Here is a 288,358-nt window from a genome sequence, read left to right on the forward strand (position 1 = left end):
GGATGAAGGTACGTCTCTGTCCCCTTCTTTGGTTACACATAGAGCCTACATTGTTCTTTGATAATTTGCATGGTCTTTTCTGTTCTTGGGGTGTGAGTGAATCTTTATCATTAATTCTTGATGTTAGGTGAAGTTGGTAGGTAAGCAAGTCTGGGGTCTCTACTTAAGTAGAATTGAGCTATTTTTGTCTTTTGAGGAAAGGAAGTTGTTTTCAAATGTCATAAATCAGGTATTGTAAAATATTTTGTAATCACTCATTTTGTTATCATATACTTCTTTTGTGAGATATTCTTGAAATAAGTCAGGACTTAGAACTAAATGCCAGTGATTTTGATTGCTTAGGTAACCTCCTGTGTATATATACATATATATATATATACACACACACATACATACATATGTATACATATACACACATACATATATGTATATACGTGTGTGCATGTGTATGTATATATGTGTATATATGAATATATACAAAACATATACACACATACATGTATTCCCACATATATGCTATATATGTGTGTGTATATATATGTATACACACGCATATATATGTGTGTATAAATGGAGATATACATGTGGATATACGTATATGGACATATATGAAGATATATGTAGATATACATACATGTATACATATACCAACATATACATACACACGTACACACACATATACATGGATAGCACTTCACACACAGGATTGCAGGGAGCTTTCTACTTCTCGTCACTATATTGCTTCAGGGTTATGTGGTTTGGGAGCCTCCTAAAACCTTGTCTAGGATTTCAACCCTTGACTCAAGAACTATACCCACTGATTTTTTTTTTGTTGTTCCTGAAAGTCTTGTTAAATTAGTTTTTGTAATACTGTATGCATTTAATTTTCATTTTTTACATTTGTATCAACTCCTTCCAAATTCTTCTCTTCACTTAGAAGGGCAATGTGTTATAGTGGATAGGGTGATAAACTTGGAGGTAGGATTACCTATGTTAATGTCACACCTCTAACATTATAACCATGAGTAAGTCACTCTGAGCCTCGGGCAACTAAAACGCTAAGCTATAGAGGTTGCCAAAAGTTATATAGGTTGTAGAAAGGGAGTCTCTGCTGCAATGAAATTATAGGTCCTTGACATATTGACATAGAGAATCAAAGAATTACAAACTTAGACCTAGAAAGAATAATAGAAGTCATCTTGTCCAGCCCTTTATTTTATATATGTGGTGACTGAGGCCTAAGGTGGTTAACTGAATTAACCATTCTCATACCAGTTCTGAGGAGCTGAGTCAGGATTTGAATCCAGGTCTTTTGACTCCAAACATATTGTTCTTTCCAGTGAACTTTAAGTTATTGAGTTTTGTCTCTTTGATTGGTTTCTTCATCTGTGAAATGGAAACAATATTTGCTTGGCTTATTTTTATAGAAAGCACGAAGTTTTTTTTGAACATTTAATAAATAAAAATTATTTTTAAAATATTTTGTTTCATTTTTAATCTCATCTTTTAAAATGTCTATTTTTGTGTAACTTAGAATATGAGTACATTTATAATTTTTGAATAAACAAATATATAAGTATTGAATATGCATGCTCAAAGTTTTTTTTTACTGATGGGGGCATGATCAAAAAGGTTTGGAGGCCATTGTTTTAGTCTACCTTCCTAACTATCTTGTTAGGTCATAAAACAGAGTTGTACAAAAGGTTATGGTGCATAAATAGTCTTAGGCAATTATAAAGATGGCAAGGATAATATTGATGGCTTGGCACACTCGTTGAACTCATTTGGGTCATTCCTGTTAGGGAATACCTTTTTCTTAAGTGTAAAATGAGACAGAAAGGACAGGGAGTGGGAGGACATACCCTTCTCGCCACTACCCCAGTCCTTTGAGATTTGCACTGTCTTGGCTATATGTGCTGAGCAATTAATGAGCTAGTGTGTATACGCACACAACACATACACATATGCACACATACTACTCATACATAAACGCACATATGTGAATATAAACATACATATATGTGCATACACACATAGTCAACTCAGAAAATCTTAGAATATGATTAATCTACATAACTCAAGACGTATATTCCGTTTAAGCCATGCCCTCTCTGGACCATATCCATTGAGAGCTTCCTCTAGGCCAAGAGAGTCATCATAAGATAATAGAATTAGGACTAAAAGGGACCTAAGAAGTCATTTCTAGAGTGATCTCCTCATTTTACAGGTGAGGAAACGGGGGTCCAGAAAAGTTAAGTGACTTCAGAAAAGTCCAGAAGGAAGCTCAGGTGGTTCCACAGAAAAATATTTACTAGCTGTGTGACCTTAGACAAGTCCCTTAACATCTGCCTCAGTTTCCCCATCTGTAAAATGAAGATGATAATAGCACCTACCTCACAGGGTTGTTGTGAGAATCAAAAGAGATAATAATTGTAAAGTGTTCAGCACAGTGCCTGGCACATAGTAGGTATTGTATAAATGTTATCTATTATTATTATTATGCTAAATTTAATAAATACTTTAAAAAATACCCAAACTACACAACACACATTCACAGCTTCATACATGACCCTCTATGTATATTGAAATGGGCATGTTTGTTAAGTTAAAAAAAGAATCTTTTTTAAAGCGAAGTGACTTGTCTAAGGTCATACAAGTAATATATAGCAGAGTGAGGAGCAAAGCTTAAGACAGTCTGTAGCCAACCCCAGTGTCCTTCCAACTACCAATCCTACTTCTCTGCATGAGAAAGAACTTAAAGGCCATGGAAGTATATGCTCCTGGCATGTCTTTATGAGCTCCTTCTGTTTGTGGAGCATCAACCTAAATAAATAGGATTAATAATACTAAATACCATAGAGAGGGGGTAAGAAATCTGGTCCTGGTCCATGGAGTCTTAATCATTTATTGAGCATTTATTGGCTCAGAGTCTTATTTGATATTCAAACACAAATATAAGGGAATGCTGGGAAAACTTGAAAGGCTAATGGGGAAAATCACTTAAATTTATTTATAGATCAAATCGAGTTTTGTTTTTTTTTTTTAAGTATGGAAAAAACAGACTCCAACTACTTTCCTTTCAAGAGGAAAGACCAAATTTTTTTTTTTCAGGGAGCGTACGTCAGAATAGAAGATGAAGCTTTGATGAAACAATGTCTTGATTTCCTATGTATATTTCTTTGTTCCGCAAAAGGTCTTAATGTGTTTTCATCTTGGGTCAAAGAAGAGCTTGTGCCGGAGGAACTGCACCCTCGTTGGAAAGTCAATCAAAAAATGGAATCCTTTTCAGTAAGTCTCAGGCCCTCTGAGATGCTTAGGTGGGCAAGCAGATTTCCTCAGGCAGCCTGAGCCAGCCATCTAAGATGATTTGGAGTTTAGGTCATTTGAATTCAAAAAAGGCCCATACATGCATGCACACTCTTACCAAATCAATAAAATCTCAGAGCAAACAGAAGCAACAGAATGTAATAAAGGTGTTTTATAACTAAGCAGTGCTCTTGGTGAAGGGCAGGGCTTTCTTTCTTTGTCAGATATGAGCATGTATTTCCATTTCAGCTGAGAGAAGTCTAAATTCTCTTGCTCTTCACTCTTTTATTTGGACACATCCATAAAATGTGAAAGCTTAACAGACTGCACAGGCTGGGGCTCCCAGCGTGGAATAAATGTGCTGCCATGTTCCTTCAAAGGGCCCAGTTGGGAGGAGGTGCTAATGAGAATGTCCTCTTAAACAAGCTTCTCAGTTGTGTCATTTTCATCAAGTTCACTGGCATGTAAGTATAGCCCCACATTCCTGGATAAAACACATAAATTCAATAAAATAGCTGCATCGGCTCTTTTCTGGAGCCAGAAGGAAAAGAATGTCAAGCTCCCATTGTTTACTGTTCCTAACAGACCTCCATTGTATAACTAGTATGACTTTTCAGCCCCAAGTTCCAAGCTGAAGATAATAGCTTAAAAGGCCATCTGAACCCTTACTGTTATGTAGATGAAAGACAGTCTTTAAAATTAATCTATGGCATCTTTGAATAATAAAGCACTGCAGTCATCTAACCCCCTTTCCTGGGCCAAACCAGTGAGCCTGTCCAGCAAAAATGCCAAGATTCAGCTCTCAAAACCAGAGCTTGACATAGTAGAAACAGCAAATTCTCCAACAGATTTCTCTTTCTGACCCTTCGCCATTTACAAATGTGTAATTGTACCTTACTATTTCATTATCTATAAAATACATATATACATTTTATATATTACATGTCAATATATAAATACATATACATATATGCATAGAATAACTATGCAAAAGTCACATATATTGTTGTTATTCAGCAGTTTTCAGGTATGTCCAGCACTTCATGATAAGATTTGGGGTTTTCTTGGCAAAAATACTGGTGTAGTTTGCCATTTTCTTCTCTAGCTCATTTTACAGCTGAGGAAACAGGCAAATAGGGTTAAATGACTGGCCCAGGGTCACACAGCTAGTAAGAGCCTAAGGCCAGATTTGAACTCAGGAAGATGAGTCTTCCTGACTCTAGGCCTGGCACTCTATACACTAAACTACCATATACACACAATACATATATATGTATGTGTTGTACACATGTATACACATATACATATACATATATATGTATTTATTAAGTGCCTACTCTGTGAATACAAGTACCATGAATAAAACAATCCTAACTCACAAGGAACTTTCCTTTTGATGAGGGGAGACTACAAAGATGTATACATAGTATACATATACGGAGAATAAATGCAAATAAAAAGTACTTAAACATAAGAAAGTTTGAGAATGAGAGCACTAGTATTTGGAGGGATCATATATAAATATGTGTATAAACATGTGTGTGTGTGTGTGTGTGTGTGTGTGTGATGTATGTGTGATTTCATCAGTTTAGGAAATTCCCAGTATGGAAACCCCTTCCTATGATGGAGATTGGCAAATCCTCTATAGCTTATAGTCTTTGAGAATTACCTGGGGCATTGATTGAGCTGTATACGATTTATCATTAAGGTCACGTAACTAGTGTGGGTCAGAGGATTTGAATCCAGGTCTTTCTGACTTCAAGAAGACCTTCTCTCCTTCCTGCCTTTCATTCTGTGGTATTAATAAGAAATTATTGTAAAGCCTTTTTCAAATTAAAGGTGTTTTGTAAATGTATAAATCAGTACATTGCTAGCTTCTATTAGATCTGATAAAGACTCAGACTATTGTGGAGATAGTTTTAGGACCTGATATATCGAGTAGGAAGTTTCTCAATTGAGTGAAAGTATGACAACATCTGGAGAATGTTCATTTTATAGAGAGGCTGTCTGGGATAAGGCAGTGGTTCTCACAGTTTTTTTCTATTGCAAAGACTTCTTTTGAACACCAAAACTTTCACAAAGTCCTATAGGACAGTGGTTGTATTATTAAAATGTTTTAAGAATATATGATGACAAAAAAGGTACTATGATTTCAGTAATGGTGTATTTTATTAATCACAACACCATCTATATACATTTGAAAAATAGGACTGTGTGAAGCATATTACTGAGTATCATGCATGCAGCTGTAGCTAAATAAAGACCAAAATGACAATCCTTGGGGTGCCGATAGATTCAGGGACACCTTGCAATAACTCCACAACCCTCTAGAGGTCCACAAGCCACAGATTAGTCGCCATTGATCAACTGGGAAAATAATAGGAATCCTGTGACCTATGTTATAATGCTTTCATTAACTAAATAAGTGACCCTTGAAAATCATTTAAACTTCCTACACTAGGATTTTCTGATCTGATCGAATGTACATTTCCCAAGGACAGCCACTATTTCTTTTGTCTTTTTATCCAGAGTACCTGATATATAGTAGGATTTAATAAATACTATTGAGTCATTGGTTGATTGATTAATTTGCGCGTTGAGGATGGCACTACCTTCCCCTAATTAACTCACAGGGTAGATTTGAAGATAAATTGAGAAAATAGGTGGCAAAGTTAAAAGTGCCATACATTATAAAAAATGAATTTAATTTCAGCAATAAACTTTTCTACTTTGCTACCTGACTTACTGAGTTATGATACAACTTGCAAAGTAATTTATTACTAATTGTCCTATCACAAATCTAGTTGCTTCTTTATCTTTCAGAAAGTAAGCTTTTGGGACCCACATTTAGAATTTTTTTATTGATATGATTTGTTTTTTACATTACCTGCATTTCTAAATATATCTACATTTCTTACATCTCTATTTCCAAACAGTTGCCAAATCGTGCCATTTCTACCTCTGGAATAGCATTTGCACCTGTCCCCTTATCTCTACTCAGCCACCATATTAATTCAGGGCCTTATCATCTCATGTCCGGATTATTACAAAGGCTTCCTAATTCATATCCCAGCCTCTCAAATCTCTCCTCAATCCAGTCTATTCTACACACTGCTGCTAAAGTAATTTTCTCTAAGGGTAAAAGTAGAAGATATCACTCATCCACTCAATAAACTCCAGTGGCTCCCTATTCTTTTTTTAAAAAAATTATATATAAAAATTATATACAATATATGTATATACTCACATGTTTACATGTCTATATCTATATCTATCTTTCTATCTATCCATTTTAATCAGCAAAAAATCCACTTTTTCTTCCTCTCACCCCAACCCCATCTCCCATTCCCAACTGAGAATTGAAGAAAAATAAAACTCCTGTTACAAGTATATATGGTCAAGCAAAACAAATTTCCACGTTGGCCATATCCAAAAAAAAATACACACTTTATTCTGCACTATTCTGCTTTATTCTGAGTCCTTCATCTCTATCAGAAGCCAGGTAGCATGTTTTATTATTAGTCCTCTGAAATCATGGTCCATTGCTATGTTGATCAGAGTTCCTAATTCTTTCAAAGTTGTTTGTCTTTACCAAATTATTGTAACTGTATAAATTGTTCTGATTCTGCTAGCTTCACTCTGCATCAGATCTTACCAGGTTTCTCAGAAACCATCCCCTTCATCATTTCTTACAGCAAAATAGAATTCCATCACATTTATATGCCATAACTTGTTCAGTCATTCTTTAGTTGATGGGCACCCTCTCAGATGCCCATTCTTAACCACCTGGAAAAGAGCTACTGGTGATTTTGTACATTCTTAGTTAGAATTTGTTTTACCTGGGACTAATTCCCTCTTTAATCTACTTTCCATTTCCTCCTTCTTCCTTCTTCCTGTTTCTTTGTTGAATGAAATATATTTCTGCATTGGTGTATATGTGTATTTTTTCCTCTTTTGACCAGTCCAGATGAGAGTGAAGTTCTAATCCATCTTTGTTTGTATAGATGTCTACATTATTATGGGAGATAATTTTCCCTAACTTTCCTTTCTCTTTCCAAGATAGTGAATTATTTCTCCACCTCATCCTCATTTCTTTTTTTCTTTTAAGATCATCAAAATCACTCCCAGGTCTTCTTTAATTATACTCCATGGGTTTGGGTCTGAGCAACAGTAGATTGCTACTGAACTCAGCCACTATTAGCCAACTGGGATGCTGTGCGGTTTCAGAGTGACGGAGCCAAAGGATTCGCTTTGTTCTGGATTTCTTGCCTTAGTTATTCCTCTACAGGCTTCAAATTGGGCTAGAAGCTAGAAATGCCACTCTGTTCTGCTCCTGGGATGTTAGGCATACTGCTGCTGCTTGCTTCTTAACTTCGTCTTCTTTTGGTATACAGACTATAGTCTGAGGCTTCCCTATGCCAGAAAATCACTCCTGGGTGTAGGTGCCCTTCTCAGTACATCTTAAAACTGTGACCCAGAACCCAAAACTTCCAGTTAGCACCTATCCCCACACAGTGCCCTAGCATAGGTCTGGGACCCCATCTGACCCTAATGCTCAGCCTCCCTCAGAGGGTGCTCCATAATTGGCATACTTCTGGACAGACTCCTTCCCCAGTGTTCGCAAACTTCTCTGTCTCTGTGTGCCAACCTAGACTGGAAAAATGACTCACTGGGTCTTTTTCTTGGCTTTCCCCATCAAAATTCAATCTGATGTGTTTTCTAAATCTTTTTTCAAGGTTTGGGGGTGGAATGGGGGTGGAGCTCAATGTACTTCTGGATACTCCACCATCTTGGCACCCCACTTACCTATTATTCTTTAGGATAAAATATAAATTCCTCTGTCTTTTAAAACCCTTCACAACCTCACTCTAACCTATCCTTCCAGACTCATACATTATTCCCCCTTTTTCACTCTATGTTCCAGACAAATTAGCAGTTCTGTTTTGCATGGGTGGCGTTTCATTTCCTATCTGTTCTTTTTCACTGGCTCTCCCCATGTCTCAAATGCACTCCTTTCTAACCTTGGCATCAGTTGAAGCAGTGATATCTCCTAGGTTCCTTGTCACTCAGTGTAGGCTGGTTTTCTCTAGGGCCCCACCACATAGGCTGGTCTAGCTTTTCTTAAGTTTCTACCCCACATAGACTACATAATTTTTCCTTAAAATGTATTAAAACTTTATTTGAGACTTAGTTGGCCCAAGAGACTAATGCTCAGATGTTTGCCATAGCTTCTTGGTGGCCTAAATATCCAAGCCAGAACAGGAGTCAGGCTCTCCTCCCTCAGGCTTCATACACAGGTCTGACCAGTGTGGCACCATGGCAGATGTGGAAGCAGAGAAACCATACCCAAACGGATCAATGCTATATCCTTGATGAATATCCTTTCCAAGGGACTGCTAAGGAAATTGCTTTTTCTTAAGCCATTAGCTCTCCTGTGAGGGTTTATTTCATTCTAGTTTGGAGCCTAAACCACCAGACCACCCTGTTAAGCCTCAGCAGCCTCGTAGAATGCCTCACTTCCTTCATGACACAGTTTAGGTGATGCCTTCTACACAAAATCTTTCATGATGCCGCTCCAACTCTAACTTTTGTTTATTTAGTATTTATCCTGTATTTCTTCTGTATGTATGGACATGTTGTTTCCCCTGGTAGAATGTAAACTCCTTAAGAGTAGGAATTGTTTAATTTTTTTTTTGTTGTTATACTCCCAGAGCGTAAGTCTGTGCCTGGCACATAGTAGACATTTAATAAATACTTGTTGCTTGATTACTTTTTCCAATATGTCCTCTCCTGCCCCTCCCAGAAAGCCATCCTTTATAACAAAGAATAAAAAAGAAACTATAAATAGTTCAGCAAAACTAGCCAATACATCAACTAGGTCCAACCTACTATACTCTGTCCCACACATATAGTCTCCCACATCTTCATAGAAAGGAGGGAGATACATTCTCATATTTTTTCCTTTGGAGTCAAATTTGATAATTATAATTCACAGCATTCATTTGTTGGTTATCACTTTTATTGTATTTTGGTTTTTTTTATTATATTTAATGTGGTTATTTTTCTCTTTGCTTTGAATTTAGTGTATATATTGTTTTTCTGGTTCTCATCTACTTATTTCGTCTTTGAAATCTTTGCATCTGTGCATATACATCTTCCCATGTTATTCTGTATTTGTAATATTCATTGTTTTTTTATAGTGAAGTAGTATTTCATTAAATTCATGGATCCCCAATTTTTTGAGCCAGTTTCTAGATGATGGTCATTTACTTTGTTTCCAATTCTTTGCTACCACAAAAAGTGTTGCTATAAATATCCTGGAGTACATGGGATGTTTCCTTCCATCTCTGACCTTCTTGGTGCCATGTAGCAATGGGATCTCTAGGTCAAAAGTTATAAACATTACAATCACTTTTTTAAGCATAATTCTGATTTTGCTTACAGAATGGTTGGACCAATCCAGAATGCTACCAGTAGCGTATTAGCTTATGTGTCTTTTTACAGCCTCTCCAATACTTACTAATCCCAGTGTTTATCATCATTATCAATTTGAATTTTTCCTTAAAAATTTTTTGTTCATGCTTTTTAAAAATACCACAGTGGTTTCCTACTATTATACTTCTACCCCACTGAACTCTGTCTAATAATAAAGAAAAACAGTTAAGTAAAACTGACTGATGAAGCAACCATATTTGATACCAAACGCAACATTCTGCATCCTATTTCTACTAAACATTTGTTCTCTGGGATGAAAACTGTTCATTGACACTCCTTTTAGTGGTTGGTTGGTTAGTTGGTTTGAACATTGTTGCAGTATGGTATATGTTGTTCTACCATTTTTGCTTTCTTTATTCTGCATTATTGATTAGGGAAATGCAAATTAAAGCAACATTGAGATGTCATCTTATACTTATCAGATTGAGTAAAATGATAGATGCCTTTCATTTGAGGAACAGCTAAATAAGTTGTAGTATATGATTGTGACGGAATATTACTGTGCTATAAGAAATGAAGAGCTGGTTGATTTTAGAAAAACATGGAAAGACTTGCATGAAATAACAAACAGTGAAATTAACAATACCAAGAGAATATTGTACATAGTAACTGAAATATTGTCCTAAGAACAACTTCGAATGAGTAATTCATCTTCAGTATCGTATATATTCAAACTAACTACAAAGGACCTACGAACAAAGATACTATCCAACTCCAGAGAAGGAACTGATAAATAAAAGTATGTACAGAATTACACACACACACACACACACACACACACACACACACACACACACGAGAAGTATAACAGTAGGAAACTACTGTGGTATTTTTAAAAGCATAAAAAATTTAAGAAAAAATTAAAATTGATAATGATGATAAACATGGGAATTAGTCAGTGTTAGAGAGGTTATAAAAAGACATATAAGCTAATACACATTGGTAGAGCTCTGGATTGGTACAACCATTCTGTAAGCAATTTGGAATTATGTTTAAAAAATATGTTCAGTATGATAAAAGTGTGTACAGTATGATATATACAAGTATGTACAGTACAATATAAATATATTGATGTGTGTGTTGTATGTGTATCTGTGTTTAATTTTAGCTTTTTCTAGGGTGAGGTGGAGAGAGAGGGAGAAAAAAAGTAGAAGGAAGTGCAGAAAAACAGGGTAGTTTTAAAAACAATGTGTAGTATTTATTACATAGTTTTCAAAAAAAAGTAAACAGTCTGAAATGGTAATCTATGGTTTTATATTGAATCCTCCCTTTGTGTTGTGCTGTGTACATGGAAATGTTCTTTGAACTCTCTAAATTTAAGTTCAAAATGAATAAAAAGTTAAAAACAAATGAATCACATTTATAATTTCTTCTACTGTAATGATATTGCATTATGTTCATGTACCACAGTTTGTTCAACCATTCCCAGCTGAAGGGTTCCCACTTGGGGCCCAGTTTTTTTGCTACTACAAAATGTGGTTTTTTTAGTTAAATTCACCAGTGATTTTTAAATGAGTTTTTTTAGATGATATATCCTTCAATAAGACGTAGTGTTACCTCTCTGATGTTCCCTTTTAAAACAGAAACTAAATTACGACTTTTTAAAAACTGACAATTTTGAGACCTATACAAACCTTAAATATTTACTTGAAAACATAGGTTAATTTTCCTTGGAACTGAACATCAATGAAAAGCATGTTAAATTCTACATCCCCCCCCCAACAAGCTGCCAACACCTTCCCCTTTCAGATCGTCTCCATCTACTCTGTATACATCTTCTATGTAATTAGCTAGGTACAGTGCCTTGGACCTCAATGCCTAGAGGTTTCTCCAAAATCATTCTGAAGAAAGAATAGGGTCACGTTCATGTTCTACTTTCTCCTTGCCTCTCACCCTATGCTGGTTTGCCTAAAAAGGAGCTAAAGGAAAGTTAATAGACTGTCTGAGACTTGGAGTGCAAGTCAGTCAATTCCCAACATGTAATCTGGTTATAATTATAGCTCAAGGGAAGGTGGGGAGGTGTTTGTATGTGTGGAGTGAGGGGGGTGGGGGATGCCACGGCACAATGGTGGTATTGCTGCCTAATATACAGGCAATACTTCTCTCCTTAGTATAGGTGTCCCTGCCCCTTGTTCAACTGGCAAGCTCCTGGCAGCCTTGGGATTGCCTCAGATAAATATCCCCCAGGGTTATGTCTTCTGCCCTGAAACATGTGAAGACACAACCCACAGCTATCTGGGTGTGGGCCCGCGTTAGTCATCAAGGACCTGGAGAGAAGTTTCCTTTAAAAGTCAAACCAACTTACCTACTTCTGTTTCTGGAAAAAATAATAATCAGGAGAACCTCACCTAGACTTAGGCCCAGTTGCTAATGCAAATAAACCAAAACACACTTTTTCTAGAGATTCCTTCTCTGAAGAGGATTGGGGTTTCGGAATCATTGCCACCAGAACAGTCTAAAGAAACCAGTCTCCTCCAAAGCTAAGATCTCCTGCACTTGAGACTTCTCAGCAGCCCAGGAGAAGAGTTTTGGGAAAGGATTTCAGTCTAGAATTATTTCCAAATTATTAGACTTCTATAACCACTGCTACTTTGAAAGTTTTCACTTGTGGTGTAACGTGCACATAGATTGAATATATATTTTGGGTGTACAAAACAAAACTATATTCAAACATTAAATACTTGGCACAAATCACATGAACCTCTCAACAACTTAGAATCCTTATTAATCAAGCTCCTTGAGGACAGGAACTAATTTTTTCCTCTTTTTTTATCCTCAGCGCTTAGCCCAGTGCCTGACTCCTAGGAAGTGCATAACAAATATTAAGTGACTGAACAGAGGTAGAGGAAGTCATACAACTATGCTCACTGGGTACATTATGTATTCCTGTTGTCTTTCTTTAACTGGACCCTCCCTGGGGCAAGGCAGTCCTTTCCGTCCTCCCTAATTGATTCCCCTATTCCAAATACTTTCTTCTTTCCTCAAGCCTCTCATAGCTCTCCCTCCCCCACTCCCCAGGGCTTAGCCTATTTGCTGATAATATTGAGGCTATAAAATATGAGCACTCTCCAATCTTCCATTTGTCTCAAACTCCACTGACATCATCCCCCAGCTCTTTACCTTGTTCTTCTTCTCCCCAGTCTCTCACAATGCAGCTGCCTTTCTCCTTGCCAAGACCAATACATATGCACTTGATCCCATACCCTCCCTTCTCTAATAGATTTTTGACTTCAATAATTATCTCTCTCTCTCTCCCCCTCCCTCCCCCCTTTCTCCTCCCTCTCCTTTCTCTTTCCTTCCTTCCTCCCTCCTTCCCCTTCTCTTTCCTTTCTTCCTCCCTCCCTCCATCCCTTCCTTTCTTCCTTCCTTCCTCCCTCCCTCCCCCCTTCCTTCCTTCCTTCCTCTTCCTTTCTCTTTCTTTCTTTCTTTCTTTCTTTTTTCTTTCTTCCTTCCTTCTCCCCTCTCTTTCCTCCCTCTTTCTCCCCCTCTCTCTCATCCCTTTCTCCTCCATTTCTCTTTTTCCTCCCTCCCTCCCTCTCTGTCTCTATCTGTCTCTCTTACTATCTCCTAGTTCCTTCTATACTACCTTCAAACATGCCCAAATCTCCCCTAATCTTAAAAACCAAACCAAACAAAACTCCTTTCATTAGACTTTACTATATCCTCAAGCGATCATCCTATATATTGCTCTTTTCTTTCTTAACCAAAATCATAGTAAAATTAGTCTAGACTTATGTTGACATTTCCTCTCCTCTCCCTCTCTTCTAAATTGTCTTTAATCTGACTTCCGACTTCATTGCTCAACTAAAATTTCTCTTTCCAAAGTTACCAGTGATATAGTAATTTCCAAATATGATGTTTCCCCATCTAAATTTTTCCAAATCTATCTGTGGCATTTCATACTGTTGGCCACTCTCTCCTCCTGGATACAATACTTTATCCTCTATGAGTTTTTGGAATTCTGCTCTCTCCTGGTTCTTCTCCTACCTGTCTAACCCCTGCCTGTTCTTTTATTTATTTTGCTGGTTCATCATGTACATCACATCCCTAACTGTGGATGTTCCCCAAGGCTCTAAGTTTATGCTAAGCTGCATCCTCTTCTCTCTACATTCTTTCTTGGTGATCTCAGTAGCACTTACAGATTTAGCTATCATCTCCGTACCAATGATTCACAGATCTCTTAGCCCCCAGATCTTTAGTCCCACATCACCCATTGCCTGTTGGACATTTCAAAATGGCTCTCCTAGAAATATCTAAAACACATCCAAAATAGAACTCATTCTCTTCCCTTTTTTTGTTGTTTAGTCATGTCCAACTCTTCATGACCCCATTTGGGGTTTTCTTGGCAAAGATACTGGAAAGGTTTGTCATTTCTTCTCCAGATCATTTTACAGATGAGAAAACGGAGGCAAACAGGGTTAAGTGACTTGCCCAGAGTTGCACAGCTGGTAAGTGTTTGAGGAAGGATTTGAACTCAGGTCTTCCTGACTCCAGGCCCAGTGCTCTATCCACTGAATCACATTAGCGCCTTTGTCCTAGTCACCTCCCGTTCCTAGAATGCCATTCTTTCTCACTTCTGCCCCACAGAATTAGTCTTTTCTTTTAAGAAATAGCTCAAGTACGGCTAACTTTCCACATGAAGCCTCTCCTGATACCCCACCTTCCCCTCCCAAATGTGTGTTTATCCCCTTTATATTTCGTCTGCTCGCACATGTCTACGTAGTTGTCGTCCTCCTTACAATTCCTGAACAGGGATATTTTCATTCATTATATTCGTATCCCTGGTGCCTAGAACAGTGCCTGGCACATATGAAGTACTTGATTAATTCTTGTTGATTGTTTAATTGAATCAACAAATATTTAATAAGTATTTACTGTGTGCCAGGCACTGTGCTAAGCAGCGGGGATACAAAGAAAAAGTGAGAATAATCCCTGCCCCCAAGGAATTTACATTCTAGTGGTGGAGACAATCTACACATAAATAGGTATAATGAGCCTTTCCCCTCCCCCTGCCCCTGCATGCTCAGTCACCATTCCTAGTTCCAGGGAACCACATGGAAGCTTGGGGGACCAGGAGGATCTGCTTCTGGCCCTATATGACTCCTCACTGAGGGGGCGTGGGGAGGGGTGGTTTGCAAAGGGGCATGTTGAAGAGTCCCTTAGTTGGCTTCTGAGACTAAAGAGATGATGACCCATTGGGTGCACAAAAATGAGCCACTGGTCTCTCCATCTTTCTGTTCTTTTCCAGCCTTGAAGCATGTGGACTGTTTTCAACTGTTTCCTGGGAGTCAGGCGGAAGGGACAGAATTGCTCTCTCTCTCCCAACTGGTGAGTACATGGCTGCCTTTGCCTCTCTTGTGTTTGTTCTTTCTTGATGTTAGGCAAATGAGTATATCATTGCAATGCCTGGTGAGATCTGGAAAGTTCCAGAGGTCTGAAGGTCCTAGGAAGTTTGCAAGTCTGGTAGCTGTTGTGTCATCATCAGAGCAGCAATGTATGGCAGGTACAACTCCTGCATTGGAGAGAATGGTCACCAATAGGAGGTTTGACTTAAGCCTGACCACTAAACAAGTACTAGATACAGTTGTAGTGTGCAGGACTGAGGTGAAATATAAAATGCCTGATTAACAATCTTGCGATACTGCTTGATGTTCTGATAAGGCTTAAATGTTAGCCATCTGTTACTTATAATTGTAATTTAAATTATACATAAATTATAATTATAAACATAGTTATAAGTTATAATTCTGCTAAACCTATTAATTTTATTAATGCATGGTGTCATTCTTCTATGTTTAGCTTTTGTATATGTGTGTGTACAAAGGAATAAATTACGTGTCTCACACCTGATTCATACTCTACTTTATTATTTTGCTCTTTTGGGAAGGCCCTCATTCCCCAAGGCACCATGGAAGGGGCTTGCTAATGAGCCAATGAAGGTGAGAAAAGAGAGTCCCCTCTCATCAGGTGCTGGATTCTAGTGGACTGAACCCAGTTCAATCATATGACTGGGAACAGGCAAGGGGAGGTGAGTGCCCCCTGTGTGCTTGTCCAAGCTGTCATGCAAAATAAGAGTAGATACAAGAGAACCTTAGAGGGAAAGGCACTAACAGCTGGAGTGACTAGCCAAGGCTTCCTATAGAAGATGGTGCTTAAGTTAAGCCTTGAAGGAAGCCAGTGATAATAAGAGGCAGAAATGAGGAGGGAGAACATTCCAGGAACAGGAGACAGTCAATGCAAAGACATGGAGGGAGGAGATGGAGCATTACAGATGAGGAATTGCACCTGCAACTAGCTAGACCATTGAGTGTGTGGAATAGGTAATGTGTAAGATAATTAGGAAGATCAAATGAGGGGGCTGGACTATATCATATCTGATGTTCCTTCTGTCCCTGAATTTTTGTCTATTTTTGATCACTTTCTGGTTTGGAAGTAATCCCGTGGTACCAAAAAAGCACACGTGTGTATTCATATGCATATTGCCTTCACTGGGGCAACTAGGTGGTGCACTGCATAGCCTGCCAGGTCCAGGAGTCAGGAAGACTCCTTTTCCTGAATTCAAATTTGGCCTCAGGCACTATGAGCTGTGTGACCCCAGGCAAGTCACTTAACCCTGTTTGCTTCAGTTCCCTCTTCTGTAAAATGAGCTGGAGAAGGAAATGGCAAACCACACCAGTATCTTTGCCAAAAAAAAAACAAACAAACCACACACACACACACACACACAGACACACACAAAACGGGGTGATGAAAGGTCGGAAATGACTGGAACAACTGAACAACAACAGCAACATGTCCATTTATGACAAAATATTAATAATAGTAGCAATTTTTGTAGTAGCATAGAACTGAAAACAAAGGAGATGTCCATCAATTGATAAAATGTTAAACAAATTGTGGAACTTGCACATAATGGAGTATTACTAAGCCCTAGGAAATGACAAATATAACGAACGCAGAGAAACATGAGAATACTTATATGAACTAGTATAAAATGAAGAAAAATAATATACACAATGTAAATAGAAGGAACAAAAAAAATTTAAAACTGAACTCTGTGTAATTATCATGACCAAGCTTGTTCCTGAATAAAAGATAAAGACAATAAATAATAAAATAAATAAAATAAGGTTCCTGCATAAAAGATGAGAAAATGGACTCCCCTCCCTTATCGGCAGAATTGAGGGTATGAAATCTTGCATACATTGTCACACTCAGTTGATAAGACCAAGACGGTTATTTGGGTTTGCTGAACTGATTTTTTGTGCTTTCTTTTTAAAATTTTTTTGTTCCAAGGAATGGTTCTCTGGGTAGGGGAAAGATGGAATGTATTTGGAAATGAAAGTAATGTAAGAACAAAAGATATTGGAGTACCCAGCAACTGGGGATAAGCTGAACAAATTGTGGTATGTGAAAGTAATGGAATACTATTTTTCCATAATCAATGACGAAAAAGATAGATTTAGAGAAACCTGTGAAGACATGTAGTAACTGATGCAGAGTAATGTAAAAAGTACCTATAAAGCAATTTTTATCATAACAACAACACTGTAAAGTAAAACTCCTCTGATAGACCTAAGAGCTCAGAGCAATCAATGCAGTGTGATAATTCCATAGGATTGATGAAGAAGCATGATACCCACTTCATGATGAAGGCATGATGGATCAAAGATGTGAAATGAGATATGTATTTTTGAAAATGGTAAATATATGGATTTGTTTTGCTTCACTATTATTTGTTACAAGGATTATGTTTTTCTTTTTTTACTTGGGGGGCTGGTGTGTGTGATAGGATTTCAGAGGACATGGTAATGTTGTTAAAGAAAGGAAATATAAGAGAAACCTCTTTTAAAAATGGGTGGAAGGGGACAGAAGGAAGTTTAGAGGGAAGCAGACAGCAGAATAGCTTTGAAAATAACATGAATTTCTTATATACCTTTTTTAAAAGCAAACTATAAGTAATAGAGATTTACACTTTCACATTTAATCCCCTTTTTCTATTCCACTTTGTACACAGAAAATTTGTGTGTAGAAATTTTTAGGCTGTTCATTAAGTTCAGAATAAAATTTTTAAAAATTCTAAAAGATACCAATAAAAGTTTAAAGACCACACATTTTCATAGGTATTCCAATATATATATGGTGCTGTCCATATTGAACTTCATATTTAGTCCTGTCCTATTAAATAATTTTATGACTTAGATTAAAATGTAATTGGTATCTGATGTATATGCAAGCCCCATCAGCTTGGTAGGCCAATGTACTCTCTTCAGGTGGAGGTCACATTAGGGAGCTTGCTTCCAGGAAAGTGTGACAACGCATAAGGGAAGTACTTTAGGGAGACTGTGGAGCATAAGTAGACAGCCTGTAACAAGTTCTTGATGGTTAACCATGTGGTTGGAGAAGCCTTTTTTGATTGGCTAAGTGGCTGGAATTGTAGGCACCTTCAAAAAGGCCTAACTCAGCTTTCAACTACCTTTCTTTTCATTTCATTCAAGGACTCTGTTCATTGTGACTGGTGAGAGATGATGCTGTAAGGGAAAGAGTCTTAGGGTCTTCTCCCCTCAGAAGTCATCTAGCCTCTAGAAATAGGCCTTGGTCCTTGGCTTTTTCATTTGTTCTTTTTCATTTTGGGTAAAGGAAGTGGAATCTCAGAACTTGGGGGCTTCAGAAGTTGGGAGAATGAGCCACAGGGATCAAGGAGTCAGAATCCAAACTGGGTTTTGCACCCAGTACAGCATTTATGCCCCAAGGAACAAGGAATGATGTTTGAGAATGATGTTTGGGACCCTAGCACAGTGGAAAGACTCACCCAATTGTCAGGTCTCATCCGAACATGAAGTTGGCAGAGGCAGTGCTATATAGGAATTGAGTTAATTTTTGAGCTTATTCCCCCAGACACCAAGGTGGTATGGGGGAATTTATGTGCCAATACCTGAGGTATTGTCAGGAGGCACTGGGGGAGGGGATAATGTTTGTACTTTACCTAGCTAAATCTTTGAAGTAAAAATATCTTTTAGGATATAATAGATAGCTATTAACTGGTGAATTATAACCAGATCCTCTAAAATGGAAGGAGAAACATATCTGGTGGGAGATTAAACCAGTGATGGCAGAGGAAAAATCCTGGGACCCTGAAGGAAGATATTACTTGGCCAGTGCTGGGAAAGAGCAAAACATACTACAGATAAATAGAATCATATTTACCAAATTTTTCAATAACACACAAAAAAATGGAATATCTAATATGATGGTTAAAGAATAGAGATCCTGAGGAGGTGGAGCCAAGACGGCAGCAGGAAAGTGGGGACTCGCTTAAGTTCTTCCCCAAATCCCTCCAAACTCCTGTAAAAATGGCTCTGAATGAATTCTAGAGCTGCAGAACCCACAAAATAGCAGAGGGAAGTAGGTCTCCAGCATAGGATGGCCTGGATGGTCACTGGGAAGGGTCTATCACACAGTGCTGGGAGCGGAGCACAGCCCAGCATGGGCCACGCCAGGACAGACCAGACTGAGAGTTGGCCGCAGCAGGCCTTAGGGCCATGAACCACTGAGCTATAGCAGTTACCAAACTTCTCAACCCACAAAAGACCACAGAGCAGGTTAGCAGGAAAGCTGCTCGATTTGGGTGAGGGTGGTCCAGCCCCAGTCCTGGGGGCAGTGGAGGCAGCACAGCAGTGGTGGCAGCAGCAGCAGGAAGCTCCTATGGCTGCTTCCAGAGCTCCAGCATCTGCTTCCAGAGTCCCTGGCCCACGCGGTGGAAGGAATCAAGTGGCAGATCAGGTGTGCAGGGAGCACTTTGCCCTGCTTGGATCTGGGTTGCTATCCTGGTTGGCAGAGCTTGAGGTGACAGCGGTGGAGTAGAAGTAGCTCTGAAAACAGCAGCACAGCCCCTAAAGCTTGGGACAAAGTACTCTCTACTCTACAAGCAGTCATACCCTGACAAAAATCTCAAAGGTCAAGTAGTTGGCTGGGAACATGAACAGGCAGCGAAAATGGATTCAGACTCAGACTCAGACTTTCGAATCTTTTTTTGGTGACAAAGAAGATCAAAACATACAGCCAGAAGAAGCCAGCAAAGTCATAGAGCCTACACCAAAAGCCTCTAAGAAAAATATGAATTGGTCTCAGGCCATCAAAGAGCTCAAAAAGGATTTGAAAAAGGAAGTAAGAGATGTAGAGGAAAAAATGGGAAGAGAAATGAGAGTGATGCAAGAAAATCATGAAAAACAAGTCAATGACTTGCTAAAGGAGACCCCAAAAAATACTGAAGAAAATAACACCTAAAAAATAGACTAACCCAAATGGCAAAAGAGCTCCAAAAAACCAGGAGAAGAATGCCTTGAAAGGCAGAATTACCCAAATGGAAAAGGAGGTCCAAAAGGTCACTGAAGAAAATACCACCTTAAAAATTAGATTGGAGCAAGTGGAGGGTAGTGACTTTATGAGAAACCAAGAAATTATAAAACAGAGCCAAAGGAATGAAAAAATGGAAGACAATTAGAAATATCTCATTGGAAAAACCACTGACCTGGAAAATAGATCCAGGAGAGATAATTTAAAAATTATTAGACTACCTGAAAGCCATGATCAAAAAAAGAGCCTAGATATCATCTTTCAAGAAATTATCAATGAAAACTGCCCTGATATTCCAGAACCAGAGGGTAAAATAGAAATTGAAAGAATCCACCAATCGCCACTTGAAAAAGATCCCAAAAAGAAAACTCCTAGGTATATTGTTGCCAAATTCCAGAATTTCCAGGCCAAGGAAAAAATACTACAAGCAGCCAGAAAGAAACAATTTGTGGAAACACAATCAGGATAATACAAGATCTAGCAGCTTCTATATTAAGGGATCAAAGGGTTTGGAATATGATATTCTGGAGGTCAAAGGAGCTAGGATTAAAACCAAGAATCACTTACCCAGCAAAACTGAGTATAATGCTCCAAGGCAAAATATGGATTCTCAATAAAATAGAGGACTTTCAAGATTTCTCAATGAAAAGACCAGAGCTGAATAGAAAATCTGATTTTCAAATTCAGGAATCAAGAGAAGCATGAAAAGGTAAACAAGAAAGAGAAATCATAAGGGACTTACTAAAGTGGAACTGTTTTGTTTATAATCCTACAAGGACAGATGATGTTTATAATTCATGAGACCTTTCTCAGTATTAGGGTAGTTGAAGGGAATATATATATATATATATATATATATACAGAGAGAGAGAGAGAGACAGAGAGAGACAGAGAGACAGAGACAGAGACAGAGGGCACAGGGTAAGTTGAATATGAATATCTAAATGATATCTAAAAAATAAAATAAAATTAAGGGGTGAGAGAGGAATATATTGAGAGAGGGAGAAAGGGAGAAATAGAATGGAGCAAATTATCTCACATAAAAGTGACAAGAAAAAGCAGTTTGTTGGAAGGGAAGAGGGGGCAGATGAGGGGGAATGAGCGAATCTTGCTCTCATCAGATTTGACTTGAGGAGGGAATAACATACACACTCAATTCAGTATCTTACCCCACAGGAAAGTGGGGGAAAGGGGATAAGAAAAGGGAGATGATAGAAGGGAGGTCAGATTGGGGGAGGAGGTAATCAAAAGCAAACACTTCTGAAAAGGGACAGGGTCAAGGGAGAAAATTGAATAAAGGGGGACAGGATAGGATGGAGGGAAATATAATTAGTCTTTCACAACATGACTATTGTGGAAGTGTTTTGCATATTGATACACGTGTGGCCTAGGTTGAATTGCTTGCCTTCTTAGGGAGGGTAGGTGGGGAGGGAAGAGGGGAGAGAATTTGGTACTCAAAGTTCTAAAAGCAGATGCTCAAAAACAAGTTTTTTTGCATGCAACTGAGAAATAAGATATACAGGCAATGGAGTATAGAAATCTATCTTGCCCTACAAGAAAGTAAGGGGACGGGGAATTGTGGGGGAAGATGGGGTGACAGAAGGGAGGGCTGAATGGGAAACAGGGCAATCAGAATATATGCCATCTTGGAGTGGGGGAGGGTAGAAATGGGGAGAAAATTTGTAACTCAAAATCTTGTGGAAATCAGAGTTGAAAACTAAAAATATTAAATAAATAAATTATTTTAAAAAAAGAATAGAGATCCTACTAGAGAGATTAGAATTCTGGGCCATCAGGATGAAATTTAACAGGGATAAATGTAAAGTCCTATTTCTAGGTTCGAAAAATCAAGTATGCAAGTAGAAGATGAGGATGGTCGGGCTTTACAACAGTTTATGGGGGGGAGGGAAGATTTAAAGGTTTTGGTTACCCAAAAAGGGAGAATGTTGGAGCTCGAGGCCGCAGGGGATTGTGGGTGCGTGCTTCCTTCCTTCCTTCTCTCTTTTCTCTCGGCCCGGACGGCGGCAACATGGGTAAGTGCCGTGGTCTTCGTACTGCTCGAAAACTCCGAAGCCACAGGAGAGACCAAAAGTGGCATGACAAACAATACAAGAAAGCTCATTTGGGCACTGCCTTGAAGGCCAACCCGTTTGGAGGAGCATCTCATGCCAAAGGGATTGTCTTGGAAAAAGTTGGTGTGGAAGCCAAACAGCCCAATTCTGCCATCAGGAAGTGTGTGAGAGTCCAGCTGATTAAGAATGGCAAAAAAATCACTGCCTTTGTTCCCAATGATGGCTGCTTGAACTTTATTGAGGAAAATGATGAAGTTTTGGTTGCTGGATTTGGTCGAAAAGGTCATGCTGTTGGTGATATTCCTGGAGTCCGATTCAAGGTTGTGAAAGTTGCAAATGTTTCTCTTCTGGCCTTGTACAAAGGCAAGAAGGAAAGACCAAGATCATAAAAATTGTATGATGTCTTTGTCATAGTAAAAAAGTTTTCATGTAAAAAAAAAAAAAAAAAAAAAAAAGGGAGAATGTGGTTTTTTATGTAACCTCCTAGTGCCAAGCACAATGCTGGATATATAGCAGGTTCTCAATGTCATTGGAACATAAGCAAATTCTGCCTTTTCCTTCTCCAGTATTACTACTACTATTTTGAGATTTATCCAAGGATTAAAATAGTTTTCATAGCCTGACACTTGTCCCCAGGGGCACGATGGGGGGTTGAAAAAGGCAAATGGAGAGGAGTACAAGTGTTTAATCCCAGCTTCAGAAAGACTACTCAACAGAGGTACCACCCTGCTTGAGTGGACCTCAACCCCAGGGTAGGCTATAATAAATCTATTATATGGTGGAAACATACTGTCTATAACCCTGGGCAAGGAAAAGGTAAATGGAATTCATTTGTTCAAATTTAGATAGGAGTAAGGGCTGGAGACCTGCTGAAGAGGTTGAATTGGAGCATCTTACCATCTGCCCTAGTGGCACTTTTCTATATTAGTGTATGGGGCTATAGGCTTAAATAACAACAGAGTTGAGAAGATGTTGACTGCCCCACAGGAGTATTGGCCTAGGTGGTTACAATCTAAAAGAGTTGTGACACTTTGCTGAGAAAGCAGTAGCAATTCTAGTGGGAAATGGAAGGCAATTCTGCATATGAAGGACAGCAACAGCAGCTATTAAAAAAAAGCTTCTAAGACTCTCAAAAAGTAGATGTTAACAATGGGGGAGCTTGGTGCGATTTGGTCATTCTTGTGTTCCTCTGCTACCGCCCCATTAAAGTAGTAGCTGCAGAGGACACAGGAGTTCCTCAACTACGCTGAGTCATTGGACCTTGCTAAGTTCCTAGAAGACAGGAGAGGCTCAAAATCACGAGGTAGAAGAGTAAATCCAGACTTTACTCTTCACAGGTACTGTGAGTCATGTGGATTTGGTGGCTCTTGAGAAGGAAAGTTGACTCTCTAACAACCTAAAGTTCTTCCCATGTTTGAGAGGGTCCCGACCCCAGGGTAGTATTATAATAAGTCCAGAGCAACTATATAGGTCTTTGGAGCTCACCAAAGGTATAGGCTGATTCTCTCTAGCTGTGGGTTAATCCTCTTGCTAACAAACTTTATTTCTTTCTCCACTTTAGTGAAGATCGCACTATTTGTTGGAGTGATTCTACATGTCCCTGGATAAAATAGGGCTACTCATTAGGAGGTTGTTTACTTAATTGCCTATGGACTTTGGTATATTTCTGTACTATTTGTTGTGTGCAATTAATTTCCTCTATGTTCCTTGCCTGGTTAGCTTGGTGTTTATGAAGGAATTGAGGCCATGAGATCTAATAATAAGGCAAAAACCAATGTTCCCTTATTTATCTAGATAAGGTCACAAGCCATGATGTTATTATCGATGTCTCCAACATAGAACAAGGTCCAGATCTCTTTGATTAACACATGGGTTCCATAAGTGAATATTTGTTGATTGACTACCCAGGCAGATTTTACCATACTACCATAGTGTTTCAATCTTTTCCTCTAAGGTAGCAAGAAGGAGTGAATTGTGCAGATGGGCTTTTAGCCCCAGATTAGTTTAGTGAATAAAGCATCAGACTGGGAGCCAGGAGAGCCGAGTTCCAGTTATGACTCATTATGCCAGCAACTGGAGGTATGAACTTAAATTAGGTTTCAATTTCTTCATATGTAAAGTGAGAGACATTAGATCAGGTGAGACAATGGATCAGATGGTCTCTAAGACATATCAAGTGGTCAACAGACCTAAAAGTTCAAGAATCACTGTTTTATAGGAAAATAAATCATATCACATACTACAGAACCTCCTATTTACAGGGTATTTATGACCTATCCCTCTTTATCCACTGAATTTTTATAAGCCAACATTAAGTAATTACCATAATAGCACAGTCAAGTAGACAAAGAACAGCCACTATTATCTCCTTCTAAAGACAGAGAAATTGAAAACAGAAAAAATTTGAATGCCCAGAGTCTATCAGTAGCACAGAAATGGATTTGGGGAATAGAACTTAGCTCTCCAGACTACACTAATCACGGACCATGCTGCCTTCTAGTCTCCTTTCATCAATCAAGTAGTCATATTCTTGGACAATGTACAATAGCTTGGGGGGAAAAATTGACCAATTCACTTACCTTTTCGGAAATCATAGGGCTATAGTGTGGGCAGGGAGCACCAGAACAGTGTCCTAGGAATGATTGCACTGGTCAGGACATTCCTGTCGTCCATTACCATTTGAGTTGCTCAGCAACCACCCTCCGGTGGAGTCTTGAAGAGGGCTTCGAAGTCTGTCTTGGCTTAAATTGCTCTGGCCTTTCAGCTGGTATGTTAATAAGGAGATAAGGAAGGGGGCATAGGGAGGCTGTGCAGAGCACAGGAAGCTAGACAGGGAATCTAGTTCATTGTCAGCTCTCTACTAACTATCTAGGTAACACTGATTAGATCACTTCCCCTCTCTGACTCATTTCCTCATTTGCAAAAATGAGGGGATGGTATTTAAGTCGTAAGTTCCCACCCCACTTAAGTTTTATGTAATATCTAAAAAGTTCTTTAGCCATTAGCTTCTTCCTTTATGCATCTGCATTGGTCCCTGTAGGACTGTGTAGACATTTCCATGAAGCCAGGATTCATTCATTCAACCACCGTAAGTGCGTGATTATATTGGTCAATTAAAAAAAATCTGTCGTGTGTCATATTTTGTAGAATAACACTACTGAAATAAACTTTTAAAAGATCACCTGGCACGAAAATGCCTCACAAGGCCACTTTTTCATCTTCTAACATTTATGCCTTTCCCCCTTTCTATCTTCCTCCTTTTATTTTTCTTTCCTTACTTCCCATCATCTATCTCCAGCCTGCTAGTAATGCCTATAAGCATTGGTGACAAACAAAAAGGATGCTGATTCCTAGCACAAGACCATGCGTGTCAGATGGGTGTTCCTTCTTTTCTTGCAGATCTTGAGGGCTAAAGACCCCACAACTGTCCCTAGTAGCCTGTTCCAATGTTTTCTCAGTCATCAGGTTCTCTTTGTAGCTGATGAAAGGGCTTTACTTTAAACCCATTTCGGTTCTGTCTCTCCTGGACCTAAAATATCCCTGATGGATATCCTTGTCATAAACATTCTTCAAATACTCGAACATGATAGCTGCCAGGGGGCAGCTAGGTGGTACAGTGGGTAGAGTGCTGGGTCTGGAGTCAGGAAGATTTTTTTCCTAAGTTCAAATCTGGCGGAAGACACTTACTAGCTGTGTGACCTTGGGCAAGTCATTTAACCCTGTTTGCCTCAGTTTCCTCATCTGTAAAATGAGCTCAAGAAGGAAGGGGCAAATCACTCCAGTATCTTTGCCAAGGAAACATCAAATGGGTTAACTAAGAGTCAGACATGACTGAAAGTGACTGAGCAACGACTGATATCTGTCAAGAGTAAACTTTTTCCTTAGGCTAAGCAACCTAGCTCCTTCTGGTTTTCTATACATCAATTTTCCACTCCTTTAATTTATCACTGTTACTGTTTGAACCTTCTCCAGTTTTTCTACATCTTTTCAAAAGTATGGTGACTAAAATCATTTACAATACTATAGTAAGTGTTTGACTAATGCAAAATATATTGAGGTATTTTTCTTTTTTCTTTTTTTCTTTTTTTTAAATTTTTTAAAATTTAATATATTTAGTTTTCAGCATTGATTTTCACAAGAGTTTGAATTACAAATTTTCTCCCCATTTCTACCCTCCCCCCCCACTCCAAGATGGTGTATATTCTGGTTGCCCTGTTCCCCAGTCAGCCCTCCCTTCTGTCACCCCACTCCCCTCCCGTCCCCTTTTCCCTTCCTTTCTTGTAGGGCAAGATAAATTTCTATACCCCATTGCCTGTGTATCTTATTTTCTAGTTGCATGCACAAATTTTTGTTTTGTTTTTGAACATCTATTTTTAAAACTTTGAGTTCCAAATTCTCTCCCCTCTTCCGTTCCCACCCACCCTCCCTAAGAAGTCAAGCAATTCAACATGGGCCACATGTGTATCATTATGTATAACCCTTCCACAATACTCAAGTTGTGAAAGACTAACTATATTTTGCTTCTTCCTAACCTATCCCCCTTTACCGAATTTTCTCCCTTGACCCTGTCCCTTTTCAAAAGTATTTGTTTTTGATTACGTCCACCCCCATCTGCCCTCCCTTCTATCATTCCCCCCTTTTTTATCTTCTTCTTCCTTCTTTCCTGTGGGGTAAGATACCCAATTGAGTATGTATGGTATTCCCTCTTCAGGTCAAATCTGATGAGAGCAAGATTCACTCATTCCCCCTTACCTGCCTTCTCTTCCCTTCCTACAGAACTGCTTTTTCTTGCCACTTTTATGCAAGATAATTTACCCCAGTCTATCTCTCCCTATCTCCCTCTCTCAATATATTCCTCTCTCATCCCTTAATTTGATTTTATTTCTTTTAGATATCTTCCCTTCATCTTCAACTCACCCTCTGCCCACTCTCTCTCTCTCTCTCTCTCTCTCTCTCTCTCTATATATATATATATATAAATATATATATATATATATATATACATATATATATATGTATATATGCATATTCCCTTCAGCTACCCTAATACTGAGGTCTCATGAATCATACACATCATCTTTCCATGTAGGAGTGTAAACAAAACAGTTCAACTTTAGTAAGTCCCTTGCAATTTCCGTTTCTTGATTACCTTTTCATGCTTCTCTTGCTTCTTGTGTTTGAAAGTCAAATTTTCTATTCAGCTCTGGTCTTTTCACTGAGAAAGCTTGAAAGTCCTCTATTTTATTCAAAATCCATATTTTACCTTGGAGCATGATACTCAGTTTTGCTGGGTAGGTGATTCTTGGTTTTAATCCTAGCTCCATTGACCTCCGGAATATCATATTCCAAGCCCTTTGATCTCTTACTGTAAAAGCTGCTAGATCTTGGGTTATTCTGATTGTGTTTCCACAATACTCAAATTGTTTCTTTCTGGCTGCTTACAATATTTTCTCCTTGACCTGGGAGCTCTGGAATTTGGTGACAATATTCCTAGGAGATTTCTTTTTGGGATCTATTTGAGGAGGCAATCGGAGGATTCTTTCAATTTTTATTTTACCCTCTGGTTCTGGAATATCAGGGCAGTTTTCCTTGATAATTTCTTGAAGGATGATATCTAGGCTCTTTTTTTGATCATGGCTTTCAGGTAGTCCAATAAATTTTAAATTATCTCTCCTGGATCTATTTTCCAGGTCAGTGGTTTTTCCAATGAGATATTTCACATTGTCTTCCATTTTTTCATTCCTTTGGTTCTGTTTTATAATACCTTGATTTCTCATCAAGTCACTAGCTTCCACTTGCTCCAATCTCATTTTTAAGGTAGTATTTTCTTCAGTGGTCTTTTGGACCTCCTTTTCCATTTGGCTAATTCTGCCTTTCAAGGCATTCTTCTCCTCATTGGCTTTTTGGAGCTCTTTTGCCATTTGAGTTAGTCTATTTTTTAAGGTGTTATTTTCTTCAGTATATTTTTCAGTATTTTTTTGGGTCTCCTTTAGCAAGTCATTGACTTGTTTTTCATGGTTTTCTTGCATCCTTCTCATTTCTCTTCCCAATTTTTCTTCCACTTCTCTAACTTGCTTTTCCAAATCCTTTCTGAGCTCTTCCATGGCCTGAGACCAGTTCATGTTTTTCTTGGAGGCTTTTGATGTAGGCTCTTTGACTTTGTTGACTTCTTCTGGCTGTATGTTTTGATCTTCTTTGTCACCAAAGAAAGCTTCCAAAGTCTGAGACTGAATCTGGGTGTGTTTTTGCTGCCTGGCCATGTTCCCAGCCAACTTACTTGACCCTTGAGTTTTTCAGCAGGGTATGACTGCTTGTAGAGTAAAGAGTTCTATGTTCCAAGCTTGGGGGGATGTGCCAGCTCTGCCACACCAGCACTCCTCCTTCCCCAAGAACCCCCAACCCGGACTGGACTTAGATCTTCAGCAGGCTCTTCACTCCTGCTCTGATTCATCACTTAATTCCTCCCACCAGGTGGGCCTGGGCCAGAAGCAACTGCAGCTGTAGTTCTGTAGCTGCCCCACCTCCACTGCCCCTGGGGCGGTGGCTGAACTGGAAACTCTATACCCCTGTCCCCAGCAGGTTTTCCCACTAACCTTCTCTGTTGTCTTTGGTGTTTGTGGGTTGAGAAGTCTGGCAACTGCCATAGCTCACTGATTCAGGGCGCTGGGGCCCGCTCCGCTTGGCTCCTCGTCTGGTTTGTCCATGCGGCCCATGCTGGGCTCTGCTCCGCTCCCAGCTCCGTGCGTGAAAGGCCTCACCCAGCAACCATCCAGGCTGTCCTGGGCTGACCTATGACCCACCATGAACCCATGTCTTCCTTCCTGTTATTTGTGCCTGGCCAATGTTCTCCTGTCCTATCTTAGTGGTCTTGGGTTTTTGTCCCAAATATGCCACTTTACATTTGCTTCTGTTGAATTTTGTCTTCTTTTTCACAGGCCCATTTTTCCATTTTGTCAAGGCTGCTTTGAATTTATTCTTTGTCTTTCACAGTGTTAAGAATCCTACCAAATTTAAGAGTATCTGTAATCTTCATAAGAATATTCTCAAGTCCCTTCATCTGGGTCATCAATACAGATGTTCAATAGAATAGACCTCAAGACTAATCTCTGTGGTATGCCATTTAAAACAGCCATCCAGGTTGACATGAGGCAATTGATAGCTGCCCTTGGGGTTTGATAACAACAATAATATTTATATAATACATTTTAAGTTTGCGAAGCACTTTACAAATATTATCTGATTCAATCCTTACAACAAGGATGTGTGGCAACACTTGTGGGGTAGGGGCTCTTATTATCCTCATTTCATAGATGAGGGAATTGGGGGACAGCTTACGTGACTTGATCGGGGTCACATAGCTAGTAAGTGTCTAAGGCTGATTTTGAACTCAGATCTTCCCGATTCCAGGTCCAGTGTTCTATTCACTGTGTCTCTGAAACTCAACCCTGAAATCAATTATTGATTTATCCCAAAACAATACAGTCAAAATTTGCCTATTCTTTACCGAATTGTCAATGAGGCTGTCAGGTACAATAAAATAAAAAATCTTACTGAAATCAAGGCAGACTACAGAAAAGTGATATATGTAGCATTTCTGGGCTGTCATTGTGTCATAAAAAGAAATTCAATTGGTCTGGTATGATTTATTCTTCTCAAAGCCATTTAGGTAGCTTCCTTCCAGATATCTTTGCTACATTATGTTTATTTCCTGTTCCGAATATTGAACTGGAAAGAAACTACACTAATCAATTAATTTAACTTGATTTGACATGTTTGAAGTAAAAACTCTATCCCACATGCAACTTTTTGCAAAATTATTTTCTTCATTCAGGTTCTACTCCTATGTCTCATCATGATGCAAGAGGTACCCCTGGCTTCTCTATGCTAATAAATAATAAGTTTTTACTTAACTGGATAGGCTTCAGGTACAGGCCAAACAGCAAATCACTTATCTGCTATCTAAGGATCGGCCTCACTGAATACTGATAGGCTCATCATGAGAAGGTTACTCACCGGAAAATGACCTTTTTTTGGTCTTAGTATCTCATAAAAATTGTCTACAAAGACTTGGAAGGTTTGTGACCCACCTTAACGAGCTTATGACTCTTTTGAAATGTATACAAACTCTAAGAAAGAGGACAGAGATGTAACTAATACAGGGAGACTGTGGCTTTGCCCCAGGTGCCACATCTGGACAGGTGGGGTGCACATTCTCCCCAGGGGAGGGGATGGTTTCCTCCCATATCCCCTACATCATGGTTCTCTGCCATCTTGAACCACCACAGGGTATGACTGCAGCTGAGTTTATATCCCCAAGGCTCTATCACCAAGGTGTCTCTCTCCTTGAGCCCATATTCTCCCACATGTCCCCTAGGGTGAGTGCTACATTCTCTGGATGACTATTAAGCTGCTTTCCTAATGTGATGACACCTACGTTTGGACTGTACTCTGCATCATGGCTACTCTCCCTCTCTCTAATGAATTTGCTCAGATAACGAAATTCCTAGTTAGAGCTCCGAATAGCAACACCTCATGGTAGCACTGTCAAAAGTAAGTATTATTATTTCTTCTCCTGCTTTGAGGTATAGGGGTTCGAGGGACAAATGAGACTGTATACTACCACAATGAAATGAAATAGTCAGGCATATATTTCTCTAAGTACAGTTTACTGTCAAAAATGTAATAAACAATGAAGTATGATGTCGGTGGTAATCAGCTCTAACCAAGCTCCAAAAAGCCTGCCTAGAAGTTCAATTCCATTAAGTATAGAGCTTGAGTTCACAGCTTCTAAACATGAGGCCTCTCTTAACACTATCATAAACATTGTGATTATGATAAATGCTTCCATATCTGCTTATTTCAAGCATAAATGCTTTCCTTCTTTTTACAGACAATTTGGGATAAGGCAAATGCCTTCAATCCCGTTTATATTCATTTGCAGTCTCAGCCAACATTTAAATCCAAGGCTCTAGAGAACAGCAAAATGTCTTAAATTAATACAACATTACAACTTCACTGCTTAATGCCAGGGACTGATGGGAAATTGGCCTCCCCCATGGTACTGTAAAGAATATTCATTTTTCCATCTGGAGACTGAGTATTTGTAAGGCCATTGAAAACTGGTGTGATTTCAATAGCTATATAAACTTCATGAGCTCATAAGGCATTTTTTTTTTGCCTTTATGAAATGGATTTCATTGTAGGTAGACATCATGGCATAATGGTTAGAAGGCTGGTTTAACGATAAGGCTTTGCTCATGCCTAGACCATCTGAGATGGAGGCACCCATGGGGGGACCATAGGCAGCTGCTTCTGGGAGAAGTCATTCTGTGTTCCCTTACTACATGGGTGGAAACAACCTCTTCCCATTGGCTATTTAGCCAGAACAGGCTGCGTCTTTGAAACTACCAGACTGGGATGGGCTCTTTCTTTTCTAGCTACATTTGGGGGTGGAGGTCTTGTTCATCCACAACATGACCATGATTCACTAAGCTGGGGGAAAAGGAAAGTGGCCCTTTCCTTTCCCACCTTAGGCTCTATGGAACCTAGAAAATGGGCTTGGAAGTTTTAGTCCTATTTTGTTCATCTTTTTCAGTTCTCAGCTGAGGCAATGGAGTCCCAATGCCTGGGAGAATAAGCCATGGTGACCTAAGAGCCAGGATTCCAGGCCAGAGGTAGCTACCTGCTCAGAAGGGAAGCCCTGAAAAGCCAGGGTACCAGGAATCAAGGCCAAGGGGGCTTTGGCCTCAGAACTTGATGGAATTATGCTGTATAGGAACTGAGTCAAACTGTTAACCTAACACCCCTCTATTCTCCAGAGACTAAGGGATATATAAGGGAGGATTAATGCCCTCAGGTATTGAAGAGAAATGTTTATATATTTGTTCCTGATGTATTTTTGAAGTGCTGGAGCCCTCTAAAATCAGGGGGCAATAATCAGTGAAGGATTATCAATGGCAGAGACTAGATACCTCCAAATTCCCTTAAGAGTATTGAAGAACCCTAGGGGAGGGGTAAAATATAACACACATGGCCTTCAGGCAGTGGGGGCCAGACTCTGTTATCCCGGATGGCTCTTTGAGTAAGGAGCAGAGAGAGAGATATGTTGGAAAATGAAGGTGACACAACAAAAGATATCAATGAAAATTTTGTGTTAAAAAGTTTTTCATGGACTAGGTTCAGGAACTGGGTAATAATCAATTTTTTTGTTGTTCTGTTGTTTTCAGTCATGTCTAACTCTTTGTGATGCCATTTGGGGTTTTCTTGGCAAAGATACTAGATTAGTTTGCCATTTCCTTCGCCACTTCATTTTACAGATGAAGAAACTGAGGCAAAGAGGGTTAAGTGACTTGTCTGGGGTGACACAGCTAGTAAGTGTCCAATGCCAGATTTGAACTCAGAAACATGAATCTTCACGACTCCAGGCCTGACACTGTCTATGTCACCACTTAGCTACCCTATTGTCAATATTAGTAGTCGAGTCAACTAAAAAACACTTATTAAGTGCCTACTATGTGCCAGACACTGCTTAGTAGTGGCAATACATAAAACAATTAAGGAAGACAGAGAAAGGCTTCTTGTAAGTGTGCAAAATTGTTGCAAAATGTTAGACTAGTTGAGGCTTGACTGAAGCCATGAAAGTCAGGAGGCAGAGATGAGGAGGGAGAGAATTCAAATGTGGAGGACAGTCAGTGAAAATGCCCTCAGTTGGGAGATGGTGTGAGAGGAAGCGAAAAGAGGCCATAGGAACTAGGAGAAAAGAAATTTTCTTTTCCTCTTCAGAACTCTGATTCCAGTGACAGTCGCCAAAAGTTCCATGGAAATATGGAATATTGAGAGAATGGGAAAGAAAGAGGATAGAAAGAAATATCTCTATGAGGGAAAATCTCCACCTTACAAATAAAAATCCTTTTAGTGGAGGCTAACATCCAAAACTATCCCAGGGGCTCAGAGTTTCCTCTTTTGTTAGAACTGCTCTTCAGCAATTAATGGGCTTTCCATTGTGTTTCCCAACTGTTCTGCACAAGTGAACCAAACCACGAACCAGTTGAAGTCATTGAAGCTAATACAACTGGAGCTACTGTTTCCATGGCTCCCACGAAGCCTCTTTGCCAAACTGATTGGATTTACAGTTTGCTCGATAAGCTTGTCTGCTTAGGACAACATAAGGCAGTGAACCTTTGCACATAGTGAAACTGGAGCTGCGGGGAGGGAAAAAGTCTTCATAAGGAGGAGAGAAGTGAAGGCCTCAACTGGTGGGTGGGCGGGGAGGAAAGGAGGGATGGTTCAGCTCGAGTTTTGCTGAGTCTTCTTATCTTGTGCTGCTCTATCTGGAATATTTCTATTTGGGGCAAGAATGAACATAAGTCATATTTCAACTCAGCTGGGAAACTGTCATTACTTAATAAAAAAACTTTCATGCTAAAGAAAATGTTAAGGCTGTGTATTAGCTGTTTGGCGTATGAAAATAAAATGAAATGAAGTAAGTGAAGGGAGTTCTGTCGCAATTAATGGAAGCAGTCCCCTTGTGTAAAAGGCCTGTGGAACTTGTATTTTTCTATGAGTTACATCCTGGGAAATGTGACATCAAACTTAACATATGTGTTTTCAGCCCACTACTAAGGCGCTTGGGAATTTGTCCAGAGAGCCATGGAATCATTGTCCCCAAGGTCCCTGAGCGCTACTCTAAAGCAGGTCATTATGACCCATTATCAGAAAATCATGGGGCAATGACAGTAGCTTTGCAAGCTTTTGCTCGTCATTGTTATCATTTTCCTTTTGAACATAATGGAAGGGTAGATGTAATTAGCTCAAGAGACTCTAAACACCTTTAATATCTTGAGGAACTCTTAATTTTTGAGCTAGATTCACAATAGGACTAGAATTTCAGACACTTAGTGACTGTGTGACAAGTCACTTAACCTCTTACTGTTTCACTTTTCTTTAAAATGGGCATTACTACTAAGTCCCAATCTAATAACAATAACATTAGTAATTATTTGTATTTCATAACAGCAATAATATTATCAGCCAATTAGCAATATTATTAATAATTGGTATGTATTAGTGTCCCAAATAATTAATAATTATTAATATTAACACAATAATGATCATAATGATGAAGTGATTGCATCATTTGGATTTGTGCTGCATATTTTCATTGGTATGAAATCAGTGACCATATTGTACAAAATTGTAATGTTAGTGTTAATTCCAATTTATTCCAATTCCATTATTTGTACTAATCAGAATCTAGCTGTATAATATCAAGGCTGAATGAAATAATTTACATAAGGCATTTTGAAAGCCTGAAAGTGCTAAGAAATGTTACCAAAAATAAAAATAATTATTATTGTTATGAAAACAGGTACCATGATATAGTGGATAGAGAGCTGCCTTCAGAGTCAGGAAGACCTAGGTTCAAGTACTACTTCTGACACATACTTGGCCCGGGACAAGTCGGTGATCTTCTCGGTAGCCCAGGCAACTCTCTAACAGTGTAAATAAATAGCTGAGTTGTCCATCTGTGTTTATAGTGGGTGTTTCCTCATTGGGAGTACCTTGTATCAGTGAAATAACTAGTCCAGTTGAAAGATAATCCCTTTCATTTCTAAATTTCTAAGGCTCTACATTGGCACAAGACGCTAAAGTATACTGCATAACCTTGGGCAGGTCACCAGAATAATATTTCTAATATTAATGTTATTATTAATAATAATAGCTAGTATTTGTAAATTTATATAGTGTTTCAGAGTTTACAAAGCACTTTACAGATATTATATCATTTTGTTTTCACAACAACCCTAGAAGGTAGGTGCTATTATTTACCCACTTTACAAATGAGAAAACTGAGGAGGGGAAGGGAATAAGCATCTATGTAGTGCCCACTGTGTGCTAGGCACTGTGCTAAGTACTTTTACAAATATCTCACTTGATCCTCACAATAATCCTGGGAGGTAGATGCTATTATTCTACTATAACAGTTGAGGAAACTGAGGCTGACAGGTTAAGTGCCTTGCCCAGGGTCATACAACTAGTAAGTGTCTGGGGCCACACTTGAACTCAGGTCCTCCTGACTCCAGGCCCAACACTATCAGCTCTAGGTTAAACTAGATAACCTAAAATTCTAACTCAGATTTTTTAAAAAGATAACCTCTTCAGAATGATGAACAGGAGCAAAATACTTAGGTGCTTGTCTTCTGCTCTCACCATTCGCACTCTCTTATAATAGGAATATCTGTTGTGTGTTTGACAACCACCTCCAAAGTCTGTTCTTTATTGATGTTGAATCCCTTACTTCCTACATGAAGAATTTCACAGTTTATGTGGGCCTAACTCAGCATTATCTGTTTCAAACTAGAAGCTGGGAGAGAACAGTCATGTCTGTTTAGTCTACATCTTGCCATAAATAGCACTATGAGCAAACACATTTTAATAAATAATGTTTGGTAATTGTGATGCTACGAAACTGAATGAATGCCATAAATGTTGGCATAAAAAAATCAGTTTGTCTAAATTCATAAGCTATAGGCTTGATCCAAGAAACAAAACAAAATTAGCGAGATTTAAATGTGTATTGAATTGAACTAAGTATCTAGTCAATAACCCATGAAATGCTTCTAAGTAATATTAGGGTCTTTTTGGATATGAAAACAGATATTTTCTATGTTAAAGTGGAATATTTGTGTGTGAAATACATGCATGTGTAGTAGGAGTGGACTGGCTCATGGAGTTTTAGTCCTTTTAAATATATATATATATATATCTACATACATACATACATACATATGTATATATATGTGTGTATGTGTGTGTGTGTGTGTGTGTGTGTGTGTGTGTGTGTGTGTGTACTATGCATACCTTTGATCCAGCAATACCACTGCTAGGCATATATCTCAAAGCCTTAAAAAAATGAGTGGGGAGAAAGGACCTATATGTACAAAAATATTTATAGCAGCTTTTTTTGTGGTGGCTAAGAATTGGAAGTCAAAGGGATGCCCATCCATTAAGGAATGGGTAAACAAGCTGTTGTGTATGATTGTAATGGAATATTATTGTGCTATAAGAAATGACAAATCATCCAATTTCAGAAAAACCTAGAAAGACCTATATGAATGGATACATAGTGATGTGAATAGAACCAGGAAAACATTATACACAGTAACAGCAATATTATTCAGTGAAAAATTGTAAATGACTTAGTTATCCTCCCAGCAATACAATGATCCAAGAAAATCCCAAAGGACTAAAGATGAAGCATACTATCTGCCTCCAGGAAAAAAAAATCAAAACCCAAAACACTGATGTTTTTGAATACAGACTGAAGCATGCTATTTTCACTTTCTTTCATTCTTTTTCTTTTATTTGAGTCTTCTTGTACAAAATGACTAATATGGAAATGTTTTATATGATTGCACATGTATTACCTATATCTGATTGCTTACCATCTCAGGAAGAGGGAAGGGAAGGGAGGGAGGGATGGATGTACAGAGGGATAGAATTTGGAACTCAAAACTTTTTAAAAATTAACCAAATGTTAAAAATTGTTTTTTACATATATTGGGGAAAATATAGTTGAAATACATGTATAAAATGTATGTATGTAAGTACAAATACATATATAATATATATACATACTTATACATATATATGCATGTTATTATTATTGTTGTTCGGCCATTTCAGTCATGTCCAACTCTTCATGACCTCATTTGGGATTTTCTTGGCAAACATACTGGAGTAGTTTACCATTTCCTTCTCCAGCTCATTTTACAGATGAGGAAACTGAGGCAAAGAGGGTTAAGTGATTTGCCCAGCATCACACAGCTAGTGAATGTCTGAGACCAGATTTCAACTCAGGAAATAAACTGTTCTCCTGGTTCTATTCACTTAATTCTGCATTAGCTTGGTCTTCTCAGGTTTTTCTGAAATCATGCCTTTCATCACTTCTTACAATACAAAAATATTCTATTACGTTTATGTGACATAATTTGTTCTATCATTCCCTAGTTATTGGGCACCCCTTCACGTTTCCATTCTTTGCCACTTCAAAAAGGGTTACCTATAGTCTTGCACATTCTTAGAGTTTGTTTGCTTAGGATTAATCCCTCCCTTAATATAGCCTCCATTTAATTTCACTCTTTTTCCACCCCCCTTTCCCTCCTATTTCCCAAATTCAACTTCGTGTGTGTGCGTGCATGCGTGCGTGTGTGCATGCATGTGTGTGTGTGTGTGTGTGTGTGTGTGTGTGTACTCTTCCTTCCTTTGAGTAGTTCAGATGAGAGGGAGATTTGAATCTTAGCCTCTTCCTTAACTCCTCCTGTCTTTGTATAAATGTCTACTTTGTGCACCTTGATTATATGTGAGGTAATTTTCCTTAACCTTTCTTTTCCTTCTTTTCCTATAATATTCGTCTTCCCCTTCTCTTTCCATTCTTCTCTTAAGATCATCAAGTTATAACAGAACCACTCCTAGGCTTGCCTATTTAGACTCATTTTATGACCTCTGATGATGATAGATTTCATCTTCTCACATTTGAATATAGGGCAGTTTATCCTTTATTTTTACTCCTTTGTGATTGTTCATTCCTATTTACCTTTTTAATGTTTAACTCCTGTGTTTATACTTCAAAGCTTCTATTCCACTCTGGTCTTTTCATTAGGAATGCTTGGAAGTCCTCTATTTCATTTATTTTTTTTTCATGTAGCATTATACTCAGTTTTGCTGGTTAAGTTATTCTCGAATGTAAGCCTATATTCTTTGCCTTCTGGAATATTGTGCTCCAAGCTCTCTTTATTTTTAAAAACCCTTACTTTATCCCTTCCAGAACTTCTAGTTGAATTTGTGTCTAAATTGTGTTTTATTTTGAGGCTTTGCTTATAGATGCTTTGCAATAATTCTTTTTTTTTCCAGTCTTGTGTCTTGATTTGTTCCTGTCACCATAATAACTTTTTATATTGGATTTTTTTTGTTTGCTCTTTCTTCCATCCTATATTCTGACTTTGGGCTTTATTTTAGGGCCTGGCTCTGCCCATTTCTGGAGGGAATGTCTAGGCTGATCTTGCTGCTGCTTTCTTGAGTATTGAGTGTTGTGTTATTCCAGGATCTCAAGGAGAGCTCAGGTTGGGGACTCATAAACTTTCAGTATTCTAAAAGTGTCTGATCCAGGAAAGTCAGATTGCTATCTCCCTGATCTGAGTGTTGCAGATTCTTGACCTGGGTTCAGGTCTGAGTAACAGTGGTCTCAGCCACTATCAGCCCTCTAGGAAGCTCTGCTGTTTTGGAGTGACAAACGATAGGTTCCGCTTCAGTCTGGGTTTCTTGTCCCTCTTGCAGGTTTCAGACTGGGCTAGAAGCTAGAAACGAGATTCTCTTCTGCTCCTGGGGTATAAGCCACACTGCTGCTGGCTTTTGAACTTACTCCTTCTTAATACACTGCTCATTGCCTTTGACAAGTCTGACAGATATAATAATAACGAAAAAGTGTAAACTATTGCAGAATTACAAAATGTGACATGGAGACAGTAAGTGAGTTGTTGGAAAAATGGCGCTAACAGACTTGCTCAATGCAAGGTTGCCACAAACCTACAATTTGTAAAAGGAAATGCGGTATCTGCAAAGTGTAATAAAGTGAAGCAAAATAAAACGAGGTATGCCTGTATTTGCTTTTTATTTCTCTTCTGGATTATCCTGAATTTATCTGGTTGTAGTCCTAATCTGTTGTTCCCTGTTTCCCTTCAGCAGCAAGGTGGTAGGGATAGAGCACTGGGGCTGTAGTCAGGAAGACCTGATTCCAAGTCCAGCCTCCAATACTTATTAGTGGTACGATCCTAGGTAGTTCAGCTTGTCCTAGTTTCCTTAGATGAAATGAAATAATACCCTGGAACCTTTCTCAGTTTGCCTTGTGTCTCGGACCCAGAACTGGTAGTGGGCTCCAAAGCTGCCAACTGGTACATGTTCCTATCACAGTGCCCTGATATAGGTCTGGGTGGGGGACTGGTAAGGGTCTGAGACCTCCTCTTGCCCCAGGGCACAGCCTGTTCTATGGCATGCTCTATATGGCCCTGATCTAGGGTACAGAAGCATCCTCAGTGTCCAAAGACCCCTTTGTCTGTCTCACTATCTTAATCTGGGCTGGAAAAAAATGACTCACTGTGACCTTTTCTTGAATTTGCCGTTGGGATTCAATCTTTTGCATCTGTTTGGAGGTGTTTTGGGGTAGGGGGAGCTCACTGTGTACTTAGAGCTACTCCACCATCTTGGTGCTAAGTTTCAGTCCTTTGAGCATGTATTAAAACCCCCACCTAGTTTCAGTCCAAGTCACCATGTAGACACAGAGGAAGTCAGGTTCTGGTCATGATGTGTTAATGATCGGCCCAGCAACAAGAACTGATGATTCAAGAACTGCCAGGTCAGAAATGGGTATGCCTACCTTTCTATCTTTTTCTTTTGTGACTATGAGGAAGAACTCTGACCTGTCCAAAGGGTTGGGTGTAGGGGGAGGAATTATCCTTCCCTACCACCCTAAGACCTGAGCGCATAGCCACCTCACTCTTTGTGTTTTTTCTTTCCTGATCTTAGGCTAATGAATATTGAGAGATTAGCACATCTGATCTTGTGAGTTCTGGAGATCCAGAGTCCCACTAGCGACAAGAGGCAGTGGCTGCCACCAGAATGGTAGTTGCCATCCAATGGAAACAGCTAAAGATAGATTCAGAGAAATGTCAGCAGAGATATGTGTCAATTATGGACTCAATATAAGTATGGCCCCTTAGAGGACAGCTGTGATGTCTTTCCAGCTAAGAGGAATTTAGTGAAGACAAAAGCAAAAAAGGATTCTAAGAGCCAGTCCCAAGCATTCTCTACCCATGTACCTCTCAAGTAGTAAGGCTTGAGAAACACATCTTCCACTTTCTCCTCCAAAAAGTATCTCCCTGTCTAGATGAGCAGTGACTAAAATTCTCATTAGAATTTCATTTGTTCTATTTTGCCACATTTGCACATACTGCTGGGAAATCTAGCTCTGTTTATCAAATTAATATCTTAGTGTGAATTTATCAGATCCTTACTTCAGGACTGTAGAGTTCAGATCTCTGAGTACACAGGAGGCAGAAACTGAAAGAGGTAAAATGACAGGAGGAGGGAAGGGTAAATAATATTTATAGCTCGTAATTCAAGCACTTTACAAATAGGAAAGGTGGCTGAATAAAGACAAACTTTGCTTATTTCCCAGTCTTCCCTCCAGTCAACCTTGTACCCAGATAGCCCATGACAGAAACTCCACAAAGATAGAGTTATAGGTTGTGAGGAAATAGTAAGTTATTGTATTCATAGACAGAACACTGTAGGGAGCCTTGAGAGCATGCCAATATAATTTTGATAAAATACAATTCTCCCCATTCCAATTCATTCTTTACATTACTTCCAGATTAAATCCTTTATGGACAGAATTTGTTTATAGTATTCTTTTGCTAAAAAGCAAAACAAAACAAAACAAAAACTGCAATGGATCCTTCTTATCACCAAATAAAGTTCAGATTCCTTGCAGGTTTTTTACAATCTGGGACCACCCTACATTTCCAGCCTTTTATCATACATGCTCCTTTGTGTAATCAATGTCCTAGTGAAACTGGATGATTTGTTATTATTATACACATACACACATGTATGTATGTATATATATATATTATATGTATGTGTATATATGTGTATGTGTGTTTACATATGCACGTGTATTTTGTTCACATTGTTCCTTATCCCAAGAATCCCTTCCCTCCCCAACAAAATCATCCCAATCACCATCAATTTAACCCATCCTCTAAAGCACAACTCCTAAATAAAAAATTCCTGATGCCTCCCAGTAAGTAATGATCCTTCCACTTTTAAAACTCATACAACACCTTGCGCTTCTCATTCATTTGTCAAGTTATCATATTGCATTATAGTTATTTGTGCATGCGCCATATTCCTAGGCTAGTCTATAAGTTTCTTAAGTTCAGCAATAGTGTCTTATGTTAACTGAGTATCTCACCCAACACCTCGTACAATTTTCAGAATTTTCCTTAAATATTTGCTTAAGTCTAATTGGCACATAGAGCAGGAAGAAATATAATGTTATCTATTTGATAGATTCAGGATCTATTTTGTTGGCGTGACTTGTCAAATCTGAAAGGATGGCTAAATTTTAAAAAAGTAGAACCATTCAAAAATACACCTGCAAAAGTAGGTTCTTATATATAAAAGAATACGAAATTGTATCCCAAATTAAGGACATAGGATATGTGTATTTTGTCCTGTATCCTACATGTTAGAATCTTTTTTTGTATTCTGATGGTCTTTTCAGTTTGTCAGCTTAAGGACATATTGCCTTGATGCTGTAACAAAACTTCCTCCAAACTTCACATTCCTGCAAAGAAACTTATGGGTCTATGAAAATAGCAATTATAAGAAACTTTCCAACCCTCACTACCCTCTCTTCCCTCATTTCCTCCCCTTCCTCCACCCAGGTCCTCAGAATTCTAGGTGAACTACTAGTTTTCTGGTTTTGAACCAATGTTAGTTGTTTCACAACTACCAACAAAAACACACTCTCCAAAGCCCCTGCCAATATAAATTGCAACAAAAGTCACATCTATTTTCCTGCTTCAAGCTCATAGAAATTGGCTATTGCTAGTTTGATAAGCAATCAAGTCTTCGTTTCTTTTAGTGAGCTTGCTATATGGTAATCTTGTTTAGAAGTTGCAGATGAGGGCAGGGATGGAAAGGTGGGCAGGGACTATTATACTAAATAATAAGGAAGGAAAGTATCTTTTGAACTGGCCCTTTTTTCACTGAAGGACAAAGCATAGGAAAGCAGTAGCAGTATGAACACCCAGTGACTATGGATCAAAGAATGAGATGAATATATCTCCTTCCTTCCCCTTAGTACATATGGCTTATTATCTACATTCCCTCCAGTGCTGGGATGATCTTAGTGGTTTTATCCAGTCTAAGGCAACATTTCATCCCAATCCAGTTGGTAGCCTAGTTTCTCTTTGCCTTAGCTGTAGTGATCTAGTTTATAAATTTATAGCTCTTCACTGTTATGGTACTAACTGTTGTGTGGATTATGTTCATTTGTTGAACAAGTGATTTTCATTATCATAAGATCTGCCATCAACTTACCTTTAGGAAGATCTCATTAGGTGCAAAGGCTCCCTCAACTTCTGACTGCAAGGGTGCCAATGTCGCAGATAAGCATTCTGTAGATAACAGAGAACAGTTCAGGTGGTGGTGTCAAGAACTCCACGTTTCTGGGAAGGAGCCAAGATGGCATATTAGGAGGAAGAAGTGCAGAAAGCTCCATCATCCAAAATCAAATCAAATCAAAACAAAACTTCTCTAATTTGTTGTTGTTCTTGAGTCATTAGATGATGTCTGACTCTTTAAGGACCATAGCATTCCAGACCTTCTATCCTCCCAAAGTCTGTCCAAGCTCATGTTTATTGCTTCCATGACACTATCTATCCATCTCATCCTCTGCTGTCCCCCTTTCCTTTTGCCTTCAATCATTCCCAACATCAGTGTCTTTCCCAATAAGTCCTGCCTTTTCATTATGTGGTCAAAGTATTCAACTTCAACTTCAGTATTTGAACTTCCAGTGAACCGTCTGAATTAATTTCTTTAAGCATTGACCGATTTGATCTCCTTGCTGTCCAAGGGACTCTCAAACATCTTCTCCAACACTACAATTTAAAAGCTTCAATTCTGCAGGGCTCAGCTTTCTTTATAGTCCAGCTCTCACTGCCATACTGGAAAATCCATAGCTTTGATGATACAGACTTTTATCAGCAAAGTGATATTTCTGCTTTTTAGTATGCTGTCCAGATTTGCCAAGGAGCAAGTGTCTTCTAATTTATCTGCAGTGATCTTTGAGCCCAGAAGTATAAACTCTGACACTGTTTTCATTTCTTCTCCCTCTATTTTCCAAGAAGCAACAGTGCCAGTTGCCAAGGTCTTAGTTGTTTGTTTGTTTGGGGTTTTTTTGATATTAAGTTTCAGTCCAACTTTTACACTCTCTTTTTTCACCCTCATCAAGAGATTCTTCTTCACTTTCTGCCATCAGAGTAGCATCATCTGTATATTTGAGACTGTTGATATTTCTCCCAGCAAACATAATTCTGTTTTTTGATTCATACAGTCTGGCATTTCGCATGATATACTCTGCATATAAGTGAAATAAATAAGGTAACAATATATAGCCTTGTTATACTTCTTTTCCAAGCTTAAACAAGTCAGTTGTTACATGTTTGGTTCTAAGTATTGCTTTCTGGCCTGCGCATAGGTTCTTCAGGAGACAAGTAAGATGATCTGGTACTCTCATCTCTTTGAGAACTTGCCACATTTTGTTGTGATCCACACAGTCAAAGGCTTTAGTGTAGTCAATAAAACAGAAGTAGATGTTTTTCTGAAACTCCCTTGCTTTCTCCATAATCTAGTAAATGTTGGCAATTTGGTCTCTAGTTCCTCTGTCTTTTCAAAAATCTGCCTGTTCTTCTGGTAATTCCTGGTTCACATATTGCTGAAACCTAGCTTACAGAATCTTAATCATAACCTTGCTGGCATGTGAAATGAGCAAAATTGTTCAGTAATTTGAACATTCTTTGGCATTGCCCTTCTTTAGGATTGGGATGTAAACTGATCTTTTTCAATCCAGTGGCCACCGGTGAGTTTTGCAAATTTGCTGGCATATTGAGTACAGCACTTTAACAGCATCCTCTTTTAGAATTTTAAATAGCTCAGCTGAAATTATGTCATCTCCACTAGTCTTATACTTACCATTGCTCCCTAAAGCCCACTTGACATTATTCTCTGGAATGTCTGGCTCTAGATCATTAACCATACCATCATGGCTATCAATGATGTTAAGGTCTTTCTTCTACACTTCCGTATATTCTTGCTACCTCTTTTTAATCTCTTCTACTTCTGTTAATTCCTTATCATTTTCATCTTTTGTCATGCCCATTTTTGCATGAAACATTCCATTGATATCTCTAATTTTCTTGAAGAGATCTCCAGTCTTTCCCATTCTGTTGTTTTCTTCTATTCCTTGCATCATTCCTTCAAGAAAACCTTCTTATCTCTCCTTGCTATTGTCTGGAATTCTGTATGCAGTTGGGTATATCTTTCCCATTCTCTTTTATCTTTCACTTTCCTTCTTTCCTCAGTTATTTGTAAAGCCTCATCAGATAGCCATTTTGCTTTCTTGCACTTCTTTTTCTTTTTAATGTTTTTGTTGCTGCCTCCTGTACAATATTGTGAACCTCTGCCCATAGTTCTTCAGGCATTCTACCTATCAGATCTAATCCCTTAAATCTACTCAACACTTCTACTCCACATTCATAAAGATGTTATTTAGGTCATACCTATATAGTCTGATGGTTTTCCTTATTTTCTTCAATTTAAGTCTGAATTTTGCAATAAGAAGCTCATGATCTGAGCCACAATCAGCTCCAGGTCTTGTTTTAACTGAGATTCTCCACCTTTGACAGCAAAGTATGTAATCAATCTGATTTTGACATGGACTATCTGGTGATGTGGAGTCACCTTTTGGGTTGTTGAAGAGTGTTTGCTATGATTAGTGAGTTATTTTGACAAAACTCTATTAGTCTCTGCCCTGCCTCATTTTGTACTCTAAGGGCAAACTTGTCTGTTATTCCAATTAGTTTTTGATTTCCTACTTTAGTATTCCAATCCCCTATGAAGAATGTGGTGTCTTTTTTGGTATTATTTCTAGAAGATGTTGTAGGTCTTCATAGAATTGAGAAATTTTGGCTTCTTCAGCATCAGTGGTTGGCGCATAGACTTGTATTAGTGTGTGATGTTGAGTTGTTTCCCTTGGGTTTGAACACATAACATTCTGTCATTTTTGAGATTATTAAAGAAAAGGTCTCTAAACAGATCTAGAAAACAAGCCAAACAAATCCTGATCAGGAAATCCAAGAAAAAAAATCACAGTGAGTCATTTTTCTAGCATAGGTCAGCAAAAAGAGACAGACAAATAGGTCTGTCTGCAGACCCTGGGGTCTAGTTCTGGTCAGGAGCATGCCATGAGGAGGAGCACTTCAGCACACAGAGACACTATTCACCAAGGTGAGAGGAGGTCCCAAGTCCAGCATAGAGGAAGCAGAATAGAGTCTCAATTCAAGCCTCCAGCCCAGTCTAATGATGACCTAAGATAGTAGCTGTATGAGTAGAGAGAAGGGATTAGATGTGAGAGATGTTGAGGAGGTTAGAAACAAGACTTGGCAACTGATTGACTCTGTGATTCGTTCTATTTGGTCCCAGAAGGTAGAAATAAAAGCAATGGATTTAAGTAACAAAGACATGAATTCAAGTTTGATGTAAGGAAAATGTCTTAACAATCAGAGCTATCCAAAAGGTAAGGGAATTTCCCCCCCCCCCTTGAGGTCTCCAAGCAAAGGCTGGATGACCACTTGTGGGTACATTGTAGTATGGATTCTTTCTTCAGGCATGGGTTAGGATACATGGTTTGTGGAGGTCTCTTCTAGCTCTGAAATTCTGTTCCTCTGTGATGCCATACACTGTCAATATTTAACACAGGATAAGCTTTTTTTTTTTAAAAAAAAGAAGTGTTAGAAGTAGTAAATAAAATTAGAGTTTTAAAGAAGAATTATAAAAATCCTCACCATCCCACCAAAGAAAACCTCCACATGTTTAGAAGTTAGGTATATACTTGTAACTTAGCCACTTCTTCAAAAACTATCCTTGTGAGCTATTTACCAGAATAATATATGTGTGCATCAGTGGGTCAGTAAGCATTTATTAAGTGCCTACTATGTGCTGGGCACTGCGGTAAATACTAGGGATTCAAAGAAAGGTAAAAAATACCCTCTGCTCTGGAGAAACTCACAATTGTGTGTGTGTGTGTGTGTGTGTGTGTGTGTGTGTGTGTGTGTGTGTGTGTAGGACCACATAATTTAACCTTTGAAAGTAAAAAGGGGATAAGAAAAAAATACTAATTTTAAATAATGAAACACAAAGGAGTGACTTTTCCCCTGGCTTGCATTATGTTCAAAATACTATTGGGACTATTTACAATTATAAAAGATAACAATATTTGACTGTTGGCATAGAGTATAAAGTCATATAGAAATAGGTGTATTTTTTGGTTATTTACAGAGTGTATATTAGGAACTTCTAAAAATTCGCAAACCTAGAAAAATCAAAAGCCTAACTGTCTTCCTCCCTCTCTACCTCCTCCTTCTCTACCAATCTGGCATTCAACCAACCATTTCCCTTTCTGTAGCTAACAGCAACCAGGGAGGGGTTTGGCTTTTATGAGGAAAGTAAACTTTGTCTGGAGCAAAGAGGGAAAGGCTCTGTTTGCCAGTGGCATCCAAATTTGAACCAATTGACTCAGGGCAGAGTTTGTGAATTTCACTGGTGAGTCTTCTGGTACTTATCCCTCTCTGAACAGAAAGAACAAGCAACCTGTGTTCATTTTGAATAGTCCAACCTAACTGCCAAAATGTTACTGCCGGCTACTTCATGCCAGAAATCGAGCTTGATCAAGATCACACTTCTTCAACTTCTACCCCTCCTTGAAGAAGCAGGAAATTTGGCCTCAATGGAATAATTCTCTGCCAACACTAAAGAAGGCACTGAAAGTGTGTTTTTAGTATGAACTAAGAAGTAGGGAAATCCTGAGTCCTAATCCAGGCATTGATGCTCATATCCTCTGTGAAAAAAACCATCTTTGCTTCCCCATGTTCTGCCTCAGGACAATAGCTTTTGCCTCATGGCTATGTGATGACTTAAAATTAATGATATTTCTAAAGATTTGTAGAAAGGCAACTTGATGTGCACTATCAGTGAACCCAATTCTCTCCTTTACTGGAAATGCACATACATTTCCAGTAATATACATGAAGCTGGAATGTGTAAGCCTTCATTTTGGCTTTGCAACCTGGGGCTGCAGATTAGTTGTTAGAGAAATATTTCCATTATTAAGTGACTCTAGGGCTCTATGATTTTTGTCCTTCTTCTGTTATTTGTTTCATAGTCTTTTATAGATAAAAGGCAGGATTATACAATTTTTCTTTATTTCTTGAAATTTTTTATATTTAAAAAATTACATGTAAAAAGAATTTCTGTCATTCTTTTTAAGAAAATTTTGAGTTCCAAATTCTTTCCCTCCTCCTTGCCTTCCCTCCTCATTGAGAAGGCAAGCAATTTGATATAGATTATACATGTGTAGTCATGCAAAACATATTTCTCTATTAGCCATGTTGCAAAGTACAGACAAAAAAAAAACAAGAAAAGTAAAGAAAATGTGTTAAAAATATGCTTTGATCTGCATTCAGATTCTATCAGTTCTTTCTCTGGAGGCAGATAGCACTTTTTATCATAAGTCCTTTGGAATTATCTTGGATCATTGTATTGCTGAGAATAGCTTAACCTGCATGGGGAACCTGTGGGCCTTGAGGTCACATGTGGCCCTCTAGATCTTCAAATGTGGCCCTTTAATTGAATCCAAACTTCATGGAACAAATCCCCTTAATAAAAGGATTTGTTCTGTAAAACTTGGACTCAGTCAAAAGGCTGAACCCAAGGACCTAGAAGGCCACATGCGGCCTCAAGGCCACAGGTTCTCCACCCCTGGCTAAGTCATTCACAGTTGATCATCGTACAATGTTACTGTTACTGTGTAAAATGTTCTACTGGTTCTGCTCACTTCACTTTGCATCAGTTCATGTAAACCTTTTTAGGTTCTCTGAGGGCATTGTGCTTATAGCACAATAGTATTTCATCACAATCATATACCACAACTTGTTTCTAATTTTTCGCCACCACAAAAAGAGCTTCTATAAATATTTTATGCAACCTTTTCTACATCAGAAGCTGCTATTTTATTCCCAAATATATTAATAACTTACTAATACAGTTGTTGTTCAGTACAGTCAAATTTTAATTATTTACATGAAATTATTTTACAGATTGTTTTCAGCAATTTTTAAATTCAAGGCTAGTTCCCTTCATATAATGTGTTGCCAGTCTGCTGCTTCCTCTAATCACCCAGCAAAGTGAATTAGGGAATATAAATTGACTTTACTATTAGCTAAACTAAAACATGTAAGAAAATAATCTGTTTCAAAGTCACCAGGTACAAGCTGCATTTGGAGTCAGGAAGACTTCGGTTTGAATCCTGTCTTAGCAATGTAATGGGGGCTTGGCCATTGAGAACCCAGCCCTGATGAGCTTTTGTGATGAGCTTGATTCAATGCCTCACTGGAACTTTGGAGCTTGCACAGGTATTCTCTATTTCTGGTCTGCTAACCTTGTGGTGAGGAAAGGCTTTATTATCAATTTCTGAGCCAGAACTGAGCATGCATGCAAAAGGTCCCAATGACTCAACCTTGTCCTGTTTCCTCTCTGGCTAGATTTGAGTAAGGAGGCAAGGATGGCTGTAAGCCTGTGACTGGGGAGAGTGCCAGTGAACTATTCTCCCCACCCAGATTGACATGAGACCACGAATGCATGGTCTTGCTTCTACTTCTGTCCCTGTTGTATTTATTCCTTTCTGCTTTAAGTGAAGACAGAACAGATTAGGATGTGACCATGTGAACTATGAAGGTCAAGAGAGTATCAGAGGTCTAGTAATTGGAGTGCATATTAAGGTTTCTGCCCAGCCGAGCCAGGTGAACAGTAAAGGCCTGAGTAACTTGCTTTACCAGTCCAGTAGTGGATTGACACCTAGAAGCTAAGTTATAGTTTATGTGGCCATCAGCTATACCATATTCAGAAGTAAGCTTCATGGGGCAAATGCTTCATAATATTCCCTTTAAGATAAGCCCAGGGACCACTATGGTATTAGAGAGAGTATCCCTTGGTTTGAGTGAGGTGTTCTTGAATATCTTCTCAGTAAATATGCCTTTGGAAAAGCTAATTGATTAAACAATGGTGGAATGCTAATCAAAGGTATTGATAATACCGAGGAGATATAACTGGCACTGCTTAGATGACATTGATGAGATAATTGGCAATCCAGATTGAGGAGAACAATATCAGGATGCCAGTAGCATTAGAAAGGCACTCCCAAGCCCTCAGGGATACCCCTAGAAACTTGTGGAGGAGATGTAGTATTATTCTGGGAACCCAACTTTCCAGTAAGAGAGTTGGGATGAATAACCCCAGAGCCTAAGTAGCTGGCCTTGATCTGGAAGATTCTTCCATTTGAGTGGGAATTGGGATAAGGACCCCACACCTCACACTAACTTACTACTAGGTGTGTGGCACTGGGCGAGCCACTTAATTTCTCTGAACCTCATTTTCTTTCATCTGGAAAAATAGTGATTAAAAAAAGAACCTACCTCATAGAATTATGATGAAGATCAACTGAGATAGCATACATAAAATGCTGCTTCTCTGTAATGCCCAAAGTTGTTGTTGTTGAGTTGTCTTTCAGTCGTGTCTGAGTCTTTATGGCCCCATTTGGGGTTTTCTTGGCAAAGATACTAGAGAGGTTTGCTATTTCCTTTTCCAGATGAAGAGACCGAGGCAAACAGGGTGAAGTGACTTGCCCAGGGTCACATAGCTAGTAAGTGTCTGAGGCCAGATTTGAACCCAGGAAGATGAATCTTCCTGATTCTAAACCCAGTTTTCCATCCACTGTGCCACCTAGCTGCCCCCACAACCTTCCTGCTCCCAGAGACCAATTTATGCAACAATATTATAAAACAAAACAAAACTTTGAAAGACTTAAGCACTCTGATCAATGCAGTGACCAACCCTGGCTCCAGAGGAACAATGATGAAATGTGTTCCCTATCCTTTGGCTACAGATGGAGCATAAACATGCATTTTGGAGCAAAGCTAATGTGTAGATTTGCTTTGCTTGACTGTTTTTCTTACAAGAGAGGGTTTTATATATTTTTGAGGGGATAATTGGGGTAATACAGGGGTCATTGATGGTGATAACATAAAAAAAGAAAAAAAAAGAAAAAAAAGAAAGGTAGTGAAGCACTTTTTAAAAAATACACTGAAGAGAACAGAAAGTTTAGAGATAAAGAATCAGGACAGCTTTGAAGCTAATCTGTATGACAATATATATCAGAAAAAAATCAAGCTGATTTTATATGTAATAGGGATTTGCAGTTTTGTATACTAAACAAACAAAAGACCAGAACAAAAGACTTTAAATTGCAGTTATTTGTTGCTCTGTATTAATGTATAGTTTCCACAATGGAAGCTCTATTCACCAATGACATCACAGGTCCACATCAAGCTGTACCCATTTCAGGGCTAGGCATTAGACAAAGTTTAGATAAGATTCCTGCCCTCCTAGACTGGATCAAGTAGAAGGACGTAATACATAGATAGTTAGTTTTAATGCATGGTAATTACATCAGAGAGATGTAAAGAAAATGCTTTATGAAGTTGATGGGAAAAGGTTGTTACTGACCAGCAAACTGCAAATGACTTCCTGGTAGAGGGAATATTTGAGTTGAGCTGTAAAAGATAACTATGAATTCAATGTTGCTGTGAGTTATTGAAGTTGTTTTTTTTTTTTTTGAAGCAATTGGTGTTAGGCAACTTACCCAAGGTAACAGCTAGCAAATATCTGAGGCCACATTTGAACTCTGGTCCTTCTGACTCCAGGCCCGGTGCTCTATCTGCTGAGCCACCTAGCTGACCCTTGCTATGAGTTATTGTTACACTCAGTAGATTGCTGCAGGGTAATGCTTGGGACTGATTGAACAGAAATATCTTTTTTTTTTTGGTAGAGCTGTTTCTCAACAAATGGAAAAGTATCAAACAGATAAATTCAGTCACTCTACTGGTGGATCTGTAGATTGGCTATTTCTTTTAACTGACACTAATTTTTTTTAAGAAAGAATAGTTTTTTTGATTTCCCCTTGGAGAAATTAAGAAAAAAAAATTAACTGCAATACTTGGACCTTGGAGTTTGCATTGCTTATGGAATGAGGTATGCATAGCTTCATGTTCCATTGATAGAAGGGATGGAGAATCATGTTGTATGCAGGTAGGATCTTACTTCAACCATAATGAAAAATTTTTTATTGAATTCATTTCCTTCAAAGATTTTTGAGCTTTTTTCCTGGTTGGTAAAAAAAAGTGGTGTCTTTTCTCAGAAACCAAATAAACAATGATAAAAAGGATCTCATCTTAAAATATAGCATCAATCAAATGGGATCCCTTGCCATAAAAACTTTGATGGGGCCAATGTAAATAAGTATGAAATATTCAAATGAAATTTAGTTTTTTAAAAGTCATTTTTATCTCAAGTGTAAGCAGCAAAATTCACTTTGAATTTTTGTGACAATCACTTCCCTCCACTCCCCAAAAGGAGACAATTGCCCATTTATAGTGAATCTAAACTGCTGAAAGGCAGTGGGGCATAGTGGTTAGGGGACTGGCCTTAGACTGTAGAAGACTTAGGTTCAAGACAAGTTCAGGAAGCATGCAACAAACAGAAACAAATGAATATAGTAGCATAATGTTTAATAAACCCAAAGACCCCAACAGTGGAAAGTGCACTGCCTTTGGAGCCAGAGAAGTGGATGGGTTCAAATTCCATACTACTTGAGTGACTGGAAAAATCAATCTCCCTGGGCTTCGGCTTCCTCATCTGTAAAATGAAAGGGTCCTATGAGATGTCCTTTAAGGTTCTTTCTAACTCTAACTCTAGATTTAGTATCCTGCCTCTCACATAGGCTTCTCATTGTTCTAGACCATGAGACCACGAGTTATGGAAGGGATGTCATTCTGTATTGATGGAGAGTTTCCAGACCTGAAATCTGTGTTTTCATACCTGTGAAATTATGGACAGGATCGCTGCCCGCTCCATTTCCACCCCATTCCCTCCTTTACCACCTCTTATCCTCCTCACAATAAAAAATCTGCAATTCACTCGTCTGTTCTTAGTTTTCCTTTTTCTAATTTCTTCTAGGATGCTGCAATCTCTTGTTCACCATTTCTTAGATTTTTCTCCCTCAATCTTTTGAACATCATGAAGTTTTAGCAAAACTTTTAATTACTTGCCAGAATTTAGAGGACCACTTCTTCTGATTTATCCATTTCCACTTATTCTCCCCTCATGCCCTACAGATATCATTTTTTTATCTTGTATCTCCAGGCCACTGCTTTCTCCCTTCCATCCCAGACAGCTTCTTATCAAGTGTCCTCCTCCAGGCCCAAAGTAATCTCCAGTGTTCACTAGCTCCTTCTATCCTTTATCCCCCAAGACTGACGTCATGTTCAGCAAAGCCCAAGGGATCTCCAAACCCTGCTTTTGGAAAATCTTTATCTCTTGCTTTTCTGCTTGTGGCCAAGTTCTGTCATCCCTGAGGAAGTCGATATTGAATCACAAGTTTTGATTGTTATTGTTAATCTGTCAGGAAAAGCAGGAAATCTTCAAAAAGATTCTTATTAAAAATGAGTCCCAGATCTTGACTCATTCCCATCCATGCTTGGCATCTGGGTCAGGGGAAAGTTAGGGGGAGGAAGCAAGGGAAAGAGTGTTTTATAACATAATGAATACTTAATAGGGATAAGCCTAATTCTCATCAGTCTTTCCCCTTCTTCTCCCTACCTCTCCTCAACCCATATAAAAGTAATTGAGCTCAGCAAAGCTATCATCTAGTTGAATCTAGTCCCATTCTACTTAAATGAGCATCTTGGAAATAATACTCCTGGGAATTTTGTTCTATCTGTATATACATCTTAATAGCAGCATTTTGTCAGATGTTAGTGTTCTGTTAATAAAGAAGCCGGAACCCCAAACCCAACTTCTCGGAAATAGTCTGTGTTTACATTTTTAAAAATTAAGAGAAGAATGGAAAATAGAATTGAATGGGATAGTTGGCCTAGAGAAAAAAATGGCTCAAATTGAGAGAAGATGCTTTCCTGGGCTTCCTTCTCTTTTTCTCTACAAACTCCTCTCAGTGATCTCATCAGTTCCAATGGGTTGAATTATTATCTCAGTGAGATGATTCCCAGATCTATCAGTCTAGCCCTACTTTTTCTCCTGAGCACCAGTCCCTTAGCACCAACTGTCTTCCCAACATTTCCAACTGTATGTCCAATGATCATCTCAAATTCAACATGTCCAAAACAGAACTCATTATTTTCCCCTGTAATCTCACCCTTCCCGAAAGCTTTTCAATTTCTGTCAAGGTTATCATCATCCTCCTAGGCACCAACTTTACAACCTGAGCATGATGTGATGCCTGACTCTTCCTTCTCAGTCATCCCGTATATCTTGTCCATTCTACCTCCACAAAGTATCTTCCATCCACCACTTTCTTTTCACTCAAATGACTGCCACCTTAATTATCAATTAATTAGTAAGCTTTTATTAAGTACCTACTATGTGCTCTATAAATGAAATACTAAAGTACAGGCATGGTGCTAAACACTGGGGATACAAAAAGAGGAAAAAGTCTCTGCCCTTAAAGAATTCACAATCTAATAGTTGAGGCCTTCATCACCTGGACTATTTCAACAGCCTCCTAACTGGACTCCCAGCTTCTAGTCTCTCACCACTCCAAACCATACTCCACAAAGGTGTCAAGATAATCTTTCTAAAGCACAAGTCGGACCATGTCACTCTCCTGTTCAGAAACCTTGAATGACTTCCTAATGTCTCTAGGGAAAAAATACAAACTTCAGTTTGGCATTTAAAGCCCTTCAAAAGATGGCTCCCAATCTGCCTCTCCCGACTAACTTTACATTATTTGCCTTCATTCACTATTCCTTTTAAGCAAACCATCTCGCTTGAGGTTCCTTAAAGTCAGCATGGTTGTCCTTTGTTCCAAAGAGGACCAAAATAACATCACTATGCTAGAGTCAAGTTTCAATGTGTCCAGTTGTGGCTGATCAGAACAATACAAGCTTAGAATTCTATGCTCTGCCACAAGTAGGCACAAATAGTCTATGTGAACATTTGGGGTAGATTCTCTAAATTTGCATATCCTGCATTTCCTTTGAGCTGTTTCAATTTTGCTTTGCTCATAGAGCACAGCACAGCACCTTCTCTGATGTGGGCATGTCTTGCTGAGTGGTCCTTTGCCAGTGTGTCCCATGTCACACAATCAATTCCAAAGTTCCTAAGAGAGACCTTGGGAGTATCCTTGTATCTCTTCTTCTGACCGCCATGTGGATGTTTGTCTTATGTGAGTTCTCCAAAAAATAAGTCTTTTTGGCAAGCATAAATTTTGCATTAGAACAACGTGGCCAGCCCATCAAAGCTGCACTCTCTAAAGTAGAGTTTGAATGCTTGGCAGTTTAGTTCTATTAAGGACCTAAGTGTCTGGTACCTTATCCTGCCAGGTGATCTTCAGAATCTTCCTGAGACAATTCAAATGGAAGTAATTCAGTTTCCTGGCATGGCAGTGGTAGACTGTCCAGGTTTCACAGGCATACAACAACGAGGTCAGCACAACAGTTCCGTAGACCTTCAGTTCGGTAATCAGGCTAATACCTCTTCTCTCCCATACTTTCCTTCAGAGCCTCCCAAACACTGAGCTAACTCTGGTAATGAGTGCATCACCCTCATTATCAATGTGCATATCCCTGGAAAGTACACTACCAAGGTAAGTGAACTTATCCAAAGCATTCAAAACTTGTCCGTTTGCTGTAACCGATGGTTCCACATATGGATGGTGTGGTGCTGGCTGATGGAGCACCTGTGTTCTCTTGGTGTTAATTGTTAGGCCAAAATTAGCACAAGCAGCAGAGAATTGATCTATACTTTGCTGTATCTCCGCTTCAGAGGCTGCATTGAGTGCACAATCATCTGCAAACAGAAAATCATGTGCCAACACTCCCTCCACTTTGGTCTTGACTTGTAGCCTTTTCAAGTTGAATTTACCATCTGTGCAGTAGCAGACCTTGATGCTGTGTTCATCCTCATTGAAAGCATTTGACAACATGGCTGAAAACATCATGCTAAAAAGCATAGGGGCAAGCACGCAGCCTTATTTCACTCCATTGGTGACTGGGAAGGCACGAGAGCATTGTCCATTATCCGGAACCCATTATCCAAGCATTCCGTCATGAAATTGACGTACAATGCTGATGAACTTCTCTGGGCAACCAAATTTTAACATAATCTTCCATAAGCCCTCACTACTGATGGTATCAAAGATGTTGGTCTGCACACAACATTCATAGATCTGACTAAGGCCTTTGATACTATCAGTCATGAGGGCTTATGGAAAATTGAAGTCAGCACTCCATACCCAACCACCATGCCTTGTAGAGAGCGCTTATGAGTGGTGAGGAAGATGTCCTTGTGTGGTTTGAAGGGAGGCAGAATAGACATCTCTAGTCTTTTCTTCCCCCTTCCCCTTCTCCAAGGAGGCTTTAATTCCTTCCAGGATGGGAAGCAGGAAGTTTGGGCCCAAGCCACTCAGCTCTTCTCACAGAGAGGGAGTCCTTTGATAGAAGTATATCTATCTTCTCCCTTAAATATTATTAGTCTAGGGGTTTCATCTAACTTCCAATTGCTTTATCTATGCGGGGAAGGGAGACTCCAAACTCAATATCCAAAGCTTGACCTCTTTCCTACCAAATACACAATACACATACTGGCAAATAGCAAAGAAATCTTTTTATCCAAATCACAGCAAAACAGAAATCAGAAAAGGTATACATAGGAGAATGTGTACCAGACAATTAAAGGTGAAGGAGCTCTCCCTTTGGGAGAAAGATAACTCAGCTTAATCAAGGGTCTTCAATCTCCTCAAAGTCTAGAGTAGCAAGCTAGGGATGAAGACATGATGGAAACTGCCAGTTTCTCTCATGTTTTCCTGGAGTCTTTTCCTTCACCAACCTGAAGTGAAATTGTCCTCTTCCATCTTCTTTCTTGAAGCTGGAAGCCAACTTAACACTCAAAGAAGAGTTGAAGCTTGACCAGTCTCAAGGGGGACTGGCCCTGAAGAGTTCTGAAGGGGGACTGGAGAATGCTGGTAGCCTCTCACCTCACAGGACCTTCATCTGCACCAGTTAGATGAGAACCTCATACCATTGGGCTTTGACACAGGGGTTACATTAACATGGTAGTGGGATATAGAATAGTTCGTGCTTCATACTGGGAAGGTATTTCTCCTGAACCCACTCCTCTTAAAGTCTCTTGCTTCCCTCAAGGTTCAGCTCATGGGACACTTTTTATAGGAAGCCTTTCTGAATCACCCAGGTTGTAAGTTCTCTCACCTTCCTCAAATTAACATGCTTATATTCACCTTTGGTCCAGCCACACAAATACCAACTGTCCCAACTTCACCTTCATCTCTCCATGCAGGTGTATTTCATTGAGGCCAATATAAAGCAGGTGGATGTTGCAACCTAGAGTGGGACGTTGGGATCCTGGCCACCCACATCCCCACCCTGCAGGTGCTAAAGCCAGGTGTGGTCCCAGTGAGGATGGCACAACCACCAAATATTTCATGAGCACTGGCTCCATCAAAGCATATGCCGTTTTCTCTGTACAGCTGCTGGCAAAGAAGCTGTGTCCCTGGAATGCTGGGCATAGAAGTTGCTAAATCCAACTTGGAAAAGGCCCTCTCAGACCTTTCAGCAGCATCAGAAGAAGCAGATTGGGCCGAAGTGCAGATCAAAACGAAGCCATTGAATTCAAGGTGAGTGTTGAGCTGAAATTTTGGAATCATCCCCAAACTGGTACTGGTCAGTATGTTCCACAGAGTCACCTGGAGCTAATTGGCTCAGAAAATGCCTAGGAAAGAGAACATCTTCTCTAAGCCCTCTGTCTCCCACCCATCTCTACGATTGGTTAGAACCAGAAAGGTCCCCAAACCCCAACCCCATGTATATACCCATCCTAAGGTCCCCATTTCCCAGTTACCAGCATATACCTCTTCTTCCATGGGAGTACTCTTCAGTGTGACACTACTTATCCTAGAGTTAGGTTGTGACCTTTCCTTTTCAATCTCCCCAGTCTCAATCCTCAATTGTCCCATTCTCTGGAAGCCCCTCTTCCTGATAAGAGTCTGAAAGAGTTAGTATGCTTGAAAGGTAGCCTGGTGTGTGATTCCAGGCAAATTATGTAAACTCCCAGCTTGTTTCCTCATCTGTAAAATGAAAGAATTGGACAGGATGACTTCTGAGACCCTTTTCAGCTTTAAATATATGACCCTATACTTACCTACTGACATTTAACTTCCAGAAAAACATAAGCTCCTTGAGGGCAGGGGCTGTTTTTCATTTTTCTTTTTATTGCTACAAGGTAACCTTTTCTTGTGTCATGGATCCCTTTGGCAGTCTGATGAAGCTTACAGATCCCTTTTCAGAATAATATTTATCATGCTTTTAGAAGAAGCCTTTCTTAATCATCCTTAATATTAGGGCTCTCTCCAATATATCCTGTATAGATCTTGTTTATACATACTTGTTTGCATGTTGTGTCCCCCCTTAGACTGTGAGCTCTTTGAGAATAAGAATTATTTTTCGCCTTTCTTTGTCTCCCCAATACTTAGGACTTAGTACCTGGAATACAGTAGACACTTAATGAACACTTATTGACTTTCTGCATAAAAGATAATACATAGGATTACAAAAATTTTATTTTTGAGAATTTATTACTATAATATATAAAATTACAAGAAAGTGTATATTGAAATACAATTATCAAAATTCTTTTAAAATCTATCATATAGTCCTATGTCTAGCAGCAGGTCTAAGAACTACTGTATAAAATAATTATAGTATGATCATATATAAATATATCACATATAAACTATATTACAAATATAATTACCATATAACAGTAATTCCAAAGTGGTGATGAGTATAAGTGATATTTCAAGATATCTGCAACAACTTTAATGTGATGTGAAAATATCTGATTTCTCTTAGTGACAAAGTCAGAGGTACTGCTGATTTACTGTCTTTACTGGCTACATTCATAACTGAAGGAAATGTTAAATTTCTGTTAGAGGTTAGTGAAAATAAAGATGTGATTTTTTTTTCCATACAAGCTCATGGAAATATATGTATATGTATATTTCATACTGAAATATATAGCAGACTCTAGGTTAAGAACCCATCTTAGTGCTTTACACATATTAGGTATTTAAATGACTATTGGATCGGATTAGACTTTAATAATCCTCAAGTATATGAAAAGTTATCTTGAGGAAGACTGATTAATATTTCTTGGGTTTACAATGGCTCAATAAACTAGAATTCAGTCTGTGTAATCCTGTCAGCAGCTGTTTGGATGAATTAGTTGATACTATGGAATTACTGGGATTATCTCCCACTATTTAGTTTGGTCTAGGCTTGACCTGAGTAATTTTTGACAGGGAAACATTACAAGAACCAAATATATACTAATGAGCTAATTGACTCATTTAGTGAGGCAAATGATTAAGGAACCAGAAAAATCATGTTAAATGAGAGATGCTGGTGCCAGTTTTGAAGATCAGCTCTTTCCTGTTCAGTTTCCTCTTTGGGGGCTAAATATGTAAAACACGTTTTGAATGACTGAAACAACAATGACTTCCCTGAAAAACATTTATCTTCCCGCATCCATCTGCATGTAGCTTTTGAAACTGAGATTAGATGGACAGTGTCTGTGGACGTTAGAAGGACAACATATGGTAGAATGTAAGCAGGGGTCAGTAGAGAGCTCATTATAATTGTTATGAACGAACAATTAAGTGCCTTCAATATACTTTGCACTATATACTGGACTAACTATGGGGTCTCAATCCAAACCGACTCCACCCCAAGTTTAGAAGCTGCTTTTAAGAGGAAGCCAGGGAAAGCGATACCCTAGATAAGGAGCGGTGTAGCGTAGTAGCTGTAGGGTGGGCTAGATAACTGCAGGATCCTTCCTAGTCCAAGGGCTTAAAGATTCAGTATGGGCCACCAATGCAACAGACCCCGCCTTTCTTCCACCCCTGGAGCTTACGGGAACAGGTAAGGCCGGGATGGCGCGCCACGTGTCGAAATGAATGAGTTAGAGAATGAGCCACTGTCAGAGGGAAAGACTTTTCCAGGACTGGCGTTCTCGGCCGGGACTGGGAAAGAGGGGGCTGGGGGAGTCGGCCCTAACTAAAGAGCAGATTAGCCCGTGCTCTGGCCGGAGAAGGTGCAGGCTGGGCGGGGAGAGAGCCGGCCGGCCAGGCTGGGGGAGGAGGGAGAATCTAGGAGGGGTGGGGGGAGAGGCGGGGCCCGGCTTCCTTCGTCACTTGATAAAACGCCTGCGAGTCTCCAGAGAACAACGGGCTCTTTCAGCTGTTCCAGAGCGGGCTACGAGGGGGAGAGGCTGGACAGGGAGTACTGCTAGCCCCGGGGGGTGGGGCAGGGGAGCTGAGCCGGGGAAGGAGAAGGTGGTAGTGGTGGCAGCAGCGCCAGCGGCAGGAGCAGCAGCAGCACCGGCGGGAGCAGCAGGTCCCTTTCTCCTTTCCCTTCCCCGCCCCGCCGTAATTGCCGATGGCGGCTGCCGGGCAGCCGGAGCTCCTCTTCTACCTGTCGGCGTGTCTGCTGCTCCATCTCTGCTCCGCCTTTAACTTGGACACCCGGGAGGAAAACGTGATCCGCAAGACCGGGGAGCCCGAGAGCCTCTTCGGATTCTCCCTGGCTATGCACTGGCAGCTGCAGCCGCAGGACAAGAGGCTGTAAGTTCTCAGCCCGCCGCGTCCCTTCTCCCCCCGCCCCCACCTCGCCCCTCACCACCATCCCTCCCAGCCCTGCCCTACCCTCCTCCCTTCTTCCCCCTTTCCCTCCCCTCCCTTCCCCTCCCTCCGCCTCCGCCTGCGAGAGCCCTGGAGGCGGCTCTTTTGAGAAGATCCCGAGCACGTCCACACCCCTGAGCTGCCGCGCGTCTTCTTCGCCCCACCCGTAGCAGCTCTGCCCTGCGGCCAACCAGGTCTGTCCTGGGCCGGCGACCTGCTAGGGCTGCGGAGTGGCAGAGGCACTAGCCAGTGCTGAACTTGCTGCCCGTGGCTCCGGGATCCCGGCTTCTGATTCATCCTTCTGCATGAACCCCCATCCTCTGGGGCGGCGGCGGAGGATGAAGGGAAAGGGGAGGACACCCTACTTGGTTCCCTCCCGGGATAGTGCAAGTGTTCAGGCGGCGGCCGCAGCGGCAGCGTTTCTCTGATTTCCAACTTTCACCCCCACCCCTACTGTATCTCCATTGCGCCCCCCCCCCCCGAGAGAGTTTATTGCCTTCTTGAATATTTTTGCAGGGAACCTGGTAGTTGGTGGCTTTTCACAGGTCCACCTTTGTGGGTCTGTGTGTGTGCATGGCGAGAAAGTTGTATCAGAGAGATCCGGGTCTCCCTCTCCGAGCTCCACCTTTGTGTATGTGTGCGTGAGTGTGTGCACGGGGAGAGAGAGTTGGATCAGATCCGGGTCTCTTCAGAGGTCGACGTTTGGGTATGTGTATGTGTACGAGTGTGTGTGTGTGTGTGTGTGTGTGTGTGTTCGCGCGCGCGCACGGGCAGAGATTTGTATCAGAGAGATCCGGGTTTCCCTCTCAGAGGTTCACCTTTGTGTGTGTGTGTGTGTGTGTGTGTGTGTGTGTGTGTGTGTATGTGCGCGCGCAGGGGGAAAAAGTAACAGAACTCCAGAACTCCCTCTTAGATGTGTGTGTGTGTGTGTACGTACGTGTACATGCGTGTATGCATGCACCGGAGGAGAGAGTTGTACCCGAGAGCTCAAGCTCTCCCTCTGAACTGATGAGTACTTCGGGGGCCACTTGTGGCAGACACGAGTTTGCAAGTCCGTTCTTACTGTGTTTCCTGTGGTTTACCCCCAAGGCGTGTGCGAGTCTTGTGAGGAGTAGATGGTGCTTTCCTGTGGTAGCAGAACGAAGTCTTTAAAAACATCTTTTTTCAAAGGTGGAGTTAACCAACCACCTGTTGGCAGAAATAGATCGGCTGAGGAAACAAACTATAAAACTGGGCTATGTCCAGTTCCTCTCGACCTCCCAGCACGCTACTGCTGCGGTACCCCTTCCAAAGCCTGGAACCCCTGTTCCTTTTCACTGGGCTCCCCACATCCCTCCAGAGGTTAAAGCAAAAGTCCAATCCAGGCTTAGTCTCTTGGAACTAAAGTATGGAAAAGTGACATGTCCCCTCCCCCATCACTATCCCCAGCCAAGCCTAGGGAAAAGTGATAGTTTGGTTGGCTCTGCCGGTCTTGTCTTTCATTCTTTCTAAGAAAACTTCACAGAGTCTTCCCACATGATCTGGCTTATTAGAAACCAGTTCGAGGCGTTTTTTGTTGTTTTTTTTTAGAATATAGTGCTGGAGAGAATGAAAAAAAAATTTGGAGCCTGGTAATCACGGTCTTGTTGCATTCTTGATCTGGGCTTGGGGGTTGGGGGAAGAAAAAGGAAGAAACAACAAAAGGTTACCACCACCCCCACTGCCACCCCCAAGGCTTTTTAGTTAAGTTGAAGCCGTTTCAGAATCAACAGACCGTAGAAAACAGAATGCAATTTCCCGGACAGAACTTTTATGCATGGGAAAGGTACATAGAATCATAACCTCTTTAGAGAAGGAAGGAGGAACTTAATGACTGAAGATGAGAAACTTGGAGTTTGCAGATACTCGTTGGGGGCTGACTCTTAAAGAGGCTGCTCAGAATGCCGTTTTTCTGTTACACCTGTTAGTGAAGCAGAGCATTTTCACTTAGTAGACGTGTGAGGGATCAGGACGCCTTGGCACTGGTGAACTCCGGTAGAGCTTCCTGATTAAGTTTCAGATCTGAACTAAAAAAATACAATTTGACCTAGCAGGTTCACCTTGTAGAGCTCTCTGTGTGTCTCCAAAGGGCATGATTATGTAAAAATGTTGGGCTCTGTGTAGATTTGGAACCTTAATGGTCAAAGCTAGTCACAGGTCCGCCTGCATAGTAAATTTATGTGTTGGTGACATTTTTTCCTACAAAATTCTTGGCAAATTTGATGACTCACTTAAAAATTCTCAATGAAGACAAATTGTAAACAACATTGGCACATGAAGGATTTCCTAAATTTACTTTCTGAAATTTGGTAGTTAAATCAGTTAATCATTCATTGGTCTCATATCTCGTCTGCTCTGAACTGTTGGAAAATTCTATTCAACTCAAATTTAATAAATGACCACTTAGGACAAGGTCGTGTTTGGGATACTGGAGAAACTGAGACAAAACCAAAATCAGTTATTGCTCTCTAGGAATTTAGTCTGTGATGTGTACACAAATAAACGTGATACAAAGTACAGTGATAAGAGCAAAGGAGAGATTGGACAAAGTACTCTAGGCAAATTTGAGGAGACTGATCGCTTTTCTCCAATGGGGGATCAAGGCAAGTTTTTAAGGAGGCTGTGGTGTCTGAACTAGGCCTTGAAAAATTTATAGATGAGAAACAAGTTCCTTCCAAATATGCAGAGCGACCTGAGGAAATACAGAGAGTGCAAAGGGCAAGCTCAGATGGGGAACATCTAGTAATAGAGAATGAGAGCCTGAGCTTAGGTAGTGGGAGTCTAAGTGGAGACCTTTTATACAGTAAGAGAGATTGTGAAGGTAGGATCAACAGAACTTGACAGCCAACTGGGTGATGGGGGAGGGGTAAAAGAGGAGGAGCAAAGATGATTCTGAGATTTTGAACCTAAGAGGATGATAATGCCATCAAGAGAAATGGTAAAGTCAAAGAAGGGGCAGATCTGTGTGGAACATCATGGGTTTAGTTCACTTGGGTACATACTGAGTGTGAGGGGGCTAGTGGTATTTAGACATGGACATTTGTAGCAGGCATTCACCGATAGGACTGGAAATGTAAATGATAGATTGGGCCTAGAAACAATCTAGAAATCATGTGTGAATCATGTGCGGTTAGACTTAGTAATTGAACCCACTTGAATAGATGAACGATAAGGGAGAGAGTGAAGAGAGAAAAGAGAGTCTAGGATGGTGATTCAGGGATTAGCCATATTTGGGGAGCAGACAGAACATTGCTAAGAAGGATGCTAAGAGGTGATCAGGACCAAGGGAGATGAGAATATCCAAAAGTAGAGAATGTCCAACAATGGGAAATGCTTGTAGGGAAAGTCAGAAAGGATCTGAGATTCTTTGACTTGTTTCAGATTCTGGATAGGATTAAAAAATATGAAGTCTTGTCTTATGATAAAGTGAAAAGCATCAAGTGTCTAGGAATGTTCTCCTTAGAATACTAGAAGTACTCTAGTACTAGAAGGTGAGAGAGAGTAGAATGCCTAAAAAGGACATAGGATCCTTTTATGAAAATTACTCTTTTGCCTTCAGATATAGTAGGATTTCAAGACCTAGAAGTTTATCCATTTTATTTTTATCTAGTAAAAAAAAAATCATACCATTTTACTGTAGTCCTGCAAAACTATCAATTACTTCTAATGGGACTTTTTTTTTGGGTGGGGTATTGATTACTCAGGGATGCTGAGCCATCTTTGGGCCTTAGCAAGGCCAAACTGCTTGGGCTTAAAAGCTGTACCTTGGACTTAAAAGATATATCTAGTGGTCATTTGGGGGGAGCATTTTTATTCTGCAAATAATGAAACCAAGCTATTCTTAGGGTGAGTATAACAAAAATAACCAGGGGGCTAGAGTGAAGTGAAGGGTCATGGGAGCAACCAAAGGAAATGCACCTGTGACTTAGAGCGAGTCCATTATACTATGATAGTAAGAGGCCATCCAATAGGATGTAAACTAGAGGGAAAATGTATTGATTGTGAATTTCAGAAGGTAGTATTTGAATTATCATGAATTCCAAATGTTGAACAAGTGTACATGTAAAAAGAAAAAGGCCTGATTTTTAGTTAGAGCTTTATGTTTACATTAAATTAAATTCTATTTAGAATTATATTGAAAAGTATGCCACTTACTCCATGACTCATATCACTAGTGGTGAAGACAAGATCCTGATGGGGCAAGGTATTGTCTATGACGTCTGATTGTTGGGGGTCTTTTAGCTGTATTATAAGCATAAAACATGAGCTTTTCCAGATTAAGTCTCATGTTTTAGGTTCTTAATTCCTCATCTTTTTGCCAACTCCTTAGACAACATGTGAGTAGAGGCATAAACTTTCTCATTCTGAATATTACAGTGAAAGCTTTGTTGGCACTCTTTAGATTAATGTTGCAGGGTTAGTGGATTCTGTTTTGGAATTTCTAAGTTGATGAAATTTCTATGTCATTTCTATCCCAAACCCAGACCCTGTCTTCTTATGTTGTACTTTACACTTAGTTCTTTTAAAAATTGAGGTCAACAAGAGTGGAAAATTCAGAGTGTGTTTGTCTTCAGCTTAGTATTGTAGCATCTAAACTTGGAGTAAAGAAGACCTCATTTTGAATTCCTTTCTTAGCCACTTATTTGCTCTTTGACTACCCTTTGCTTCAGTTTGCTCATCTCTAAAATAAGGATAATAATAAATAGCACCTACCTGACAGGGTTGTGGCAAGAATTGTATGAGATAATATTTGCAAATCTTAAACCATTTTGTAAATATTAACTTCTAACTTTGTCACCAGTCAGTTATCACTCCCTCACTAGAAAGAAAAGCAGAAGGAGTTGAGAAGAGAAGAGGTATGGGGAAGGGAAAAAGGTGTGTGACATGGATTTGACCTTTTAGAGCTGGAAGGGACTTAAGAGATGTGCATCACCCCACATAATTTTATAGATGTTGAAACTGAGGCCCTGACAAATTATTTTCCCAATATTACCCACTTAAATTACTAAGAACTAGAACTCAGGTCTTTTGACTCCTAATCTAGTACTGTTTACAGCCCTACCAAATTGACCCAATTACTTTTTAATAATCATTCAGTCTCTTCATACTTAGTTTGGTGGACTTGGGATTTTGTCTGCTAGAGAAGATCAGTATCCCTGTATGCCATTCCTATGTGTGATCTTTGCCCATTTTTCCAAAAAATCCTGGAAAATCTGCCCAATGCCTAGAGGTTTTCCTTTTGTTCTTTTATCTCAGGGGTACAGTGTACCATTTGGGAGGGCCATCTGTTGTCTCTCATCCTCCTTACACAATTGAACCACTTCCTTTTCTAGTCATTTCCTTGGTGATGTCTTTTGACACCATTTCTTCTGCATAAGTCATTGTTGGTAACACGTTGCAGCCTGCTTAGACCTGCCAGGTGTTTTTACATCACCCTTTGGATTATTTGTAATTTTGAGATCATGGTATTCCACTAGGTATAGACATCCAGCGTAACTGAGAAAAAGAATTAGTTTTAAAGATCTTTTGTAGTGAGGGCCATTTGGGTCCACTGGAACCACCCTACTGTTTCTCTAGTGAGGTCCAGCCTGAGCTCATCAGTTCCGGGCTCAGCACCTTCTGCGAGCAGCTCTTGATCAAAACACATTTTTATAGAGGAATTCTAAGGGTTATTTGTGCTGCAACATCTCACAATCTATTCAATAAGAGTTTTTCATCCAGTGTGTTAGATGAGCTTCCTTTGAAGTCCTATCAAACTTACCCAGAAAGTCCTGTAATGTGTTCAGGGCTCCAAGAAATAAGTAAGATCATCTGCATTGATTGTATACAAAACAACAAGCTGTTGGATTGTAAACTCCCTGGGGCAGAGACCATTTTCTAATCTTTGTAAATGCCCCAAGTAGTATCTTGCACGTAGTAAGCATTCATCAAATATTTGTTGAATTGATGAAGTAGTACTTATACTTTTTTAGGTTTACTATTGACTTAAAAGGTTGCCTTAGTGGTTTTAAGCCTTAAACCTACCTAGTTAAAATTCCATTGCCTGACATTGAGGGTGATCCTTTAACTGGTTCCACCCTACCTTTCCCACTTTATTTTATATAACTCTTTGTATGCACTCTACACTCTTGTTAAGTCAAACTACTTTCTGTCCCTTGAATAAGCCATTGATGGAATATTTTAAAGACTAATCCAGATATCAGTTCCTCCATCAAGCCTTCCCCATCGTGATAATTGGTAATAACCTTGGGCCCCACATAGCACTTTGATTTGCACCTCTCTAATGCAGTTATGCTTTACTTAAAGTTAGAATTATCTGTGTACTGATGTGCTATTTCCCACTGCCAAGCTCCATGACGGTAGGCAGAACATGTCTCATCTAAACCGTGTATTTCCCCCTGGACAGTGTTCTGTCACAATGTGTACTGAATTGGTTATTGTCAATAATTTACCTTAATGAATTTTCTCAGCCTCAGGACAAAATGATGTTGGACACTGACAAAGTAGAAAGATTGTGATTTATTGTTAAGACAGTCTGGGTTCTGATCCATCCTTGCTCCTTATGTTACCTTAGATGAGTTCTTTCTCTTTATGTGTGAAATGAGATGTTTGGACTAGATGACCTCTAAGGTTCCTTCCACTTTGAATTCTGTTATTCTATGACTATGAATGGATTTAAAAAATAGATTCTATCAGAATAGATGTTTTTAGGTATAGGAACTGGACCTCTGATTTCACTAGTAGACAGAATTCCTTCTACCAATGCAAATTGGCACTATCTCTATAGTTTAGAATCTTAGAACTTCAGGACCCTAGGAATAACTTGGGAGTTTTTTTTTTTTTTTGGTGAGTCATGGACCCCTTTGGCAGTTTGGTGAAGCCAATGAACTCCTTTTCAGAATGGTTTTTAATGGCAACCAATAAAATGGTAGGATCACAAAGAAACCAATTGTATTAAAATATTGTTATCTAAATTAAAAAACAAAAACAAGCTCTTGGACTCTGGGCTAAGAAGCCTAGTTTACTGAATTACTTAGAGCACCGAAAGCTTAAGGAACTTGGGGTTCTGAGCGGGAAATAACCCAGCCAGTATGTGGTATAGGAAAGACTTGAACCCAAGTCTTCTTCACTCCTAGGCCAGCTCTATCCACTGTCCCAAGGTGCCTTTTTGAGATTTGAAAACATTGATTAGGTCTGTGTTTTTGACCATAAGAACTGTGCTTATGGGAACTTGTTTATAAATAGCATTAAGCGCTCCATGTAAGCTTTTTAAAAACAGAAGAGTGCTATATTTGAGTACTGCATTTGGAAATATGCTGCGTGTGTGCCTAATGCTGTGGGGACTGTAAAGCTGCCTTAAGTGGCTTTTTAGGTTTTCTACAAAAGAAGAATTTCTTGACTCTAAAGGCTTATTTGACCATAGAATTTATTAAGTGATCTCATGAAATAATATCTCTAAGTCTGTAATCCTCCTTCAGCATTTAAGGAGTAGTCATGGCTGGAGGCAGAGGGATGGACTTGATGACATCTGCAAAGTGCCTTCAAGCCTGTGATTCATCTCTATTAGCTCTTCTGGTAAGACATGAATCTGTGGCCAGAAGGCAAAGTATCTAGACAGTTGGAGACATGAAAAGAGTCTCTGTACTTGGCAATTCCACCCCAAATGTTCCCATGGACTGTTTGTGCCTGACTGGTGGTAGAAAATTCCAAGCTCGTATTGGTCTGGTCAGCCACAGTTGGACACACTGAAACTTGACTCTAGCATAGTGATGTCATTTTGGTCCTCTTCGAGAACAAAGGACAGCAGTTGGAGGGGAGGGTCCTACATGTCACTTCTTGATTCCCAACTCTTTATTTTTACCTTAGTAGTTAAAAAAAAAAAAAACAGAAGAGGACGAAGCGGGGGCAGGACAAGGATGACTTTCAGTTCAGACCTGGCAAAAATTTGTGAGGCTCTCTTACGTTTGGGCCACATTTACGTAGTTTGATCTATTAAATTGTACCAAAGGCTAGTATTTAAATAGCCAGACTGTCTCTATCTGCCCATCCTTAGGTTTACAGGGAGCCAAGACAGCTTCCCACACTTCCTTTTATTCATCATACTTCGGCACAGTTTGCCCCTCAAAACCAAATGGGGATCATGGTACTGTTCAGGAAGCGTTTGTGAGCTTAGGAGAATGCTTGGCTGTGCAGGGGCATCTTCAAATTTGATCATCCTGAACTCTAATAGTGAAGAACCAAGTTAATGAGGATACACTACAGTAGTGTTTTTCTAACTAATTTAGCTACACCTATCAGTTTGAATTATTTACAGTCTAGTAGGTAGGTAAGACATAATGCATATTAATGCGATCAGGTCATTAGAGAGTTAGAAAAGTGGATCAGGAGGCTAATGAGATCTGGGAAGGTTTAGGATGATGAAGGTTTAGGAGGGGTGGAAGGGACCCGGGAGTCATGAGAGTGTAGTCTCTATGTCTTTGAAGCACCTCCAGTTTAGATGGTAGGTAATGCTGTCCCATGATCACGAACGTTACTGAATGTTAAAAGCCCATTTTTTAAACACCAGTATAATCTCTTTGTAGCAGTGATCAGAATGAATAAAAAATACAGATATTTCCCTAATATGATACAGCCTAATTGCTTCCCTCTCTTTGTTATTCAGGTCTGGAACCAGCATATTGTCTTAGCTGAAGAGTGTCTGTGTGTATGTGTGTGTGTGTGTGTGTGTGTGTGTATAATTCTGGACTAACTCAGTGGGCTGTAAATACAACTGCATGTTATGATTTGTACAATACTTTTCTTTATCCACTTTGTTTTTTCAGTGTGGATGATGTGTTTGTATCCCCAGTGCTTAGCATAGTGCCTGGTACATGGTAGACTCTGAATAAGTGCTTGCTGATTAAAAAAAAAAAGCCCAGAATATTACCAGATATCCTTGGGGAAAACAGCGTAAGATAAAGTGCTGCTTCATATGTGATACACTTAGAGCAACAAAGGCTTTGGCTTGGCTGTTATTACTTAAACCTTAAGGACACCTAGGAGGATAGACACATTTTGCTGTGACATTTCACTTGGAGCCTTTCTCAGTAGAATAGTTGCCTGGATTCATCATGGTCATTCCTATTTTATATGCACCAAAGCCCGCCGTTATGCGCTAACATACTTTCTTTACCTTTGCCTTTTGTAGCGGTTAGAGGGGGAAGATTTTGGCAGGAGTGACAATGGTGACCATTATAAATTCACCCCATCTTCAGTGTTAATTACATAGACGTGGGCATTACCATATTGTATATGTGTACTTTTTCTATTTAGGGTTTGGTCACATTTACAAGCACATTCTCCCTTTTTTAAGGCTATGTTCCACCGTCTTAACTTGAAACGCTTCCAAGATTTGTGATTTCTTTGGTGTGAGTACTCCCTCTACTAACACATACTCAATTTCTAAGTGCCTTAGGAGAGAATCTTCCTACTGTGGCTGAAAATTTTGCCACTTTGCAGCTAATCTTCGAGGTGGGTGGTGGGCCTCTCTGAATTGAACTAGTCAGGCCCATAGGCTCCACAGCATAGTCTTGCAAACCTAGCATCATCTCCCCACCCCCTCATAATGATCCATCTGAGTAAGACTGTTTCACAGTAGATACTACAAAAGATGTGGAAGAAAAATGCCTTGTAGATGTTTGATAATCATTAATAGTGGGGTTCAGTACCAATTGGGGTAGTTTTATGCATTGAAGACTAATTTGAAAGAGAGAAGATGAATGTACAGAGAGTTGTGGTGTGTGAAGTTCTTATATTGGCCTTTGTCATGAAGGTGGAACTCCTATGGAGAGGGATTGTATTATGGCCAAGCAGAATTCTTAATAAAGAATGCCAGCTGTCATTTTTCTACCCTGGTTGCCATGCCTTCTCAACCCCATGTCAGAAAAGTCCCCTTTGCCTCTCTGGGAGGCACAAGAAGTAGTTTGTAAGCTGGTATTCTAGGGGTTTGATAAAAGTTGGGTTTCTCCATTTTGTTTGATTCATTACATTTTAATCTAATGTCTATCTACTATAGAACTCAACCTAGTCACTAAAGAAGTGTTCAAACTTCCTACAGTTGGGAGACACATAGAAGGTTTTGAAACACTGTTTTCCCGATAAAAACAAGTGAAATTTATCATGAAACTGGTATTTAAAGGTAAACAGTGATCTCTTGGAATTAATTGAAAGGAGCTAATTGTTAATTAGTCCCAAATAGGGACAAGCTAGGTGGGTTTCTCAGAAACACCATTCTCTTTCAGACTAGTAACTGGAATGATGACTATCTTATCTTCTCCTGTTTGGCCCCTCTGCGTAGAACAACGTGGCACAACAATTCCTAGTCAGTTTGCCAGGTCAGAAGGTTGACATTTGTGCCAGTAAAATGGTGGTCATCAGCCAGCCGTCAGTCCAGTTTCTCTTTTCAGTTTTAACAGATCTTCTCTAAAACGTAACTTTTACCTTCCTTAACCCTCCGATAGAAAGTAAAGAAGAGAAAGCCTTTGTCCTGTGAGAGCGTGAATAAACACTCAATAAAAATAATGTCTGGCTCATTAATGTGTGTGTCACGTGTGTATTTGGAATTTATCCCACTGATGATGATGATGTATCCACAAGCCACTGATGCCAACATCCCAAACAGTTCCAAAGGTGATGCTCCAAAACACACACACACACACACACACACACACACACACACACACGCACACACATGCATGCACACACACACACAATATGGTGTTCCAAAAGTCTTTGTGCAGTTTTAAGCTATTAAAGTTTGTGTGGTATGTGCGTGCTTGCATGTATGTGTACATATGCACACATATGCATACATACAGTAGCCACACTTGATGGACTGTGTGAAAAACAGAATGCATCACATTTGTTTGAAATGCCTTTTCAGCTATAATTTGAGGCAAATGTTTATGTTAATGTTTTTTTTTCTAAGTCTTGGTTGGATAGGGAAGTAAATAAGCGGGAATGTTCTGAAAGAAACATGTTGCAAAATTAATGACATAATGAATAATAAAATCCTTGGTTAATGCTTTGTTTTCTAATAATAACTAATTTCTTTTGTGACTGCAGCCTCAGTAGTGTCTAATATCTCTTCTCAGGTTGAGTGTCTTCTTAAGCAATTCAAAATAAATTTCAAGTGCATGTCTTTTGCAATGTATGGCTTCCTTCTTTTCATTAAAAAGGATAAGTATTTTAGATTTTCTAGTCTTTTGAAAGGCTGGAAGTCCATGAACCAAAAGTGAATACATGAAAGGTAAATTAGCAAGCATTTATTAAGTGCCTACTATGTACCAAGCACTATGTTAGGCACTGAAAGAAAAAAAAGACAAAAATGAAACTGGCTCTGGCGTCAGGGAGTTCTCTTTTTATCAAGAAAATCTGTGTAGAGAACTCTGAGTATGGGGACTCTTCTCCCCTCCCTCCCCTTTGTAGATTGTAATCTTCCTACGTTTTGGTAGATTAATGTGAAGCAACTAGAGTTTAGGTGAGTTCCCTGGTGGGGGGGGGGGGTCACACACCTCAGTATCTGAGGCAGAATTTGAACCCAGTTCTTCCTAACTTAAAACCTGACTCTTTATCCATTATGTCACCCAGCGTCTGAAGTAAAAATATTGTGGACCAAATCATTTCTTGGAATCATGGCAAGAATTTTAAGACTTCTCATATCATAGTGTACATCCTTCTGATAACGTTCCCTTTGGCTTAGTTGTAATTATCGCTCATGATAAAACAAAGCATCTTGTCCTTTATTCAAAAGATCCCAATTGAATTAAGGCCAAACATGGGCATGGCTTAAAAAGAAGAGTAACGGATATACCCAGGGCATATGAGAGAGAATGATAGATGCTGTGAATCTTTGGAAATTCCAGGCAGTTGCCAGCAAAATGAATGGACATTTGCTAAAATGTACCTATCCTGTACTAGATGTTTTCTCATCCTTTATAACTTAATACTAATAGTTTTCACTATAGAGATGATATCATTCTGCCAGTCAGTTGATGATGTTTTTTGATAGAATGTAAACTCCTCTAGGACAGAGGGTTTCATTTTTGTTCTTGTGTCTTTGACATCTAGAAAAGCACATAGTATATACACTTTTAAAAATTATTTAATTTTTAATTTATGTAATAAAACAAGCATTTCCGTAACATAGTATAATAAAAAAGATGATTGCATTTGAAACTGCAAATCTACTCCGCACAACTTGCTATTCCTTTCAAATATATGGCAAAATTGTCATATAAATTTCTTTTTTTTCTTTCTTTCCTACCTGCTCTAGAGACAGCTACCATTAGATACAAATAGGTGTGTGTGTGTATGTGTTTATATATACACATTTACACACACACACACACACGTAAAGTTATTTTAGACATACTACTCCTTATCAGTTCTTTCTCTGGATGCAGATAACATCTTTCTTCATATGTCCTTTATATTTAATTTGGGTATTTATAATAGTTAAAATAACTTATTTTCTCAGAATGGTTCTTAAAACAATATTGATGTTACTGTGTACACTCTTCTTGGTTCTGCTCATTTCATTCTTCATTATTTCATGCAAGTCTTTCTGTGTTGTTCTAAGATCATTGAGCTCATCGATTTTTATAGCACAGTAGTATTCCGTCACAATCATATGACGAACTTGTTCATCCACTCCCCAATTGATGGGCATCCCTGCCATTTCCAGTTCTTTGCTACCACAGAGGAAGTTGCTATAAACATTTTAGAACATAGAAGTTCTTTTCCTTTTTCCCCTAATCATCTTTGGAAATAGACCTACTACTGGTATTGCTGGGTCAAAGGGTATACGTAGCTTAATAACTCTTTGGGCACATAGTACATACTTAATAAATGCTTGCTGATTAATTGATTTGTAGTTCTCTTGTATTCATAAGTGGCGAGGGAGCATTTTGAGAAAAAAATCTTGTCTTCTCCCTTTCCTTCAGTTACGTGGCTATATAGCCTCCAGTTCTACCAATAACTTCCATCACAGTCTCTGGGTCAAGGTTAAAATTAATTACTACAGGGTCTATGGCTATAGGCCAAAAGTACAATTTAAGGCCTCTTTCATTATAGGAGAGCACAATAACCGGTGGTGGGATTGGGGTAGGAGCATGTAACGTGTAGCAATGGAAACAGCCCTCCAGTAACTCATCTTTAGCATTAAAGATAGGAAAATGAGAAGGATAGGAAGTGTCTGCTTGAAAGGGGGGAAGAGAAACATGGCCATGGAAAGATTGTTTTAGGACTATGCATCTTATATTCTACCATTCTCTTTTTCCTGAAAGTGTGATCCAAATCTATACTGTTTAATTTTTACTTGCAGGCTGAAATAGGTTACCATGTTCAAATGAACCCAGGAGAGACGCAATCGCTGTTGTATTTATGTATTGGATGCCATAAAGTAAAGTAAGAGAGAAGCCTGTGATTTTTGCTTTTTTCTGTTTTCAGCTGATTTCTCTGTAATCCTGGCATCCCCTGTGTTTCCTCTTACTGCACCATATTTATTATTACTACTTTGTTTACTTATTACTAGGAGAGCTGTGGAAATCTTTGTCCTAAAGGGATATAGTCAGCCCACACAGTGTTCTATTACTCAAAAAATGAGGTGTGAACTAGGGAACTAACTTGAAAGAACTGATTAAAGTAGTAGTGAAGTGTCTGAGATTATACATTAAGCATGAGTCATAGATTAAGGCCAGTCCCATCATTTTATGGATGAAGAAATCAGCCGAGCTAGTGACAGAGCCAGGACTACAGCCTGGTTCTCCTGACTCATTGTCCAGAGTTTTTTCTGCTAAATTATGTTGTTATTTTAAAAAAGCAATGATTTTTGCCTTCCTTTAATCAGTGCCCCATTTTACATCATCATTCCCATCGTAATGATAACAATTAACAGAGCAGGTGTGAAGTACGTTGGCAGAATGGGTAAAAAAGTCCTAGCTGCAGGAAACCTAGGTTAAAATCCTGCCCCTGACTCATACTGGATGTGACTCAGGGCCTTCTGCATTGGTAGAGGAAGTACCTTATCAGGAGCACTTTACCTGATGGAATTATAGGTCTAGAAAAAAACGAACTGGGCATTTTTGTTGTCTTATTCTTTAAATTATTATATATCAGAAGCATATCATTCTTCAAAAACGGATAGATCACACATCCTTCTTTTAGAAATACGAACTCCAAAATATCCTTGAGAATCCAACAAATAACTTTTCTGAGCGTCTGCTGCCCACAGTTCTTCAGACCCCAATTCATAAAAATTTAAGACCATTTTTGCTATGTCGAAATACTGGCTAGTCGTGATATCCAAACTATGTAGCTGTATAGAGATCTTTCTAGCAGAAGAAATAAAAACCATGTGGGAACAGGCAGAGGTATATGCCATTTCCATATTCCTCTAGGCTACTGGAGCCATTCTTCTGAAGATATTTTTAGTGAACTACAGAAGATGAGCTTATAAATAATGACAATAAACAAACCTAGTAGCACCTACTATGTTCTAGGCCCTGTGCTAAGTGCGTTACATATGTTGTCTCGTTGGATCCTCACAAACACCTTGGGTTTGTTGTTGTGGATAAGAGTGCTGGGCCTGGAGTCAGGAAGACCTGAGTTTAAATCTGACCTCAGAAACTTACTATCTGTGTGACCCTGAGCAAGTCACTTAACCCTGTTTGTCTCAGTTTCCTCATCTGTAAAATGATCTGGAGAAGGAAATGGTAAACTACTGTGGTTTCTTTGCCAAGAGGACCCCAAATGGGGTCACCAAGAGTCAGACATGACTAATGGACTAAACAACCGAATACAGCCTTGGGAGGTGGGTGCCATTATTATCTTCACTTTGCAGATGGGGAAACTGAGACAGACAGTGGTTAAATGACTTGTCCAGGGTCACAAAACTAGTAAGTAACTTTTTAAGATTGTCAGAGTGCTTTGATATGTGATCACATGTGATGATCACAGATACCCCAGTGAGATACGTTCTATTGGCATTGTTATAGATCCTTTTACTTTATAGCTGAAGAATCAGGTTCAGAAAAATTTAAAAAGGTCATAGATTTAGAAAAAGATTTAGAGCTCAAAGGAACTTTGGAAGTCATCTATTCCACCTTTTACAGATAAGGAAACTTGGACCCAGAGGATTAAATGATTTGCCTGAGATCCCAGAAATACTAAGTAAGTATTAAGTTGCAGAGCCAAAATTTGGACTTAGGTCTTTGGACTCCACATCTACCTCTCTTTCTCCTTCTTTGGTAGTAAATAACAGAGCCAGGATTGTAAGCCAGGTTTTTGATTCCGAATTGAGACCTCTTTCCTTTGCACCAAGTGTTTTTACTTTTTTTAGTTTCTCTCATGGACTCCTTTGACAGTCTGGTGAAGCCCAATAATATTTTTAAATGTGTAAAATAAAGTACGTAAGATGACAAAGAAAAATCAGATATTTTGCGTTACAGTTATCAATATAGGGAAAAAAATAAGTTCACAGTCCCCAGATTAAGAACTTCTCTATTACACCAAAGGCAGAGACATTATCCTATCGTCGTGTCTTTCGCAACGATTAAAACAGAGGGCTTGTATGTAGTAGGTGTTCGTTAAATATTTGTTGCCAAACTCACGTTATTTGGATTGTGCCCATCTTCTGTCCCCGTACTAAATTATAAATTCCTAGATAGCAGAAATGCCGCTTACTCCCTCTTTGACATCCGTCACTGGGCTTGGTAGACACTTGTTGGAATTGTTTTAGAGTACAAACAAGCTTTCCCTGAAAGCCCAACTCAAATTACCCGTTTGTATACCAAAAGTTCCTCAATCAGCAGAGGCCCAGACTTGTTTCACTTTGCATTCCCAGGTTCTAGTGGAGGTTTTGCTATGCCAGGAGCACATTTACAGGTTGAAGTTCAAAAGGAAGCACATTGTACAGGGAACACCCAAATTTGCAATAGCTGGCCCTAGTAGGTAATGAATATCCCATTGGCATGGATGGCACGTTCTTTCTTTGTTTAAACTTTTTTTCCTTAGCATCCTTCGGGACTGTCTGTATCAGTCCATTTGATTTTAATAGTTTTTGGTTGCTGTTGTTGCTTTCCATTCTGTGACACATGTCCGTGGTTTGGCCATTATGGATTCATTCATCCAGATCCTACTGTATATAATTTAACATACTTGCTTTATTCTCTACCAGTGTTTTCATTAGCACTTCCCCAGTACAATACTTATGCAGTATACCTCTTGGCTTTTCATATGGGAGTAGTATGCCCAGGTTCATTGGCCAGGAATGACATTTTAATGTTTTTGCATCAGCTTAGGAAAATTATATCAGCTAAACATTGAAGCACAAGGACAAGCCATCCTGTGTTTTTATTTATACAAACAGGGTACTTACTGAGCAAATGGAATAATGCTGCCAAGTAGTGAGTGTTATTCTGAGGCAGCTAGGTGGCTCAGTAGAGACACTGCTGGGCCTGGAGTCAGGAAGATGTGAGTTCAAATCCAGCCTCACATGCTTACTAGCTGTGTGACCTTGGGCAAGCCACTTACTTAACTTCTGTTTATGTTAATCCACCAAGAAAACTCCATGTGTGATCCACAAAGTCATGAAGAGTCAGAGGTGACTGAAGAACAATTGCTGTTCTGCATTTCACAGAATCCGAGATTTAAAGCTATGACTTACCCGTTTGTTTTACAGATGAAGAAACTGAGGTGCAAACAGATGAATTTTGTTACCTGAGTTCAGATAGGTACTGAGTTGGAGAACCAGGACTTGGACACAGAGCTGGGGACCCTAAATCTATCATTCCTTCCACTCTGTTATGGCTTTTTGTCACCTTGTCTGAAAATGGAGAAAATTAGTGTCAACTAGTGACAACAATCAACTTAAGAAATACTTATTAGCTGCGTATCGAGGAAAATACAAAGTTCAGGGGAAACCTCTACTTGCCCTCACAGAACTTAGTGTGAAATGACTCCAGTCTTTCTTAGCCATACAAAAAGTATTTGACACCATTAGCTAGTGGCTACAAAGCAAGATTGGATATTTTTGTTCCTTTTAAATAGATTTTATTGATTTTTTTTTACATCTCCTAGAGTTCCCCTGTGTCTTTCTTCCTCCCCCTTCCTGAGGGCCATTCCTATAACAAGTAATTTTTTTTTAAAGAATAAGAGGAAGAAGAGAAAAGAATGTCAGCAAAACGGATCAACCTATTGAAAAGATCTGACATTCTGTGCAATGGTGCACATCTCTGGATCCACTTCAGAAAAGTGTGCGTTTGGGAGGGGATCATCTTCAGAGGTCTCTTCTTGGAACCCACACTTGCTTTTTTACAATTTCACGACATTCATTGTTGATTGTTAATGTGATGGTTGTTCTTTGTGTTTAAATTGTTGTAGTCACCGTATACTTTTCATCGATTCATGTAAGTCTGTCCGTCCATGTTTCTCTATATTTATCATGTTCATCATTTCTAACAGCAAGATAATATATTCCATTACATTCATAAACCACAATCTGTGTAGCCATTTCCCAATCAATGAGCATTTACTGTATTTCCAGTTATGTGCTACTGTAAAATGTGCTACTGTAAATATTTTGGTGTCTATGGAGCCTTTCTTTTTTCTCAGTGATCTCTTAGCAGTGGAACCTCTGGGTCAGAGAATTTGGACTAATTAGCCACTTAATTTGCATGATTCCTAATTACTTTCCAAAACGGATCTACTCATTCAAGGCTTTACTAATAAGGCATTTATGATCGCGCATTTCTACAACCCTTTCCTATCTTTTGTCATCTTTGCCAATTTTCCAGGTGTGCAATAAAACTGCAGGGTTGTTTCGATTTTCATTTCTCTTATTACTGATTTGGAGTTTGCAGGATTGGTTAATAATGCTATTATTAATAATAATAATTGTTTTCATTGTGATTTCATCAATATAGAGAACTCTCTAATGGAGAAACTCCCTATACTGGTGCAAGTGAGTACTTTCTCTGCAATTCAGTCTTAAGAGTGTTAAGTGATTTGCTTAGAGTCTCACTCACAGCCATGAGTGAGATAACCTGCCAAGTCCATCCAGGCAAGTGAAGCATCTGAGGCAGAATTTCTTCCTGACTCCCAAATCCAACTCTGCTCATTAAACCACATGACCTTTCCTGAATTCTCCACCCAAATTCTAGAAGGGTTTGTTGGGGCCCACTGAACATGTTTCCACATTTTCTAACTGGAGAAGCAGCAGAGCTTTTAGCTGTAGGGCTCTATTGATTTATCATCACCCTCAGCCATTTCAATTGAGTAACAGCCCAGGCAAGGCCTTCTTGGGTTGGCTTTGGCTATACCCCAACTGTTAAACCAATGCCTGAGCTGATTGCTCTCCTTCTCCTTGGACTTTACTTCTGTTACTGAACAAGATGTGTTCATCCCTTCCTTCTCCCTTCTCATTACTTTAAACAGAAACTGAGGCCTTATCAAGCTCCCTTCTCTCTCTCTCTCTGTCACCCCAGCCGTGACTCAGCGTGTGATCTGGGTGATGAGAAGAGCCAAGCTTCCACTTGGAAAGAGGTTGCTGCAGGCTACTTAGCCAGCTGATGATGTTTTAAAATGTTTTGACATGAGAATTAGTTATAAATGGGTGCTTTAAATTTTTTTTTAAACTTTGAATCCCATGCTGATTTTAAATGGGAGTGATTCATTCCCTTCTGAAGAGAATACTAGGGGAGATGTTTTTTAGGAGAGATACTGTTTGACGGTTGCCCTTTTAAATTCCCACGTACGGTTCAGTTCAGCATTATTGAAGGCCACGGTTGGTGTTAGGATACGAAAGTGGAGTTGGGGAAGATGCAGTTACTTATTACCTTTGGGAGTTTATGTAGAAGGACTGTAATTCAAGTTAGAATAAGATATACATAAGAGAGGTCATTAATTGTTGTTGTTTTGTGGTTTTCCAGTCATGTCCAACTCTCCGTGTGACCCTATTAGGGGTTTTTATTGGCAAAGATACTGGAGTGGTTTCCCATTTCCTTCTTCAGCTCATTTTACAGGTGAGGAAACAGAGGCAAGTTGGGATAAGTGACTTGCCCACAGTCACACAGTTTAGTAAGTGTCTGAGACTGGATTTGAACTAAGGAAGAACCTTCCTGTCTCAGTCTGGTACTGTGTTCACTGTGCCATCTAGCTGCCCCAAGAATTTAGAATTGGAAAAGATCCTCGAGATGAAGAAGTTCAGTTTTCTCATTTGACAGAGGAGGAAGCTAATGTCCATAGAGAGGAAGAAACTTAGCCCAAGGTTAAACCAGGTAACATATAACAGAGCTTGGTTGTGAAACAAGTCATCTGATTCCAGTTCAAGAGCTCTTTGTACCATTACTGCGTTGCCTAACAGCAATGCATGAAAAAATTGAGAAGGGAGGGAGTATTCCTCATTGGCAATCTGGGGAAAGGCTTTGTGAAACTTGGGAATTGAACTGAGCTTTGAAGGAAGAGAAGGAAGGAAAGAAAGAGAAAACATACATTTATTTTTAAATATATTTTTATTTATTTTGTTACGTATTTCCCAATTAAAATTTTTTTGAATATTCATTTAAAATTTTATGCGTTCCACATTCTCTCCTTCCCTCCCCCTAGAGAAGGCAAGCAATATGATATTGATAACATATGTGAAGTCATACAAAACATTTTCATATTTGTCAACATGCATTTATTAAGCACTTTCTAAATGCCAGGTACTGTCTAAGTGTTTTACAAAGATCTCATCTGGTCCTCACAGAAACCCTGCAGAGTGGGTCTATTATTCCAGTTTTACAGAAGAGGAAATGAAATGGATAAGAGGTTGAATGACTGGCCCAGGGTCACACAACTAGTAAGTGCCCGAGGCTGTATTTGAACTCAAGTCTCCCTGACTCCAGGTTCTGTGCTCTATCTCTTAGTTGCCATCCTTGGACACCGCCCCCCCCCCCCCCCCGAAAAAAAAAAAAACAAATCCAAAATAGCTGGTAGACACATACTCATGTTGATCCTCAAATAAGCCTGGGCTATCAGCATAATCTTTGTAAAACCAGGGTCACCTGTGCACCATGTTCAATCAGGTGAGGGCTTAGATCATGAGAATAAAACCTGCCTACGAGGTAGAATTTGCAAAGTAAGACAAGGCCCTGTCACTCCCCACCACCTTATTACATTCTTTGCTTTGAGAGTTATTCTGTTGGGATAATGCATTGCCTCCAGAAGACCACTAAGGAAAGTAACAAAGATTTTATCTTGTAAGGCAGGAGCCTTAACTCATTTGTCAAAATTAATCAGATGATTGAGCTTTAAGAAATTAAGGTCTTAGAGGGAATGGGACACGAAACAGTTAACATTTGATTAGGGAGCAGTGTTCAAAATATGGAGTATTGCCCAAGGAATATAGTTTGCCTTTATTCTTAAAAGAGAGTATATGTAATAGAATTTTTTTTCTCAACATCTCACTTTTGAACATATTACATTATGCTAAAATGTAGCAAAACTCTCTAAGCTTAATCAGAAATTTAGGACTGTTCGCACTTACTACTGTGCTTTGGGGGGAGCTCCTGTGTCTGCTTTTCATGCTTTTTTTGTCTCTTTTCTATTTCTCAGTGTGGCTATCTGTCTTGGTCTCTTGCCATCACCAGGGTGCTTTGGGCTCAGAAATCAGATGGCCAAAATGTTAGCATTGTAAGTTAGGATCAAGCTGACTCTGAGTGAGGCCCCTGAAAGCATCATTATATAATTAAAGTGTATGAGCTTAAAGTGCACGGACTTCCTGTTATTTATTCTGGTTACAAAGAAGGCTTTAATTTTTCCATATCCTGATTTGGCACTGTGTTTTGGACAGGTAAGGTTCTGAGATAACTGAGTTCCAGATGGGTGAAGAGTCACTATGATATGATGAAAGGCCTTGATAAAAGAAATATACTCTCTGAGTACTTAAAGCAAAAGACTAAAATGCCTAACCTCAATTTACTCCTTTTTAAAACAATATTTATTTTATAAACATGATTGTGGTTAAATCGTTTTAGTCGTGTTCAACTCTTTGTGACTCTATTTGGGTTGGTTTTTTTTTGGGCAAAGATGCTAGAGTGGTTTGCCATTTCCTTCTCCAGCTTATTTTACAGATGAGGACTGAGGCAAACAGGGTTAAGTGACTTGCCCAGGGTCACATAGTGTCTAAGGCCACATTTACTGTGCCACCCAGCTGCCCCAAAGAACTGAAGGAAACAGTAAATTGAGTGTTAGAGGACAGTAAAATAGTGCTTGAGAGACAGAGATGGGGAGGGGTTGAGGAAGGGCGGGGGGGGGGGGGGGTGGGAGAGAGAGAAGAGAGAAACCTCTTACATACAAAGCACATACTGGAATCAAACTCAGTTTCCAGTGACTTTGAAATTACACCAGATTGAGCCTGCAGGTTACAGTACTTAATGTTATCAATTTGGCTCCTTGCACTCACTTAACATAGGTGTGTCTCTGATTAAGGACAAAGTAGTTCAATAAAGACCACTCCCAAAGTACATACATTGTTTTTGTTATATAACTCATTAAACCTTTACCGGAGCAATCCCAATTTCCTTCTAGGAAAAAATAGTAGTAGTGAAAATTAGATCCATTGATTTTAAACAGGCTCACACCTTCAGTTGAAATGAAAAGCTGCTAAGAGCTGTCAGATCAGCAGATTGAGAGTGAGAAATCCTGGTTCTACACCTGTCATTGATTTTTCAATGGGAACTCTGTTTCTCTACTTACAAAGAGAAAATTATCAATGTTTGCAGCCCGTCTCCCTCCTAAACCGTTCACGGGAACCTCTATGTTAGTATATGAAAAGCTCTCTAGACCCTTTATTAGAAAATCAAAACCATAATAGCCACTAGTGGAGACAGTGGATTGTCTGAATGATTCAACCCTGTGAATATTTGTGGAGTGCAGGACTAGTAAGTCTCTGAATGATCATTTACTGGCTCTAGCTTCTTGTTCACCATAAATCCTTTCTGCTCTAATAATTTTGTAAGAAACAATCACTTTTAAAAACCCACAAGTTTTGTTTTTCTTCTCCCCCTCCAGATCTGAGTGATGGGGGATGGTAGAGAGGGAGGAGGGAGCAATAATACATCTTTTTTAATTGAAAAAAACATTCAGGAAAATTAAAACCCACAAACCATCAGCTTTCCAATAAAGAAACTAAGAAAAAAGTAAGTTCTTAGTTCTGAAAAGTGTCCTGAAGAAATGGATGTTATTTCAGTCACCTCTAGCAGCTGTCAGTGCTTTTCAAATGCCGCCAATTTTCTGGAAGAAACCTTAAAGGCATCTAACATTTAATCACTTCCTAATTCTGAACTGCAAGGGTCAGATACCTGATTTTCCAGTTGCCAACCTTTGCTTTGACCTTCGCGAAAGTCTATTTGGTAGTAAACTTGCCTCTTAAATAAGCCATTAAATAATGGGCTTACTAATATAGCATACCAGTATAAGATATTCATATCAGAATAAAAAAAAAGAACTTTGGGGAAATGTGCCTATTTCTTCTTAGGAGATGAAACAAAGTTGGTGCTCTCTGCTTTTTAAATAATCTCTCAAACTTGGCTATTATCAATAATTTTAAAAGTCACTTTAAGTTCTTTTGATTATGCTTTGAGAGATAAGGGAATGGGGAGGGATGGAGAATGGATTTAAAGAAAACTCATATTTAGTAGAAGAGTTTCCAGAGAAAGTTACCTGACCACTCTTGAGTTCCATTTTCTTCATCTATGAAGTCAAAATAATTTCTTTGCTGGCCATATAGAAATGTTGAGTGACCCATGAGAGAAGGTATGTGAAAGTGCTTATAATCGTGAATCTCTGTGTCATTACTACTTAAATGGCCCAGATATTTAAACAGGTACGGCACAAAATAATGCTGGTTTCAGAGTCAGAATCTGGGTTTGATTTCCAGCTCTGACACCCACTACCTGTGTGGCCTTGGACAAATCACTTAACCTTTTCTTATTGTAAGATGATGTCATTGGATTCGATGACCTCTGAGAACTTGGTCCCTTCTCAGCATTAGCTCTAGGAGCCCATGACATGGATGAGGCCTGGACTCATGATTTCATTTATATGGAGGACTCCCCCTACCAAACCATCCACATATACCGATAATAAGTGTGCTAGGTGCGGACTTGATTTGTCATGCACATAAACACACATATAGACGTACGCACACAAGACATACATACTTTTGAGAATGCTTTATTATACATATTACATATGTACATGTGTGTATCTGTATGTCTCAGATTAAACATGAAGTAAGGCCTATTGGGCACTGTACACGTGGCTGCCTAGAGCACTCATTATATACATATATACACTGATAAAAGTACTCTGGGAAACTCTCCAAGACTATAAGGTATTGACCTCATAGTTATAGTGTGTGTGTCTAGATGTCTCCAGATAGATTGATAGCAAAAATTTTCAAAAAAGATACAGAAACCAGAGGACAGATAAATATTTATGTTGCTTACCTTTATGTTTTTGCTCTAATGATCGACTTTATGATGCAAAAAAAGACTCCCAAGTCACAGCAGTAAGTGCTCCTTTCAGAGAGATTTTTACGTAGTCCTCTACCTTTAGACTGAAGAGAACATGAATTGACCCTGACAGCTTAAAGGAAGTTGCCCAGGATTGATGAGTCATTACTCTTTTACAAAATCAATCTAGCATTACTGGCAAAATGATCCCGAAGAGAATGACCCCGCACTGTAACAAATAGACTCTGAAGTCAAAACTGTCATCAGTGACATGAAACGAAAAGTTAAGTGACTTGTTACCATGATAAATTTCTTGACCCTGGTACACAAATGGACAAGAGATAAGATACATTTCCAAACTGTTACCTACAACCTTAGGGAGGGCGAGCAAAGGTATGATAGGCACGAATATAAAAGTCTAAAACGCAATTGAACTCTCTACTGTCCTTGGCAATGAATAAACAGATAAAACTCTGTCACCTTTGGTTATGAGAAATAGTCCACCATTATATATGTGAATCTTTGATGTCCAAGGATGGACTATAGCCTTTGGTTATAGAGGGCAGCCACTCCTAAAGTTATCTAAATGGAGCCATCACAAACATGGGCAGGGCAGCGTAATAAATGAAGGGAGGACCTTTGGAGGCCCTAGAAGCACTTTCACAATTGCATTCAGTAGCTCCCATCTCTAGCATCTGTGGAGAGGGCTGCCTGAGAACTAGAGACTAGCTTTATACAGCCAATTTCAGCGATACCACGATGGCCTTTTTCTGGATCCTAGAATAGCCTGTACGCACACCGGTAAACATTCACCAAGTCTGTACTCTGTGAAAGTATCTTACTTGCTAAGTGTAAGACAGACCCTGCCCTCAAGAAGCTTATAATCTAGCGGGGGAGAGGGGTACAACACCTAAAAAGTTAAAACAGTTCAAGGTATGTGTGTTTAGTTGCCAAACAAGTATATTATTATACAGCAACTATGTTTTCTGAGTCAGAAATCAAGATACTTTCTTTCCTTGAAATTCCGGCTATTATCAGAAAATTTGTAAGCTGTGCTCATTGCGTAGATGAAGGCAATCAATGCTATGAGCATAGTTAGTTAATAAATATTTATTAAGCACCTCCTATGTGCCAGGCACTATGCTAAGTGCTGGATAGTTTACTGAAGGAAACCTATAACTTCACTACAAAAGTCCAGAAGCTGTAAGCACACTAAATTAAATGAACTGGTGAAGCTATCGCTTCTTTGCTTGCGTACACGTTTCTAGCCAAGGACCAACAGAGGCAGTGTGGAGATTTGAAGTCAAAGACCTGGTTTAGAATTCCAGATCTGGCCCTTACTGATGAGAGGGATAGGGACTGGATCTCCCGTTTCTTTGAGGTAGGAAACTCTGCAGCTATGTGGAAGATAGATTGGAAAAGGGAGGTAGTTGAGTTAGGGGGACCAATGAGGAGGCCATTCCCTCATTCCATCTTGTTAAACTGTTAGCAAGAATACTGGTCCTGGAATCAGGATTTATTAAAGTTCTAAGCTATGATAAGAATACTAATAATCATATAATGTAATTATAGTACGTAATAATAGGCATGGAAGGACTGTGTTCTCTAACAATAGAAGCAGTGCCCACGTAGATGATATAAAAGCCGCTTAATAATAGCTAGCATTTATATAGCACTTTATAAGCACTTTGCAAATATTATCTTTACAAATTATCGTCCTCACAATGTGCCCGAGAGGCAGGTAGTCTTCTTATTCCTGTTTTATAAATGAACAAACCAAGGCTGGCAGGTCAAGCGCCTTGCCTGAGATCACACAACTAGTGAGTTTTTGAGGGTGAGTTTGAGTTTGGGTCTTCCCGAATTTCAGGTCTAGCACTCTTTTCTCCATGCCATCTGAATGAAGTATAAGCATGGACCTATATGTAATGTGGTAAGCCATGGGTGCTAGCCTGCAAACTTAACAAAAACACCCATCCCTCGGGTAAGAATCAGGGCGAGGCTGGGAGGTTAGTGCTGACCTGAGCTCGGAGGGGTGGGGATGAGGGTGAGGAGCTGAATTGTTATTGTCCTGGCAAGTGCACTTTTAGGAAGAGCCTTGAGTAAAGCTCTCATTTTGAGCAGTTGAGTGGAACAGTGAGTGAATAGAGCCCTGGGCCTGGAGTTAAGAAGACCCCAGGAAGAGGAGGAGGACGACGAGTAGTAGTGGTGGTGGTAATAGTAATAATAAAAATAATAATAATACCTACCTTCCTGGGTGGTTGTGAGGATCAAATGAAATAATACTGGTAAAGTGCTTATTAGTAGAGTGCCTGGCACATAGTAGGTGCTATATAAATGTTACCTATTAATAATGATAATAATAGTAATACGGTAGTTACTTCTACACTACTAAAAAAGGGGTTAAGTGAATTGTAAAATTCCATTTAAGCCAAAAAACTTTGGTATTCAAAATACCTCATTTCCTGAGGGTCCTGGAGAACTTACGGCTTTACTGTCATATGAATTCTTAAAATTTCATTAATTTAGAATTTTTTCATTTCAGAAATCCATTATTTCAGGAAGTAGAAACGGGAATGTGCTAATATATAAAATGAAAATTCATTTTCACTTTTTTAATCTTGATAAATCAGGATTAAGGGTTTTGAACATCTGTAAAGTAGAGATAATTTGTGCTTCTGCTGTTAGTCAATGAAGAAATTGTTTATTGAGTGACTTTTGACTTGCAGCACCATGCTACGAGATGTCAAGGACCTTAAAGAAACGTAAGGCACCCTATGTGTGCTGACGGAACAAACAGCATTGTTGGAGCAATAACACAGATATGAAGCAATTAAAAAACGATGAGTTGATAATGGCATTGACTGAAAATGCCCTGGGAAATCAGAGAAAGGAGATCAGCATAGACTCTGTTACCGAGGGAGAACTTCTTGGAGGAGATAGGAAGCTTGAGGGATTCCAGGATGGAGAGAAGAGGTTAAGGGTAGATTTTGGGGAAAAGCAGAGAAGAGCATGGATTAAAGGCATGATATGTGGGAGAGAGCAAGGAGGCCAGCTTAGCAGGGATAGAAGGTGGTATTAAGGACGTATAGAAAATTAGGTGAAGTGGCTACTATGTGACTGTGTTATAGAGGGCTTTGAAAGTGAAGTAGATGACTTTAAACTTATATAATAAGAAACCATTAAAAAAAAAAGAAACCATTGTAAGTTTTCTAGGAGGGGAATAACAGGATAAAAACGGTGGTCAGGGGAGATTCATCTGGCATTGGTATATAAAAAATGAGTCATAGTGGGGAGTAACCTGTGTCAGGGACATACATGATTGCTAGGAGGTTGTCCCAGTTATCTGGGCATATACTAGGTGATAAAAAAAAGGGTAGCAAGTAGTCCCTAAACTTCCAGCCTGGGAAAGATAGGGAGACCCTGACTTAAAAAAAAATGTGCATGGGAGTTTAGAATGGAATGGACCTTAGTGGTTAATTCTAGGTCAGTATTTTCATTTTACAGATTAAAAAAAAAAACTGCAGTGAAGTTGAGTAATTGGTCCTGGCTAACACAGAGTATAAGTAGCAGAGCCAGGATTTAAACCCAAGTTATAAATCTTTTGCCTCGGTCTCTACCAAGTCTTGTATCAAGCCTGATTTTTTTTTAATGTTCCTAGAGAAGGAGATTCAAAAAGCCATCCTTGACAGATTGTTTTTATGCCTACAGTTCTTGAGTAAGGTAATTCTCAGGTACATGTTGGGAAATGCTGGCTGTAAAATGCTTTGAAGTCCTTAAATCTAAGGGGATGCTGGGAAAATGACAAACACTATTATTTCTCAGCAGCTGTTTAGACCTAATCCAGTGCACAGGGGACATACCTTATATTGGTCTGTTACATTCTATTTGGAGAAGTACTGTGTCTGAATTCTTACTGTTCTACTTTAAAAATAAGTGCCTAAATATTGTTTTATATCTGTAAGAAAGTTTTCACAAGGAACCTAGGAAAAGAGCTGCTCGAGACTTATATTCACTCTGAATGTCTTTACAAATTAAAGGTTTCCTTGGTTATATTCACTTTGAACTCCTTCTTTATACTGGCAAAATTCACCCTTCTTTTTCTGAATCTGGGGACCCATCCAGAGTAAGACAGTTTGGGTTTTTATTTTCAAGATCTCACATCCTAGCTTCCTTCAAATGCCTTCTGCAAGAGGGCTTTCATAGGCATTCTTAGTGCTTTCCCTTGGAGATTATTTCCAATCTAACCTGTTTAGAACCTGTTTGTACGTAGTTGATGGCTCCCCATGAAACTGTGAACTTCTTGAGGGCAGGGACCTTCCTTTGCCTCTCTTTGTATCCCTAGAACTTACCACAGTGCTTGGAATATAGAAGGAGCTTCTTGTCGGCTTCTTGTTGTTGACCATGAAAATGGACAAGGAAGTGAAGAATGAGCAGTGCTGACTTTAGTTGGATAGGTGGCAATTTCCAAAGGTCTGAAATTGAGTTTTCTGGGGTTTATCACTATAGATCAATAGGTTGTTGGTAGATGAAGGTCTAATGGGCCATCATGCTTAGATTCACCAGGTTCTTAATTCTGAACGTGACCCTTGCTGGAGAAACAGACCAGACTGACCAGTTAACTTACAATAAATTGCCCTAGTTCTTCAGTAAACTGATGGAGGGCAAAGCTTATTGGGGAAGCTTTGGTTTCCTAGGCAGGAAGCTTAGAAAGAAGAATCTCTGTTAAATTATGGACTTGTTTACCCTATGTCATGACCTCTCTTTTCTACTAACTCATCCCATATCTCCTGACAAAATCTTTGCCCTTTAGAGGTAGTTGATGGGTAAACTAGAGGATTTCTGATAGGCATCTGGGCAGCCAACCTTATGTTAGTTCTCTGTGTATGTTTTAAATGGAGTTTTATTGGGGGTGGGGGTGGGGAGGGAAGGTCAAATTAAGGGAATTCCTATCCCCAGTGAAGTGAAATTTGAAAACTATTTTTCTTGAAAACCTATAATTCTGAATTCTGTATTGATATGTCATATATGTCAACTAGATGGTGAAGGCCCAGAGGGGTGGGAAACCTGCAGCCTCAAGGCCACATGTGGCCCTCAAGGTCCTCAAGTTTTGACTAAATCCAGGCTTCACAGAAGAAATCCCCTTAATAAAAAAGATTTGTTGTGTAAAACTTGGACTCAGTCAAAAGGCTGCACCCAAGGACCTCGAAGGTGGTCTCGAGGCTGCAGGTTCCCCACCCCTGGAGGGGACAGAGCACAACTGGGTTGGTGTTAGGAGTTAAGGAATTAAAATATGGCCTTAGACATTTCCTGGCTGTATGACTCTGGACTACTCAGTTTCCTCGTATGTAAAATAGGAATGATAAAAGTGCTCACTTCCCAGACTTGTGAGGAATAGATGAGATAACATGTAGAGTGCTATGCAAATCTTAAAGCGATATGTGTGAAGTTTATTATTATTATTAGTTGTGATCTGTGGTAATATGGTTTACTACTTTAATCTGTCTCACTGAGGAACTCAGACCCTTACACAGCTCCTCTCTCTAACCACACTTCCATGGCAATGCATTTAGCTTGTATGGACTTGGATGAAAAGAACAAAATTAGTTTATTGTGAAACCTGGGACTTTTAGGGTCAGAAGGAATGCTAGATTAGATTTGGTCTCAGAGGACCAGGGTTCACATCCCCCCTCAGCCACTTGGGCAAGGTACTCACCTTTCTAGGCTTCAGCTTCCTTGTTTATAAAATGAGAGGTGAGCTAAAGGGTGAGGACCTTTTCAGCTCTAAATCCGTGATTTCGGGATTGTATACAGACAGCTAATAATTGGCTGCTACCAATAATGAGATACCTTTTGCAAATAAGTGCTTGGATTTTGATAATTTCTGGATGGTCACAGCCATAGCTTTGTAGAAGTGATGAAAAAGAAAGCAAGCAAAGCCTGCAGAACGCCCTTTAGACCTCTGGTGTTGTAGTGTGTGTGTGAACGTTAGATAGTCTCTCTTGATGTAAGAACGATGGCCTTGTAGGACTTTGCTTGTTAAATAGCATTTGTTGATAGTTGAACAAAGAATTTTTGGAAATTAAATGGCTAGTTCATTTTGATAATTTTTACATGTCCGTGTGAAGCCCATGTTCACTGATCTCACTAGAAAAACCAGTTAGTAAGGGTGAGCTAGAGGATTACATTGCATAGCGTCAGTCTTATGCCTAGTGCAGCCCTTTGCCTCTGATTGTACAACCACGGGCCAGGCGCTTAAATTCTTTATCCCCAGGCAACTTTCCAAGATTATAAGTTACAGAGGAGTTGTAGGCCTGCATTTGCCAGTGAAAGGTGTTTCAGCACTCATGAAATCTCACGTCTGGGCTTGAAAAAAAAAGTCTTGAGTTTAGGGATTGCTGATTCTGATTGAAGTCCAATCACCTCATTTTTTTAAACCTTCCTAACACCTCCAAACCTATGTCTATAAAGAAAATTATGCTTTATCAGTATTTAAAAAAAGCCCATAAAACTCGGATATTCTTTCCCCTTTCTCCTGATGTACTAATGCTCATTGATATTTGTTTGCATGGTAGATTAAATCCAGAATATACCTTGCTATTTTGTTCTAACTTAACTAGTCCAGTTCAGAATTTAAGAAGATTCAAAAGCATCTTACTTAAATGTGGGAGGTCTAGTCATTGTGTTTAAATTAGGGGGAATATGAGATCCTTTTGGCAGCTAGGTGGTACAGTGCATAGAGTACTGGGCCTGGAGTCAGTCCTGAGTTCAAATGGAGCCTCAGACACTTATTAGATGTGTGACCCTGGACAAGTCATTTAATTCTGCTTGCCTCAGTTTCCTTATCTGTAAAATGAGCTGGAGAAGGAAATGGCAAACCAGTCTGGTAGCTTCGCCAAGAAAATCCCAAATGGAGGAAGAATCAGGCATGACTGAACAGTAACAGATCCTTTTTTTATGGGGTGGGGGCAGTTAGACAGTGAATATGTGTGTGTGTGTGTGTGTGTGTGTGTGTGTGTGTGTGTGTGTTGTAATGGCAGGGATACTAGACTTGGAGTTGTACTATCTGGGTTCAACCCCTGCTGTTCAGCTCCTGTCTGACTTTAGAAAAGTCCCTTCAGCCCCCCTCCCACAGCTTTGGCTTCTTCCTCTTTAAATTAAGAGGGGACTGAGCTGAATGCTCCATCCCCTAAGTTCCCTTCAGCTCTGGAACCTATAACCACTCATCCTGTGTTCTCACAGTACAGGAACATTAAAAGAAAACACCGTAGCTGACATGGGCTTGACCTCAGTGGCCTTATATTGAATGAGGAGCTGACATTTTTAGTTGGGAGGAAAAAAATTGGAATCCCTTTTTTGTCATGGTGACAATAGGGGATTCAAGATGTGTGTATATTTTTCTGTATGTCATTAAGTATCCTCCTAGAGGGACTTTGAACCTTGTTTTTGCCATGCAGTTTAATGAAAACTAGACCTTTTCTCAAAATAATTTTTTTTAAGTGCACAAGATAAAATATATAGGATTGCAAAGGAAAGCGATTCTATTGAAATACAATCTGTAGACAGGAAGAATATAATCATGTGCCATTCAGGATTAGGTCTAATAACTAGTAATCCCTCAGTAACAGTGGGTGTAAGTGATATTTTGAGATATCTGCAACCACTCTCGTGTGACATGAACACATCTGTGATTTCTATTGGCAACAAATTCACAGGCACTGCTTTGACACTGTGGTTTGTTGCCCACATTTATAATGGAAGGAAATGTTAAATTTCAGTTAAAGGTTAGTAAAAATACAGGTGTAATTGTTTTCTCATCCAAATTCACAGGCCCCCTGAAATCATTTGACCAAGCTCAAGTTAAGAATTTCTGTTTTAATGGGAAAGATGATCTTCTTATGGTCTTTCTCATTTCTTACCTAATTGGAACCAGCTTCCAGATGGAGAGTCAATTTATTTGATTTCATTTTAAGAATAAACTAATAATAAATTTTGTTTTAATACAACAGAAATCTCAACAAACACCGAAACAAACCCCTTTATAAAGTGCGTGCTTCACTTTATCAATTAACCATAAAAGGAGAGGAGTCCTCTCACTTGCATCCTATGTGATAAAAAAATTGACCATTGTAGACTGTTCTTGCCCTTCCTTGTTGACTTTATTCACAGTACTATTTTCATTGTACATAATGTCTGATTTTTTTGTTTTTGTTTTTCTCTATCAATTTTATATAAGTAGTCTGATGTTTTTCTACACTCTTCGTATTCCTAATGGCGCAATGATATTCACATATATTCATATACCAAAATGTGCTCAATCATTTCTCAGTTTTCATACACTTTGTTTCACAAATATGTGGTTTTTGTTATCACAATTAATGTTGCTATAAACATTTATGTACAGATGCTTCTTTGCTTGTTGCCTAAATCCTCCAGCAGTGGAATCTTTGGTTCAAAAAACTAGAACGGTTTAACATAGCTTCTTGCATAATTCTAAATTGCTTTTGCCACAGATGAACCTAATCACAACTCTTCCAATAAATAGCCAGATGGCACAGTGAATAAAGTACAGAGCTTCGAATCAGGAAGACCTGAGTTCAAATTCTGCCTTAGATTCTAGCCATATGACCCTGCACAAATTACTTAATCTCTCTTAGCCTTAGATTCCTTATCTGTAAATTGAAGCAGTTGGGCTTGATGAAATATAAGGTCCCTTTCAGCTCTCAATCTCTGATCCTATGAACTAACATTTCCCGTCACTTTTCCAACAATGAATTTTCTCATTTTTTCACATCTTTGCTATTGGTAATATTATAGCTTGCAATTTATATAATGACTTAAAGTTTGCAGAATGTGTTAAACCTGTCAGATTTGATCCTTACAACTACCCTGGGAGGTAGGTGCTATTATAATGCTCATTTTACAGATGAAGACACTCAGGCTTAGCAAGATTAAGTGACTAACCCATGACATACCTACTAAGTGTCAGAGGAGGCATCGCTCTCGTCTAGTGTCTTTTTTATTACATCATGCTGCCTGCCTTTTGATGGCTATGGTGCAGCTGTCTTTAAAAACCCACAAACTTTTAAGTTTAATCTGCATTATTAAAATTTTTTCCTGTCACTTTTTAAGCTTTGGAAATCAAAACAATCAAGCCTTAATTTGTAGCATTTGAAGATTTCTAAGGTATAAATGCTCACACTGGAATTTTAACAATCAGCTCTGGCCAGTAGGAGCAGGTTCCAGCAGATACCTGCCTCTGTATGAAGTGATATGAAGTTCAATGTAAAATTTTTAGTTCTTAAGATTGATTTTATATCTTTATGTCCCTGCCTACAGTGATAGACACATCACTTTGGGAGAGGAGGGGCTCCGTCGATCTGTGGAGGTTGGGAACTGTTATTCTGATATCTTACTTCTAGACGGTGATATTCGCAGAGCCCTTAGACATTTTGCATGATGCTAATTTACTTAAGTCAGTTTTTGAGGCAGGTATTTTTGGTTACTATCATATTGGGGGTAAGTTTGTGAAGGCTTTACAGACATGTGTAATGCCAGATATTTTTAAGTAAAGGTGATTCTAAGATAATATAAAACCCTGACATTTAGTAGATAGAATGCTGAACTCAGATTCAGGAGAACTGAGTTTGACTCCTACCCCAGATACTTAACCAGCTGTGTGACCCTGGGCAGGTCATTTAACTCTGCAAGGCCTTAGTCTCCTCATCTCTAAAACAAAGTGATTGTGCTTGATGATTTTTTTTAAGAATTATTTTTATTTATTTCATTAAGTATTTCCCAACTACATGTAAAAATGTTTTTGACAGTCATTTAAAAAAAATTGTTCCAAATTCTCTCCCTCCCTTCCACTCCTCCTTCCTCCTTTAGAAGGCAAGCAGTTTGATACTGATTATACATGTGAAGTTATGCAAAACATTTTCATATTAGCCATGTTGCAAAAGAAAACACAAAATAAAAATGAAGGAAGTTTTTAAAAAAGTGCTTAACTGTGCTTTCAGAGTTTAACAGTTCTCTCTCTGGAGGTAGATAGCATTTATCTTCATGAGACCTTTGGGATTGTCTTGAATCTTTCACAGTTAGTCATCCTTATGATATTACTCTTACTGTGTACAATATTCTTCTGGTTCTGTTCACTTCATTTTTATATATGTCTTCCCATGTTTTTATGAAGGCATTCTGCTTGTCATTTCTTACAGCATAATAGTACATCATTGCAATCATATACCGCAATTTGTTCAGTCATTCCCCTGTTGATTTGCATTCCCTTAATTTCTAATTCTTTGGCCACCACAAAAAGAGCTATTATAAATATTTTTGTGCAAATAGGTCCTGTACCTTTTTCTTTGATCTCTTTGGGATATAGACCTAGCAGTGGTATTGCTGCATCAAAAGGTATGCACAGTTTTATAGCCCTTTGGGCATGGTTCCAAAATGTTCTCCAGAATGGTTGGAGTAGTATACAACTCCACCAGCATTAGTGTCCTCATTTTTCCACATTGCTGTCAGCATTTGTCATTTTCCTTTTCTGTCATGCTAACCAATCTGATAGGTATGAGGTGGTATCTCAGAGTTGTTTTAATTTGCATTTCTTAATCAGTAGTGATTTAGAGCATTTTTATGTGACTATTGATAGTTTTCTTCTTTTGAAACTGCCTGTTCATATCCTTTGATCATTTATTTATCATTTGGTGAATGGCTCTCATTTTTATAAATTTTACTCAGTTCTTTATATATTTGAGAAATGAGGCCTATATCAGAAAAACTTTTTTCCTTGTTTCCTGCTTTTCTTCTAATTTTGGCTGCATTGGTTTCGTTTGTTCAAAAGCCTTTTAATTTAATTTAATGAGAATTATCTGTTTTACTTTTTCTGATCCTCTCTCTTGTTAGTCATAAACGCTTCCATTATCTATAGATCTGAGGGTACATTTTTCTGTTCTTCCCTAATTTACTTGTGACATCACCCTTTATGTCTAAATCATTTATCCATTTTGATCTTTTCTTGGTATATAGTGTGTGATTTTGATCTGTGCCTAGTTTCTGCCAAACTGTTTTCCAGTTTCCCTAGCAGTTTTTGTCAGATGTTGAATTCTTACCCCCAAAAGCTTGGATCATTGTGTTCATCAGACATTAGACTACTATGGTCATTTAGTATTGTGTATAGTGTACCCAATCTATTCCTCTATTTCTTAGCCAGTACTAGATTGTTTTGATGATTACTACTTTGTAATATAATTTGAAATATGGATCTGTTTGGTAGGCTCCTATGATTGGATCTTGAGTCACCTCCTCTTAGTACCCTGGGAGCTTCACACCCACATAGGCTTAGCACCTAATAGGGGTTTGGGCCTGGGGTTTAGCACCTAGTAAGACTCAATGAAATACACTGAATTAATCAAAGGAAACAAAAGCCAAACTCTTCAAGGGCACTTGGTTGAACTGAGTGCTAAGAGCCCATTTTGCTTACCAACACACCACTGCCTTCTTTGATCTCCCTTTTATCACCTCCCTTTCTCTAATCCCCTTCCTCTTTTACTTCCCTGTTGGATAAGATAGATTTTAATTACCAATTTTGTGTGTGTGTGTGTGTGTGTGTGTGTGTGTGTGTGTGTGTGTGTATTTTTCCCTCTTTGAACAATTTAGATGTGAGTGTGGTTCAAGGGTTGCACTTCCCCCCTCCCCCCACCATTTTCCCCTCTACTGTAAAGGCTCTTCCTTGAACTCCTCTTTTATGTGAGATAATATTCCCCATTCTTCCTTTCCCCTCTTTTCCCAGGGTTTTCCTCTTTCTTGTTTATACATTTTTTTAAAAAAAATCATCTCTTTTTAATTGACTCATTCCTATACCCTCTAACTGCCCTAATAATGATAAAATTCTTAGAAAATACATGTTTATCTTCTCATATAGAAAAATAAACTGTTCAACCTTGCTGAGTCCCTTATGATTTCTCTTTCACGTTTACCTCTTCATCTCTTAAGTCTTGTATTTAAAAGTCAAGTTTTCTGTTCACCTCCGGTCTTTTCATCAGGAGTGCTGCAAAGTCCTCTATTGTATTAAATGGCCATTTTCCCCCCTTGAAGGATTATACTCAGTTTTGCTGGGTAGATTATTCTTGGTTGTAGATCTTTTGTCTTCTGGGATATCATATTCCAAACCCTTTACTCCTTTAAATGTGATCGTTGCTAAATCATGTGTGATCCTGACAATTGCTATGCAATATTTGAATGGCATCTTTCTGACTGCTTGAAGTATTTTCTCTTTGACCTAAAAGAGATCCCAAAATGAAAAGTAGATATCCAAAACGTTCTGGTTTGTTGGTTGGTTGAGATAGAGTTGAAAAGATACAGCCTAAACATTAAATCCTGATGTTTGTCCAATATATTTATGATACCACATTTTACAAAGCTCTAGTTCATCACTGTAAAAATTAATTAATGGATGATCAGTGATGCTCAACGCTTTAGATATGAGAGTACGTTACGTAATAGCTGATAGTTAGTGTATATATAGAGCAGTAAGTTTTGCAAATTGCTTTACACATATTAACTCATTTTATCCTTTCAACAATTCTGGTGCAGTTATTATCCCCATTCTACAGATGAGGAAACAGGCAGACAGAATTTAAGTGACTTGCCCGGGTCACATATCTAGACTGTCTGAGGTTGGATTTGAACTCAGGTATTCCTTGCTCCAGGTCCAGCATTCTATCCCTTGTTTACACACCCACCCACCTCCCATACCACATGTTAATGTCCATATACACATTATATACATGCAATACACATGTAAGTGTGAAATACAAGTAAGTATATGAGTTGCCAAGAAAATGTGATATGTACAAAATTTTCCATCACAGCTACTTGTGAAACTATCTATATCTATATACATATATACATATGTACACAAGAGGCATACATGTTTGTATTTCTATACACACAAATACTACACCTGTAAGTGTGAACATAAGTATGTACACATTACAAAAATTTTATATGTATAAAACTTTTTCATTACAACTATTTGTGAAACCATACACAATGCAATGTACGTTTGTGTTTATGTACAAATGATATACATGTAACACACAGATGTGAACATAAAAGTATGTATATGTTACCAAGAAAAATTTGATATGTATAAAGTTTTTTCATCACAACTACTTGCTAAGCTATGCAGATGTACACAATACAGGTTTGTATTTATATATACATGGCATATATGTAACACACATGTAAATGAGAACACATAAGTATGTACGTATATTACAAAGAAAAATTTTATACATACAAAGTTTTTTATCACTACTTGCAAAACTTTATAAAGTTTTCTTCCCAGAAGAAATTGACATTAATATACTCTGTTTAGAACTTAAACTCCTTTTCAGTCTGTTCCCTCCGGTACTCTTGGATCATGAATTTGTCATTCTAGATTGATTTCTAATTCCTTCCCCTCACTCATGCTGTATTCTGGCCCAAGTGGCCTGTGTGCTCTTCTTCCTACGGGATGGATGCTTCATCTCACCTCCTTCCCCATATCTTTTCACAGACTCGCTCCATGCCTTGAACACCTTCCCTCTCACCTCTGCCTCTTGTTCCTTTAGAGATCAGCCTAATTCCCCCTCCCACTTGAGGCCTTTGCCCCCCACCCTTAGTCACTTGTTAGTGATCTTCCTTCCTCTTGATTTTACTTTGTTTTGCTTATTGATGGATATCTTGTTTCTTCCTAGTAAAAACTGCCCCTTGAGGACAAGAAGTGTTCCATTTTTGTCTTTGTAACACGGATGCTTACTACGGTGCTCGGCAAATAGGCATTTAATAAATGCTTTTTGAATTAAAATTTTTTCCAAGTAACCATTGTTTATTCTCCATTATTTGTGTGTTCCTAGAGGGTAGCAGAAGCAGAGATTAATAATTTAGGGAGGAAAAACCTCTCTATCTGTGTTTGGCTTGGGGTGAGTTTTCATGTATATACTGAAATAGGGGGGACTTTAACAATAATTTGGGATAAGTAGCATTGTATAGCAGAAAGGATAGTAGATTTGGAACCAGAAATCCTGAGTTTTATTCTTGGTTTTCCTACTAACTAGCTGTGTGACCTTGAGCAAGTCATTTAACTTCTTTGGGACTCTCTTTTCTAGCCTCTTAAAGGAAATGATAAGGACTTTAAGGTCTGTTTTAGCTCTAAATCTATAAATTTACTTCAATCAATAATGAAGTAGTACTCTGAAGACCTGACATAGGATGACCTAAAATACTGTCAATTTTTTTTTGTGGCAGTGGATCCCAGTTCAGTTTCTAATGTCACCAATTTGGGAGATGATGGTGATGATGATGATAAATGAATGAATGGTAATGCCTGTTAACATTTATGTAGCATCCATTGTATGCCAGGAACCATGCTAAATACTCTACATATTATCTCGTTTGGTCCTCACAACATTCCTGCAGTGTAGGTACTATTATTATCCCCATTTTATGATTAGAAAACTTTACAGGTTAAAAGTGACTTGCCCAGGGTCACACAGCTAGGGAGTGTTCGAGGCTGGATTTGAACTCAAGTCTTCCTTACTTTAGGTCCTTCAGTCTACCCTGCATTCTTTCAAGCAAGGTTTATAATGTCCATCCTTCCTTTGTAGCAAGAGAGGTGGTTAAGTATCTGGGTTTCAGAGGGATTCTCTGCATACAAAATTAACAAAGAGAATCTAGCTGTTAACCAAGCTGCAATGGAATAGAAGAGATGCTGTCAATAACCTTGAAAGCAAAATTTGCAGGGGATAAATCTGCAGGCAGCTAATTGACAGTTGACTCTTTCTGAGATGAACTTGTACTGTAACAAGCCCGTTCCTCTGGTGTGCTGTTCTCATGTACGCTTCAAGTGAAAGGATGACTCTATTGTTGGCGTGGTGTGTGATGGGAAAGGTCTGCTGATGCCCTGAAGGCTGCTGGCAATTGTGTTTAGTTAGCAGGGTCACAGACCTTAGGAGTCAGGATATCATTTTATTTGCTCCAGGCCTGAGAGCTTTAACGTGAAGTAATTGATAGAGTATTGGATTTAGACTTGGAGAGATGGGGGCTTGAAACCCATCCTCATCCTGTAGCCATGATTGAGCCTGGACCGGTCACTTCCTCCTCACACTGTTTGCTGGTTACTGTGTGTCTCCAATCAGATAACATACGTAAAGCACTTCACAAACTTTAAAGCCTTCTATATATCTTAGTCTTTGCATTAGCTGTTCTTCATGCCTAGAATGCACTCCTCTCCCCTCCGCCTCTTCAAATCCCTTTTTTCCTTCACAAACACCACCATCTGTAGGACAGCTTTCCTTGCTACTAGCTCCTTACATTTGTTTTGCAAATATTTTATGTGCTTATTTATGTACATATTGTCTCTCCTGAAAGAAAGGTAAAGTCTTTCAAGGCAGGGACGGGTTCATTTTTATCTTTGCATTGCATTCAATAGGCACTTAATAAATGTTTGTGATTAAGGCATAGTAGGAGACAGGGCCAGACAAGCACCCAGGTAGCGGATACCTGAGGTACAGCAGGGGAATAGATGAGATCAAAGCCACAGCCATGGTGATGACGCCAATAAGAGACAGGACCAGCTCAGTACGTGGGTGGCCCACAAGACACGGAAGGAGACAGGATCAGACAGGAAGGAGATAGGCCCGGACCAGTACTTGGGCAGCCCAGAGTCTTAGCCATAACAGGAGGAAAGGCCAGAGAAGCCCTGGGGAAACTAAGCACCTGGAATCTTGCCGGAGGCCTGCTGCTTACCTGTAGGAACAACATGATCTTTTGGGGACCTTCCAGGCTTATGACAAGTTGAGTCATCAGGATATGGAGACACAGGAATTCCTATAGAAGGCAAGTCATCCAGGACCAAGCAGAATCTGCCTCCATGATCCATGAATATAGGAGGGAACAGAATCTTAGCCAAACACAAAGTGTTGTTCCGGAAACTGAGGCTGGAAATAAAAATAAACAGAAGAAAAGGCTAAAATATGTTGAACAATCCTATGGACTGAGAGATGCCTAAGAGATAAACCCAGAAGAAGAAAATACTTCTATTACAAGTCCATATAGAGCTTCAAAGAAAAGAATACCCTAGACACAAAGACTATAGGAATACCTGGAATAAATGAAGCAAGAAATATGAACTCTAATGTTAAATGACAGCTGGAGAGGCATGCTAATCACTTTAAAAAGATGCTTACTCAATAGCTGACTTTCATGAAATGGGCCAAGTAGAAAGTAGTGACTCTATGAGATAACACTATTAGGATAAAATCAAAAGATTAATAAAAGAAACAATAAAATTAAGGTAAGTACATTAAAATAACTGACCCGGAAAGTAGGTTGAGAGATAATCATTGGATTACCTGAAAATTATAACAACAACAAAAAAGACTATGCCATTCGTTAAGAAATCAAAAATGAAACCTCCCCACCGCTGTTAAAACCAGATGAAAATGTTAAAATAGAAAAAATCCATTAGGTAGCATCCTGAGAAATTCCCAAGTGAAAATTCCCAGCAGTGCCACACCCAAGATCCAGAGCTTCCAGATCAAATGAAAAACAATATAAGGAACCGAAAAGAGTTCAAGTACTAAGAAACCACACTCAGGAGCATAAAAAGACCAGGCAACTGCCAGTTCAAAGGATAGGAGAGCTTAGACTGTGTTACAAAAGACAAAAGATAAAGGCTTACAAGCAAGAATAATTTACCTAGCAGAACAGAGGAAACAATAAACCTTTAATGAAATAGAAGACTTACAAGCATTCCTAATTTTTTTTTAATTGTGTAGAAACTTTGAAGCACAAACCCAAGAGAAACCTAGAAAGGTAAATAGGTTTGATTAATTGCTGGGGACAGCAAGATAAAGAATCATTTACATTCTAATGTGGGAAAAGAAACAAGTGTCTTCTCAGACACTCAGGCTTCAGCAGTTACAGAGAAAGTTAAATAAAACAGGTCCTGGAGCCATTTCCTTTTTTTTTTTTAAACCCTCCTTTTTTAAAAATAGTGTCGGGAGAAGAAGGAAATAGAAAGGAAAGGGGAATATGTAACTGAACAGAGAAAGAAAAGGAAGAGGATGGAACTTACTATATTACATAAATATCATTGCATGAGATGGATATGGAGGAAGGGTAGGGGAAATAGACATCCCATGAACCTCTCTTTCATTTGAACTGGACAAAGGAGGATTGAAAATGTACCCCCCACCCACCTACCCACACACACAGAGTTTGGTGTACAAATGAATTAAACTCAACAGGGAAATAGGAAGAGATAAGAAGGAGGGAGAGCTCTTGCTATGGCTTTTCATTGTGGGTATAGTGAAAGACCAAACTCCCGTGTCAGAGGGCAGGTTATGCTGAGGGGTTTAAAAGGAACGAAAGAGTGAAAAGACATGATTGGGGGTAAGGCAAGGTGAAGAGTCATTCCGACAGAAATGGATCACCTCCATTCTAAGATCACCAGTGTTAGGCAAATTACTTCTCTTTTACCACATTCTTTTAGGGCACAAAGGGAAAGAAGATAGAAAAAAGTAAAAAAACACAAGGTAAAGGGAAATGCAAATGATCATAATCATAAACACAAATGGGATTCAACTCACCCATGAAATGGAACATAATAGAATGGATTAAAAAGCGCACTCCAGCAATATGTTGTATGTAAGAGATGTATTTGAAACATAAAGATTAACATACAGTTAAAAATGAAGGCATGGAGTAAAATATATATCAGGTGAACTCAAAAAAGCAGGGATTAGTAATCAGGATTTCAGACAAGGCAACAGTAAAAATAGACACAATGAAAAAGATAAGCTGGGAAATTACATTATGTATAAAGGCACCATAGATAATCATTCAATATCAATATTTATACTCACTGAATGTCTTATCATAAATACTTAAATATGAATACTTTAAAATGGCTTATATAAATGCTTAAAGGAAAAATTAATCAAATTGCAGGGAGAAATGGACAGTAAAACTATAACTATAAAGGAGGGGGAGGGAGTATTGTTCAATCTACCTCTTTTAACCCTAAACAAATGTAACAAAAATTTAAAAATAAGAAAGAAATTAGGAACTAAATAGAACTTCAGAAAAGTTAGTTATGAAAGATTTCTGGCAATTATTGAATTGGAGCAGAAAGATGTTTACACGCTTCCCAAAGGATAAAACAGTTGAGGATAGCTCCTTTACCAAGGAATAAAAACCTCATGATGAAGGAAAAAAAAAAAAGCCTTACAAATATCCTTTACTGCCAACAATGCAGTAAAAATTATATTCTTTAGAGGTCCTTTGAATAAAGGATTAGAATTAATTGGATACTAATTTAATTCCAAAAACAATGGTGGAACAAAGAGCAAATCATAGGAACAAAGGCTATTTCGTAAGAGAAAATGGCAACAGTGAGACAGTATATCCAAACTTAGGGAATACAACGAAAACAGTCCTTAGGGAGAAATTTCTATTACTAAATACTTTCCTCAACAGAAGAGGGAGAGATCAGATCAATCAGTTAGACGTGTAACTAAAAAGAAAACAAACTAGAAAAGCAAAGACTCAAAAACCCTCAACTAAACACAAAAAATAGAAAGTCTGACAATCAAAGAAGATGGACAAAATTGAAAGCAGAGAGAGAAAGAGCGCAAAAGTGGGTTTTGTTGTTGGGGGCAGGAAGCATGTAATTTAAAAAACCTGTTAGCTAGTCTGCTTTTAAATAGAAGCCAAATTGTTTGCATTAAAAATGAAAAGGTGAATTCACAGCAGTTGAAGATGAAATAAAGAAAACTATCAAACTATTTTGCCCAATTATATGCCTCCCAAATCCTGATAACTTAGATGAAATGTATGAATATATATAACATAAAAATTATATTGTAATACAAAAATGTAAGATACCTATATTAATAGAATAATAGATCACTTATGTAATCTAACACCAGAAAAGGAAATCAAACAAATCCTAATTGAACTCCCTAAAGAAAAAGACTAGAAAGATTTACAAGTGACTTCTCTTAAATGTTTAAAGCACAATTGTTAATTCCAATATTACACCAACTATTTGCAAAAATAGGGAAAAAAGGGAACCTTCCAAACTCTTTCCATGGGATACCTAAACCAGGAAATGACAAGGCAGAGAAAGAAAATTATAGACCAATATTCCTAATGAACATTGACATAAGAATATTAAATAAGGCAACTTGTGTAATAGATGGAGCCTTGGACTTAAGAGTCAGGAAAACCTATGTTCAGATTCTGCTTGAGATACTGTATGACCCTGGGCAAGTCACTTAACATCTGCCTCAATTTCCTCATCTGTTGAATGGGGATAATAATAGCACCCACAGGGTTGTGGAAAGGTAAAATTTCTTTTTAGCAAAGAGACTGTAAAAACATAGTAAAAAGGTACGTTGTGACCAGGTTGGATTTATGTGAGGAATGCAAGGTTTCTTTAAGGAAAACTTTAAGCATAATAGATTATGTTTATAATAAAAGTATTTTTAAAAACACTTCATCATATCAATAGGTGCTGGGGGCAGGGGGAGAACTTGTGAGAAATCCAAAATCTGTTTCTATTAAAAGCGCTAAAAAGCAGAGGAGTAAGTAGACATTTTAATTTCTACTACCATAGTAAACAGCATCACACTAAAATCCAGGCCAAAATGATCTATAATGAAGAAAGGGTAGAGGCCTATTTTAAAAAGGTTTTATTGATGTGTTTTGTTTTTACATTACAAACATTTACACATTATTCCTACTCTGTGAGAAATCTCTTGTAACAGAGACAAGATATTACAAGTAATAAAGTCTCTTTTAGTAAAACAGTTGAGTAAAACTAATTGTACAACCTCATCTGAAAGCATATGCAATATTTCACATTTATAACGCCTTCCCACATACCGCACTAGTTCTAAAAAAAAATTAATAAATATTTTCTCTCCCTCTCACCCCATAAAGCAAGGATATCTGTAATGATCACTGATTTTTGATAGAATCAGGTCTAAAAATGCCAGCTCTAGTAACAGAAGAAAAAGAAAGTGAGAAAATAATTTTAGGCAAAGAGGAAACAGAGTTAGCACTTTTTGCAGATAAAATGACAGTCTATCCAGAAAACCCACAAAGTGAAGTAAAAGTTAATTGAAACAGTAAACAACTTCAGCAAATTTGCAGGATATTTAAAAATCCACATAAATCATCAGCATTTGTATGTATTAACCACAAAACCTAGCAGGAAGAGATAGAAAGAGAAATTCTGTCCAAAATAACTACAGGATGTATAAAATATTTGGAAGTTATCTGTCACACACACATGCAAGAACTATATTAATACAAAACACTCTTGAAAGAAATACAGACCTAAATAATTAGAGAAATATTAATTGCTTGTGGTTAGACTATGCCAATATAATTAATACAACAGTACTACCTAAATTGATTTTTATTCAACGCCACAATGAACTGCTGAGGAATTACTTTATAGAGCCTGCAGAATTAACAGTGGAATTCAAGACTCTGAATAGATAGAATGAAAAAAGTGGGAAAGAAGGGGTCTGACAATATCAAATTTCAAACTATACTACAAAGCAGTAATATTCAAAACCTTTTGGTACTTAAAATAAATATAAATTTTGAAAAGTTGAGTCAGTGAATCAGATTATATACACAATGTGTAGAGGCAAATGAACCTATTACCCTAACCTAGTATATACATGGAAGGCAGTTAGGTGATACGTTGGATAGAGTGTCAGGCCTGACGTCAGGAAGACTCATCTTTGTGAGTTCAAATCTGGCCAAGATACTTACTAGCTGTGATCCTGGAAAAATCATTTAAACTGTGTTGGCCTCAGTTTCTTCATCTGTAAAATGAGCTGGAGAAAGAAATGGCAAACCACTTTAGTATCTTTACCAGGAAAACTCCAAATGGGATCACGAAGAGTCAGACACAACTGAAAAACGATTCAACAGCAAAATATACACGGAAATTCTAATTTTATTTGAAAGATCAGAATAAAAACAAGTAAAATTCTATAAATAATAAAATAGGGTGTGAGCATAAACTGTAGTACAAAGGTGATGGGGTACACCCGTAGAGGAAAAACATGTGGCAAAGGGGTATCTCACAATTCATGGTTACTAAACATCATTTTCTTCCTTCAGAGGCCTCATGAAATTCTCTTATGCGTAGATTTCTCCCGGGTCCCCACATTGATCCCTTTGTAGTGTCTCTAACCAGCACTTCCTTCTCTCTTCATCAATGAATTCTTCTCCCTGAAGCTGCCTTTCTTCCAGTGACTATAACTCCCACCTATAGATGTATCATCTCCAGTCTTTTTTGATCCCAGCCGGATGTACCAACTCCTATTGGATCAATTTCCTTGATGACAAGATTATTGGGGCAGAAGGAGAGAGAGAAATTCTCCTCTCCGCCTCCTCATTCATTCCCTGTTTCAGTTCTTTCTCAGAGCCTTAGCTTCAGCTCTCAGATGAATCTCCAACCTGGAACTTTTTTACCACTGTATAGGTTCACTATTTGCCCAGCTATAGAATGGCTTGCTGTTTTGATACAAATGGTCTAAGACAGGGGTAGGGAACCTTAACTTCTGGCCTCGAGGCCACATGTGTCCTCTAGGTCCTCAAGTTTGACCCTTTGAATCCAAACTTCTCAGAACGAATCCTTTTATTAAGGGGATTTTGGACTCCAAGAGGTTTGACATGATTTTCTTTAGCAGTTACAGGATGTTTTCCAGTGTGGCACCAGCCTTTTACCCTCCCATTGGCTAAAACCCTGTAAACCTCTCGATTGATTAAAGACTCATCCACATCTAGTTGATACTTGTGACTGATTCAATCCAAGTATCTGGACCCTGTGTAATCATATTAATTGGTCTGGAGTGGATCCCCACCCTTATACTTGGTTAATTATTTCTAGCACATAGATTTTTTTCTAAAACCCAAAATTTGTTATTTTGTATGTAGCTTGTGGTATTAGTGATAAAGGAGAGCGGGGATTCGGTAGACATTTCGATTGCACAGAATCTTTAGGCAGGAGTAAAAAACCAGTCCTCAAAAATAACTGTTTTGGTACTGGTTAAATGTAGCAGTGCCACGCTACTAGCTATCATACCATCTACTAATTTTCATAAGTCTTAATTTGGAAATGCTAAAACTCAGTTTTGTATGATGAAGCAATATTTCCTCTTCTTTGGATGAGTTTGTTCAGCTGAATTAAGGCATCATTGGGAATCCCCAAAGACCTTAGTTATTTCCAAAGGCCATGAAGCAAAGCTCTCCTTTTCCTTAGAATTAAAGGTTTTCAAATGCTATAGGAGGATGGATTTAAATTTGAATGACTGAAGAATTTTCAGTGATGGCATTGAGGGTATTTAGAGAGACTGGATGGTGGTCAGAAGAGTGGACTATGTAAAGCATTTTGAAGTAAGCTTGACTTAATAGCCCCAGAGTAGGTCACATTATTCCATCATTTCAAATGATGTCATATGATTTCAGTTTTTCTTCCTGACCTTTTACAGGAAGCACTGTGGTTTTATGGTTTTTAAATTTCATTTTGTTTTGTTTTAAGGTTGAGGTTTTTGGAGGCTGTTGGTAAGCATGCCATGGTCCTTTGCATAGCAGTATACATTCTGAGGCAGATAAAATCTCTGTGGAGGTGATCATCTGCTGGTCCTGTAAAAGATGTGTTGAAAACGTTTTTTTTTTGTGGCTAAAACTGCTTAAGTGTAAACCAAGAAGCTTGCTCTTTTTTCAACCATGATAGTTAATTTTTCTCTTGTTTTGATCTGATACAGTAGGCCAGTTAGACATCTTGATGTTGCAAGCCTCTCCTATTTTTCCATTAAAGCTAAAATGTATGCACCTTCAGCATTGTCATTATGGATTTAAGATTATTATGAATATGCCTTTTATTAATATAGAATAGGTTAAGACTGAGAAGGTTGTTTTGGAAAAGAACAAAGGAAGAGTGAAATGGTTTGACTTTTTGCTTCATTAATTGAAATTTGCTGTCTGGATTCCGGGGGGGCCCCCTTAGGGAATCTGACCCCTGTGACATAGAGGGTCCGGGACTGAAACAGGCCTCTCCTGAGTGGATCAGAAGACCCCCAGGGGAAGTGAGTTTGGAGGGGCGGGGCAGGATGGGGAAGGAATTTAGCCTTACAGGATACCCAGAGTCCAAAACTTTTTAGTGTTCTAGGAGCCTTCCGTATTTACTGATTTTTTTCCCCCTGACCTACAGCTCAACTGTTGCCTTTTACAAGAAGCCTTTACTGATCCCTCAAGAATCTAGTGCCTTCCTCCTCAAAATTGCTTTGTATTTATTTTTTATATTTTGTATGTGTTTATCTATGCACATGTTGACTCCTAATATCGAAATATTGCTAATCAATCAATCAATATTCATTAAGTGGCTACTATGTGCCACGCACTGTGCTAAGTGCTGATGATACAAAGCCGCCAAAGATAATCCTTGCTCTCGTGCAGCTCATGTTTCCTTTGTGTCCGCACTACCCAGCACAGCTCTTGGCACATAATAGAAAACTTTAAAAAGACTGTTAATGGATTGTTTCTAAGTACTGTATCTATTTCTGTGAATGCAGTGATTTTGGGCTGCATTCATACCAGTATGATTTAATGCTATACAGAATAAGAGTCTTACTGTTCTCATCTGACCACATCTGGATTATTGGGTTCAGATCTGACTAATACATTTGAGGAAAGACATTGACAAGATAGAGCTCATACAGAGGAGGGCAGCCACAGTGGTGAGCGAGGGGCCTTCAAACCATGCTGCCAGAAAGGTCGCTTGAAGAAATGGTCATGTTTATCCTGGAAAAGAGAAGACTTAAGGACAAGATTATTGCCTTTGAATATTTGAAGTGTTGTCTGGTTGAAGAGGGATTAGGCTTACTTTGTTTGACTCCAGAGGGCAGAGATGTAGACCTTAGGCCAATATAAAGAAGAATTTCCTGACAAGCAATTGTTATTGTCGAGTCATTTCAGTTGTGACCCCATTTGGGTTTTTTTTTTTTGGCAAAGATACTGGAATGGTTTGCTGCTTCCTTCTCCAGATCATTTTATAGATGAAGAAACTGAGGCAAGCAGGGTTAAGTAACTTGCCCACGGTCATACCCCTAGTCAGAGTCTGAGGCTGGATTTGAACTCATGAAGATGAGTCTTCCTGATTCCAAGCCCAGTGCTTTATCTGATGCACCACCTAGGTGTCCCCTAACAATAAAAGTAGTTTCCATTTTAGCATCTTCTGTGCTGATTAGTGAGTGGCATCCTGCGCCTTTGGTAGGCAAGGCAAATATCATTTACTGAAGCACAAAGTCAAACCATTTCACTCTTTCTTTCTTCTTTTCCAAAACAACCTTCTCTTTTCTCTAATTTGTTTGTTTAGACTGAGATCTTCCTCCAGTAAGCTGCTATCCTGGGGTTTGTTGTGAGCAGAACTGAAAACATCTGGAGCCCAAATTTACCTCTTGAATTGGCTTATACATCTTTCTATGGTTACTAAGTATATTGTTGATCTTAGATGTGGATAACTTCAAGTTCATTCCCCTTTACTTTTCTAAGTCTCTTTTCCCTAATCACAGTATCCCCTGAATCTTCTCTTAATGTTTACCGGAGTTCAAATTCAGCCTCAGACACTTGCCAGCTGTGTGACCCTGGGCAAGTCACATAACCCTGTTTGCCTCAGTTTCTCATCTGTAAAATGAGCTGGAGAAGGAAATAGAAAACCACTCCAGCACTTTGCCAAAAACAAACAAACAAACAAACAAACAAACAAACAAACAAACCCAAATGGGGTCACAAAGATTCGGACATGACTGAAAAAACGACTGAACAACTGTCTTGGAAAACTGAGCAATCCTTGAATGAGTGAGATCAAGGGGCCCTCTGCTGTCTGGTTTTTGCTTTTCCTCCCATGCTCCTCATTTCTCTGTCCTCTGCAATGATGAGGACAGGGATTTACTTGGATGAAGGAGAGGAACTGGCTAGAGGGGCTTAATGGGAGCCGGGGTTGGAGATGGGGGAGTGGAAGGGAGCATTTCAGAGATATTTGAGTATGGGCTTGTTGCCATTTAAAGGGTGGGCAGTAATGAAGGCAGACCTGACTTTGAGGGAATTTGACGGCACAACATATGACTTCATTTCTTTTCCTTTTGGCTTTTTTAAAGACAAATTTGTTTTCTCTGTTCTGAAAACTCAGCCATCGCTATGCAGATGTATGCACTGTTTACTGTATACTAGATTATAAGTAGAAAAAAATCAGCTTGATATTTTAATATACATGAGCAAGTACATTACTTATATTCCTCTGGTGATCAATCGGCCTCTAATGAAGGGGTAATCTTTATCCTTAACAAAGTCAGCCTCTATGTATGTGCTGTTGATTCTGTTGATTCGGTTCCTTCCCATCATCTCCAGCACATTATCCTGATTCTTCTTCTTCTTCTCTCTCTCTCTCTCTCTCGCTCTCTCGCTCTCTCGCTCTCTCGCTCTCTCCCCCTCCCCCTCTCCTTCTCCCTCTCCCTCTCCATCTCTTTCTCTGTCTCCCCTTGTATGTCTCTCTCTGCACCTTGTCTTTCTCTTCCCCACTTTGTCTCCCCCCTTATCCCTCTGTCTGTTCCCCTTCTCTCTCTGTCCCCCTTGTCTCTTTCCCCTCCTTTGTCTATTCCCCCCCCATTTTCTGTCCTCCCTTCCCTCCCCTTGTCTATCTACTCTTATCTTTGATTTCCTGTTTTCCATCTCTCCCTATTTACTGGTTCCTAAAATGCTGCCTGAAAACACATCTGATTCACCCCCCCATCCTTGCCTCCACTTAATCTCCTCTCCCTCCCTTCTAAACCCTCTGCAGTCTGGCTTCTAGCCTCATCACTCCCTACTAATTTCTCCCTCCAAAGTCAACGATGATTTCTTAATTTCTAAATCTAATGTCCATGTCTCAATCCTCATTCTTTTTACCCTTCTGTAGCATTTGATACCAATGACCATTTTCTCCTACCAGGTACTTCGCTCCTTCCTGGATTTCCCTGACATTTCACTCTTGTGGTTCACCTCTTGCCCACCTGCCAACTTCTTCTCCATTGTTGGATCATCATCGGTGCCCCCTTCCCTATATGTAGGCTCTGCCTTGGGCCCTCTTCTCTTTTCTTCTACTCGGTTCTCTTGGAGACTGTATTAGCTGTCGTGGTTTCGATGATCACCTCCATGAAGATGATTCAGAGATCTTATTTATCTAACCCTAGTCTCTCTCCTGAGCTCCGATCCTATACCACAAACTGTCTATTAGACTTTCAAACTGGCTGTCTCATAGGCATCTCAAATTCAGCATGTCTGAAACAGAATTCATGATCTTTTCCCCAAATCCAGATCACACCAGACCAGTGCAGAGCTTCCTTATGTTCCAGTGGCTCTGCCCAGAACTCTGCACACCCACCTGGATTCTACCAGGATTTCCCTTCCTCATATTAGTGAAGCCTGAGGACCCCCACACCTTGGCATCGACCTTGCTATTATACTTTATTGACCCCTGGGCCTTTTCATTCACATTTCATCCAGACTTTCCTATATGTGTCATCTCTCCCAATTACAGAGTAAGCTCTTTGTGAGCAGGGCAGCCCTGCTTTTTTATTTATATTCACGTACTTGGCTCATAGTAAAGTATTTAAAAAAATGTTTTTCCGTTTCACTCCAAAAGTCTACTTCTTTTCCAAATTTCCCTGGAGGGCATCACCATTCTTTCATCTCCCAGGTTCCCAGTGTGGGTGTCATCCCCATAGAACTGAGAGCAGGGACTGCCTTACTTTTCTTAGCACATTATTTTGTATATAGTAAGTGCTTAATAAATGCTTCATTCATTAGTCATCCTTGACTTGTTACTGCCTTTACCCCACGTAATTGATTTGTCACCATATCTTCTTTGTCTTTTCTTTCTCTGCATCATCTCCGCATTGCTCCCTCTTCTCCACTCACACTGCCACCCACCTGGTCCAGACCCTTTTCACCTCTCCCTCTCTACCTTTTAGCTGACCGATTTCATTAGCCTCTTCATTGGCCTTCCTACCTCATTTCTCTGTAGTGAATTTTTTCTCCTCAGAGCTGACAGAGTGATTGGTACCTCAAGTCAAATACAAACTCCTGCTTGGTATTTAATAGCCTCCATATACTCTACAGTCCAAACAGACCCCCATACAAAACATCACATTTCTTGCCTCCAAGACTTTGCATAAGCTTAGAATGCACTCCATGGCTCACCTCTGCTTCTTAGAATTTCTTCTTTGCTTCAAAGCTCAACTGGCTACCTCTCTCTTTCTCCCTACCCTGCCTTCATCCTCCTCTCTCCCCATCCTCTTCTCTCTCTCTCTCTCCCCCCCTCTCTCTTCCCCCTCTCCTCCTCCTCTCCTCTTCCCCTTCCTTCCTCATCCCCTCCCCTCTTCTCTCTCTCTGTGTCTCTCCCTCCCTCTCCCTCCCTCCCTCTTCTTTCTCTTCCTCTTTATCTCCCTCACTTTCTCCCCCTTTCCTTTCTCTCCTTCCTTCTCTCTCTCCTCTCCTCTCCTTTCTCTGTTCTCCCCCTCCCTCTCTCTCCTCTGTCCCTCCCTTCCTCCTTTCCCCTCCCCTCTTCTCTCTCTTTCTCAATGGAGTGACAAGGTGGCGGGAAGAAAAATAGATTTTTATTAATTGAAAAAAATTAGTTAAAAAAAAGAAACAGGAAACCTGGACAAGTTCCCTACTGCTGGCATAGCATTCAGCAAGAGCTGTAGAAAATTACATCTGCCAGATCTTTCCTCTAAACGCAGCCATTGATCAGAACAGCAGTCAGTCAGGTGACAACATGAATTGAATGCCTGCTATTTGCAGAGCACCATCTATACTAACTAGATGTTCCTGAGACGTGGCAAAGAACATCCCTTTGCCTCGCTTAGCTTACCACCTAAAAAAGATCATAGTGCAGTACAGACGTGTTAGAAACAGTTTGATATTCTCACCCTTCAATTGTAGTCTTTCCTTTCCCTTTCATCACCTTAACAAACAGCCCCCCACCCATGAACCCCTCTTCTAAACATGCCTTTATTCTTATTCTCTTGGTACTCTGTCTTCAGGACTTTTGATTTGTTTTTGGTTTTGCATCTTCAGTGCCTTGTGCATAGTAAGTACTTAATAAATGCTTGTCGAATTGAATTTAATTATGGGGATCTGTAAAGTCTTAATATTCCATGTATGCAGGTTTATCTCTTCGGCTAGATTTGTAAGCTTCTTAAGATTCGGGAACTGCCCTTCATTTCTTTTGTGTCATTACCCCAGCATCCTCACCCAAGTCTCCAAAATGCCCAGTGAATTTACAGTAGTTGGATATATAGTAGATAGTCTTGACTGATCATCTCTATTAAGCAGTCTTGGCTAATCCCTATCATATCCTTTCTCTGGGCAGGGCTCACAAAGACTGTGTGTTAGTCATCTGTGTCCCCTTTACCCCTTCCCCTCACATGCTTGTTGGTGTTCCTCACACAGCAGATTCTTAATAGCTATTTGTCAAATTGGTGACAATACTGTATGATGTTATTAGACCTAAAAATTGGACAGACTTGGGTAGGTCTTACTTAGCAGTCTCTTCCACACTGTTCCTCCCTTTATCTCCCTTCTCCTATCTGGAAAAATACAAGCCACCTGGAGAATGTGAATGTACCCTGGGGTGGGGGGAGTGGTGGTTGTAATAGTAGTTTTTCATTTTCTCCTTTTTGATTCTCTTCCAGCAGCCTCCCCTCCTCTCTTTCATCTTCCTACCTTCACCTTCCACTCAGTTGTTTGTTTTCATTTTACTACTCCTGATTGTTCCATAATCCGCCCAAGGTTATCTGTGCAAAACAGATCCCCCCAAATGACACAGCTTTACTAGAATTAAAGAGCTTGCTGGTCTCCCTTCCAACTCTTAAAATTCTTGGGAGAGCATTAAATAGGAGATAGGAAAACTACCCACCATAGTATCACAAAGCAAGTCCTTTATAGTGGGTGGGTTGATAGGCTGTCACTTGAAGGGAAGAGCTGACTTTGTAGACCTGAGGAGCTTAACCTGGTGTCTCTGAACTTTTTGAAAAATATTTTGGTAACTATTTCAATATAATTGGTTTTCTGTCAGCCAGTCAATAACCATTTATTAAGTGCCTGCAGTGTGCCAAGCGTTGTGCCAAGTGCTGAGGATGGAAGGGCAAGAGAGTGTCCTTAAGGGGTTCACATTTTAACGAGGCAGACAACGTGCAAACAACTATGTCCGTTTTTTATCTATATCACATCTATAGATAGCTAGCTACGGACATAGCTATCTATAGATATAGTCCATTATGTATTTATTTTGTGCATTCAAAAATACTGTGACAAAGGGGCTGATAGACTTCACCAGGCTGTGAAAGGGGCTGATAGATTTCACCAGGCTGTGAAAGGGGTCCATGACATAAAATTGACTAAGGGCTCCTATTACCCCTTTAAGTTCAATTCAGTAAATATTTATTAAGCACCTACTGTATGTCAGGCACTGTGCTAAGCACTGGGGATGTAAAAAGAGGCAAAAGACAGGCCTGCCCTCAAGGAGTTTACCATCCAATGTGGGCCGAGCAACAAGAAAGGAACAGTGAGATAAGTAATAGAAGATGAGAAGAGGGTGCCGTGTCTTAAGGAGTGAACAAATTCTGAGAGGGGGCACCTAATACAAATGGGTAATAAAGCTGCCTCGGGCCTGCAGAATCTGCCAATGTCTTTGACCAGCCATGATAAATGGCACCTTATTCTGGCTAATCTCAGAGATGTTAATTTCTCCAGGCGCTCAAACACCCTCTTTACTTTTATCTTGTCCACAGGTTGTTGGTAGGGGCCCCTCGAGCCAAAGCTTTTCCGCTACAGAAAGCCAACCGGACAGGAGGCCTGTACAGCTGTGACATCACATCCCAGGAACCTTGCCAACGCATTGAATTTGATAACGATGGTAAATTCTTCCTGACTTTATTTAGACAAATACAATTTCTGGAGGTCTTAGAGTGAGGACTCATGTTAGAGGGTAGTGACTTTATTGTGAATTTCTTACTCTTCCCCCCTTTAACTCTTTCCATAATGGATTATCAGGGTATAAGTTGAAAGAGGGCCAACTTTAGATTAAAGGATGTTGGTTCAAGTTCCGCTTCTGCTATTCACTGTGTGGACTTGAGTGAGTCACTGGGTATCTTTGGACTCTGTTTCATTATCTATAAATGGAGGTGCTTGGACTAGGTGACCTCTAATGCTTTCCAGCTCTATGGGGGAATAAAACATCTTTGTTTACGAGTGTCATTAACAGTTCTACATGTTGATAGTTTGTATTTAAAACTTTTTCTTTCCTGAAGTAATGAGCTCCTAAATCTCATCGAGGTGTTTAAAAAGTGCTACTTTTATTATTGCTTCTATCCTAACGGGGATTGCCTAATTAAAAACAAACAAACAAAAAAAAACCAAAAAAAACCAAACAAACCTCCTTTCACTAATAAAGTGTGCTGATGTTGCCACCTGTTGACAGAATGAGGTACTGCATAGAGCCATTGAAAATGAATTCAAGGCATTTTATTCTCAGCAATCAAATCTCCACATTTGATAGGAAAAATACTTGAAAGTAAGAGATGGTTTTAAACTCCAGATTTCTTTCCTTAGGTGAAAGTTGGAAACATGGTTAAAATTCTGGATGCTCGGTTAGGAACTTATCTTTTGAGAAACAGTAATAATATAATTATAATAAATAGTAATAACATCTCCCATTCACATAGTGCCCTAAAGGCTTGCAAAACGCTTTATATTCATTGTCCCGTTTGATGCTTCTAGCAGCCTCGTGAGGCATATGGGTTATTACCTTCATTTTACAGATGAGGAGACATGACCTGCCACACACTTAATAAGGATCACACAGTTAATAAGTATCTGCCAGAATTTGAAATGCAGGTTTTTCTGATCCCCAAGGCCGGCATTCCCTTCACTTTCTCATACTGCCTTTTCGTCTGGAGCCATAGGGAATGAGACACTGCTCACAGTTCACTAACACTCAATGTACTGTTTGCTACAGTTCTTTGGGGCAAGTAGGTGGCACAGTGGATGGAGTGTGGAGCCTGGAGTCAGGAAGACCTTAATTCACATCCCGCTTCCGACACTTAATGATCTGTGTCACCCTGGGCAAGTCACCTAACCCTGTTTGCCTTGGTTTCCTCATCTGTAAAAAATCTGGAGAAGGAAATGGCAAACCACTCCAGTATTTTTGCCCCCAAATGGGGTCATGAAGAGTCGGATATGACTGTAAGCCACAAAACAATAGCTTTTTAGTGGTGCCCTGCCAGGAGACTTTCAGACAGTTATCCTTGAAATATTTAGCAACCCTACTCTTTTACAGTTTTAACTAGACTATTAGCTACAGTTATAATCTCTGCACACTTTTTACAATGTGAAAAAAAGGACATAGGTTCCTTCCAGTTGCTGCTGTTTCCTATTATCAGAGTCCTAGATTGCAAAACCATTAACTCATCATCTTTATGTCTCAGTGATTAGAATAAATACTGTTGCCTTCTTGGGGAGAAATGTTGAAACCGATGGGAGAACATGTACAAAACTCCATAGTGGGTTACAGTTGGAAATGGAGTTAGAACTTGCTAGTACTTAAATGTTGTTTCCCACTTAACTTTTGTACCTCGCTTGAATAGACCTTAGATTCCAGGTCCCTGATTAGCTTAAATAATGAAGATTACTTATGTCAGTATGTCAAGACCTTGTGATTTGTGAGTTGGTGTGGAAAACTTATCTTGTGATAGCCTTAGAGAGTTGTCTGAGGCTTAGACAGGTTGAACGACTTGCCCATGGTCACAGCAGCTTGTATGCATCAGAGGCAAAAATTGAAGAGATGTTTTTCTGACCTAAAATTCAGAATTTTCTTTGCTATAACACATTTCCTCAAAGGAAAATGATTTGCTAGTTAAAAATAAAATAGAAATGAAGAGGAAGGTCATTCAAGGTTGTTAAGTGTAATTCTTATCATTGGCATTTTAGGGACTTATAAAGGAAGCTTTAATTGTCAAATCGGCAGACATCCATTAAGTGCCTATTGTATACCATGCACTGTGTTAAGTCAAAGCAATACTTACCTACAAGAAGTTCACAAACCAATGGGGGGACAATACAAAAATACACTGTTAGCAAAAAGAAAAAAAAGTGAATTGAGATCTTTTCTACTTCAAGTAAAGAGAAGTCGCAATTACTCATTATTATACAGTTCTGCTGGTATTCTTGGACTGGATGTCTTGGGCTAAGAAGCACCTGCTTTTTACTATCTTGGCTACAAGTTGGATTTAAGAAACACTTCCGTGATTGTAACCTCTAAGAACAAGTGACAGTAAAGGTGCAGATGTGAAATGTCACCTCTTGCCATCATCAAGCAGCACTTGTTAATAGTCCTTGGACGGATGGATCTTTGCTTGACCTCTTTATTTATCTTGGCTTTAGAGTAGTATTAATATCTTTTGGTATTTGTGTTGTTGAGTGTCAGAAGGTAGGAGGGAGGGTTAACAAGCAATGATATAGTATATATTTCAGCAATATATGGGGCAGCTAGGTGGCACAGTGGATAGAGACCTGGCTCTGGAGTCAGCAGGACCTGAGTTCAAATTCAGCCTCAGACACTTACTAGCTGTGTGACCCTGGGCAAGTCATTTAACCCTGATTACTTCTCTACCTCCCCTCCATCCCCCCCAAAAAGAACTGGAGTTCTTAACTTTCTATAAGAAATGGTGAGCTCGTCGATTTTAGAAAAACACGGATAGACTTGCATGAAATAATTAAGAGCAAAATCAGCAGAACCGAGAGAACATTGTATCCAGTAACAGCAATATTATTATTCTAAGAACAACTTTGAGCATCCAAGTCATTTGGACTGTTAAAATACCCAAATTAACTACAAAGGACATATGAAGGAAGACACTGTCTGCATCCAGAGAAAGAAATGATAAATAGAAGTATATATAGAATGATTTTACATATATGTATATATATATTTGTGAACCCTCTTTAGGATGGGGGCGGGGGGAGAGAAGAAATTTACATGATAAATTTATTATATATTTAAAAGGAATAGCAAGTTGTACACAATGATTTTGTAGTAGCATAAGCAATCATCAATATTATTCTACTAAGTTATGGAAATGTTTGGTTTATTTCATAAATTAAAAGTAAGTAAAATTTAAAAATATATGAGATGTTCTAAACATACTTACAAATAACTATCAGTTTGTCCAAGGTTGGCAATAATTTCTGTGTATCTCTGGATAGGATCTGGGAGCAGAGTTACTATTTTTTTTTAAAGAAGCAAGCAGATATTTTTTGTTCTTGTTCTCAGAGAATTCCAAAATGCTAAATATGTGTGTGATTATCTTTTTTATATCATAGCTGACCCTAGTTCCGAGAGTAAAGAAGACCAGTGGATGGGTGTCACTGTCCAGAGTCAGGGACCAGGGGGAAAGGTGGTGGTAAGTACTAAGAATCAGAGGTTTAAGGGACCAGCTGTTTTAGACTTTGCTACCAATGACTGTAATGAGCAGTGGAAGTGTTTATTCTTTGACATACTTTGAAATAGGCTTGCCTTGTGTTTTTAAAAAATTACAGGGACAGCTAGTTGGCTCAGTGGATAGAGCACTGGCCCTGGAGTTAGGAGGACCCAAGTTCATATCTGTCCTCAGATACTTGATAACTGTGTGACCCTGGGCAAATCACTTAACTCCAATTGCCTCCAAAAAATATTGCATACAAATAATAAACAAAATAAATTTACTAATTATAAATGTATGTCAAATATGCTAAATATACAAGATGTTTAAAAGCCGAAGGAGTTGATAACTTGATAATTATACAGTAAATTTTCAATCCATGTAGGTAAGTTGAAACACAAGGTGGCATATTAGATGGATTGCCAATCTTGGAATCAGGAAGATCTGGGTTCACTTTCTACCTCTGACGCAGACTAGCTGTGTGACTACGGGCAAGTCACTTAAACCCAGGACTGCAGGAGACTTTCTAACACTCCTCGCCTGAAGTAACCTTCACTAATAAAATCATGGGACTGGACTAAAAAAAAATTATGTTACAAGAAATATAAAATTTATAAAAACTTAGTATGAATCTTCATAGATTGGGTCACTACTGTATATTTGTATGAATTTACATTCTTTGCAAAGAGGAATGAGGGGCATTTTAAGAAACAAAGGATTTTGATACTTTTATGGTAGGGTTTTTTTTTTGGAGGGGGTGAGGAGGAAAGGATGGTGAAGGACTTAGTTATTGAAATTTATAAGTGTTTTCACTGGTTTTCAACACTTGTCTCATGGAACCCTGGAGGTTGCTATTGATTTTATAATAAAATATTGGAAAATACAGAGTTTTACGTTTTTAGATTATATATTCTTTCCCTCTTTTTAGAGTAACATATATAGTAAATGAGAGGCCATGTTATATAATGAGGAGGAAGCAAGCCTCAGCATCAGGAAGATACCTAGGTTCAGGGCTTTCCTTTGACATTGTCACTTAAACTCTGAGGGCCGCAGGCATCTTTGTAAATTGCAGAAGAGTTGCTGAACTCCTTGGCGGAGGGATTCCCCTCCTGGGGAATATATGTTTACACAACATTCTCTCTATCGTAAATTTACACACATATACATGCATATGTGTGTACACTAATGTGCGCATTCACACATGTAAATGAATATACACACATGTGTACAAACGTGTAAATCTATTTCAAGCCTTAGTTCGTTGGGTATATGTGCAAATGTAGCAGTGTTTTCTTTTTTCCTGAACATAAAATTACTTCTAGTTACAAATTTGATAGTATTGAGTTGATTAAAAATGAAGGAAATAAGGCATTTTCTCAGTTTTTATAAATTTTTGTAATAAATTGAAGTATTTGCCATTTCTTCTTTGCATTTTGGAAATTAGCATCTAACAGTTGCACTTGGAATTTCTCCTTGGCTAGCTAGAAGTTAGCTAATTGTCATCTCACCAAGCAATGAGGGGATGCCTTTTGATCAGATCCTAAAATGATGAATGAATTATTAAAAGTCATGGAGTTAACTCTTTGTTGTTGTTCTTTTGTTGTCCCCGTGCAGTCAACCCTCTCCAAAGCTTGCAGCTATGAACTGTTTTTACAGACTAAATTGTACTTTTATCTCCTACGCCTCACAGACGTGTGCCCATCGGTATGAGAGAAGGCAGCATGTTAACACCAAGCAGGAATCGAGGGACATAATTGGGAGGTGCTATGTGTTGAGTCAGTCTCTTACCATTGAAGATGACATGGATGGAGGAGATTGGAGTTTTTGTGATGGCCGTTTGAGAGGCCATGAGAAATTTGGCTCCTGTCAGCAAGGTGTATCTGCAACTTTTACTAAAGATTTCCATTACATTGTTTTTGGAGCCCCGGGCACTTATAATTGGAAAGGTAAGAGAACCTGTCTCCTTGCAGACAGACATTATTCTTCTCCTGAGACCTATGGGAGAAACTGTGGGTGGCTGGAACCTGTGTATCCTTTTCACAAAATACACAATTATCTATAAAAAAGAAGTTTCTTTTAACCAGTATTGAATTGGAAATAAATGATGAGATATAGTAAGATAGGGAAAAGGTAGGAAAACATATCTATATCAATATCTATATCTGTATGCATGTATATGTGTATTTGTGTAGGTATTATATATATTTATATGTATATATGTATGTATATATATTTAGTGAGAGTTTTTACTTTTGCCAAAGAATTTTGACTTTTCTAGATTTAATTTTGGGCAAGAAACACCATGTCTTGAAGCTGAAATGGTCATTATCTATAAAAACTAATTTTGAGGATTCAAAGTATTTTAATTACTGCCGTGACCCCTGGAGTGAGGATTAAGTTTTTCTAAGAGTACTTTATTACTAGATAACAAATGGAGAAATTTTTTAAAAAATAATACTAAGGATTTTCAGTAGGATCGTGTTTTTGGAGGAAAACAACGTCAAAAATCTCCAATAGTTTTAAGCATCTAATAAAGGACAGATTTTAGCAGTCTATAGCTACACGAGAGAAGACTGAACAAGGGAGTAGTTTTATTTATGCAGATGCAAGGGGCAGATGGAAATAAAAGAGTAAAAATATTACTACACTATTTTAAAAAGTTGATCCTTCAGAATGTCTAAACTAGACTAAGAAGGATGAACGAGACCCCCTCCCTGAAGAGTATAGTATAGAAGAAGCAAGAGTAGGTTAAAACGAAATATCCTAATTTTTTTCTTACCTCTAAATTCCATGATTTAAAGGGAAAGGTTTATAATGCCACATTTACATTCCTCCTCAAAGTCTTAATTTTCTTAAGTTCATCTTTATTTCTTTTTTTAATTTGCTGTTTTTAATATGTACCTATCATATGTAGGCAAATAGGTAATACGTGGAAATAATAATTTTCTTTGCAATGTGACTGTATGGTTACTACTATCAAGTTTGATATCTGTTCCTGTTAACAGGAGTCTTAACAGGAGGTGAATGTTTTCTTCTTCAAATCATTATCTGTAAGCATCAAGAAAAGTTAGGAGTGACAGGTGAATGCATAAAGCTTTGTTGTAGTGGATGTTTCTTTGGTTGCATCTTTTCGTAGGATGTCATATGCCTACAATGAGGAAAGGCAGTCAGTTCCGTTGATATCAGTTGAAATAGGAGACGCTGAGATCATCACTGCAAGGAAAAGCATGGTTTGGGGAGACAGGGAGGCAGTCAGGTAGTTTGATCCAGAGTTATTAATTGAGAGTAATATTAAAAACTTTTACTGGCATAATAAAAATAATCTTATCAGACATCAAAAATGTAGAAAACAAATGAATGGCTGGCTTTCTTCTAACTCATGGCAAGAAGAAACTTCCCTGATTAAAAAAAAATAATAAGAAGAATTTTATTTTCCTAGGAAAAAATAGCTTTTAAAGTTTCCTTCTTTCTTTTGAGCCTTTTCAGGATTTTATTCCTGTTAAAAAGGGTTCTCATGAATACTGCCCTCTGAGAAATTTCATAATTGCATTTTTACTTAATTTGCCCACTGGACTCCTTGACAAAAGGTGTAATCTCTCAACATGCCTCCTGCGCCTGCCACATGGCTCTGACCATGTTGAAATGGTATTTAGAGATTTTAAATGATTTCTCTTGAACAAAGAGGAATTATTGCTAATAACTACAAGAGGATGGTTCTTTTACTTTTTGTAGAAAAGGCTGCACTGACAGCAGGGGGTGTTTCAGAAGCAGCAGGGGATTGGAAGGCAGCAGCCTTGGCTTGGTGCCCCAGCTGTGCCGCATTCTCGCCAGGTCACCTTGAGCAAGTCCCTTAATTTCTTTGACCTCATTTTCTTCAACTGTGAAATGGTCATAATGATATCTGTCCTTCCTACATCACAGGAGTAAGATGAAGATAAAGCAATTCTAAACCATAAAGCACTGGGTAACTGTCAGCTCTTGTTACTATAAGCCTTGACGTGAGAGCAGAGATAGGATGGGCTTGGAGTTTAGTTTTCTTTCTGGGGCTTTTTTGTTTTGTTTTTGTTTTTCTCAGGAGCAGCAGAGTGCTTGAGTGTATGATATGAAATTCTATTTTTAAAATTAAATGTATATGGTTTTTAAAAGTCATAACTTGGTTACGTCTTTCTCTTAAGGGATTAAAAACAAATTTTGACTTTTAACACCACAGTAAAGAAACTAAATTGGTTTTGGTTTCCTTATGAGGAAGTTTTTTCAATTTCTCATATACATACATATATTCTACAGTGTTTATGGCAAACATCATGTTTTCATCTAGTTTCATGACATAGAGATTTCATTAAGATTCAAGGCATCTATTTTTTTTAAATTATCACAATCTCAATTTTCTTGACTCTTCAGAATCTACATGGATGACAGTAATATTCTTTTCACGCTAGTTATTATGATCCACTTCATCATTATTCTATCGCACTTCTTACTCTCCTTTCAACTCTGCTCATTTATCTTCAGTGACCACATGGAAAATGTATTAGGAACCATTTATTTTCTTTCAGTTTTATCTTCATTCCCTTTTTTGTTTTTGCCATTTCATTCCTTCAGGAATTGTTCGTGCAGAGCAAAAGAATAACACTTTTTTTGACATGAATATCTTTGAAGATGGGCCATATGAAGTTGGTGGTGAGACTGACCATGATGAGAGTCTAGTTCCTGTTCCGGCTAACAGTTATTTAGGTAGGAATAAGTATAGATGGCAAACATTTGCAGACCAGTTTGTTGCTATATGACAGTCCTGTGTTCCTCTTTCTAAAGCTTCATTCCCCCAATCTTGGAAACTTGGAACTCCGGGATTCGTTAGATTCTGCCTAATAAAAAGCCAGAGTGAAAGGTACCTGTCTGCACCTGTTTTGGCTTGGCAATGGAATTCTACCTGACTTGAAATTACCTAAAGAGAATAATAATGCTAGTTTCTACCCAAACTGGTGCCCTCTCTGAAATTCCTTGGTATGGGATGTGGCCCTCTGTTTTGTACATAGAAGGAAGGCATCATATTCACTGGTGGTATTGAACCATAGGCCATACTGAAATGAAAAAAAAAAAGATAACCAGATATGAAATTTCATGTGGAGTTTTAACCCTCTCTAACAAACTTCTTTTATGAAAGTATTCTTAAGAGTTTCATTATGTTTGGCAGTACTAAATGGAATGGTAAAGGCCTTGTATTTCTTATTTTGTGATTTGGAATCATTCTCTAAAAGGTAAGTAGAACCTGGCCAGCTGGGTCCTGGCTTGTGACATTTAGTTTCTAGCTTGAACTTAACTGCTGGAGCTATGATGAGGACTTTAAAAATGGTGATTAAGTGTCAATCTCTTAATGCCTAAGGCTTCTCAGTGTTACTAATGGCTATTTTAAATTACTCAAGTGCACTATGGAAATTATAAATAGGATTTAAAAACCTCCAATTCTTGGTGTAAGTTGACATGAAGAACAGTGGTTTTCATGGGAAAAACAAGAAAAAAAATCAACCATCCAAAACTAAGCCGAGGACTTTGTCTCAAACAAAGAATAGAAAGTACTTGGGTAGAACTGATAAAAAGTCCTCCTTGGTATAATAGAAATAACACTGGGTTTGGCATGAGAAGATTTGAGACTGAATCTTGGCTTTACTACTTGGTATAGGCGTGACTGTGGACAACTCCTGTTAGCACCTTTGGCTTTTGTTTTCTTACCTGTAAAATGAAGAGGTCGGACCAGATGATACCTGAGGTCCTACCAATTCAGTCCTATGATCCTACTGCAAATAAGGAAGCTTGAAGAAGAAAATTAATTATGGCCTGAAATTTTAGAAAACTACCTTCTATAAAGATTTTTAGCTTTAGCTTTATAGATGTATGGCATATCCAGTAAGGAATTACAAAGTGGAAAGGAGAAATAAAGTGACTGTCCTGAAGGCACTGTTTATTCACAACTAAAAGACTGAGTTAAGGAGCAAGGAAAGGCAGAAGACAAATCAAGTGGAAGATGGTCAAAGAAAGAATTGATGAAGATGAAGATGAAGTGAAAATGCCTTAAAAGTAGGAACTGTGGGAGCATCGAGGGCCACTGCTGACGTGAATTCAAGACTTTGAAATGTATGAGGTCGCCATTTTGTATCTCTGCATTGATTGACAATGGGACAGAAAAGGAAGGCTGCTATAAATGGTTTGTGCTTCTTCCCATTATGAATCATGCCCACACTCCTAATACTTTCCAAGTTAAACATTGATGTTAGAACACAAACTTGGTATTTGAGTGTGTTCTAAAAGACCCTCCCCTACCTTTTATTTCTAAAGTCACTTTTATTTGGAAATCTATGCAACCTGGGAAACACTAAGTGTGTTGGCCAAAATTGACCTTTTTTTTAGCTTTTAGTTCAGTAAAACAGCTAACATTTATTAATCAATCAATCAAGCCTATATAAAGGATTTTCTATGCCAGGCACTGTGCTAAATAATGAGAATACAAAGAAAAAGTAAAAACAACCCCTGCCCTCAAGGAGCTTATGTTCCCCTACATGTTTTGACCGCAGGTTTACTGTCATTTCTAAATATTTGCACCTCTCTATCACACTGCTTTTTCCTCCTTTTGAATGAATAATCATTGCATGGAATGGAAAAACTCAACCTACATAGATTCAGCTCTGCTGAAAGTCAAATCATGCCATCTTGTGCATACAAAAGGATGCATATGTTATGTATGGCTCTCATTACGGCGTTGCTTAGAACCCTAGTGTTACACTCATTCCAATGCCATCATGAAAATGAGCCTATTGTTATAAGCTGAATAAATACTTTATGATTCAAGCTATGTAAATGCTAAACAGACTAGATATTTTTCTTTTGAAGTCTTTGATATCCCTGGAAATTAGGGGATAGTGATAGTTCTTATTACTTTTTTCCTTGCTTGGTATCAGGTCTTCAACAGTAGAACAAGGAAACAAACTCATCACTTTTGGTTATGTTTTTTTTGCCTGTCTGTAGATTTTTTGCTTGATTGAAGCACTTTCTTGGTTATTATTTCTTGTGAATGAAGGAATAGGTACCTGAGGTCTGAGGGGGTGACCCCTCAGAGTCTGTTGGCTGCTGTCGTATCTTCGGTTATCTAAAGAGAAACACCACAGTTATTACCCTGTTTACCAAACATAATTGCTTTTTCTTTGATTTCTCCCCCTTGTGTGTATACAGGCCTTCTCTTTTTGACCAGTGTTTCCTATACAGATCCTGACCAGTTTGTTTACAAAACACAGCCCCCCAGTGTAAGGGTCGACAAATCTCCTGATGTGATGATGAATAGCTACCTAGGTCTGTGACCCTGGAGATGATGACAAGTAAATTGTCTTTGTCATTTTTTTTTAATAAATCCACCTTGATTTACATGTCAGCATTTTTTTTTAAAGTCTCACTCCATTTCAAATAAAACCATCAATAAAAAAGCATTTGATAGCAAGGATTCAGCCCTTGAACCACTTTCAGAGATGGATTGGTAATGGAACATTCCAGTCAAAACTTCCCGTAGCTTTCTTATATGACATATTTTAAAGTCAGCTCCTGATTTGAGAATTGGAACAGTAGTGGTGAAAGTTTCCACAAGTTAAAGAAAATAAAGAGGCTAAACTGATACTTTTTTGCATTTGCTGTGCTTCTGTATAGGATTCATTTCTCAGTTTGAATGGTTCAGTATTGGCATTTATGCCTTAGACCTGACCAGATCACTTCCCCTCCTCAACAACACACACACAAACACACATATGTATATGTGTACATATACACGCCTACATATATACAAACATAAACACATCTATGTAGGTATATATGCACAAAATACATATTTACACACATGTATATGTGTATGCCTGTATATACATATATATATGTGCATGCACATACAGACATATATGTGTTTTAATACTTGCATTCCATTAATAGGCTCTAGCAAATAATCTGAAATAATTAGGTGCAGGTCGTCTAAAAATTTCGATGAGAAATTACAACTTATTCATCTCTGTTGTTGATACCAACTTCTCCAATTTTCTTAACATTACATTTTATTTTTAATAGTATTTTATTTTTTTCTAATTAAATATAAAGATAGTTTTCAACAATCATTTTTATAATATTTTTGAATTTCAAATTTTTCTTTCTCTCTTCACCCCTCCCCAAGAGAACAAGCAATCTGATAAAGATTATACATGTGCAATCATGTTAAACATATTTCCACATTAGACATGTTGTAAAAGAAGAATCAAAAAAAAAGGGAAAATAGTATGCTTTGATCTGCATTCGGACTCCATAGTTCTTTCTCTGGATAGCATTTTCCATCATTCAGCTTCTCAAATATTACATAACCTCATCAGCATCACATCATGCCTTTCTTTTGCATGTCCATGACCAAGAACCAAATCTCTTTGAAACATCTATGTGCTATCTATTGTGTATTAAAGATTTCTCTTTTGACTGATTACAGAATAGATTGAGTACAGAAGATGTATCAACGTATCAAAATCTTATCATAGCATTATACAATGTGGAATGGTAAAACCCAACATAGTGCATGGATTCAGCTCTGCTGAAAGTCAAATCACGCCCTCTGTGTGTATACACCAAGATGTCCTCTATTATGTTATAGCATATCCTATAACCCAAGTGTTGGACTTATCCCAGTTATCATCATTAAAATGAACTTAATTACATTATAAACTGTACAAATGCTTCGTGCTACATAAATGCTAACCAGAGTAGATATTTTCTTTTTGAAGTCTTTAATATGCCTAGAAAGCACTGATAGTTCTTATCATTTAGTTTTTTCTTTTACTTGGATGCCAAAGTTCTTGCCTCTGTAGTTCATTTACGAGACAAAATAGATGGGGTTAGGGGTGGGGCAGGGAGGAGGCGGTAATAGTGGAAATGTTAGTGACATAAGCCTTTCCTGTAATAGAAAGTTGTTGTGATGTTGTGTGTCTCTCTCATGCTTTCCTAGGTTTTTCACTGGACTCAGGAAAAAGTATTATCTCTAAAGATGATATCACTTTTGTGTCTGGTGCACCAAGAGCCAACCATAGTGGAGCTGTGGTTCTCCTAAAGAGAGACATGAAATCTGCACATCTTTTTACTGAGCATATGTTTGAAGGAGAAGGGCTGGCCTCTTCATTTGGCTATGATGTGGCAGTAGTGGACCTCAACAAAGATGGGTAAGGATTTCTCAATAGAACCAACTCATTATTTTGTTCCTGCTTTTATATTGAAAAGCATTCATTGCTTACTGGGTCTTAGGACTCAAAGATAACTTTGCACGTAGATTTTTTTGTTTTGTTTTTTCTGTTAAGGATTTTCTTAGTTCTGCTGACAAATTTTTACTAAGCTGCCATATTTTCTTCATTATTTCTGTTATTTGGAGAAAATGCATATGATAACTGTGAGCCTCATCACATTCGTTTGTGTTTTACAATACGGTTTTTGTATTAAATACTGACTGACCCCAATATGTTCTAGACCTGCCTAATTTTCTAATGATCTTTTAACTTGCACTGCTGTTTGATTTTTTTTAAAGTAAATAAAACTAAAAAACTTCAAAGTAATTCAACATGTTAGCCTTTGCACATATTCTATGACACTGGATTGGTTGTTCATAAGCAGCAGTTGGAATATCCCAGAATACTCTGGGGAAAGGAGGGTTTGGAATGGAGAAGGGGAAGAATAGTGTGCACAGGCTTTCAGCACTCAGGCCACCTTAGATGTGGACTCTCATCCATATGGAGAATCCCATTTCAGTGTACAACTATCTTGAACTTGCTTTTGACCTAACCTAACCCTAGCGGTACCTGTGATCTGTATTACTTAATGTTGTGGTACCTAAGATTCATATTTATCTTGTGCTGCTGGACATCTCTGTGAGAGTGTACTGTTGGCATCTCAAATTTAACATATCCAAAATAGAACTCGTTATCTATCTTTACACTCTGAAAACCTGTCTGTCCCTCTCTCAAACTCCTATTTTTGTTGAGATTACCACCATCCTGTTGGGCATGCAGGTTCATCCTTGACTCTGCTTTACCCCACACATTCAGTCATTTGCCAAGTTCTATCAGTCCTGTCACACATTTCACATCCATCCCCTTCTCTCCATTTAACAAGACCACCACCCTCATTCAGGCCTCTCTCACACTAAGCCCATACTATTATAATAACTTCCTAATTGATGTCCTTGCCTCTGATCTCTCTCCTTTTAAATCACTCTTCACACATCTACAAAAATAAACTGCTTCAAGCACAGGCCTGACATGATACTCCCCTGTGTAAAAGCTTTAAATGACCCTGGGATTCAGTACCAATTCCTCAGCCTGGCATAAAAGGGATAAACACAAAGTATTTAAATAAAAGGTAGTTTGGGAGGGAAGGTACCTACCAGTTTGGGGGTGAGGCAGGGCAAGGAGGGATCAGGAAAGGCTATGGTGCTTGAGCTGGGCCTTGAAGGAAAAGGGAGCTGAAGGAGTGTGTTCCAGGCCTGCAAGACAGCAAAGATACAGAAGTGGAAGATGGATAGTCACACGTGAGGGACAGAGAGAGGGCTAGTTTGGCAGTTATCTCTTCCACATCATAGGGGTTAGGGACATGGGACCCCAATGATCTGGAAAATCCATGTAAAATTTTTTGGTCCTCCCTTCAGAAGTCTGAATTTTTTCTTTTTCTTTTATGGTGTGTTGATATTATACAATTCTATACATATATTTTACACATTTCTGAGTTTCTAAATTTTTTTCCTGTATCATCTGATGATGCTGGCCTTCACGTGTCATCTACTGTTTTCACAAAACTCCTCCCAAATTCCCATTTAATTTTTTATGCCAACCATGATATATCAAAACCACAGTGGGGAAAGTCACAGTGTGGAAGGGATGACTGTATTTTGGCAGTAGTGTATAGAGTAGATGGGAGTTGTGGGAAACTTGAGGCCAGCAGACCAGTTAGGAGGCTAGTATGATAATTCAGGTGAGAAGTGATAAGGTCCTGAACTAAAGTGGTAGCTTATGTGAGTAGAGAGAAGGAATCAGATACAAGAGGTGTTGTGAAGATAGAAATGACAAGAGTTGGCAGTTTATTGGATATGTGGGATGCGAAAGAGTGCCGTGTTGACGATTATGCTGGCGTTACAAACCTGGGAGGCTGGAAGGATGGTGTTGCCTTTGACAGAAATAGCGAATTTTGGAACAGCAGACGGTTTGAGAGAAAGATGAGTTCAGTTTCAAGGCATTTTAGTTCCTTAAGGGTAGAGACTGCTTGATTTTTGTCTTTATATTCTGAGTACCTAGTACAGTGCCATGTACATCGTAATTACATAAAAAGGTCTATTGTGATCCAGGACAATTCCAAAGGACTCATGCTATCCATATCCAGAGAAAGAACTGTGGAGTCTGAATGCAGATCGAAGCATACTATTTTCACTTTTTTTGTTGTTTTTTATGGCTTTTCACTTTTGTTCTGTTTCTTCTTTCACAATATGACTAATGTGGAAATATGTTTATATGATTCACACGTATAACCTATATCAGATTGCTTGCCATCTTAAGGAGGGGAGAGGGGAAGGAGAAAAAAATTTGGAACTCAAAATCTTATAAAACATGAATGTTGAAAACTTATCTTTACATGTAATTGGAAAAAATAAAATACTATTTACAAAGAGGAAAAGAAAAAAAGTTTGTTATCATATTTGTCATTCCATGAATATTGACTATCTCATCAACTGGATTTTAGATCCATGGAGGGCAAGGCGTGTGTCATATATCTCTCTGAATCCTCCAAGCCTATCATAGTGCTAAAATACAATTTTTTTAAAAAATTCAAATCAAAAGACAATCATTAAGCATTTGAACACCTGGCACTCACTTCCCAAGGCTTTGCAGTCTGGTTTTTAACCTTATAATGCAACTGAAATGTTTTTCTCCAAAGTTGCCAATGCTCTTTTAATGCCAAATCCTATCAGCTTTTCAGACCTTATCCTTCTCCCCAAAACTGAACTCATTTATGTTTCTCCCTTATTAGTTCGGGCCCTCATCATCCCTCACCTGGACTAGTACAACAGCCTTTCGATTGATCTCTCTAGCTCATGCCTTTAACAACTCCAGTCACTCTTGCATGTAGCTGTCAAACCGATTTTCCTTTACCACAGGTCTAGCCACATCATTTTTTTATTCACTTAACCCTAGCCACTACCTATTGCCTCTGGGTTAAATAAAAACTCTTCTGTTTGCCTTGATTTGGGCTCTAACCAATCTTTCCAACCTCATTGAACATTCCTTCCTTTCTTGGACTCTGTAGTTTCCCACTGGCTCCCCTTCTCTCCCTCACACTTTATTCTCCATCTCACATCTCCTGGGTTCTTCTGTTCTTTGGCCTTCTTCTCTTCTCCCTCTACACTACCTCTCTTGGAAGCCTCATGAGCTCGTATGCAGATGACTCTCAGACACATATATATCCAGCCCCGTCCTTTCCCCTGACTCTCCCCTGATGGAGTTCTCCATCAGTTTCCCACATTCAGTCCTTTCCTCATAATAATGCATTCCCTCAACTTCACCTCATAGAAGCCTTTTTTCAAGATATAGCCCAAATGCTACCTTCTCCATGAAGCCTTTTTGGATCTTTCCCCTCAACCACCCTAGGGCCTATTGCTAGTTCCTTCCCTTTTAAATTACCTTGTATTTAACAATTTTTGTTTGTATTTATGGAGCAGCCAGGTAGTGCAGTGGATAAAATCCTGGGCCTGGAGTCAGGAAGACCAGTCATCTTCTTGAGTTCAAATATGACCTCAGATACTTACTAGCCATGTGACCCCAGGCAGATCACTTCACCTTGTTTGCCTCAGTTTACTCCTCTATAAAATGATCTGGAGAAGGAAATGGCAAACCACTCCAGCATCTCTGCCAAGAAAACCCCAAATGGGGGTCACAAAGAGTCAGACATGATTGAAACAACTAAACAATTTATATTTATCACGTATGTGCTTTAGATGTGTCTTCATCTTATTCTTTAGAATGGAAGCTTCTTGTAAGTAGGAATTGTTGCATTCGTTGTGTTTGAGTCAGTTCCTGGCACATACTAGGGACTTGCTGATTTGATTGATTTACTCTGGGACTCCCAAGATGGTGAGTTATGTCCAGGCCTCAGTCCAGTGAAAAACCTAGGAAAGCAAAATGGAGATTCACAACTATCACATAAGTTCCTTATTATAGGAAAAGCTTATGGCATTGGAATTTCCACAACCACCACCTTCTCCTAGCCTTTCCATCCCCTCCCTATCCATATATTCCTGGTACCTAAATAAAAGAAAAAATAAATGATAAGAACTATTGGTGATTTCTAGGGATGTTAAAGACTTCGAAAGGAAAATATCTAGTCTAGTTAGCATTTACATCCTTTCTATCATTTGGGGTGCAATCCTCAGGGAGTTTTGATCAAACCAAGACTCCTAAATCCTCTCCCACATGGATTGAGACATCATGAAGAGACTTGGTATGAGAGTTAACCCAGGACCAAAATTTCCTATCCTATACACCATCCACCTTTTCAAATATCTCAAAAATTGGGTCAGATTCTTAACTATGGATCAAAATAGGATGATTTCCTGCTTCCCTTGAACCAAAAGTACTTCTTTGACACACCATTTCTTCCAGATAGAGTCTTCAATATTTGATGACTAGAGTGATTTTGGACTCACCTCTGTGTTGGTGATGACAAACCAACTATGCATTTCAGCAATATGAGTAGGAGCCTTATACCCTTAAACTTTCAAGCACTTTGACCTAATTGTGTAAAATTCTTCCTCTTATTTGAAGCTGGCAGGATATAGTTATTGGAGCACCACAGTATTTTGATAGAGATGGAGAAGTTGGAGGTGCTGTGTATGTCTACATTAATCAACAAGGCAAATGGAATAATGTCAAGCCAATTCGTCTTAATGGAACCAAAGATTCTATGTTTGGCATTGCAGTGGAAAACATCGGTGATGTTAATCAAGATGGATACCCAGGTGAGACAATGGATGACAAAATGTTAATGGTCTAAATGACTTCCAGTAATTAGTATGTCTAAAATCTTATAAAAATGCTGGTTTGTGACTTTTGGACGTCTAAATAAATGCCTGTCAAATTGTTACGTCTTCAACAGATATTGCAGTTGGAGCACCTTATGATGATTTCGGGAAGGTTTTTATCTATCATGGCTCTCCAAGTGGAATAAATACGAAACCAACACAGGTGATTCAATATTGTTGACCACATATTTCCAGTTTGGTTTTGTGCCACAATATGAAATTCTTACGTCTACATTGATTTTTTTTTTAATCTTTAGCATGGGGAAACATCTGAGAAATTTGCTTGTGGAGACAAACTCCATGACCTATTTATTTTAATTTTAAAATATTATAAACAAACAGAGATAAAAATAATCCCAAATGAGGAATAGTTTGACTATACAGCCTTTCTGTATTTTACAAAGTAACCCTCTTATCCAGGATTTCCTTCCACAGCCATGCTAAATGCGTATTTCGGCTTCTATCCACCAAGGTGGAATGAAGTGGAGAATTATTGCAATTACCTGGATGGTTCAAGCCCTCAAAACTGCTATTAAGGAAAATGAGAGCTTTTTAAAAAAATTGAATTATCCAGATTAGCTTTGTACATGGAACAAGCTAATCAGATAATTACACACTTCTCCTGTGTAGACGCAACATAAATTGGAAGCCTTGGATGAACTAAAATACTTGAACTTTAGGAATATAAATTGGGGGTGCTTGTAGATGAACTTTAAAGGAACATGTGCCGAAAGAAATTTTGTATTTCTTTTTCAAAACATGACTAAAAAGTTCATTTGAATAATCTAATATTCTGTTCACCTTCTCGTTTTAGGTTCTTGAGGGTAAATCTCGATACTTTGGCTACTCAATTGCTGGAAATATGGACCTTGATAAGAATTCCTATCCTGATGTTGCTGTTGGTTCACTCTCAGATTCAGTGTCAATTTTCAGGTACATGTGTGTCTTTAATCATACAAATTGACATTTTTAATGACATTTATAATTTAGATTGAAATTTCAAAAGCTTGCTGCAAAGGCAATTTTTAAAAAATTAATTTTGAAGATATTTGGTTTTTGAGAGTTATTTAGGTTTTAAAGAAAAACCAAAAAACAATTTTCCAATACAGTAAATGTTGCAGTACTTCAGCAATCTGCTGTTTCATTAGCATGGAAACACACTCCACGGATGAGCTCCTAGTCCATTTGTAAATTAGTAGAACCAGAGGTTCATAAGCTTTTTGTGTGTCCTAGACCCTGAAGCCAATCGACCTCTTCTCAGAACAATGTATTTCAATAGTTGAAGAAAATACCAAGTGTCAGTTAGAGGTGCAGTGGATAGAGTGCCAGACATGGAGTCAGGAAGACTCATCAGTTCAAATCTGGCCTTAGACACTTGCTGTGTGATCTTGGGTAAGTCACTTACACCTGTATGTCTCAGTTTCCCCATCTATAAAATGAGATGGAAAAGGAAATGGAAAACCACTCAGTATTTTTGCCAAGAAAAACCCAAATGGGGTTGTGAAAAGTTGGACAAAACTGAAAAACGACTGAAAAACAACAAAAATAAAGAAACCTTTTTCCCTCATCCAAAATCATGGACTTCTCAAAATCTATCCATAGACCCTCAGGTTAAGAACCCCTGTGGAAGATGGTCATAGAGAACTGTTGTGGCCAAGCCTAGTAAATGAGCCTAGGCTGATTGTTAAACAAGAAACAGTCAATAAACTCCAGTGGCTCCCCATTATTGCTATAGTCAAATACGTTTCATCCTATGTTTGACTTTTACCTCCCTTCCTAACCTGACCCTTTCCTACCTTTCCAGGATTTTTGTGTTTTACCCCCTTTCCCCCACCTCTACACGTAACCTCTGTTCTGGTGACGCTGGACTTGCTGTCCCATCTAGCATTCTGTCTCCTGACTCTTACCATCTTTTTCCTGGCTTCCCCCATGTCTGGAATGCTCTCTCTGCTTGCCTCTGTCTCTGGGCTTCCCTAACTTACTAAAAGACTCAGTTCAAATTCCACTTTATGTGAAATACTTTTCCTAGTCCCTTCCATTGGAATATTAGCTCCTTGAGGGCAGAGAATGTGTTTTTGCCTTTCTTTGTATCCTCAGAACTTAACATGGTGCCTGCCATATAGGAGGCACTTTGTCAATGCCTGTTGTTGGGCAGTTACCTATCCTCTGTCTGAAGCATGCTGGAATGTGCTCTACTCACCTTGCCTTTGAGAACCCAGGGCCAGCTCCTTACCGTGCTCAGGTGTCAGAAGTGCTTTAGTAGAGGTCTGTAGTAAAACCTGAGTCATTTTAGATGAATTTGGGGAAAGAACACTTAAAAAATTAGTACATTTTCTGAATTAAAGAATATTTTTAGGGAAATGTAGTGGAAAACATTGGTTATACAGAAAATAGCTTCCCAGAACTCTCAGCTTCCAGAATGGCTTTAGAGCTGGAAGTGGGTGGACACACACACACACACACACACCCTAATTATTTTACAAGTGAAGAAGCAGCCCCTCCCTGAGCACTTGGCAACTAAGGAACACATCTGGAGAAGAGGGAGAAAAGACAAAAAAGACTGGAAAGAGAGAAGAAGAATGGAGGGAGGAGGGCAGTGACGGCGGTGGCTGTGATTAGAAGTGGCCACGGGGGTGGTGAGTGGCAGACACCAGCAGTGATGAAGAGAAAGAATGGTTGTGTAGTCTGGGGGAGCGAACAGCCACCCACACCTCAGGACCTCATCTCCAGGCTGGTACGCTAGGCTGTCACAGTCAACGCACCTGTTCCCTCGCCATCTCCACGGCTCAGCTGTGTTGTCTTCCCTGCTGTGCTAATTGTAGATCCCTTCTTGTGACATGGATTCCAGTCTTCCTCTGGAGGACTAGAAAGGGCAGAAGAATAAAAATCGTGCTAAGCACAAAAGAGAGAAACACGGACATCTGTTTATGTCTTGAAAAGGATGAAAATGGGAAAATACTGATAGATCAGTACAGAGTTGGCATCCACTCTGTGTGATATCAGAGCTCAGAAAGAACAGCTGTTAGAATGATTTGCTGGAGAAGTTAGTTTCTTTTCTTTTTCAAGAAATCAAGATTCTTGAGGCCAAAATTCCTATTATCGACTTAAATTGCTTTTAACACTTCTAACACATTCTTGATCCATCAGACAGAGAGAGACTGCATGGAAAAAAATCGGGGAACCATAGCCTGTGGGTCACATCCAGCCCACACTCATTTTTTTAGCCGCAGGCTATCACTTTACCAACTTTTTTGTATAATAAAAAGAAAACTAGATTTGGAGTCAGAAGACCTGAGTTCAAGATCTGGCTCTTCTACTTAGTACTTGGGTGATTTAAGGTAAGTCACTTAGCCTGCCCGGGCCTCAGGATCTTCACCTGTAAAATATGGGGAGTGGGTTCTGTGACGTCTAAGGTTTCTGTAGGTTCTAAGTCTTGGGATTCCAAACATCTCTGCTCTGTACACCTTACCTTCACACGGCAAAGCTGTTCAAGGAGGAAGTTCAAGGGAGAGACCAGCAGAATTCTAAATGGGTTCTCTTGTTTCTTCCTCCCTTCCAGATCTCGACCTGTGATCAACATCGTGAAAACAATCACAGTAACACCAAACAGAATTGATCTGAGACAGAAAATGGCCTGCGATGCACCTAGTGGCATATGGTGAGATGGATAGTTGTATGCTGTGGGCTGCCTCTGTCTGCTTCTTCCTACTTTGGGAAGGGTCAGCGCTGTCTGCCAGACTGACTTTGTATTTGTGTGCGTGCGTGTGTGCGCGTGTGCATGTGCGTGTGTGTGTGTGTGTGTGTGTGTGTGCATGCTATGTTGCATTACCCTGTGAATTTTAATTCCCTTTATTTGCATTCTTGGATACTGCAATGACAACATTCCTCAAAATTCCATAAGCAAGATGTGCTGGGGCATGGAAAGAAGAAATCTTATGTTATCCTTAGGTGGAGCAGTGGATAGAGCCCTGGACCTGGAGCCAGGATAGACCTGAGTTCAAATCCTGCCTCAGATGGTTACAAGCTGTGTGGCTCTGGGAAAATGCCTTAATCCTTTTTTGCCTGACTTTCCTCAATTGTGAAAGGAGGAAAGTTAATTAATAGTACCTGCTTCTCAGAGTTTTAGAGGTAGCTGGGTGGTACCATGGATATAGCACTGGGCCTAGAGCCAGGAACACCTGACTTCAAATTCTGCTTCAGACACTTATTAGCTGTGTGACCCTGGGCAAGTCACTTTAACCTCTGTCTGCCTCTGTAGGGATAATATGAACACCTACCCTTCAGGGCTATTGTGAGGATAAAATGAGGTAATGTTCATAAGGTGTTTTGTAAACTTCAAAGGGCTACTGTTACTATTCTCTTAAATAGCTTTAAAGAGTCATCCTTCTGGAAAAGAAAGTAATTTGGGGATATGTGAAAATTAAAGTTTTTAATTGATTTATCCTGCCACGATAAGACATTATTTAAGAAAGATTTGTTTGATTTCATACAGCCTGAAGGTCAAGGCCTGTTTTGAATACACTGCCAAGCCCAGTAATTACAATCCTGCAATATGTAAGTACATGAGCCTGTGTGTGTGTGTTTATTTTTATATATATCTATATCTATATATGTATATGTATATATATGTGTATATATATGTATTTTTAAGAATTTTTAAAGAAATTTATTCAAAGTTGAAAGATTTTCAAAAATTCTAGAAAAAATAGAACTGTGGCAAACAAAAGAAATTTTAGGAGTAAAGCGCTTTTTATTACAGACCGTGAAAGGGGGATAGTAAGATAAAGCACAGGGCTTGTCATCTGGAGCCTTTGAGTTCAAATCCTGCCTCAGACACTTCTAGATGCGTGACCCTAGGCAAGTAATTTCTGTAGGCCTCAGTTTCCTCATCTATAAAGTGGGAATAATCACACCCACTTCCCAGGGTTATTGTGATGATAAAGTGCTTTATATGTATTATATCATATTATAAACTTTTAAAGTGCTATATACATATTATTATTATTGTTTGTTGTTGTTGTTGTTGTTGTATGAGTATACCTAGTTCCCCCCCTTTCTTTAAAAAGTATAACAGCACATACCCTGGAACCAAGGAATAGAGAAAACCTTCACTGTAGAAAGTCTGTTTATACCAGGATCCTTTGGAGAATAGCTGTTCCTATAACCGTGCTCCCAGTTTCTAGTGAAAATTAGTGTGTGGAAAAGCTGGCTTTGGGGTTGTCGCTGGTCAAACAATGTTCTCTGGAACTGGCTAGAGTTTGGTAGATTCACCAATTCCACCCTCCTTCTGGCTCCCCCCCTTAGAACACCCTGGCTTACTTATGGGTCTCCTCCCTTGGCCCCACACTCTCTCATGGCCTGAAGGACACAAACAACATTGATTCTTTTCCTTGCTCGTCCATTAAAAGGGCAGATAGGCTGTGTCCTTAAATAACCCAAGTTGACTTCTTCCACAAGCGTTTGACAGTCTTAATGGTAAATTTTTGCTCGTAAAATGTTAGAAGAATTTATGCCAGGTTGAAAGTTTCCTTTTTTAATGGTACATTTAGTTACTGAATTTGGTGCATGATTTAATATGGTGGTATGCTTCTTTTTTATTTGAAGCATGTGAGGCAAAGACAGGTGTTTGTGGTAACATGGCATTTGTTAGGAGACTTCCAATGAGTAATGTCATTGGTTTGCTTCATAGTTGAGGCAAATATGTCAGAGTTTAAAGCTGAATTAAATGGGTATTTAAACCCCCAAGGTGCAAAGATAAGCATAGAAGGACTTTTGTACTGGGTCCAACTTCTGATTTGTCCAGTCTAATCCTTTCTCTTGATTTGATAGAGGTACCAGGGACATGACTGTTCTCATTTTAATACATCACTCTCAAAAAGGTTAGATATATACCTATAGGATATTCTAGTTTTCCAGAACAAATCCTATTGTGTACTTACCCTCCATTATTTTAAATCCACTTACATTTTTTATCTTGTACTACTTTTGGGGGAAGGAGTAGAGAGGATAATTTATTTCGATGAATTTACTGGCCATTGTGTAGAACAGTACCCTTCTCCTCCCCTCCTTTTTCCTCAAATTTACCCCTCTCAAGCCTAAGGGATGGCCTCTGGTTCATTCTAGATTTTTGTGAAATTTGTGTTTGCCTAATGTAAATTGTCCCAGATTACATAACACTTTGATCATATGTTCCTTCTTAGCCTCTAGCCATACAGGTGAATTAATGAGTCGATCAGCAAGCATTTATGAAGTACCTACTATGTGCTGGGCATACAAAGACAAAAATGAAACAATCCCTGCCTTTGAGAGGTTTGCATGCTAATAGGGAAAACAACATGTAAAGATAGTAGGCAGCCTTCCTTGGCTTCTGTTCATTTCGCTTGAGCCTTTTCCCAATTGCTTTGAAAGGCAACTGCCTTTCTCTGGATTATCTCCAGTTCTCTCAGGTCTTTCTCATTATCTTTTGAGTCTTGCATTTGGTATTGCAGGTCAAGGTGCACTGTGACTTTGTGCAAAAGAAGTGTACCGATTTGATTTTAGTCTTACTTGTAATACTCTCCTTAATACTGCTCAGTGTTCTCTTAGCCTGCTTGCTAGAACTTAAGCTCACATGTACAAGGAACATTCTGCAACTTACCCAAGCATAGCTGGGATTCTTTTCAACCTACCTGCATTACTTTGTACTTACTTATTTCAAAAATCACTGATTCTCTGCTATTCCTTGGGGGTAAGTTAGCCCACTCCACTTAAAAAAAAAAAACAAAAAACTAAAAGAACACTTGGTTTGGAATCCAAGGATTAGGTTTTGAATCATTTATTCTATCTGTTTACTCTCTCATTTACTGCCTGTGTCACCTTGGGCAGGAGGCATTTCCTCATCATCTGTAAGGAGTGTTGGACCAGATAATCTCAGAGATCCCTTCTTATTCTAAACGAATGATCCCATGAGGAGAAATCTTGTTAAATTTCATTAGAATTCTAGTGAGAAATTTTCAGATCATATTTTGTGTAAAATGGAGATCTATTCTTCAAAGCACTTATTACCTCCCTGGAAATGAACCATTTTTTTTATCTTTGGAAAAATAAAGTATGGTAAGTTTTACCATATTTTATGAATTGTATACAGGACCTTGCATTTGTATGATTAGTCTCTCAATCAAATATTTATCAAATGCCTGCAATACAGAGATTTATTTTTATCTGTGTGTTTTGTATTTGAAGATACGTACATATATTAACCTTTTTCAGGGAATATTCAGAGATTACTTGCTATTCATGGCAATTCCATAGTATTAAAAATATTGTAAGTCAATTAGAAAATTGTTTGCAAAGCTATAAAAATTAATATATTTGATTGCCCTTCCCTGTATTAAAAAAAAATAAACTGTTGTGTGGCAAGGCAGTTTTTATTGCACAGGCCTTAAATGTAGTAATCCACTTATACAGATACTCATTATTTAGTTTTAATGAATCTTCTACTTGGCTTGCTCTCAAAAGGTCAGTTCAGAGGCAGCCTGAAAATATTTTATGATGATGTGAATGTCTGGAGGGTTAGTAAGGGTTAAAGTAGAATTTGGTACATAAATGGTTTTAATGCACCCAAACCCTTCCTGACTTTTTGCTTTGAGGGGCACTCAGCATGTAAGCCTTCATCTAGTTCATTTTAATGTTTGCAGGTCACTGATAAATGGAAAATGTCAAGATTGTGGAGGGCCTTAAAATGGGGAGCATTCCATTTGGCAGCTCTGACATTTAGGAATTCTTCAGATGGACACAGAAATGCCTACTGTTGAAACAATATGTCAGTGTCTCTAGATTTTGGTCTTGCCTATCTGTATAGAAATAGTATCAGTTACAAGGACAGAGCCACATAGCTGTGGGAGTTGTGCGTGTATGTGTATGTTCATATGTATGTTCTAATACACAGAACTAGTTATCATTAATGTTTTTAACACGTAATATGGCAGAAAGAGCATTGGCTGGAGTCATTGGGCTGAGGTTTAAAAATCCCACTCCTGTGATGCTTACATCCTCCCTGATCTTGGGCAGTTTAACTTCTCTGGTCCTCAGTTTCTTCATCTGTAAAATTAGGGGGTTAGAATAAATAGCTTCTGATGTCTCTTCATAAAATCTGTGGTTTTATGATCCCATAAGGACATTTGGGCCAAAAGGTGGTTCCCCTTTCCCCCTCAAAACCTCCTTCCCTGTCTCTGATTCATGGTGTAACCTGGGCAAATCACTTTACTTTCCCAGGTCTCAGTTTCTTTCAGTGAAGTGGTTGATTTGTATTATCAGTGCCAATAACCATAATAACTAACATTAATGATAATAAACCTAGCTTACCTTTGATCTGTTCCTCTTTCTGGTCAGTTACCATGTATTGAGTGAATCTGAGCTCATGTATAGAAACATAATATAACATAACAAAGAAATATAATAGAACAAATCTGCTGTTTGGGGGTAGGGTGGGTGGGAAATGCATCCTAAAGTCTAAATGCTAAATCCTAAATGCTGCTTCAACCATCTGTATCATTTAAGGAGGCAGTCTGGGTTCAAAGCCCATGCCGGATGCTTGTTATCTGTGTGACCTTGGGCAAGTCACAGTTTTAAAACTGGACCACAGTTTTATCAGCTGTAGAATGAGGGGGGTGGACTAGGTGAACTCTGAGGTATCTTCTAGCTCTAGTTCTATGATTCTATATTTTAGAGGCTACATAAATGGAGATGATCAAATATTGATTTGTAACATTAATATCTAGCTCAGAATTACTGTGTGTAGGAAACTTGGTTATAGTGGCTTTTCATTATTATAGAAACATTGATAAAAGGACCACATAGCAACCAGCTTTTAATTCTTTTTAGAAGTCAATCCCATCTTCAAAAAACTTCTTCATAAGAAAATGCAGCCAACATCACTATAGTGGTTTGGTTTTGTCTTGTTTTGTTTTTATCTTTTTTTTAAAAAAGACAACTACTTGATAGCTTTAGATATTCACCTGCTTAAACGCAATGGGATTATTTTTACTTTTTGAAGAGAGCTTTGACCTCTATTTAGCCCTAGAATTCCATGATTTGCTGTAATCATGTCAGTCACAAACTTAACCAAAAGTAAAGTGCGGTGGAATTTTGGGTTGTTCTTGAGCGCCCTCAGGTGGTTTGAGTTGAAATTAATTTATCAATCATTGGATTTTAAGTGTGTAAATAAATTGTTAGTAGGAAATAGGAAAAAATCACATTTCCACATTGAGTGACAGGTTAGCCACAAGATTTTCCATCTTGGCAAATGGGAAAAAAAGTTTTTCCACCAAAGTTCAAAAAGAAAGGATTTTAAAGGAACTAAAAATATGCTTATAGCGGCATATGCTTTGAGTCAATAGATATTTCATACTATCTGTTTACTTGTTGAATTTTCCTTAGCAATTGTGGGCACCCTTGAAGCTGAAAGTCAGAGGAGGAAATCCGGATTATCATCAAGAGTTCATTTTCCAAATCAAGCTTCCGAACCTAAATCTTCTCATGCTTTGACTCTGAAAGGGCAGAAGCAAAAAATGTGCATGGATAGAACACTTTGGCTGCAGGTGAGGGATTAAGAGATTAAGTAAGTAGGGAGGGTCAAGGCACTGCATGAGGGTTATTCTTATTTAATTTAAGAGGGGTTTTACAGTGGCTTGTACAGATATTTGAAAGTAGTATACTTAAATCGAAAATAAAATAATCCTTAGAAGTGTGTTACTGTTTCCTCATAGTAAGTATCCTTATTAGATGGTTCTATTTTCCAGGAGAACATCAGAGATAAACTACGTCCCATTCCCATAACAGCTTCAGTGGAAATCCAAGAACCAAGTTCACGGAGGAGAGTGAATTCACTTCCAGAACTTCTTCCAATTCTGAATTCAAATGAACCCAAAACGGTGACCTCAGAGGTAAGTTTGCAGGATGCCCCATCATGTCAGAGGTTTTTTCCTACAGTGTTAAACAATGTAGTAAAATGTCTTCCCGAGGGGATAGTTAGAACGTGTGATTAGATTGAGAGGATGCTTCTTTGTATAAACTTGTATGGTAATATATGTATGTGTTACATGTTAAGTATATATTACATGTTAAACTCAGTCAATCATAATCTGAGGAAATAATGAAAGAAATAATCTGCTTACATGGTACAAATAATTGCCTACATTTTTTAGTAATTTGGAAAAATCACCATCTCATTGATCTCTCAAACAAAATCTGTGGCATATGTATGTTAATATATGTATGTGTTACATATACCTTTACTCTAGCAGCTGACACATTTACCATTCACTCTGATCTCTGGTAATCTAGAGACTAACAGGGATCATAGATCTAGATATAGGTATCAATATTGATATATACATGTGTATATATGCATGCACACACACATATATGTATATACATGTTTGTATACACACACATGCACACGCACATATATTCCCATGCATACACTCTTATTTGACATCAGTGAAATGATGATTTCTTTCCTCCTCCCTCCCCCTCAGATTAGGAAGGCATGTATGTATGAGTAGTTTGTAGGCTGAAATTATCTTTCTATTGCAATTTTTTCATATTATAACCAGCTGAGTTTCTATACAGTGTACCGTATTATTTCTCCTGTCACAGTGTTCTTATACTGAAGACCTTTCTTACCTTTGAAAAGTCATAAAACTGCTCTTGGTTGGTCTGGTTCTTACAATCAAGGGGCAAGTCTTGCTCAGAAAGGGAAGCGATTACTTTAGGCTGTGATCAGCAAGATGAAACGGACAGCATTATACACTCAGTTATGTTATGTTAGAATTGGAAACAGTTACAGTCTGAATTGTTAGAGATCCTGTACTGGGTTGGGAGTGGGATGGGGGGAAGGGTAACAACTCGGTATTGTGCTGATTTAGAGAGGAGGATTCACTTATTTATGATTATGCTTCTCTCTTGCTGTCAGTAGGCCAGCTTATGTTCATGCTATACACAGTCCCCCTGTGATCTCTGCTGGTCTTGGAGGATTTTTGGAGGCCACTTTCTCAGAGTGAATAGTAAAAGGTGGAAGATTTTTTGAAACCAGAAGCAGGTTAAATCTAAACTTTGTAAAATACCATAGTGTATATAACACTGCTTCATAAACTCCTTAGACTATTATTGAAGTGGATATTTTTGTCATCTTTATAACCTCTTTCTAGCACATTTCTGCCTTCTGGAAGAAGCCTCAGTGTAGCATGGTGAAACAAAGAGAAAGAAAACATTTTTTGTTGCTGTTCAGTTGTCTTTAGTTGTGTCTGACTCTTCGTGAACTCATTTGGGGTTTTCTTGGCAAAGACATTGGAGTGGTTTGCCATTTCCTTCTCCAGCTCATTTTACAGATGAGGAAACTGAGGCAAACAGGGTGAAGTGACTTTTCCAGGGTCACACAGCTAGTACATGTCAAAGGCCAGATTTGAACTCAAGAAGATGAGTCTTCCTGCCTCCAGGCCTGACACACTATCCAGTCTGCCACAAGACAACTTTAGCCATGATTTATTCTTATGTAATTGGGGAAAAGTTATTAAAATTTTATTTGCGATGTCCTTCCAGACCCAAGTGGGAACTGGATATGTCACAAAGGGCTGGCACGCCTGTGGTTTCTCCAAAGGTGGCGTTGTCGTACCAGAATATAGACATAGAAGAAACCATTGATTTACTTAGCCTTCTGTCTGTGTTTTCCTGGTGGATGTTAACATACACTCATTTCTGGTTTTTCTTTAGGTTCAGTTCCTAAAAGAGGGATGCGGAAATGACAACATCTGTAACAGCAATCTGAAATTAGAGTACAGATTTTGTACGCGAGATGGCAACCAAGACAAATTTTCTTATTTGCCAATGTAAGAATCCCTTCTGTAGCATTTACATAAACTGTTATCACTTGACAAAGGCCTTTTGATGAGGAAGGATTTCAAGTGTCTTGAGAATGATATTGTTATCTGTCTTATTATAGTCACAATGGCGTTCCAGAGCTTGTCCTCAAAGACCAGAAGGATATCGCTTTAGAAATAACAGTGACAAATAGCCCATCTGATCCCAGGAATCCTGCAAAAGATGGGGACGATGCCCACGAAGCCAAACTCATTGCAACTTTTCCTGACACCTTAACTTATTCTGCCTACAGAGAGCTGAGGGCTTATCCTGTGAGTGTCCTTAAAGACAAAAAGGGAAAGGGAGGAAGAAAATGGGTGTGTGTATTTCATGTGCACACATAAGTCTTTAGTGTTTGATATTTTGGCCTAACTTTTTTTTTTTACTTTCATAGGAAAAACAGTTGAGTTGTGCAGCCAATGTAAATGGTTCCCAAGTGGACTGTGAACTTGGAAATCCCTTTAAGAGAAATTCTAGTGTAGGTGCTAGCTTTTTTTTTTCATTTTATTATTTTATAATGTCATTGGGATTTTGATAGATTGGATTCATGTTAATTGGCCTATGCTTTGTTTTTCCTTTTTAGGTTACTTTTTATTTGATTTTAAGTACCACAGAAGTCACCTTCGATACCACAGACCTGGACGTGAATCTGAAGTTGGAAACGTAAGAGTTCTTTTTCCTGTCTCTTCCTTTAGCCCGGCACCATGAATGTGTAGGCCTCCAAGAGTTGCCTCTGATCTGACTCATGAAAGAAGTGTAATTATAATGAAAAAACTGTTAAAATAAAGCCTCTTTGTTTCCTTTTCACTTCAGAACAAGCAATCAAGATAATTTGGCTTCAATTACAGCTAAAGCTAAAGTGGTTATTGAACTGCTTTTGTCGGTCTCTGGGTAAGTGTTTGTATTTAGCATAACAAATCAATGTTTGAAAGAACCATTTACAATCTTTACTGAAACCCAGTGTTTTTTAATTTAACAGAGTTGCTAAACCTTCCCAGGTGTACTTTGGAGGTACTGTTGTTGGTGAGCGAGCTATGAAATCTGAAGATGAGATTGGAAACTTAATAGAATATGAATTCAGGGTGAGTTAGAGCAAATGTGTGTAAGATACAGCGTTCATAAAAATAATTTATTTCTTTTTACTTGTCTCCCCGTTGTCTCCCAAATAAACTCCAGACTCTTTAGCCTGGCATTTGAGGGCTCCCACAGTCTGACCTTTCCATTCTTATTTTACATTGTCTTCATCACATACTCTGAACAGCCAAGGAGTGATGGACCTGGACTCAGGAAAACCTGGGTTCAAATCCAACCTCTAACATTTCATATTCTCTGTTTGCCTCAATTTCCTGAATTACAAAATGGGGGAATAATAGCACCTACCTCACAAAGTTGGTGTGAGGATCAAAGAGAGATTTGTAAAGTGCTTAGCCCAGTGCTTGGCACACAGCAGGTACTACATAAATTTGTTTTCCTTGTTCAGTGTTTCGATCATGTCTGACTCTTTGTGACCCCATTTGGGGTTTTATTGGCAAAGATACAGGGAGGGGGGATGGTTTCCCATATCCTTCTCCAGCTCATTCTGCAGTTGAGGAACTGAGGCAACTTGGTACCTTGTAATTATTTATACCAATGAAAATCTAAAAAAAAAATTATTTATTGGCTTCGGAAGGTAATATCTCTGTTTCTCTCAACAGGTTTACCTTCCTATTTTTGTTCTACTTAAGGAATGTGAAACTAGGTTTATATTTTGTAAAACATACTGACCATAGTGGGAATGGAGGCTTGGAGGTGTGTTGAACAATAACATTGAAGTGATGAAAAACTTCCTTGAGACTAGCTACACACAGCAGATGATTAAATTGTCCACATATCTGCTTGACTTTATCCATATGACACTGAATCCTGTCGTAAAGTCATGCATAGATTTCCCTTTCCTGTGACTAAAAATCCTGTACTTAGAGATACAGCAATTACATATAGTGAAAGCTTGCTATGACATTCTTCGTCTGTCATAGAAGTGTCATTCATGACCCATGAGAGCAGCCACACAAGAAGATTCCAATGGGTATCTTCACATTTGAAGTTAATGGTGATGACCTGATTATATAGACATGGCTCAGAAGACCAGTGTGCTTTGCCCTTGTCCTCTGCATGAACAAACATGGCCTCAGAATCTGTGCTTCTGATGCTTCTCTGTGTTCTCATTCAATTTTTACATCAAATACTCTTGACATTTTCCCAACTGCTTATGAGTGGTAACTGCTGCTGTAAATTTGCATTAAGAGAATTTACTTTGAGATAACATATGCATTTTTATTTCCCAACAGGTAATTAATTTAGGCAAACCTCTTAAAAATCTTGGCACAGCATCTCTAAACATTCAGTGGCCCAAAGAAATTAGCAACGGCAAATGGCTGCTTTATTTGATGAAAATAGAATCCAAAGGATTGGAACAAATAAACTGTGAGCCACAAGCTGAAATTAACTCTCTGGGACTAAGGGTATGTTTTTTTCAGGTTTTTTTTTTTTCAGTTTCTCTAATGTCATTATGTCAGTGAAACGGGAGAGGATTGCTTTGATGCATTAACCAAACCAAATCAAGAGAATAATAACCTTGCCTTTCCAACTTTCTCATATTTTATTTTCCTTTTAGTTATAAGTTACCAAGGAAGAGTGAGAGATTTTCAGGTTAAATGCCTAATTCCAAAGGCTAGAACTGCCTTACTTAGTTACCCATTCCAGGAAATGAAAACTTCTGAAATTTGATGACCAATAATAGAGATAAGTTGATGTTCAATAATTGAGAGCTGAGAAGAGTTGGAAGGCATCCTACTGTGATTGGTGTGTTATCATGGTACAGCGAAAATAGAGCTGGACTTATAGTCAGAAGAGCCCTGTGTTCTGATCCTGCCTCTTGACTCTTACCGGCTGTGTGACCATGAACAAGTCACTTAGCTTGTTAAGCCTTAGTTTCTTCATCTATAACATGGGACAGTGCTATTGGCAATCTGCCTCACAGGGTTATTATGAAGATCAAATGAGATAATGTACAGAAAGCCCTTTGCAAATCTTAAAGGTGTTAGAGAAATGTCAGTAATCATAATGAATAATTCTTTAGTCATGCTAGAGACTTGGACAGGCAGTTTCAATTCTGCTTTGCCTCGACTATATCAGCCAGAGATGTTTTATAGGACATCCATTGGCCATTGAAAATGTCTAGAATAAAACACGGGTGTAAAGGCTTTGGTGTGGTAGAGACAGTGTCTGGAAGACTTGGGTTCTAATCCTGCCTCTGAAATGTACTCTCTATGTAACCCATCACATCTCAGTGCCCCTGGGTATCTGTCTAAAAGACTCTTAAGTTTCTAAGCAGGATCTAATCTACATTAATAGAAGAAATTTCCTCCCCGAGGGTTCCCTACACCAATTTGGTGATGGGCTATTTATGGCCTGGCTAATTCTTTGGAGACCTTGTTCTTTTTTTCAGCATGTATTTATGAAAGCTAGGGATGATCTGCCTGGACTTAAAATCATTAAATGTCAGAAAGTTTAGATGATAAAAACTTTCACTGGTTTTGTACATAAATTGTAGAGGAAATCTGTGTGTGACTGTAATATGAAAATGTAGATTTGAAGTAATTTTGGGAGGGATGATAAGGAAAAGATCCGGATTGTATGGGGGGAAGAAAAGGCAGAACTGCTTGACCGAGGGCTTCCTGGCAACAATTCTCCTTCTCCTTCAGGAATCTCCTCACAACTCAAGAAAGAAGCGAGAAATAGCCGAGAAGCAGACAGATGATGGCAGAAAGTTTTCTTTATTTGCAGAAAGAAAATATCAGACACTTGTAAGTGTTCTCTAAGAGATTTGGCAGATTATTAGCATTCTTTGGTACACTGCATTTCAACTTTTCAATTTTAATTTCTTTCTAGAATTGTAGCACAAATGTTAACTGTGTGAACATAAAATGTCCCCTACACGGTTTGGACAGCAAGGCTTCTGTTATATTACGGTCAAGGCTGTGGAACGGTACATTCCTAGAGGTATGGCCTCATGACGGGACAATTGTTTGGAGAGAGATTTACTTTCTTAGAGGCATCAATTGTTTCTTTGACGCGTGTACCGTCTTTTTCCCAAAACAGGAATATTCCAAGCTGAACTACTTAGATATTCTTCTTCAGGCTTCCATTAATGTTACTGCCGCTGCAGAGAATATTAAGGTCCCAAATGCAGGCACTCAAGTGAGTAGTTTTAGAATCATTTTGGTCTTTCTCTGGGCTAGTTGGTAAAACTGAGGTGGCCAGTATTTTTTGTTTTCATCCTCTTGCCTTTCATCATTCCTCTCTCTATTCCTCCTTATACATCTACTTATTCCCTTAAAGAGGTATATGCATTTTGATAGGTCATCCAACTGTGCACATATTAAATTGTCAAAAGTATTTGTAGAACGAGTTATAGAATAATTGAATTTTAGAGTTTAGAGGAGTTGCAAGGATTATCTAGATCCCGTAATCTTTAACATTTTTTTATGGATCATGGACCCCTTCTCAGAATAAAGGTTTTAAATGCATCAAACTCAGGATTACAAAGGAAATCATTTATATTGAAATACCGTTGTACCGAGTTCATAGACCTCAGGTTAAATAACCCTGATCTAGGCCAAACCTCTCATATTTTTTTAAGATCACAGATCCATAATCTCGTAAATGTGGGCATTACCTCCACTAGTGAATTTTGTAAACCATCTTTTCTTTCTCATTTTATGTTATTCTTGTCCATTTTCTTCCGTAGAACCTCCAAAAACCTCCAGATCTACCTAGACAACCTAGAGGCCTTCTCTGGGTCTTTTAATATTTTATGGATACAGTATAGCAGACTGCTCATCTGTTAACCCTTCCAGTCTCTATATAACTGGCCTGACTCTTTTTCCAGTTAAACAGATCTTCAGTGATGTCTTTTAAGCCCAAATAATCCTGGCTTTTAGTCCTCTTGAGTGAAAGATATCACTGTACTCTGTAGTTTAATTCTAGGTCAGTACTCTGTAACTTACTTAGAACCACCATGTGTCTTTCTTTTGCCCTTTGGGTAACCAAAGGGAGCATCTTGACATCATTGATAGGGCTGCACAATTTCCTAAATGAAGTACAGTCTTCTGTCCTACACCTGTTCAGTCCTGCACCCGTGTCCTTGTCTATCTGCTATGTTTGTTTAAGGTACTTGTACTGATTGACTAACTCAGTAGGCTGCCAGTGCAATTGTAGGCTGTAATCTGGATGGTAAGCCCATTTATTCTTGGCTATGTGATTAGTGGGCTGATCTCCTTTGAAAAGTGAAGTATCTCATTGAGGAGGACCCATAGTATTTGAAGGATTGATGCAATCAGCACAATTTCAAACATGAATTGTAAGAGAACCTCAGTGTCTCTTCGTAATCCCTCTTCCATTTTGACTACACACAGGACATTGCCCCAAAGTGGGGCCAAACTTTGGCAAGCATACGTCTCTCTGGTTTATGTCTTACTTAATACTGACTAATAGAGAATCATTGATTGAACTTATAACTGTGGTTTCATCTGTCAGGAAAGTGTTGCATGATCTTAATATTCGCATGATAGAAACTTTGCAGAAGAATCAGAAAAGCTACATTCTGCCCTACAGAACCAAATACTTTCTCATGACCAATTTACAATAAACGCAAAGGTGTCATGTCTTCACGAAACAGTTGAGTCGGGTGGGACTGTGACAGTGTATTTGCTGTAGAAAATTGTATTTTAATACCTCCAGTGATAGGGAGCTTATTACTGCCTCACAAGGAATCCTATTCTACTGTTGAATAGCTTTAATACTACGAAGTTCTTCCTTGTATTGAGTCTAAGTTGGTCTCTTTGTAACTTCTAACCAGGAATGTACTAGAGTTGGCTTGGGTAGGTTTTCAAAAGCTGATTGTTAAATTTTCATTGTGAGTAATTTTATTTTGTTGACTTTTTAGATTTAAGAAGGTAATGAAGAAAGTGCTGATAATACAGATTACACTTAAAATGGTGTTAAGTGTTTTCAGAGAGTTGGTTGTTAAAAATTTACTAGCACAACATTTCTTCTATCCATCAATAATTCTTCTGCCTTCTATAGCAGAGGTTCCTAACTTGTTATGTGTCATCTATCCCTTTGGCAGTCAGATGAAGTCTTTGGACCTCTTCTCAGAATAACATTTTTTAATGTACAAAACAAGTCCTACAGGAGTATAAAGGAAACCATTATATTGAAATAATTATCCAAATATGGAAAGTTTCCAAGTTCATAGAAGAATCCTTGACCTCTCTCTATAGACCAAGAGGACCATGGACTTCAGTTTAAGAACGTCCACCCTAGAGTAGTACAAAACATGTTTACTTCCTCATTCATACAAATATTTGAAAACTGATGAGATCTCCTTTTTCTCAAACCTAAATATTCCTAGTATTATCATTGATCAGTAACTCAGTTCAATAAATACTTATTTAAAACTCGCTATGTATAGGCAATAAGTGGAGCTGGGGTGGGAGGAAATATGAAGTATAGTTAACCCTCATTGGGACACTGTCATCAGAGAAGACAAACCTACCCAACGATGCATGAGTGCCTTAGAGAGGATATCAAAGTATCATGTGAGGGGCAAAGGGGAAGATCATCCTGATGGGGGCATTAGGGAAAGCTTCATGGATGAGATAGCATTTGATTTGGGCTTTAAAGGATGGCCAGTTCTCCAGGCAAAGCAGGTAAGGAGGATATTGCTGGTGTCAGGAGCAGTATCAAATAAGCAAAGAGTCAGGAAGGATGCAGGTCAGTATTACTGGCCAGATCTGAGATTTCCTCAGTGCTGGAAGTTCCTAGGGAGGAACTTCTTTGACCAGGGCAGATTACAACATAAAGTCTTAGAGAGTTTCCTGGACCATTGAGAGGTGAAATGAATTTTCCAGAATCACATAGCCAATATGTGGTAGATGAGGGACTTGAATGTGGAGGGGTCTTCCTGATTCCCTCCATCATGCCACTTCCACCCAAAGAAAAATATTTTTGCATGCCAACATCCCTGCTGACTTCCTTGCCCTCAGCCTTGGTGGGGTTCACTGCCACCTCTAAAGTGTGGGAATGCTTATTGTCCATATACCTTCTTTCTACTTAATTTAACAGTTCTTTCTCTTACTGAACTTTTATTTGGAAAAAAAAAACTTGATCATTGTGGACTTTTACCTTTTTTAAGTCTGCCTAGAGTAAAGGAATGGGATTGGAGAAGTAAGCAAGTGTGGAATGTATTACACAGTTAACAGAGGAAAAAAATTTGCATTTAAAATTTAAGTATAGTTCATAGATGGCCTTACCCAAACTGCCTTTGGGGGCAAAATCTGAGCTAGAATTGGTCTCTCAAACTCTTGCTCTTTGCATTCCTTCACACAGCATACACTCATCCTTACATAATTTCTTCTGTCTCACAGGTCCGTGTTACAGTATTTCCTTCAAAGACAGTCGCGCAGTATTCTGGAGTGCCTTGGTGGATCATCCTTGTGGCTATCCTTGCTGGAATTTTGATGCTTGCTCTCTTAGTCTTTTTACTATGGAAGGTGGGTTTTATTTAAGCATTTTTATGTGTATTTTATTTCATGTTTTTAAAACTACTGGCTTTTAAAAGAGTGAGGCCAGCATGTTATAATGATCTGGATATTATGGAAAGTTTTGATGTGTGAAGTTCAGCCACCTTAATGACAGCCATAGATACACATAACCAAACATGTTTTAGCAATATTAGATTCATCTTTCTGTTGCTTGAGACTACCATGCTCTTCCTTTGGGAACAAAAAGATCCTTAATTGCTTGGCAAGTTTTAGCCAAGCCTACCCCCTCAACCCTGCCACCCCCCACCATAATGTGAAATATCCATGTGAGGTGAGCAAAACTTGGAATCAATTTCAAAAAAAGTACCACCCATACTTTATATTCTAAACATAATAGAAGCCCACATAGAAAGTTTTCATTTCTTTTTAACTGCTAACATTTTAACTGTATACATATCATGCATCTTATATAAGGATTATATTTATATGTATACATATTTCCTACATCTATCTTTATAAGGATTCTGCCTGTATGTATACTGTTGTTCCTAGAGGTTACAACATATAGACACTATTTTGTGGCCTTGGTTTTTAGTATTACTGGTAATGCACAATTCTGTCATCTCATTACAATTTTGTTGTGATTTAGTCATTTTCAGTTATGTTCAGTTTTTCATGACTACATTTTGGGGTATTCTTGGCAAAGACACTGGAGTGGTTTGCCATTTCCTTCTCTGGCTCATTTTACAGATGAGGAAACTGAGGCCAACCAGGTTAAAGTGACTTGCCCAAGACCACATAGCTAGTACATGTCTGAAGCCAGATTTGAACTCAGGTCTTTCAGACTTCAGCGCTCTAGCCACTGTGCTGTCTAATTACCCTCATTACAATAGAGAGTTAGAAATAAATTACAAATAGAGTTCAGAGTATAATGGGCTATGCAGAATACTATTTCCCCTTTCTGCTGTAACAAATGAGAGCTGTGCATCCTCCAGCCCCGGCCACACACGTTTCTCCCAAAGTGAAGTCATTCTTTAGACCTCTCCCAGAGGGTGTGTTTGGAGTTCTTGTTATCCCAAGAGCTTTTGATTCTCAGTGAATCTTAGACAGAGCCTGACCTCCATTAGCTCAATGTAGACCTAATGCTCAAGCATCAGGTTTATGCAGTTGTGTTTTTCCTAGTCTGAGACAAGTCTAACCAACCCATGCTAAAATAAAATCAAGAAAAGAAAAGTGTTTTGGTCTTAGGGAGTGTCCAAGGATAGCCTTCCAGATAGGCTATCCTATCTAAAGATAGGCTATCTAAAAAGTGGTGTCATGGAAAGGTACTTAAAAAAGACATGACTTCTAGCCCCGGCATGCTCATCAACTAGACGTGTTGCTTTGGCTAAATCACATAATCTCTCTTTGCCTCAGTTTTCTTATTGGATATATGATGGGGTTTGATTGGATAATTTTTAAGATCCCTCTCTGATCTGCCATTCTGTAGCTCTATTTTCTTTTAAGTCTTTGTACAGAATACACATGTGACTAAGATTCATTATTTTATGGTTACTCCCCTCATACCAAGGCTTTGATTTTCCTTCATTTGGATTCCCCCAGACCTGTGAATTCTTGGTGTGGGGAACATGCCTCCACCAATGCAGATCATCAACTCATTTTAACTTATAGTATTAGAGAATTGGTTGGGACATCAGAAGGTTAAGTAACTATACCATGATCATAGAACTAGTCTGTGTCATATTCAGGACTTCTGACTCCAAGGGTGGTGTTCCGTCTGTCCTGTAAGGTAGTGGTGTCAGACTCAAATAGAAAAGGGTTGGATCTGGGTACTGACTACTTAGAAAACCACAAATTAACATTATGTTGTATTTTTATTTGTTTTGTTAAGCATTCCCCAATTACATTTTAATCTGGTTTGGGCTTTGTTCTCAAGAGTTTGACATTTCTGCCTTAGGTCACACTGTTTCTTGATTAGCATGGATAATTGAGAGATCATTGGGTGGTTTCACAAACAAGCATACATTTCCCAATATCAACTAGGTGTATCTTTTCCTTCATAACATTTGTCAGCATAAGAAGTTGAATTCACCAAAGGTCACAGATCCATCAGGCCAAGCTATATTTCAAAGTATAATTTCAAGCCCTTATGAACCGAGTGTAAGTAAATAGACCGAGTTCTTCAGTTATATGAAGGAAATTACAGTGGAAAGTGGGATAATGCTTTTATACTCATTTAGAGTGACCTAACCTAATTCACTTAAGTTTCTACCGTTTGAGGGTTTCATGTTCATCTGGAGTTTGTGAAAATGACAGCAATCATTCTTTCACTGTGCTGTCTTCAAATTTATATTGTAATTCGCTCCACAAATCCCTAGGCCTCAAGTAGATGGTATTTGTTCTGCGGAATTTATTGTGAAAGGAGGAAAAAAAAACTTCTCAGAAGTTCTTTTCCTAGGATTTGTGCGAAGTCTTACTTCAGAGAGTTCATTTCCTAGCTACTGTCTGAACAAATAGCATAGGTCATCCTTTTGACCTTCTGCAGAAGGGCACAACGCACCTTCTAGATGAAACCAAAGCCACAGTTTGGCATGTTTAAGCCTCCATTTGGAGAAAAGGCATGCCTTGACATTTTTCTTCTGAATAAATGAAATCCATTCCCTTCTGATATGTTAACCTACGTTGGTTCCTTAGTTGTTGGAGTCATAAAAGGAAAATCAGCAGGAGAGGCAATATGTCCTAGGGGGATTAGGTTGAATGTTACTCCAAATATTTAGTGCTGTCTTACCTACTGGCTGCTGAAATTGGTATCTTTGTATATGGGCTATAAACGTAACGGATCAAGTTCTGAGTTTTCTTTTGTTTGGCTGTTGTACATCAACCTGTGAAATTGACTAAGTACCTTGCTTCCTTATAGTGTGGTTTCTTCAAGAGAAATAAGAAAGATCATTATGATGCCACATATCACAAGGCTGAGATCCATGCTCAGCCATCTGATAAAGAGAGGCTTACTTCTGATGCATAGTATTGAGCTACTTCTGTAATTGGTAATTGATCAATGTTTTTTCATTGCTAGCTGTGGGACCTGCTGTGGTTGTGGTGGCTAATGTTAAGGGAAAGAGCTTGCTGCATTCGTTTCATTAACAGATGAGTTTCTGTGTATCTCCATGTGCTTGCTTGCTTTTGTTTATTTTCATTATTTGCATTTGAATGCTCACATGCCTTTTTTTTTTAAATGTAGGAAAAATCCTTCAATTACAAGTATGATTTCCCCCCCTTCCCATCCATCCCAATACAACTTCAAACAGTAGCAAAAATTTGAATCCTTATAGACTCTTAAACAAAGAATACCCCAAATCTTTATAATCACTGATAGCTTACTACATATGTATGTGTGTGTGTGTGTATGTGTGTGTGTATATACACACATACATACATATATACTCACTACTGGATAGTGAGCAAGATTGGAGATTTTAAACACATAAGAAATTGCTACTGATTTTTTTTTTTGGTTAGTCATGGAATTGCCTATAACTAGAAGTGATGTTGGCTGCTTTATTAACTTTTGTTGCATGCGAAAACATGTTGTTTCTCTTGATGAAAAGGGTTTTTCATCATTTTAATTTTACCTTATTTTTTTCATCACTATCATTTTAATCTACTTACATTAAATAGAGGGGAGAATTGATAGTTTGGAATAATTTTGTTGTTCAGAAGTGTTGTGCTGCTAAGATCAAGAGATGCAGCCTCACTTTGCTGCAAACACAAGACAGGCCAAAGCCCATTTCAGCACATTATGACCAAAATTTCTCTAAGATTTCAGCTCTACACAGTAGTAGAGTAATAACAGATAAAAAGAAATTTCAGTTTAACAAAATAATTTAGATAGTCCACTGAGTTTATTGTAGTGGACTTTGACCTCTATATTCTCTTTTTAGAGGTTTTTGGATTTCCTTTTACTTTTCTTATTTGGGACTCATGAGAGAAGTTGAGCGTTTTCCTTTCTCATTTTTTTTTGACATCTTAGTAAACAGGGAGAGGATGACATTTTCCCAACTTCCTGTTCCTTTCCATGGCTCAGTTTGGTACCCCACTCAAATTTCCGTGGTGTAGTACTTTTCTCATGCCATTGAATGTTCATTAAATTACTACATTGTTTAAATGGGGTAATAGCTATGTTTTATGGTAGTATCACTACTGTGATCTGGTCTGAGATTATAAATTATGAAAAAAAAATGTGGTCAGCATAGAAGTAGCCTTGAGATGAAAGCCCTCATGCCATTTTTTTTCCTATTGCCATATTAATACACATTTTTTGCCATGGTATTTTAATAATACTATAGTACCATTCCGCATAAGCATTCTGTTCCTGTAGGTGGTTGCATAATAAACAGTCTAATCTTTCATTCTAAATATCCTCCTCACCCATCATCTAGCTGCATTTCTAAATTGGAAGACTCTTCCTTTACAACCACACTGCATTCCAAACAGTTTTCGATTCTGAAATAACCTAGATAATTTCCATTCAGATTGCATCGTCTTTTGACAGAGCAGGGTAGATATGGCTAAAGTATTTAATTCACATAGCACTTTCAGTGGAAAAGGCATCTTGTATTTTCCAAGAAAGTGAGGAGCCATTCCAATGTGTTGTGAGTCCCACAGCAGCTCAAACAAACAAAAGGTTTAGGCAGTGTATAATTCAGCTTAACAGAGTTACTTTATTATTTGTGAAGAAAAGAGATTAACTCGTAGACAGGTCAACATGTCCTATACGACTGAGATGTCATATAGCTCCCAGGAGATATGATAGGAGCAATGAAGCTTTAAACAGGAGGCGTAGGTAAGGTTTTTAAATATGCCAGTTACACCATACTGGTATATTCAAATACTGTCTTGCAAAATGTTTGTGACTTAACATCAATTTATTTTGGCAAGGAAACCTTTTCTCTTTTTTTTTTTCAGGCTTGATTTAGCTCCTAATCTATTTCCAAAATATCATTTATGCTGAAACGACTTCCCTAGTGCAATTTTAAAATGAGCCATAATTCAAATATAGTGATTATTTGTTAAATTGTAGAAGCATTTTCTCAGTGACTCCTAAATTGTTAGAACAGAGATGGGTTTCACTGTTGTAAAAAAAAATTTTTTTAATCTAAAGTCAACAGGTGAAAATAGATGTGGCCTCCAGTTGCAAAAGCGCTTCTACCGTATTCTCACTCCATTATCCTCCCTTTCTCCAACCTCAGCCATTTTTCTTTCCAGACGTAGGTATTTCTTTCTTAAGGAAAATAATTTCTTTTCTCTGAAATGTGGGCATTACTTTAAAAGGAAAAAAAAAGCTTAGATATTCCTGCTTAGTACATTTTTTTGCATTTTATAACTGAATATTTTTGTTCCTCTTTTCTGCCTCTTCTCTAGTGTGGATTCTTTAAGCGCTCCAGGTACGATGACAGCGTTCCCCGATACCATGCTGTAAGAATCCGGAAAGAGGAACGACAGATCAAAGATGAGAAATATAATGATGGCCTGGAAAAAAAACAGTGGATCACAAAATGGAATGAAGATGAAAGCTATTCCTAGGGGGAAAAAACAGCACACTCTCCAGACTGTTCTCTTGCTTTCCAACTCAGAAATTTAAATGGATTTTAAAAGTTCCTTCACTAACTGAGGATTGGTTTCAGACTTACTACAGACAGTATGGACCTACAGTTTTAAACTGTGGATATTGTTACATATCCCAAGGCTTTTATTTTGCACAACTAAATTTGAGACCGATGGAACTGATTTTTTTTAAACTACCTTAATTTAAATTTCCAGATTACCTTTCATTTTGGTGTGGCTGACCCATTATGAGAAAGGATATGTTGAGTTGTACCTCCTGTGAAATCTTCCCATTAGTATATTAGAAAGAAAGCCACCATCATCAGTCATGCCGATATCTACTGGCACGTAGTAAGTTTCATAATTCTAGCATTGCCTTTCCAAATGTTTCTTCCACTAAAATTGGAGAACTTTAAATCGACAATGGTTTAAACTAAAGTACTGTCTTGAAGTAAATGTGCAATAGAAGGTGATGCTGCCATCCCGCCATCTTGTTTTTAACCTCAGATTTGTGTGAATACTGCTCACACCAAAATACACAGGTTATCATCCTCTGACTAACACACACACACACACACACACACACACACACACACACAACAGGCTTGAATACTAGTTATATTTTTTGTATATATTTTAGCCCTGGTATTTATTTTTCTCATAAATTGTTTTGCCTTTCACTAACACATAGGCCAAAGACTATCCAATTTACCTTTCTTTGATTGGTTTAGGTGATCACAGAGTTAGTACATAGGTGGTTAGTGGTTTTGACCTAAATCTTTCACTGCAAAAAGAAAATAATAACTCTTTATAAATATACCAGAGATATTTTTTTAATAACTTAAAACTTAACTTTATATTGTAGCATCTTCCCCTCGTCTCTCTTCCCACTCTCATTCTTCCTAAACTCCATCTAGATTTGGGTTTGGTTAAGAGATAGGATTTAACTCTAAGATTATTTTGTCCTTACTGAACAGTCAGAATCCTTTTTTCTTTTTTTTTTTTTTGCCTTTTCTTTCTCTTTTCTTTTCTTTTTTTTTTTTTGGTTTGGAGGCATTTTGTTTGCCCTCCAGCAACTATTCTCAGAACATCACACACATGCTTTAAGAAAGCCTTGGAGGAAATGGACTTGTTTGTCCCCATTCCTCACTCCTCCAGATGCTCTCTATTAATAGCACTTGGAAAAAGGCTAAGTGCCTATGGATCTGAACTGATCCTATTTGAGACTACTGAACGATGCTCTAATGTCAAAACAGTGATTTTATTTTTCAGACATGATAGTGTGACTTTTAATTTTTTGGTTACTATTAGAGCCATCAAGAGAGTGCATTTATGTTTTTTCTCCAACCTATGTTCCCTGAGTGACTTTGTGATTATTAAAATAAGAACTTTACAATGCCTTCAAATTGCTTTTTGCATCTGCTGACATAAGGCAATTGCTGTGTTACATACATTGATTATATCTTGAATAGAAACGGGCATCATAAAAAAGTTTATTTTAACTATCATGTTCCAAAATGTTAAGTTATATGGGGAGGGAAAGGAGGAAGGTGCTAATGAGTTTGAAACTAGTATAAGAAATTTCCTAAAGTACAAAATACTATTATGTGTACTTTCATTGGTTTGGGCTATTTTTTTCCTTTTCGGGAACTGTGCGCCCTTAAAATTCTTACGCATTTCGAAAGTCCTTATTCATAGAGACATTTACACAAATTGTATTTTGTTTACAATTTTAGTCTCAAAAAACAAGGTAGCATCAGTGTTTAAAAATTCAGTTTCTTGCCTGGATAACTCAAGATCCCAATGTACTGGCTTTATAAGCTGCTAAGAGGCTGCTTATGTTGGCAGTGTTCGTAGACCTTTGTTTTAAAAAATGAATGTCCTGAAGTCGGTGTAGTTTTCAACAACACAAAAAGCAAGAATGTTGTTGCAGTGTTAAATTTAGAATTGTTAAAAATGTCATCTCAAGTCAAGTCACTGGTCTGTTTGCATTTGATAAATTTTTATACTAACTAACGTTGTGAAATCATTCCTCGATGAGAACGTACCTGTGGATATTTGTATAAAAGTGTGAAATAAAATTTTTTTATGAAAGTGCTTATTGCTTAGTCATTGTCCTGAGGCCACCTTTAGTGTTGTAACATAGCAAACATTTGTGAGAGAATCTTAATTGCCAGACTTTCTCTCTTCATGAAACCAGTTATTTCTAGGTCTTATATAAGATTTCTGAAATAGTATGTTATTTAATTACTTTTAATGCACAAAATCATCTGAAAGTTGTCTAAATACTATGTTGACAAGTATTTGATGTAAATGAGTAAACAAATGCCCAAACAAAAGGCAGTATAAAATCTGTAATTAATAAGAAAATTTGGATAGTTTAAACAACTTTTTTAAAAATTGACAATGGTATACCTATTTTGTTTGAGTCTGTGCTAATGAAGGAGGCAATCTCTTTTCTCCTGGTCTACATTATTTGCCAGATCCTTAGTATATTCTAAGTCTGACACTTATTACCTGGGCCCCAGTTTCCTCCCATGTAATATGAGGATGTTGGACCAGAAAGCCTCAAAGATCTGTCCAAGCGCTAAATCTGTGGTTCTGTGTCCAGATTAATTTTGGACAATGATGAGACAGCATCTTTGCCAGATCCAAAAGATGAAGTTATTTGAAGCAATCACGTAGGTGTTTTTCCTTTGGCTGTTGATAAATTTTAGAATGATTTTCTTCCCTAGTGGACGGAAAGCCTAAGAGATTACTTGCATAGAAGAACATCTGCAGAACGGATGCTGATTCTGGGCCATGTTGTGTAACAGAAAAAAAGACTGGACTTGGAGTCCGAACACCTGGGTTCTCATTCTAATACTACTTACTGTGTCATTGTCATTTAACCTGAGTCTCAATTTGTCCATCTCTAAGATGGGGTAGCTAGGTGGCGCAGAGGATAGAGAGCTGGGCCCGGCTTCAAGAAGACCCGAGTTCAAATGCAACCTCGGACACTCCCTAGCTGTATGATGCCAGGCAAGTCATTTAACCCCGTTTCCCTCAGTTTCCTCATCTGTAAAATGAGCTGGAGAAGGAAATGACAAATGACTTCAGTATCTTTGTCAAGGACACCCCAAATGGGCTCACAAAGAGTTGGACACAACTGAACAACAACAAAATGAGAAGAATGATAATAAAGTAATTTACCTCACTTGTTAGGCCACAATTGACACACTGACATATTTACCGGAAGGCACAGACAAAAGTCAGGTAGACCTAGTTAGAAACCACATTCTAAACTAACTTGGGCGCAGTTGTGTTGCTGTCTACATCTCCGGAGAGAGCACCCAAATCCGAGGGATCACAGATGCACTGAAGAATTGAAGTGGTCTGAGCAGCTGAGAAGCCCAAGTTGTTTGGAGAGTATCGTAGACCTTTGATACTTAGAAAAAAAATGGCCTCAGCAACAAATAAATAAGAATATCATTGTTATTTACTTTAGAGTTGTTTAAAATGCCCTATCAAGTCAAGTCAAGATTATAAGGATCTAACAAGGTAGCGTATGTTAAAAAGCACTCTGTAGGCTACAGGACTTTATACAAATGTAAGGTATTACTATCATCAGCCTTATAAACATTGAGAATTAATGGCCTCAGTGGGGACTGCTCATTCCTGTGATGCCACTGATCAGGTATCATTTGGCACCACTGACTTCCTACTACCACTGCAGTAAAAGGAATGTATTTCCACACCTGCCTAAGCTGTTTACTTACCTTCATAGTAAATTGTTTCAGGTCTACTCCTTGAAAAACAAGTCTTTAATCACTTTGACTGAATCCCCACTCTAGCAACTAACTCTATTTAACTTCTCTGGTAAGATTCAGTTCAACAAACATTTATTAAGCACATGGACTATATGCAAGACACTGTACTAGCCGTAAAGACAAAAATGGAAGAGCCCTTACCCTCGGTGAATTTACATTCTACTGGCACAAGTTTAATATAAGGTAAGGAATGGGGAAGAGATGGGTAAAGGAGAGATCACAAAGTGTTCAAAGGACTATGCCAAGCGATTGGGACAAAAACTGAAGGTGGTCCCTGCCTTCAATAAACTTACATTTCACCGTCTATGGCATGTACACAGATAAAGATAATTCATGGTATGGAATGAAGGGGGCCAAGAACAAAGTCATCAACGTGTTCTGAGAATATCTGAGGAAGGAGAGAGAGATGAGAGAAGTACAGAGGTTACACCTGAACTGTAGACCAAGAGGAAAAGGTGATCAAGGAGTGCATTCTGACAAAGGGAATGTCTTGTACAAATGCAAAGAGGCAGGAAATGAATGGTTTTGTCAAGTCTGAGTAATAAGTAATAACTGATAGGCCCATTTTCTAGAATAAGAGTATATGAAATAGGTCATGATAGGTTATCAAATAACAAAATGAAAATAAGTCACATACTAGGAACACCAAGTTGTTGACCTGTCCTAAATAACTGCCTTCATTAATCTTTTTAACTTGGTATTTCGCTGAAAGATAAATTATGGTATGCTTACTCGTTCATCTTACAAGTTGCCTGTCGGAATGCTCATGGATTCTAGTGTTAGTAATGTGGGGGGAAATGTAAAAACTACCAAGAAAGGAATGAACAGCAAGGATGGTCTAAGGTAGAAAAAAGACAGTTGTAACAAACAGGTTTCTAGGTTACATGCCCTCAAAGGAGAAGGAAAACAGCAGGCAAATAAAACATTCTAGGTTTGAGGACTTCATCTCATACCTAGAGGAAAGCACTGTCTTCCTCTTCGATGACATTTAGATTAAGATTTTAAAAGGTTTTTCTGACACCAAAGTCAAGGTGCCTGCTACTGGCAGTTCTTCGTGGGGAAAATGAGTCCCCAGGGGACTTCGGAGCTCCCTTTAGTTGTGACCTCAAGAGAGTTTATATAAATAAATAAATAGATGTTTTCTTTGGTTCCTGATTATGGTTAGGTGGAAAATCAGTGTTTCTACTTCTGTCATACCTTAAAATAAATATAGGTTTTTTAGATCTGGAAGTTGTTTGATCCAGCTGTTATAATTTGGGAGTATTACTGAAGTGCTGACTGAGACCATCTCTGTAGCGGCTGTTACTACTTGTCCCTATCTCTGAGGAAAGTAATAAAAGGATTAACAGCTAAGTTGTCTGTCTAAGAAGTAAGTTGCAAATGCACAGACCTTAGCAAGAAAACTGGCCCAGCACAGGGTAAAGGTGGGCCAGGCACCATGATGGGGAAAATGGAGCAGATAAATGCTTGATGATTACATCGAAGTGAGTGATGTCAAGTGCCATTTTTGTAACAGCCAGCAAAGCTAAGTGTCAGGGTAAAAATCTTCTCTAGTCTAGTCCTGCTTGTCAGTTAGGATAGCTACATTCACATTTGGAAACAGAAGCTGGGAAAGATCAAAGTGAGGGGAGACGTCAGGTAACGATGTTTTCTCACATAGTAATCACATTTACTTGTATTTAGATGAGATGATCTCGAGGATCTACCATGTCCAAGTAATAATAATAATAATGGTTAGCATTTATATAATACTTTAAGGTTTGCAAAACACTTTTCATATGTCATCTTATCCTCACATTAACTGTGGGAGGTAGATGCTACATGGGGTAGCTAAATGGTGCTGAGGATAGAGTGCTGGGCTTGGAATCAGGAAGACTCACCTTCCTGAGTTCAAATCGAGCCTCAGATACTTATTAGCTGTGTGACCCTGGGTAAGTCACTAAACCCCATTTGCCTCAGTTTCCTCATCTGTAAAGTGAGCTGGAGAAGGAAATGGCAAACCAGTCCAGTATCTTTGCCAAGAAAACCCCAAATAGGGTCGCGAAGAGTCAGACATGACTGAAATAACTCAGTAACAACAGGTGTTATCCTCATTTAACAGGTGAGAAAGCTGAGGCTGAGTTAAGTGGTGTGCTTATGGTCACAGAGATATTAAGTGTCTTAGGCTGGATTCCAACTCACATCTAACTAACTCCAAGGCCAGCAATCTAATCACCTAACTGCCCATCTGTTATATGGTCTAAGACAGTCTAACTTCATTCTAATTCTGAACTGGAAGTACCAACAATCTAACAATCAGGCCCAGCCTACCACAATAGGCTCAGCATACAAGTCAGGTTTTGCCATACTTCATAGTTTACTTAGCCAATGAAGGCAAAGGATATTGCATTGATTCAGTTGAGTATATCTTACCTGCTTCTGTTGGAAATTTTGGTCTTCTAATCAGAATCCTGAGAGAGGTACTATTTACTCCTCTTTTGCTGGGCTTTTGTACTATTTTGCCACCAGGAAGCTACATCAATGGCCAAGGTCTTAGCTTTAACAAAAAATTGGCCTAGCCTACATGGCAGATATTACTCCTACCACACTCCACCCCTTGGTAGCAAGGTCCTAAAGTTATTCCAGAAGAATGGTATTAAGTTCAAATAGAAATGGGTCCCAGAGGATCACATGCTGACTTACAAAGCCACAAATTCACGTTATTTATGTTGCATTGCATTTCAATTTATTTTGTCAGACATTTCCCAATTACATTTTGATCTGTTCTGGGCACACAGGAGTTTTGCAGCCACAAGTCTGACACTAAAATGGCTTTAGGGCAAATACTGGGCAACTCATCTTGGGGATGTGAGAAGCTTTGCATCAGCAGCGCAGCAGGAAGGAAAGAAAAATTAAAATGGGAAGACAGCAACACATACCCCTCAAAAAACAAAAGGCAGAGTAACGGCCCCCTAAAGGAGTGACATAATATAGAACAGAACAAAAACCATAAATCCCAGGCTTTGCTTTTAAAAAGACTGAGTCCCAGGTCTTAATGATCTAGTCAGGTAATCTGGGAAGATCACAGTCATTCTCCTGATGTAGCACTGATGAGCAGGAGTGACACTAGGAACATCGGGGCTACAGTGCTGACGATGATGTTGCTGGCACTGTCACCAATCCCATCCCAGGTCATGCAGGATCATTCGTAGTACGGTTGTTAAGAAGTCATGTCCTCCTTCCATGCAGCCTGTCCCAGTGCCAGGTCCAATATCAAGAATCACCCTGGAGATGGAGCCAAGATAGTGGAGTAGAGGAAGCTTTGCAGCTGAGCTTTCCCTACATTTCCCTTAAAACAACTTTAATGCCTCAAATTAAATTTTGGGGTGGCAGAGTCAATGAAAGGTTGGAGTAAGACACTTTTCTAGCCCAAGACAGTTCAGGAGGTTGCAAGGGAAATTAATTTGATTTTTAAGTCTTCCATGTTGAATTTGTAAGGCTATGCAGGGGACTTGTGGCCTAATACTGGCAGAAGTCACGTGACGTGACTTGCTGAGAAGAAATGAATAAATCAACCCCATATCATTTCCCATGAAGATTAGATGCTCCTGGCAGGACTTTTGCCTCCTTAAGGGGCTGGCCACCCCTGGAGGCACGTAAACATCCATACCCTAGAACAGATGGGCAGGTCTTGTGTTTTGACTGTCCAAAACCCCAAAATTCTCCTTTTAGCCAACGTCTCACCTGTGGGATGGACCCATAACCTAGGAATTTCCCAATCAGGACTCTGGGTGGCTGAAATGGGACTTCCCAGCTGACTGACCCAGATGTAGATACTTCCCCAATTTGGTGACATATATATACTCATATAATCTGTATATATTCAGACAACTGATATCATTTAGTTGTCTTATAATCAATAAATAGTATTTTATGCTAACTAATCTGCCTAAAGTGTGCATTATTGGGAGCATGATCTGAACCGAAAGTAAAATTCAGCCGTGGTGCATCGCATTGGCAATACAAAGGTCAGGAGGAAAAGTTTATGAGACTGGGATGGGGGCTGGCCCAGAGTTCACATGATGGCAACATCAGCTTATTGGCTTGGAGATGGCAATGACAGCAGCAGCAGCTTTGGAAATTTCAGCCTAGAGACAGTAAGGTCTCTGGACAACTGGTCAGAAAAGGATTACAAGAGACCCCTCAGCTAGTACTGGGCATGGGACAGAGCACTATTTGACTCACTTCCAGATCAAAGTTTCAGGACAGACAGAAGCACCTATGGTTGCAAGGGAGCGCAGGCCCTGAGGAGCAATGATGCATATGACTTCGAGGGATCAGGGACCCTTCTTGGGTAAGGATTAGAATGCAGACCAAAAGAGCAGTGGCTACAACTCTCTCCAAATCCTACCACCTTGGTAACACTGAATACATCCAAATCCTCAGAACTAGCTCGGAAAACAGCAATATGAAGAAGCCTCAAGGTTGGGATAGCTCGCCTTCACTTCCCTAGGTGATAGGATGGAAAAATGGGCAAACAAGAAAAAAAGAACCTGACCGTATAAAGCCACTATGGTGACAGGGAAGATCAAGACACAAACTCAGAAGAAGACAATGTCGGAAAAGCTAAAAGTGAAACCTCAAATAAAAATGCAAATTGGACACAAGCCCAACAAGAACTCCTGGAAGGAAAAAAAAAACAAAAAAAAGATTTAAAAATCAAATGAGAATGGTAGAGGAAAAATTGATAAAATAAATGAGAACAATGCAAGAAAGTTATGAAAAGACAATAGCTTGATATGAAGGGGAAAATAGGGGAGGGCAATGCTTGAACCTCACTCTCATCTGAACCTGTTCAAAGAGGTGGATTGGCAATCAAGATAGGCTCTTAGCACTTAATTCAACCAAGTGCCCTTGAAGAGTTTGGCCTTTATTTCCCTGATTAAATTAGGAGTCCTTGATGAGCTCCTTGCCTCAAGGGAAAGCCTAGTTTACATGGGTTTAAGTGACATGTTTGTGACATCAGAGGCTTTTAGACCACGTGGGTTCAAGTTGCATTTTTGTGATGATTTTAGATTCGCATGTAACTTACCCTTGACCCTGAAAAAGACATAAAACCAGAGGTTGGCTTTCTCTTTTTCCAGAGCTCTGACCCACAGCAGGAGTGCCATGTGACTCTGGGCCAGCTGTTGTTGTGAGCTCCCTGGCTGAACTCAGATGTTGGTATGAATTGTATTTGGTCTGTCTGTTGATGTTTGTAATTTGTTTATACTTGCTCTGAAGTTCAAGGTGCTGGCTTTTTCCCCTGAACTAAGTGAATGATATTTGTACGTTGGATTAAAGTAAACTTGTCAGCCCCTCAACGTTGCTTTCCTTGGTAAAGCAGATCAAAAGCACCTGGGCTTGCAGCATTCTGTGAGATGGTTGTTGTTTGTTTTACACCCCCACAGCAGCTGCTAGCTGGATTGCTGAAACAATGGGGAAGAATATATATACACACTCATTTTAGTATAGAAATCTATCTTACCCAACAGAGAAGTAGGAAGGGAAGGCGAGAAGAGAAAAATAAGAGGCGATAAGAGGGAGTGAAGATTTTGGGAGGCAGTGGTCAGAAGCAGAGAGCTGAGTAGGAACTTTTAAGTGCAAACAGACAGTCAAGAGCAACCTAGGAAGGCAAGTTTATTTGAGCACTTGGGATGGGGCTATCTAATGATGTAAAATTAACATTCTGATAGGGGGAGAACATACAAGTGTCCCCTCATAACCTTAATGTCTTCAAAGCTTATTGAGGAAGTTAAATAAGAAAAAATAGATGATCTTGGATGGATTGGTTCTTTTCTGAGTGCCTGAAGAGGGGAAAGAGAAGGAAGGGTTAAAGGAGGAATAAATGAGCATAAGAAAAAAAGGAGATGAAATTTATCATTTTTCTTCATTGGGGATCCTGAGGGAATACAATAATTCAAATGAGACACGGTAATCTCTTCTCATTTTCCATCTGATTGAATTCATTTTAGACTTCTTTGACCTTCCCAGCAGCATTCATTTTAGACTTTAGAATATAAACAAAGTCTGATATATCTGGATATATCAATGATATATCTGGAAGTCATTTGCATAAAAATGGTAATTGAACTCATGGGAGTCGATGAAGTCACTGAACAAGAGAGTATGTGAGAGAAAAGAGAGAGAAGGCCCAGGACAATGTGTTGGGGGAATACCTCCAGTTATGGGGAGTGACATAGATTATGAGTCAGCAAGGGAGACTGCAAAGAAGCAATAAAACAGGTAAGAGGAAAATCAGAATAGGAAAGTATCATGAAAATCGAGAATGAAGAGAATATCCAGGAGGAGAGAATGGTCAACAATCTCAAAAGCTACAGAAAGGATTGAAAAAAGGATCATAGAACAAAAAACTTAATTATTGAATATATAATGCATAGAGTTAATACCTGCTTATCTGTAGATAAAACTCATCTTTGGAACTAACCCAATTGTTAACATTACAGTAATAGCTAACATTTATTTAGTGTGTACTATGTGCCAGACACTGTGCTAAGTGCTTACAGTTATCTCATCTGATCCCCAGAATAACCCTGGGAGGTAGGTGCTATTATTATCCCCATTTTGTAGATAAGGAAACTGTGGCAAACAGAAGTTAAGTGACTTGCCCAAGGGTTAAGTGACTGAGGCCAGATTTATATTCTGGTCTTCCTGACCTCAGACCCAGCACTCTGTCCACTATGCCACCTAACTTTGGAGAATCCTTGGACACCCAGAATATTTTAACAAGGGACCCTATATATCACATTATGCTATGTTAGTATAGTTTGCTGAAATGTATTGTTTCAGGAAATAGTCGTGTTATGTTAGGAAGTAACCAAAATATAATTCATGTGACAATTGTATTATGTTTACGTGCTGTGTCCCTCCAGTAGAAAGTGAACTTGTCAAGGGCACCTCTATCATTTTTGTCTTTGTATGCCCAGCACCTAGCTGAGGGCTTACTTACCAAATGTTTGTTAAATTGAAATTGAATTAAAGCTACTAGTAGATTTTACTTTCAAACTCCATATACTCATCTCTCTGTCTCTTAGTTACTGGGATTTGAAAGAGCTTTTAAACACAATAACAGATGAGAATCATACACGTTTTATTACCTAATCTAGCCAATCCCAACAGTTAAAAATAGCAACCTTTTGTAGTGAGACATTCCGTTCTTCTCCCCTCTTCCACTTGTGATTAAAATATAACTGAGCTTTGTGTACTAGTTTTTGTTCTATAATCAAGCATCAGTAATTCTTCAAATTCCCTTTGCTCTTTTCTACCACCAGACCTTCTAGGAAAACAAACAACAAAACCTACCTAAATTTAAAGCTACTTATCTAAACAAAAACCAGTACACTAAAATCCCCAGCAACTGGGAGGAGGAAAGGGGTGATTCTGAAATCCTTTCTGAGTTTTCATGACACTACTTTCTCCTGGCTCTCTTCCTACTTGACTGAACATTCTTTCTCAGTCTCCTTTGCTAGTTTATCATCTAGATCATTTCCCCTAACTTTGGATGTACTTCAAGGTTCTATCCTTGGTCATATTCTCATCTCCCTGTTGGTAACCTCATCAATTCTTGCAGGTTTAACTACCATCTCTATGCAGATGACTCTATCTATCTATCTATCTCCAACGCTAGTATCTACCCTGAAATTTAGTCCTATATCACAAAATGCTCATTAAACCTTTTAGAATGGCTATCTTAAGCTAAACATGGCCAACACCAAACATATTATCTCCTAAACCTACTCCCCTTCTAAGTTTCCCTATTTCTATTGAAGTCACCATCACTCTTCCAATCTACCAGGTTTATGACCTTGATATTGCCGGCAACTCATTCTCCCTCACTGCACATATTGAATCAGTTGTCAAATCTAGTATTTCTACCTTTATAACATCTCTTTTTTTTTATTATGCTTCCTTCCCCATAGTTTTTTTTTAATTTTTTATTTATCTTTTTTTTAATTTTTTTTTCTCACTCCAAGATGGCATATATTCTAGTTGCCCCGTTCCCCAGTCAGCTCTCCCTTCTGTCACCCCACTTCCCTCCCATCCCCTTTTCTCTTACGTTCTTGTAGGGCCAGATAAATTTCTATGCCCCATTGCCTGTGTATCTTACTTCCTAGTTGCATGCAAAAACTTTTTTTTTTGTTTTTGAACATCTGTTTTTAAAACTTTGAGTTCCAAATTCTCTCCCCTCTTCCCTTCCCCCCCCCAAGAAGGTAAGCAATTCAACATAGGCCACATGCTATAATTATGTAAAACCCTTCCACAATACTCATGTTGTGAAAGACCAACTATGTTTTGCTCCTTCCTAACCTATCCCCCTTTATCGAATTTTCTCCCTTGACCCTGTCCCTTTTTGAAAGTGTTTGTTTTTGATTACCTCCTCCCCCTATCTGCACTCCCATATATCCCCCCTTTTTTATCTTCTTCCTCCTTCTTTCCTGTGGGGTAAGATACTCAATTGAGTGTGTATGGTATTCCCTCCTCAGGTCAAATCTGATAAGAGTATGATTTACTCATTCCCCCTCACCTGCCCCCTCTTCCCTTCCTACAGAACTGCTTTGTCTTGCCACTTTTATGTGAGATAATTTACCCCATTCTATCTCTCCCTTTCTCCCTCTCTCAATATATTCCTCTCTCATCCCTTAATTTGATTTTATTTTTTTAGATATCATCCCTTCATATTCAACTCACCCTGTGCCCTCTGTCTATATATATACATATATATATACAGACATATATATATATATATGTACACATACACCTACATATATACATACACACACACATATGCATATTCCTTTCAGCTACTCTAATACTGAGGTCTCATGAATCATACACATCATCTTTCCATGTAGGAATGTAAACAAAACAGTTCAACTTTATTAAGTCCCTTGTGATTTCTCTTTCTTGTTTACCTTTTCATGCTTCTCTTGATTCTTGTATTTGAAAGTCAGATTTCCTATTCAGCTCTGGTGTTTTCACTGAGAAAGCTTGAAAGTCCTCTATTTTATTGAAAATCCATATTTTGCCTTGGAGCATGATACTCAGTTTTGCTTGGTTTTAATCCTAGCTCCATTGACCTTTGGAATATCGTACTCCAAGCCCTTCGATCCCTTAATGTAGAAGCTGCTAGATCTTGGGTTATCCTGATTGTGTTTCTACAATACTCAAATTGGTTTTTTTCTGGCTGCCTGCAGTATTTACTCCTTGACCTGGGAGCTCTGGAATGTGGCAACAATATTCCTAGGAGTTTTCTTTTTGGGATCTATTTGAGGAGGCCATCTGTGGATTCTTTCAATTTCTATTTCACCTTCAGCTTCTAGAATATCAGGGCAATTCTCCTTGATAATTTCTTGAAAGATGATATCTAGGCTCTTTTTTTGATCATGCCTTTCAGGTAGTCCAATAATTTTAAAATTATCTCTCCTGGATCTATTTTCCAGGTCAGTGTTTTTTTCAGTGAGATAATTCACATTGTCTTCCATTTTTTCATTCCTTTGGTTCTGTTCTATAATATCTTGAGTTCTCATAAAGTCACCAGCTTCCACTTGCTCCAATCTCATTTTTAAGGTAGTATTTTCTTCAGTGGTCTTTTGGACTTCCTTTTCCATTTGGCTAATTCTGCCTTTCAAGGCATTCTTCTCCTCATTGGCTTTTTGGAGTTCTTTTGACATTTGAGTTAGTCTATTTTTTAAGGTGTTGTTTCCTTCAATATTTTTTTCAGTATTTTTCTGGGTCTCCTTTAGCAAGTCATTGACTTGTTTTTCATGGTTTTCTCGAATCACTCTCATTTCTCTTCCCAATTTTTCCTCTTCTTCTCTAACTTGCTTTTCCAAATCCTTTTTGAGCTCTTCCATGGCCTGAGACCAGTTCATGTGTTTCTTAGAGGCTTTTGATGTAGGCTCTTTGACTTTGCTGATATCTTCTGGCTATATGTTTTGGTTTTCTTTGTCAGCAAAGCAAGATTCCAAAGTCTGAGACTGAATCTGGGTGTGTTTTTGCTGCCTGGCCATGTTCCCAGTCAACTTACTTGACCCTTGAGTTTTTCATGGGGGTATGACTGCTTGTAGAGTAAAGAGTACTTTTTTCCAAGCTTGAGGAGATGTGCGGTTGTTTTCAGAGCTATTTCTATACAGCCAGCTCCCTGTGCAATAGACCTCACCCAGCGACTATCCAGGCTGTCCTGGGCTGGGGCCCTGCTTCCCTGTGCTATTTTGTGGGTTCTGCAGTTCTAAAATTTGTTCAGAGCTATTTTTCATAGGTTGTTGGAGGGACCTGGCAGGGAGCTCACGCAAGTCCCTGCTTTCCAATTGCCATCTTGGCTCCACCCCCCTACAACATCTCTTACCTCAGACTTCTTGTCTCCATTCAGAGATAGCTATCACCTTAGTTCTTCAAGCCCTATCACCTCTCAACTAGATTAATGCAACAGCCTCTTTTTTTTCAATTAATCATTTATTTTCTTTCCTTCTTTTTCTTCCTCTCACTGGAAAAACCAAAACCCTAGTAACAAATACACAGTCAAGTAAAATAAATTGTTAAATTAGCTATGCCCAGAAACATATATCTCATTGTATAATCTAATTCCATTACTTGTCTGTCAGGAGGTTGGTAGCAGGTGTTATCGTTGGGCCCCTGGAATTATGGTTGGTATTGCATTGGTCCAAGTTCTTAAGTCTGTCTGAGTTATCTTTATTTTCACAATGTTGTTATTGTAAACACCCATTCTTCTCCACTTCCTCCTCTTTTTATGATTCTTCTTTTTCCTTCTCCAAACATCCCATCCTCATCTACAATAGCTTCTTAGTGGGTCTTTTTGACTCATGTCTTTCCCTACCTTGATCCATTTTACATACAGCTGCCAAAGTAATTTTTCTTAATCATAGGTCTGACCATATTAATTCCCTGTTCAACCAACTAGAGGTTTCCTATTGCTTCTAGAATAAAATATAAACATCTCTGTTTTCTTTTAAAACTTTGTATAACCTGGCCAAAGCCTACCTTTCCAACCTTATTAGAATTACTCCCCATCCAGCACTCTGCAAACTGGCCAAACTAGCCTTCTCTCTGTTCCTCACACAGGAGACTCCGACTCCTATCTCTATCTTTGTACTGGCCCATACCTGAAATGCACTCTTTTCTTATCTTTGCCCCATAGAGTCCTTCTCTTCCTTCTAAAATGCAGCTAAGGAGTCATCTTCTAAATGAAGACTTCCCTGAACTTCCCAGTTGCTAGTACAAACTACTTTGCACACATTTGTATTTATTCACAACACACATACATACTACACATGTCCTTGTCGTCTCCCCTATTAGAAATATAAGATTCCTGTAAGTAGGGTTTGTTTCGTTCTTTGTATTTGTATCACCAGAGCATGATACAGTACTCAGCACACGATGAGCAATTAATAAACATTTGATGATTCATTGTAAATTGGTGAATTTAATTTTTTCCTCCTTAATTATGAGGTCCAATAAGCTTGCTTTAATTAATATCGTTCATACCCTACCATGTGCAGTAGATAATGCAACCTTTGTGTTTGGATGTTACTGAAAATTAAGTATCTTTGGCATTTTTTTTTTTTTTTTTTTACTGCATGCACTTGGAGATGATGGCATCTCTGAAGCTATTTATGGCTGCCTCTTTACCACCTGGGCTGCTTCATGTTTTTTGCCCCTAAAGCCACCTTGTTTTGGACTATCCCATGCTAGCTGGTCTGCTGTTTTTTTTTTTTTCTCCCATCTGTCAGCTACATTACATTACTTAAAGTTGGGCTTCAGTGTGTACCTGTGGCATTTCTCCCATCCTCCAAATTTGTTGTGGCCATATTTTGGCTTAATGTTCAGGACCTACTTAGATTTCCTATTGACCAAGAGATGATTGGGGTTCTCCCTTCTAGGACACTAATTTTGATCTGGTTTCAACCCTGGTACAGCATTTCTTGCTGCCCTTGTAAAGTCTATATATGAGCAACAATTCATATACTTTCACCAGGTCCTAGATGAGGCTGGGGCACTTCATCAGGGTTCTCAGGGTTTGGTTAGGCCTTCGCTAATCTTTACCTAAGTCCAAAACCAGAAGCTGACTGTTATGTCACAAAAAAAAAAAATGGCCCTGGGTTAGGGAGAGCAAAATCCCCTATTAAAATATGGATTTTTCCTCCAACTTGAGGATCTAGGGAGTGTCATAGAGTGAGGCAACAGATAATAAACCTCACATCCTTCTTCCCAAGGTTGCCAGTTCTAAAGGTACAAAGGTCAATTAAAACTTTAGTGGAGGTGCTGGCTAGATAGACACCTAGGTTCAGGAAATGAGAGGGGTGGGAAGCAGAGGTGAGTCATAGGTACTTCATTCTGTGGTGGCAAAAGAATTTGATGTTTTATTCACTAACAGTGGAATAAGGAAATGGAAGACCTGAGCTCTGATTCTATTGTGGGATGGTTCCTTCCTTCCTCCATCTCCTAATCCGTGTCTCAGTTTGTCTTTCTATCAGCCAAAATATAATGCCATACATGCCTGCCTCTTTTAGGATGGAGGTTGAGGGTGAGAAAGGTGGAGTGAGATGATGACCTAATTGGTCTCCCTGCCTCCAATCTCTTCCCTCTCTGATTTATCCTCCAAACAGCTGCCTGATATTAGTAAAGTACAGGATCACATATCAGGACCCCATGGAAGCTCCTTAATAGCTTTTTTTTTTTTTAAACTCAGGTGACTGGGAAGACAGTCAACAGCCTGAGCCTGAGTCCTCTGGACCAATTCCAGTTGACATGGTGGATGTTGGTAGTTATCCCTGTGTTGGTAACCAAAAATGGGCTCCTTAGCACTTAGTTCAACAAGTGCCCTTGAATAGTTTGGCTTTTGTTCCCTTTGAGTAATTCATTGAGCCTTACTAAGTGCTAAGCCCCAGGCCCAAACCCCTATTAGGTGTAAAACCTTAGTGGGTGTGGATTGGCAACTAAGGTGGGGCCCAAGGTGGGGCTAACTCCAGGGAGGGCCTAGTTTACATGTCTGGGAGAACAGAGGCTTTTAGACCACGTGGGTTTAAGTCCGCCTCTTTGTGATGATTCTAGGTCATGTGGGTGAGTCGCTGAAAAAGATATAAAAACCAGGGGTTGGCTGTCTGTTCTTTGGAGCTCTTTGCTGCAGCAGTGGTGGCGTGTGACTCTGGGCCAGCCCTTGTTCTAAGCTCCTAGGCTGAACCTAGATGTTGGTAACTATGAATCTGTAATGGGTCTGTCTGTTGATGTTTGTACTTTGTTTGTAATCTGCTCTGAAATTCAGGCTTTTTCCCCTGAACTAAGTGGATGATATTTGTATGCTGAATTAAAGTAAGCTTGTCAAACCCCTTCACCTTGCTTTCCTTAGTTAAACAGATCAAAAGAACCTGTGCTGTTGGCAGCTTTCCAGGTGCTGGCTGTGGGTGGATCTTACATCCCCACAGAAGCTGCTAGCCAGATTGTGGAAACAATCCCTTACAATACCAGGTAAGGAAGATAGACAGCCTGTGGAATGGGATGGAGAAGAGAGAAGAAATCTTGTTTATAAGGAATAACAAGCAGACCCATTTGGCTAGAATACACAATAGGAAAGAAAGTAAAGTATAATATGCCTAGAAAAGTAGATTGGAGCCACATTGTAAAGGGGTTCAAATGCCTTACAGAGGAGTTTGCTTTTGATCCTTCTGGCAATTAAGTCATGGAAACTGCTTTAGCTTGGACACAACCATGGACAGCCAGTGGCAGGGGGGCCACATTTAGTTGAATCGGAGGATTACCTTTGAATATTATACATCTCTTTTTCCTACTATGGCTAAGTAAATCTGCTGAATGTTCCACGATGAATGTCTCATTTTATTACCTTATTAACACAAGTAATGAAATTATTACCTCATTAAATTTTATTACCTTATTAAAATTAAAAGGGATCTGGTCTCAGTCACGCTTTTCCATCACCTGGAATGCACTCACTCTCTGTCTCTTAGAATCCCTTCCTACAGAAGACTTATCTAGATCCCTATATTTGCTAGTGCCCTCTCTCCAGAAATTACTTTGTATATATTTTGTGTTTATTTTTATGTTGTTTCTGTGCAATAGCAAGTAACATCCCTAAGGGCAATGACTGGCCTTTTTTTTTTTTTTTTTTGACCCTTTCCATCCCAGGATTTTAGCACAGCGCTTGGCCATCTATTAATCAACAAGAATCTATGTGCTAGGCTGTGTGCTAAATTCTGAACATACAAAGGAAGGCAAAAACCTACCACCATTCCGATGGTGGATACAACTTGCAAACAATGTATTCATAAAATATATACAATGTAAAATAGGAAGTAATCACATACGGGAGGCACGTAAAACTTTGTCCGACGAATTAACTTCCACTTTAGTTCTCTCTGGAGATTCTATCAATGTTACTCTAATTCCCGCAGAGAGCAGCCGTTTCAAATAACTAAATACAAGGATAAATAACCCTGTCTTCCCCATTCTTCCCCCCGCCCATCCTACATATAAATAACATTGGTAACAGGTCAAGGCATCTTTAGTGTGGTTTCATCTTCCCGCCCATTTCTGAAGGCAGGATCGGTCCGAGGCGAAGCAAGGTGGGATTAATGCCAAAGGGACCCGGCTGGGTGGCTGGAGTGGGGGGTGGGCGCCAGCCGCGCAATTGGCGGGAAAGCACTCACATCCTAGCCCGCCAGGCTCATTCGCTGCGGACCTGCCTTCATAGCTGGGGCAAGGTACCGCGCGCCCCTTCGGGTGAAGAGTGGGTAGAGGCTAAGCAAAGCCAGACCTGGAGAAGGTGGAAGGCGGGGCCCCAGCTGGTGCCTCAGGTTTGGCGAGACAAAGCACACGCGCTGCTTCCCCGAGAGAAGAAGGGGCGGGGAGTCGCTGGGACCCGCTCCTGCCTCCCCGTCTCCCTCCCTTCCTCCCTCCCTCCCTCCCTCCCTCCCTTCCTCCCTTCCTGGGGGCGGGGCGCTCAGGTGCCTCGCGCTAGGAAGGCGCCGGAGGCCCCGCCTCTTCCTGGCCCCGCCCCCGACGCCCCGCACGTACGCGCCACGGATGCCGGGAGTCGCGTACGCGATGGCACCTCCTGGTTTCAGGTTCCCAGTTTCTTCACATCTCCTGGAACGCATTTGACTATGAGGTTAATGAGGTACCTGCGACGGGCAGCCTCGGCTGGCCCGGGTCCGGGCCCGGGTCCCAACCCAAACCTGGGTCCCGGTGCCGGCCTCGAGCGCAGCGTCCCGGGCCAGGTGGTGGATTTCTATTCGCGCTTCTCCCCGTCCCCGCTCTCCATGAAGCAGTTTCTGGACTTCGGTGAGCGGGTTTGCGCTTCTCCAGGGGAGGCGACGGTCCCTCCCCCCGAGGGTCCCCGTGATGGGCAGGGGGAGGAGGGGAGGACGCTGACCGCTCCCGCCCCGGGCTCCCCTTGTCCCTGTCTCCCTCTCCCCCAGCCCGGGCCGGGCCACTCGTGTCTGTCTCTGCCCTCGGCTCTGTCCGACTCTGTCTACCCGTCTGTCCACCCGTCTCTACCCCTCCGCCCGTCTTTGTCCAGGTCTCTCCATCTACTTGTGTCTGTCTCCTTCCCTCCTTTGCTTATTTTGCCTTTGCATGCTCATCTTTCCATGCCTTTTGTCTGGTGCATTTCTCATTTTTAAATAAAAACTAAGAGTTGGAAAAATCATCTATTGCTGGTGGGAGCGAAAGACAAGGAAGCATTTCAGGGCCTCGTTCCGTTGCCAAGTGTTCTTTTTTTGTTTTATCTGTTTTTGACGTAGCCAGAACTCACTTGCTGACAAAACCTCAAACATAACCCACAGCTGTATTTATAACAAGCAGCAAGAAGCAGGAATAATGATACATTCTCATTTTGGCACAAAGCCCTCAATTTCATAGGCAGTAGAAAAAGCTTGTGTTGGCCGTATTGCTGCTTTATGTTTTTCTTATCCCGAGTTCGCTCTCTTTTTAGGAAGCATCTAGACTTGTGAAAGAAAGCATATTGCTCCTTTTCTTGAAAGAAAATCGTGGTTTTCTAGGGATTGAGATTAATTAGACTGTGAGCTCCTGGAGGTCAGGGACTCCCCTTCTGCCCCCTTCCACTTGGTCTCTCCAGTGCTTAAATCCTCAGGACCAAACGGAGATTAAGAATTGTAAAAGTGCGTAGTACAGTGCCTGGCACATAATGGGTGCTTTGTAAATGCTTATGGACTGATAAATGTTGATAACCCTTGGGAAAGTGTTTTAGCTTTAAACAAATATTGAACATAGATAAGCTGCATGAACACAATGTTTTGGGACTCAATTTTTTGGTTAACACAATCTGTGACCACTTCTAAGTAACTCATAGTCTAGTTTTCTTCCTGTTTAAATTGATGGCTTTTTAAAGTTTTCCCCAAATGAAAGAAGAGATTTAGCAAGTTATAGAAAAGAAAAGAGGTGGTTGCATTTAAAAAGCCTTTGGGATTTAGTTTATTTATTGCCTTCTTCTTGGGCAAAGTCAAACATACACTAATTAATATTAACAATAATAGTTAATGTTTATATAGTGCTATGTTCCAGGCACTTCACAATTACCATATCATTTGATCTTCACAATAGCCCTGGAGGTAAGTACTATTTTTATTTCCATTTTACAGATGGGGAAGCAAAGGAAGACAGAGGTTAAGTAACTTGCTCAGGCTGTTTGTAAATTTCTGAAGTCCACTTTGAACTCAGGACTTCCTAAAGGTCGTAGAAAAAGGGGAAAAGTAGAAAACATTTAATCTTTGGGGAAAAAATGCATTGTACTCTGGTGCTTGGGAACAATGATTTAGTTATTTTGCTATCAGGGTTCACTGCAGTGTCCTAACAGAACACCCACAGCATAATATGGATGATTTCGTTATTTTAAAATAAAGACTTCTGTGAATAATAAAATAAAGACTCCTTCTTTTGACTAGAAAACCTCTGCGTGTTTTTCTTTGTTCTGATAGTTAAGACATGATCATTACCTTAGCATGCCATCAAAGCTGACTTTTCAGAGAAAATGTTTTCTTTTAAAGCTTTTGAGACAACATGGTATGAAAAAGCATTGCATTGTGGTGGAAAAAGTACTTTCCTGAGAGTAAGGAGAAACAGGTTATGTCCTAGCTTTCCCATAATTGCATGACAAGTCACTTAACTTTTTCTTTCTTTTTTTTTTTTTTCCATTCAAGTGCACACATTTATTTAGACTCCCATTAACTTAAGCCATGGCTGCCAAGATATTTACAGTTAGGGACTGGGGCAGTGACTCTCTATATAGGGGAGGAATCAAACTGTTTTGGGGCCTAGATATGGCATTAGATAAGGGAACCCTGACGGAGCATGAATCACCTGAGCAGAATAGGAAGGGGAGGGGGAGCTGTTGCAGCACCCGGGACACACCCTTGCCTTTAGTGGGAAGAACAAGGCATGGCAGAACCTGCCTGACCAACAGCACAAGGAGGGATCCTGCCTTCAGAATGTGATGTGATTCCCCAGGGAGGAAGCTTGAGGCCACTGATTTGATCATGGGGTACATAGCACAGAGGATGGGCCAAGGCTACAAGTAGGGAGGTGAGGGGGTGAGCCCCCATCTTACCTGAAAAGCCACCCCTTCTGAGAATCAAGTCTCTTTTCCACTCCCATTCCCTCTTTACCATTTCTCAGGAGGATGTGTAGCTGCCTAAATGCATCCTGGAAGAGAGTCAGGATGAATGAAGATTTCTACCTACCCCACCTCTACTCCAACTTTTCCACGGAAGAGAATGAGCACTGAGTCTTTAGACTAGACATTCCATTTCTTCAAGTTTGGTTTAGGCTGAAAAGAGGGTTTATACCACTCTTCTCAAGTTAAAGAATCAAGAATGACTTCCATAGAAGGGAGGGGGAAAGAAGAGTTAATTCCTCCTGTTTGTGTTGGCCTGAGGCTGGACCAGGGGCATCCAGGTGTCCCTGGGCTAGGCAGCAGCTCAGCAGTCCCTAAGCTTCAGGGATAGCCCTCAGATTAACTTTTTCAAAAATGGGTTTACTGTATTAAAAAAAAAATCAAACCCATATGTAATGAGTTAAGATTAAGAAACACCAAAATGGATAGTATAGTTATAATTTTTAAAAAGTTACACTTTTAAATTCTAATTATAATGGACTATTTTACATATTTCCTATCTAGATATTAATATTGTAGAATAGAGAATAGGATAACAGACAGTTTATCCTGTAGTAATCACAGGAAATTTTAAAGCATCTACAGTAGCTTCAAGGGGAAGAGAAAAGGATTTCATCACTAGTCTGAGAGTAACTATAAAGTAGGGTAGGGTAATGAAGCATTCTTACTTGAAAAAAAACACCTCTTTTTTTTTGGTATTTTAATTACAGTTATCACTATGTGTAGGACACACTGATTCCATTATAGTGTAATATGAGTGAACACAAAAGCACAATGATGGCTCCCATTAGAATAGTTTGATCTAATTTATTTAATTTATTTAGTCTAATTTTTTATACCAGAGGAAAATTCCAAACTCATCTTCCGCCTAAGATTACAGAATCCTATAAATTCCTCTGGCAGGACTTCAAGCATTCTTATCTGGATGGATAGTGAATCAAGAAACCATTCTTTTGAATGGAATGCTTGGTAGAAATTTAAAAGTATCTTGATGGTTATTTATCTTATATCATTATCAAGATTCCTTAAGTCAGTGAGCAATAAAATAATGGCAAAATGGTAAAGGGCAAAGATCTAGTCATTGGGAACTTTGGTTTTTTCCCTTGGTAAATCTACACTCCTTTCTAGGCAGAGTTGACTTGATCTTGAAGACTTAATGATTTTCTTTCTCTTACATATTACCTTGTTTCCCTTAAGGTTCAGTTTTCAAACAGTATGGTAATTTTGTGAGCAAGTATTTTTAGAATTTAACCATTTAGAAACAAAGACAGAATATGAAAGCAACTTTTGGTAGAGGAATAGTTATAGAATCTCATTTCCTTCACACTTCTATTTTGATTTCCAAATTCCTTTTGTTTCAGGATCTGTGAATGCATGTGAAAAGACCTCATTTATGTTTTTGCGGCAGGAGTTGCCAGTGAGATTGGCAAACATAATGAAAGAAATAAGTCTCCTTCCAGATAATCTTCTAAGAACACCTTCAGTTCAGCTAGTACAAAGCTGGTAAGAATCCCATCTTGTTTTTGGAATATCAGTGGAGAATATTTTGCCATTAAACATGATCTTTTCGTTAATCTTCATTAGACCACCAGAATTATAAGCAGGCCTTATTTGTGGTGTATGTATTTGTTCCCTCAGTCCTAGACATTGCTATTCTTTGCTTTGAGAGAAGCAGTACTGCCCAGAAATACAGGTGCCAGAGTTAAGTATGTCTTGTGATTAATTTTTTGTTAAATTTCACAAGAATGATTTTTTAACTCTCTAAAATTCAAACATGCAATCAGTATGGGTAAATGCACTTTAAAAGTACTCATTTTTAACAAATGGATTGATCCAGTTGTGAAAACATCTTCAGTTTTATAAACTACATTTTTAAAAAATTGGTTATAATCTTTTTATTAACTGCTGTGCTGTTTTCACGTAATTGCCTTTGTCTTCTCTATTGCTATTTTTTAAGCATCATAAACGTTTAACAAGAATTGGCCAAGATAAATTTTGAATAAAAAATAATTTAGTTACAAAACTTTATTCCTTGATTATAGTGATTATTTTAAAAGATTCTAGTTTTTTTTCTTTTGTGGAAATTATACTTCTGTGAGAGAATCTGCTCTTGCGTATCCATTTTTTTAAGTTCACAAAAGAAACAAGTGGGTCAGAATTAGTATTATCATATTAATTTTTTTAAATGGCAGTACAGCTTTAAGCAGTGAACTATTATAGGTTTGATTAAGCACAAAATGATTATGAATTAAAGTAGAGAAAGACACTGAAATATTTTTGAGGAATTTCATGCCTGAAATATATGCTGCAGTCAAAACAGTACATCTCATATTTAAAAATAGTTATTCCGCTGTTATGTGTACCTTTAGACAGAAAATATGGGATGATTAGTATAGAATAGTAGAATATATGTGCGTACTTATATACATACTGAATGTATATATTTATATGTACTGAATACATATTTCTATGTCTGAAAAAATATATATATATACTCTACATTCATACACATGCATACATATACTGAAATGACTGAACCACACAGGGGTGGGGAACCTGCAGCCTTGAGGCCACATGTGGCCCTCTAGGTCCTTAAGTGTGGCCCTTGGACTGAGTCCAAACTTCACAGAATAAATCCCCTTAATAAAAGGATTTGTTCTGTAAAACTTGTACATTTGAGCTGTACCACCATTTTTTGAACTGAAGACATGTCCAAGAGTTACTTAGAGTGAAGATAACATAGGATGAGATCTTAAAATTCTTGAGTAATATCTTATCTAAGGTATTGTCAGGAAGAGGGAATATAAACTAGTTTTTGAATACATATAAAAAAGCATCTCTTCAACAATTGATGTACTGCTTACATGACTCCATAGTATTATTCCTGATCAAAAGGTGATGTTAAAATATATATCTGAAATGTTAAAGTCTTGGAACATAATAAGTTCAAATATAACTTGGGGATTTACATTTTAGGTACATTCAGAGTCTACAGGAGCTCCTTGATTTTAAGCATAAAAGTGCAGAAGATGCTAAAGCTGTTTATGAGTAAGTATATTCTTGATCCCATTCCTGTAATGCTCTTTATTGTTTAATTTCAATCCTCTAAACATTATTCCAAAAAGCAAATATATTGGACTTGATTTTGCTAATGGAAAAGCGAGCTTTTTTTTTTTTATTAACTCTTTGAGATCACAATGACTTAACTAAGTTTTCTTCCCACTCTTAAGAATCTCTATATCGATTTGGCTTGACTTCTATTAAGTTATATGACTTGTTTGCTAAAGACAAAATGCACTAGCATTTATACATCTGAAAGAGTCTTATCCCTTCCAAAGAAGTTAACTTTGAGAGGCTGTACACTTAGTCCAACAATGCTGTCATTGCTCAAAATCTTTAGAGGTCTACTTCAGAACTACCTTTAGAACTTGTGGTGCGTACTTTTGACTATAGTTAATGATGAACAATGGATAAAGATTTAATAGGATTTTTGGAAATAAAATTCATTCGAAGTCTAGTCAATAAAGAAGGATGATCAGGTTGGGTATACAGTTTTTAATTTTCAAAGAAAGAATAAGAATTGGGTATAAGCTTCCCAGTACTTTGAAAGGGATAGTATTCATTTAGAGCTATAAATTCTGTTATTGTTTTTAATAAACAAGTTCCACTAAAATGCTGCCTCATTGAGCCATTTTGATTATGTTTATTGGAGTTTCCTATGAACTGATTTTTTTAAGTGGAGTGCCAGATAGTTTGGAAATACTATTTTAGCACAACAGGTTATGCAGAACATCAAATTAGATTTAAAATATATTTGCAATATATTTTAAAATAACCACTCTTCTTTGACACTCCTTCTATTAATCTTTTCTTAATTAAGCTTAGTTCTAAGCCTAATCATCTTTAACATGGCTTTTGTGCCCACCACAAATTTGTTCGTATATGTACAAGGCTATGTCAGTGTTTAAACTATTGGCACAAAGATATAGTAGCCCATTCTAAGTTTGGGCCATTTCTCTCACCTCTCCCCCTTCTTTACTAATCTACACCCTTCCCTGCCTTCATCTGCATAGTGTTAACATAATAGAATGAATGAAATAATATTGTCCAGCATACATAATTTTTTGCTCTAGGTAAATGATAGTTTCCAACACCAAAGTAGTGATCATTGCCTATTTATCTTGTTTCATTATTGACTAAGAGTAGGGCCTTTGTCTGGTCATACTCCAGAAACATCTCTGTAGTACCATGCTTACAGTGAATGCTAGATAAATACTTCAAATTTAACAAGCATTTGTCAATCTCCTACCATGTGTAAATGCTATGCTAGACACTGAGGATTCAAAGACAGGATGAAAAAGTATTCCTTTCCTGAGGCAGCTTAGGTTGTTTTTTCTTGCACCGGGATGAGAATACATGTAAACCAAGATAAGTATCTACATCATAATTTGAAGATGCAAGAGAGACCATTGATACCTAAGAAGATCAGGGAAGGATCCTTTTAGGAGATGGTACATGAGTTGAGCCTTGACTTAGACAATATTATTTCATTCATTCTACCATGTTAACACCGTGAGGATGAAGGCAGGGAGGTTGGAGGGGGGGGTAAAGGATTAGGGAATGCCCAAAACTTAGCATAGACTATTATATCTTTGTATCAACAGTCTAAATATTGACATAGACTTGTTCATCTATGATCACATTTGTGGTGGCACAATAGCCACATTTAACATGATCTTTAATAATGGTGCTCATTCCCTTGAAGGAATTCTAAAAACAGGTGTGGAGGTACATTACATGGGATACTTTGTGCAATGACATTTGTGTGTCATGTAGTGCCATGGTTGGGAAAGAGTAAATAGACCAGTTTGCCAGAAACATATGACATGTCTGAAGAGGTGTAATAAAATAGGCCCCAAAGGTAAATAAAAGCCATATTATGAAAGGCTGTAAATGCTTGGCATATGAGAGACTTAAGTTTTTCCTAGGGAGGCGATAGGGAGTCAGTGAAAGGTTTTACTTTTGTTGTTGTGTTTTTTTTGGTGAGGCAATCAGGGTTAAGTGACTTGTCCAGGGTCACACAGCTAGTAAGTGTCAAATGTATGAGGTTAGATTTGAATTCAGGTCCTCCTGATTCCAGGGCCGGTTCTCTATCCACTGTGCTACCTAGCTACCTGCCCCTCTCCATGAAGATTTTTAAGCCAGTGGAGTCACATGGTTAGACTTGGGCTTTAGGAAAGTTATTTTGGCAGCTGTATAGTTTTGGTAATTGTGGGCCAGAATGTGAACTTTGAACCTGTTGAAAGGTTGGTAATCTTTTACTGCTTCTGCACTTTGTGCTAAGATACATTGATAAACTACCACCCCCAAAATGCACTGATACTGTTTTTATTATATCTATTCTGTGTAGAAATTGTGGATTTCTGTTTTCTTTTCCTGTTCAGTTTATTTTGTTACTCTAAAAAGAAATTATAAAATGCAGGACCAGTCTAACAGGTGTGTTTTGTTTAGCTTTACAGACACTGTGATAAGAATTCGGAATCGACATAATGATGTCATTCCTACCATGGCTCAGGGTGTGATTGAATACAAGGAAAGCTTTGGTGTAGATCCAGTGACCAGCCAGAATGTACAGTATTTTTTGGATCGTTTTTACATGAGTCGCATTTCAATCAGAATGCTACTCAATCAGCATTGTAAGTACCTAGGAACAAGGAATGGAGAAAAACTAAAATGAAATATGTTGATGTAGTAGCTAATTATTTTTTTATTTCCATGCCCATCAGCAACATCAGCTAAATATATATAGCAATTCACTTTTTAGTGAATATCAGTGGTTATGCTAATGCTTATGGGAAACACTTATATTTCCTATTTAAGATCTACTGAGAGAAAAAACCATAAGACTGAGATGTAGTCTTTAGCTATTTTAACTTTTTAATTTTTTTATTTTGGATAGCCTTACTGTTTGGTGGAAAAGGAAAAGGAAGTTCAACTCACCGAAAACACATTGGAAGCATTAATCCAAATTGTAATGTTGTTGAAGTTATTAAAGGTAATTTCCTGTGAACTTATATTTTAAAAAATTAGAGAAATCAAAAGCATTACTTCCTAGCTACATAAGGTGTTAGTTGTTTGTAATATTATATGGAAAAAATTAGCAGCTAGCAAATATTAGGATTACAAAATAAGTTTACCTTGTTAAAGACTGATGTATCATATAATCATTCAGCAGACATTTATAATGCTTATCCTGTAATGTGCTAGGTACTGAGAGAGATAAAAAGAAAAATTAGACACAATGCCTACTCTTAAAGAGTTTACAATCTACTAGTGATAATAATAACTGTAGTACAAAATAGAATGCAGTAAATGTATAAGTGAGGTATAAACGGATGCTATAAGAGTCCATGGAAGAGGACACTTCTTGCTGGGGTGGAAGAATTAGTAGACTTCATGAAGGTGGTAGTATTTAGGATTTCAAAAGGTGTAGGTGGTAGGGGAGGTCATTATAGACATAACAAACAGGCAGTAAAGCACCAGGTTTGTTTAGAAAATGGCAAATAATCTGGTTTGGAAGGAGTGTAGAATGCATGAAAGGCAGTAGTTTTTTTTTTTCCCTGTGGTATTTTGTCAGTATGTATGGCATCACAGTCAAGTATATAGACTATAACATTTTCTAATTTATTCTGCCCTTAATTTAAAAAAGCATTTCTCTTTGATGTGTAGTCCCCAGATGAAATTTTATCATTAGTGCCTTTCTTCCAGAAGTTATCAGCTGACCATATTATCAGCTGAAAAAATAATCCTCACAACTTCAATAATCTTCACAGTCTGGTAATGAATTCTTGCAGCAAAAACTTTTAAAAATGGAATCGCAGCATATACTTCATCTGTGTATCTTTTGTCTAGGAGAGAAACTTTTTAAGAATGGGTTAAAAATGACTAAAACTCTCATACTTTTTAGTTTTTTCATGCATGTTTAACAAACATGCTGTTAACAAAATGATTGTATTTTGTGGAATGTACCAATAATTAATTTTGTAACAATATATTCCAAGTACTTCTCACATATGAGTGGGATGCTTTCAGTAAAAGCATTCTTCTCATTTTGATTCTCACCTCATCAAAGTAGGTTGATTATAACAATTTAAAAACTTTATTCATCAGTTTGGCCTGCTTGGTGTGACACTTCTGCCGTTTTCAATGTATGAAAATGAGTTAAATGTATTTAACTCTTTTCCTTTTTAATTTACTCTAGATGGTTATGAAAATGCAAAGCGTCTTTGTGATTTGTATTATATTAATTCTCCGGAACTAGAACTTGAAGAACTAAATGGTAAGACAGTGTATCATATTTCTTTCACTAATGGTTAGTGTCACATTTCTTTTGCTAATGGTTAGTGTTAGAGATAAGGAGAGTTTTTTTGATTTTTTTTATGAATATGTAAAATGAAAGTTATCACTCTTGAGCCATAGACTTTTTGGTTATGTAAAACAAATACATCACAGCTCATATTTAAAAGCAATTTACATCTTGCAGAATATTTCCTTTGCAATAATTCTTTTAAGTTAACTAGTGTAAATATCATTCTATAGCTTCATAGAACTTAGAGCTAGAAGGGATAGATGAGGAAATTAAGACTCAGGATAAATAGGATCATTGGATCGTATATTTAGAGCTGGAAGGGACCTTAGAGATCATGGATTTTTCTTTTAAGTCTGGTTCTGTGACATGTGGGTAGGAAGCTCTTTGTGCTCTTGGAAATGTAGGAGGAGAAGTTCTGGACCTGATAATAGAGAGAAGTGACTTAGGGATTTTTGCAAGTGTCATTAACTTAAAGCCATCTAAGTAACAAATACTTCAGTGTGTTAAATATAATCTTAGTGACATGAAGAAATTTAGGTAGGCACAAAAAGTACTGACCCTACTCCTTAGGGAATAGGATCATAGATATAGAACTGGAAGAGACCTTGGAAACTATCTAGTTCAACCTCCTCATTTTACAGATGAAGTTAAGTGACTTTTGAATGAATCACTTTGGCTTATTATTCCACTTCTGTCAATTAATGAGTGACATTGTCAAAAGACATAATGGAAAAAGCACTGGCTCTGGAGTCAAAAAATCTGGATTCAAATTCTGCCTCTGATACGAGATGTGTGACCTGGAAAAGTCAAATACAGATGAGGTTAAGTGACTTTTCCAGGTCACACAGTTTGTGTCAGAAGTAGGATTTGAATCCATAGCCCAGCCCTTTTCTACTATGTCTGTTGAAAATATCACTTATTGATCGACAGAACTGGAATAATAAACCACGGTGATTCATAATCCTTTGTTTTCTCCCCAACCCTATTGTTAATTTTCAGACTAATTATTGTCATCATGATCCTAGTGAACATTTGAATGTTGAAATTATATTCCGTAATACACTAAAGGTAATACAATATTTTTGATTAAGTTGCTTGTAAATACCTGAAAAAAAAATAGAAAAATTCTGCGTTAGTCAGCTGTTTTCATTATGTCCTGTTTTTTTTTTACTTTGTGAGTTTATGTGAACTGGCTAAAAAAAAAAACAAAACCAAAAAACCAGCCCTCAAAGACCAAAAAAAAAAAAAAATGTAAGCTGAAAGTTTGTGTTTTCTTGAGCTCTTTAAGACTTCTCTTTGGGAAAGCAAAATGCTATAATTTTGAAAATTTAGTGCTCTTTAAAAAAAATTTCATGGAGCTAGAGGAATGGAAAAAGAGTAGGGGATAGCCACTTTTGTTAGGTTATTTTGGAGTGTTCTTTGAGATTACTACAATACCAGTGTTGTCATTGTCAGTTGTGAGTTCCATGAGCAAGGAGATTCAAACATTATTGCCATGCAGAGGGAGCTATGTAACAACTCTTCAGAAACAGTACTGCCTTTCATAATAAATGTTTCTTCCTTGATTACACTGTTGTCTTTTTAAGATGCCTGGGTAGATTCAATTCCTTACTTACATTTTTCTTTTTCTACTCTGTAGCAAAATCACCAGGACAGCCCATGCAAGTGGTTTATGTACCATCACATCTCTATCACATGGTGTTTGAACTTTTCAAGGTTTGTAAAGTAGGATTATATAAACTTTGTATACTTAGATTTTTCCTTAGTTTTAGGAATCTTGCTCAATTTCTAAAGCCACTTGAAAAAGTAAAATATAATTTCATTAAAGATATATAATAATACCCCACTTAGCTGAAAGTCAGTGTTCTGAAATGGACAGCATAGGGGAAAATAAAACTTTTCACTCAGTTGTTTTTTACACTTACTTAAAAATTCTTAGTAAGCTTACTTACCTGGTTTCTAGCTATAGCAAATTAAAAGCAGAAAGTTGACAGCTTTTATGTAGGGGAGGGAAGACCAGGTATTTGGGAGGAAGGAGCGATTCTTAACAACAGATAAAATAGACACTTCTTAGAAGTGACAGGTGCCAGCCTAACAGTAAAGGAGACAAGAAAGCTAAACAAGGTATACTATTGTACTGGATAAAGCTAATTGTCAGTTGATGTTTATGTAGAGCTACAACGTTTACAAAGTGCTTTTTTTGTGTCAGCTCTTTGAAGTAAACAGTGCATTATTATCCTCATCTTATAGATGAGAAAACTGAGGTATACAAAAGTTAAATGATTCATTCAGGGTTGTGCAACTGGCAGGTGCAGAAGCCAGAGTTCAAACTCAGATCATCCATTGGTCTTCTCATTGCATGAACAGATTTATAGGATTTGGAGCTGGAAAGGCCTGTTGAGATCATTTAGTCAGCTTTTTCATTTTATAGAGGATGGTATCAAGGTCCAGAGGGATTGTGTTAATTGAGAGGTGACCTGGGTTACAAACCTAGAACCTCTTATTTCAAACTCTTAAGTTATTTCTATTAAATCATGCTGCCAAGATGACCCTAATCATCAAGTAAGGCTTTTGTTTTTTTCAGCGTCCTCTGTTTACCCCAGTAGGGACATGTATTTTACAAAGATTTCTATCAATAACTTTAAGTAAGTTTTGGCGTTTTGTTTAGAATGCATCACTTTTTCTGCTATGTCATTTTAATGTCAAGGACTCATCTTTTGCATGTGTTGTATGTGTTTTAAGAACACTTGAAACTAAAAGCCTATTTTAAAATTTTACTTGTCATAGTTTGATTTCCATAGGATAAAAGGAATGGACATGTTTTTTATTATTCATTAACACTTATTTCCATGTTATGTGAAATATAGGGCTAGACAGTGTTCCCAGCCACATGGTAAGAACTGACTAATGCAAGGTGAAAGTAGAGGAAACTTGGAAATATGAGTGTGTTGCCATGATCTAGGTTTGGTTATGGTTAGGAATGTGCGTTATTGTTGAATTGTTTATCCCTGTCTTTAATCGAGGTAGTTTCAAGATTTTTTAAGACATTCTAAATCTTACCTGAAGGATGGGAACTGTATTTACAAAAATACGGTGTACTGACACGTCTGATGTAGGAGGGGAAAGCTCTTTTACCTAGTATCTAGTATGATTACACAATAGTTCTTTGGCAGAATTTTCTGCTTCAGTGTAACTTTTTAAGAGTTTTAGAAGTGTATTGTTTATAGAGAACAATCTAAAACTGCTTTTCGCTGTCAAATTTCTTACAAATTAAAAATGATCTTTTTAAAATACTTAGAAGAATTCTCTGGGTCATTTGTGGCCGTTTGTTATTTTCCTTCCCTGGGATTAGAAACTTCAAGGAAACTTACAAGTTTTGGAAAATTGTAGCTCTTAACAAAGCTAATATTTTTTCAGAACGCAATGAGAGCAACCATGGAACACCATGCCGACAAGGGTGTTTACCCTCCTATTCAGGTTCACGTAACACTGGGTAATGAGGACTTGACTGTGAAGGTAATTGCTATTTAAAAATGGGGTGCCAAAATGAAAAAGGGTTTGTTAATTTCAAGATGTGAAATTAAAAACAAAATGCTAAAATCAGAAAGAAAATCTTTTTCATTTGTGGCCAATAATCACACATCAACATCAAACTGTGGAATTAACCACTAGTTCAGGCAAAAGTACATGGAATATAGACACATCATCTCAACAATAATTGGCGATATTCATGACAAAAAAGTTTCAAAATGTATGAATATTTATGTAGAATTGTATATAAGCTATAGGCTGGTTAGTTCAGTTGCTCTGAGTCTTACAAATCTTAAGACCCCTTACACAAATGTAAGTTGTTACTGTTGTTATTAACGGTTGAATTCCAATACAGACAAAGTAGTTATGGGGAAAGAAACTTTCCCCATACACCTTTCCCTCTAAACCAGACTAGTCACCTCAAAAGAGAAATGTGGATGCCTCATCACAGCTTGCTACCATTATTGGAAGAAACTTCAAAATGTGTGGTGAGTTTGTAGTCATTTGTATGTTTTACAGTTTGTAGTCTGTTCTGTGCTCCTTTGTATTAGATGATGTCCTTGAGAGTGTTTTCATCTATGAGATTTAAAAAACCTGTGTATCACTTTGTTCTTTGCATACAGATATAGTTGATGTTTATCTGGTTTACTCTTCTAAGCAGTGGTGTTTGTGGTATGGCCATTATGATTCATGGGTACAGGATGCTTCTATTCCAAATAAAACATTGTAGCTAAAGTTAGCCAGCACTGGTTTAACTTGTATTCTGGCAGGTCATGAGAGCACCTTTTCTTACTCATTTTGCTTGTGAGGGACAAAATTTAACTTTGCTGTTATTTATAGATCTCAAGATAAACAGAACTGTGATGCATTTAACATAGTTTTAAGGCTGACTCTGCCCTAGGAATTCATTCTTGGCAATTTGTTTTTCAATTTGGTACAAAGAATTATTTTTATGGAATAGTAGCCAAAAAAAATCCTTTTTTTGGAAGTCTGAGGAGATGTCCTAAAAAAAAATTTATGTAAACTAGATATAACCTTTTATCTGCTTTGTACCTTGCTTCTAGTATTTTATTGCTATATATTTTCATATCCAGATTTGTTGTTTTTTTTTTTTAAAGAGTACCACCTACACCAAATTTCCATGTATTAAATCATTTCCTTAACTTTGTGTTAGAAGAGCTCTTCATCAAGGTTCCAGGGACCGAAGTCCTAAGGCTTTTTAAAACTTCATATGTCAAGGACATGTGATTTTGTTGCAACTCTGTCTACTCTTTCAGAGTCTAGCTTGTCTCTTAAGAGTTTGAGATAAAAGAACTGTGGCTCAAAGAGGTTAACTGACTTGCCCGCAGTGACATAGCTATTTCTCAAAATGTAGAGGTTAAATGGCAAATGACTTGCCTGGGGTCACTTAACTGAATCTTAGTCCATAGAGATTAAATGACTTACCTGTAGTCACACAGCAAATTTTTAGTCCACAGGCTGCTGAAATTCCTCATATTTGTCACTCCTTTTGCAACTCTTCTAAAAAATCTTTGCAGTCCAGAATTTTGTAATATGTTGCTCCTCTGGTTCCAATTCAAACTATTCTACATTAATATCCAGTGTAAATAATCTAAAGTGAAATTTAATTTAAGCTTCATTAGCTTATTACCACCATTGAGTTCTGTTTCTGTGCCTCATGACCAGGAGTTGACTTTGGAGTCAATTGGGACAAGATTTCACAGTAGATCGCTTATCAACTTGAATGTGTCTAATGCTGTTGTCCACTATTACTGCTAGAGTGTTTTTTGTGCTAAGCACTTAAATTATGTCATTAATATACTCAAATTTTATAGGTAGTTTCATATAAGTTTTCATTTACATATAGTATTTGGGTTTCAAAGGGTAAATAAGCTCATCAGCTTTTACTTCCATTTCTACTGCCTAGTTTTCTCCCTTTACCTTAGATTTCTTTTGTTGCTTCTGAGCTTTCTATCTTTTCTCATGCTTTGCTGACTTATTTTCTAAAACAACCTCTTGCCAAGTTGTCTTTTTGTTCAGAGCTAAACTAAATCCTTTCAGCAGCATTATAAGTAACTATAGAAAGTATAGTTAATTATAGTAACTATAGAAAGACTAAATAAAACCAAACTGTGGGACCTGTGTATCATCTGCCTTGTTGCTTCAGTTGCTACTCCTAAAGGATGTGGATCATTTCTATGTGCTTGTTTATTTAAGATTAATACCTTGCTCCCTTTGGGGGGGGGGTGCAGGGAAGGCAGCTTTTATAAGTATTTTATTTAGTTGCTAGCTAACATGTTGATTACTCCTGCAGCCACTTGCAGATGAATTAGAAATACTCAGTGTTTACATTATAAATTGACTACTCTAGATTAAGGAATAATATGAAAAATGCTTTATATAGTTAAATCCCTAGGACCCACTTCATTAATTGTTTTTTTTTTGTATTTCAGTCAATTTTTTTATTTTATTATTATTTTTTAAATTTATTTAATATATTAAGTTTTCAGCATTGATTTTCACAAGAGTTTGAATTACAAATTTTTTCCCCATTTCTGCCCTCCCCCCACTCCAAGATGGCATGTATTCTGGTTGCCCTATTCACCAGTCAGCCCTCCCTTCTGTCACCCCACTTCCCTCCCATCCCCTTTTCTCTTACTTTCTTATAGGGCAAGATAAATTTCTATGCCCCGTTGCCTGTGTATCTTATTTCCTAGTTGTGTACAAAAACTTTTTTTTTGAACATCTGTTTTTAAAACTTTTGAGTTCCAAATTCTCTCCCCTCTTCCCTCCCCATCCACCCTCCCTAAGAAGGCAAGCAATTCAACATAGGCCACATGCGTATAATTATGTAAAACCCTTCCACAATACTCATGTTGTGAAAGACTAACTGTATTTTGCTCCTTCCTAACCTATCCCCCTTTATTTATTTTCTCCCTTGACCCTATCCCTTTTCAAAAGTGTTTGTTTTTGATTACCTCTTCCCCCATCTGCCCTCCCTTCTATCGTCCCCCCTTTTTTATCTCCTTCCTTCCTATGGAGTAAGATACCCAATTGAGTGTGTATGTTATTCCCTCCTCAGGTCAAATCTGATGAGAGCAAGATTTACTCATTCCCCCTCACCTGCCCCCTCTTCCCTTCCTACAGAACTGCTTTGTCTTGCCACTTTTATGTGAGAAAATTTACCCCATTCTATCTCTCCCTTGGTCCCTCTCTCAATATATTCCTCTCTCATCCCTTAATTTGATTTTTTTAGATATCATCCCTTCATATTCAACTCATCCTGTCCCCTCTGTCTATATATACATGCATACACATATATCTATATTCCCTTCAGGTACCCTAATACTGAGGTCTCATGAATCATATACATCATCTTTCCATGTAGGAATGTAAACAAAACAGTTCAACTTTAGTAAGTCCCTTGTGATTTCTCTTTCTTGTTTACCTTTTCATGCTTCTCTTGAATCTTGTGTTTGAAAGTCAGATTTTCTATTCAGCTCTGGTCTTTTCACTGAGAAAGCTTGAAATTCCTCTATTTTATTGAAAGTCCATATTTTCCCTTGGAGCAAAATACTCGGTTTTGCTTGGTAGGTGATTCTTGGTTTTAATCCTAGCTTCACTGACCTCCGGAATATTGTATTCCAAGCCCTTCAATCCCTTAATGTAGAAGCTGCTAGATCTTGTATTATTCTGATTGTTTCCACAATACTCAAATTGTTTCCTTCTGGCTGCTTGCAGTATTTTCTCCTTGATCTGGGAGGTCTGGAATTTGGCAACAATATTCCCAGGAGTTTTCTATTTGGGATCTTTTTGAGGAGGCGATCTGTGGATTCTTTCAATTTCTATTTTACCCTCTGACTCTAGAATATCAGGGCAGTTCTCCTTGATAATTTCTTGGAAAATGATATCTAGGCTCTTTTTTGATCATGGCTTTCAGGTAGTCCAATAATTTTAAAATTATCTCTCCTGGATCTGTTTTCCAAGTCAGTGGTTTCTCCAGTGAGATATTTCGCATTGTCTTCCACTTTTTCATTCGTTTGGTTCTGTTTGATAATATCTTGATTTCTCATAAAGTCACTAGCTTCCACTTGCTCCAATCTAACTTTTAAGGTAGTATTTTCTTCAGTGGTCTTTTGGACCTCCTTTTCCATTTGGCTAATTCTGCCTTTCAAGGCATTCTTCTCCTCATTGGCTTTTTGCAGCTCTTTTGCCATTTGAGTTAGTCTACTTTTTAAGGTGCTGTTTTCTTCAGTATTTTTTTGGGTCTCCTTTAGCAAGTCATTACTTGTTTTTCATGGTTTTCTCGCATCCTTCTCATTTCTCTTCCCAATTTTTCTTCCACTTCTCTAACTTGCTTTTCCAAATCCTTTTTGAGCTCTTCCATGGCCTGAGACCAGTTCATGTTTTTCTTGGAGGCTTTTGATTTAGGCTCTTTGACTTTGTTGGCTTCTTCTGGCTGTATGTTTGGGTCTTCTTTGTCACCAAAGAAAGATTCCAAAGTGTGAGTCTGAATCTGAGTGCGTTTTCTCTGCCTGGCCATGTTCCCAGCCAACTACTTGACGCTTGAGTTTTTCATGGGGGTATGACTCCTTGTAGAGTAGAGAGTACTTAGTTCCAAGCTTGAGGGGCTGTGCTGTTGTTTCCCGAGCTATTTCTATACAGCCAGCTCTGCCACGCCAGTGCTTCTCCTCCCCCAAGAACCGCCAGCCTGGACTGGACTCAGATCTTAAGCAGGCTTTGCACTCCTGCTCTGATCCACCACTTAATTCCTCCCACCAAGGTGGGCCTGGGGCCAGAAGCAAGTGCATCTGTGGTTCTGTAGCTGCACCTCCTCTGCTGCCCCTGGGGCGGTGGCTGAACCTAGAACTCCTTCACTCTGACCCTGCAGCTTTTCCCACTAACCTTGTCTGTTGTCTTTGGTGTTTGTGGGTTGAGAAGTTTGGTAACTGCCACAGCTCACTGATTCAGGGTGCCAGGGCCTGCTCCACCCGGCCCCCGGTCTGGCTGCAGCCCACCCTGGGCTCTGTTCTCCCAGCTCTGGGTGATAGACCTTTCCCAGTGACCATCCAGGCTGTCCTGGGCTGGAGCCCTGCTTCCTTCCGCTATTTCATGGGTTCTGCAGTTCTTCTCTGTTGTCTTTGGTGTTTGTGGGTCGAGAAGTCTGGTAACTGCCACAGCTCACTGATTTAGGGTGCTAGGGCCTGTTCCATCAGGCTCACAGTCTGGTTGGTCCAGGTGCAGCTCATGCTGGGCTCTGCTCCACTCCACTCCCGGCTCCCTGCACGGTAGACCTTACCCAGTGACCATCCAAGCTGTCCTAAGCTGGAGCCCTGCTTCCCTCTTCTATTTTGTGGGTTCTGCAGTTCTAGAATTTGTTCAGAGCCATTTTTTGTAGGTTTTTGGAGGGATGTGGTGGGGGAGCTCATGCAAGTCCCTACTTTCCAGCCACCATCTTGGTTCTGCCGCCCCCCCTCTTCATTAATTTTTAAGACAAATTTCTACTATATCCCCTATAGGTATTTGAATCTGAGGCTCAAGGGTCATTTCAAACTTGTTCTTAGCTCTCCTATACCAGTTTTCATATACTGGGTCTTCATAGGTCTTACAAAGCTCTCTAAAAATTAAATAATGGGTTAAGTATAGTATGGTATTTAAAACAAATTTGCTAAGGCTCAGGCAACGATGCTGTGCAATTGTGTACAGTGCTTTCTTATTTCAGATCTTGTGAAAAGTGATAAACTCCTCTGACTCACAGAGTTCAAGCTCATATTGTGAGGAAAAAAAATTAGTTGGACTTTTCACCGTATTTATATGCCATAGTTTATTAAAATTTTAAAACTATACAAAGACTTATGGAATTTGTATATTTTTCTCTCACAATAAAATTGTTCATTTTGTTTTGCTGTAGGCAAAATAGTGTTATAGTTATCCTTCAAAAAAACTTTTAAGTAATATTCAAGCAAGTACCCAAATTCAGCACTTTATCAGGCTGTAGCATCACTCTAATCTTTGTGTAAAATCATTGCCTTTTACTCTTCATGGAAGTAGGTTTTATTGAATAGGAATTAACTAATTACAACAGGCGCACAAGGGATTTTCTTTACCTCAGTTTTTAGAACTGCCAGTAAAGGCAATGTCTGTATGTTCTCCTATCTTGGGTCTGATTTACTAGATGCCAGATTTAAAAAGCTTTTGTTTCAAAAGCTATATGAATCTGCATGACTACATTATGTGCTAGATTAATAATGTTTTTCTTTTGTAAGAAAATGTTTTTTTTTTCTCTTAGATGAGTGATCGTGGAGGTGGGGTTCCTTTGAGGAAAATTGATAGACTCTTCAACTACATGTATTCAACTGCACCCCGACCTCGTGTTGAGACATCTCGAGCTGTACCCCTGGTGTGTAATCTTGTAATAATGAAATATGTTCTAGTGATGTTCCTTTCTACTCAAGGTAAAAAGAGATGCCTTTTAAACTACTCAGTATGGCCACAAGATGGGGTTCTACACAAGGAATAAGAGAAGATCATTCTGGAGAGAAAACAGTGCCTACTTTAAAAAAAAAAAAATCTTCCAGAGTAAGTTCATGTATTGAGAAAGACAAAATTAATAGAGGTGATTCCATTATTTGATCTAAATCTAAATCATTAGATTTTCAGAGCCAAAAAGTGGTAAAGCACATTTGAGTATATTCTTACTAATGTGCTATGAGAATAAATTAATAAATGCTTGTTGAATTCAGTAAAGTTCTACTCTGATGCATCATCATAGCATGGAGGTGATTCTAGATACTTGAAGGTTATACTACCGGAGTACAAACATTAGAAGGTTAAACCACTCTGGAAAACCTCAAATATATGTTAGTCAGCCTGTGCTTAAAGATACAAAAGGGTAACCTGACACTTCTCTAGACAGCCCATTCCACTTTTGGATAGTTCTGATTGCTAGTTAATTTTTCTGACATGAAGTCAATTTGTTTCTTTGCAAAAACTACCCGTTGTTCCTAGTTTTGTGTTTTTGGGCCAAAGAGAACCAGTTTGTCCTGTTCCACATGACAGAACTTTAGTTACTTGAACATAGATATCCTGTCCCCACTGAGTTTTTCTCTAAGCTAAACAGCTTCCATTCCTTCAACCAAATCATTTGACTTGAACTCAAAAGTCCTTTACCATTTTGGTTACCCTTCTTTGGACACTCCACCTTATCATTGCTTGTGATGGCCAGAACTGAACATAGTACTTCAGATGAGATTTGAGGAGAGCCGATTAGAGAGGGACATACCTTATTTCGAAAAGGTAAGCCTGTCATAATGCAAGATCACATTAGCTTTTATGGCAGCCCAAAAAAGCCAAGTGAAGGGCTGTGTCTCGTATGAGAACTAGTTAAGCTAGTTCATCACCAGAAAATTGACCACTGAGTGACAGATTTTTTAACCACAACAACTCATGAAGACAGTTTGCTAAGGCATAGAAGTTATCTGCCCTGGTAGAAGGAATAGTTAAGTTACTAAAGTATGTTTATGGCATTATGTTAAAACAGGCACACATGAAATAACAAAATCCTTGGATTCAAGGACCCCTACTTTAATCTAGTAGGAATAATCATTGGCAAATTATGAAAGAATCATCTGTGTTGCAACCTGCTAAAAAGTTTATAATTTAGGAAAGGTGAGTTCTATTCAGTTTTATCACTTTAATGATTTGAGTTGAGTTCTCTAAATGTTCTTTTATTGAATTGCGTCAGTGATATTTTCACATTTGCTAAAGTCTGGGTTAGATTCTCCTATGTTAAGTATCTTTCTGAAATGAATGATTTGCAGTCTTGGAACAGCCCCAATTTTTTTTTTTGAGGTCATGGAGTACCAATAATGTTTTTTCTGTAACATCACCAAAACAAAATTCATTGTAAGACTTTGAATCCTCCTCAGGGGTTTACCAGAAGGGCTTCATTACAAATTTACCCATAATGTGGTCCCATATTATACAACATAGTTTTAGTGTATTGCATTTATTTGCTGACTTCCTTTATACCAAAGTAATTCCTAAAATTTATTTAGGAGAAAGTATTAACACTGAAAATGTTGTTAATAATCGAAGGAGAAATTGATTGTGATGTAGTTAAGATTTTAGTTAAAATCAAACCTTTTTGGAGGTGGAGCCTAGATGGTGGAGTACAGGCAGCAGCCCAGCTGAACTCTCTCAACATTCCCTTCCAAACAACTTTAAAATAAATCCTCAAATCAATTTTTGAAGTGGCAGAGCCAACTTTTGGTCAGTGAGACATTTTTCCCAGCCTAAGACAACTTAGGAGGTTGACAGGAGAGGTCTGTGACACCAGGGCAGGTGGCTGTGACAGCAGTGGCAGCTTCAGGAGCTTTCAGCTCTGAGATGGTAAGGGAGTCAAACAACTGGTCAGAAAGAGATTACAGGGGACCCTGTGCTGGCACTGGATGCAACTGGTGCTGATTGGAACTCTCGTGCTCTTAAGCAGTTCTGGGTTGTAGTTTCACCATACATAGAGAGGAACTCTTGTGGTTGATCACAAGGGAGCAGAGGCTCTGGTCGGAGTTCCAAAGTGAAGAGAAGCACTTGTGCTTGTGGGTGCAGGAGTGCAGAGGACCTGACCACCATTCCAGGGCCAAGAGGAGTGCTAGAGCTTGTGGCTGCAGGGGAGTAAGGGCCCTTACTAGTTATCAAAGAATACTGCTCTGATATCCTAGAACCAGTGGGTAAAATAAAAATTGAAAGAATCTTATCAATCACTACCTGAAAGAGATCCCAAAATAAAAATATCCAGAAATATTATTGTCAAATCTCAGAGTTCCCAGGTAAAGGAGAAAATATTGCAAGAAGTAACCAGAAAGAAACCATTCATATATTGTGGAACTATAGTCAGGATCACACATGATATAGTGGCTGTCATGTTAAAGGAGTGGAAGGCTTGGAAAATGATATTCCAGGAGGCAACCAAGAAGAATCTACCCAGCAGAACTGACTAGGGGGTAGGGGGTGGGGAAGGGAAAATGGACATTTAATGAAATAGAGAATTTTCCAGCATTCATGGTGAAAAGACCAGAGCTTAATAGAAAATTTGACTTTCAAACACTAGAGTTAGAGAAGCGCATAAAAAGTAAACATGAAGGAGTAATCATGAAACTCAATATAATTAAACTGTTTACATTTGAATCTATGTGGGAATATGATAGATTAACTCCTAAGAGCTTTATCATTATTAAAGCAATTAGAAGGATTGTACATAGAGGGCATGAGTATGAGTCAGTTATATTGGGATGATCTCTACTCCCTCCCCCCCCCCAAAAAAAAGAAAAACCAAACATGAAGGGATGAGATAGGGATGCATTGGGAGAAGGGGGAAGGGAGAGGTAGAATAGGGAAAATTTTCTCACATAAAAGAGGCTTGCAAGGAAGAGCTTTTATAGTGGAGGGGGAATATGAGTGGGGGGAACAGGCAGTGCTTGAACTTCACTCTCTTCAGAATTGGTTCAACGAGGGAAGAATACACACATGCACACGCACATGCACACACACACTCAGTTGGGTATAGAAATCTATCTTATCCAAAAAGAAATAAGACAGAAAGGGGATAATAGGGATAATAAAAGGGAAGGCAGATTAAGGGAGGGAATGGTCAGAAGCAAAGCAGGGTTTTGAGGAGGGCAGGATAAAAAGAAGAAAAAACAGGAAAAAAGGATGGCGGGAACTATACATTAATCATAACTGAATGTAAATGGCATAAGCTCACCCATGAAATGGTAATAGATAGTAGAATCGATTAGAAACCACACACAAAGCTAAAATAAAAGACTGGAGCAGAAATGCAATATGCTTCAACTGAAGTAAAGGCAGAGGTAGCGATCATGGTCTCAGACAAAGCAAGAGAAAAAATATTTATAGCAGCTCTTTTTTGTGGTGGCAAAGAATAGGAAATTGAGGGGATGCTCATCAATTGGGGAATGGCTAAACAAGATGTGGTATGTGATTGTGATGGAATACTGTTGTGCTATGAGAAATGATGAGGTAGGTGGTTTCAGAAAAAAAAACATGGTAAGACCTATATGAACTGATACAAAATGAAATGAGAACTGGAGATCATTGTGTATAGCAGGTCTGTACAACCTGTGGCCCACCAAAGGATTTCGGGTGTCCCATGAAAAATGTAGAGGAAAACATCCTTTTTGTGTAGAGGAAATCCTTTGGTAGGCCACAGGTTGTGCAGGCTTGCTGTACGGCAACAGCAATGTTGTAATGATGATCAGTTGTGAAAACTTGGCTAATCTGATGAATATAATGATCTAAGACAATTTCAGGGGACTCATGATGAAAAAATGCTATCTACCTCGAGAGAGAGAAGAGATGAACTCTGAGTGCAAATAGAAGTATAATTTTCTTGCTTTATTCATTTTTTTGTGATGTGGCTAATATGGAAATATGTTTTACATGATTTCACATGTATAACTAATTTATCAGTTGGCTTGTCTTCTCACTGGGTAGAGGAGAAGTGTGAAGGAGGGAGAAAATTTGGTACTCAAAATTTAGGGGAACAAAAGCAAAAAATAAATAATAAATTTGAGAAATACAAAATTACCTATACAGATAGAAAAATAATATTTAAGATTCTATTAATATGGTAGTTCATATTAGGCTTGAAGACCTTGTATAGAAAAATTAATTACCATAGATACTAGTTTTTAAAAAACACTTAGGTTAATTCAAAAAAGTTGCCTCATGTTCTGTTACTAGTTTTATTTACTGGAAGAAAACTTGATTTATAAATCTGGGACTTACAAATGAGGTGATAATTCAGATGAGAAAAAGGTGCTTCAGTTAAAAAAAGTCACAGGTTCTTTAAAATGATTATTAATTCTGGTGTGAAACTTTCAGTAAGAAGCATCTGGGTTGCACAATGATTAGAGTACTGGTCCTGTAATCACAGAGTTCAAATTTGACCTTGGATACTTACTATCTGTGTGTACCTGGGCAAATCATTTAACCTCTCTGAGCCTCAGCTCATTTTACAGATAATGAACTGAAGTTGTTATGAAGATCAGATGAAGTAATATTTGTGAAGCACTTTACAAACCTCAAAGCATTATATAAATGCTATCTGTTATTAGTAACAAGATAAATTTTATCATGGATGTGAGAAAAATACATTTATTTTTACATATAAAGGTATTACCATGTAATTCTTGAAAATGTTTGCTTTGAATTTCAAAACGAAAAAGATTGGATTATTATATTGCATATAGCTCAAATAGTTTTGAAATCAGTACAGTATAATCTGCAGACAAGAATATTTGTAGAATTTCTTTTTCTAATACATTCTGTTATTTTCCACTTTAATTTTTTCCCAAGTTCTTTTTTTATTACTTTATTTTAGTTTTCAACATTCACTTCCATAAGTTTTAAATATTCTCCCCTTCCTTCCCCCCTCCCTCCCCAGGATAGCCTGCAATCTGATATAGGCTCCACATATACATTCCTAGTAAACATTTTCACATTAATTATATTGTATAGAAGAATTTAAATGAATGGGACAAACCATGAGAAAGAAAAATAAAACAAAAAAATAGTCTGCTTCACTCTGCATTCATACTCCATAGTTCTTTCTCTGGATGTGGATGGCATTTTCCGTCATGAGTCCTTTGGAATTGTTTTAGGTCCTTACATTGCTGAGAAGAGCTAATTTTATCAAAATCAGTTATTGTACACTGTGGCTGTTACCGTGTACAGTGTTCTGGTTCTGCTCACTTCACTTAGCATCAGTTCATATAAGTCTTTCCAGGTTTTTCTGAAGTCTACCTGTTCATCATTTCTTATAGCACAATAATATTCCATTACATTCATATTCCATAACTTGTTCAGCCCCAATTGATGGGCATCCCCTCAATTTCCAGTTCTTGGTCACCACAGTGAGAGCTGCAATAAATATTTTTGTACATGTGGGTCCTTTTCCCATTTTTATGATCTCTTTGGGATACAGCCCTAGAAGCAGTATTGCTGGGTCAAAGCATATGCACATTTTTATAGCCCTTTGGGCATAGTTCCAAATTGTTTTCCAGAATGGTTGGATCAGCTCACAGCTCCACCAACTTTCCCACATCTTCTCCAACATTTATCATTTTCCTGTTTTGTCATGTTAGCCTATCTGGTAGGTGTGATGTGGTACCTAAGAGTTGTTTTGATTTGCATCTCTAATCAATAGTGATTTAGAGCATTTTTTCATATGACTATAGATATCTTTAATTTTTTTCTCTGAAAACTGCCTTTTCATATCCTTTGACCATTTATCAATTGGGGAGTGACTTGTATTCTTGTAGATTTGACTCAGTTCTCTATATATTTTAGAAATGAGGCCTTTATCAGAGATACTAGTTGTAAAAATTCTTTCCCAGTTTTCTGCTTCCCTCCCTTCCTTGGTTGTATTGGCTTTGTTTGTGCAAAAACTTTTCAATTTAATGTAATAAAAATTATCCATTTTGCATTTCATAATGTTCTCTATCTCTTGTTTGGTCATAAGTTCCTCCATTCTCCATAAATCTGACAGAGAAGCTATTCCTTGCTCCCCTAATTTGTTTATAGTATCAGCTTTTATATCTAAATTGTGTACCCATTTGGACTTTACTTTGGTAAACAGTGTCAGACGTTGGTCTGTGCCCAGTTTCTGCCATACTATTTTCCAGTTTTCCCAGCAGTTTTTGTAAAATAGTGAGTTCTTATCCCAGAAGCTGGGATCTTTGGGTTTATCAAACAGTTGATTGCTATAATCAGTGACTACTGTGTCTTGTGCACATAGCCTATTCCACTAATCTATTGAGATAATCATGTGTTTTTTGTTAGTTTTGTCATTGATATGATCAGTTATGCTGATAGTTTTCCTAATATTGAACCAGCCCAACATTCCTGGTATAAATCCTAACTGATCAAAGTGTATTATTCTTGTGATAAGTTGCTGTAATCTTTTTGCTAATATTTTATTTAAAATTTTTGCATCTATAGTCACTAGGGAAATTGGTCTGTAACTTTCTTTCTCTGTTTTGACTTTTCCCGGTGTAGGTATCAGTACCATATTTGTATCATAAAAAGAATTTGGTAGGATTCCTTTTTTGTCAGTTTTCCCACATAGTCTATATAGTATTGGAATTAATTTTTCTTTGAATGTTTGATAGAATTCTCTTGTAAATTCATCTGGCCCTGGAGTTTTTTTCCTAGGGAGTTCATTGATGGCTTGTTCAGTTTCTTTTTCTGAGATGGGGTTATTTAAGTAATTTACTTCCTCTTCTATTAATCTGGGTAATTTATATTTTTGTAAATATTCATCCCTTTCACTAAGATTGTCAAATGTATGGTCATACAGTTGGCACTTTTCCATTTTATAAGTGAATTTACAAGCCCTGAAAGCAAGAAACATCCATCCCAGGATGACTTAGACTCACAGGCACTATTATAGTGCTGGATCACACCATAGTATACATCATTCCTCAGATTACTCAAGAATTAATCATTTAACACAGCCAAGAAGTCATTGATTTACTTGTATATAACATTTGGTGTCTCAGCAGTCAGATGTCCTTGAAGGGAAGGCAAATTTCTGAAGTTGGTATCTAGATCTTCTGGGGGGCAGATAGATGTCCATCAGGGAAAAGTAGTGTAGACCTGAGCCCAACAATTATCTTGTTCAGACTGATAGGCTGCCGTTGTTTTTGCTGGTTAAAGAAGGGAGTAATTCATTTGGCTGCTCTTCCCTCCACCTTACCAGTGAGGTGGCTGTGTCTGGCCTTGATCCTTTTTTGGTGACTGCTGCTGAGATGGGGTCAGCTGTTGTACCAGGAAGGTGGGGTGCTGGGACACCGAGAGCAACAGAACTGATGGCTGCTGGGGACATGGCCATTGCAGCTGAGGTAGTAGCTCCTGTACATATCAGAAAGGCAGTGGGTGATAGTGTGAGTACACATACCACTATCCTCTCCAGAGCATGCAGTGGTGACTTCACTCCTCTACAAAAGGAGGTATGTGTGGTATAATTCTTTGGCCCTTGTTTTCCTTGCAGGGCCCAGGAAGATGCACACTGGCTGGAGTTTCCCTGGGAAACTGGCCTGAAGAAGGCCCAAGGCTGAAGTTGAGTTGATGGTCTCAAAGCCAGTGTGATGGCTTTGGGAAGTGCCATATCCTGAGCAAACAGCCTCAGTGGTTGAAGCTCCACTTCTCTTTTCCATGAAGTTGCTACTTCTTCAGCCAGCTCCCCAACTATGGTCACCTGACCCTGACCATGAGTTGGACCTGGTTGAATTTCTTGGTGATAACTCATGATTGGAGAGGTCATGTTCATGGAGGTTCTCTTTGGGAATTTGACTTGGAGATGAGTGTTCTAGGTGCATCTCTTTTCTTGAGTTGGTCGAAGCCAGAGATGCCTACTTTTTCTGATGTACTGATTGTCTAACTCTTTTGAAATTAGATCTGCATTTTAAGATTTATCAGTAGAGCTCTTCTCTGAAAGTTCTCTTTCATATCATACCAGGCTATGAGTTCTTTTGAAAATAGTTGATAAGCAATACTAAGTTGCTCTGTGTTAAATACTATACGTTTTCTTCCAATTGATGAAGCAGAAGCATATTTAAAAGAATCAGACTTACTATCTTTTGGTGGTAGGTTGTCCATCTTCCTTGACGAGTTAAAATTCAGATCTAAATGGTAGGACTTAATAGATGAACTTTTTTCTTAATCATTATTCTTCTTATGGTATCCCTCTTACTCTTACTGGGACTTTGTACACTTTTGGTAATGCTTTGACTTTAAAAATCAGTCTTTCCCTAGCAATAATTCTATGATGACAAATTAATAATAATGCCACCCTTATAGGTAATTACCTCAGAGGACCCAAAGAGCAATGAAAAGAGGCATACATGGTGGGTGTGAATAGACTGCAACAAATTATTATTGCAAATTTGCTTGTGAGAAGTGGTGCAAGAGACATTCATGACTAGAAAAGAAGGCAATTGATCATATACTGTGAGGATAACTGATAAATAGTCCAAGTCCTATACTAGTTATACAGAAAATTTGCAAAGAACCAAGAGAAGGCCTTCAGCATGCTAGGTAGATTCTTTGTGGAGAACTTATGGAAAGATACTTTTTCATGGTTCCAAGAGCACAGAGTCACCCACTCCACCCCACCCCTATACATACATATCTAGATATTTCTATACATATATGTATTATTTTCATGTACACTTATATAGATGCATATAGGTGTATATACATGTCTTTGTTTAATAACTTGGCTTAAGAAAGCACTTTTAAAAAAATCACTTCCTAAATTACCTGGACAATTCAGGACAACCTTAGTTTCTTCAGTCAATAAAAAGTAATTTATTGAGCATGAATTTTGTACCTAACATTATGTGACATGTAAGACATGATCCATCCTTTTAAGGAGTTTAGAGTTGGAAATATAGACAACATATATGGAAGAATTAGAGAACAAGTGCTAAATGGTGTATTATTCACGATGAGTTTAATAAGACTTCATACAGGAGTGACTGAGGGGAATAGAGAGGACATTTCAGGTAGGGAACCAGCATGGTCAAAGAGAGGCAATGATGAGCATGGAATGTGTAGAGCAGAGGTGTCAAACATGTGGCCCACAACACTCCTGAGTGTAGCCCAGGCCAGATTAAAATGTAATTCCTGTCTGATGTTAATGTATTTATTTATAGAAACTACATGCATACATATACATGTGTATGTATACACACGGGGATAAATGTGTAGTTTTCTAAGTCAGTATATGGTTCATGAGATCCTTATGTACAGTTTAGGGGCCCCTCTTTCTCTTTGAATTTGACTTCACTGTTGTAGAGGACAGTGGATAGACCTAGCTGGCTGAAACAGAGGTTGAGAAATGAAATTTCCGGTGGAAATGCCTTGAAAGTAGAGCACAGGATTTTGAACTTGATGTGGTTGGAAGTAGGTGAGTTCTTCTACGTTTTCAAGTGGTGGGGTGGGGGTGGTACGGTAAAAAGTACTTTTAGGAATATTATTCTGGTAGTGGTATGCACGATAGAGGGGAAAGGCTGGAGTTAGGGAGTTTAATGAATTATAAGCCTTGTGTTAACTCATTGAGTGATAGGATTTATAGCTGGAAGGGATTTTACAGGTCATATAGTTCAACCCCTTTATTTTATTGATGATGAAAGTAGAAAACGATGATTTTTGCATTGTTACGTAAATAGTAAGGAGAAATGAGATTTGAATGTGGGTCATTTTGACTCTGAATCCAGTGCTCTTTTCATTGCACCATGATGCTTTAAGCACCTGGATTAGAATGCTTGGCATTGGGAATGCAAAAGAAATGATCAAAGAGACAGTTGAAAGGGGAAAAAAAAAGTGACATCCAGAGCTTGAATATTTAGAGTGTGACCATTCTTAAGTCTTGGTGGAATAATACCTAAACACTATTATCTGTAGGTACAAATTGCTCAAGAAATATGGGAAGTATAATCTTAAGTGGACAGGTACATGTCTGATATAGATATAGAGAGATCCAAAAATAAAAAAGGTCAGTTTATGGCTAAATATAAAAGAAAAAATTGTGTCAATATTGGAGTTTTATTAAGATGTTACATATAAAACTTTTTTTACAAGGCATCATGTTGTCCAAATCATGACCTAGTAATGATGAAGAATTTCATTATAATTAGGTTGCTACTGGGAAAGCAGACTATTATAACATAGGCAGTCGAAAATGCTTTAAACAAAATATTTTTAAAATTTTTATTTTTTATTAAAACAGTTTTATTTTACTATCTGATTCTAATTAGCAGGGAGAAGCTGGTTGGAAATCTACAGTTAAGACTTTTAGTGATGAAGTGTGTAAATGTATATGTATAAATATACACATATGTATGTATGAATGAAAGTCTATTGTAACCATTATGTAAGTGAAAGCATTTGTGATAAGTGACAATAGAACTAAGAAAGTTGGCTTAGTAAAGAGTTCATAAAGAAAATTCATGATGTGGCTAAAGTTTTTTTTTCCCCATGGCTTATGGATATTAGATTTATAATCACAGCTTTTTAAGGCCAAATTTAGAAAAAATGAGTGTCAAATAAGTGACATTTGTTTTTAGCAATTTAATGGCATTAGAGTGCTTTATGTTCATTATCTCCTTTTATCCCTACAGTAAATCTTATGAGGTACTTAGTAGTCTGTTATTATTTTCATTTTACAGAATGAGGACATTGAAGCTTAGAAAAGTTTTTGTGACTTGCCCAAGGTCTACACTGCTAGTAAGTAGTGGATCCAGTACTCAAGCCACAGTCTTCTGACTCCAAGTCCATTGCTCTTCTGTTCCTTGGTACTTCTAGAAATGATCAGAGATGAATGTTCTTTTGAGAGAGGTAGCCAAATTATGCCAAAGAAAAAGGAAATTTGGACTGTGCCACATAATGGTCAACTTAGCAAGAACACACCAAGACCATACTCAAGTCATTTTATATGAAATAAAGGAAAAAGGAGTTTTAAGTAAACAGAATTGAAGGTTTGAAAAAAAAAAAACCATACTTAGATTTAAGATTCATTATTTACAATAAACTGTGTTGGGCATTAAAATGAAAAATTCACTGGAACTTCCTTCTTTCACATTTATCTTAACATGTAAAAGTGAACAAACTGTAACCTAATACGTAAATGGATGTGGGAGTTATGATTGTAACTTACTGACACCAATTTTGTTCTTTTCTCTTACTGTTATTAAAAAGGCTGGTTTTGGATATGGATTGCCCATATCTCGGCTTTATGCACAGTACTTTCAAGGAGACCTGAAATTGTATTCCTTAGAAGGTTATGGGACAGATGCTGTTATTTACATTAAGGTAATGACTACAGCCCTTTTTATTTACCAGAGCAATCTATCTTAGTTTGTCTTTGGCTTATCAAAAAGCTTAATTTTAAGTTACAATCTAACTTTACATCAATGGATGTGCATATACATGTGTGTGCATGTTATGTCGGTGCATGAGTATAAAAATGCATCTTAATGGTCTTTGAGAAACACCACAGTGAGGTAAGTGATAAACCTAGCTTATCAAGTTGGTTACCTTCATTTTCCTGCAGTGGCTACATTCTTTATCTAATAGGGAAACCATTCACAATGGCTAAGATGTCCATTTTAAAGTATCGGTGGTTGTGTTGTAAACTGAACTTAATGTGAGTTTCTGTTACTTCTAGGCCTTATCAACAGAGTCGGTGGAAAGGCTCCCGGTATATAATAAAGCTGCGTGGAAACATTATAAAGCCAATCATGAGGCAGATGACTGGTGTGTGCCAAGCAGTGAACCAAAGGACATGACCACATTCCGCAGTGCATAGCTGCATCCAGGCCATCTGAAAAAACAAAACGGGTTTCTAGTATTATATTTGAGAGGGACTTTGGAAAACTGTTACCTAAAACATTTTACATCTGATTTTCACACTCACTGACTGGGTAGAATAATTGGAAACTGAATTCCATAGCTGTCTTTCAGACCTCCTAAAACATTGAACTGTGTCATTTAACTGTAAGAAGAAAGAAAATTCTAGCTACTGTATACATTTACTTTTAACTACTGCAAATGTGGCAAACTTCCTTTTCAGTGGACTTCAGGGACCAGGTTTCAGGTATAGAAATCTCCAGGTTCCTTATGGGACCTGTGCAATTTATCTTACATCTATTAAAAACATTTCTTTAATTGTACTGATTAATTGGTTAACTACCTTTTTATTAGTCTGGAACATCTTGTTTTGCTTTATTTAATTCCACTTAGGAATGAGAGTAAATTAAAATTGTTTTCACAATAATCAATTGGTTGCACATATAATGGCAGAAAGTTATTAGCCTGTGGGTTTAATACCACCTGCTTTTTATAACTTGCTTTTGTAGTTGACTTAGAGCCACTTATTTTTAGAAGTAAATTTTCTTTTTCAGAATAATCAATATCTAGTTCTCTCTGTTCAGTTAAGATCCTGTGAAATTTATACTGAATGTTCTTTTGATTAATTTCAGGAGGAAAATTTTTATTGCTGAATGACTAGCAACCCTTAACAAATCTTCAAAAATTTAGAGGGGGTAGCTCTTTACTGTGTGATTATAATTTGTTTAGTGATTCTAATTATGACATTGAGAAGCAGTGTGACATACTTGATAGAAGGCCAACATTGGAGTCAGGAAGACCTAGGTCCAAGTCTTGCCCAGCTGTGTAGCAAAGGTCAGCCATTTAACTTCTTGCCTTAATTCTGTAAGATTGTAAGGTGATTTGTGTTGGTGGAAGGAATTTTCATAACAAGAGTTCACAATAACAATGAAATCACAGATCTAGCTTCCTTCCCTAAAAAGCAATCCTAATAATGGTAGAATTATCCATACATACGACGTGGGCATAATGATACAGGTCTAGATTAGATTTCCAGACATCTAAAAAACCATAATAAAACTTCTCTCAATTGGTCAGTCTTCCAGCCTCCTCAATTACTGGGTGTCTGTATAGGAGGGGCCGTTATGTAGCTATTGTGTATAAGAGAACACAGCAGAATAGAAAGAATAAGAATTTAATAAATAACAATTGATAGCAGAGATTAGACTTACGGATAAAAAGCCATATGTATCTTGGCAGCATCATTCTATCAGCACAAATGGTAATTGATTTTTGTGATAAGTTACCAAAAAAGACGTCAGTTCTCCTTCAGTATTGGAGATGTGACTATAAAGTAATAAGACTGTTTTGTGAACCTGTATCATTTTTTTAAGCCAGTGGGAGAAGTATCTCATACAGTTTTAAAAAAAGCTTTTTATTTGAAAATGTTAAAATAGTTTCACTTATAAAGGATAGTATGTTTTCTGATGATGCAGGTTAAATGAGGTATTACCGCCTATGCTATATAAACATTGCTAATTTTGGAGGCATGATCAACTACTAAAAAAAAATCCAATGTATTATTAATTTACTACATATTAGTAGATGAAGGGCAAATGATTCTGACTCATTAACATTGCTGTTTATAACTGTCTTCAAATTTTCTAGCAATAATGATGTATAAACTTTTGGAACTCTTTAAATCAGAATAGGTTTTAAATAAATTATAAAATGGGCATCATCTTTCTTAAAATGAAATTTTTACAGTTGAGGCATACAAGATTGCCATTTCCAATTTTTTAGTCCCATCATAAAGTGTCTTTTTCCTTTAGATAGCTTAACTCAGACATACTTACACTTTTAGATAGGGTGATTGATTTGGATTTCTTTCTAATAATTGTGATCATCCACAGAAACTTACAAATATGAAATTTTTTGTTTCCTCCTGGTTCCTTATCATTTAGCATATTACTTGACTAATTAATGGTTCTTGATGGCTCTAAACTGTTTTAAAACATATATTCACCAAGGCCTAGTTTATGCAAATATGGTGAAGATAATTTACTTTTAACTGTAATGTATAGATGCCATTCGTTTTCTGAATCAGTAGAGCTGAGAAAACTATGAACTGTTTTAGGAGGTCATAGTAAAGTAGATATTCTGTTTTGGCTATGTTCATACCCATCTGTGGTTTCCTTTTCTTGAATCAGGAAATTTAAGTGAGATATTCAAATAAAGTATAAAGTATAATTTTATGAAACATTTTGTATGTGGAACTAAATTGATACCATGGATTGAACTAAAAAATCCTTTCAAAACTGTTTTACTACAGAGCTGCTATGTCTTATATAATAAAATCAATTATTCCTCCCTGTCAATGCCTACTGTTCAAGTAAATTTTCATCAGAAGGGATGAGGGGAAAATAGGAAATTGAAGCTTTATGACTTATATGAATCTATTTTTTTGTTAGTGGCCAAGACATAAATGGTATTATAGAGTGAAGAATGAAATGACTGAAGAAACAAAGGTTCACGCTTCTGAGCATATCAGTTTATTACACAATACATGCCAATTGTGTAACAAATCAGGGACCAGGGCACTTCCTCACCTTTGGCCCTGAACCCTGAATTGGGGGGGTGGAGGGGGAGGGGTGGGTGGAGAGACAGATTTTTATGCATTAAAAATAATTAAATGAGACCAACTAATTAAAAGAAAACAGGGCACAAACCAGGATAAAATTAGGTAATCTGATTTCTAATTGGAGGAAAGATTAAAGATTTTTCAAGTTGGGAAGGAGAGAATAAACAGGTAACAATTCTTTGAATTCAGAAAAGGGGGTGACCCACTCCCTCCCAAATGACTATATTCAGTCAAAGGAACATGGAAACAATAACTGATTGACCAGTACAGGGCCAGTTCTCAGGTAAGACATGGGTTGCTTGAGATGTATAAGTATGAGAAAGCTCCTTGCATTAATCTTCAGATCTGGCTGGGTTTCTGATCAGCATAACCTAGGTCCTTAGTTAAGGGTCTCAAAGTAGCAGATAAAGGGGATCCAGCTTCCCAGCCCCACAGGGCTACATTCAAACAGTGTAATAAGGTTTTCTCACAGTTTTCATAATTTTAATGGTTTTCTCACATGTCAGAAATTGGACTAGATCCATAGGGAATGAAGCTGTCTCTAGAATTGAGTCACAATATGGTGTCAGTATGGTTCACTCAATTCCTACTACCACTTACTGTTTTACTTCCCTCCGTATTCTTGAAATGGAAGGTGTTAATGCTCACGTTACCTGCCTAATGAGTTGTGAGGAAAGTTCTTTGTAAACCTTGATACACATATGTTACTATTAATAATGACAGTGAGAGCAATAGGTTATCTATTGACATTCAGCTACTTTAGCAGTATATCCTCACTGACCTTTGGACAAGGATATCACATTTAGAATACCAACAGTCAAATTGGAATTTAGAGATGGTCTAAAGACTTGTGACTCTTAGAACCATCTGCCTCCTTTCTTGCTATTATGCTAATTTCAGTGAAGAAGTAGAAAGAGGCCACTCAGAAAAGAGGGCTATTTTGTATTTTGCTTTGTTTCAGGATTTACTATGGCCAAAAATTTCATTACTGAGTAGCTAGCCTACTGGTGATGAGCCTCTCAGTGCTGGTTCTTGAAAAAGCATACTTGATCTGTTTCTAGGACCACACTCAAAGCCTTTCCAGAATGGTGGAACTTTCCAGAGTATGCATTCCACTGACATAGCTGAAGAACCCAAAAGTCACTTTCATGCCATAATAGGTCATCAGAGTAGGATTTTGTGGAGCTTAGAAACATCCAACCTTGAGAATGCAACATAAATGCAATTCAAATTAAATGTACAAAAGCCTCTCTAGGTGACATTGTGAAATAAAGATTCAGAGAGAACAAAATGTTTAATAGAAAGTGGCATATTCATTACATTTGAAAAGGGTTGCTGGAATCAGAGTCAAGATTGTAGAGTGAGAAGTATTTTTGCCGTAGCTCCCAGCAAATCTTCACAGTAATCTAGAAAATGCTCCAGACTGAATTCTGAATGAGAAAGCCAAGAAAAAGTCAAAGTGAGTCATTTTCCAGCCCAGAGGAGGGCAGGTCTGCCAACAGCAGGGCAGGGGTTGGGGCAGGGGGCAGTAGCCATGAGGACAGGGAATATTATAGTGCCCTGGGACAAAAAAAGGAGTTGAGAGAGAACAAGGCAGAAAGAGAGCCCAGGGAACCCCTGAACTAGCTCTGGGATCAAGAATAGGTCCTTTTTTGGCAGCTTTTTTTTGCCCATTACATAGTCTGGGCCACAGATTCAGGCTAGAGAGAAGTGATTGCAAAGAAACAGGATCCTAGGTAAGTATGGAGCACAAAGCAAGTTCCAGAAACTTTGTTGTGTGGCTGTCAGTGCAGGAGCAGAGCAGTGACTCCATTTTAGTCTTTAGCCCAGCACAATCCTGCAGTGGAATAAGCAGAGCAGAAAACCAAGACTGAAGGAGAGCCAGCAAGTTTACTTGCTCTGAACCTGTTAAATTTCCCAGCAGGCTAACAGTAACTGAGTTCAACAGCGGTGTGCTGAAACAACTCTATGCAAGCCGACACACCCAACTAGAGGAATGCAGACCAAGAGGGCAATGAACAGAATTCTCCTCAGATCACATCACTTTGGAAGCACTGAAAACATGCAAGTCCATAGACAGAACTGTAAAAATAGCAGGATATAAACTCAGACCAGATATTCTCTCACCTTGTCATCCCATCCCAAGAAGTGAACAGAACCCAACATTATCATAAAGCCAAAGTCAAGAAGTAGGCTGGAAGAAATGAGCAAAGATGAAAACAAAACAAGAAACTCTAACCATAAAGATGGTGATAGGGAAGCGCAAGACTCAACGCAGAAGAAGAGAACAACTTGAAAGCATCTATATAAACAAAGCCTTGGAAAAATGCACACTAGACACAAGCCCAATAAGAATTTCTGGAATATGTCCAGAGCTCCCAGATCAAGGAGAAAATACTGCAAGCAGCCAGAAAGAAACAATTTGAGTATTGTGGAAACCCAATCAGAATAACCCAAGATCTGGCAGCCTCTACATTAAGAGATCGAAGGGCTTGGAATATGATATTCTGGAGGTCAATGGAGCTAGGATTAAAACCTAGAATCACCTACCCAGCAAAACTGAGTATCATGCTCCAAGGCAAAATATGGATTTTCAATAAAATAGAGGACTTTCAAGCTTTCTCAGTGAAAAGACCAGAGCTGAATAGAAAATTTGACTTTCAAACACAAGAATCAAGAGAAGCATGAAAAGGTAATCAAGAAAAAGAACAAGAAAAAGAAATTGCAAGGGACTTACTAAAGGTGAACTGTTTTGTTGACATTCCTACATGGAAAGATGATGTGTATGATTCATGAGACCTCAGTATTAGGGTAGCTGAAGGGAATATGCATACATATATGTTTAGGTATATATATATGGGGTGAATGTGTATGTATGTATATATGTGTATATATATATATATATATGTATATATATAGAGAGAGAGGGAGAGAGGGAGGGAGAGAGAGAGCGCGGACACAGGGTGAGTTGAAGATGAAGGGAAGATATCTAAAAGAAATAAAATCAAATTAAGGGATGAGAGAGGAATATACTGAGAGAGGGAGATAAGGAGAGATAGAATGGGGTGGATTATCTCACATAAAGGTGGCAAGAGGAAGCAGTTCTGTGGGAGGAGGGGAGAGGGCGGGTGAGGGGGGAATGAGTGAACCTTGCTCTCATCAGATTTGGCCTGAGGAGGGAATACCATGCATACACAATTGGGAATCTTACCCCACAGGAAAGAAGAGGGAAGAAGATAAAAAAAGGGGGGGATGATGGAGGGGAAGGCTGATGGGGGTGGAGGTAGTCAAAAACAAATACTTTCGAAAGGGGACAGGGTCAAGGGAGAAAATTCAATAAAGGGGGATGGGTTGGGAAGGAGTAAAATATAGTTAGTCTTTCACAACAGTATTGTGGAAGGATTATACATAATGATACACATGTGGCCTATGTTGAATTGCTTGATTTCTTAGGGAGGGTGGGTGGGAAGGGAAGAGGGGAGAGAATTTGGAACTCAAAGTTTTAAAAACATGTTCAAAAACAAAAAAAAAAGTTTTTGCATGCAACTAGAAAATAAGATACACAGGCAATGGGGTGTAGAAATTTATCTTGCCCTATAAGAAAGGAAGGGAAAAGGGGATGGGAAGGGAGTGGGGTGACAGAGGGGAGGGCTGACTGGGGAACAGGGCAACCAGAATATACGCCATCTTGGAGTGGGGGGGAGGGTAGAAATGGGGAGAAAATTTGTAATTCAAACTCTTGTGAAAATCAATGCTGAAAACTAAATGTGTTAAATAAATTAATAAAAAAAGAAAAAAAGAATTTCTGGAATATGGCACTAAGGAGCTAAAATGGTCTTTTGGAAATGAGCTATGGAAGAAAGATATGAAAAGAGAATTAATAATTTGTTAAGAGGTACAAAATCTTACTGAAGTAACTCCTTGAAAATTAAAATTGGACAAATGGAGTCTAATGACTCCTTGAGACAAAGAAATAATAAAGTCAAAAGACTTAAGGAAGAAAATTTGAAATAGCTCATTGGAAAAACAACTGACCTGGAAAATAGATCTAGGATAAATAACTTAAGAATCGTTGGACTACCTTAAAATCATTTTTTTAAAAAAAACCTAGACATCATATTTCAAAAATTATAAAGAAAAACAGCCCAAAAATCTTGGCTCCAAAGGACACAGTGGAAATGGAAAGAATCCACCAGTCACCTGCTGAAAGAAACCCCAAAATTAAAACTGAGGAATATTATAATGAAAATCCAGAGCTCCCAGTTTTAGGAAAACATACTGCAAGCAGGCAGAAAAAGAATTCAAGTACCATGGAGACATAGTCATGATCACACAGGATTTAGGAGTCACTGGTATAAAGAACCAGAGGGCTTAGAATATGATATCCCAGAAGGCAAAGGATCTAGGATTACAAGCAAGAATAACCTACCCAGTGAAACAGCATAATCCTCTGGGGGGAAATGGATATTTAATGGAATACAGCACTTTCATGTACACCTGATGAAAAGACTAGAAAATTGACTTTCAGACGTAGGATTCAGGAGAAAAATGAAAAGGTCAACATGAGTGCTTGCTTCAGCAGCACATATACTAAAATTGGAACAATACAGAGAATTTTAGCATGACCTTTGTGCAAGGATGACACACAAATTCATGAAACATTCCATATTTTTGTGAAGAAAGGTGTATCCTAGCCATACCACATCTCAAACTGTATTTTTAAATGGTAATCTTCAAAGTTATGTGGTACTAGCTAAGAAATAGAGTGGTGGATCAGTGAACAGACTCAGTAGTAAATGACCATAGTAATCTACTGTTTGATAAACCCAAAGACCTCAGCTTTTGGGACAAAAACTCACTATTTGACAAAAACTGCTGGGAGAACTGGAAAACAATAGGGCAGAAATGAGGTATAGACCAACATCTTACACTGAGACAAGATCAAAATGGATACATGATTTAAACAAAGTAATACCATAAGCAGATTAGGAGAGCAAGGAATCATTTACCTGTCAGGTCTATGGAGAAGGGAAGAATTTATGGTCAAACAGGAGATATAGAGCATTACTAGATGTAAAATGGACAATTTTGATTGTATTAAGTTAAGGTTTTGCACAAATAAAACCAATGCAACAAAGATTAGAAGGAGAGCAGAAAACTAGGAAACAATTTTATATAGCAAGTGATAAAGGCCTCATTTCTCAAATATATAGAGAATTGATTCAAATTTGTAAAAAAAATACTAGTAATTTTCCAGTTAATAAATGGTCAAAGGATATGAGCAGGCTGTTTTCAGATGAAGAAATCAAAACTGTCTGTAATCATATTTAAAAAATGCTCCAAATCACTATTGATTGGAGAAACGCACATTGAAACAACTCTGAGGTATCATTCTCACACCTATCAGGTGGGCTAATATGACAAAAAAGGAAGATAACATGTTGGAGGGCATGTGGGAAAATGGGGATACTAATGCACTGTTGGTGGAGTTGTGAACTATCCAACCTTTCTAGAGAGCAATTTGGAACTGTACTCAAACTGTGCATATCTTTTGACCCATCTATACAACTACTAAGTCTTTATCCTGAGATTTAAAAAAGAGGGGAGGGAGGTCCTATTCGTACAAAAATATGGCAGCTTTTTTTGTGGTGGCAAAGAATTGGACATTGAGGGGATGCCCATCAATTGGGTAATGGCTGAACAAGTTGATATGATTATAATGGAATATTACTGCGCTATAAGAAATGATGAGCAAATGGATTTCAGAAAACCCTGGAAAGACCTGTATGAACTGATGCAAAGTGAATTGAGCAGAACCAGGAGAACAGTACACAGTAATGGGAATACTGCACAATGACTTAACTGTGAATGACTTAGCTATTGTCAGCAATACAATGATCCAAGACAATTCCAAAGGACTCATGATGAAAAATGCTATCCACCTCCAGAGAGAGAAGAGATGGAGTTTGAGTGTAGATCAAAGCATACTATTTTTCACTTCCTGTATTTTTTGTGTGATTTTTTTCCCTTTGGGTCTGTGTCTTTTTTCACAACATGACTAGTTTGATACTATGTTTTGCATGATTGAATATGTATAACCTATGTAAGATTGCTTACTGTCTCAGGGAGGGGGGACGTGATAGAGGGAGAAAAAAATTTGGAACTCAAAAAATTTTAAATAAATGTTAAAAATTGTCTTTACACCTAACTGGGAAAATTATTTTTTATTTTTTTTATTTTTCCCACATTTCAATTTATTTATTTATTTTAGTTTTCAACATTCACTTCCACAAGATTTTGAGTTCCAAATTTTCTCCCCATATCTCCCCTCCCCTGCCCCATGACGGTATGCATTCTGATTTCCCCTTCCCCCAATCTGCCCTCCCTTCTGTCAACTCCCTCCCCCTTCTCTTAACCCCTTTTTCTATTTTCCTGTAGGGTAAGCTAGATTTCTATACCCCATTGCCTGTGCATCTTATTTTCCAGTTGCATGTAAAAACCGTTTTTAACATTCTTTTTTTTTTAAACTTTGAGTTCCAAATTCCCTCTCTTCCTCCCTCCCCATCCACTCTCTTTGAGGGGGCAAGCAGTTCAATATAGGTTGTACATGTGTAATCATGCAAAACACTGCCATAATGGTCATCTTGTGAAAGACTATATTTCCTTCCATCCTATCCCACGTCCCCATTTATTCTATTCTCTCCTTTGACCCTGTCCCTCCTCAAAAGTGTTTGCTTCTGATTATCCCCTCCCCAATCTGCCCTCCCTTCTATTACCCCCTTCCCCTTTATCCCCTTTACCCCCTACTTTCCTATAGGTTAAGATAGATTTCCATACCAATTGAGTGTGTATGTTGTTCCCTCCTTAAGCCAAATCCAATGAGACTAAGGTTCACTCATTCCCTCTCACCTCCCCTCTCTTCCCCTCCACTGTAAATGCTTTTTCTTGCCTCTTTTATGTGAGATAATTTACCCCATTGTACCTCTGCCTTTCTCCTTCTACCAGTACATTCCTCTCTCACCCCTGAATTTTAATTTTTAGATATCATCCTTTCATATTGAACTTACCTTGTGCCCTCTGTCTATATATATTTCCTCCAACCACTCTAATAATGAAAAAGGACTAATGAGTTACAAATATTGTCTTTCTATGTAGGAATGTAAACTGTTCAACTTAAATAAGTCCCTTATGATTTCTCTTTCCTGTTTACCTTTTCATGCTTCTCTTGAGTCTTGTATTTGAAAGTCAAATTTTCTATTTAGCTCTGGCTTCTCAAGAACGCACTAAATTCCTTTATGTCATTGAATGTCAATTTTTCTCTCTCATTGATTACACTCAGTTTTGCTGGGTAGGTGATTTTTTTTAAGCATTTAGTTAGTTATTTTAAAGTTAAAGAAAACATTTCAATCTGCCCTGAGAGTTTATCATTTTTCTCTTTGAAGGCAGATTGCATTTTTCACCATGAGTCATTTGTATTTGTTGTGAATCATTGTATTGATCAAAGCAAATAAGTCTTTCACGTTTGATTATTGTTGCAATATTGCTGTTCTCCTGCTTCTGCTCACTTTGTATCAACTTGTATAAGTCTTCCCTGGTTTCTGTGAAACCATCCACTGCATCATTTCTTTTATACACACACACACACACACACACACACACACACACATATATATATATATATGTGTGTGTGTGTGTAGTGTATATATATATATATACATATACATATACATATATCTGTGTATAAGTTTATCTTTAGTTTTCAACACTTACTTCCATAAGATTTTGAGTTTTAAATTTTCTCCCCTCCCTCTCCTCCCCCCTCCCCAAGACCATATGTAATTTGATGTAGGCTCTACTCACACATTCATATTAAACGTTTTCACATTAGTCATGATGTAAAGAAGAATTAGAACAAATGGCAAGAACCACAAGAAAGAAGAAACAAAACAACAAAAGAAAAAGAGAGCAAATGGTATGCTTCCATCTGCATTCAGACTCCAAAGTTCCTTCTCTGGATGTGGATAGCATTTTCTATTGTGAGTCTTTTGTATTTGTCTTAGATCCTTGCATTGCTGAGAACAGCTAAGTCTATGAAAGTCAGTCATCACACAATGTGGCTATTACTGTGTACAATGTTCTGGTTCTGCTCATTTCACTCAGCTTCAGTTCATATAAGTCTTTATAGGTTTTTCTGAAGTACTCCTGCTCATCATTTCTTTTGTCACAGTAGTATTCCATTACATCCATATACCACAACTTGATGAGCATGCCCTCAATTTCCAATTCTTTGCCACCACAAAAAGAACTGCCATGAATATTTTTCTACATGTGGGTGATTCTTGGTTTTAATACTAACTCCTTTGACCTCCAGAATATCATATTCTAAACCCTCTAATCCTTTAATGTAGAAGCTGCTAAATCTTGTGTTATCTTGATTGTGGCTCCACAATACTTGAATTGTTTCTGGCTGCTTGCAATATTTTCTCCTTGACCTGGGAACTCTGGAATTTGGCTATAATGTACCTGGGAATTTTCCTTTTGGGACCTCTTTCAGGAGGTGATAGGTGGATCCTTTCAGTGGCTGTTTTACCCTCTGGTTCTAGAATATCAGGGCAGTTTTCCTTGATAATTTCTTGAAAGACAATGTCTAGGCTTTTTTTTTGATCATGGCTTTCAGGTAATACGATAATTTTTAAATTCTCTCTCCTGGATTTATTTTCCAGGTCAGTTGTTTTTCCAATGAGATATTTCATATTGTCTTCTATTTTTTTCATCTTTATGGTTTTGTTTTATAATTTCTTGATTTCTCACAGAGTCATTAGCTTCCACCATTGCTTCATTCTAATTTTTAGGGAATGATTTTCTTCAGTGGTCTTTTGGACCTCCTTTTCCATTTGGCCAATTCTGCTTTTTAAGGCATTCTTCTCCTCGTTGGCTTTTTGGACACTCTTTTGCCATTTGGAGTCTATTTTTAAGGTGTTATTTTCTTCAGCATTTTGGGGGCTCTCCTTTAGGAAGCTGTTGACTCATTTTTCATGATTTTCTTGCATCACTCTCATTTCTCTTCCCAATTTTTCCTTTACTTCTCTTACTTGATTTTCAAAATCCTTTTTAAGATCTTCCATGGCCTGAGACTTAATTCATATTTTTCTTAAAGGCTTTGGATGTAGGAGCTTTGACTTTGTTGTCTTCTTCTGAGTGTATGTTTTTATCTTCTTTGTCACCAAAGCAAGCTTCTATAGCCTGAATTTTTTTCTGCTCATTTTCCTGCTCATTTTGTCTGCTCATTTTCCCAGCCAATTACTTGACTTTTTAGTCAAGTTGGGCTCTGCTTCCAGTGTGGAGGGCTTACTGTCCCAAGCTTCAGGGTTTTTTTGGGGGAGGGGTTTATTTTCTTTTTTTAAAGTTTATTTAATATATTTAGTTTTCAGCATTGATTTTCACAAAAGTTTGAATTACAAATTTTTTCCCCATTTCTGCCCTCCCCCCACTCCAAGATGGCATATATTCTGGTTGCCCCATTCCCCAGTCAGCCCTCCCATCTGTCACCCCACTCCCCTCCCATCCCCCTTTCCCTTCTTCTCTTATAGGGCAAGATAAATTTCTATGCCCCATTGCCTGTGTATCTTATTTCCTAGTTGCATGAAAAAACTTTGTTGTTGTTGTTGTTGTTTTGAACATCTGTTTTTAAAACTTTGAGTTCCAAATTCTCTCCCCTCTTCCCTCCCCACCCACCCTCCCTAAGAAATCAAGCAATTCAACATAGGCCACATGTGTATCATTCTGTAAAACCCTTCCACAATACTCATGTTGTGAAAGACTAACTGTATTTTTCTCCTTCCTAACCTATCCCCCTTTATTGAATTTTTCTCCCTTGACCCTGTCCCTTTTTGAAAATGTTTGTTTTTTTATTACCTCCTTCCCCTGTCTGCCCTCCCTTCTATCATCCCCCCTTTTTTATCTTCTTCCCTCTTCTTTCCTGTGGGGTAAGATACCCAATTGAGTATGTATGGTATTCCCTCCTCAGGTCAAATCCGATGAGAGCAAGATTTACTCATTCCCCCTCACCTGCCCCCTCTTCCCTTCCTACAGAACCACTTTTTCTTGCCACTTTTATGTGAGATAATTTACCCCATTCTATCTCTCCCTTTCTCCCTTTCTCAATATATTCCTCTCTTATCCCTTAAATTGATTTTATTTTTTTAGATATCATCCCTTCATATTCAACTTACCCTGTGCCCTTTGTGTGTGTGTATATATATACATATATATGTATACATACCTACATATATACACACATAGACACACACATATGTATATATATGTTTACACATATACATATATGCATATTCCCTTCAACTACCCTAATACTGAGGTCTCGTGAATCATACACATCATCTTTCTATGTAGGAATGTAAACAAAACAGTTCAACTTTAGCAAGTCCCTTATGATTTCTCCTTCTTGTTTACCTTTTCATGCTTCTCTTGATTGTTGTGTTTGAAAGTCAAATTTTCTATTCAGCTCTGGTCTTTTCACTGAGAAAGCTTGAAAGTCCTCTATTTTATTGAAAATCCATATTTTGCCTTGGAGCATGATACTCAGTTTTGCTGGATAGGTGATTCTTGGCTTTAATCCTAGCTCCATTGGCCTCCAGAATATCATATTCCAAGCCCTTTGGTCCCTTAACGTGGAAGCTGCCAGATCCTGTGTTATCCTGATTATTTTTCCACAATATTCAAATTGTTTCTTTCTGACTGCTTGCCGTATTTTCTCCTTGACCTGGGAGCTCTGGAATTTGGCCACAATGTTCCTAGGAGTTTTCTTTTTGGGATCTATTTGAGGAGGCCATCTGTGGATTCTTTCAATTTCTATTTTACCCTCTGGCTCTAGAATATCAGGGCAATTCTCCTTGATAATTTCTTGAAAGATGATATCTAGGCTCTTTTTTTGATCATGGCTTTCAGGCAGTCCAATAATTTTTAAATTATCTCTCCTGGATCTATTTTCCAGGTCAGTGGTTTTTCCAATGAGATATTTGACATTGTCTTGCATTTTTTCATTCCTTTGTTTCTGTTTTATAATATCTTGATTTCTCATAAAGTCACTAGCTTCTTCTTGCTCCAGTGTTATTTTTAAGGTAGTATTTTCTTCAGTGGTCTTTTGGACCTCCTTTTCCATTTGGCTAATTCTGCCTTTCAAGGCATTCTTCTCCTCATTGGCTTTTTGGAGCTCTTTTGACATTTGAGTTAGTCTATTTTTTAAAGTATTGTTTCCTTCAATATTTTTTTCAGTATTTTTTTGGGTCTCCTTTAGCAAGTCATTGACTTGTTTTTCATGGTTTTCTTGCATCATTCTCATTTCTTGTCCCAATTTTTCCTCTTCTTCTCTAACTTGCTTTTCCAACTCCTTTTTGAGCTCTTCCATGGCCTGAGACCAGTTCATGTTTTTCTTGGAGGCTTTTGATGTAGGCTCTTGCACTTTGTTGACTTCTTTAGGTTGTATGTTTCAGTCTTCTTTTTCACCAAAGAAGGCTTCCAAAGTCTGAGACTGAATCTGGGTGTGTTTTCACTGCCTGGCCATGTTCCCAGCCAACTTACTTGACCCTTGAGTTTTTCGTCGGGGTATGACTGCTTGTAGAGCAAAGAGTACTTTGTTCCAAGTTTGAGGGGATGTGCCGTTGATTTCAGAGCTATTTCTATCAGCTTCAGGGGTTTTGCACAGCTATTTTCAGAGATATTTATAGGGATCTGTAAGTTTTCAGTTCTTCCAAAGTGGTATGATCTAAGGAGAAGTGCTACTCCTCTTCTGGCCTCTTCTCTGGTCAGTTAGTGACCACAAACACTCTTTTCTGCCCTGGAACTCTGAGGAGGGCTCCCTTTCCACTGCTGCCACAAGCTCTGCTGTGCCAGTGCTCCTTCTTGTCCTAGGACTGTGACTCAGATCCAAGTATGGGCAAAGCAACAGAATCCTGCCTTGGTGTCAGCAAAGAGATCCCTGTAATCCCTTTATGATCAGTTGTTTGATGCCCTTATCATCTGTGGGCTGAGAGCTTTGGAAGCAGCCACTGTCCTGGCGTTCTGTTGGGGCAGGGGCTGGTCTACGCTCCTTTCTCACCTAGGCCTGACTTTCTAAGTTCTCTTTGGCATTTGTGGGTTGAGAAATCTGGAAACCACCTCAGCTGCCAGTGATTCAGTCCCCTGAGGCTGCTCCAGGTTATTTTTGAGCACAGTCTGTGCCAGCACAGCCCACACTGGACTGCACTTCTCTTCCAGCCCAGTGCAACAGACCATTCCTTCCAACCATTCAGGTTATCTTGGGCTGAATGTTTGTTTCACTCTGTCTTTTTGTGGATTCTTCTGCTCTAGAATTTGTTTAGAGTAATTTTTACAGGTATTTGAAGGGGTTTGGGGGAGAGCTGAAGTGGGGCCCTCCTTTTACTCCACCATATTGGCTCCACCCCAAAAATATTTTTTAAGTGGTAAACATGAGAAAGAAAGCATGAAGGACTAAAAAAGGTTAAACTGTTTACATTCTTTTATAGGGAGATGTTTCATATACACCCCCAGAATTCTATTATCACTATGGCAGTTAGAGGGAGTCTACTTAGACAGGGGGCCTGGGTGTGTCTATTATGTTGGGATGATCTAAAAAAATGCAAGGCTGAGAAGAAGGTATGTACAGGGAGAAGTGAGAGGAAGAAAGGGACCAATTATCTCACATAAATGGGGTATGTAAGGGGGCAATTTGAGGGGGGGAGGAAGAGGCAACAGTCACTCTTATCTGAACTGATTCAAAGAGGGAAGAATAAACATATATACATATTTAGGTACAAAGATGCATCTTACCCAATAGGGAAGTAGGAGGGAAAAGGATTTCTTAATCCTCCCAGAAAAAGGTGTGAATGGGAATAAGAAAAGGAAGGCAGGCAGTGGTCAAAAAGCAAAACAGACTCTTACAGTGCAGGGTGAAAAAGGAGAAGTATAAGAATAGGATAAGAGGACATACACAGTAGTCATAACTCTGAATATGAATGGAATGGACTTGCCCATAAAATAGAGGCATATAGCAGAATCGATTAGAAACCAGAATTTAACATTTTTAATAAGAAACTATATATGCCTATGTATGTCTATATATATATGTATATATATGTGTGTGTGTGTGTGTGTGTGTGTGTGTGTTTGTGTGTGTGTGTGTTTCTCGTGTGTGTGTGTGTGTGTTTGTGTGTGTGTGTGTTACCGGGCGAGTTAGAGCTGACCCCTGCCCTCCTCGGACCTCCACACCCAGAGCCTGCTGAGGTAAACTCAGGGCTCTGCGATATGGGTGGAGCCAGGAGGAGGGGTCTCGCCTTTGTTGCCTCCGTAGCAATTCCAGGTCTTTGCCCGGACCTGCTTGACCACATGGCACTTCCGGCTCTTTGTCTGGGCTTGCCAGAGCACATGGAACTTCTGGTTCTTTATCTGGACTGCCTGACCGCAGGGAACTTCGGGTTAGCATGGGAAGAGAAGGGAGGAGAGTAGGTGGAACCAGGGCAGTCCTAATGCCTATGTAACCAAAGATATAAAAGTTTGCTTTTAACCTGAATAAAACGGAGTCACTCACCACCTTTGGCTCCCACCCCATTCATTGTCCGCGAGATCAGGTCCTTTGTTGGACAAAGGCCTGGGTGTTGGGGGTAACAGACCCCAACAAGTTGGGTGTTGGAGCAGAAGACCCCAACAAGTGGGGCCCAGATGTGGGGCATTACACGGAGCCACGCCGTGTGCACCCACGATCCCCAAGGTGCCTCCTTCCGGGAAGAGGACGGAGAAGAGCAGGAGAGAAGATTATGTGCATACAGCCTTGGGCAAAATTCAAATTCTCAGCGGGAAGGTTTCATATCCCATCTCCGCGACAACCCAGTTTCAAAGCTGGTGAGGTAAGGATATTTCCTTCTCATGGGGCAGTCTGCATCCTTCACAGACTCTAAGGACTTAGAGACATTCTGTAGAATACTTCACAAGCTTAGCAAGAAGCAAGGATGCATGATTCATTTGAGAAAAGTTAGGGGCATCACACCACAGCAGCAGCTGCAGCAAACACTCACACCACTACAGCAGCTACATCAAACACGATATACACTGAAGTTCCTCAAAACAAAAGTTTTACAGACAGATGGGGCTACTGGAACAGAGCAAGAGGAGGAACTTGCAAACTTGGCAGACTTCAAGGAAAAGATACCAGAAAAAGGCAACTTAGACTATGATCTGGAGGAAAGAATGAAGTCTCTTTCGGCCCCTCCCCCAACTCCTCAATATAAATTCAATCCATGCATTTGGGAACATAAAATACATTATATGAAAGTTCTGAAGAAGCTAGTAAGAGAAAAATATCTCCTAAACAACTGGAAGAGACCAACGGGGGATCTGCCCCAGATTATCTTAAAAGCAGGGTCTCCACGACCCCAATAAAGCATGGCACCTGGCCTCTGTTACATCAGAGGGCCAAGCACTTTGTGTATAGGATTTACAAAATCCCCTCTGTGTTTTTTTGTCTCTGTGTCTCTGTGTCTGTGTCTGTGTTTCTGTGTGAGTGTGTAATCTATCTCTTTCTCTCCCTCCCTGACTCCAGTCTCTTCAGAGGAGCAGGAGGGCGGGGGAGAGAGAAAGAGAGAGAAAAAATATAAACTTTTGGAAAATTGCTGGAAAATAATGCTCTTTCTTTCTCACTTCATTTTTCAAATTTGGCCAGTTTGGATCTGAAGAGAGAAAAGAAAGAAAGTGGGAACTTTTCCCTTAAATTTAAGTGAAAAGGTGTTCTAATTTGGCTTAAGATAAAGTCAGAATTTCTTACACCATTTGGCACTAAGGCAAATTCGGAAAATGCGTGAATCTCTAATAAAGAGACACTCTGAGTCTTCCAGTACAAGGAGAGAGGACAAGGTACCACTGGATTCTCTTTTTCCAGAGTCCTACTCACCTTTGACTGGCAAGTTCAAAGTTCTCACTTCCAAAAATGTTTTAAGTTGTTGCTCATTTTAATCTTTAAGTTTTAAGGTGAAAAGAAAGCCAGCTGGGGAAAGGAAAAGCTGGGTGAGTATGTAATTTATTATTTACTTGAAATGTTTGAGGTAGTTTGAGTCAAGATTAGGGAAGAAAGATTGAAATTGGAATGCAGAGGCTAGGAGTTGGGGTGGAATTTGGGAAGGAGAGAAAAACTTGTATAAAGGAATTTAGGTGTGTGTGTGGGGGTAGAAAACTGCAGCTGAGTCCACGTGGCTCTGGGCCCATGTGCTCTGGGCCACCCCTTCCCCCCCACTCCACCTTAGAATAGCTGAAACTAAAAGAAACTTGTAACCTGTAGTTTGTGATGAAATGGATAATCTTGAGTTCCTCTTTAACTCACCTTTGTCAGTCCTCCTCAGCAAGTGAAAAGGATCGCCCCTCTTCTTATGCTGAGGTAGACAGAAGGGAGTGGAAACTAAAATTGTTTTAACTTGCTCGTTTTGCTTGAAAGGAAGTGGCTCACCTCTTTCAAATTCCTTAGGCTTTTTGTTAATTCAAACCCATTTGTAAAAATGGAAGAATTAGAGTCAGGGATTGGAATGCATAAGATGAAGCTTGGAGAAAGCGGGGTGCAAATAAAATTTTTCTTTCCTTTTATAAGTTCTTTCATGGCCAGGCAAGTATTCCTGATGCTTGGGCCTTAGAAATTAAAAGGAACTAGACAGAGAACTAGGAAAAAACTGTTCATGCTTTCCTCAAATGGTGTCCAAAAGTCTAGGGGGAGACGCGAAAAGAGAGAGGAGGAAGGGGCCAATTCTTTCATCCTTGTTGAATGCAAATCGCGGTGATCCTTCCCTTGAGTTATCATGCTAATTCTGAGGATGCTGCAGGAAGGAGACTGATAGCAATTTGGCCCTCACATTTTCACACGGATCCCAATATCTTATCTATAATTCCTTGGCCTTTACAGGTTCATTTGAGAAGGGAAGAAATACATAGTTTTTTATGTGTTTCTTCTTTTCTGCTAAGTCTTCACCTACCATCTTTCATCTGTCCCATTCAAGAGGAATTCCTATGAAAAAGTTTTTTAAAAGTCCTGATAAAACTTTGTTATTGTAATAAAGCAAATTTAATTGGGTATGTAATGTATAGAAACAAAGTGTTATCCCCATTACAACATCTTTTTGACTAAAGAATTTTGTAATATTTAGAAATTCTGTAATAACAAAGAATTCAGTTGTTATAATACTTTGAAAATATAGGAGTGTGATTTTCAAGCCTGTATCATCTAAAGATGTAGTTATGTTAATCTGGAGGTTTATGGACTAATTTGTGAATGAATCCAAATGTTTAAAGGTTATTTTGCTTTAAGAAGGAGACTCATCTCATTTTAGAGCTGTCCAAATAATTTTCTTCATGAAAGTTTAGTGACAATCCCTGTTTATATCAGGATAAATTTTAAACTGTTTTAAAGAAGGGAAAATACTTTTGAAAAATGCTCTGTAAACTCTTTTTGCATGATTTTCAGAAGGCCTGCTGAATTTCCACCTGTAAGCTAATTGGTTGCAGTTTTGTGTGAGTTTTCCAAGTTATGGGTGAGATGATATGCTTTTTTTATGGCAGATCTCTAATCAGAAATAAGCCAGTAGTGAAAAAAGGGAAGGTATCTGCCAGAATCTCTTACCATTGTGAAAGAAGTTGGTTTTATGGGAAAAATAGAAAATTGGATAAATTCAAATATGTGAAATCTTGTTGTTCTAATCAAATGACTGGTAACATTGGTACTCTTGTATAGCCAAATGAAAGATAATATGACTTCTAAAGTATTAATGGGAATAATTTGGGAAAAAGGGAAAGAAGTTTTATCAAACAATATTGTTTACAAATGTAAGGTTGAATCATTATCCCGTAGACTAAGGCTGGGATTTTAAAGTTACATTGTGTCTATGTGAGATAGACTCCCTAGATGTTTTAAAGTGATATAAGAGCAATTAGGTATTAATACAAATAGTGTAATTAATCACTGGAACTAAATCAGAGACATCTTCAGTTTAGGAAAAAGAATTTCAATGTAAGTCTCTTTAGGAGAGAAGTTGTGGAATATTTATGGAAAAGGTTAAATGTGGATTTGAATTCACTCCATCGTCTAAAATGTAAAGATAAAGTTATATGGCTCGATTCTTTCAGATCAGGCATAATTAGAGAAGAATGGGAAAATTGAAGAGAAACTGATGCACATGTGTTAGAGCAGTAACTTATGATCTTAATGGGAAGATTTTATGAACAAGGGAGGAAATGCTTGCAAGCTATTTAGAGCTAGCTTTAAGGATGTTCCTTAGGCAATAGTCATTGATAGTTGGAACTTGCCATTCAAAGACTTAATGGGACTGTTAACTGATTGTTTTTCTGAGTCTAACTCCAGGTGTGAGTGTGAAGGAAGGCTGACCCAAGATGCCAGCAGCCCTGTGGGAGGGCAAGCATGAGCTGCAGGTATGATTTCTTGGCAGAGTTGAGAGGGCAACTGTTCAGCCTGTGCTGAGGTGGGACCCTTTTGACCTGATGCCTTAATTGAAACCTGGCAGACTAAGCCTGACTCAATGCAGCTTGCAGTTTGACACGGCCTCTGCCTGGAGTTGACAGGAAGCTGGGGAAAATATGGTCCCCTTACTCTAAGTCCCTACTCTTTTGGTGGCAAATTTCTATAATCAGAAGGTTTTGTAAGTACAGTGAAAATCTATTAATATTAATTATGGAACATCTTAGATTACTATAGACTGGGAGTAGTGTTTTTGTGTAGGTATAAGTTAGGCAATGGTGTGGAGACAATTAGGTCAAGGGCTTGTGAGAATATTATTTTGCTATTTGGTTAATATCAAGCTTGTCTAAAGCTTTGTTACAATTAGTAATGTTAAAAGAAGAATGGCTTGTGTATTATCCTGTAAATGCCATCAAAGAAACATGGCATGACAAAAGTTTATGACATTGTATGTACTGTGATAATTTAATGTGTTTATGTATGTGCTGAAGCCTGTTAATTCCTTAAGTGAGGTATCATCCTCCTAGTGAGGAAATTAATAATGAGTGAATGTAAAATATAAGAAACTGGGTTCTGATGTGAATTTCTTAAACAGAACAATTGGTTAAGGTTCCAATTTTGAATTTGTAAAATGATCAGGGTTATAAGGATTAGAAATGGTAACTTAAAATTGTGCTAAGATTACTCTTGTAGGAGAATGGACAGAAAGCTGGTTCCTGCAAGAAGAGAAGGAGAAGCCTCTGTGCTGGAGATGACTGGAATAGATACCAAGAACCAGAAGATTTCCTTAATGATGCCCTCTGCCAGACAGCTGCCTATGAAAAGAACTTTTTGAATCTTAAAGAGACAATTACATTTTTATTTCTTTTTTGAGTCTATGTATCTATATTCACAAAGGGGACTGCCCCCTTTGATTTGTCAATGCGTCAATCAATCTTTCCCATGTTTACTTACAAGGGGATAGTTAAAGGAAAAAAATTCGGATGTACCTATAGTGATGAGGTGTCTGCAAAAAACAAAAAGGGGGAGTCATTGAGTGGAAAACTGATTGAGTGGAATATTGAAGTAGCAGAACAATTATTGATTATTGATAGTTTCAAAAAATTATTGATATTTTCCAAACATTTACCCATTTCCTAATGTATTCTTGACTATTTTCCATACAGTACCTTATGTTCTTTGTTTGGTCATGATAAGTTTTTGTCTACCTTGTGTCCTTGGGGTGTTGAATGCTATGTTTAAGCCTTAGCTCATAATCAGAATATTACAGCAGAAATTACCCAGTTGTTGCAATTGGCCACTGAAGAAGAAAAAGCAGCACATGAGAACTTACAACCTGACAGTGTTATAGACGACTTTCTGAGTCATATTAAGACCTTTTTAACCCCCAATTGACTTACTCATGTTTTAGAGACTGTGGCCATTGTGGGGGACCTTGCCCTTTTTGCTATGTTGTTGCACTCCTTTAGCGCAAAAACAAAAAGGGGGAGTTGTTACGGGGTGAGTTAGAGCCGACCCCTGCCCTCCTCGGACCTCCACACCCAGGGCCTGCTGAGGTAAACTCAGGGCTCTGCGATATGGGTGGAGCCAGGAGGAGGGGTCTCGCCTTTGTTGCCTCCGTAGCAATTCCAGGTCTTTGCCCGGACCTGCTTGACCACATGGCACTTCCGGCTCTTTGTCTGGGCTTGCCAGAGCACATGGAACTTCTGGTTCTTTATCTGGACTGCCTGACCGCAGGGAACTTCGGGTTAGCATGGGAAGAGAAGGGAGGAGAGTAGGTGGAACCAGGGCAGTCCTAATGCCTATGTAACCAAAGATATAAAAGTTTGCTTTTAACCTGAATAAAACGGAGTCACTCACCACCTTTGGCTCCCACCCCATTCATTGTCCGCGAGATCAGGTCCTTTGTTGGACAAAGGCCTGGGTGTTGGGGGATAACAGACCCCAACAAGTTGGGTGTTGGGGCAGAGGACCCCAACATATGTGTATATATATATATATATATATATATATACACACACACACACACACACACACACACACACACACACACATATGTTTAAATAAGACATTTTAACCAGAAAGATACCCAATTAAAATAAGGGGCTAGAGCAGAATCAATTGTACTTTAGCTGAAGTAAAAAAAAGTTGGGGTGGCGATCATTACATCAGGCAAAACAAAACAAAGACATAATTAAAAGAGATAAACAGAAACTACATTTTACTAAAAGGTACCACAGACAATGAATTAATATCAGTATGGAGCATATATACACCAAATGGCATAATATTTAAATCCTTAAAGGAAAAGTTTAATTAATTATAAGAGGAAAATGGTAAAACTCTAATAGTGAAGGAACTCAATTTACACCTCTCTGACTTAGATAAATCTAACAAGTTAAGCAGCTGAATACAATTTTAGAAAAGATATGATAGATATTTGGGGAATATTGAGTGAGAATAGAAATGAGTATACCTATTTATCAGAAAAGCAGAAATATTAAATGCATCTTTCTCTGATCGTACTGCAATGAAAATTAATTTCAATAAAAGGCCTTTGAAGCATAGATTAAAAATTAATTGGAAGCTAACTAACTTAATCCTAAAGAATAGGTGATTCAAAGAAAAAAATCAGAAACAACAATTTTGTTACAGATAGTAATGAGATACATACAAATATGTGGAATGCAGCCAAAATAGTACTTAGAGAAAAGTTTCTCTCTCAATGATCACAAAGAAAAAGAGCAGATCAATGAATTTGGTGTGAAACTAGAAAAATTAAAAACCAAACAAAAACTCCCAGACACCAATATAGAAATCCTGAAAAATCAAAGGACAGTTGAACAAAATTGAAGTAAAAAACTATTTAGCATATAAAACTAAGATCATTTAACAAAACCCATTGTCTCAATTTCATGAAAAAACAAAACCAAAATGCCAGTATCAAAAGTGAAAAAGATGAATTCGCAACCAATGAAAATGAAATAAAAACAATTGTTAAAAGCTACTTTGCCAGTTTGCCAATTGAATTATTTATTTGCCAATAAAACTGAAAATCTAATGAAATGGATGAATATTCACAAAAAAATACAAACTACCGGATTAATGGCACAGAAAATAGAAAACTTAAATAACCTTGTTTTAGAAAAAGAAATTGAACAAACCATAAATGAACTCCCTAAGGAAAAAAAAAAGACTAGTTGTATTTACAAGTGAATTCTATCAAATGTTTGAAGAACAATTACAAGACTATTTAAATGGAATAAAAAAAATAAAGGAGCCCTACCAAATTCCTTCTATGACACAAATATGATCTTGATACCTAAATCGGGGAGAGTCAAAACAGAAAAAAAAACCCAAACTTTTGACCAATTTCCCTAATGAATATTGATGCATAATTTAAAATAACATACTTCTAAGCAGAATACAGAACTATCACAAAGATCATACAATATGACCAGGCTGTATTTATTCCAGGAATACAGGGCTGGCTCAATGTTAGGAGCACTATAAGCATAATTGATCATAATAACAACAAAAACAACAAAATCACGTAATTATTTCAAAAGAGAAAAAAAAAACTTTTAACAAAATGCAACATCCTTTCCTGTTCAAAACATTAGAAAGCATAGTAATAAATGGAACTTTTCTTAAAATGATAAGTAGTAACTATCTAAAACTAAGAGGAATAATGGGGATAAGCTAGAAGTCTTTCAGGGGTGTAACAAGGATGTCCATTATCAATATCACTAGTCAACACTGTACTAGAAATTTTAGCTATAGTAATAAGAAAAAGAACTCAAGGAGGAAATGAAGAGAGTTATTAAAGCTTTCTGTTTTCTGTTCCATTAACCTGGGCAGTTTGCATATGATACAGTTTACTTAAAAAACAAGCAAACCGGGGCAGAGCCAAGATGGTGGCTGGAAAGCAGGGACTTGCGTGAGCTCCCACCCAGGTCCCTCCAAACACCTATAAAAATGGCTCTGAACAAATTCTAGAACTGCAGAACCTACAAAATAGCAGAGGGAAGCAGGGCTCCAGCCCAGGACAGCCTGGATGGTAGCTGGGTAAGGCCTATCACATAGAACTTGGAGCAGAGACCAGCGTGAGCCATGCCTGGACCAACCAGACCGGGAGCTGGTGTAACAGGCCCTAGAGCCCTGAATCAGTGAGCTGCGGCAGTTACCAGACTTCTTGACCTGCAAACACCAAAGACAACGGAGAAGGTTAGTGGGAAAAGCTGCTGGGACAGAGTGAAAGGAGTTCACAGTTTCAGCGACCACCTCCGGGGGCAGTGGAGGTGATGCAGCTCTGAGGCTGCTTACAGAGGTACAGCTGCAGTTGCTTCTGGCCCTAGGCACACCTGATGGGAGGAATTAAGTGGCAGATCTGAGCGGGAGTGCAGAGCCTGCTTAGATCTGAGTCAGGTCAGGGTTGGTGGTTCTCAGGGGAGGAGTAGTGCTGGTGTGCCAGAGCCTGCTGTGTAGAAATAGCTCAGAGGGGGGGCAGAGCCAAGATGGCAGCTGGAAAGCAGGGACTTGCGTGAGCTCCCCCACCACATCCGTCCAAAAAAACTATAAAAAATGGCTCTGAACAAATTCTAGAACTGTAGAACCCACAAAATAGCAGAGGGAAGCAGGGATCCAGCCCAGGACAGCCTGGATGGTCACTGGATGAGGTCTGTCTCGCATGGAGCTGGGAGCAGGAGGGGAGAGGAGCCCAGCATGGTCCGCGTGGACCAACCAGACTGAGAGCCAGGTGGAGTGGGCCCTAGCGCCCTGAATAAGTGAGCTGTGGCAGTTACCAGACTTCTCAACCCTCAAACACCAAAGATAACAGAAAAGAACTGCAGAACCCATGAAATAGTGGAAGGAAGCAGGGTTTCAGCCCAGAACAGCCTGGATGGTCTCTGGGTAAGGTCTGCCGTGCACGGAGCTGAGAGCGGAGGGGAGCAGAGCAGAGCCCAGCATGGGTGGCGGCAGGACCAACCAGACGGGGAGCTGGGCAAAAGTAAGGCAGGAATGAAGACTACGATCATATTTTACCATCAAAACCACGCAATCTGGTGTTTCTTTTGTCACTGATATTGTCTAATGAAATGTAGTTCCAGTCAACCATATTGAGTTAATTCTTTTAAAATCACATCTCCTTTCTTTTAAAAAAAAAACAACAAAACCTTATTTTGTTTTAAGTTCCAAATTCTCTCCCTCCTCCCCCCATTTCTCACCCATTGAGAAGGCAAAAAACACAAAACCCATTACCAATATACCATCCCCTTCATCATTTCTTACAGCACAATAGTATTTTATTATTTCAAATGCAATTACCTTTCTGTGTCTTGCTACTAGGTTTTGGGGGTAATAAACAGAAATGCTGATGATTTGTGTGAGTTTATTTTATATCCTTCAATTTTGCTGAAGTTGTTCATTGTTTTGATTAGCTTTTTAGTTGACTCTAGGGTTTGGGTTTTTCAAATTATTAATTTATTTAATATTTTTAGTTTTCAGCATTGATTTTCACAAGAGTTTGGATTACAAATTTTCTTCCCACTTCTACCCTCTGCCCACTCCAAGATGGCGTATATTCTGGTTGCCCCGTTCCCCAGTCTGCCCTCCCTTATGTCACCCCACTCCCCTCCCATCCCCTTTTCCCTTACTTTCTTGTAGGACAAGATAGATTTCTATGCCCCATTGCCTGTATATCATATTTCCTAGTCACATGCAAAAACTTTTTTTAACATGTTTTTAAAACTTTGAGTTCCAAATTCTCTCCCCTCTTCCCTCCCCACCCACCCTCTCTAAAAAGGCAAGCAATTCAACATAGTCCACATGCGTATCATTATGTAAAACCCTTCCACAATACTCATGTTGTGAAAGACTAACTGTATTTTGCTCCTTCCTAACCTATCCCCCTTTATTTATTTTCTCCCTTGACCCTATCCCTTTTCAAAAGTGTTTGTTTTTGATTACCTCCTCCCCTTATCTGCCCTCTCTTCTATCGTCCCCCCTTTTTTATCTCCTTCCTTCTTCTCTCCTGTGGGGTTAGATACCCAATTAAGCGTGTAAGTTATTCCATCCTCAGGTCAAATCTGATGAGAGCAAGATTCACTCATTCCCCCTCACCTGCCCCCTCTTCCCTTCCAACAGAACTGCTTTTTCTTGCCACTTTTATGTGAGATAATTTACCCCATTCTATCTCTCCCTTTGTCCCTCTCTCAATATATTCCTCTCTCATCCCTTAATTTTTATTTTAATTTTTTAGATATCATCCCTTCATATCCAACTCCCTCTGTGCCCTCTGTCTCTCTATATATGAATATTCCCTTCTGCTACCCTAATACTGAGTTCTCATGAATCATACACATTATCTTTCCATGTAGGAATGTAAATAAAACAGTTCAACTTTAGTAAGTACCTTATGATTTATCTTTCTTGTTTACCTTTTCATGCTTCTCTTGAATCTTGTGTTTGAAAGTCAAATTTTCTATTCAGCTCTGGTCTTTTCACTGAGAAAGCTTGAAAGTCCTCTATTTTATTGAAAATCCATATTTTGCCTTGGAGCATGATACTCAGTTTTGCTTGGTAGGTGATTCTTGGTTTTAATCCTAGCTCCACTGACCTCCGGAATATTGTATTCCAAGCCCTTTGATCCCTTAACGTAGAAGCTGCTAGATCTTGGGTTATTCTGATTGTGTTTCCACAATACTCAAATTGCTTCTTTCTGGCTGCTTGTAGTTTTCTCCTTGATCTGGGAGCTCTGGAATTTGTGACAATATTCCTAGGAGTTTTCTTTTTGGGATCTTTGTCAGGAGACGATCAGTGGATTCTTTCAAATTCTCTTTTACCCTCTGGCTCTAGAATATCAGGGCAGTTCTTCTTGATAATTTCTTGAAAGATGATATCTAGGCTCTTTTTTGATCATGGCTTTCAGGTAGTCCAATAATTTTTAAATTATTTCTCCTGGATCTATTTTCCAGGTCAGTGGTTTTTCCAATGTGATATTTCACATTGTCTTCCATTTTTTCATTCCTTTGGTTCTGTTTCATAATATCTTGGTTTCTCACAAAGTCACTAGCTTCCACATGCTCCAATCTAATTTTTAGGGTAATATTTTCTTCAGTGGTCTTTTGGACCTCCTTTTCCATTTGGCTAATTCTGCCTTTCAAGGCATTCTTCTCCTCATTGGCTTTTTGCAGCTCTTTTGCCATTTGAGTTAGTCTATTTTTTAAGGTGTCATTTTCTTCAGTATTTTTTTGGGTTTCCTTTAGCAAGTCATTGACACATTTTTCATGGTTTTCTTGCATCACTCTCATTTCTCTTCCCTATTTTTCCTCTACTTCTCTAACGTGCTTTTCCAACTTCTTTTTGAGCTCTTCCATGGCCTGAGACCAGTTCATGTTTTCCTTGGAGGCTTTTGATGTAGGCCCTTTGACTTTGTTGACTTCTTCTGGCTGTATGTTTTGGTCTTCTTTGTCACCAAAGAAAGATTCCAAAGTCTGGGTCTGCATCTGAGTGTGTTTTCTCTGCCTGGCCATGTTCCCAGCCAACTACTTGACCCTTGAGTTTTTCGTGGGGGTATGACTACTTGTAGAGTAGAGAGTACTTAGTTCCAAGCTTTAGGGGCTGCACTGTTGTTTCCCGACCTATTTCTATGCAGCCAGCTCTGCCACACCAGCGCTCCTCCTCCCCCAAGAATCACCAGCCTGGACTGGACTCAGATCTTAAGCAGGCTCTGCATTCCTGCTCTGATCCGCCACTGAATTCCTCCCACCAATGTGGGCCTGGGGCCAGAAGCAACTGCAGCAATAGTTCTGTAGCTGCACCACTCCCACTGCCCCCCAGCAGCCTTTCCCGCTAACCTTCTCTGTTTTCTTTGGTGTTTGTGGGTCGAGAAGTCTGGTAACTGCCACAGTTCACTGACTCAGGGTGCTAGGACCTGTCGCACTGGCTCCCGGTCTGGTTGGTCCAGTTGTGGCTCCCACTTGGCTCTGCTCCACTCCGCTTCCAGTTCCATGTGATAGACCTTACCCAGCAACCATCCAGGCTGTCCTGGGCTGAAGCCCTGCTTCCCTGTTCTATGTTGTGGGTTCTGCAGTTCTAGAATTTGTTCAGAGCTGTCTTTATAGGTTTTTGGAGGGACCTGGGGCAGGGGGAGCTCACACAAGTCCCTGCTTTCCAGCCGCCATCTTGACTCCCTCAATGGTATATTTCAATGTATTAGCTTATATGACAATAAATCATGGTACAAAAATGTATGACAAACAAAAAATAACATACATGTTGTAGTATCCTATACAATTCACATTATTATCATTCTAACAATGACTACAGAATGACTTATATGGCAAGGACTTTTTTCCCCAAAACATCATAAGTAAACCTGTTTAGTTGGTAAATAAGTTTGCCAATTATACCACTATCCCCCTATACTCATAGGTGTCCCAGGCTAATTATTATTATCCATAGATGTTGCAGTTCTAATTCTGAATTTGTGGATAATCAGTCCTCTGTGACTGCCCCTGTTCCCTAAAGACATCCTGAATTAAAATATTAGGCAGGGTTAGAACAGTTTCTGGGTTCTGCAATTAAATGCAGGTCTTCCCAGGATTGGGATAAACCTAGCTGAATTCTCTGACCCTCGAGTGTAGTAAATTATTTAGATTCTTCCTCTATTAAATTGTCTTTCTTAGTTAATCTATATAAGAGGAGAGAAGGTTTTTTTTGTTTTGTTTTGTTTTTTGCTGCCTACTACTGCACTCCTTTTGTTCACCTAGTAGTAGATCCAACTAACTGCCCATTGAGTAAGAGATTGTTCCAATGCATTATCTTCATGGACCTCTGAACATCCATCTTATTTAACTATATGTGGAGTCACTTTCCAATGATCTGCTCTCTTGGATATTCCTTGTACATCAAGATATTTTTAAATTAAATTTTAGTTTTTCCACTATCCTTTCCATCCTACCCACATTGAAAAAGAAAGAAAAAGAAAATCCAATTTAAAAACATTTATAGCCAAGAAAACGAATTTCTACATTGGTGATGTCCAAAAAACAAAACAAACCCTTCCTATCTCAACTTATATTCTGAGTCCATCACCTGTCTTTCGGAAGATGGGTAGCATATTTCATCATGTGTCCCCTGGGAAAATGATTTGCCATTGCATTGATCAGTATTCCTAAGCCTTTCAAAATTCTGCTTTTACAATCTTAACCTTATTGTATAAATTGTTCCCCTGGTTCTTTTGATTTCACGCTTCATCAGTTCATGCAAGTCTCAGGTATCTCTGAAATAATTTTCATTTCTTCCATCATAGTCATAATTCAGCCAATCCCCAGTTGATGGACACCCCCTCAATTCCTAATTTTTTGGCACCATAAAAGAATTGATAATAAATATTTTTGTACATCTGGGTCTTTTTACTCCTTTCTTTCCCATGTGGGCAAAGACCTAATAGTGAAATTACTGGGTCAAAGGGTATGCACGATTCAATAAATTTTTAGGTATAGTTCCAAATTCCTTCCCAGAATGACTGCACCATTCTACAGCTTCACAATATATACATGCACCTGCTTTTCCCATGACTTCTCTAGGGTTTGTCGTTTGCCTTTCCTGTCAACTTTACTAATCTGATGAGTGTGAGGTAGAATCCCAGAGATGTGTATTTTTACATTTCTCTAATTATTAATGATTTAGAGTATTTTTATAGATGACTATCAAAAACTGTAAACTGCCTGTTCATATCCTTTGACTATTTATTAATTGGGGAATGGTTCTTATTCTAACAAATTTGAATCATTAAACTATATATCTTAGGAGACGTTTATCAAAGAGACTGGCTGCAAAGATTCCCTCCCCACTATTTCCCTGCTTCTATTCTAATTTTAGCTACATTTTTTGTGCATTCATAGTTAATTTTGTATTTCCCTCCATCCTATTCTCTTATGATTTTCCTTCTCTTTGTTTCCTGTCCCCTCTTTATAAAGAAGAGGTCAGTGAGAGAGGAGCATGCTTAGCACCAGTGCTCTAAGTTTGGTGCAATATGCTTCTACTTCCCTGCCCCTCTTTTCTTTTCTCTCACCCAGAGGTCAATCACAGCATATTATTCTTCTCATTTCTTTTACCCCCCTCTCAAGATCTCAAGATCCACTCTCTTTTCTCCTCCCTCTTTCTTTTCTCTTTCCTTCTGGTCTCTCTCCTTAGTGAAATGTATTTTTGCACACAACTGTGTGTGTGTGTGTGTGTGTGTGTGTGTGTGTGTGTGTCTCCTTTCTTTGACCAATTCAGATGCAAGTAAAGTTCAAGTATTGCCTACCTCCCTGCCTCATCTTCTTCCTTGTTTGCATAGTCTTTTACTTTCACACCTCAATTATATGAGATAATTTTCCCCATCTTTCTTATCCTTTTTCTACTTTAGTGTATTCCTCTTTTATTTCCTTTCTGTTCTTTTAAGATCACCAAAATATAACAAAACCACTCACAGACTCTTTGTCCTATTAGACTCCCTCTACAACCCTTGATAATGAAAATAGGGTTCAGAAGGGACACATGTATCGACTCCCTATATTAGAGTGTAAAGAGTTTATCCTTGTTTAGTCTTGTAGGACTTTTTTCATGTTTACTTTTTAAATTGTATTTTTAGACTCCTATGTTTGCACTGCAAAGTTTCTATGCAGGTCAAGTCTTTTAATGAGGAATGCTTAGAAGTCCTCTGTTTCATTAAAATTCTATTTTTTCCTCATAGGATTATACTCAATTTTGCTGGGTAAGTTATTCTTGGCTGTAAGTCTGTATCTTTTCCCTTCTGGACTATCTTGTTTTATACTCTCTGCTCCTTTACAACAGTGGCTTCTAAATCACATTTATTCCTGACTGTGGCTCCTTGGCACTTGAATTCTTTCTTCATGGCTGCTTACAGTATTTTTTTCTTTGACTTGGAAGTTCTAGATTTGGGCAATAATGTTGCTGGGTGGGGTGTGTGTTTAATTTTGGGGTTTCTTTCAAGAGGTGCTGTAGATTTTTTTCTAGTTCCACTTTGCCCTTTGGTTCTAAGAGATCTGGGTAGTTGTAAAATTTCTTGAGATATGATGTCTAGGTTCTTCTTGTTATCTTGGTTTTTGGTCATGACTTTCAGGTACTCCAGTGATTATTAAATGATCTTTCTCTGATCTATTTTTCAGAACATTTGTTTTTGCTATGAGATATCTTAAAGTTTCTTTTACTTTTTCAGTCTTTTGACATTATTTTAAATATTTTGGTTGTCTCACAGTCTTTGGCTTAACTTTGATCTGTTCTAATTTTGAGGGAGTTTAAGTTCTGCACCTCTTATGCTAAGCTGCTAATCTCCTTTCCAGTTCTTTCATAGCTCTTTTTTCTTTTCCATTTCCCTCATCTAGTTCCATTATTTCCTTTATAAAACTATTTTAGGGGGCAGCTAGGTAGCACAGTGAGTAGATTACTGGCCCTGGAGTCAGGAGGACCTGAATTCAAATCTGGCCTCAAACAATTGACACAAGTACTAGCTGTGTGACCTTGGGCAAGTCACTTAACCCCAATTGTCCTGCCTTCTCCCCCTCCAAAAACCCTATTTTAAAACTTTTGCTTTATCTCTTTCAGGGATTCTAGTTGAATTTGTGCCCAAACTGTGCTTTTCATCAAGGCTTTGCTTAAAAATGTTTTGGAGTCATTCTCTTCTTCAACATGTGCCTTGAATGTGTGTCACCCATAACAGCTCTTTATGGTGGAATTCCTTTTTTGTTTGTTCATTCTTCCTGACTACCCCTTCACTTTAGACTTTATGTTAGAGCTGAGCTCTGTGCATATTTTTAGGGAATGTCAGGGCTTAGCTACTACTTTCTTGGAGTATTGAGCGTTGTGTTATTCTAGAACCTCAGGGACAGTTCAGGCCAGGGACCTGGAAACCTTCAGTGCTCCCAAAGTGGTCTGATCCAGGTCAAAGTCTGATTGCTGCCCTCCTGGTGTATGCTCTCCAAGGTTCTGGTCTAGTTTTGGGTCTAGGCAATACACCTCTGGGCTGGCCTCTGGTTGCAGTAGACTACTGCTGGACTCAGCAATTATCAGCTAGCTGTAAAATTCTGTTGGTTCAGGGTGACAGAATTGTAGGCTCTGCCTTTGTCTGAGATTGCTGCTCTGATTATTCTGTTGTAGGCTTCAGATTGGGCTAGGCACTGGGATTGAGATCAGTCACACAACTCAATACTTGCTTCTGAATTTGCTCTTTCTTTACTACACATTCTAGTACTTACAACTGCACCTCACCCTGGAACACTACCCCAAAGCACAGGTCCCCTCCTCAGCCCATCATGTACCTGTGACTCAGTATTGGGCAGGTCGCTCTGTGTGAGTCTCGGACCTCTTTTTTTCCCTGGTGTAATGCTTCTACCATCATTCAGTCCGTAAGATGGAAGATTACAGGCTGCATTCTCCTGGAGATACCCTGTCCCTGGTGTCCACAGACCTGTCTCCCTATGTTGACCTGGACTTGAAAAATAACTCACTGTGATCTTTTTTTCTTGTATTTCTCAGTCGGGATTTGGTCTGGTACATTTTATACCTCTTTATGGAAGAGTTGTGGGGGGACTACTCAACTGTATTTCTTCCTTCTACTTGGTCATCTTAGTTCTTCTTCACTTCAAGATATTTTAGAATTTTGACAATCTTGACAAAGAACTCAAGGGTCACACTGCTTCTTTGTGTGAGGTGTATAATATATGTACTTACACCAATATTATACTCTGTTCCATAGCTTAACCTTCTGCTATTCTCTCAATAGTAGAGTGGCCTCTTTGGAATGAAACTAGATTACGCACATTTTTTTTTATCAGTGTAGTCCATCATATAGTTGCTCTATTACTTCAGTTATCCAAAGACAAATGAAGCAAAGAGCATTATTTTAATCCAATGAAGTTCCCATATACTAATACCTGAGACTTGGGAATGATTGCTAATGAAATTAGTATTAGGGCCTTTAAGGTCCTATACATATATACATATCTATGTACACATGTACTTATATCATAATCATAACAGAAGTAACTCTAGTGTTTATCTTTTCACTGTTGGTAGTTTTCTACTGCTTGGACCCTCTGGTCCTATGATCCTTTATCCTTCTGGGAGATGCAATATGCATAGGAGGTGCAATATTGATCCTTGTTTTATTTATCAGCAGACTTTCATTGAGTTTTTGTTTCTCAGTCTGAATAGGAGTTGTCCCTTGCCTTGAAGCATCTTCCTGTTCTCTGTTTTAGACTTTTTCTTTTTTTAAAAAATTCACTTTTCTTTTTTAAAAATTTCACGTGCTGAAGAAACTAGTCCCATGCAACCAGGTGAGTATCTCAAAGATGGCTAGGTGTCCCACCAGCTGCTCTACATCCTAGTAACTACAGGATAACCTGGGGGCTATCAATTTGTTCTATCTTTATTGCTCTTCACTTGGCCACCACTCTTTCAAAGTAGCCTTTCTACATGCAGCAAAAATTTGGAGGACTTCTCTCCTTTTCTGTTGTTGTTGTTGGCATTATAAAATTGTCCAAAGAATTTTTTAAAAATTACCCAAGTTTATTCTAAATTCCCCAAGTTTCTAAATTGCTTACCTAGTCTAGTCTCTACAAGCATTCCCACATGGTGACATCAAGGTCCTATGATTTGGAATTGTGTATAAAGTCAAATGCTGGTCATTTAAGGCTTTTTGTTAGCCTTCTCTTCTCCAGCTTAATTCCCAGCCACTGCTGTAGTGTTTCAGTGACATGTCGTATCTGGACTCAAATGCTTCCTTCCCAGTGGGACATGCATTCAATTTTATGGTGGTGGTTGTGGTAGGGGGAGAGCAGCTCCAAAATGACTTCCCAGCTTTTCCCTCTTGTACAGAAAAGTTCCATCTCTGATCTAAGCTGGATAGTTTTCCTTATTTTCTATGAACTGTAAGGCACTGATTGTTGGGAAAGCAAGGTATTACTATTTATTAACTTTGCTCCCAGATCTACATTTTGAGCATTACAGTTGGTTTAAAGGGATTAAAATTGATGGGGGTAAAGATGGAAGAACAAAAAGGGGATGGGATCTGACTCATCCAATGGCCAACTTTGGTCCTATTTTCACAGAGATAGGAACTTGTTCATGCTCTAAACTAGACTCTTAAGAAATTTTCCCAGAATGCAGGAGCTCATCCCCTGAACACATGGCCATTAGTTCATACAACTCATCTTTGGCTTTATGCGAGGAGTCTAAATTTTGGGAAGAAAAGAACCTGCTGGCCAGGTTCTTAAGGATTCTTAAGTTCCAAGTAGAGAAGAGGAGGAGGTGGTAGGGGAAAAGAACTGTGATGTTGCCAGAGGCCATTGGCTCCTGAGAGGTAGGGCAGCATGAGCTGACATTCCAAACATAAACTGTAGACTGAGCTACCAAATGTTGTGTATATTACTTGCTTCCTTGCCTGTACTTGGCCCTACTAGGCTATTTTAGAAGCAACTGAGGTTTTGAAAATTTGTTCTTTTCCCAGTTGTTTACTTTCTGTCTTTAAGTTGTTTAACCCTGTGATACATTTGTTGGTCAACAAAAGTCTCAGGTTTTTTGATGGGTTAATTAATGCATAGATAACGAATGAGAGGAAGAAGAGCAATTCCTTCTCCTTCAGAGATGAGACATTTTCAGCCAGTAAGGTTGAGAAGCAATACAATTCCCCAGATAGTGATGTAGGTCCTCTTGAAAAGGAGCCTGTCAATGCCTTGCCAGCACTGTTACGCTACTGTAGGAACCTAGTCTTAAAAAGGGTTGGCATTTGCTCATAAGCTTCCATTGGTGGTTAGATTCATGACAGGCTTCATGATAAAACAAAAAAATAAAGAGTTTGTCAAACGTTTGTTAATGGCCTAAATTTCTAATTTAGCCCTTAACGCAACTAAACCAATGTCAGGCTTTCTGTTCAATCCCTGGGATCTGAGGATCATAGATAGAAACTAGCAGGGACCTTAGAGGCCATCTAGTTTAAGTCTCTCATTTAGTAGGTGAGGAACTGAAACAGAGAAATTAAGTAACTTGCCTAAGGTCACAAGATCATAAGTGACATGTATGGGATGGGTTGCCTTGCATCTATGAGATGGACAAGCAGACAATGGCCAGGAGCTAGAATAGACACAAATGAAGAAAACCTGGAGCCCTTTCTGATGGGCAGTAGTTTAGTAATAATAAGTAAACTGAATGGAAGATAATTCTCAAATTAGCACCTCAGTTGAAGGGGAAGGCTGAGTCAGGGGAGGAGTCTGAAAAAAAAATAGACCGCAAGAGATGGTAGCTTCTTTTTTTACAGGACAGTAGCTCATTAACCATACTGTAGGTGGTTAAAAGAATTGGTGAAAGAGCTGTATTACCATAGTCTCCCTAGTAATATTGTCCAAGACATTAGATTGACTCTGAAAATTATTGAAGTTGAGGACCAGATGAAGGGAAGAAACGCTCCTGGACTGTGAGGGGTAATGCGAAGCAGAGAACAACCATCTAGATGGAGAGTAGGTTTGCCAGAGAGCAAAGGTTCTATCAGGAGGAGAAATCAGGAGTTCTGCAGTGCCAGGGATTTGAGCTGCATTTCCAAACATGTGTCCTGGTCCCATGCTCTCTGCATGGGCATCTCTTCCCACAGATCTCCTGGTCAGATGTATTCTGCATGTATGGGTATTCCATGCTTTATTACTAAGAAGAGATGCTCTTCTCACTGAGTATATATGTGTCTGTGGGAGCATAAGTTCAAGGTTTATGGGAGAAATGTTATATGATGATTTTATTTACACTGTTATTTAATAAAAAGACTTTGTTAGGAACTGCGTGTGTTCTGTGAATGACTGGTAAGATGAGGACTTGTGACCTATGGTTTGGGGAGGGTTCTGACCTACATAATAATGGATAGAATGCTGGACCTGGAGTTAAGAAGACCTGAATTCAAATCTGACCTTGGCCACTTATTAGTCACTTAATGTCTATTTGCCTCAGTTTCCTCAACAACTGTTAAATGGGGATAATAATAGCATTTACCTTGTAGAGTTGTTGTGAGGATCAAATGAGATAGTACCTGGTATTTAACAGATACTATATAAATTAATTATCCTACAAAATACTAGAACCTGGGTTAGCTAACCCAATAGTATGTGTGTGTGGGGGGGAAGAGTACCCTGTGGCCTAGAGATAAGTTTTGTAAAAAAATCTATAAATCTATCTATAAATCAATATCTATAAATAATTAATATATTTTGTTAATATGAAGATTCCCAAGGAAGAGGCAGAGTAGCATCGTAGTGGATAGAGAGCTGGCTTTGGAGTTAGGAAGTGCTGGATCCAAATTTCTCCTTTTACACATACATGTGTGACCATATGGTAGGAACATAACCTCTCAATGCTCAGTGCAAATTCTATGAGACTATAAATTATAGGCATCTGCCAATATTTATTAAGTAGAGAGAGTTTCCTTACCAGGAGTTCACCTACATTGATTAAATCCTAGATCTGTATCCCACTCCCCAAAAGTACAGATTTTGTCCCATATTAATAGAGAAAGCACATGTATGTGATATATACACATACATATATCTGTGTACATATATTTATTAAATGCAGTCTTTGAAACACACATTCACAAAAACAACATTTGGGGAATAGCTATAAAACATTTTTGGAAAATGTCTTATCATGCTAAGTGACTACACTCTATAGAACTATTTCTAAATTATTCATTAATAGTAGTTCTGTTCTGCAGTAACTTCTAGTTTTCTGCCTCTTCAACTTCTTTCTGAATTCATAAATTTCTTTTTCCAGTTCTTGTATTCTCTTAATAACCATTTTCCCCCTTTATTTTGGATTGGTTTCTTTCACTGCACATACCAAGTCAATTTTGAAAGAAAGCTGAAAGAATTTTCTTCTCTCCTCTTTTGTGGGTCCTATGAATTGCCTAAGCCTCGGCATAAAGAACTTGGAAATGAGGCTTTGTTAAGATTGTTTCTAAGGAACTCGGTACTTTCATCAGGACGAAAAGCCCAGATATTCATCACATTTGTCATTTCTTATGGCACAGTAATATTCTATTACGGTCACGTATTACAATGTTTATCCATTTCCTAACTGATGGCCATCTACTTTGTTTCCAATCTTTGCTACTACAAAAAGTACTGCTAGAGGTATTTTGGTGCAAACAGAGCCTTTCTTCTTATCAATAAATTCCTTGGGATATAAGCCTAGTAGCAGAATCTCTGAGTCAAAGAATTTGAACATTTTAGTCACTATTTACACAATTTCAAATTGCTTTCCAAAAAGGTTGTATTAATTCACAGTTCTACCAGAAGCTAGTTGACACAGTGGACTTAGGATTGGGCCTGGAGTCAGGAAGACCTAAGTTCAAATGTGACCTCAGACACTTAATATCTGTGTGACTTTAGGCAAGTCATGCTGCCTGCCTCAGTTTACTCATCTATAAAATGGAGATGACAATAGCACCTACATATTTCCCAGGGTTGTAGAGTGAGGATCAAATGAGATATTTGTAAAATGCTTAGCACAGATTCTGACACATAGTGCTATGTCAATGATAGCTGTCGTTATTATCATTTTCATCAACCGGAATTACTCCTTCCCCCCTAAAATTTCAGATTTTGCATAGGCACTACCTTCACATAGATTAAAGATAATTTTTTCTAGTCACCTGTGAAAAAATTTATACCCTCCCCCCACCTTCAAGGTCTACAGACAGGCTAAGCCAGAGCAGACAGAGAGAGCCTGGATTTCCCAAGAAGGGTATAAAGGGGATAATCCAGAAAGTGCCTGCTGTCATTCCCATAAAAGGGAGGCCTGGGCAGAGATAAGGACAGATATTGTCCTCATTTTGTGCCTCTGTTGGTGGCAAGTCCCTTGAGGAATCCTGGACCCCACTTCAGCCAAAGTTGTCAATCCTAGCCTCCAGTGATGGCAGCTTTTTCTAGATATGAAATTGAAAACCCTGGAATTCTTCCTCTCGACAGCTAGTTGTTGTGCATGTAGAAGTTTCCTCAATCTGCTGAACTAACAAGGCATTTTCATGAAAAAGGCTGGAATCGAACTTTACCTGTGCCCAGACTGTGACAGAAGCTCCTTTTCCTCTGATCACTTTGCTCTATATAGGAAATGTTGCATGCTGGTTAGAATGCATCCATCTCCTGCATCAACTCCCCTCACTCCTACCTCTCCCTATCTCCCTCCCATTCTAACTCATTTTTTCAAATGTACATTTTATTTTGGACCCAGCAAGTCTGAATCACTGAGTGATTGATTGAAAACTTCCATATGGTCAATAATAGATGTTAACTTTTCTTTTTCCTTACCATGGGTCAGACCTAAAGAATATAAGCTTTTTTTTTTCTGGGGATGCTATGAATTACCTTCCTAAAGGGTTAGAAAAGCCCAGGACCTATCCACACCAATGAAATCAAAGGTATGTTCTAATAATATTAATATTAATGATGATGGTGATGATGATAGCTAGCATATTTTTAAGGTTTGGAAAGTGTTTTGCAAGTATTACCTTCACTTTTTTTGATCTTTTTACTTTTTGCCCAACGTTTTGCTGAAAATTCTCCATGTTAGAAATGTAATCACACTGAGAGATTTACTTGCCATACATACAATGGATAGGGAAGGCTTCATGTTTAAAACGTGATTGTGTGTGTGCGTGCACGCATGCGTGTGTGTGTGTACACAATCGAGTTTTTATTTTTGGATGTTAACATAAGATTTGCCTTCTATTCCATAAATTGTTAAGATGTCGATTCTGAATTTGGATAGCACTTTAAAATGTCCTAGTCAATTTGTATAAATCCACTCCAAACATGGATGATTCTTCAATCCTGCACACAACTACAGGGTTCTGTCTGCTTGCTTTTACCCTATGACTTGTCAAAGGATCCTGGGATCATAGTTTCAGAATGTGGATGTTATTCTAGATCTACACTTTCATTTGTTAGATGATGAAACTGAGGCCCATAGTGGACAAATGCTTCTTGTCTATGGGCAGACAGGTAAAGTGGGAGAGCCAGAATTTGAAGCCAGGTCTTTTGGTTGCACATCTGCATTTTTTCTACTACTCCACGATCCATTTGAGGACAACGGAAACATTGGGAGCTACTGTATATGACTAAAAGGGTTCTCTAAGACGAAGACAAGCGAAAGCAAGAAAGCAAAATGGTGTATAAACAACTAAAGCCAAGCAGGAAGAAACTTTTATTTATTCAGTTCTAATTTTGTTATTAAAAGGCACAACAGAAGTATTACCGGAACCATCTTGCAAACCTTCTTGCAGCCTTTACCAGTAGTAATTTCTGCACAGGTGATGTTCTCTTTTTTTTTGCATCTAGGAATAAGAATAATTCAGCAAGTGAAACATTGAAACCTACATCTATGAGTAAAGCACAAGAGTATCCCATGGTTGGGTGGGGAACCTTATCATCATGTTGGCAGCACACATGGTGTAGTATCTAGAACAGTGTTATTAGGAGCAAGGGGTCCCGAAGTCTCCACACTATGTGACTAGCTCAGGGTTGGGGAACCTGTGACCTCGAGGCCATGTGTAGCCCTCTAGGTCCTCAAGTGTGGCCCTTTGACTGAATCCAAACTTCACAGAATAAATCCCCTTAATAAAAGGATTTGTTCTGTAAAACTTGGACTCAGTCAGAAGGCTGCACCCAAGGACCTAGAAGGCCACATGTGGCCTCGAGGCCACAAGTTCCCCACCCCTGACTAGCTAGTTAACTGTGTAAATTTCCAGGGTTTCATTCTCTTCACTTATAAAATGACAACAGGGTTGAACAAGATAACTTCCAAAATTCCTTCCAATATAAGCCTACAATGGTTTATTTCAAGTAACTATTTGCCATCTTCTCTTCCAAATAAAGATGGATTTAGGAAAACAAAATGCTGATTAAGTCCACAAAATAAATTCAATCAGCCTAACAAGGTCATGTTCATGATAGTTAGCATGAAAAGGATAAAACAAAGCCAAGCAAACAAAGGATATAACAATCATCTTAATTCAGATAGTTTCTTATCCAGAAGCCGAGTCCCAAAGCCCATTCCTATGAGACTCTCCTAATTGGTGGAGATCAATGCTCTGCACCTGTGTAAGGAGCAGGGCAGAGGGGGTGAAAGTGGCAGAGAGGTGAACTTTGGTCTTTTCAAGTCTCTCTCTTTAGTATTCTTCTAGCTCTTCTGCAGTTGCTTTCGGCACTTCTGCCTTCCAACTTCCAAAGAGAAGACAGAAGATGCCAATCCCACTTTAGGTTGGAGAAGGAAAAGATTCTGGGAGGAATTATGAGAGGGACATGAGAGGTGCTGGCAGTCTCTATTGTATCTCTATCCACATTTTGCTGCACTTGAGACTTCGAGAAACTTCCCCCTTGAGTGAGATCTAGGACTTACTCTCCCTGTTAAGTTGAATTACCTTGCTCCCAATGGAAGAGCACCTTCCCTCTGTATTGTTTGGTATATATTCTCCTATATCTACCTTCTCTGAATTCTGTTTTGCTTTGATTTGGTTAAGTGGATTTCTTGGCTATTGATACATGTGGTCATTGTGGAACTGGTCCTTGATGGGAAGGGAGTCAAGCCTTGGATACAAAGCTTGGGGTCCTCCTCCTTTCTCAATAATGAAACAGTGATTAGAAGTGAGCTTGAACTTGAAAACTACATCCCCTAGATTAGTAATATTTAAAGAAGCAGATGGATATAATTCTAGTCTAGTACCCTCTCTCTCTGAGGACAGCAGAGCAGCCTAAATTCTGGCTCCATTATGTTTTTTCTCCTCTTTGTCAGGAATGAAAATCTCCCTTGGAGAATGGGGTGGGGCAAGGGAGAAGAGACTAGAGAGGTATATTCTGCCTATTTTTTTCAATTTTTAAAAAACATTTTTATTTAATGTTTTGAGTTCAAAATTATATCCCTCCCTCCCCTCTCCCCTTCCTAAGATGGTAAGCAATAAGATATAGGTTATACATGTGCAATTACATAAAACATTTCCATGTTAGTAATTCTGTGAGGACTTGAATAAAAGATGAAAGTGAAAAATAGTATGCTTCAGTCTGTATTTTATCAATATCCATTATTTCTCTGGAGGAGTATAGTATATTTCATCATTAGTCCTTTGGTATTGTCTTGGATCATTGTATTGCTGAGAATAACTAATATTCACAGTTATTCATTGAATGATATTGCTGTTACTGTGTACAATGTTCTCCTGGTTCCGTTCACATTATTATGCATCAGTTCATATAAATCTTTCCAGGTTTTTCTGAAAGCTTCCTGCTTGTCATTTCTTATAGCACAATATTATATTACTATCACATACCACAACTTGTTTAGCCATTCCCCAATTGATGGGCATCCCTTTGATTTCCAATTCTAAGCCACCACAGAAAGAGCAGCTATAAATATTTTTGTACAAATAGGCCCTTTTCCCTTTTTTTGGATGTCTTTGGAAGATAGACCTAGCAGAGGTATTGATGGATCAAAGGGCATGCACAGTTTTATAGCCCTTTGGGCATAGTTTTCCAGAAAGACTGAATCAGTTCACAACTCTACCAATAACACATTAGTGTCCCAGTTTTCCCGCATCCCCTGCAACATCCAACATTTTCCTTTTTTGTCATATTAGCCACTCTGGTAGGTGTGAGGTGATATCTCAGAGTTGTTTTAATTTGCATTTCTTTGATCAGTTATGATTTAGAGCATTATATTGGCTTGGCCTACCCATGAGCAATTAATATTTTCCCAATTGTTTAGATCTGACTTAATTTGTGTGAAAAGTGTTTTATAATTGTGTTCATAAAGTTCCTGGGTTTGTCTTGGCAGGTAAACTCCCAAGTATTTTATATCATCTACAGTTATTTTAAATGGAATTTCTCTCTATTTCTTGTTGCTGGACATTGTTGGTAACATATAGAAATGTTGATAATTTATGTGAGTTTATTTTGTATCCTGCAAAACTTTGCTAAAGTTGTTAATAATTTCAAGTAGTTTTTTAGTTGATTCTTTAAGATTTTCTAACTATAACATCTTACTAGCTGCAAAGAGTGATAGTTTTGTTTCTTCATTGCCTATTCTAATTCTCTTATTTTTCTTCTCTTATTGCTATAGCTAACATTTCTAGTACAATACTAAATAATAGAGGGGATGGTCTGCCTCCTTTTGAACCACCACACAATGACCCTTGCTACATGTAGGGGACAGCTCTTGTAATACCTATACTTGTTGGCAAAGTTCTAGGCTTCATGACACAAAGTAAGAGTGCAGATAAGCAGTGCTCCATAGAAGCTACATTTTACAGTGAACCTTATGGGAATGTTGTCCTTCAAACTGCTAGGATAGCTATTCTATAGAGCTTTCTCCATTTCATATGCTAACAATTACCTTATCTCAAATGACTTATCTTAATGTTATCTTTTTGTTTTGCTTTTTTTTGGCAGGGCGATTGGGGTTAAGTGACTTGCCCAAGGTCACACAGCTAGTACATGTGTCAAGTGTCTGAGGCCAGATTTGAACTCAGGTCCTCCTGACTCCAGAGCCAGTGCTCTACTCACTGCACCACCTAGCTGCCCCCCTTAATGTTATCTTAATGTCATCTAAACTGAAAGTATTCTTTGGTAGAGCCATGCCTTGAAAGAATAAGTTCTAAAATAGATCAGACTTTTTTTAAGATTGCTGCTGGGGCAGAGCTGAGATGGTGAAGTAGAAGGTGGAGAAGTACAACACAACTCCTTAAAAAAGATAAAGAAAATGCAGGATTGTTCAGGAAATCCAAGAAAAAAAATCACAATGAGTCACATTTCTAGCCCAGGTTAGCACAGGGGTATAAAGACCACTGTTTCCACTAAAAGAGGATGTAGGTTATGCATCATGGCAGCAACATGTTCCAGGAACCTACAGATGGTGCTTTGACCTCATGCTGTCTGTGGAACAGATGTTGTTATCTGGCAGCTCTGCCATTGTTCATCCAGTTCTGTATCATGGACCCCAGTGTTCCTGGTTGATGTATGATTGCAGGACGTAGGCAGGCACTTGATTGAACAGCAAGTTCAGAAATAAATATCAGCTTTTTGATCTGTCCAACATTACAAGATCTGAGTTCTAGCTTTCAATCCAGCCTGAAGCTTGTAATGAAATAAGCACACAAAGGAGAAGAGTGAAGTTTTCCAACTGGTGGATAGTAGTCAAGTCCAGCCACAGTCTATTGGAACTCCAAGCAGGGGCAACAGGTATGTTATATATGCCCAAACTTAGGTCAGGAACTCATAGAACTCAGACAAGGAGAACAGTGTTCATATGTTACCCTGAGTAAGACTGATTTGGGAGCTCTGAAAACTTACATATCTCTAGCCTGAGCTGTCCCTGAGATCATGGAACCCCAAAAGCACTAAAAAGACCACAAGAAAGTAGCAAAAAGACCCAAAAGGACAAAATTTCAATGTAGACATTCTTCCCAAAAGCGCACACAGTTCAGAATTAATATAAATGTCTGAAACTGAGAAATAGGTTGGAAGACTGAGCAAACAAATAAAGAAACCCACCATAAAGATTTGTTATGGTGACAAGGATGCTCAATACACAAACCTTGAAAAAGAGAAGGACTCTAAAATATCTATAGAGATTCAAAGAAAAACAGCTTGGGCACAAGATCAACTAGAATTTCTGGAAGATATAAAACAAAAGTTTCTTTTTTAAAGAGCTAAAATTGGGGCAGCTAGGTGGTGCAGTGGATAGAGCATTGGTCCTAAAGTCAAGAGGACCTGAGTCCAAATCTGACTTCAGACACTTACTAGCTGTGTGACCCTGAGCAAGTCACTTAACCCCAAGTCCCTCAAAAAAGAGCTAAAATCATACTATTTTTTACTTTTTTCTTCTCTTTTTTCTTTGAGTTTGCACAAAATTACTAAAATGGAAATGATAACATGATTGCATATGTATAACCCATATGAGGTTGATTACAGTCTTAGGAAAGGGGAAGGGGAGGGAAGGAAGAATAAAACTTGAAACTCAAAATTTTTTAAAAATGAATGTTAATTATTTTATATGTAATTGGGGAAAAATAAAATATTTTAAAAAATATATAAAAAGAGCTAAAACAGTTTTAAAATTTAACAAAGAGTTCTAGAAAAAAAACAGGAAAAGAAATGAGGGTTATGGAAGAAAAATTTAGAGAATTAACAAAGCATGGAACAAGAGGTATAAAACCTTACTCAAGAAACAAACTCTGAAAACTAGAATGTACCAACAAAATGAAGCTACCAATTGCATGAGACAGAAAGAAATATTAAAACAAAGTTAAAACAACAATAAACAAAAAAGAGGAAAATAAAAGGTATCTCAGAACATAAATATCTGATAAGGAAAAATACTGAGAGCTAGTATAATAATCACCGGACTGCCAGAAAATTATGACCAAAAAAAAAGAGCCTTGACATCTTTTTTCCAGGAATGATAAAAGAAAACCGACTCAGATCTCATAGAACCAGTGGGCTAAGTAGAAATAGAAAGAACCCAACAATCACTTTCTTGAAAGAATCCAAAAAATGAAAAGTCCCGCGAATGCTGTAACCAATATCCAGAGCTTTAAGGTAAAAAAAAAATCCTTTGAATAGTGAGAAAAGAAAAAAATACAAAAACGCCATACTCAATCACATGTAATCTAATCTAGCTGTTGCCTCTATAAAATAGCAAAACTGAGTATAGTTCCACAGGGGGAAAAAAGGATCTTTAGTGAAATCCTTTAAGCATTTTTAATGAAATAATTGGAGCTGCTGTATTGGCAACCAAAAATGGGCTCCTTAGCACTTAGTCAACAAGTGCCCTTGACTAGTTTGGCTTTTTCCCCTGAACTGAATGCTGTTTGTATGTTGGACTGGAGTAAGCTTGTCGGCCCCTTCACCTTGCTTCCCTTGCTTAAGCTGATGGAAAGAACCTGTGCTTTCCCGGTCAACCCCTTCACCTTGCTTAAGCAGATTGAAAGAACCTGTGCTTTCCCCGGCATACCTTACACCCCCGCAGAAGCTGGATGGTTAAAAGCAGCTCCCGTTGGAGCCAGAGGCTGCCACAGCCACAGCCACAGCCACAGCTGAAGCAGGAGCTGCCAGTAGCAGAACTGACCTACGGGAGGAAGCTGAACAAAGACTTCAGGCCAGTGGGTAATCTTTTTACCATAGAGGGGGAAGCATGATTTTGCTTTATGCAATCATGCTTCTCTGTAGCCTCCTGGTTACTCTTTCAAGGCGTATTTATTGGGCCTGGAAGCTTTTGATCAATATATCAAAATGGGGTTGCTGGTTCATGGGTTGGTTACTGTGGAGCCTAAATATATGTTTTGATTCTTCTACCTTCTACTTTGAGAGTTTCTTATATCCGGCGGTTCCGAACCTTTCAGACATGTTTATGATCCTCTTTGAGATTATAAACTCTGCCCTCCTAACACATTTGGCGACGAGGATGGGATCGCTAGGTATAAGATCTCTATTTAGAAGCAGAACAATTCCAGAGGAAGAGATGAATATCCCAGGATGGGAGGATCCATTTTATTCCTCCCTAGCAAAAGAATTGGCTAAAAAAGCTGGACCCTGTGAAAACTGGGAACCAAGGCTACGGAGAGGAGATCCTAGGGATTTAGAAAAGTGTTTACAAGAAGTTGGGATTCAGTCAGGGGCATCACTATCTAGGCAAAGCTGGATAGTGTTATCAGCCTACCGGCTAGTATACGAAAGATTGAGATTAAGTGAAAGACATGGGGGCACTCCTACCCCACAGGAAGAAGGGGAATCTCAGATAGCAGGAGACCAAACTGACTCAAATGAGAACTTTTCTATTAATGTGGCTAAGAGCAACAGGAGACCAAAAAAGCCCAGAGTGCCTTTCAACCCAGCCCAGAAAGAGCCTGACTGCCTGCTTCGTCCTAGCCATGGTGGCAGAGGAAGTGAGTGGGGGGAAAATGAGACAATGTTAGGGGCTGAGGCACAAAACACTACTGGGGTTCAGGATGTCCCTCACACAGAGAATAGGAGATGGTTAAATGATCAGACAAGGGCTCGACCCATACAAAGGAGGAAGACAGAAACCCGAGGTGAAGATTCAGTCACAAGGGAAATTCAGGAAGATTTCTCACCGCAAGAGGTCACAGATATTTTGAGTAGATTCAGCCAAAGAATAGGAGAACCATTGATATCTTGGATGGTAAGACTCAGTGATCAAGGGGCCAGTGGAATATCAGTAGATAGGACAGACTGCATGAAATTCATAGGTATCAGCCATGATCCTCTAGTTCAACAAGCTTTTAGGGAACATCATCAGCAAGGAGATGGTGATAGCAGGACTACTCTGTTGGCATTAGCCGCTGTGGGATGCAATAAGAGATATGCTACTGATTCTATGTGGCCCACTGAGCACAGACCCTGGTATTCACTTAGAGATTGTATCATGAGACTAAAGGAGGAGGTAATGAAGACTGCCATTATGATAGGAACTGCAGACAAATATTACAATGATCCAATGGGACTGCCTCATAGGAATTTAATAATTAGGACAGCTCCCCCTGCTTATAAACAACTAATTTTGAATTTATTACTTGGAGAAGTAGGGAGCCGTCTTACAACAGTGATAAATAAGATTTTACAGTTACATGACTTAGGTGACTGGGGAAGGGATAGATCTCCTCGAGAGAGAAGGGTAAATAACCAGCAAACTTGGCGCCAAAGGAGAGTAACAAGGAAAGAAATGTTTACTGCTCTATTGAGAGCAGGGGTAGGTTTTGAAATGATAGATGGAATTCCAACCAATGAATTATATAGAATGTATAGAGATAAAGGACTTGATAACAGGAGAAATAGGCAAATAAGAACTGCTCCTGCAAGCCCACAAGCCACTCAGACTGAAGGTGACCTTGTGTGATTAACGGATGAAAACTTGTACATCTGGGGAAAGGCTGGGAGGACAATCCTAGTCTCTACCTAGGATGGGATCCTCTTAGTTTAATTTTCCCATTGTGTTTCCTTGTACATCTGGGGAAAGGCTGAGAGGACAATCTTAGTCTCTATCTAGGATGGGATCCTCTTGGCTTCCTCATTATGTTCCTTTTGAAAAGAAACATTTCCCACCTGAGTTTGGCTTCTGATATTGGATGATTTTATCTGAAGGATAATAGCCCATACTTGCCTACTCTTTTTGTTCTTTGTTTTGGTTAATTTTGTTGCTAGTTCTGTCTCCTTTAGGCTTAAGTACCCTGCACTTTCCAGTGACTGCCTAAGCATGTAGTGTTCTTGGAATTCCTGCCAGCTTGTTAAAGAACTGACCTCTGGAATGGGACTTTTTGGGGACAGGGCCATCTCTACATCCAATTTCAGCAAGAAGAAGCTATAGAAAATGAGACCTTCACCCCTCACCCCAAGATTTTGAGCCCCAATCGTTCAAGGGGGGTGGGAATGATGATAGTGTTCTATGTTTACTTATTTTGTGTTATCTTTGCTATGTTGTTTTATTATTATGATATTATTGATCCTATGTAATGGATACAAGGATCTAGGGGTGGACATTTGAATTATTAATAATTATTTTTGGGATGATTGATTGAAGAGATTATCTTGCTGGGACCTAGGGGTGGATCACATTTGAATCGTAAACCAATATTTAGGAATGTCACCAAATGATATGTTTTGCTTTATAATGAATGATATGTTTTAGTTTCCTTTGTAATTGGATCACGATGTATGTTCTAGGATACATGGCTGATTAGATTATGTATCTATGTATAATGTGTTAGGAGGGCAGAGTTTATAATCTCAAAGAGGATCATAAACATGTCTGAAAGGTTCGGAACCGCCGGATATAAGAAACTCTCAAAGTAGAAGGTAGAAGAATCAAAACATATATTTAGGCTCCACAGTAACCAACCCATGAACCAGCAACCCCATTTTGATATATTGATCAAAAGCTTCCAGGCCCAATAAGTACGCCTTGAAAGAGTAACCAGGAGGCTACAGAGAAGCATGATTGCATAAAGCAAAATCATGCTTCCCCCTCTATGGTAAAAAGATTACCCACTGGCCTGAAGTCTTTGTTCAGCTTCCTCCCGTAGGTCAGTTCTGCTACTGGCAGCTCCTGCTTCAGCTGTGGCTGTGGCTGTGGCTGTGGCAGCCTCTGGCTCCAACGGGAGCTGCTTTTAACCATCCAGCTTCTGCGGGGGTGTAAGGTATGCCGGGGAAAGCACAGGTTCTTTCAATCTGCTTAAGCAAGGTGAAGGGGTTGACCGGGAAAGCACAGGTTCTTTCCATCAGCTTAAGCAAGGGAAGCAAGGTGAAGGGGCCGACAAGCTTACTCCAGTCCAACATACAAACAGCATTCAGTTCAGGGGAAAAAGCCAAACTAGTCAAGGGCACTTGTTGACTAAGTGCTAAGGAGCCCATTTTTGGTTGCCAATACAGCTGCATAGAAAGTTGGCTTTTCTTGACCATATAGGTTTGTAACAGGGTTTTCTGTCTATCTCAGTGTTGGGGAGAGAAGACAGGTCTTCATTTGTAAAATAAAATTAAAAAAAAAGAAGAGAGCTATTTACAATCATGACTTAAAATTCAGAATCACCAAGAGGAACAGCATTTAAATAAATTAACCCCACAATTCACATACACACTTGGTAGAATTTTAGAAACATTGTTGAACTTGGCCCTCTCTTCCTTCCTCCTAACAGATTTTAGCTTAGTCAAAGATCGCCCCATAGAACTGAATGATAAATACGTTAATAATCCCATGTGTTCCATGCTTTGAAAAATGTATATATATATATGCACACATTTCATGAAGATTAACTTTTTAGGAGTTTCACCTTAACTTACCACTCACTTCATTCAAAGAGCAGGTTGTGAATAGGTAAATGAAAAATATTAAGGCAAAAGGAGAATCTAAACTTCCTAATTTTCTCAAACATGATGAGGCAAAACTTGTAGAAAAACAAAAAAGTTATCTTGAAAATGGGAAAAGAGAAAAATGCCAATTGCCCAAACTAGGGGAAAAGGGAATTTTTCCTGGAACTCTGCTCTTGAAATTTTTTTTAATACAAGAACAGACCTTTAACATTAAAACTTACTAAATTTACTATTTTCTTAGGTTTGCATCATTCTTCTACTTTGTAGAGACATGTTGACTATGTCTTCATGAAAAAGAAAAGCATATGACAGTTTACAATGAGAAGCTGGTGGTCTGAGGCCTGAGTTGTTTTTACTTTGGTTTGAAAATTCTATTGTATCTATTGAAATGTCTTTTAATAAAAGAATTTTAGAAATGTGAGAGTCATTCTACATTTATAACCCTCAAAAGCTTGCTCCTTTTATGGTAAGTGGTTTGAAACTCATTGACCTTGTTCTTGGACAAGAACACTCATTTTTTGAAGAAACATAAAGAATGCTCCTCAGAGTTGTTGATGACCAAAAACCAAAAGATCACTGACATGCTGTATGACAGAATCTTGAGTGAAAAATATCTCAACAAGCTAGAATGAGAGTTGGGTCAAGGGAACCTGTCTGGGATGAAGAATATCACAGATATGTTGCAGGTGGGTTGAGAAGGCTGAGGTGGGAAACTTTTACAAATACCTGGAAAATGTCATTGAAGAAGAGGAATATGTAGTTTTTTCTGTATAGCTCTATAAATGCAACTAGGACCTGTGGGTAAAAGTTATTATAGTGAACACCTTGTTTTCTTATTTTGAACAGAAGTCTGCAAAAGTTAGAGCCATTCGGCTTTAAAACAGGTCATGTTATGAGGTAATGGGCACCCCATCAATGTCCATGTTCTGTCAGAAGCTGGATAATTTTGTCAGTCAGAGGTTGCTGAGGAAGAGATTTTTATATTTGGCAGGAGGAAATAGTAGAAACCTTCAAAGTTCTCTTTCAATTCTGTGATCTATGTAGCCTATTAACAAGGACAAGGGAACTCTAGAATAGAATAGCAATTAAAGTCCCATGTTATCATGGAATGAGGAGAAAAGAGCATTGGCCAAAAGTATATCAAAAGGAAAGATGTGCCCCCACTTCCTAACTCCTCGCAGGCAATGCTCTGTTTTCTGATGGTTTTATATGGGTGTGGGCATAGTTCTATAAGCTTAAACTCATAAAATCCTTGTTTGTCATCTTAGTATTTGGCTATAATATAGACTTATTCAATTTCTACTTCCTTCTCTCTCCAAAGGAAAAGATAGATGAAGAGAGGAAAGGAAGAAAGAAGTGAAGAAAAGGAAAGAAAAGAAGAATGGGAATGAGGAGAGGAAAAACAAAAGGAAAAGGGGAAGGAGAAGGGGAAAAAAGTAACACTCAACTTTGGAAATAACTACTGCTCTAAGGTAAGGATTAATTCAATGTGCTCATCAGAGTGTGGCAGCCTAAAAGGCTTAGACTTTTATTTATTTATTAGTCTGATCAAGCTTGGATCTGAAGTAAGGAAAGTGAACTTTAAAAAAATTCCTTCAATATATTTCATATCAGCTATTTTATTTTCACTAGATCATTAAAATTATCAATGAATATAGATTTCCCCCATTGCTAGATACAAACTGGCTAAACATTCTAAATTTACTGTCACCAGTCCTAATTGTTTCTGATGTCTCTCTTCTTAACCCTTCAGCAACTCTTGAGAAACCGGAGTATTTCTGACTCACCACGTTGGTTCAGGCTTACCCAACTTGAAAGATTCACGGGCCTCTCTCACTCCTCCAGAAATGCTCATGGGTGGATCTTCTTTTTTTTCCAACTTTGGCTCTATGTCCACCTTAATTGTGTTTTTCTTTTCATATACTGATAATTTGGCTTCAGCTTCTGTTATCTGAAATTTTTCAAAAAATGTTTGTTCCTTCATTTTCCAATTATTTCATCTTATTTTTAAAATACTCTTTACTTTCATAATTCATATTCCTGAGTAGATGATGTCATCCCTGCTCGGTGCATCTTTGCAGTACTTGCTCCCCAATGGACTCAGTTCATTCACTCATCATATATTTATTTACCTGCAAGTTGCTTGTCAGCTTCTGTGGGATATATGAAAGTGAAAAGACATGGCCTCTGCCTTTAAGAAATGTATGAAATGAAATGGAAGAGATGTAGATGCACACATACAAATAAGAGAAAAAATGTAACTGTGCTATGAATTGTGCAACTCTTTATAATAAAAAGGGAAAATGAGGAGACTTACTTCCACCTAGGAAGATATATGTGTTGGATGTAGGGGATGTATATTTAACATCTCACAAAGGGGTTGAAGATGGCTTGAAAGAAGGGCGAGAGGCAGAAATAAGAAAGCTAGCTTTCTAGGCAGAAAGAAGAGTATGAACATGGGCATGGCAGTGGAATGGTGCAAAAGGCATTTGGAAAAAGTCAAGAAAGGCAGAGTATTGTGGGATCAGGTTTGTAAAGCTGTATTGTGAGGAGTAAACCTGGAAAGACCTATTTGGAGTCAGACAATGGAAGGCTCTGAGTGTAGACTGTTTCGTTAAGCAACAGGGATGCATTTCCAGTTTGTGAGCAGAGGACTGGTTATAATCTTAGTGGGCACAGAGACCTTGTTTACATAATGGCAGAACCACTGTCAGTAGTTTTTGAGAAATGCTGGAGAAATACCAGAAAGCCTGGATGTGAGCAGATGTCCCCATTTTCCAAAAAAGGAGATAACTTTTTAAGGAGCAGCTTCTAGAAACTATCATAAAATTCTAAAATACATGAAATTGATGGCTTGCAAATAAGTAGAAGAGGGAAGCCATAATCACCAAGAGTCCACGTGAGTTCTCTGAAGATATCACATCCAAAAAAAACCAAGATCATCTTGGTTTAAAATAATTAGCTTAAAAATAATTTCCTTTTCCCTCATTACTATCTTTTATACCACCAACTTCCTGGTCCCTTACATTCACAGTTTTTAATTTTTTATTCTCAGTACCCCTCACACCTCTGACCTAGTTATTTCTGATTACTTTGTACCTTAGCAACTCTGTTCCCAAGCCATTCAACTAAGTTCACAATTTATTGTACGCAGACTGTTCTTTCCACCTCTGTGCTTTTGCCCACTCCATTTCTCCCACCTAGAATGCTTTTCATTTTAGCACCTACTTTTCAGGGTTGTTGTGAGGATCAGAAGAGATAATAATTGAAAAGTGCTCAGCACAGTGCTTCCATATAGTAAGTGCTATATAAATGTTAGTTATCATCATCATCATCATCACCACCACCACCACCATTACCATCATCATCATCATTCTTGCCATCTTTCTACCAATCCCAGTCCATCAAATCCTTCAAAACCAGACTTTAAAAACCTTATGTGTCCTAAAAATACTTTCAAGAAGATGATGATTCTCATCTATTCTTCTTTCTTTCTGGACTTAAGAATTCAAACTGGAAACTAAATAAACTAGCTATGTGGCTTTTGGCATATTATAAGCTGAGTTATGCTGGGTATTCATGTCTATAAAATTAGCTGATAGTGTTGGGGAGTTGGAATAGATGATTTAAAGGTGACTTCCACCTTTTATGGCATCAGTTCTACGTTGTTAAGTTTACTTTTCATGATCTAGGAAAGCAGCCCTCATAAGCAAAGTAGTAGTTGTAAAGATGGAAGAAGATTGTTTGGTCTTAAGAGAATGATTTGAAAGCATCATCCACTTCCCATGCAAGATCATCATGACAAATCTCTATATATTTTTTCAATAGATGAGAATGAGTCATCTAGGATCTTAACTTTGAAACACACTTGTGAGTCAATAGTGAATATATATTACTAATGGCACTTGAAAAGAATAACGTTATAATGCTATTTTAAAAAATTCTTCCCTAATACAGAATTCTTAGGAATAAAAAAAGTGGTATTCGGTCTCTTCAAAAACGTTCCTGTCTTTGGCTTCCCACCGAAACTGCAACCAATTCCTGAATTGGAAGCCTTGCTTTTATTCCTTTCTTATATATTTTCCTCTTTCTCTTCTTCTTCCTCCTCTTTCTCTTCCCTTTCTCCTTCTCCTCTTTCCTCTTCCCCTCCTCCTTTTACCCCACTTCCTCTTTCTTCTTCCCCATCCCTCACCCTCCTCTCCTCCTTTCCCCCCCTCTTCCTCTTTCTCCTTCTCTTCTTTCTCCTTTTCTCCTCCTCTTCCTTCTCCTTTTCTTCCTCCTCTTCCTAATTGTTTGTACCCCACAACATCCAGAAGAGTGCATACAAACAGGTCCACTATAAATCACTGTGGAATAGAAATGGGAAAATTGCCCAAGAATTGAACTGTCCTCACCATGGCATATGCTGTTTTGAGGAATTCGGCATCTTTCTGGACTTTCCTTCTCAGAGCAATTTTTATTACTAGTTCCCTTTTTTGGAACTCAATTTCTCTGGAAAAGAAAAACCAACAGCATGTGTTATAAAGTGGGGAGAGTGCTGACTTAAGAGTCATGAGTCTTGGGTTTTAACATATTGGATTACATTAATTGCTATCTGTATGATATCCATATTAACTTATTAATGGTTTGTTTGTGTCTCCTTTAATACTTTATCCATTCATTTCTATAGCTACATCCTTTCCTTTTTATTCCAAGTGCATGTGTTTCTATGCACACTTTTATTCTGGTTCTACTTTCCCTACTGCTCACGTTGATTTGAAGAAATGTTTCTAGATTTCTTTTTATTCTTTATGCTGACTGATTTCAGTTTCTGGCATTACTCCCTTATATTGATAATCTTGAACTTATTCAGACATTTCTTTACTTGTCAGGCATTTCATGCATCTCAAGGTTTTTGGAATAATATAATACTACTATAAATATATTTGAACATGTAGTACTTATTTTTCTTCCATTTAGTATATTCCCAATAAAGGTATGTCAGGGACATAGGGTTGTACACTCTAATTTTTGTAACCTGACCAGGATATTGCTATGTTGCACTCTAAAGACATTCTACTGTTTTGAAATCCTACTTGTAGTAGATGATATAGTGTACCTGCTTCTCCAGAGTGATGCCAGAGTTGAAACTTCATCATTTACAGTTTCCTTTTCAGTAATTCTGGTAGTTTTACCTCTTTCCTTTAGAAGGAAATAATTTTTAGAAAGAGATAATTAAAATATAATTCTAAAAGAAATAAAAGCTAAACTTTCTTAAAAATTACTAATCTGAGACTACTCTCCACTTCTGTTTTGAATATCAGATAGAAAGATTTCTGAAGGAGATAATAGCCATTTCTTCAATACCCCTCCCTTCCAAGACAAAACCTGTGAAAGTACAATATGTACTGTGACCTTGCTTCCAAAGATTTTGCTACAGTCCAAGCCAGAAAGAATCATCAGTTTTAAGACATTCAAGCTACAAACATTGTAGAGTGTAAAGAGTTTACTTCTACAAAGAAGCCAAAGCCACATTAGTTCAAATTTATAAGCACAGAAAGGAAATCCTACTGATATATCAGCAGGGACTTTTAATTTCTGTAACCCAAAGTAAGTAATTTTTCAAAATTTAAGGAGCAAGTATGGCCCAAAGTGGAGATTTGAAAAGAGACTGCCTCCTCAGCTCCTTTGTAGAGGTAGATGGTATACAGATGTGGAACATTGCATTTTCAGACTTTTTTCAGTATATTGATTGATTTTGCTGATTTTTTCCTTTTCTTTATCATTTTTATTATTTAAAACTATTATTTCTTATAAGGCTGGGAAGAGGAGATAGATGTTGGGAGAAATTGTGATGATTTTATAAAACAAAAGATATCAATAAAAATAAGAATTTTTTTAATTTAAATTTTTAAATTTAATTAATTTTTAATTGAGGTGATTTCAATAGTCTGGGCAAGAGATTAATATAACCCTGAACTAGGGTAGTAGTGGTTCATGTGAGAAGAAAGAAAGGAGTAGATGCCAGAGATGTTACAGAAGCAGAAGTGGCAGGATTAGTTAACTGATATGATACAGGGAATGAGGGAGAGTGAAGAGTTGGAGATGACTCTTAGAGAATAGATGAGTAACTGGAAAGAAATCAGTGTCCTCAATAGAAATAGGAAAGTTTAGTGGAGTAATAGCTTTTGAGGGAAGATGATGACTTCCACTTTGTACATATTGATTACATGAGATACTTAATGAATGCATGTTGACTGAATGGCTCTGAAACTCAGGAGACAGATTCTTCCTGGACCTATAGATTTTGGTGTCTTCTTTGAAATTATCAGATAGAAATTATCATTCCACCAGATGGAGCTAATGAGACCACCAAGAAAGAAGGTGTAGGATGAGGGAAAAAAAGATTATGTGAGGCAGAATGTGAGAAGACACTCAGATTAAATGAGTGGGAGACAGTGATCCAGGAAAGGGGATTGAGATATTGTCAATCAATAGGAGAAGCATCAGGAGAGAACAGAGTAATGAAAGATGGGAAAGGAATCTAATACATGGAAGGGAAGATCCACAGTCTAAAAAGAAGTAGAAAGGGAAAGAACTATGAAGACTGAGAAAAGGCTTTCAGATTTAGCAATCATAAGATTGTTGGGGAGCAAAAGGTCAAGAATATCAGGGAAAATGAAAAAAGAATTAGAAATTAAAGGGGCCCACCATTATTATATCTCAAACTGCATCATAAGGCATTCATCATCAAAATTATTTGATAGTGGTTAAAGAAAAAAAGAAAGGCAGATCAGTGGAACAGACTGGGTAATCAAGACCTGAGAAACAAATGAAACCGGAAGTCCAGTATTCAATGAACCTAAGAACATGAATGAATGGGGAAAGGACTCCCTGTTTTAGAAAAATTGTAGGGAAAATGGCAAAGCACAGTTAGGCTTTAGGTTAGGTTAGGTTTAGAATAGCATTGTACACTGTTTAATAATAAGCTCCAGTGGTATAAACAGCCTTAAGATAAAAAGGAATATTTAACATCATGAAAAACAGAAATTTCTTTCAATGATAAGAGATATTTGCAATGAAACAAGGGATAGATGTCATTCTAAAAGAAAAAGACAATTTTAACTATATTACATGAAAAACTTTCGTATGAGCAGAATCAAACAACTTATAACAAGAGAAGAAACTCTAAGGTGGAATAATCTTTTGCATTTCTTGGTTAAAGGTCTGCTTTTCAAGATATATAAAGAATTCATACAAATCACTAAGACTTTAGTCTTTTAAAGTCATCTCTGCCTTATAAATAAGTCATTCAATATAAGCAATTTTTTTCCAAAGAACTACTAAATCTATCAACAACCTCATGAAAAGAGTGATCCACATCATGAATAGGAAGGAAAATAAATTAAACCAACTGCTTTTTCACTTAACATCAAGTTGGCAAAAAATTATAAGATATGGGAATAACATGTTGGAGGAGCTGTGTAAGAAGATAGGTTAATTGTTAATATGTTGTTGGAGGACCCAAAATGAATCCCAAAATTCTGGAAAAAAATTTGGAATTATATAAGAAAGGTCATAAAAATGTCCATGCTCTTTCAATCATTAACTACACTATGAGAATTTTGTACCCCAAGGAGATCAAAGACAAAAGAAAAAAAAAGTTTCTATACATACAGTCACATTTTTTCTGGCTGGAAACAAAGTAGGTACCTACCCATTGAATGGAGATTGGCTAAACAAATAGTGGTTTATTAACATAATATGATATTATGTTTAGGCAGTGAAGAAACACTTGTTAGCCAATTTGTTATGTACCAGGAACGGTGATGAGGAATGGTGAGGACACAACGAAAGGCAAAAACATTGTTCCTTTCCCTCAAGGAAATCATGTTTTCAATTGGAAAACAACATATGAAAAATTGTACATAACAGTTCTATAGAGTATAAGTGGAAAATAACCTCATAAGAAAGGCATTAGCCAAAGGTAGTCATAGTTGGACATGGGCATGGAAGGAGCACTTCCAAAGAACTACTTTAGAAGGTGGTATTTGAGCTGAATCTCAGAGAAAGTCAGGAAAAGCCAGGAAGTAGAGGGGAGGATAGAAAACATTCCAGAGGGGTGTGTATTTGTGTGTGTGTGTGTATGTGTGTGTGTGTGTGTGTGTGTGCGCGCGCGCGCGCGCGCGCGATTGTCTGTGTGTGTGTGAATAAGAAGGCACAGAGTTAGGAAATGGAGTGTGGTGTATGAGGAAGAGCAAGAAACCCAGTGTCTCATTGGATTTTAGAGTACATGATGGGGAATAATACATAAAAAGACTGGAAGGGCTGGAAAGGGACCACATCTTGCAGGACCTTAAAAGCTAAACACACAATTTTATATTTGATCCAAGAGCCTCTAGACTTTATTAGAGCAGAAATACAGTCAATCTTTGGCAGTTGAGGGTAGGATGGGTTGGAATGGGGAGAAATTTGAGTTAAGGCTATAGTCTAAGGATGAGGTGAAGAGCGCCTGTACCAAAGTGATGACTGATAGATGAAGAAAAGGGACATATAAGAAAGATGTAGTGAAGGTAGAAATGGCAAGGCTTGGCAAGACACTGGACATGCAGGGTGATGATAATTGAACTCATGGGAACTAATGTGATCACCAAGAAAGCTATTATAGAGGGAGGAGAGAGAATAGGACAGATTTTTGAGGGACATACCCTAAGTTAGTGGTAACAACTTTGATATAGATTCCAAAAAAGAGACAGATGGAGTGGTCAGACAGGGAAGAGAAGAAACAGATGAGAGCAGTGTCACAAAACCAACAGAGGAAAGACTATCCAAGAGAAGATAATGATTGATGGTGTCAAAGGTTGCAGAGAGATCAAGTGGAATAAGAGATGAGACGATGTCATTAGATTTTAAATATAAAGTAATCAGTGTTAACCTGAGACTGCTATTTCAGTGCTGTAGAAATAACAGATTTGAAGAATTCAGAGAAACTTGGATAAACCTTTATGAACTGATGCAGAATGAAATAAAAACAACAAAGAGAATATTATAAATAACTAAAATTAATATAAATGAAAACAACACTGAAAGGCTGCCATTCTCTTACTAGTTACATTGAAAAATCCTAGCCTCCAGGAAAATAGAAAATAAAACATAGTTCTCTCCCCTTGGTAGAGTGCCTACAAGCTGCAGATGCATAATGTTGCATATTCTGTCAGATGCAGTTATGTAGGCAGGTTTTGCTGAACTGTTTATTTAATTATGTATGTATTTATATATCTTTTTACTCTAGGAACTGTTCAATGGTGATTGTATGGGTGTAAATCTGGAACAGACTAGACTGCAAAAACAAAATGCATCAATATAATTTTCTAAAACAAACAAACCAACCCAATGTGATGAGTTTCAAGATATTTACTAACACATTTCAGACTGTTGAATCTAGGAAGAGAGATTTGTTTTATAAACAAGTCATTTTTAATAATCTGGAATAGTGGAACAAATTGAGCTTTTATGTCCTTTGTAGGTATTTCATTTAATACCTGGTTTTTGGCTGAATTGAGGAGACCTCTCTTTCTTTCTTCCTCCTTCATTATATGTTTGATTAATCGCTTCATGTTTCCCGGTGACTCTCGTCCAATTTGAATCCTAGTCACATAATAGCCCCATTAAGTTTCATTTCCATAGAATAGTAATAGGAACAAATTGGATAGGCAAATATGTGAACTTTCAGCTTTCCAAAACTCTCTTTAGACTACAGTAGTATTTAATTACGAAGAGAATACTAATTCATCACTAAAAATAAGTCAATAAAGTTGACTTATAAAAAAAGCTCAAACCGTAAAGTTAGCTATAAAGGTCTCCATTTATGCTGTGGAGATGTGACTGGGCACTCTGACCAAAGTGTACAAATGGACCCTAAAAAGCTCATTGTTTGTTAGACAAAATAAGGTCACTCACATCTAATAGTAAAAACCAAAAAGCTGGGAAGAGAAATGCTATTCAGTTATCTTTCTTTTCTCTCACTTCTGCTGTTTTCACACAACTTGAATGAAATTTCCAATACAGAAAATAAAACAGCAATTTTTGCATCACAATGAATGTAGGAAAATGCATTTACCAGACACTATCTCCCATTTTTTTAAAAGCAGAGTCAATTTGCGCTTTAGTTAATCCTACTAGATTGGTGCCATTGACATTAATGATCTGGTCGAATACTTGGAACCTGAAAAATACAAAGACCACCATCCACATTATTAGTAAAACATTTTCAGAGAATACTACTTCTAGACCCAGAATTTCAGGAGTGTGAATACAACCCCTTTACAAACATAAAACACAACCTCTGGACAAATTGCTAGTAGGTTCTGAGGTTCTCAAGCTCAAACTGGTCAAATTCATCACCCTTTAACCAACTTGGGGATCATCCTCCCTGAACTTATTTAGATTATTCAAAGTATAATGTGCATGAAATAAATCACTGGCTCCATGCTCAGATTCTTTCCAAGTTGTTGGAAATTTCAGGTGCTTTCACTCTTCTGGTATTGCTTTTCAGAACCCAGAATCATCTCCCTTTCACCAAGGGGCATCAGAAATGGACTTTAGTGAAGAGTGTTCAACTATGAGAAAGAGATACTGAGGAATCCACACACATAAATACCCCCCCCCCCGAAGAAATATGGATATTTTTTCCATTTCATCTTTATTGCATTGCATGTCGTCTAAATCAAAATGCAAATAGTCTAAACAGAAGCTGGGATCAATTATTCCACTGAAGCTTCAAGTCCCATATAAAATATTTGGGGCCTAGATTAGAAGAGAGGTGTTTTAGAAAGAATCTGTCAATTGACAAGGAAGTAGAAGGCACTTCTGGTGACACTGAACAGGGTAATGAATGTCCTAAGACCAAGAAAAAGAGAACTATACTGGACCTGGGATGAGAGTATCTTAGCCATGTATCAGTTATGTCCTGGTTAAGCACAATTGGAGGAGGCAGGAGGGGAATTCTTAACAGGACAGGAATAAGGATCATGCAGAAATGATTCTGTATGTTGAGGTAACTATGATCAAGAAGCTTTTTGACTTAGACTTGGAAGAAAACACTGATATTTTCCTTTAATTTAATAGATTGAAATTTAGAAGTTTCATTTGGAAAAATTTCTGTGAGAAAAAGACAGCTCAGAGTTTGACTTTAGAGTTCAAATATGCACCAGGAATATGGACACATACTGTATTCTTTCATAGCATGTGCCATATTCATATGGGCTTAATTTCTATGAACACTTGGCAACATGTTGGAATTTCTTAAGGTGGCCTTTTCTCAAGTAATTGCTTATGAATTATTTCTTGGCACTACTTTGTAGGTACAAATAAACACTATGTCCAGGAAGCCTTACCTTGAAGTAGGAATTGATTTCTAGCCCCATCAAACCCTAACTATCTGCTCACACTTATTTCCCAGGAGTTAGATATTCTACCTTCTCAACTAACTCAAAAGACTGGGAAACCACATGTGTATGTTTCAGGTAGGTTCTGTGAAGCCCTGGAAGGCCTTCCAAATGAAGTGGAAGGGCTGGGATGATGTAGAAGCCTTTGCTGTTTTTGCTATAGGGTCTGTTCGGTTTTTATGCTTGTTTTGTGTACGATTAATGGAATATGAAGATCTTCCCTGTCCATTAATAGGCCTATGTGACTGTATGTGTTCCCTTTTTCTCCTTGGAACAGGGGCTGTGTTCCCAGGTTTGGGGGTACACAGGTGTGAATCACGGATGTTTTGCTCTTTTGAACTCTGGCCCAGTGCAGAGTCACATACAGCCAGCTAGGCACATAGGCTCTCATGCTTTCCCTCACTGAGCCAATCGGGTACCAAGTCTTTATTTGAAAACTATATATATCCCGGAAGATTGATATCGCCAGCATCGGAAAATTCGTACGCTTGGTTTAAAACCTTTTTGATTTCCTGGATTAGCGACTCTAAGCAGCTGTTGCCAAGGAGCCTCTGGCTGTGAACAAGAACTGAGACGGCAGTGCTCCCTGGTCTGGTGATGTGTGCGGATATTTCTGTTGCTCTGTTGAGCTCTGCTTTTCTGTATTTCTATAGTGATGTTTACCTTGTCCGAGTGTACAGAATAAATGTAGTGCTGGTTTAGTGTTGAGTGAAGAGTGCTTATTATACTTTGCAATTAGATCCTTAAAATACATATACACATTCATAGCTCATATTGCCCTGGTGATACATTTGGTCAAGGAAATATTGCTAGAGATGACTTTGGGAAGAAGACTTTGTAGAGACATCTCCATGACCTTTAAATTTTTTTTTTCTTTTTTTGCCTAGAACCTGTGCATACTTACTAAAATGGTCCAGTTCAAAACATTCCCAAGTTCCCCTTACAAAGCTAAGTCATATAGAGTTATGAGGTCAGTTTCAAGCTCACTTTCCAGATTTATGTGCTGCTCCTCCTCTGACAATTTCCATGATAAAGACAAATGGTTGCCTCTCATCCTTGTCTGCTGGGTCATAGCAGAGACGAATAAGGATTCCAAGTCCCCTTTCATCTAGAAGCACAAAAACTTCGTGTGATGTCTCAAAGTGTTTCAAGCAATGCTAAGATATCAAGACATACATTCAGATCAACCAAGTGGAAATTTCTCAGCTTGTGAAGAGTTTGAGTTCTATAACTTCATTGGGAGTCAGTAATTTGTAACCCACAGCATTAAACTCAATCCCACAAACCTTTATTAGGTACTTGTACTCCACCCTTGGGCTCAAAAGAGTGCAAGGGTGAATCAAGATATGGAGCTGGGCTTATGGGGTCTACAATCTATTAGAAACAGTATTATCCACAATGGCTTCCAGGCTGGTCTACTGAAATCTGTTTAACCGGAATTGTGGCTGATCTAAAGTATGCAGAATAGTCTTGATCAATGAGTTCCTAGGGCAAGGAAAAGTTCAAAATGAGAGCTTTGATTTTGGTCCCAGTCTGCAAGAGGCAGCTGCAGTTCCTGTATCCCTTTTGGGGAAGGGTTCTACTGGGCAGGGGAATGAGATGGCCACTGGATGTTTCTGTGGAGGGAGTATGGAGGAAATACCCAGGTTGCGGACTCATTTTTGATTGCATTTGTGACCAGGGTCACAAATATAGTAAATATCAGGCAGGGAACTTGAATCCAGATCTGGAGGCCTGCGCCTTATCCATTACACCAGGGCTAACTCCTCTCATGTAAAATAAAAATTTATAAAAATAAATTTCATAACTCACCTTTTTCAATTTGAAAAGAAAATAAATCCAGTGTATTGACTCTTTGCATTCTTTGCCTCCTCCTGATTAAGTATTGTTGCACAGGACAATCCCAGACCTTGCTTGAATGGGGAATCAAAGCATTTTTTAAAAGACAGGGTCAACTATATTTATGTCATAGGTAAAATTATACACATTCATGAATCCTACTTAGGAAAAATTCTCAATTTCATGATCAAGAATTCATCAGAAAAAAATCCTTTTGTCAGTGGAGATTCTGCCCTCCTCTCTCCAAGAGTAATTCTTACTTTCTGAATGTACCTCATTCATCCAAATAGACTTTCCAACTCTTTGTCCTTACATATACATACCAGACTCTTAAGTACTCTTCCGCTTATCACCACTCTCCCTTTTCCAAACTCTGCCTGGAAATAACCTTCCAATTAATTGCCACAGATAGGTACTGATTCACTCCTATCTGCCTGTGAAATTGGAGGTGGAAAACAAATCAGGCTCACCTGAACAAGGTCTCATTACTTCCAATGAAATATCTATTCTCCTTTCAGTTTTCCCCAGCTGTCCTGATGCATTGGAAGAATCGTGAGGGCCAGGAGAACCCGATTGAACAATACCACAAGTTCTGGGGAGCAAGCAGCCTTTCCCTGGATCATCATGGACACTCCTGGAGATTATCACAATCTAAGCTCACAGACATTCATCTGAGCCCGTAGGTTTTGTTAGTGATCTTAATCAGGATTTTCTTGGCTTTTTGCTGACTGAAGTTCCGTTGGGATCTCTGTGAGATAGTGAGGGGAGAAGGTGGGGCGGGGTGGGGGGGCAGAGAGGGGGCGGTCTGAGACTTGGACAGCGTCTAGGCGCATACCTCTGGATTCCTGAGGGCAGATGCCCAGGGTCAGTCTGATGGGAGTCTCCTTTCAGGAACTCTGTCTGGTAGCCAAGGCCGCGAAGACAGATGGACATTCCCTGGTAGCCAGGGCAGTGAGGGAGGAGAGACTGATGGACACTTCCTACCTCTGCCTCTGCCAGTGATGAATAAGACAATTGGGGTAACAGAGGCGAGATTCAGCAGCATGATAGGGTGTGGTGGTAGGGCGCGGTTATAGGACGTGGTGGGACGTCATAATCGAGCATGGTAGGGCGAGGTTTGAGGGCGGGTCTGGAGGAGAAGGGGGAGACAGGGGGCTGGGCTACCTCACCACCTAGGGCTCTTCCCAGGGGGCTGCTTTCAGCTTCAACTAATTTTCTTTCTTTTATCTTAATTCCGCCTTCCAGTTCACAAGCAGGTTTGTTCACGTCATTGTACCAAATCTCCTAAGCCTTCTTCTTCGTTTTTATACCTCTTGGTTCTCCTCTTCCTCCCATTCGTTATGACTGTCTTTTTCTTCCAGGCTTCATGTCTCTCCTGTTGTTCACCTAAGATCTTCCTTTCATCTCCGTCTCTTTTCTTTATTCTTTTGTTCTGCTTCCCTCTGCTCTTCCTATCCCTCAGGTCCTGCTTCATGAATCCTAGTCTTTTTTTCTACTGTTTTTCCACATTAACATGCGACAACTCATTCTGCTTCCTCTCCTCTTGGATTTCTGATTCTCCTCAAGACTATTCACTTCAAAGTGCTCCTGGCCAAACGCAAACTCTGTCCTGCTTCACGACTCCAAAATCATCCAGTCACCCTCACAGTATCTTCTCTTTCAGCACAAATCCAACAGCTCCTTCATTTCCATTCTGATGGAATAGCAGAAGCTAACACCCCTCTTCCCACTCTCCTCAGCCCCTCTGCCCTTGCAATCCTAAATTGCAGGGTATGTGATCAAACTCTCAACAAAGAAAAAGGAACGCACAAAGAGCCTCACAACGAAGTAAAATAAATGGTCAGTAAGTAGAGCAAGCACATTCCTAGCGTCCCAAAATGTCTCAAAGTTCCAATGAAATAGGGATTGATCAGACACCAAAATTTGAATTCTCCAAACCACCACTCACCAAAAGCACTAGAAATCAAACCATCGCATTTGCCAGTCACCCACAGGAAACACACCATAAGGAAAATTCTACTCCTAAGTGAGGCCTCCTAGCAACAATACCATCTCTGCTACCATGGAAATAAAGAATAACATAAATACTTTATGATGCGGTCAGCCCCAGCAGAAAGAGCGGCAATGGCAACAAATTGTAGTGACCTCTGACTCTTTGGCTCGGTGAGGGGAAAGGCCATGTGTTGAAGCAAGCTCTGTTGATCCTCCAAGGATGCTGAGAACATTACTCAACAGTCATAAACTGAGGCTATGTATGCTAACATTCTGTCCTTGGCATTAAGACTTGATCTTACTTCAGTTACCTGATATTTTCCATTCTGTAGCTGCCTAATACCCCGATAGCCTTAAGTGTCCACATATTACATATGTTCTACCTCTCTCATTGACTGCATTTGTACACAAAGCTCCTGCCCTTCTTCATCTGGTCCCCTTTATCTCAGTTTGCACTTATGACACTTCATTAGATAAGATAATCCCCTTTGAGTTTGCAGTCTCTTCATCAATATTCTTTAACTATTGTCATTCTTCCTTGATAATAGCTACTGTGCCTATATCCTTTATAATTAACAGTTACAAGAGAAGTAGAGTAACTTCAGTTAAAGAGCAGTTAAGTCACAACTGAAGAAGGAATCTCATCTGTATACAACAGTCAGTACATGGGGCTCTCGAGGCCCATGGAGGTTCAGTGATGGTTTGTGTGAGTGATTATCTACAAAGAGAAGTTGACTGACATGTTTATAATGAGGGCATCCTGCCAATTCACTCTCAAAGTAGAGAAGGGACAAATTTTGATGAGGGGATGTTGCTGAGGGATAGAAATGAAAGAATCAATGAGCATGAAAGATACATACACTAAGAACAGAACTCGTGCTATGCAACACCTCCCTCCCTCTCCCTCCCAAAATCCCAACCCTTTCAAGTCAGATGACCTAGCTTGTATTTTGTGTCCAGATGAATATCGATAATGTAGGAAAGCTTCAGGAATTGAAGAAAGATTCTAAGCACCCTGAAAGAAGGAACTCCTAGGGAACTTTGCATTTCTGTGGTCAACTCTGTGGCCAGCATGCCTTAATGGGGCTCCCTCATTGACTACGAATATGGATGGAATTTGCTTAACATGTTGCCTCCAAAATGTAGTAGTAAGGGAAAAAAGCAGAGAAAGAAGGCAGCCAGTGAGGAAAGCCTTGTTATTGCCTTCCCACCTGCATCTGCTCCCCTCCTTTAATTGCCTCCCCATATGCCAACCTCTTAGAGGTTATCTATAGGTCCTTGGAGAGACAAGAACAACTGTACACTTTGTTAAGGGATTGCTACGGGTTGTTCCATTTGTGGGGAGGAGTGTAGGAGGAGGGTAAAGTTTTTGCAATTGGTCCTAACAATTGGGGAACCTCAGATTCCAATTGTAGACAAAAATAAATCCCAAAGATACAGATTCACACAGACGTATGTCATTTCAACATCTTCAACTCAATGGAAATCTACTCTCTAAAAACCTAGAAAGAAGGTGTGTGTGGCATATTAGGAAGCTTATGAATTGTCTCTTGTTCTAGCATTTCAAGTTAATATCCCCTTTGGTGTTAGGTGTCTACACTTTTTGATGGAATGATAGTTTGTAATTTTGTTGTAATGAATCCATGATAAAGTACCACATTGTAATGGGTAAAAAAATGGATATTTATGCTATCTTGTGTAATACCTATCAGTTTAAAGGTGAGGAAACTGGATGGCCTAGAGAAAGGGGGGGTCTCTCACATGTTTCCCTCCCAGCATAATGAGTCACTTTCTTGGTGGGGAATTAGGTTAGTGTGACTTTACTCTGAAGCTCTCTGTTGGAGGAAAAAGTATTCTGGATTTAAGACAAATCTCAGAACTGCCACTTATTACCTTGGAGAGCTTAATTCACCACTCTTACAATTAATTTTAAAGTAGGGGGTGGGGGTGGAACAGTGGTAATTAAGGATTCCATGCCCATTCCACTTAACCCTCTGCCTTTCAAACCCAAAATTGTAGGATTCAAACCCACAACAAGGAGAAATATATCCACAAAGAGTTTGACGCCTGACAAATGAATGACCAGAAGTAAATAGCCAGTAAGAAAAGCAACACACAGCCAGTGTGCCAAAAGTCTGTAAGATTCATTAGATAAAGGAAGTATTGACCACAAACCAAAACTCTAATTCTCTAACCACCACTCATCAAAAGCACTACAAATCAATCACCCTACATGCCAATCCACCCAAAGGAAACACAACACAAGGACAATCTTACTCCTCAGGATCATGGATGCCTCCTAACAACCATGCCTTCTCTGCTACCTAATGAAGGAATGAGTGACAATCTGCAGATTTTATCATTGAAAAACTTTTATATTTTAGTAAAAATATGTATATTGTTTGAGGGTCAGCTAGGTGGCATAGTGGATAGAACACAGGCCCTGGAGTCAGGAGGAACTTAGTTCAAATCGAGCCTCAGACTAGCTGTGTGATCCTGGGTGGGTCACTTACCCCCGATTGCCTCCAAAAAAAAGAGAAAAGAAATAGTTTGGGATATTCTGTCAGGTCTGTAAATTTTCTTACATACCTCGCTTTGGAGGTCACTGATTCAAGGAAATGGATCTGGGCATTGAGAAGTTCAATTACTTGCCAGGATTCATATAAGTCAGATATAGGATATGAATTCAAGCCTTCCAAGTCCAAGGACAGCCCTCAGTCCACTACTTCAGCCTTTCTCTTGTTTTACATTTTATATACCAGCAACAGCATAGCCCTCTCACCAGATCTCTTATCTACCCACATTCACCACTGTGTCCCCTGCAAAGAAGAGAGTACATGCCTTTGGGTCTATCTACCTTTCGCTGTTCAGCTACCAACCTCCTTAGTTAAGGGGCCATCTTCAGGGTTGCCTGCATCTCAGTCCCCTTTTTACTGAGCCATATCATACAATTGCTGTGAAACTTTGTCTTCAGCCTTCTCAGCCAAATATCACAACCAATGGCTGCGAATTTTTAGATATATGCTCTGGCAGGCTTCAAAGATAAGCTTCTCAGCTAATGAAGAGGAAACTCTCTTCCCCTCAGGCAGGCTAGCCCTCAGAAGCACTGAAGCCAGGGCTGGGTTCAGGGCTGCCTTTTGAATTCTCCTTAGAATTCTTTTCTCAACGGCTTCTCTGTACTTTGTTCACTGGACTAAACAGCACTTCTCTCAACTGTCTCCTGTGAGGTTTATCCTTTGCATAGTCACCAAACCTATGGAAAGAAACACATCTCCATTCTTAGATTGAATTGACTAGCTGAAGTAAATCTTCCCAGGACTGTTCTGTTTTCTCAACAGAAAAAGAAACTGAGACACACTTTTTAAGGAAACAGTTTTTACCTTACCTAGGTGCCTATGCAAAGTAGCAAGAACTGCTTTTCCAGTTAGGATGGCAATAGGGTTGGGAAAGGTGGTAGAGGAGCCCAGTTCCCCCATGTGTATTTCAGAAAAGATGTAAAATGGAACCCAATAAAGCTCAAGAAGACCAAAAGAGAGACCACAGTAAGGTCCTCCATGGAGTCCCAAAATACAGAGAAATCAGTTTGAGCTTCAGTAAAAGGCCTGAAGGAGGAAGATGAGAGAATTTGGGAGAAAATTCAGAACTCAAAATTTGTTTTAAATGAATGTTAAAAAATTGTCTTTACATGTAATTAAGAAAAAAATAAAATATTATTTTAAAAATAAAAAATTAAAAAAAATAAAAGGCCAGGGGGCGGAGCCAAGATGGCGGCTGGTAAGCACGGACTAGAGTGAGCTCCGTACCCGAGTCCCTCCAAAAACCTATAAAAATGGCTCTGAACCAATTCTAGAACGGCAGAACCCACAGAACAGCAGAGGGAAGCAGGGCTCCAGCCCAGGACAGCCCGGATGGTCTCTGGGTGAGCTCTATTCCACACGGAGCTGGGAGCTGGGAGCTGGGAACGGAGTGGAGCAGAGCCCAGCCTGAGCGGCGTGGACGATCCAGACCAGAAGCCGGGCGGAGGGGGCCCTAGCGCCCTGAATACGTGAGCAGTTACCAGACCCCTCGACCCACAAACACCAAAGACTGCGGAGAAGGTTAGTGGGAAAAGCTGCGGGAGTGGAAGGAGTTCGCGGTTCGGCTTCCAGCCCCGGGGGCAGCGGAGGTGGGGCAGCTACAGCTGTTGTTACTTCCGGCTCCAGGCCCACCTGGTGGGGGAATTAAGTGGCGGATCACAGCAGGGGTGCACAGCCTGCCGAAGATCTGAGCCCAGTCTGGACTGGGGGTCCTTGGGGAAGGAGGAGTGCGGCTCTGACAGAGCTGGCACCTCCCCCCCAAACGTAGAACATAGAACTCTGTAATCTACAAGCAGTCATACCCCACTGAAAAACTCAAGGGTCAAGTTAGTTGGTTGGGAATATGGCCAGGACGCGAAAACACGCCCAGATTCAGTCTCAGACTTTGGATTCTTTCTTTGGTGACAAAGAAGACCAAAACATACAGCCTAAAGAAGACAGCAAAGTCATAGAGCCTACAACCAAAGCCTCCAAGAAAAACATGAACTGGCCCCAGACCATAGAAGAACTCAAAAAGGAATTGGAAAAGCAAGTTAGAGAAGTAGAGGAAAAATTGGGAAGAGAAATAAGAAGGATGCGAGAAAACCATGAAAAACAAGTCAATGACTTGCTAAAGGAGACCCAAAAAAATACTGAAAAATACACTGAAGAAAACAACACCTTACAAAATAGACTAACTCAAATGGCAAAAGAGCTCCAAAAAGCCAATGAGGAGAAGAATTCCTTGAAAGGCAGAATTAGCCAAATGGAAAAGGAGGTCCAAAAGACCACTGAAGAAAATACTACTTTAAAAATTAGATTGGAGCAAGTGGAAGCTAGTGACTTTATGAGAAATCAGGATATTATAAAACAGAACCAGAGGAATGAAAAAATGGAAGACAATGTGAAATATCTCCTTGGAAAAACCACTGACCTGGAAAATAGATCCAGGAGAGATAATTTAAAAATTATTGGACTACCTGAAAGCCATGATCAAAAAAAGAGCCTAGATACCATCTTTCAGGAAATTATCAAGGAGAACTGCCCTGATATTCTAGAGCCACAGGGCAAAATAGAAATTGAAAGAATCCATCGATCGCCTCCTCAAATAGATCCCAAAAAGAAATCTCCTAGGAATATTGTTGCCAAATTCCAGAGCTCCCAGATCAAGGAGAAAATACTGCAAGCAGCCAGAAAGAAACAATTTGAATATTGTGGAAACCCAATCAGAATAACCCAAGATCTGGCAGCTTCTACATTAAGAGATCGAAGGGCTTGGAATGCGATATTCCGGAGGTCAATGGAGCTAGGATTAAAACCTAGAATCACCTACCCAGCAAAACTGAGTATCATGTTCCAAGGCAAAATATGGACTTTCAATAAAATGGAGGACTTTCAAGCTTTCTCAGTGAAAAGACCAGAACTGAATAGAAAATTTGACTTTCAAACACAAGAATCAAGAGAAGCATGAAAAGGTAATCAAGAAACGGAAATTGCAAGGGACTTACTAAAGTTGAACTGTTTTGTTTACATTCCTACATGGAAAGATGATGAGTATGATTCATGAGACCTCAGTATTAGGGTAGTTGAAGGGAATATGCATATATATATATGCTTATATATATGTTTATGTATATATTTAAGTGAATGTGTATGTATGCATGTATCTATGTGTATATGTATGTATGTGTATGTATGTGTATATATATATATATATATATGTAAAAGAAAGGGAGCAGACACAGGGTGAGTTGAGGATGAAGGGAAGATAGCTAAAAGAAATAAAATGAAATTAAGGGATGAGAGAGTAACTTACTGAGAGAGGGAGATAGGGAGAGATAGAATGGGGTGGATTATCTCCCATAAAGGTGGCAAGAGGAAGCAGTTCTAGGAGAGGAGGGGAGTGGGCAGGTGAGGGGGGAATGAGTGAACCTTGCTCTCATCAGATTTGGCCTGAGGGGGAATACCATACATACTCAGTTGGGTATCTTACCCCACAGGAAAGAAGAGGGAGGAAGATAAAAAAAAAATAAAAGGCAGGGGGATGATGGAGTGGAGGGCAGATGGGGGTGGAGGTAATCAAAACAAACACTTTGGAAAGGGGACAGGGTCAAGGAAGAAAATTCAATAAAGCGGGATGGGTTGGGAAGGAGCAAAATGTAGTTAGCCTTTCACAACATGAATATTGTGGAAGGGTTATACATAATAATACATGTGTGGCCTAGGTTGAATTGCTCAACTTCTTAGGGAGGGTGGGTGGGAAGGGAAGAGGGAAGGGAATTTGGAACTCAAAGTTTTAAAATCAGATGTTCAAAAACAAAAAAACTTTTTGTATGCAACTAAAAAATAAGATACACAGGCAATGGGGCGTAGAAATTTATCTTGCCCTACAAGAAAGGAAGGGAAAAGGGGATGAGAGGGGAGGGGGGTGATAGAGGGGAGGGCTGACTGGGGAACAGGGCAACCAGAATATACGCCATCTTGGAGTGGGGGGGGAGGGCAGAAATGGGGAGAAAATTTGTAATTCAAACTGTTGTGAAAATCAATGCTGAAAACCAAATATGTTAAATAAATAAATTGCATTAAAAAAAAATAATAAAAAAAAATAAATAAAAAAAAAATAAAAGGCCAGAAGCCTATGTGCCCTCTGAACATAGATGTGCAAGGAACACCTGAATACACACAGTTATCACAGGACCTCAAACCTGTGCATGTTCTACACTGGGCTGCTCAGAGGGGTGTGGACCCCACCTGATATCTCATGGGTTTCGAACAGTGCCCATGCTCTTTGCGAGGACATGCCAGGAAAGGCAGAAGCCAGTTGGCTACTGTTCTTGGCCTGCCTCCAGTGGGAGTTCTGAACAAAGACAGTCCCCATGGATCATCACACAGTTTACAGGGAGGGACAAAATCTACCTAAGAACTCAGAAGGAATCAGCTTAATCATCTGACATAACTACTGGATGGGGCAACTCTTAGTAAGCCTAAAACCACTATAATGACTTAAATCTGTGTAGGGCCTCCCAAAGAAATAGCAAGAGATAGAACTGAAATTCTGCAAAGAGATGGAGACAGAAAGGGGTGAAGGCCAACACTCACATTGGGCTAAGAGGAAAGGCAATGAAAGCCAGGGAGTAAAGCAATAAAACATCTCAGTCTTAGCTCAAAGTCCCAATCCAGAAGCTGAAGGTAGAGACAGAAAAAAATACAAGAAAAATATAGGAAAGAAATATTATAGGTTAAGAGAAGTCCAAGAGGTAAATCCAGAACAAGAGAGTAACTCCACAAAAAAAATATAGATAAAGTCTCAGAGAAAAGAATAGTTAAGCCACAAAGACTTCAAGAGTGTAAGGAAAGAATGAAGTATGAGATTAAAAAATGTAATTTAAATGGACAGTAGATTTTAAAAAGATCAGAAGAATAAAGAAATTAGAATAAAAGTTGGAAGTCCTTACAAAATGGACTCCTTGAAAAATAGAATGGCAAAACAGAACACAATAATTCCATGAGATCACAAGAAATTCCAGTACAAAATCAAAAGACTGAAAAATGAGAAGAGTGTGCAAGATATCTGTTATCCAAAACAGCCAACATGGAAAACAGGCTAAAAGGAGACAATTTAAAATTCATATGGTATCCTCAAAACTATGAGCAAATACTGTTTTTCATCTGGATACCCTATGTCAGGAAGGGAAATGGAAAGGAAAATGACCTATATTTATTAGAACCAAAAGGCCAAGTGAAAATTAAAGAATTGTATGGTTTTCTTCTGATGGAAGTGTTAGAGTGGAAAGTCCCAGCAATATCATAAGCAAAATTCAGAACTTTCCAATTCAAAGAAATAAAATGGTTCCTTTCAGGGAGGAAGAGTTAAAGTAGTTAGGGTCCAATTCAGGATCATATAATATTACGCTTCAACTACAAAAAGGAAAAAATCTGGGAACATAGCATTCCAGCAGTCGAAGGTAAAGCCTTAGAATGAATAACTTGCCCTACAAAACAGAATGTAATCTTAAAGCAGAAATAAAGGATTTTCAATAGAACACAGGACCATTTCTGATGAAAGACCAGAGCTTGTGGAATCTCAGACACAAGAAATGGGAGATACCAAGAAAGGTAAATGCATTTGAGACATTAGAAAGGGATAAATGATGGGCAGCTAGGTGGTATAGCGATTAGAGCAGTAGACCTGAAGTCAGGAAAACTCATCTTCCTGACTTCAAATCTGGCCTCAGACACTAGCTGTGTGACCCCGGGCAAAGCACTTACCCCCATTTGCCTCAGTTTCCTAATCTATAAAATGAACTGGAGAAGGAAATGACAAATAATTTCAGTTTTCTTTACCAAAGATGAGTAAGGAATCCAGGATGATTCCTAGGTTGCAAGCCTGAGGTATTGGGAGGATGGTACAATCCACTACAATAATAGGGAAAGGAGCAAGTGAGCAGAGTTTAAGGGGAAAGACAATGAATTCTCTTTTGGCCATATTGAGTTTAAGACATAACTGGAGTCTAGTTGGAGATGTAAGATTGGTAGTCAGAGAGATTGGAGCAGGAAAGGTAGATTTGAGAATCATCAACATAGAGATTGTAATTAAATCCAAAGGAGCTGATGAGATCACCAAGTGAAGTAGTGTAGAGGGAGAAGAGAAGAGGGTCCAGAACAGAACCTGAGGAACAGTTATTGGTTAGAGGTTGTGATGTGGAGAAAGATCTAGCAAAGCAGACAGAGAAGGAGTAGTCAGATAGGATGAAAACCAGGAAAGAATGGTATCCCAAAAACTTAAAAGAGAAGAGAATATCAGGGAGGAGAAAGCGAACAACAGTGTCAAAAGCTGAAGAAAGGTCAAGGAGAATGAGGAGTGAGAAAAGGCCACTGGATTTGACAACCAAGAGATCACTAATTATTTTGGAGAGAGCGGTTTCAGCAGAATGATAAGTTGGAAGTCAAACTGTAAGGGGTTAAGAGGAGAGTAAGAAGAGAAAAAGTGGAAGCATCTAGTGTAGATGGCCTTTTCAAAGAGTTTAGCTATAAATAGCAGAAGAAATGTAAGATGATTGTTAGTCAGCAGGGATGGAAGGATCAAATGAGGGTTTTTTTCTTCAGGATAGGAGAGACATAGGCATGTTTGTAGGCAACAGGGATTGAGCCAGTAGAGAGGGAGAGATTGAAAATAAGTGAAAGGGTAGAGATGACAGAGTGGGCGATAGATTGAAGGAGCAAGAATGGAATGGGATCACTTGCACAGGTAAAGGGGTCAGCCTTGGTAAGGAGTAAAGCCATTTCATCGTGTGACACAGGGATGAAGAGAAGAGAATGGCAGAAGGCATCTGAGTGATAGGAGATGAAGAAGCAGGGAGAAGAGGAAGCTTATGGCAAATGGCCTCAGTTTTTTCTGTAAAATATGAGGCAAGGTTCTCAGCTGAGAGTGGGGGGGGACCCATGGGAAATTTGAGGAGTGATGAAAAGGCTTAGAAGGCTCTCTGGAAAGTGAGAGAGTGAGTTGCTAAGGGAGGTAGAGTAGGATTACCTAGCAGCAAGGAGGGCCCAGTTGAAGTTATGTGACATAAATCTGTAGTGAATCCAATCAGAACAGTTGTAAGATTTTCTCCACCTGCATGTGTGTAGGTACAAAGAGTAATTCAAGGTTGAGGTTTAGCTGGTACACACAGTGAAATGATAAGGGGCTAAGAACTCAAGAGAAGACAGTTGAGTTGAATTGGTTTACCAAGGAGTCAAGAAGGGGAGAAAAGAAGAGAGTGGGCTGTGTGGAGGAGATGGCTTGGAAGAGATTGAGGATCAGGGGATTGGAGGTCATACTATGCATGAAGAGTAGGGTTATGTAAGGGAAGGCAGAGAGAGAGAGAGAGAAAGAGAGAGAGAGAGAGAGAGAGAGAGAGAGAGAGAGAGAGAGAGAGAGAGAGAGAGAGAGAGAGAGAGAGAGAGAGAGAGGCAAAAAGTCAATAGATTATGGTCTTCTAAAGGGTTTCAGAATTCTTTAACATAGAGGTGACACATTTATAGGTGGCATGACTATTATTGTGTGTGAGGTGGAGGAGTAGCTCATAGGTGAGTAGGTTGAGGAACTGAGTGATTATGGCATTTGAGGGAGAATCATTATGTATGTTGAAGTCTTCTAGTATATGGGCAGGAGTTGGGGAAGTGAGAAAAATTGTAAGCCAGGTACCAAACTCACAAGGAAGGAAGGGGAATGACTTGTCTGTAGATAACAGTTACAAGGATTTAGATATGTGGTAGATTTAGAGAGGTGGTAGCTATGAATAGCTTGAATCTCAAAGTAAGAAGGGTTACTGAATGATAGAGAAAGAGGGAGAACCATGAAGTGGCAATGGGGAGTGAGGAGTATTCCAACTCCTTGGCCTTGACCAGTGAGCTGAGGGGAATGAGTGAAGGTGCAGCCTGTACTAGAAAGAGTGGCCAGGGAGGCTGCATTATTAGGGGAAATCCAGTTTCAGTAAGAGCTAGTAGATGGAAGGAGTGGGAGAGGAATAGATTTAAGATGAAGGGAAGCTTGTTGCCTATGGAACTGGCATTCTAAGGGGCACAGTGGAAGGGCTGGGTGGAATTAGGATGAATCTTTGGGATGGGAAGGTTAGGAGATGGGAATAAAGAATAGGGTGGTAAGGAATGAGGTTTAGAAGATATAGGAGTTCAGAGTCACTGGAGTGTGAAGTTATAGTCAGGTGGGAGAATGTTCATCACTGAGTGGACAGTGCCACTCCTCTACCCTCAAAGGACAGGTAGAGGTTGCTCTCCTTTGTACTGGAGCTTCTCCATACCTCAGTTGGGAGACTGGGGAGGCAGCAAAAGGTAGAAGATCCCTTGTGCTGGTACAGATGGAAGTGGTTGTTTTAGGTCAGATGGAAAATGCCCAGACTGGTCTCAAGCAGCCTTTCCTAAGAGGACATCCTGGGCAAAGCAAGAAAGGCTCAGGGTGCTAGCGCACCCCCAGTTTGAGGTCTTTTCAGCTGAGAAGGCTGACTGTGAGGTGGCAGCGGGAAGTGATAGACTCCCAGCACAGATATTAGAATATGAAAAAGAAGTTTTGTACAGTGAAAAACATGTTACAAGCACATAAAAGCTTCCTATACAACACACATTACACACACAACAGCAATTGCAAGGCCTTCTGGGGAACCCTTTCTTTCATTTTCCTGGAAACACCATGAGTAGACCTGCTCATGGGGAAAAATGGGCCTGATACTTTGTTTTTGGCACACTGAATTTGTGGAGAACTCAGACTAATTATCTTCCACAGATCAATTGTCCTGAAGTTCCTATACTGAATCTGTGGAAGGCAGAACCTCTAAGAATCACCTCCATTCCATAAGAGCCTCTATACCTGGAATATGAGAGGAGGGATAAAAGGATAATAATGACCAGGATCCATGCTTTTCTCCCCATCTAAACATATGTTCAGTGGGACTGGAGCATATTTATTTGAATATCTTGACCTACCGGTGGGTATAAAATTTTATTATGAATATTTTTTTTCTTCCCATAGACTTAGGCATCTAAGTGGCTCAGTGAGAAAAGTGCTAGACATGGAATCAGGAAAGTAGTTGTTGTTCAGTCATTTCAGTTGTATCCAACTCTTTGTGACCCCATTTGGACTTTTCTTGGCAAAGATATTGGAGTGGTTTGCCATTTCTTTCTCCTCCTCATTTTACAGATGAGGAAACTGAGGCAAACAGGGTTAAGGGACTTGTCCTGGTCACAGAGAGAATCAGACATGACTAAAAACAACAACAAAAGAATAAGAAGGACAATAAAATCATGTATGTAACATAGAGGAATCTGGACTAACAAAGTCAGGGTTGAATTTGGGGAAATTTGACAAAATTTAGGAGAAACTGAGGAAAATTTGAAGAAAAATTTCCAGTCCCATATATTGGTCTATTGTCTTCTTTGAATTTTTAAGAGAAGCAGGATCAAGGACAATTAAGGAGTACTCCTAGGGGGAGTATCTTCCTTACATTTCTTTCTTAGAAGAGGAGTGGGCTTTGCCATCTGTCTTTAGCTTAGCACTCAGAGCCTGAGCTGTTCTTCTTTCAAAATAACCACAAACTACTCCACATATCCAGTCAAAAGACTCTAGAAACATGACTTTTTCTCAGTATCAACTAAATGCTGGGCACTGTGCCATGTGCTGAGGCTCCAAAGACAGGCCCTTAAGAGGCTAACAACTTGATTGAAGAAGACAATAAATAAAAGGAAGTTGAAAAGGTAAGGACAGAGGGAGAGGGTAACCAGTCAAATGAAGAAATGGCAGTCCTGGGTACCCTCCTTAAATGGAGGATCTGGGAAGAAAGATTCACTTTCCACTGACCAATTAGAGGGAGGGGAGATGTTTCAGGAATAGGGGGTCGAAAGGAGGTATGAATTGCAAAGCTGACTTGATCACTTAGGCTGAGGACATTCCAGAGGGTGCTTTGAAAGGCCCAAAAAATTCATGTAGGTGGGAAATGTAGAGGGAGAGGTTTATTAGCTCCTCTAGTTTAACCCCCACCACCCCGACTGCCCCCCCCTCCGGGGTCAAGCTCTTTTAGAACACAACAGATGGGGCCAGCTAAGTAAAACCTGCTGGCACTTGGTCTGCCTTTGAAGCAACTTCCTTCCCTTAGCAGAATCTATGCTTTTGTCTCAAGTCTTTATGTGCTTCAGGAAGTTTTATTTTATTTTATTTTATTTTATTTTCCTTGATTTGTTATCACCAACCTATATCCTTCTCAAATAATTTTAAGCCTTGTCTTCTAAATAATAACACACACAGGAAATACCTGGGTAGGAGGTACCTTGATTTACCTCAGCCCTAAACTCTAAACGAAAAACGTTGAGACGTGCTGTGGAATTGAACCTGAGAAAGCAAAATTGGTAAGGCAAAAGAAAGAGATCATTGTCTCCCTTCTGGCTCGTATTTCTTTCTTTTTGACATTTATGGGGCTGGCAATAGGTCATCCAAGTTGTTATATGACCCACATTTATTAGAACATGGTCTTATTCTGCAGATTCATAGGAACTTTGGACAGGGGTACATTTTAGGATCCCAGAGGGCCTGCCAGAATTGGGAAGTACAGTAGACAGAGTAATATGGAGAACACCCTAGGTTCCCTAATCCAGGGGTGAGATGGTCTTCAGGGTTTCCTTGGTCATTGATGTTGAAGCCATTAGGCTCTAAAGGAGGCAACCACCTGTCACTCATGCTTAGAGGCCTGGGTCTGCAGGTGGAAGATGTGAGTTCAAATTCCACTTTAAGACACTTACTAGGTGTGTGGGACTCTGGTCAAGTCTCTTCTTAGTTTCCTCATGTGTAAAGTGAGCTGGAGAAGGAAACAGGAACAGCAGACATTCAGACATTCAGACAGATAGACAGAGAGAGAAAGAGAGACAGAGAGAGAGAGAGAGAGAGAGAGAGAGAGAGAGAGAGAGAGAGAGAGAGAGAGAGATGGAGAGACTATCAAGACAGATTGTAGAGCAGCGAGTGCAGAGCAGCGAGTTGGGGAAATCAAAGAGCTGAGAATGTACAGCATTGAGAGATCGGAGATGGAGTGTTGTGGAGGAGATCCTAGGATGTCTAAGCCAGTGGTGAGAGGGTCTTCAGTGTTTGCTAGGCCATTGATTTTGAAGCCAGTAGACTCTAAAGGAGGCAACCAAGTGTCACTGGTGCTTAGAGGCCTGGGCCTGCAGTTGGAAGATTTGAGTCCAAATTCCACCTTAGACACTTACTAGCTGTGTGGGACTCTGGTCAAGTCACTTCTTAGTTTCCTCATGTGTAAAGTGAGCTGGAGAAGGAAATGGTCAAGTACTCCAGTATCTTTGCCAAGAAAATCCCAAATGATGTGGACTAAATAACAACAGGTTCTCTAAACTAGTGGTGAGAGAATCTGAACTGAAGTCCAAACACCAGAGCCCCTCCCAGGAGCATGTGGTCCTCTCAACCCACAATCATTTTGTCAACAGGTATGTGCCCAGGGCTCTGCAAAGCACCCGGGATCCCAAGAAGTCCACTTGTTTCCCGGCTTTGAGAAAGCTGCATTCCAACGATGGAGGCCAGGTGCGGATGGACAAGGTGGGGAATATGACAATCCAGAGAGTGACAACCCCAGAATGCACAGCAGACGAGTTGCAAGATTGGAGAGGGAGTAGTAATGAATGAGTTAAGTTAAAGAGTGAATAAAGCCTTTAGGAAGTACCATGTCTAAAGGATCGTGTCAAGCTGCTGGGAAACAAGTGGTAAAGTCAAACAATTCCCTGCTCCCAAGATGCTCGTTTCTGTCCTTCAAGAGACTGGCATCGGCCGCGGGGGAGGGCAATAAGCGAGTGAGAGAGAGAGAGAGAGAGAGAGAGAGAGAGAGAGAGAGAGAGGACACCTTAGGAGCTGTATCAGGAGGGCCGAGTTTATAATCTCAAAGAAGATCATAAACATGTCTGAAAGGTTCGGAATCGCCGGATAGAAGAAACTCTCAAAGTAGAAGGCAGAAGAATCAAAACATTTATTTAGGCTCCACAGTAACCAACCCATGAACCAGAAGCCCCATTTTGATATGTTGGTCATAATCTTCCAGGCCCAATAGGTACGCCTTGAAAGAGTAACCAGGAGGCTACAGAGAAACATGATTGCGTAAAGCAAAATCATGTTTCCCCCTTGATGGTAATAAGATTACCCACTGGACTGAAGTCTTTGTTCAGCTTCCTCCCGTAGATCAGCTCTGCTGCTGGCAGCTCCTGCCTCAGCTGTGTCTGTTTCTGAAACTGAAGCTGCAACTGAAACTGACGATGTAACGGTCGTAACTGCCTCTGTAACGGTCGTTGTAACTGCCTCTGGCTCCAACCGGAAAAGGAAAGAGAGGAAGAGAATCTTCAAGCTGTCCTCTCCCCTCTTATAGGGTTTCTGACATCATCAAGCTCCGCCCAAATGACCAGGGCCGATTGGTTCCTGAGTTGGCTCCTCCCCCTAGGGTAGACCAGGTTCTGGAGCTAACACCTCCCCTCAGCCAGCCCCATGACTCCCCACACAGGAAGCCGTCTGCCTCCCGGCATGCTCCCCGGGCCTCCTGCCCCGGAAGAGCAAGCCACAGTGTCCAGAGGCTCAATGAGGCAAGCTGAGCCATTCAAAGAAAACAAAAGCCATTATGGCTACAGGAGCCAGAGACAAAGGTGGGGATGGGGGATGGGGGAGCGGGGAGGAAGCCAGGTGGAGAGACAGAGACTGAGGGAGAGGGCAAGAGAGACGGCGAGAGAGCTAGAGAAAGCTCCGGGACTCCACAGATACAAAAGCTCCAAGGGAAACAGGTGTTAGGAAGCCCCTGGGTCTCCGTCCTCGAGTCTCCCCCTTCCCCACTTGGACTTGACCTGGTTTTGTGGAAAGCTGGGGGACGGATGCTTCTTTTGAGAAGAAAGGCAGCCATTTCGGTAGAGAGCAGCCTGCCTTCTCAAGAAGTCCGAAGCTGGGTGCGGCCGTGTCCTGAGAAGCACAGAAGTGAGCGTCCTTTGATGCTTAGGATTGTGATGCCCACAGCTCACTCTCTCTGGCCCCAGCCCTCTGGGGGCGGGGAGTCGCTAGCTCCAACCACTCCAGCCTCCCATTGGTCGCCCGTTCCGTGATCCCACCCACTCTGGGCGCTTTATAAGGAGCTTCTGCCCATTGCTAGCATTGGAATGCAGAGGCAGACTTCCACGTTCGGCTGAACCAGTGGAACAATCCTTCCTTTGATTCGCTCAAGCCAAGGGCGTGCAGGAGACCATCAGTTAGAGAGCACCAGCCAGCAGCTTCAGGATGGCCTTGAGAGCGCGGCTGGAAAGAATCACCGAGATCCTGAGCAGCCTGGAAGAAGGACGCTTTATGGATGGCCTGGAGTGTCTGCGGGAAGGGGCTGGCCTCATCTCCAGCTGCATTCGGCGTCTGCAGCAAGATCAGCTTTCGAGGCAGGGGGAGGTCCCAGACACCTTTGGTCAGGACCGTTTCCTAGAGGCTTTGAGGAGGATCAGCAGGTCGCTGGGACGACTGCGCCCCAAATTGCTGTGCAGGCTCCTAGATGACACGTTGAATTGCTTGGCTGATCTGGATGGCTTCGAGGATTCTGCCTCTATGTTCCGCACTCTAGCTCAGATTCAGACCAGGCTGGAAAGGCTGGCACCTGCCCACGTCCTGAGCCACCTCGAGGACTTGGCTGAGGTGGTGCAGGATGTGCGCCCTCCAGGGGGCTTCCAGTCCCTCTCCTACCACCCCAGCCTGGCCGCCCGCCTGCACAAGCTCCATATCCTGCCGGTTCTCGTCACCCTCGAAGAGGTCTTTGACTTCATGTTCAGCCCAACGAACATCCAGCAGCTCCACTGGCTCCACCTCTTTCTCCACCCACCCCACACTGCGCCACCGGCAGCTTAGCTCGCCCTTTCCTCACTCTCCTTCAATTCACACAGCTCATATAGCTTCAGAACCTCCAAGCGATGCTTCATTTTCTCCCATGCTTCATCAAGAGCCCAGGGGATTCCAGTGTGAGCGCGTGTGCTCTTGTGTGTGTGTATCGCGAAGATCTTGTTTCACTCCCTGAAAACAGATTCGATCTCAATGATCTCTGAGGTTTTGACCCCTCTGGTTCCAGAGCAACAGCTCCCTCCAAAGCCAGAGACATTTCTCCTTTGGAACGCATCCAACGTAGTCATGAAGAAGTTTTGCACAATAACAATAAGCAGTAGATGCCCGCTCAGTTTGTCCCAATCGTGCCGTTCCTCCAGCAACGAGCTGAAGATGATGTCATACCATGCCAGACCGAATGAGGCAAGCTAAGCTAACAGCTGATGCATCAAGACGCGGCG

The 288,358-nt window shown here is 38.8% G+C and overlaps 3 protein-coding genes and 1 non-coding gene across 8 annotated transcripts; all 4 read left to right on the plus strand.

Moving 5' to 3' along the window:
* Positions 1–22,157: 22,157 nt before the first annotated feature.
* Positions 22,158–22,674, plus strand: LOC118838679 (40S ribosomal protein S23). Its single transcript, XM_036746033.1, has one exon. The coding sequence runs from the start codon at positions 22,187–22,189 to the stop codon at positions 22,616–22,618; it is 432 nt and encodes a 143-aa protein (XP_036601928.1). The 5' UTR covers positions 22,158–22,186; the 3' UTR covers positions 22,619–22,674.
* Positions 22,675–59,461: 36,787 nt separating this feature from the next.
* ITGA6 (integrin subunit alpha 6) lies at positions 59,462–158,404 on the plus strand. Of its 2 annotated transcripts, XM_036745458.1 has the most exons (26): positions 59,462–59,892; positions 113,411–113,535; positions 117,000–117,079; positions 118,788–119,043; positions 121,700–121,831; positions 126,114–126,324; positions 130,963–131,156; positions 131,294–131,382; positions 132,034–132,152; positions 134,779–134,877; positions 135,712–135,773; positions 140,637–140,797; positions 140,999–141,142; positions 142,971–143,086; positions 143,200–143,389; positions 143,512–143,595; positions 143,701–143,780; positions 143,931–144,008; positions 144,097–144,199; positions 145,445–145,618; positions 146,861–146,962; positions 147,048–147,158; positions 147,258–147,356; positions 150,587–150,712; positions 153,621–153,750; positions 156,125–158,404. In XM_036745458.1, the coding sequence occupies exons 1-25, from the start codon at positions 59,708–59,710 to the stop codon at positions 153,726–153,728; spliced, it is 3,228 nt and encodes a 1,075-aa protein (XP_036601353.1). In that variant the 5' UTR covers positions 59,462–59,707; the 3' UTR covers positions 153,729–153,750; positions 156,125–158,404. The 2 variants fall into 2 exon arrangements, with proteins under 2 accessions (XP_036601353.1, XP_036601352.1); XM_036745457.1 differs by lacking the exon at positions 153,621–153,750 and having other exon boundaries at positions 59,488–59,892.
* Positions 158,405–175,187: 16,783 nt separating this feature from the next.
* On the plus strand, positions 175,188–209,390 carry PDK1 (pyruvate dehydrogenase kinase 1). Of its 4 annotated transcripts, none has more exons than XM_036744261.1 (12): positions 175,188–175,467; positions 179,179–179,320; positions 180,794–180,865; positions 183,329–183,513; positions 183,777–183,872; positions 185,079–185,156; positions 186,826–186,902; positions 188,604–188,702; positions 189,128–189,205; positions 195,007–195,117; positions 206,499–206,612; positions 206,968–209,390. In XM_036744261.1, the coding sequence occupies exons 1-12, from the start codon at positions 175,290–175,292 to the stop codon at positions 207,106–207,108; spliced, it is 1,371 nt and encodes a 456-aa protein (XP_036600156.1). In that variant the 5' UTR covers positions 175,188–175,289; the 3' UTR covers positions 207,109–209,390. The 4 variants fall into 4 exon arrangements, with proteins under 4 accessions (XP_036600156.1, XP_036600158.1, XP_036600159.1 ...); XM_036744263.1 differs by lacking the exon at positions 206,968–209,390 and adding an exon at positions 205,970–206,027 and having other exon boundaries at positions 206,499–206,588; XM_036744264.1 differs by lacking the exons at positions 206,499–206,612; positions 206,968–209,390 and adding an exon at positions 196,258–196,379.
* Positions 209,391–214,335: 4,945 nt separating this feature from the next.
* On the plus strand, positions 214,336–214,442 carry LOC118840479. Its single transcript, XR_005009671.1, has one exon. It is a non-coding gene; the product is annotated as a U6 spliceosomal RNA (small nuclear RNA).
* The last annotated feature ends 73,916 nt before the right edge of the window (positions 214,443–288,358 follow it).

The sequence above is a fragment of the Trichosurus vulpecula genome, chromosome 2 (genome assembly GCF_011100635.1).
Source record: "Trichosurus vulpecula isolate mTriVul1 chromosome 2, mTriVul1.pri, whole genome shotgun sequence".
Classification (NCBI taxonomy): Eukaryota; Metazoa; Chordata; class Mammalia; order Diprotodontia; family Phalangeridae; genus Trichosurus; species Trichosurus vulpecula.

Excerpts from the sequence above, each read along its gene's own strand:
- LOC118838679 (XM_036746033.1), top strand. The coding sequence starts at position 22,187 with ATGGGTAAGTGCCGTGGTCTTCGTACTGCTCGAAAACTCCGAAGCCAC.
- ITGA6 (XM_036745457.1), top strand. The coding sequence starts at position 59,708 with ATGGCGGCTGCCGGGCAGCCGGAGCTCCTCTTCTACCTGTCGGCGTGT. Across the intron at positions 117,080-118,787 it reads GACCAGGGGGAAAGGTGGTG|ACGTGTGCCCATCGGTATGA; the intron begins GTAAGTACTAAG and ends TACGCCTCACAG. Across the intron at positions 135,774-140,636 it reads TAATTACAATCCTGCAATAT|CAATTGTGGGCACCCTTGAA; the intron begins GTAAGTACATGA and ends AATTTTCCTTAG.
- PDK1 (XM_036744261.1), top strand. The coding sequence starts at position 175,290 with ATGAGGTTAATGAGGTACCTGCGACGGGCAGCCTCGGCTGGCCCGGGT. Across the intron at positions 179,321-180,793 it reads GTTCAGCTAGTACAAAGCTG|GTACATTCAGAGTCTACAGG; the intron begins GTAAGAATCCCA and ends TTTACATTTTAG. Across the intron at positions 206,613-206,967 it reads ATGCTGTTATTTACATTAAG|GCCTTATCAACAGAGTCGGT; the intron begins GTAATGACTACA and ends TGTTACTTCTAG.